The sequence below is a fragment of the Biomphalaria glabrata genome, chromosome 11 (assembly GCF_947242115.1).
Source record: "Biomphalaria glabrata chromosome 11, xgBioGlab47.1, whole genome shotgun sequence".
NCBI classification, from domain to species: Eukaryota; Metazoa; Mollusca; class Gastropoda; family Planorbidae; genus Biomphalaria; species Biomphalaria glabrata.
Window position 1 is genome coordinate 10,205,999 of NC_074721.1, and position 274,699 is coordinate 10,480,697.

At 36.5% G+C, this 274,699-nt stretch overlaps 14 protein-coding genes and 1 long non-coding RNA gene across 21 annotated transcripts; 12 read left to right on the plus strand and 3 right to left on the minus strand.

Moving 5' to 3' along the window:
• Nucleotides 1-655: 655 nt before the first annotated feature.
• Nucleotides 656-20,108, plus strand: LOC129921727 (putative amine oxidase [copper-containing]). Its single transcript, XM_056004310.1, has 16 exons — nucleotides 656-787; nucleotides 2,740-2,878; nucleotides 3,218-3,413; nucleotides 3,869-3,932; nucleotides 6,294-6,415; nucleotides 7,549-7,704; nucleotides 8,726-8,876; nucleotides 10,063-10,212; nucleotides 11,303-11,404; nucleotides 11,582-11,649; nucleotides 12,159-12,247; nucleotides 13,562-13,743; nucleotides 14,455-14,609; nucleotides 18,466-18,673; nucleotides 19,541-19,746; nucleotides 19,997-20,108. Exons 1-16 carry the CDS (start codon nucleotides 656-658, stop codon nucleotides 20,106-20,108), a joined length of 2,232 nt encoding a protein of 743 aa, XP_055860285.1.
• Nucleotides 20,109-21,999: 1,891 nt separating this feature from the next.
• On the minus strand, nucleotides 22,000-29,906 carry LOC106051896 (uncharacterized). Its single transcript, XM_056004992.1, has 3 exons — nucleotides 29,539-29,906; nucleotides 27,526-27,676; nucleotides 22,000-26,813 (listed from the first exon to the last, which is right to left on the minus strand). Exons 2-3 carry the CDS (start codon nucleotides 27,651-27,653, stop codon nucleotides 24,887-24,889), a joined length of 2,055 nt encoding a protein of 684 aa, XP_055860967.1. The 5' UTR covers nucleotides 27,654-27,676; nucleotides 29,539-29,906; the 3' UTR covers nucleotides 22,000-24,886.
• Nucleotides 29,907-33,740: 3,834 nt separating this feature from the next.
• Nucleotides 33,741-39,087, plus strand: LOC129921752 (uncharacterized). The gene is made up of 2 exons (XR_008773716.1): nucleotides 33,741-34,570; nucleotides 38,543-39,087. It is a non-coding gene; the product is annotated as an uncharacterized LOC129921752 (long non-coding RNA).
• Nucleotides 39,088-44,409: 5,322 nt separating this feature from the next.
• Nucleotides 44,410-78,682, minus strand: LOC106051897 (putative amine oxidase [copper-containing]). The gene is made up of 17 exons (XM_056004340.1): nucleotides 78,638-78,682; nucleotides 73,693-73,880; nucleotides 70,495-70,633; nucleotides 68,795-68,951; nucleotides 64,342-64,402; nucleotides 58,132-58,250; nucleotides 56,155-56,334; nucleotides 55,722-55,872; nucleotides 55,470-55,619; nucleotides 55,208-55,309; nucleotides 54,494-54,651; nucleotides 52,664-52,752; nucleotides 48,073-48,254; nucleotides 47,737-47,891; nucleotides 46,727-46,934; nucleotides 45,812-46,017; nucleotides 44,410-44,654 (listed from the first exon to the last, which is right to left on the minus strand). The coding sequence occupies exons 2-17, from the start codon at nucleotides 73,873-73,875 to the stop codon at nucleotides 44,543-44,545; spliced, it is 2,352 nt and encodes a 783-aa protein (XP_055860315.1). The 5' UTR covers nucleotides 73,876-73,880; nucleotides 78,638-78,682; the 3' UTR covers nucleotides 44,410-44,542.
• A 5,720-nt stretch (nucleotides 78,683-84,402) lies between these two features.
• LOC106051898 (putative amine oxidase [copper-containing]) lies at nucleotides 84,403-125,154 on the minus strand. Its single transcript, XM_013207113.2, has 17 exons — nucleotides 125,090-125,154; nucleotides 100,635-100,839; nucleotides 99,532-99,670; nucleotides 98,623-98,779; nucleotides 95,848-95,908; nucleotides 94,574-94,692; nucleotides 91,513-91,692; nucleotides 91,119-91,269; nucleotides 90,866-91,015; nucleotides 90,609-90,710; nucleotides 89,509-89,666; nucleotides 89,206-89,294; nucleotides 88,009-88,190; nucleotides 87,696-87,850; nucleotides 86,112-86,319; nucleotides 85,207-85,412; nucleotides 84,403-84,614 (listed from the first exon to the last, which is right to left on the minus strand). The coding sequence occupies exons 2-17, from the start codon at nucleotides 100,824-100,826 to the stop codon at nucleotides 84,503-84,505; spliced, it is 2,361 nt and encodes a 786-aa protein (XP_013062567.2). The 5' UTR covers nucleotides 100,827-100,839; nucleotides 125,090-125,154; the 3' UTR covers nucleotides 84,403-84,502.
• Nucleotides 107,113-118,231, plus strand: LOC106051900 (serine-rich adhesin for platelets-like). Its single transcript, XM_013207114.2, has 2 exons — nucleotides 107,113-107,636; nucleotides 116,450-118,231. Exon 2 carries the CDS (start codon nucleotides 116,460-116,462, stop codon nucleotides 118,191-118,193), a length of 1,734 nt encoding a protein of 577 aa, XP_013062568.2. The 5' UTR covers nucleotides 107,113-107,636; nucleotides 116,450-116,459; the 3' UTR covers nucleotides 118,194-118,231.
• LOC106051901 (uncharacterized) lies at nucleotides 124,637-134,695 on the plus strand. Of its 2 annotated transcripts, none has more exons than XM_056004341.1 (2): nucleotides 124,637-124,917; nucleotides 131,668-134,695. In XM_056004341.1, the coding sequence occupies exons 1-2, from the start codon at nucleotides 124,896-124,898 to the stop codon at nucleotides 132,837-132,839; spliced, it is 1,194 nt and encodes a 397-aa protein (XP_055860316.1). In that variant the 5' UTR covers nucleotides 124,637-124,895; the 3' UTR covers nucleotides 132,840-134,695. The 2 variants fall into 2 exon arrangements, with proteins under 2 accessions (XP_055860316.1, XP_013062569.2); XM_013207115.2 differs by lacking the exon at nucleotides 124,637-124,917 and adding an exon at nucleotides 129,351-130,546.
• A 13,401-nt stretch (nucleotides 134,696-148,096) lies between these two features.
• On the plus strand, nucleotides 148,097-159,096 carry LOC106063792 (uncharacterized). Of its 2 annotated transcripts, none has more exons than XM_056004876.1 (3): nucleotides 148,097-148,243; nucleotides 151,647-151,805; nucleotides 153,497-159,096. In XM_056004876.1, exon 3 carries the CDS (start codon nucleotides 155,870-155,872, stop codon nucleotides 156,974-156,976), a length of 1,107 nt encoding a protein of 368 aa, XP_055860851.1. In that variant the 5' UTR covers nucleotides 148,097-148,243; nucleotides 151,647-151,805; nucleotides 153,497-155,869; the 3' UTR covers nucleotides 156,977-159,096. The 2 variants fall into 2 exon arrangements, with proteins under 2 accessions (XP_055860851.1, XP_055860852.1); XM_056004877.1 differs by having other exon boundaries at nucleotides 148,141-148,228.
• Nucleotides 159,097-165,107: 6,011 nt separating this feature from the next.
• Nucleotides 165,108-172,985, plus strand: LOC129921584 (uncharacterized). The gene is made up of 3 exons (XM_056004910.1): nucleotides 165,108-165,303; nucleotides 165,851-166,031; nucleotides 170,137-172,985. The coding sequence occupies exons 2-3, from the start codon at nucleotides 165,895-165,897 to the stop codon at nucleotides 171,107-171,109; spliced, it is 1,110 nt and encodes a 369-aa protein (XP_055860885.1). The 5' UTR covers nucleotides 165,108-165,303; nucleotides 165,851-165,894; the 3' UTR covers nucleotides 171,110-172,985.
• Nucleotides 172,986-176,601: 3,616 nt separating this feature from the next.
• Nucleotides 176,602-179,880, plus strand: LOC106063791 (uncharacterized). Its single transcript, XM_013222259.2, has 2 exons — nucleotides 176,602-176,957; nucleotides 177,709-179,880. The coding sequence occupies exon 2, from the start codon at nucleotides 178,162-178,164 to the stop codon at nucleotides 178,924-178,926; it is 765 nt and encodes a 254-aa protein (XP_013077713.2). The 5' UTR covers nucleotides 176,602-176,957; nucleotides 177,709-178,161; the 3' UTR covers nucleotides 178,927-179,880.
• A 7,873-nt stretch (nucleotides 179,881-187,753) lies between these two features.
• On the plus strand, nucleotides 187,754-201,780 carry LOC106063790 (uncharacterized). Of its 2 annotated transcripts, none has more exons than XM_056004850.1 (2): nucleotides 187,754-187,866; nucleotides 192,642-201,780. In XM_056004850.1, the coding sequence occupies exon 2, from the start codon at nucleotides 194,159-194,161 to the stop codon at nucleotides 197,816-197,818; it is 3,660 nt and encodes a 1,219-aa protein (XP_055860825.1). In that variant the 5' UTR covers nucleotides 187,754-187,866; nucleotides 192,642-194,158; the 3' UTR covers nucleotides 197,819-201,780. The 2 variants fall into 2 exon arrangements, with proteins under 2 accessions (XP_055860825.1, XP_013077712.2); XM_013222258.2 differs by lacking the exon at nucleotides 187,754-187,866 and adding an exon at nucleotides 191,351-191,472.
• A 19,900-nt stretch (nucleotides 201,781-221,680) lies between these two features.
• On the plus strand, nucleotides 221,681-239,465 carry LOC106072387 (mucin-2-like). Of its 4 annotated transcripts, none has more exons than XM_013232752.2 (3): nucleotides 221,681-221,788; nucleotides 229,464-229,503; nucleotides 235,398-239,465. In XM_013232752.2, exon 3 carries the CDS (start codon nucleotides 235,563-235,565, stop codon nucleotides 237,333-237,335), a length of 1,773 nt encoding a protein of 590 aa, XP_013088206.2. In that variant the 5' UTR covers nucleotides 221,681-221,788; nucleotides 229,464-229,503; nucleotides 235,398-235,562; the 3' UTR covers nucleotides 237,336-239,465. The 4 variants fall into 4 exon arrangements, with proteins under 4 accessions (XP_013088206.2, XP_055860355.1, XP_013088204.2 ...); XM_056004380.1 differs by lacking the exon at nucleotides 221,681-221,788 and adding an exon at nucleotides 222,681-222,700; XM_013232750.2 differs by lacking the exon at nucleotides 221,681-221,788 and adding an exon at nucleotides 228,846-229,059.
• A 6,036-nt stretch (nucleotides 239,466-245,501) lies between these two features.
• On the plus strand, nucleotides 245,502-250,736 carry LOC106066914 (uncharacterized). Its single transcript, XM_013226017.2, has 2 exons — nucleotides 245,502-245,902; nucleotides 248,390-250,736. The coding sequence occupies exons 1-2, from the start codon at nucleotides 245,709-245,711 to the stop codon at nucleotides 249,882-249,884; spliced, it is 1,689 nt and encodes a 562-aa protein (XP_013081471.2). The 5' UTR covers nucleotides 245,502-245,708; the 3' UTR covers nucleotides 249,885-250,736.
• Nucleotides 250,737-251,316: 580 nt separating this feature from the next.
• Nucleotides 251,317-257,933, plus strand: LOC129921800 (uncharacterized). Its single transcript, XM_056004734.1, has 3 exons — nucleotides 251,317-251,629; nucleotides 253,060-253,321; nucleotides 255,164-257,933. The coding sequence occupies exons 2-3, from the start codon at nucleotides 253,119-253,121 to the stop codon at nucleotides 255,744-255,746; spliced, it is 786 nt and encodes a 261-aa protein (XP_055860709.1). The 5' UTR covers nucleotides 251,317-251,629; nucleotides 253,060-253,118; the 3' UTR covers nucleotides 255,747-257,933.
• A 4,577-nt stretch (nucleotides 257,934-262,510) lies between these two features.
• On the plus strand, nucleotides 262,511-272,975 carry LOC106066912 (uncharacterized). Its single transcript, XM_013226016.2, has 3 exons — nucleotides 262,511-262,688; nucleotides 263,636-263,844; nucleotides 272,398-272,975. The coding sequence occupies exons 2-3, from the start codon at nucleotides 263,660-263,662 to the stop codon at nucleotides 272,798-272,800; spliced, it is 588 nt and encodes a 195-aa protein (XP_013081470.2). The 5' UTR covers nucleotides 262,511-262,688; nucleotides 263,636-263,659; the 3' UTR covers nucleotides 272,801-272,975.
• Nucleotides 272,976-274,699: the final 1,724 nt, after the last annotated feature.

Genomic DNA, 274,699 nt, shown 5'->3' on the forward strand with positions numbered 1-274,699 from the left:
CAAGATCTGAGTTGACTATATGGCCTATTCATATCTCATTTAAATATTTATTTTGGCCTGCTCTGAGATCCACAAGATCTGAGTTGACTATATGGCCTATTCATATTTCATTTAAATATTTATTTTGGCCTGCTCTGAGATCCACAAGATATGGCCTATTCATATTTCATTTAAATATTTATTTTGGCCTGCTCTGAGATCCACAAGATCTGAGTTGACTATATGGCCTATTCATATTTCATTTAAATATTTATTTTGGCCTGCTCTGAGATCCACAAGATCTGAGTTGACTATATGGCCTATTCATATTTCATTTAAATATTTATTTTGGCCTGCTCTGAGATCCACAAGATCTGAGTTGACTATATGGCCTATTCATATTTCATTTAAATATTTATTTTGGCCTGCTCTGAGATCCACAAGATCTGAGTTGACTATATGGCCTATTCATATTTCATTTAAATATTTATTTTGGCCTGCTCTAAGATCCACAAGATCTGAGTTGACATTAAATCATTGCACTTAAATATCCAGAATAGGAGCCCACCTACCCCTCAATCTAAGCTACCAGTATATTTTATGATATTTTTGTTTAGAACAATTTTCTTTTTGCTTCAAAAAAAATCTTTTTTTTTTTCTCTTAGTTTAAGTTGCTATGGCGTCTCTTAGTTTGAGAACTATACCTGCCCTTCTGATCTGGTATTTCTTACCTTGTACCACCGGAGAAGAGATACCAATCTGTGGCGCTGAAAACCCAAACGGAAATATTATTGATTTGACAGAGCCGGTAAATCCGGGCCCATTTCACGACTTAACCGAAAAGGAGATAATCAAGGTAGAATTATAACATTTGTATTGGAATAGTTTAGTAAACACTTTATCTGTCGTCAATGTCAATTAAATGTATCAGTTCATTTTATTTTGTTTTTCTTCTAAATAACAAGTTCCATAACATTTGTCTTTGATATTTGCCTTTGATATTTGCCTTTGATATTTGCCTTTGATATTTGCCTTTGATATTTGCCTTTGATATTTGCCTTTGATATTTGCCTTTGATATTTGCCTTTGATATTTGCCTTTGATATTTGCCTTTGATATTTGCCTTTGATATTTGCCTTTGATATTTGCCTTTGATATTTGCCTTTGATATTTGTCTTTGTTTTTTCTTCGTTCTCTACATTTGTTTCCCATTTCGCATTACACATTAGCCCCCAGCTTCCCAGATTTAACCAGATACGAATTACTTGCTTTAATGTAGCTGATTTCTGTAGAGGAAAGTAGCTAGCAGCAAATGGCCTCTTAAACAGACGTAGTTTTCTCTCAGAAGGCAGCGGTCAAACAGACGTAGTGTTCTCAGAAGGCCGCGGTCAAACAGACGTAGTGCTCTCAGAAGGCCGCGGTCAAACAGACGTAGTGCTCTCAGAAGGCCGCGGTCAAACAGACGTAGTGCTCTCAGAAGGCAGCGGTCAAACAGACGTAGTGCTCTCAGAAGGCCGCGGTCAAACAGACGTAGTGCTCTCAGAAGGCAGCGGTCAAACAGACGTAGTGCTCTCAGAAGGCCGCGGTCAAACAGACGTAGTGCTCTCAGAAGGCCGCGGTCAAACAGACGTGGTGCTCTGAGAAGGCCGGGGTTAAACAGACGAAGTGCTCTCAGAAGGCCGCGGTCAAACATACGTAGTGCTCTCAGAAGGCCGCGTTGAAACAGACGTAGTTTTCTCTCAGAAGGCCGCGGTCAAACATACGAAGTGCTCTCAGAAGGCCGCGGTCAAACAGACGTGGTGCTCTGAGAAGGCCGGGGTTAAACAGACGAATTGCTCTCAGAAGGCCGCGGTCAAACATACGTAGTGCTCTCAGAAGGCCGCGTTGAAACAGACGTAGTTTTCTCTCAGAAGGCCGCGGTCAAACATACGAAGTGCTCTCAGATGGCCGCGGTCAAACAGACGTGGTGCTCTCAGAAGGCCGGGGTTAAACAGACGAAGTGCTCTCAGAAGGCCGCGGTCAAACATACGTAGTGCTCTCAGAAGGCCGCGTTGAAACAGACGTAGTTTTCTCTCAGAAGGCCGCGGTCAAACATACGAAGTGCTCTCAGAAGGCCGCGGTGAAACAGACGTAGTGCTCTCAGAAGGCCGCGGTGAAACATACGTGGTGCTCTCAGAAGGCCGCGTTGAAACAGACGTAGTGCTCTCAGAAGGCCGCGGGACAAATATTTAAGGCCCCAAAAAAAATTTTCCCTTTTAAACCTAGTGATCTATTGGACAGATGATGTAAAGTCCATCTGTTTCTGTGGCCACGGTTAACGAGGGTGTCATGTGGCAAGCACAACGACCAACCGCCTTTATTTTTTTTCCTAACTAATGTCATCTTCCCATTAGATGTTAGTCGGACTCGTAGGCGCCTAAAGATCACAAAATTAAAATCCCTCTCTATAAGTCCTGTTTTACCATTCAGCCACAGCGCTTCCATAGAAATGCCTTGTGTAAAAAGACAGGCTCAGAAAACGTTAAGAGTTCTTAGGTAAATAGAGTCCCAGCTGACAACGGATTGGTCTACATAAGATGTGGAAACAAATGCAGGTCGTAATTAGGTTTTCGCAGTCATGTAAAACACTGCACTCTTCCTTGATCTTCCGAATGGGAGATTTCACCATTCAATAGTTTTCTTAAAAGCTGCCCTTAATTTGAATCTATTCATATTATTTGCTTTTTATTTCATTTTTTCTGGACATGTTTTTCTTTCAAGTTGAGAGACTTTCTAGAAAATGATAAGCACATCAGAGCATCGAAATTCGGAAAACACAGCCTAAGTTCTAGTTACATTTACATGGCTGATCTTTACCCACCTTTAAAGAAGCACACTTTGATTTATCTCAATGGTAAAGGTGAGTGGTCCTTATTTATTGTTTCAATCTTAATGGCTGTATTATGGCTATATTTTGGTCGTTGGAGGTTCATAGTTCGAGTCTTCCTCGGATCATAGGCTTCTTCATATTTGGATCCCTTTATACAGCAGATTCAAAAGTCGGACATGTTCGCACTTTAAGCCAATGCCTGACAAGCGAAGGACACGAACTCTTAAATGTGGGCGTGTCTTACTTTTTCCGGCATCTGGTAACCCTAACTACATTAGATCTATAATTATTTAACAAAATCTATCACTTTAGAAGAATATATATATATTTTTTAAATTATTTAGTAATACAAATTCTACATATAACTAGCTGAAGCCCATTATTTTGAAAGGTTTGTTACATTACCAGGACCACAGCCTCCAAGAGAAGCCAGAGTAATGATGTTCAGGGGCGACAAATATCCACCCGTTGTGGAGGAATACAAATGTGGCCCTCTGCCCAATCTACGCTTCTGTAAGCTATTACATTTACCTGGTCGCAAAAACCCAGTGCCATTTGCTTATAGGTAAGAGAGACAATATAAGTTTTATTTGATTATTAGCCTATGTTTGTTTGTTTGTTTTACGTGATTCGGATGTTCCTTCAGAGTTGAAGATAGTTTACTTCCTAGTCCAAACCTCCCGCAGGACGACGGGGGATGGGAGCGGGCAGGGTTTGAACCCTCGACCGTCGATAAATCCGAACGATAGTCCAGCGAGCAAACCGCACGACCAGGCAGCCATATCTTTGTAAGGAGTACATCTTTTCATTACCATGTTCAGTTTAAATCTGATTTTTTCTTTAACATTTCTTTGCTCTAGAAATGTGTATACACAGTCTTCCAACGTTTCTTAATCTTGTTTAGTGTTAATCTGATATTTAAGAATTAAAAAAATCCTTTGGTTCAGAAATGTACATACATAGTCTTATTACGAACTATCCTGCATGACTGCATAACAAAATAAAATCATTTTTTTACAGACCCTTTGACGAGACGGAAATCAGAGCTACCATTGACTACATCTTAAAGCCCCTGAACCATTCAGTGAGTTCTTTTTTTTTAGCGTCCCCCGTTGAACAGAGTCCAGGCTTGGATTTTGTGTGCTGTCTAACTCTACTTCACTTAGTCTAAAGTGAGTCCGAATACTTCCGGACACAACAATTAACTACGAGGTCCTTGATACAACTTGTGAAGACTTCAACTGATGTTTATTTACAAATGGGGATGATCGTCTTGTCTCTCTATCCGTCGTTTAATTAGCAGTCTATTCACTATACATCTTTCTACAAGCCCTAGCCCTAGTCTTTGTATATCATGTACCCGTATTATACAACGTTATTCGTCTGTCTCAATGCGTCACTACTTCGACCGTCGCTAAAAACAATGCACACTATATTTATTTACAAAACTAACATTAATCTCTAAACTAAACTAGGTCACTACAACAGTAACTATTGATTTTATATTGTCTTTTTGTCTGTGAAGTATCGATCTTTAAAAAATAAACTGTTAATATCCGATTTCACTGTATCGTGCCAGGTGTAATGGGTACATCTAGTCTTTTGATGGAATAATTTTTTTTTTAATTTAAATTTTCTAACAGACGTTGATATATATATATATATATATATATATATATATATATATATATATATATATATATATATATATATATATATATATATATATATATATATATATATATATATATATAACATATATATTGTTAAGTATTTCTGAATCTTCTGGCTAAATGTATTAGTAGGCACACAAATAAAAACACTGCAAAGAACTTGACGACTAAACTCTCAGCTTCATATAACTTTATTGACTATTAACTCTAACAATTCGTTGCTGTAACATGTAGCGTAGAAGACTGTACAACATCTGTCAGTTTACAGTTAGCTATACTTCGTTGCAATTCATCTCTTCACTTCGTTGCAATTCATTTCTCAACTTGCATCGAGCCGTCTTCCACAGAACAGACCAACGACACACTTCCCAGTGTCGCTCCAGGTCTCCCAAAGCTGAACCAAGTCGTACTCAAGTCTACCGAATCAGAGCCGCACACGTCTCACATCGACTGTAACGGCTCAAGTCCACTGTAGTTCGCTGTATAGACTTTAACGACAGTAGTCCACTCCAGTTAACTCTACCCTAGTTAACTTGCACCGAGTCGTACACATTTCTCTTCCACTAGAGTCGCACACGTCTTACATCGTCTGTATCGACTGTAACGGCTCACTCACCACTGACTTTCACATTAACTCTCTGGCTTATATAGAGTCCCTAATCGCTCCTCCAAAGTTGCACAAACACTGCTAGTATCATCTGGAACAACACGCGAGGAAACGTCACATCCTGTCTTTATTTATACATGTAGATTCCAGAGAACACCCGCTGCAGTGTCATCAAACCGCGGTCACACGTAGTGACCTCTATCTGTCACTGTTCATTAGTAACTGCCCCCTTCTTAGATTTGTTCTTCCCCTGGAACAACACGTGAGGACACGTCACATCCTGTCTTTGTTAATACATGTAGATTCCAGAGAACACTCGCTGCTGTGTCATCTCGCCGGGGTCATACGTTGATCTCTACCTATCACTGTTCATTTTTAACAATATATATATATATATATACTCCTCTAGGGGAATGAATGAAAACGAATAGCTTCTATTAGTGCAACCTCCACAGATCTACAAACTTGACAAAATGTATTCTTATTAAATAAATAGTCTCAAAACGTTTCTCAAAAAAAGACACTTCACAAACATCAGCTTAAGAAGAAGAACTTTAATACCCGATATTTCAGACACACTTGTACACTTGTTTGGTGCAATGCACACATTGGAACACAAATTCCTTATGAATAATAAAAATATGATTATTATTACAATTATTATTATTATTATTATTATTATTATTATTAAAATACCTAACTTCTTGTCACACCACAAGATAACAACTTTCTGCACACAAATACTAGTCCGTTTCTGAAAAAAATTAACTGTCCATAACTGACTCCACTGACAAACACACTGACATACACATACATTGAAGACTAAACCATTCAGTTCACATTCAGTGCAAGACTAATGACATTCATAACCTGGAAGTACATTAACAAAGTGATATAACTCCTTCATATCAGAGTTACAACAAATGAACAATACATTCAATCTATTGTGTGTGTGAGACACAAATTCCCCAGGCCAGCGCTGGATGTGTGGTCAACCGTGACGAGTGTACTTATTAAGTTTGCCTTTACGTGAACCGGTTGCCAGTGACCGAAACATTTCACCGACGTATCATGGAAAGCAAAGCATACATTTATTAGATATTCGAAATGGATTAATCAGTTGATCTATATCTTAAACATTATGTTTCTTAATTATATCCAACAGATCAGTCACATCTTAATGGAGAGCTACAACGCAACATTTTGTATACCGCCCCATTCCGGTGATTGTTTAATGTTTACATTGCTGCCTGTTGGAACAGCTTTCCTGGGAGACATTGATAAAAGGTGGATGTCTTCAAACATAAGTTTTGTTAAAACTACTTTTAAATTAAAGCTCATAAACTGTTTTCTAAATAGTTTTCTATTAGCGTGTCGATGTTTGCTATGTATCGTTTTTTACCCAGATTTGGTCACAATACATTTGGCCTCCATCAGTCAATATTTTTTCCATGGGACTTTGAATTCCTAATCTCGAGAGAAATTCCGGTCCACATTTAAAAAAAAAACATAACATACGTAATAAGTACTAACAAAAATAAGACAAGCCTTATTATTATTAGTTCTAGTGCTTATATTATTAAATCCTTTAACTCAGGACTGAGACATTTGTTGTGAAAATACGCGATTGAAAAAACATGACACTAATAAGGAAATATATAACACTGACTATATTTCACAACAAATCTCTTTTGAAAGAGGTGCAGACTCATATGTGAAATTCACTTCAAATTTTAGATTGTTATTGATGTTATGTTAAACATATCATGTTATGATGCTAGCTAAAAGTATATAAATACATACAGATAAATTATAAATCCACACTATACAGTGACTATACACTTTACAACATGTATGCTATGGCGTTTAGACGTATTGGTGTATAGTAATATTTCTATACTTAATAATAATAATAATAATAACAATAATAATAATAATAATAATAATTTAATGTATAGATCTTTGTTTAACCAACATGATGAAAGCTCAAAGCGCTGTAATAACATTACAAAGAATCACTCTTATAGAGAGAGGGAGATGAAGAGTACGGGATACAGCACCATTTCGATAAAAGATATTTTGACGTACAAATATAATTTTCGGATTTTGACCACTGGCTTTGTAAAGCGATCTCATAAAGTGCGAAAGTAATATTGAGAACAATATCAAAATTGCTGCCTCCTTTAGTAATAGAATAAGTTGATACATGACGAAGTCTTATTTTAGAAAGTATAAAATAAATTCACAAGTATAATATTTAAAATTAATGTAGGTGCAATAAGAGATTATAAAATCGTTGTCATACATGTAATTATTAATATATATATATATATATATATATATATATATATATATATATATATATATATATATATATATATATAATGTATAATTTTCAGGAGGATGTGGCTTTCCTTCAGTTATAACGTACCTTTCTTCTCGCTTCATCCAGTTGACTTTGGCATCCTAGTTAACTTTGACAGCGTCGATCCATACTTATGGTACATTGAACAGTTGTGGTACGCTGGCCAAGTGTTTCACAGTGTTGGGCAATTTGTTTATCAATACAAGGACAAGTAAGCAGAATTATAACATTTTGGATTGCACTATTTAATCATTACAGGTTTTTAGTTGACTCATTAAAGCTTATTAAGTGCATAGACTCTTCATCGTGCTGCTAAAGTTGAAATATAGAATGCACATTCGTCAATGTCGAATTTCAAACCAAATTACAACTAAATTTAAATCAAATTGAAGAACGTTTTAGAGCTTTTCGAGTCCGTTATAATTTAATTACCTGTTTGATCCTCTTGTGGCAATCAAAGCATAAGGAGACACGATGTATGCACAGAGCTTGGTCCCCGAAGACATTTCACGCCTCTTCTCAACTGTCGTCCACTCTTTGCCATCTAACATGAAGGTTCGAGCCCATTTTATAATACAACGACCTAATTTTTCTCGTTTGTGCCTCCAAGTCATTGCTATCTTCATGAATGTGTTTCATCTTGTCCAAGAATGATTTTGGTAAGCTGAAAGGTGGTCGACGTAACAGAGGTGAACCAAAGAAAACGCTTAGGCACCAACTTGCCTTAACTGACATAAAAAAAGAGAACCTGGTTGCAGGCGGCTTCAGAACGAGACACCTAGAGGTCATATACAAAGGCCACGGGATACACATTTGAGACCAACAGAAAATCCGCTGCCGAGGACAGACGTAGAAGCGAAAAGAAAATCTAAATCGAGCACGAGCTGAAAATGGTTATGCCTGTCCTGGGAGTGACAAAATATGTAGGTCACTGCTGTAGCTGCGTAGCCAGGGGAAATACTGCATTCCTCATTAATCTTCGGACGCGAAGACAAGCCTTTAGTATCTTGTCTGATGGGATGTACCGCAAACCTCATACGACAGTCGGTTAAAACTTCAGTAAGTGGTCGAGTCAATCGTTCTGGCAAAGATTTCTCTTTTGATGGCAAGATCTCTGTAAGTGACCCCAAAATTTTCGGAGCCTAAAACCAAATTACTACTTCATCATTGACGTAAAATTGTGTTTTATACTTTGTCATTGGATTTGCTTTTTTTTTTCCACTACACAACAGAATTCATAAGATAGTATTGCACAAACTGGTGGACAACGCAGAACTTTTCTCAAGTTTACAACTACGAGGTGATCCAGTTCCACAGAAACCTCAAAGACCTCCACTCCAAGTGGAGCCTGATGGGAAAAGATATTCCTTGGTCAACAGGGAGGTAAGTTATATAAAAAAATAATAGTCGTCTTGTTTGAAAAAGAGTTTAACTGATTAACTATTGGTTATTTTTTAAAAATTGAATCATGTGTTGTCATCGACTATAAACAATTGTGCATATTTTCAAGTCGATCTTAGAGTGAAAAGTTGACGAAAGAACAAATAGTTGAGTGAGTTAATACAAACTTGCAAATAAACTGTCTCTGATTCCACCAAAGTATTAAGGGCGATATGTGTATTTATTAAAATCTTTATTTCATTATTGTTGACCGTTCGACCATTTAACGCAAAAACATACAACATAAGCAATATAAAACGAATACTTTTTTTTAATATAAAAGAAAAGCTTGGGGTTTATCTCCCTTTCTTTTACATAAACCAAAATAGTAATTAGTACTAAATGATTAACTAATTGGCTAATGTGAGTATTGAATCGTGTATGGTATTATGGACTGTAAAAAATTTGCCAAATTTCAACTTGATCCAAAAATGGGAACGGAGGAGAAAAAATGTGTCAAAACGTAATAAGGGGATTAAATCCATATATCTCTCTCATTAGGTAGCATTTATTTTCCTTTTTTCGAAATTAAACAAAATAATTAATTAGCAATACTTAAGTAAGTAAATTTTTTTTATTGCTTCATGTCTTGTCAGGTTTAATGATTAATTGTCCTAAGTTTAAACTTGACGCGAGAATGGGAAATGAGAGAAAAAAACATGTTCAAACTTTTTACCAGACAGACGGAGGGACAGACAGACAGAGTGAGTTAATATAAGCTTTGTTAAAAATTATCATCCTTGGTCCTTCAGGCATCTATGTTTGAAGAGAAAACATACGTTTTTTTTTTCTTAATATCACATGGGCAACATTGAAAAACTGCTTCCTTATATTTCAACGTACATGCTAACGGCATATTCAGAGCGCTATAGTCCCATTTCTTGTATGAACCAGTAGGATTAGGCGGGGGTATCTTGAACAAAGTTTCAGTGCTGTCTATAGGCATTCAGCAAGCAAAACTCTGCTTGAGTCTAGATTCGAACCCGAGTAACCATAATAGATTGCTAAGCAGTAGTTTTGCCTCTTAGCCTCAATTCTCATGTTGAAATTAAAAATGTCTGTCTAAATTTAAATGTTTGAAAAGTTGAAACGTCAATTAAATGCATATAGTTTTATGTTTTCTTTAAAGGTGACCTACATGCACTGGATGTTCAACTTCAGGATGTCCGCCTTAACAGGACCTGTCTTGTACAATGTGAGATTCAAAGGGGAGAGAATAGTCTATGAGATGGGGCTTCAAGAAATTGCTGTGTTCTATTCTGGGCGTACGCCTTTAACGGTTAGTACACTATTATAAAGGTAATCCGTGTTCAGCTTTAGACTCCACACATGAAGAGTTAGCAAGCTAATAAGAGAAACTGAAAAAAAAAAGTTTTCCAAATGTTTCATTTTGACATCTCTCACTTTTTTAAATAAAGACAATAAACATTTGTTAATAGACTATAATATTACATTATATGGCCCAGTGAAAGAGGGCAAGACTTTTTTAAGTGTAATATTGTTAAACCTAAATGAAGCTACGTAAGTGTTGACGTGGATAGTCTTGTAAAACTTCATTGAAAGAAGACACAAACCTATATATATATCTTATATCTTGACTGGACATGGAGATCTTTTAACACAACAAAAAAATGTCATGAATTTTTTTTTTAAAGTTGAAACAAGGCGTTGTTTTATAAAGTAGCTAAAAGAAGTAAAGTTGTTTTTTCAACCCTAACCTATGAAACATATAGATTTAGATTCTAGATCTAGTAATTGAACATCGAAAAACAGAGCCTTCTTGTGTCATAATTTCTATTTTGCAATTTTTAGATACATAATATAAAAAATCTAGGTAATCAATCTATTTAAATGTACATAAGATTACTAAAATCAATAGACGTGAATTATTTCGATCTAAAATCATTATCTCAATGGAAACTAAATGTATAGATCTGTGAGTTGATCAATCGCGGACATGTCGCAGATAAGAATCTATCTATCTATCTATCTATCTATCTATCTATCTATCTATATATATATATATATATATATATATATATATATATATATATAGGTCTGTGATACAAGGGAAAGGAAGAAACGATCTTAGAAAGACGGTCAGCGTCCATCATGCTGACGGTTTAACAGAATAAGGGATATGTAAAAAAAAAATGTAGATTCGAGCATTATTGGGACACCCACGCTACGACATTGATGTTTTGCTGGCTTAGAGTTTCAAGAGCCTATGGCTAAACCCTACCTGACAGTTTCAAATAGTTGCTAATTAGCTGCTTTATAAATTTACAATTTATGTACAGTTTATGTGATATTTTACATAATGGAAACACAAACTCGTTACTATAAGAATGTCTATATTTGTGTTTAAGGAAACCATTAACTTCGTACACAGCGGAACTCTGTTGGGGTCTCATTCTAAAGCATTGATACCAGGCGCGGACTGCCCAGAATACTCAACGTTGGTCAACCAGGTAAAACAAAGGGCAGTAATCTTGCTATAAGGTATTGTGTTTTTGCACAATAGCATATACATTTTTGGCATTTAATGTTTAAATATAGAAGAATAAAGAGAGAGAGAGAGAGAGAGAGAGAGAGAGAGAGAGAGAGAGAGATTAGTAGATAGTAGATTAGACAGACAGACAGACAGACATTCCTCTTACTCCAGACATGAAGGGTCGTTCTATGGAGGCATGTTGAACTCAGTACTCACACTCAGGTAACAATCAGATATCTCTCAGTACTCATTCTAATTATCTTCAGTTTGTAAGTGCTGACTCCAACAATTTCGCCTGTAGATACTCATTCTCGTGTAAATATCACAAGCCTCTTAGTAGATATTCTATTAATGCCAAGTCTGTAAGATCTCTCTTTCAGCTAAAAGTCACAATAAAACGTCCTTTAAGTTGCAATACTTTTAAATATATTTATGCTGCAACAATTAAAATATTTAAAATCATTCTGATACAATTGTCTACATCTAACCTCAAATGTAAATTATCGCAAAATAGGAACTGCCCAATGGAAAAACATTGTGCAACATGAAGTTTTACACGCTAGAATAGAAAAACAAAAAAAAACAAATCTCCGATGTTCTTGAGAAACCTTCACATTTTTTTTCCTCAGAATTTTGCTTTAAGGGATTTCAACGCTTAGGCGGTTTTATTTTCCTGATATTTTCTTACTCTAGGTATGATAGACTCAAAGCTTTATGTAACTACATTTCAGATCGGCCCTAGTGATCGACAACTTTGACTACATTATTGATTTTATATTCCATCAGAACGGTGTTATTGAGACAAGACTTATGACTACAGGTACTCAGTATAATTTTAAAGAATATAGACACTTATTTGTACATAAAAAGTAAAGTTCCTTTTTCAAACCTTGCAATCTATAGGGCAGATGATGCAAAATTCATCTTTTTCTGTTGCCCACGGTTTACGAGGGTGCCATCGCAACGACCTACCGCCTTTATTTTTCCCCTACTAATGTCAGGTACCCATTAGAGCTGGGTGGACTCAGAGGCGCCCAAAAATCCTAAAGTTAAAAATCCCAGTCTTCATCAGCATTCGAACCCCGGACCTCGGTTCGGAAGTTAAGCGGTTTACCGCTCATCCACCGCTCCTCGTAAATAGTAAAAATCCCCTTTCAGACCTTTCGATCTATGGAGCAGATGATGTTAAGATCATCTGTTTCTTTGGCCAACGGTTAACGAGCAGGGTGTCATGTGGCCAGCACAAGGATCAACCACCTTTACTTTCCCCAACTAAATTTAGGTACCCATTAGAGTTGGATGGACTCAGGGGCGCCCTGAAATTCCCGAAATTCAAAATCCCAGTCTTTTCCGAGATTCGAACCCAGGACCCCAGGCTCGGAAGCCAAGCGCTTAATCGCTTAGCCACTACGCCCCAACTTATTTGTACATATTTTATTGTATTTGCTAAAGCTCAAAATATATAAGCAAATATTAATTCATAATCAAGTCTCATAAATCCATTGTTTAACACCAACAATATCTTGTATTAAATACATTTGAACTTTTTACTCGATCTGACCTTTTAAATTTTCTTAATTAAAATACTTACATATTATCATTTAGTCATCATGGTAGAAAAAGTAACTTCCCCTCAATCATTTGTCTGTTTGCACGTGCCTACTGATCCTTGCTCTTACCACTGTCTCTTCCTATTTTCTCTTTCTAAGTAATCTTTACCAACAAACAATTACCTACTAGATTTTGCCTACTAAATTTTGACAACTATATTCGGCCTACTATATTTTGCCTACTAGATTTTAAAATCTTTCGCTTATTTTATTTCTTGCCTACTGTTACGTTTCTTTCTAAGATGAGACTCTTTGAACAGTACATTAACACTTAAACAACAACGTCATCGTTTAGAACTCATTTAATGTCCATGAACACTAAAACACTATTTCGTTTCTATTTCTCCATTTTGGTTCTCCTCTCCTTACAACACGCATTCGCACCGTTTCACATTTACACTAACATGCGCACGTTCTTTCCATCAGTTGCCTACTATTTCTTCCCTCCTTTCTCCGTTGCCTAAATCCTAGCATGTAAGAGAATCTGCGTAGAAACTATCTAAATAAATGTCTATTATATACAGGTTATATTGTGGCCTCGTACTTAAGTGACATTTTGAGGCCCTACTCCTTCAAACTGAAGCCGAACATTGCAGGTCTCGTTCACCATCACATGGCACATTTCAAAGTAGATCTGGATGTGATGGACACCAGGAACCGCTTTGAGACTTTAGACATTGTGAAAGAAAGTGTGTTTCTAAAACAGGTAGCTCTTTTTTTTTTAATTAAAGGAGTTTGTAAGCTTTGTAAACAAGTGGTATGATTTTGAAAATTTATTTCATATGTCTGAAATCTATTCATAGCATCATAAAACTCGATGATATGTGGAGGAAGTAATACGTTACAAAAGAAACAGTAGCAACCTTTTTTTTCCTGCGATCTTTCATTTAAATAAATTTGAATTCAACAGCTTTTTGGACAATATAGTGAACACAATTAATAACAATTCTTTCACAATTTTATTAACAAAATCAAGCATTTAAAAATTAAAGGGATGTAATAAATTTTAATAGAAGTAGATCTTAGAAACAAGAAATTTATATTGGCTTACGCCCCTTGCATTGAAAAGCTTTAGTCTAGCAAGCTTTTATGTCTTTCCAAGGGGCTGTTTTAATGTCGTAGTGTCCAATTGTTCCTACTATATGGAGAAAGTTGGCTTGGGTAATTATCTGAAACAAACCACATTGCTGTCTATGGAACTAATATACATTTCTGTCAAGGAAAGATGGCTGTTTTAAGCTGGACGAATACATCAATATGTAGGCCTATTCCTATATATTCCTTCTTCAATTAATAAAGTACGTTTTTAATGTCTTTTATTAAATATTGTATTACATATACTATGATTTAAAAAAATAACCCACTTACATGTAGAATTACTAATTTCGATTTTTTAATTTTTTTTTTCCAATGACAGAATCACTATGTCACTTCTCAGCAAGTGAAATTTGTGTCTTCTTTAAAGAAAACTGAACTCGGTGCTGTTTATGACTATGATTTTAGAACCCCTAAATATTTGATTGTTCATAATAAGAACGATGGTACTGAGCATTGGGCAAGCAAAGCTTATAGGTGAGTGAAGCTCAGTATAGTCTATTGAAAGTAAATGAACATAATTAATTGATGAAGTATATATTTGTGTGTTTATTGTCAAATGCAAAGTATGTTTAAAACAAAAAAAACAACCACATTGAATGTTAGATTCAAAACCAATCGCTGCCGTCCCCATCTCCCCTCCTTTAATAGTTCGACTAGACTTTATAAGATTCCAATCATATTCCTAGACTTAATAGACAATACCCACAATTTTACAAAGAGAATTAGATGAATTACAGAAATGGGAATCAAATTTGAGCATGTCTTTCCACCCAGAAAAATGTCAGTTGTTAAGAGTAACAAAAAAACTAAAACAAATTAATTCCACTTATCTTATTCATGGCAAACCAGTAACACAGACTAAAAACGCAAAATACCTAGATGTTTTAATAAATGAAAAACTGTCATGGAATCCACATATTGATGAAACTACAAAAAAATCAAACAAAGCATTAGGATTTATTAAAAGAAATTTCTATAAATCAAATAAGAACATAAAACTAAAATGTTACTTAACCTTGGTTAGGCCAATAATAGAATATGCATCCACTGTTTGGGACCCCTCAACTCAAGAAAACATTAAGAAACTGGAACAGGCACAAAATAGAGCAGTGAGATTCATAACAAACGAATATTCACATTTGACTAGAGTAACACCTTTAGTAAAATCACAAAATTTAGAAAGCCTTCAGGACAGAAGGCTGAAAAGTAAAGCAGCAATTATACATAAAACACTGAACCATAATCTTCAAATACAAAAACATAATTTAATAAAATACTATGAAAGACACAAAGATAAAGGCACATTCCTCGTCCCATATGCTAGGACAAATTTGTACAAACACTCCTTCTTCCCTAGTGCTATTAGAGCATGGAATGGGTTGCCTGAACTAGCCAGGAAAACCAGTGACTTGGCAGAGTTTAAGTCATTGGTTAATATGCATGACTAAATGCAAGACGCGTAGGACGTAATCATCTTTTTAGAAGTAACGTCTAAGATAAGATAAGATAAGAGTTTCATGAACATTAATTTATTAAACTCTTCAAGGCATGTGCAAATAGGCCAATACCTACAGTCTGTTCAAAAAAGATATTTTCTTGTTCGTTGTATAGCCTAATTTAAATTTATTTCTATATTTTTTCATTGAAAACTTCAAACGGTCGACTCCGAAATTTCAATTAAATTAGTATATTTTTTTTTTTGTTATTTAAAATCTACTAGTACAGGGGTGGGCAATCTTTTTGTATCGAGGGCCGCATTTTAAAAAAGTTTGGGAATGGCGTGCCGCATATATGTATATATCTTAAAAAGATACGCTCGCTAACTGTGTAGAATGTCTTTTAACTCATATTTACACTGTATTATATTCGCGTTTCTTTCTTTTTTTCACACTCCGCGAGTTAGCAGTTTTTGAAACCAATTTTACAAATTTTTAAAATTGCTGTTGTCTTTATATATCACAATATTCCCAAAAATATAAATTTTTACTTAATGTGCAGTATTGTACTTTTTACACTCGTGCATAATGTTCCGGAACTGTGAAGTTATCTTACTAGTTGTTACCTCTGTGACTGCTGTCAAATTAGCCGGTCAACATTGACCAGTGATTATACTTGTTTGGATTCCACAAAATAAAATGTAAAATGTTTTATATGTTTCGGATGTTCCTTCAGAGTTGAAGATAATTACTTCCTAGTCCAAAACTCCCACAGGATGACGGGGGATGGGAGCGGGCAGGGTTTGAATCCGGGACCATCGATGAATCTGAACGACAGTCCAGCGTGCAAACCGCACGACCAGGCAGCCATCCATATAATAATAATGTTTGCTCACTGAATGAGACAATAATATATGTTCTGGAAGTTAAACGTTGGTACGAGGAAAACCTGCCCTTATGGAGCATCAACAGAGAATGCTGGACATGTCCTTCAATGGTGCATACTAAATCAAGAGACTCGAACAAGACACTCCAAAGACTACTCGGAGAGCTGCCTGATCTGGAAACCACTGCGCCATTCATCTCAGATATAGAATTACTGATCTGAACTCTCCAACATGTAAAATGAGAACGAAGAAGAACAGATGTATGTGTACCCAAATATTTTGAACAGCAGCAGAGGTTTTTTAATTTAAAAAATACAGCTTCTGGCACCCATAAGACTCCCGTGGTAGTACTGACTGGAACTTCTCTTTGCTTGGAGTCATGTCCTCTGGAGCTGAATCAGCTTCTGTGCTAAATGGTGAGCTGATAATATTTAAAACTGGTTCTTGATGTCTTAAAATTTGCTTTTATAAATTGCACAATTAAGGAATCTTAATAAGTGTTGTACTTTTAATTATTTCACTAAAAATAGTTTCACCTTTCAGCAAAGGAAAATGACAAAAACTATTTTCCTTTGCTTGCCTGTAGAAATGGGAAAGCCTTGTTTGAAAAGAATAAACATGCATTTATATTTTATATATAAACAACCAATTGCAATAGCCTTTTAAAAAGACATGATATCTGTCTTTCACTCTTCATTAGAAATATTGGTATCAAAGTCACGGTCAATGTCCTTCAAGTAATATAACAATTTCTTCCTTGAGATTTTATATTCTTCTCATTTGCCTTGCCCGTGCTATGCTAGCGTTACATTGGATTATTTTGTTCATATATCGGAAACCCGTAGTTAACATCACTAGCTCTATTAAATATGATTTCTATGAAGGCTATGTTATTGCGTTAAAGAAATTTTATGCAACTTTGTACAAACTGTTTAGAGTTTATGGTTGGGATATTTATTTAGATCGAGTACCATCAGTTGTTACTCTCGCAGTATCGTTCCAAGCCTACCCAACACTCAGATATTGTGTCTTGAATTGAGTGTATTGATGTATAGCCAATAAGCATAATCTTCGTTTACTTAAAACTTTTAGAATGAGACAGTTTCAATAATTTATATAGATATTATTTTTAATATTTGCATTTTTATATGTATATACCGTGGGCGCATCAGATTTCTACATGTGTCGGCGGGCCGCATAAAACACTTCGGCGGGCCGCATGTGGCCCGCGGGCCATAATTTGCCCACCCCTGTACTAGTACAATAAAATTGACATTTCAATAAGAAATCATAAAAAAAGTAATTTTCTAATCAGATATTTTCATTATTTATTTATCTTTTGTCTTTTTCTCTCTCGCTCTATCCGTCCCTCTATGTCCTTCCCTCTTTATTTCTCTTTCTCCCTATACATCTCTATATCTCTTTCTGTCTCTCTCTCTCTCTTTCTTCCAGCTCTCCCTCTCTCTCCCTATCTATTTCTCTCTCTCTCTCTCTCTCACACACACAAGCACACACACACACATACACACAATCGATAAGAATTGTTATTAAGAGAAAGTGTCCCTCGATGCTTGGTACTGGTCTAGTTTACATGCATGAGCTTATTAATCAGATTGTTTCATTGCATTTTTCATTATCGAAATTCTATATATTGAAAAAAATAGTTTTGGGAATGTAATTTTTGTCCATCTCAAAATAAAGCTTTACTTAAACTTTATCTATTCATCTAGTTCAGGGGTTCTCAACCTATGGTTCGCGACCCCCTTGGGGGTAGATTGACGATTTGCCAGGGGTCGCCAAAGACCATCGAAAAACTTGATTGTTTTGTCTATTCTTCTATTCCTGTGTGTGTGTGTGCAAGGGGGTGGTCGCGTCAAAGTGGGCAATTGTAAAAAGGGGTCGCCGAGCTGAAAAGTTTGAGAACCGCTGATCTAGTTCACAATTTTTTATGTAATTAAATAATAAAAAAAAAAAGAGAGAGAATCACATTTGTATAATCCATTCCAGAGTACAGTTGTATGGGATGTCGCCCAATCTTGTCTGTGAGGGTGTTGGCCACGAGAGAACTGTCCCTTGGGCCAGACATCAGATGGTCGTGACTAAACACAAGGACAGCGAGCAATGGTCAAGCTCAAACTATGCGATGTTTGACAGCTTGGACCCTGTGGTAGATTTTACAAAGTTCTACACTGATAATGAAGAGATAGTAGATGAGGTATATATTTTTAGTAACCCGAAGCAGTGATTCTCACATTTTATTTTATCTTAAATGTTAATGTTGTATTTCTTGATTAACTGTCACTAGCGTTGCTTGGGTGAGCGCGAAGTGTGCGGACCGTCTGCGTTAACCCCCCCCCCAAAAAAAAATATTTTAAAACTTATGTTTGACAAAGCATACAAAATTACTAGAAGAATTAACACTAACTGGATATTCGAAGAAGCTTCGAACACATTCAAAGATAGTTTTTCTTGATATTTCGAAGAGTGATACTTCTATTGGAGCGGGTTGTTCGAATCAGCCATGACAACAAATGACTGAGCAGAGTTAAAGTTTCTTATTAAAATGCTCGACCAGACTAGTCTGTGTGTGGTGTTATTTTGTTAGGAAGAAACGTCTGTAATTTATAAAATAAAATTAATGTATAAAATAAGGTTTAATAGATTAAACATTTAATATACAAATTCATCAAGAAAATTTATTTGAATGTACATATTTGGAATATGATGAAATATAAATATGTATTTAAAAAAAAATTGTGATAAAGTCACATTTTTAATATTTCAATTTTTTAAAGTACAGGTTGCTGAAATATTTTTTTAAATAATTAATTTTGTTTATTACGCTTTGTACCCCATTCATATTCCTTTAAAATAAAATTAAATATGTTATACTATTTAGTAAAATAAAAAAGTGATGTCAGTTTTAGTAACTCTACCCCCCCCCTAGAAAATTTTTGTTTATCCAAGGAAACTCCATTTTTTTCGATCAAAAAAAAATTCGCACTTAAAGTGTTATTTCAGTGTACAAGTCAATTGAACTAAATATTTCCCATTTCAACTATTCCGTATATTTCTCTGATAGGACCTGGTATTGTGGATCTCAACTGGTTGGTACCACCTACCTCACAATGAAGACCTACCCGTCACTCCAGCGGTTGGGAACCACATTGGTTTTTTCCTACTACCCTATAACTACTTCCCGGAGTGTCCATCCATGGGGTCACGTGATGCAATGTATGTGGAACATTCGAAAAACTACGATTACAGTGCAGGTGTTCTTGTAGACAGGTAACTAGAGCTGGGTTTCGATATTGTTCATTTAATAGAGGAAAACAATGTATGTGTGTCATTGGTACAAGATAATTTGTAATATTGCTTACTTGAATATATTAATCAATCCATTTAAAGATCTGTATCTATGTATCTATCTATGTATATCTATCTATCTATCCATCCATCCATCCATCCATCCGTCCATCCATCCATCCATCCACCCATCTATCTTGTAATAAATATAAATCTATTTATTTATCACCAGAAATGGAAACTCCCTCAACCAATGTATTACTGCAAAGCCAACGTTAGAAGATGACCTTAAGCTAAATCCAGACATTGCACTAGAGACGAACCGCGTGGACCCAAATTTATAAATTTTAAACAAATTCATTGATATATAAATAAATATTTTTTGTCGATAATAAAACACTTGCAAAATCCAAAATGTTTATTTTAGAAAATGATGTGAAACCCAAACACACATACCCATGCAGTAAATGATGTCACGTCGATTATCGACATTGTTATAATTTAAATAAAATAACAATGTTAGCAGACATTACACTTATTTAACCAAAATAAGATCAATTAGATTATCATTCAATAACATCAGTTAGGCCACGTTCACATTTAACCTTCCTTCACCTATCCCTTTGTTGGACCGGTGGGGCAACACAGAAGATATGTCAACCGTCTTTCTCCATTCCTCTCTGCCCTTTGCCTTTGATAGAATTTTATTCACTGACAGGCCTGTCCATTCTTTGATGTTGTCTTCCCATCGCTTTCTCTGTCTTCCTCATTATCTTCTTCCTGGTAATGTTCCCTGAAAGAGGGCCTTTGTAAGCTCTGAAGACCTTGTAATATGTTTGAGCTTACGTTTTTTTTACAGTGGTTAGCATGTCATTGTTGGGTCCAATAACTGTATTCATCTTGTTTCTTATCAATTCATTCGTGATGCGGTCTTTGTAAGTGACACCTAGGATTTAACTATAGCTTCATAACTCCGTTTCCTAGGGTATCAGTGGTTAGTTGAACTAACAATACAACAGCATGAGAACGTAGCTTCTTTTTATCTATTCACAGAGATGGGGTTGTAGTTGTTAATAGTTCTGATATTCTTTCTGAAAATATTGAAGCCTGTCGTTTTACCTGCCTGAGCGGACCAGTTTCAGGGGACGATTTTGAGTTTTTGTTTAAACTCAAACCGTCTTTGTAGCCTTGTTATTTTTTTTTACAAAGCTTATATCAACTCACTCACTGTCTTTCTGTCTGGTAAAAGGTGTGTAAACGCAATTTCTCCCACATCCATTCTCGAGTGAGGCTGAAACTTCGCACAATTATTCATTGACATAGACCAGGTAAATAAAAATTTAAAAAAGGTGTTTAGGTTACCGATGATCTACAATTTGTAACTGGTAATTCATTATTTGTTTAATAGCATCAAGGGTAAATAATAGTCCAGTATTCACACATATGGCTAAATTTGTTGGTTTTAGTCCCCTTAAATAATTGTAAATGCCATTTCTCCCTCAAGCATTCTCCGATCAAATTGATACTTTAAACAATTATTTATTGTTTCTAACAAAACATGAATCAATAAACAAAAATACTGAATTAGTCAAATAATTATTGGTAATTAGTTTTTTGGTCGATATCGAATAAGGGAAATAACCTGTAAATTATTGGTTGATATGGTTATATAGTTTTGAGGAAAGCGTTTTTAGATGTTTTTTTTTTTAAAGGGATTTTTTTTGGTCTTGTTTATGGACTTTCTTATAGGAATGAGTAGTGAGTGATTGAGTTATAGCGCAATGTGTAAAATGAGTCTAAGCTTCACTGAAATTTAAAGTGTGGGTCTGAGATAAACAAATGTGTATACCCTGAGTCTTTACTACAATTTGTTTATCTACACTTACAAAAAACAAAAAGTCGTAGATTCATTTTAACAGTAGGTCAGGTTAAGTCTTTTAGTTTTGCATTTAACTACGATTTTTGTATATGTAGCTAAGGGGCATAAATCGCTTGACTATCTATCAATGGGGCTTGTGTTCGAATCCTGACTCGAGCAGAGTTATGTTAGCTAATCGCAGGACGGAAACCTTCTCCCAGATACCCCCTCCCTTCCCCCACAGGTCCTAAATGCTATCTGAGTATGAAATATGCAAAGAAAGTCGCGGTATACACACCCAATTTTATAAATAAGCGAAAACCATAGTTTAAAAAACAAACATATACAAGTGGAAGAACTCTACATTTACAACAATATATCAACAATATACAATTTATTTTCATTTTTTTATATCAAGCAACATAATTAATCATCAATAATTAACTGACTATTTCATCAATTTTTTAACTGATTCATGTTACAAAAGCGTGTACAATTACCTAAGGAGACAAAACCCCACATATTTAGCCATATCTCTTACTAACTTACTTACTCTAATTGATAATTTAGCCTTATTGCTAACAAACGAAATTTATTACCAGTAAATGATTAATTGAATAATCGGTAATTTTTCTATTGATTTATGTCTTTTTAGGTACAACAAATATTTGTGTAAAGTTAAGACTTGATCCTTGAATGAGTGTGGGAGAAGTAACGTGTTCAAAGTTTTTACCAGACTGACGGAATGAGTGGACATGAACTTTGCACACAAAAAAAATTCACTATTCTAATTATGTTCAATTACGACTAATAGTTCACCTTCTCAACATTTAAAGAACGAGACATATTATGTACAGGCAATTAATTATTCATATAAGATAACTATTTACAATGAAAGGATGCTATCATTAATGAGGAAACATTGAAATTATATTCTCTTACTTGACTAAATCAATTATTTATAGTTTACACTTTGCGGTGTCCTTCAAAGGCTTTTGGACTTTATTCTGGGTGCTACAGTTTCAAACTGCAATAAGTTTAGACATGCTCTACAAACACCCCCAATTGGTTCCCTACAATAATAGAAAATGAATTGAATTCGCCTTGACACCGAAAAGATGACGGCCAATCGAGAAGTGAAATCCCAACAAAGATCTTCACATCTATATATTAATATGTAAATTTGCCCAAATACAGGAAAAAGCTAAATAAATTTAAAACATACAAGACTTATTTTAAGCGTATAGATCAGTATAAATCCCTCATGTCATTCAATTTGTAATAGATCTAGACTAACAAAAATAAATGTCCGATTAGAAATATGTTTTTAACCAATCGTTTTCCTTAGCACAATTTCATGCTTTTTGCGTTCTTTTGATATGCCTGAATAGAAATGATTTCTAAACAACCAGTCGCTATGAATTGGTCTAAAAATAGCAAATATAAAAAGAAACAAATTCGTCACGCAAAAACAACTAGCAACTGTTATGTCCGTTTCCTTGTTATGGAATTATTTATCAATACACCCACACCCATCTACACCTTTTCACAATCATTTACTGTACCTATCAAAATGAATATGTTTGACAATTTACCAACCTGTCTATCAATTATTGGTTATTCATTATCACGTTTGATATCAAAGAGGGAGATAAATTATGTTTTATTGCGAGAGATATCTATAAATGTAAAATCGTTTCCATTAGAAAAGCTTTTTTTTTTTTAACTATTTTTTTAAATTTGGATTGTTCCTATTCCTGACTGTCGGAAGCTGATGGATGCAGGCTGGTGGTAGAATTGAGAACTATCCTGATGACTGTCCAAATGGAATAAAGAACGAGCAAACAGTTAATTTTCTTGCTAGCTCATTTACCCGTTGAGTTTAGTTTGTCCAAAGGAGACAGGGAAGTTAAATAGCAAGAAACGTCGAAACTTTGCCATACAAAATGTAGGTCACAGAGCGATAGGGACCAAAAGTGAGAGGATTCATGGTTCAACAATTTCACAATAATGTTTCGGTACACTGCCCCTGGCTTACCATTTCATCATTTGGGTTAGTTTCTTCAAAGATCAAGGAAAAAAAATACTTTAAAAAATACAAAGCTTATATTTGAAGTGCACTTGTATTAATTAGTTTAGATCAGTCAGATATGTGTCATTGACCTAGAACTAATAAATCTGTGCGATCAGAAATATTTTTACCAATTTTTTTTTATTTATCTTTTAGCTTTCTAACTGCGGTGTGATCCCATCACTTGTCTAGCTGTGGGAGGGGGAGGGAAGAGAGATTATCTTGGTGAAAGTTTACTTGATAGTTTCCTTGTTGTTCTTTTAAAGCATAAAAGAAATGTTCCTTCAGGGCTAAGGAGTCCTCAAGAGGACTAATACAGCTTATACCACCACATCAATAAAGTAAAATATCTTTACTTGTTGAAGATATCAAACAAAATAATTAATTAGCAATAGTTAATTAATTAATGCATTAAATTTCGTATAATTCATTCTTGCATAGTCAGGTGAAAGAAATATTGTGCAAAATTTCTGCTTAATCTGATTTTGGATATGGGGTAAATAACGTGTACAAACGTTTACCACACAGACAGAATAGAGTTGATTGATATAAGCTTTGTAGCAAGTAGCATAACACATACTTTAAGTAAAAAAATCACCTTATATAAAGAAAAAGAGCCGCACTATTACTGACATCCAATCATGTAAGATTAATCTCTGTTTTGTGAAGAAAAATAAATAACACTAAATTAACGAATGGATAATTTTTTTTCCTTGTGTCATCGACAATGAATAAGTGTGCAAAGATTCAGCTTGATCTTAGGATGAAAAAAAAAACGTTTACAAGATTTGTGTCAGCCAGACAGACAGAAAGATAGACAGACAGACCGACAGAGTGATTTGATGTACGTTTGTAAAGAAAAAGAAAGAAATGCCAATCATTGAAAAATAAGAATACTATTACGTTATTTTGATTATTTACAACATAGAGATCATAACACAATCATAGAGATCATAACACAATCATAAGTCATAACACAATCATAGAGATCATAACACAATCATAAGTCATAACACAATCATGAGTAATGCATCAGAAATACAAATGAGTTATATAGAAAGTAGAAATCATGCTCTAGGCCTATGTCAATGATTTGTTCCATAGTTATGAAATACCCTTATTTTAACATGTAGTCATTGAGTTACCCAAAACAGTATCTGTTGGACACTAATCTTGTACAAAAAGTTGATCGTCTAAACGAGACTACTTTGTAAGGAGCTGCTCCTGCTTAAAATACAATCGACATTGACATAATTGGAGCTCTCTGTCAACGGAAGCTCGCTAACATAATGGTCGGAGCTTCCGTTTAGGAACGAGGAATAGGGGTCAAAAGAATCAATATTTAAATATTCCAGGCTCACACGTTTGTTGTTATCATAGACGTCCTCTAGTTCTTGCTCGTCTTCTGCTCTACGTTTGTTCATGAGGTCATGTTCGTTGTCTAACAAGTTCTCTTCCACAGCTTTGTGTTTCACTATAATCTCGTGTTTGTCCAAAATTTCTTTCATGTCAACAAAATTGTGTTTGTCCGCTAGCGCGAGTTGGTCAACTACCTCTGTTTGGTCAACTGCCTCTGTTTGGTCAACTACCTCTGTTTGGTCTAATGTCTCTGTTTGGTCTACTACCTCTGTATGGTCTAATGCCTCATCGCTGTCCCCTGCCTCAGGTACAAACAGAGACTCGTCTATATAATCGTAGTCGTTCGGCACGGCTGTTTGCGTTATGCGTCTAGAGTAGGTTCTTGCCTCTTCCTCTAAAGCGCCGTTCGCGTAAGACCAAACTTGGTTGTGTCGTGAGCCCTCAGAGTCTTGCGGAACATCTATTTCGATCTCCACCTCTTTGACGTTAGAGTTCGGCCTTTTAATGGTCTTACACCTGATTGTCATGGTGTCATTGCCTAGAAAAGTCATGGCGCTGATCAAACTCTCTATGCTAAGCGAGCTTTGAAGTAGTGGCTTGCTGACGACCGCGTTAGTTTCATTGGACGCTGTGCTTTCTGGCGATGTCATCAGCTCAGTAGAATTTTGAACAGTGCCTATGACCGTGTTTGTGTAACTGGATGCTGAATCCTCAGATGCTCCCATATTTTCAGGAGGGTTTTGAACTAGGAACTTGCTGATGACTCGACTGGTTTGATTGGACGCCGAGCTCTCGGACGATGTTGTCAACTCAGTTGAACTATTGCTGACGTTATGGGACGCGCATTTACTGTCTAAAACCGGAAGCTCGTCTACTTTTAGAGGCGTGATCGTTTTACTTAGTCTACCTGCTACAAGTGTCCTAATTTTACTCCTTAGAAGAAAGCAGATTCCGTAGACAACTGAGAAGCATAGAATCCCAACGAAAGCGCCATAGACGGACGGTCGTTTCCCAATATTGGCTAAAACGGCAACCAAAATAAGCCAGCTAAAGACTGACTTGTCCAAATCTTCTTTTTGTGTTTCTTCTCCTGATGTAAAATTCAGAGAAGTCAGAGTATTAGTGGTGTTACTTGTAGAATCTACCGTTGACGCTGTGGTGTTGGTTTGTCTATTTGTATCATATTCTGACGTATGTAAAGAGCTTGTCTGCACACTGCTATTAGTGATAACATTAAAAGTACTTCTACTAGTTGTGCTATTAGAAATGGTCGCTGTTTTAATAGTTGTTGCCGTAGTGACGTTGTATGCGGCTCTAGGTAGTCTTTTAGATCCTCTAATGGTAAGTTGATGACGGAAATGACATACATATGTCAGGGTTAGGACCACAATTTGAAATCTGGTTGTTATGATTTTAAACTGTCTTGATATGACAACTAAATTCTTGCATTTTTCACAAACATCACAGTTGTTGTGTCTCTTAAACTGAGGTTTATTAAGACTCACGAATAGAATATATTTTAGTCCGACAGGTAGAGTCTCATTTAGTCTGGTAATGGTAGGAAAAAGTCTGAACTTTTTGTCACAATGTTTTTGTGTTGAAGCTGTACAAAGCAAGCAATGTCTATTATAACTCCCTCTAATTGTTGACAACATAGTGTAAGGTGATAGGCGGTCCTCCAGGAGAACTTGTGTAAGATTAACAACAGGTGGTATCGCTTTTAAAGTGATACAAACGACAGCGGTTCTTGGTAGACAAAACCTGTGAAATGTAAAAAGAATTACCCAGTGGAACTGTTACATTTACTCAGCTAATAATTATTCCGCTATAGTAAATGGCAATTGCAATGTTCAAATCTCAATTCTCTCATATTTACTTCTAATAGCCTACCCACAATACAGTCGATTAAGTCGACCCAAGAAATGAAAAGCTGACTTAAAAGATTGAACTGCTTTGAAATACTGAATTTTTGTAAGAATCACAACGTAATTTTTTCTTTCATCGTAGTAATTTACCATTATCTCCCTTATAAAAGCTCTGTTTAAACATTTTTTTTACAAGGCCTATATAAACTCACTCTACCTGTCTGTGTGTCTATTTAGGTGTCTGTCTGTTTGTCTGTCTGCCCGGCCTAAAGTTTGTACACGTTATTTCTCCGACAAGCTGAAATTTTGCGCAATCATTTATTTTACTTCACAACACAAGAACTAATAAACAAAATAACCTATTAATTAATTAACTTTTGGTTTGTTTGGTATCTCAAAGAAAAAAAAAATTACTTGACCTAAGCGGTGGTATAAGATGAATTAGTCCCTTGATAAATTGTCGTTAGAGGCTTATTACAACTTTAATTACATGACTGATTGAAACTATTTGAATCACTCAATATAAGCTTTGTTGTTGTTGATTTTTTTTAGTTCTGTTTTGGTTTTTAGACTTGTTTAATATTTTGCTTGTACTTCGATGTGCTTACTGTTTTGGTACAAGTTCCTTCTCAGGATGTAATGGCAGGCGTGAAGAATCAGACGAGAATGCGCAGCTCAGAATGACCCCCTGTATGAGCCACTGTACTTTAAATTTGGGTTCAACTCTTGGGCTCATGTTTTCTTTTATTACCAATCAATCTGAAATACAATTAAAAAAAAAACAACTTTTTTTTAGTAAGACAAATTCTAAGACCTCTTTTTTTAGAGCGTTTATACAGCGCTACTTTCATGCTTATAGCATACTCAGAGCGCTAGGGTCCAATCTCATTTGTGGATCATTTGGGGGGGGGGGATATGTGGCAGAAGGATATCCATGCTGCTTTTAGGATCTCAGTAAACACAACCCTGCTTGAGTTGGGTGGTTGGGTGTCGAACCTCGAGCGCTCTTCATAGGTAGCAAAGTTCAAACATACTGTCGGGACCACGCTTCACTGTCCATTAAATGTACTTATTTATATTGTACAGTTCTTCAATTGCATTGAAGAATGGCATTTCTTTTTTTTTTCTCTCTATTCTTTAAAATGTTAATTTCTATTTGTGGTGTATAATAATGTCATGATATCTCTGAACAATTCATATACAGTTTCAAAAAAGGGGACATTTGTTGGATCTATCTCAGCAGAATGTAGAGCTGCCAGGTTGAGAGAGTGATTATCAATGTTCAGAAATGTTGCCTTTGGATTTATGTCTAAGAGACGTTTATGCAGGCCAGACAGACGGCCACTCATTGTGGGTGCGTTAACATAGGTTGACCTCTGCACAGATCAAAGTCCAGTCTTCAATGTCTTTAAGTGTTTTCAGATCAAGTTCTTAATAATTTTGTCCGCCAGGTTTCAACATTTTAAAGCAACCAAATTATTAACATCCAAGTAACGAACTATTATGGATACCTGTTCTTGATGAGAAACATCTGGTGTGGAATCAAGCATCAGAGAAGAGTAACCAACAATAAACTTGCTTGACTTTCACAACAATTGATTCACTAACTTTATTGCTCATTAAGTTATTGAACTCATTTTGAATTTTAGGTGACAAATAATGTATCTTCCCATATTCGATTCTATGTAAGCTACATATTAAAACAGTGTACTTAGGTCACTAGACATAGATAGTAACTAAAGATGAGGCTATGTAAGTGGAATTTCGTAACTTCATCCAATTCTGCAAGAAATTTCAAAGATGCTAGGAAGTTCCCAGGATTGGGTGAATTCAGTTTTTCGTTGTGACCAAGTAAGCTTGAATTATTTTTTGTTAAGTACTTAATAGCCGCTGCTATACGCTTCAGAATATTTCTCCAATACTGCTGATTTTTCCAAATTTGGGCATGAAACATATGTGACAGTTCATCTGGTTCCGCCTTAAGCTTTTCTTCTTCTAAAGTCCACTTCAAAAAAGCTTTTCTATGGTGGACTCCTTCTTCATGTTCTATCAGTCTCTCAGGTTTCTTCCATTTGGTGAAACCAACTCCAGGTTTGCTCAATGTACTAGATGTCTTCTTTGGTGCCTCGGAAAACAGAACGCATGCAAAACAAAATATATATATATATAGAGAGAGAGAGAGAAGAGCCAAGATCGGTTGCAAATTGAGAGTAACCCCGCACGGAAAGAAATAATACTCTGTTTGGAATACATACAACAGGGTCGCTAACTTATATAACAGCGTGAAAAGCAAGATTACTATTTTTTTCTTCAAATAAGTTTATCGTACTAATTGGACATTAGCCTACACTAAGATTGCATTGATTATCCCAGATGTTCTGTTTATTTAGGCTATCTCAATGTTTCAAAGTATCTGTACGTTCTGTATCAGTCACTCTATAAATCTGTGTGAATGTCTCTATTCCTGTCTCTCTCTCTCTCTCTCTTCTAATTGCTCTTACGGAGCGCAACTTTCATGATTATATCGAAATCACTTTGAGGACATTTCGACACGTGGCAGCGGAAATCTTGGAAAAAGATTTTAAAATGTCAGTAAAACATAATTTAAAAAATCTACATACGTGTTTCAGAAAACATCCAATATGTTAAGAGTGGAACTACAACGACGCCAGTGTTTCTTTCTATATCCGCTGAAATTTTGTTTGTCTTTCTTGTATTTTTCTTATCATTGCAATGTATGAAATATTTGGAGTCAGAAGCGTGAGAATAAAATTTCATGTTAGCTTTAATAACTCGGAAAAACGTTAAATTGACCAATTTGTAACACAGATATTTGATGTACTAATCCAATGTTCAGCTATTTAGGGATGTTTCCCTTTCTACATTTGAGAAAGATTTGTAGTAATGCATTGCTCTATTGAACAATCTTATCAAATTTCCCTAGGAAGTAAATTAGATTGTAAGGAGGTCTAAATAAGATCTTCGGAAACAGGTGACTGATCATAGCATACTGAGAGCATTTAGGCGAAATGAAAACTATTTTTAAAGTTAATAAGTACTTTAATGATATATTCAAATACGATTTTTAATTCTCAATATGCAAGTTAGAAGTCAGAGAATAGGATAGGAAAGAATATCTTTATCTCACCATGGCCCTCACATGTATTTGTTGAGGCTAGGAAAAAAAGAAGTACAGAGGATATTTGGTTTAAATAATGGGAAAGAGATGGGACCTGGTGGCTGAGTGGTAAAGCGCTTGGCGTCCGTACAGAGAGGGTCAGAGTTCATGTATTGGTGAACACTGAGATTTTAAATTTCAGCGATTTTAAGGACTCCCCTGAGTGCACCTAACTCGAATTGTTACGACATAATTTGTGAAAAGTGAAGTGATTGGTTGCTGACATACTCTTTAGTCCACGACCAAAGACACCGATGACCTTGACCTATCCCTTAGTCTTTTGGACCTTCGGACACCATACAAGAACTGTAAACCGTCTATCTCCATTCCTCTCTGTCCTTTGCCATGGAACGAATTTCATTCACTGAGTGGCTTGTTCATTCTTTGATGTTGTCTTCCCATCGCTTTCTCTGGCTTTCTCTTCTTCTTCTTCCTGGTACTGTTCCCTGAAGGAAGGTCTTTGCGAGCCCTGAGGACCTTGTGATGTGGCTGTAGAGTTTGAGTTTACGTTATTTGACAGTGGTTAGCAGGTCATCGTTGGGTCCCAATGCTGTATTCTAATCTCTTCATTCAAAATGCGGCCTAAGATCTTTCTGTAACTGCTTACGAAATGTTAAAATTGTATATTTTGACTCACTTGTCACTTGTCACGTGTTAATGAACTGATAAAGATGAATTTTATGTTGTTTTTTTTGCTGTTTTTTTTTTCTGTATGGTAAATATGCCATTTTGCAAATATCGAAATTATCACAAATAGTAGTTTTATATATATATATATGTGTAAACATTCACAAATTAGAATAAACATAACATTTAGTTTTTTAATAGGATTATTTTAAAAAAAAACAAAAGACAAAAAATTACAAATACAAAAAAAGATACATCTTTATTTCCCATTGTGCAGAGTTTCAAAGTGTCACTATTAACATTTAGTTGGACACATTTCTTTGCATTATTGTTTCCGTGTACAAATGTCGGACTTTCTGCAGAGATTAACAACAGTATGTCTTAGACCAGACCTTCTGAAGTAGGGCAGTGCACTAGATTTGAACTAGGAGACATGGTGACGCCAGTCCGAAGCGCCTACCACACGATATGACTAGTGTCTATAATTTGCTTGCCGTTCAGGTGCTTTTCCTTTTATATATATATATATGCTGTTGTTGTTGTTGTTGTTTTTAAATTAGTTTTGACAAGGAAGTAAATAAGAAAAAAAAGATTTCGTATTTCTAGAGCTGGTTTCCCTTTATTTACAATTCTCCGCTCTGTTAAGAGAGACGTTTGTTTTTGGCTCTTGCTTGAGCAGTAATTTATTTCCTTTAGCGATCAAGCAGATTTACAGGTGATAAGGAAAACATGACGTTTTAAACAATGATAACAAAATAAAATTCAGAAAGCCTTTCACCACAAATCTCTGTTCAAATATTTTGTTAAGTCGTAAAGCTTCATTTCTTGTATTGTCATAACTATGATGCAGTATCATATCTCGCACTCTCACAAAACATTCTAGAAGAACATTTAACCCTTTAAGTGCTAAGCTTTTTTTTTTTTACAAGAGTTCATATAAAATGGAATTACAATTCTAGTGTTTAGAGCAGGTGTTCTCAATCTGTGGATCGCGACCCCCTTTGGGGTAGAATGGCGATTTTCCAAGGGTCGCCTAAGACAATCGATAAAAACATAGATTTTTTTGTCTAAAAAACCTGTCATTGGTCAAAATTTTTCATGCGTACTTACAATATTATTCCTATATTTGTCATTCGAAAATATATGCTACAAACAACTGTATCATAATCTTTACAATTATTTTGATTGTCGCAGCATAAATATTTGTGACAGTTTAATTACTGTCCATCAAATGGCTAGATGAAATGCTGAATCCTAGATAATATGCCTATTTCTATGGTGAAGATTAACGCAGGCAATTTATAAGTATATTCATCTATAATTAGTACTACGCCATCACGTTATTAAAGATAATATTTTCATTCTGGAACAAATCATAAAAATGGATCTCGGAAAAAATCTAATGGTTTTATTTCAAACGTTAAAGAAGAAATTAAAAAAAATTCATGTGTAATGCAGCCCTGGCGATTCATACAAGAAATTTTAATCATGATTACAGTTTTTAACATTAGCAAAAACGCATATGATTTTACGCTTGGGGGTCGCTGCATTGTGGAGAAATTTCAAAAAAGGGGTTGCGGGACTAAAAAGGTTGAGAACCGCTGGTTTAGAGGCTAGAATACCACACGGGTCTATAGGTTTAAGAGAATAAAAGTTTCTGGAGTCTAAATGTGAGCGCGAGGTCTTGAGCCTCCTGGATCCAAGGTTGATTGCTAGTCACTGATCTGTAAAAGTGCTTATAAAATAGGTTTTGAAGACTATTCAAGTACTTATAAAAAATACAATTTTGAAGACTATTGCTAGTTTAAAACTTTTAACTTACGACCTAATTCTCTACACAAGACTTATTTGCTTAGTACTGTCTCTACAAACCACAAAACTAAATAATTACAACTAATTGTTAAAATAATTGGTCAATATTTCGAATTATTCCTGTGTTGTCATTGACATGAATAATCGTGCAAATTGTTTTAATTTGATCCGAGAATGTGAAGCGAGAGAAATAACGTGTGTCATATTTCATCAAACTAGACAGGCAGACGGAGTCAGTTAATATGAGAACAATCGTCGTAGAAGGCCTTAACACTGAAACGCCACGTCGCAACCTGTGGGCAGTCGAGACCAATCGCTCGTCGCCACGTCGTACAGATCTGTGTCAAGCTATTTTGCCCACAGAGGGCGTCGTCGCATGTCTAGAGTATTGCCATCTATAAAAAATGGCCTAGGTTAATATAAGCTCAGTAAAAAACAAGAACTAAAACAAGTATTAAAAGAAACGAATCGAAAGACAATCATTAATTGACGATGTCAACTTTCAGATTTTAAACTCTAGCTCGATTGTTCAGGGCCGGTTTTACGGAATGAAGACAGAGGACTAAAGACAGACATCGAGGTTTTCTGTCTTCATAGTGAACATACTATGAAAGAACATACGATAAAATGTGAAGAGATATAGAGTTTCACTACCCAAGAATTTAATTGATATTCTTTTTGAAACTTTTCAAAGAAGTATTGGGACTTCCAGAAAAATAAAAACATGTTGCGAGCCTCCACGAACTTATATCTGGACCTGAAAGCCTCCATTATGATCATCATTAAACTAAAGAATACAAAATCGTGGTTATATCTATCGGCTTTAAAGAATAGCGGATACAACACGGCCCTTTGCAAGGTACATATAACTTAACATTTAGTGAACACATTAACAAGACGAGGCCAACAGAAGAGGCCAACAGCAGAGGCCAACAGAAGAGGCCACTAGAAGAGGCCAACAGAAGAGGCCAACAGAAGAGGCCAACAGAAGAGGCCAACAGAAGAGGCCAACAGAAGAGGCCAACAGAAGAGGCCACTAGAAGAGGCCAACAGAAGAGGCCAACAGAAGAGGCCACTAGATACATAATTGTGTATCCATTGACTTACCTTTGTATTAATAGTGTTACAAATGACCAGTGACAGGAAGAGGTCAACGTATGACCCCGGCGAGATAACACAGGAGCGAGTGTTTTCTGGAATGTTGTAATGACACAAGATGCGTAGAAGTTGATGTGAATCGGGTTTTTCCTAAGTAATGTGACGAGTAAGAACAGAGTAGGATTATGAACAAGAAGAATAACGGACAAGACGCCTAAGAGGACGACGCTAGGCTGGCGACGACAGAGGACTGTGCCCTTTTTATTGTTTATTAAATTGTTGAAGTTATCAGCCTGCGTTATTAAGTATATTCTTGATTCATTCTGTTGTTGTGTCATATGGACTCGCATGCACCAGTAACATATATATACTCATCAACAAAATAGACCATCAACAGATGTGGCGACCCACGACGGCCAGGGCGTCATTTTGATCTACAATCTAGTTAACTTCATGTTCTGGATATATCTATCTACAATTCTACACTTGGCGAAGTACACTGGAGAAGTACTGGATTAACATTCGTTTATTTCTACTAGATCTACCCTACGTCTGTGCTAATTATCTGGACTGCAGCTGGATTTAGGCATCTTTGTTCCAGTGGATCTAGACTTTCTATTAGAGAAAATTCGAAACCGTTACCAGCGTCTAGCTTTGTCAGCCAGGTTAGATATTTTTAGATTGAACCTGGATCTATATATAGATCTATATTGACTATATCTATTGTGTCTGAATCCAGAACTATTTCGTCCGTGTAAGTGATCTAGGGCAGTCCGTCGTCAGTATACCTCTATCTAAATATATATACCTCAAGACTACTCAAGAGTGAAGATACCTCATTTTGTCAGGTTTATCTGTTTATTGTGAGTACGGAAAGTCATCTGAGTCTACATATCTAGTATCTACAAGCTGACCGTTGGATCGAGTCACCTTGTCAGGTTTGTTTTTCAAGCTATTAATTGACTGTTGTAGTGTTGCTGAGCTTACAATCTAATCTACACACGAGTGATGGTATACCCTACTACCACACTGCGTGACCATCTAATCAACTTGTAAAGTTGACTCATTTATATTCATCAAAAGAGAGAGTTGGACTTTGTCATTTTTTTTTACCTCTCTTGAGACGACGAGCACCACCAGCTTGTCTCAGTATTGACTTATGTTCCTGACCTGAAGACAGAAGCCAGCACCAACAGATCATCAAGTGGAACCGGAACCTTGGGACCCTACCAGAGGACTTTATCTGAGATTCGTACCATACTGTGGCAGCACCAGGAGAGATTGGCCTAACTCAGTACTGCCTGTCGAGTAGCCTGTGGGAGCACACCTTGCCTTGCCTAAGACTAAGACAGTGGGGAACTTGTGTGGAACTGACCGTTGTAGCTCCGTGGACTGAACAAAGGGGATCTAACTAAAGATAAGTTTATTTTTTCTCTCCATTATTATTAAATTAAGTCTATTAGGGACAGTAGATCTTTGTTAAGAGCAGGTTGCCTGATAAGGGCGTCATTATAGGACACATTAGAAAGTGGACCTGCTTCATTTAATAAAGTCTCAATGATTGTTTAGATTGTCTTGTTTTGTTCGTATCCACGTACATTTTATTTTTTTTAGAAGTCAGGTGAAGTCATCTTTATTTGTCTCTTTCAGTGTATACTTCCTCTAAAAAGTCTCATCTCATTAGAATAGATTTATTTTTTTGTGTCTTATGTTTATTTTACATTATTCTAATTATATATTAGTAATTTTATCTTAAGTAGATAAGGTAAGCCACGTTTAATCTAGATTATAAATTCTAGATTGTTTCCAGGTATTAACTAAATTGTTATGCCTATGAGAGCCTTAGATCTATTTTATCCTGAAGACAACTGAGTCTAAGAAGTAATTATTTATAAATAGATCTTTTGTCCCGATTTAATCGGTTGACATTATTTTATAGATGTGTTTAAACACAGTCTAATTGGTCAGAATAAAATTTTTTGTCAGTATCACTGGATTGTGATTTACTGTTGGAGGTATAATATTGATTTATCTATTTGAAGTTGTATTGAAGTTGTATTGAATCTAGACTAGTGACTAGAATAGTCCTAGGGGTATTTATTGGCAAGAAGTAAGTCCATTGAATTAAGTATTGAGGTATTGATAAAGGTATATGATATTTGTTTATGTGGCCTAAAGTAAGTTCACTGAATTAAGGTGATATAAAATTTTGAGTTGTATTCAAGTATTGTGGCTGTGAGTAAGTCCACTGAGGTAATATTTCTTGATATAACATTGAGCAAAGGTATTTAAATATATAAATATATATATATATATTACAAGAAGTATTTGAAAGTGAGTTTTTGTGAAAACTAAATTGTGATATTTAGGCCAATAGGGAGGCCATATCAAAACTATATTGAGACATTGTTTAAAATAAAATAACCATAATGGCAACAGCTCCAAACTTTGATTATATGGAGACTTTTCGCCAGCAAATTATTGCTGAGGCTAAACAGCTAGAACTTAAAGGAAAGGACCTAACTAGCTATGTACAGCAAATGGTGACAATAGAGAGAGATAGAATAGATAAGATAGAAATGGAAAAGAATAAACTAGATGCACAATTAATAAAAGAAGAAGCAGATAGGAAATTACAATATGATCTTGAGAAATTGAGAATTGAAGCTGAACAAAATAAACAAAAAGTTAATAGCAATAATACTAATGATAGATCTAATATTAATACTACCAATGCCCCAGACAATCAGATTGAAATCAATAATAGTAATAATCAAAGTACTAATCATTGGCTGAAAAAGAAAATGCAGCCCTTTCAAGAAGATAAAGACAGTATTTCAGACTATTTAAAGCATTTTGAGATCAAAATGAGAAGTTGTAACATAAGAGAAAATGAATGGTCTCAAATCTTACTTGATTTTGTTCAAGGTCAAGCATTAACTATTTGTCAAAACCATGATCATACCATTCAGAATAGTTATGATATATTAAAGAAAGAGCTTCTTAATGCCTATGGTCATAATGCCAGTACATTTAGGAAAAAATATTTTGAAAATTTTCCTTGTAGTCAGATTGATCCTCAAACAACAGTAAATCTTGAAAAAGATTATTTCAGTAAATGGATGTCATTTGAGCAAATAGATCAAAGCTATGAGGGACTTAAAAACTTTATTTTGATAGATAACTTTACAAACAAATGTGAATCTCAGTTACAGTCATTTATAAAAGAGAGAAAACCAAAAACTTTAGAGGACATAGTTATTATTATGAGAACTTACAGCAGTGCTTATCCTAATAATTCATTTTCAAATAAAGACAAGAAACACATTGATTTTGTAGGATATAGTAAAGAAACTAAGAGTAAAGATAGACATGAAAGCAGAAATGATAGAAATAGAGATAATAGTGACTATAGAGAGATAATCTGTTTTAATTGTCAAGGTAGAGGACATATTGCAGCACACTGTAAAAAAGTGAATTACAATAGATCAGAAAATAGGAATAATTACAGAAAGCAGAGCAGGAAAGTTGAGTTTAAAGAGAACAGAAACAGAAATAACAAAAGTAGAGTGTATTTCACCAATGATAGGGACAGTAGAGAAAGTAGTGATAATGAAGAAGTAGAAGAGATGAACTATTGTTGGGGTGTAGAAGAAATAAATTTTGCAGAAGATGAAACCAACAGAGTGAGAGTACACTCTGGTTTTATAAATGGGAAACCTATGAGGTTTGTCAAAGATTCGGGATGCAGTACAGTTGGAATTAGGAGTAACTTAGTTAAATCAGATTGTTTATTAGGCTATGAGAAAAAAGTAAGGTTGATAGATGGCAGTATCAAGCGCTATCAAGCCTGTAAAGTTTTCTTAGAAACACCATTTTATACTGGTTATTGTAAAGGTTTAGCAATACCAGGATTGTCTCATGATTTGCTTTTAGGCAATATACATGGACTAAAGGAAATGACTCAAAGAGAAATAGATAACTGGAATAGAAGACATGAATACAAAATGAGACAAAGAAATTCTTATGGTAAAATGAGAAGAAACATTATTTGTTTTAAATGTCAAAGAAAGGGACATATTGCCAGGCAATGCAGAAGTTGTGACTATTCAGATAGAAGATCTGACCATTATGAGTATGACAGAAATTTTGATAGCAATGTCTATGATAGACAGTATCATAGAGGGAACCCTCAGAGAAGATGTAACTCTGATGAGTACCAGGGTACATGGGACAATTGTAGGTCATATGGACCTTACCAAAGAAGAAATGGAGAAGCAGAATATAGTTGGAGAAAGTAAATTCTTGATGGTTTACTTATAAGTATATATAGATATATATACTAGCAATGGTTTAATTGTATAGTGCATGAACATGTTGAGTTCTTTTAGATTGTAAATAAGTTGTATATGTTATGATATTTATTTGTATGCTATAGTATGGCACTCATAAGACCATGTTGATGAGAAAGGGAAATACTTTGAAGAGTTACAGTGAGATAAACTGTTGTAAATAATGATTATTCATTTTGATTTGTTTATGCATGTATATATATATGTATATGTTCTAGTCAATGGGTATGAATAGGTTGTTTATATATGGACTATATATATTTTATTTCCTTTAAAGGAAGATAACTCAGTAAAATATAAATTGGGAATTTTATTAAATCAAGGGAGATAATTATAAAATTATTTTAATAATTGAAGTCAAAGGTGTAAATTAAAGTAAGTATGATCATCTACAGTCATTATTTTTTTATATAATCATTATCATCCATTAGTAAAAGGCTAGGTCAGTTTGGAAATGGTAAGTGGAGAGAAAATATACTTATTGGTACCCAACAAAAAAAGTTAAGTAGAATAATTTGGAAAGCTGTTTTGACACAAATATTACATTTTGTCTGACAGGAAAGGTTTGGTATGATGTGAGGCGACCAGCCATGAACATATAGCCAATGACAGTATTTACTCTGAAAAACTCTGTTTTATGCCTATGGAGTCAGCAAAGGCATCTTCGTATGTGGACTATATACATGTGTATTTACTCTGAAAAACTCTGTTTTATGTCTGTGGAATCGACAAAGGCATCGTCGTATGGGGACTGTATACATGTCTTGATGGACTTAGTACTATTGGTTGGTGAAACTATTACACTGTACTATACTATTTTATCGTCAATGAGTGATGATTAGAACACCGCATACCAGATATTTTCTTACTAATAACTGTATTGTTTTCTTGGTGTCAACATTCAACTACAGTGTGAACTTTGTGACATAGGAACATGGACAATTTTACCAGGAACTGATGAAGATGGGAAACATGATGATGTCCATCAAGATCAAGATATATGTTTGTTTTGTCTTTCCCCAAAATTTTGGCCATATATATTGTACAGACATGACAGTAGGGATAGTGTTTTAGACTGAAAAAAAAAAAAAAAATTGACAAAATTTTTTTTTTGATAAAGGGGGGAGGAAATATGTAATGACACAAGATGCGTAGAAGTTGATGTGAATCGGGCTTTTCCTAAGTAATGTGACGAGTAAGAACAGAGTAGGATTATGAACAAGAAGAATAACGGACAAGACGCCTAAGAGGACGACGCCAGGCTGGCGACGACAGAGGACTGTGCCCTTTTTATTGTTTATTAAATTGTTGAAGTTATCAGCCTGCGTTATTAAGTATATTCTTGATTCATTCTGTTGTTGTGTCATATGGACTCGCATGCACCAGTAACATATATATACTCATCAACAAAATAGACCATCAACAATGTACATGTATAAACAAAGACAGGATGTGACGTGTCCTTACATGTTATTCCAGAAGGTACTAGCAATGTCCAGTGACAGATAGAGGTCACAACTTGTGACTCCGGCAAGATGACACTGCAGCCGATGTTTTCTGGAATCTACATGTATAAACAAAGACAGGATGTGACGTTCCCTCACGTGTTATTCCAGAAGATACTAGCAGTGTTTATGGAACTTTGGAGGATCGATTAGGGACTCTATATAAGCCAGAGAATTAATGTGAAAGTCAGTCGTGAGTGAGTCGTCGGTACTGTTGTCTACTGTGCGAGACAGTAGAAGAGAGATGTGTACGACTCGATGCAAGTTAACTAGGGTAGAGTTAACTGGAGTGGACTACTGCCGTTAAAGTCTATACAGCGTACTACAGTGGACTTGAGCCGTTACAGTCGATACAGTCGATGTAAGACGTGTGCGGCTCTGATTCGGTAGACTTTGAGTACGACTTGGTTCAGCTTTGGGAGACCTGGAGCGACACTGGGAAGTGTGTCGTTGGTCTGTTCTGTGGAATACGGCTCGATGCAAGTTGAGAAGAGATGAATTGCAACGAAGTGAAGAGATGAATTGCAACGAAGTATAGCTAACTGTAAACTGACAGATATTGTACAGTCTTCTACGCTACATGTTACAGTGACGAATTGTTAGAGTTAATAGTCATTAAAGTTATATGAAACTGAAATTTTAGTCGTAAAGTTCTTTGCAGTGTTTTTTTTTTTGTGTGTGCCTACTAATACATTTAGCTAGAAGCAGTGGCGTAGCTACCAATGTGCGTGTGGTGCGGGCCGCACAGGGCACCAAGTGGAGAGGGGCACCAAAATTCCCCCAGTGTGTATTAATTTCCTATTTCCGTGAGCTTTTCAGTAAAAACGACTAATTGTATGGACACGAACAAACATAAACGACTGTATTTTAAACATGAACTAACGATTTATAAACTAGTCATGTCGCTATTTTGTTTCATCTCCTTGACTATTTCTTCCAAACAATGTAAGCTATAGAACAGTTTGAATCTAATTTACTAGATTTATTTCGGACACACGGTACATGTTATTACTACACTGATCAATGCTCTGTAATATAAAGAGGAAGAAGAAGATAGGCCAACCTTTTTTTACTTCATTGTTTAGTCCATTGGTTTAATCTAGATATTGAGTTTACAAATATATTTCTAAACCTTAGCTCTAAACAATTGTCTTAGTTTATTCATTTCTTTATGATTCTGTTTAACAAAATGATGAACAATGCTCAAGACTGACTAGTCTGGCTGGCGCCTCAAAACCCTTTTAAGCTCAGACGGAGAAATCGGCATCTCTGGTTCTGTCCGGTCTGGGTAGACTATATATAAGGGGCCCATACACAGATCTATCGGGGTCCCTCATTACCGACCCATCGGTATAAAAGAAAATGGCATCTGATGGGTAGGACTTTAATGTAGCTGATGCCAATTTTTGGAGTATTGCAGGTGTTAATCGCCTCTTGGTGGCTCCCTCTTGCCCTATAAGGGACATGCTTATTTGTGGGGCCAACTTCTCCGCCACGGAGGGCAAGTACTAATTATTCTAATTGGGATTCTGTCAGTAGAGAGCCCAGCTGATTTTGACAAACTGGCCGCAATGTGGAGGAACGATCGCATTTTTAGCGATTTCTCTCTCTCCACTGTCGCACTAATATTGAGGTGGGTAGAATAGAGTCGCCCCTTTCATAGCGCTCATAGGCCGTAAGTACCGCTCTCTCCTTCCTTAAATGTAAAGGGGCCACGTTTGTTAAGATTTCAGCAGCGTTTGTTGGGCTTGTCCGAAAGGTGCCACAAATGAACCTTAGTGCCTGTGATTGTACTCGGTCGAGTGATTCGAGGGCAGTTTTACTAGCATATACTTGAGCTGTAATCAATTTGTGATCTGACAGCCCCTAGGTACAATGTGCGAAGCATGTAAGTTTTGGCACCCCACTTTGTGCTGGTCAGCTTTCTTAGTAACGCTAACTTCTCCGAGGCTTTTCTTTCAACTTCCTGGACGTGCTGGAGCATCGACAGTTTTCTATTTAGGGTTACCCCTAGATATTTTGGCGTGTTTTCACGTTGGAGTCGCAGTCCACCGAGTTGAAGCTCGATGGAGCCTTAAGAATGTCGATCCCTAGGCTGAACAGGAATCAGGTCGTTTTGGCAACGTTTATCTGAATCTGTCATTTGTCGAAATACGAGGAGATTGTTTGGAGGTCTGCTTGTAATGCCGCATGTATTTGGTCGGCTTTCTTGCCGGTTGACCAGAGGACAATGTCATCCGCATAAAGCAGTTTCTTTGACCGCAGTGAGGTGCGTTTCTTAAATGTCTTAAGTCTAAAGATGCATTGAGACGATTTCAAGTCACATCATTGCCAGAGTCCACCGACTATAGGCGAGCTGTTATTGGGTATGAATTAACTGAACAATTAAAAGCAATAAAGCAAGATGAGACGGTTATCATTAAATTCAGAAAAAAAATGATGAGGCCGACATCGTGAAAAGAAGAAAATACTTCAATACAGCAGGTTCTAGAGACTAAAGGACAGCACACAAGCGTGTCCTCAAAACTTCATACTGAAGAAGCTGAACCATCAGACAGTGTAAACAATACAGAAAGCAGGATAATAAACTCTAGACTGAACGACATTGGAGATTGGCCTGATGTCATCACAGATAATATTCGCATACACCTTGTCACTCAAGGATCTGAAACAGTTCAGCGTATGGACAGTCAATTCAGTGAGGCGTATAGGCATCAAGAATCAGCAAAGGTAAAGGCTAGAAAGCTTTCAAAGGCTTGTTTTTTCCGGCAAATGTCAAACGGCGAGAAAGTTCTTAGAAAGTGGATGTGTTATTCGCCAAAAAAAAAAGAATCCTTATTTTGCTTCCCCTGCACACTCTTCTCAACAAGATCAAGTACTAAATCTTCATTTAAATCCAAATTGGATTCAATGAGTGGTGGAGGTTATCCCCGAAAATAGAAAAATATGAGACCAGCAGAGCTCACATTCAGTCATCGCTTGCTTGGAGGGAACTTGAAGTTCGCCTGAGAGTAGGGAACAATATTGACAACAAGGCCCAAGATTTGATTATACAAGAGACGAAAACCTGGAGAGTACGATCCACTCTTGAGGGAGCATGTGCTTCGAACTAAGCTTTGTTCCAGACCGAATACATACATGTCTCCACAAATACAAAATGAATTTATTACAATATTGGGGGATCACTCTAAAAAACAAATCATACAGCAAGTAAAACAAGCCAAATATTTCTCTATTATTTTTGACAGTACACCTGACATCTCAAAGCTGGATCAAATTTCCCAAATTTTACGTATGTTGTCATGGAGAATGACGGGGTGCAGGTTCGTGAGTCTTTTGTTGACTTCATCGACACAAACGACACGCATGCTGCTGGAATCGCTGAGATGATTCTAGAGAAATTGCGTTTGGATGGCTTAGACATAACGGACTGCAGGGGTCAAGGCTATGATAATGCTGCGGTCATGAAAGGTCATTAAGGTCATGAAAGAATTAACAATATTTGGTTAATGAATACATATTATTTTGAAAAAAAAAGTAAGGTTTTGCAACGTTATTAATTAGTTAGTTGTTTTTTGTTTTTTTTTCATCAAGATGAGGTACCGCACCAGGCATCATATACTCTAGCTACGTCACTGGCTAGAAGATTCAGAAATACGTAACAATATTCATAATTTAAAGCGCAGTTTCTCCCAAAGTATTTTCCGCGGAACCCCAGTATTCCGTGAGGCCTGAATAGGTTTTCAACAAACTACTGGAATAATTAACTAGTAGGTTACCACTTGAATTAATTTCTCTAAAAAAAATAAGCAAAGTGTTCCGCTAAATACTCAGAATGTACGAAGTGCACCGTTAAGGAAAAGGTTTGGGAAACACTGGTCTAGCGGATATACTAAAAAATACAACAACAACAACAAAAAGGGCAAGGAACAGATTGAAGACACATATACCATATCACTTTTGTTAGGGCGACATTTTATCACTAATAGTTTCCTTCAATAACACTCTGATGTGAAACTTCCCCCGTAAGTCAACCAATGCTCTAGTTATTTCCCCAGTGCTATTTATAAACATAGCCCTTTGAAATGCTTTAATTTCATCATGACCTAGATATGTAGGAAAAGTTCAAAGGTCAAGGGTGTGCCTTGTTCAGCAGCTAATTTTAGAACATTTTATATGAATTAAAAAGTAATTCACTAAGCTGCTTTTGAGTCATCATGTTTTTAAAGCCTTGTAGCTATAATACTGTAATAATAGTTATAAATTTTTCCTTTGCTGCATATAATTCCACTTATCATCCTGCAATCTATTCATGGGCGAAACCTGGATGGGTGGACTCTGATCTCGATAACGGCTCTAGCGATTCACCTGTAAAGTTGAAATTGTATTAGCCACATAAGGAAACTCTGGTTAAACAGTTAAAGTTTTTCAAAATATAATCAGCTTAAATTTAAATTTATTTTAAGTATTTTTATGTGGACGCACGTCATTAGAAACGTCCGCATGTATACAATCTAGAGTTAATACATAAGTAGACGTAAAAGAACTGTTTGCGCCCCGACGTCAGCGTTAGTTGGCGTGACGTATTCTACGTCTACATAATGATAGACTAAGCGGCTGTATGAAGTCTGTCAAAATTGTACTGTAAGATCGCAATTTTAATGAGTCCAAATAGAAAACTTTGTAGCATGATTTTAAAATGATTTGAAATGATTTAAAGAGTAAAACACTTCATTAACGAGTGACATGACAAGTTCTTTCTAAGGTATACCATCCCATCGTCACACTATCAGTTTTCTTTTTTCTTTCCTTGTCTCTTTTACTCTTTTTCTTTCTTTCTATTCTTCTCTGTTTTTCTCTTCCACTCTTATCTTATCTTCTGTGTATAACAATTCAACAAATAAAATAGAATGTTCAGTTTGCAATTTTTTTTTATTAAAAAATGTAAATAATGTTGTTTTTTTACAACTAAAGTATTTTTAATGGTGGTCTTACGGAGCTAGACCTGTACATTGTAGAAGGAAAATTAGTTTGGCACAAAAAAACAACAACATTAAAATATAAAACTTTCTCTGTTTGTCTCAAGAACTTGATCTGGGTTTTTCAAAAGATCTTCTTCTAGTGTTACTTTAGGCGTTATGCACTGATCGCGAGTGTTACCGTGTCTGAAAAAAGTTATCCAATGTACAAACACCAAATGATATAATGAAATAAAATAAAATATAATAAGATAAAATATAATATAATATAACATTTTAGGTTACAAATATAGATTTAGCGATTTCGGATTTGTTTCTTTTGGTTTAAGATTCCTAGCTTTGTGACGATGACGTGACAATAAAAACACAAACTAGAAATAGAGACGAAATAAAGTTACTTCATAGGTTAGGAGGCAGTGCATCGAGAATTTCGGGACTTATTGTGTAGGGGCATGGACGTATTGCCTTCATTACTGAATTAAATGTACTGACTGACACTGGCCAACTTACTTGTTAGACCTCGCCTGAGTTCTGCTCGTCATTCGGTACTAATTATAACGTCCGTGTTGACAGTCATAGACATCACACTACGGTGTTAATTTAAAACACACTCGACAATATAATATCGAAAATAATATGCCAAACATTTATAGTTTAATTAACTGGTGGTAAAATTCATAATTATCTTCTTCATTGGAAAAATAAACAAGCAATCTATGTTTATAGAGAAAAAAACATTAAAAAAAAATAAAACTATATATATCAGTAACGTGCAAGCTATTTCCCTTAATGAATATCGAACAAAAAAAATTAATTACTAATAACTAATTGATTAATTGAGTGTTTTTGCTTATTGATTCATGTTTTGTTAGATACAATAAATAATAGTTTAAAGTATCAACTTGATCGGAAAATGCGTGAGGGAGAAATAGCGTTAACAATTACCCAACAAATGTATCCATATCTGTGAATGATGAAGTAGTAGTTGCCCTTGTTGCTATTACACTTGTTGCTGAGTTCCCAGCTATTAAGTTTCTGATTGGCTACTTTTTATAATTGTTTCATGTCTTGAATATGTCAATGAATAATCGTGCAAAGTCACAGCAAAGTTTCAACTTGATCCGAAAATGGGTGTAGGAGAAATGAACTGTGCAAACTTTTAACCGGACAGACAGACAGAGTGAGCTGATATAAACTTTGTGAAAATGTTTGTAAAATATTGGACATGTTCCTAGTCCAAAACTTCCGCAGGACGACGGCGATGGCACGTGCAGGGTATGAGCCCGGGACCACATATCGCACGACCAGGCAGCCATCCAACTATGGAAGAATACTATAAGTACCTGTTGACAAAGACTCCTTTGCTGCGATCCAGTGGGTCAATGTGTTTGATATACATAGCGTCACGTGACCCCATGGACGGACACTCCGGGAAGTAGTTGTAGGGTAGAAGGAAAAAACTCAGATGGTTCCCAATTGTTGGAGTGACGGGAAAGTCTTCCGTGTGGGGGATGTGATACATACCGGCTGAGATCCACAACACCAGGTCCTGTATATATAAACATACATAGTGTCTGATCAACCCATTCTTTTGCAATTGTAAACATTCATTTCACACCCACTAGTTCTTGTTAACTCTTTCATTCCGTAATTATTTTCCACGTTTGGACGGAATTCTTCATTTTGCTCATTACTATTTCACTACCCTGTTATGATTAAGCTTCAATAACTTTTTCGATTGTTATCAGAAAATATTTTATTTGGTCTAGAATGAAGGGGGAATGAATGTTCTCTTCATATTACACAAAATAAAGTTTATAAAGATAAACATTAAATTAATTAAATGATGTCAAATCAACGATGGTATAGTCAATTAGGAGAGAAAGAGTTAAAGATAAGGAAATTGTTTTTTTGGTTATAATGAAATTTAGTTGCAATTTAACTTTAAAATATTTTTATTTATGATCATCGTTTAAAGTATTACACTCAGATGATGTATAAAAACAAGTAGAACTGATGTATCAGCTATACATTAAAAGCAGTACTCTATAGAAACAACAATGCATGATACAAGCTCTTCTAAACATGGGTCTACATTTTGGTTTCTGTGAGTTTCTCTTAAATATTATCTTTGTCTACTAGTTTTCATCAGACAGACGGACAGACAGACAAATTGAGTAGATATAAGCATTGTAAACATATTTGTATACCAGCAGGAGCAAGCCTGGTAGTTGTTTAGAAGTCTGTTTGATATGTACCTGGTCCACAATCCTTTCATCGTCAGAGTAGAACTTTGTAAAGTCAGCAACTGGGTTCAAACCGTCGAACATGCCGAAGTTAGAGCTGGACCATTGTTCATTGTCCTTGTGTTTAGTGACCACCAGCTGATGCCTGGCCCAAGGTATCGTTTTCTCATTTTCACTATCGTTAGGGAGAAGATTGTACGACATTCCATTCATCTGGACTCTGAAGAAATAGAGAAGTAATGTCCAGCTTGAAACCACACATATCATTCTCGACAGATATATCACAGATACTGCAATATATTTAATATTGTATTATTTTTTCTTCGTTTATTTCCGTTGTTCTCTAGCTACTTAAGTATGCCTCACCCTGGTAATACATAGCATAACTTTCCTATTGCCTTTAACCATAGCATAGGTCGCTCCATAGTGTCTGTTGGTCTTATGTAAATATTGAATATGAGGTATTGGTTTAATTGAATATATTGAACATATAACGATAAAAAATTTTCCCTTTTATATAAAAAATGTAACATTATTTAATGGCTATATCCATAATATCAGAGAAAGAAGAGTTAAACTGCATGACTAGTTGTTTTATTCTACATCTAAAATTACTAATAGTACGCAAAGAAAACCTGAAATTAGATTAAATATTAGGATATATGTACACGATTAAAGTGAGTTTATGTCTTGATACTCTACTTCTAATCCAGTGTTTCCAACACTTTTGACTAAAGTGTACCCTTTTATAATTTTTCATAACGCAGAGTGCCCCTCGCCTTGCTCCTATGAGTAGAAAGAACATAATTAATGAGTATTATAAAAAAAAATTAGCATGGCTAATGAGGTGCAACGAGTAGCCCTACCAAGTCTTCCCGTACCCCTGGGATTACGCGTACCCCACTTTGGGAAACACTGTTCTAATCAAACAGCTGATTTAATGGTTAAGTCTTTTTTATAGAAATCTTGTTAAAAAACACAAAAGATATGATACATCCAGTGGAAAATCACAATATTCACACCTGTAAGCTTTAATCTCTCCAAATTGTGTCCTATTGTTGTTGTTATGTACTAGCAAATATTTCGGGGTTCTAAAATTGTAGTCAATGAACGATTGAGTTTCTGTTCTCTTTAAGTTTGAAACAAACTTCGTCTGATGATATGTGACACTAGGGTCCTTCAAAACAATGGAATATGTTACAATATAAAATATGTAAATGTATGAATTTATAATTAAAGTTTTAATTACACCAATTGTTTATATTTGTTCAAAATAAATTCATTTTTATATTGCCAACAAAGCAATAATATTATAGTATTAAAGGAGTCTTGGGATATTTTGTTTTAACACGATTTACTTGAGTTAATTTGACTTTCTCCAGACCAATGTCCAGGCTTTCGAATCGGTTACTAGTGCCCGAAATGTCAAGGTCCACTTTGAAGTGTGCCATGTGATGGTGTATACTGCCTGCTATGTATTTTTCTAAATGGAAACCGTATGGTCTTTCTTTGTCAGTGTAAAAGTTTGTCTGAACGTATCCTGCAATCAACAATTTGATCATAGTCTGATTATAGATTGAGGTGATGGGGTGACAAGGTAATGAAACTGTTTGATTGAGGTGGTGGGGTGACAAGGTAATGAAACTGTTTGATTAAGGTGGCTGGGTGACAAGGTAATGAAACTGTTTGATTAAGGTGGCGGGGTGACAAGGTAATGAAACTGTTTGATTGAGGTGATGGGGTGACAAGGTAATGAAACTGTTTAATTAAGGTGGCGGGGTGACAAGGTAATGAAACTGTTTGGTTGAGGTGATGGGGTGACAAGGTAATGATACTGTTTGATTGAGGTGATGGGGTGACAAGAAAATGAAACTGTTTGATTGAGGTGATGGGGTGGCAAAGTAATAAAACTGTTTGATTGAGGTGATGGGGTGACAAGGTAATGAAACTGTTTGATTGAGGTGATGGGGTGACAAGGTAATGAAACTGTTTGCTTGAGGTGATGGGGTGACAAGGTAATGAAACTGTTTGAATGGGGTCATGGGGTGACAAGGTAATGAAACTGTTTGATTGAGGTGATGGGGTGACAAGGTAATGAAACTGTTTGGTTGAGGTGATGGGGTGACAAGGTAATAAAACTGTTTGATTGAGGTGATGTGGTGACAAGGTAATGAAACTGTTTGGTTGAGGTGATGGGGTTACAAGGTAATCAAACTGTTTGATTGAGGTGATAGGGTGACAAAGTAATGAAACTGTTTGATTGAGGTGATGGGGTGACAAGGTAATGAAACTGTTTGATTGAGGTGATGGGGTGACAAGGTAATGAAACTGTTTGATTAAGGTGGCTGCGTGACAAGGTAATGAAACTGTTTGATTGAGATAATGGGGTGACAAGGTAATGAAACTGTTTGATTGCGGTGATGGGGTGGCAAAGTAATAAAACTGTTTGAATGAGGTGATGGGGTGACAAGGTAATGAAACTCTTTGATTGAGGTGATGGGGTGGAAAGGTAATGAAACTGTTTGGTTGAGGTGATGGGGGGACAAGGTAATGAAACTGTTTGGTTGAGGTAATGGGGGGACAAGGTAATGAAACTGTTTGATTGAGGTGATGGGGTGACAAGGTAATGAAACTGTTTGCTTGAGGTGATGGGGTGACAAGGTAATGAAACTGTTTGAATGGGGTCATGGGGTGACAAGGTAATGAAACTGTTTGATTGAGGTGATGGGGTGACAAGGTAATGAAACTGTTTGGTTGAGGTGATGGGGTGACAAGGTAATAAAACTGTTTGATTAAGGTGATGGGGTGACAAAGTAATGAAACTGTTTGATTGAGGTGATGGGGTGGCAAGGTAATGAAACTTTTTGATTGAGGTGATGGGGTGACAAGGTAATGAAACTGTTTGATTAAGATGGCGGGGTGACAAGGTAATGACACTGTTTAATTAAGGTGGCGGGGTGACAAGGTAATGAAACTGTTTGATTTAGGTGATGGGGTAACAAGGTAATAAAACTGTTTGATTGAGGTGGTGGGGTGACAAGGTAATGAAACTGTTTGATTAAGGTGGCTGGGTGACAAGGTAATGAAACTGTTTGATTAAGGTGGCCGGGTGACAAGGTAATGAAACTGTTTGATTGAGGTGATGGGGTGACAAGGTAATGAAACTGTTTAATTAAGGTGGCGGGGTGACAAGGTAATGAAACTGTTTGGTTGAGGTGATGGGGTGACAAGGTAATGATACTGTTTGATTGAGGTGATGGGGTGACAAGAAAATGAAACTGTTTGATTGAGGTGATGGGGTGGCAAAGTAATAAAACTGTTTAATTGAGGTGATGGGGTGACAAGGTAATGACACTGTTTGATTGAGGTGATGGGGTGACAAGGTAATGAAACTGTTTGCTTGAGGTGATGGGGTGACAAGGTAATGAAACTGTTTGAATGGGGTCATGGGGTGACAAGGTAATGAAACTGTTTGATTGAGGTGATGGGGTGACAAGGTAATGAAACTGTTTGGTTGAGGTGATGGGGTGACAAGGTAATGAAACTGTTTGATTGAGGTGATGTGGTGACAAGGTAATGAAACTGTTTGGTTGAGGTGATGGGGTTACAAGGTAATCAAACTGTTTGATTAAGGTGATGGGGTGACAAAGTAATGAAACTGTTTGATTGAGGTGATGGGTGGCAAGGTAATGAAACTTTTTGATTGAGGTGATGGGGTGACAAGGTAATGAAACTGTTTGATTAAGGTGGCGGAGTGACAAGGTAATGACACTGTTTAATTAAGGTGGCGGGGTGACAAGGTAATGAAAATGTTTGATTTAGGTGATGGGGTGACAAGGTAATGAAACTGTTTGATTGAGGTGATGGGGTGACAAGGTTATGAAACTGTTTGATTAAGGTGGCTGCGTGACAAGGTAATGAAACTGTTTGATTGAGATAATGGGGTGACAAGGTAATGAAACTGTTTGATTGCGGTGATGGGGTGGCAAAGTAATAAAACTGTTTGATTGAGGTGATGGGGTGACAAGGTAATGAAACTGATTGATTGAGGTGATGGGGTGGAAAGGTAATGAAACTGTTTGGTTGAGGTGATGGGGGGACAAGGTAATGAAACTGTTTGGTTGAGGTAATGGGGGGACAAGGTAATGAAACTGTTTGATTGAGGTGATGGGGTGACAAGGTAATGAAACTGTTTGCTTGAGGTGATGGTGTGACAAGGTAATGAAACTGTTTGAATTGGGTCATGGGGTGACAAGTTAATGAAACTGTTTGATTGAGGTGATGGGGTGACAAGGTAATGAAACTGTTTGGTTGAGTTTATGGGGTGACAAGGTAATAAAACTGTTTGATTGAGGTGATGTGGTGACAAGGTAATGAAACTGTTTGGTTGAGGTGATGGGGTTACAAGGTAATCAAACTGTTTGGTTGAGGTAATGGGGGGACAAGGTAATGAAACTGTTTGATTGAGGTGATGGGGTGACAAGGTAATGAAACTGTTTGCTTGAGGTGATGGGGTGACAAGGTAATGAAACTGTTTGAATGGGGTCATGGGGTGACAAGGTAATGAAACTGTTTGATTGAGGTGATGGGTGACAAGGTAATGAAACTGTTTGGATGAGGTGATGGGGTGACAAGGTAATAAAACTGTTTGATTGAGGTGATGTGGTGACAAGGTAATGAAACTGTTTGGTTGAGGTGATGGGGTTACAAGGTAATCAAACTGTTTGATTGAGGTGATGGGGTGACAAAGTAATGAAACTGTTTGATTGAGGTGATGGGGTGACAAGGTAATGACACTGTTTGATTGAGATGATTGGGTGACAAGGTAATGAAACTGTTTGATTAAGGTGGCGGGGTGACAAGGTAATGACACTGTTTAATTAAGGTGGCTGGGTGACAAGGTAATGAAACTGTTTGATTTAGGTGATGGGGTGACAAGGTAATGAAACTGTTTGATTGAGGTGATGGGGTGACAAGGTAATGAAACTGTTTGATTAAGGTGGCTGCGTGACAAGGTAATGAAACTGTTTGATTGAGATGATGGGGTGACAAGGTAATGAAACTGTTTGATTGAGGTGAAGGGGGTGACAAGGTATGGAGACTGTTTGGTTGAGGTGATGGGGTGACAAGGTAATGAAACTGTTTGGTTGAGGTGTTGGAGTTTCAAGGTAATGAGAAATGAGGTAAGTAAAAATAGGTATGACATGGAGGTAGTACTATCGTAAAATATAACATACTAGAGACACACTAGAGACATACTAGAGACATACTAGAGACATACTAGAGACATACTAGAGACATACTAGAGACACACTAGAGACACACTAGAGACATACTAGAGACATACTAGAGACACACTAGAGACATACTAGAGACATACTAGAGATATACTAGAGACACACTAGAGACATACTAGAGACATACTAGAGACACACTAGAGACATACTAGAGACATACTAGAGACACACTAGAGACATACTAGAGACACACTAGAGACATACTAGAGACACACTAGAGACATACTAGAGACATACTAGAGACACACTAGAGACATACTAGAGACATACTAGAGACATACTAGAGACACACTAGAGACATACTAGAGACATACTAGAGACATACTAGAGACATACTAGAGACACACTAGAGACATACTAGAGACACACTAGAGACATACTAGAGACACACTAGAGACATACTAGAGACATACTAGAGACACTCTAGAGACATACTAGAGACACACTAGAGACATACTAGAGACATACTAGAGACACACTAGAGACATACTAGAGACATACTAAAGACATACTATACTAGAGACATACTAGAGACATTCTAGAGACAACTGTTTATTGGCAACGTAAAAATAACGTAACCAAAATGTGATGACAATGAGATGATTATGTAATAGTAATGGCCACAATGCACTAAAGTCAGACAATTCTCTACCTGTACTCATCATTCTTGTCTCAGCCACACCGTTGTGATGGAAAATAAAATCAATAATATAATCGTAATTCCCAATAACAAGAGCTGATCTGAAATATGATTTGAAAAAAGTACTTTAACGTAAGTATATAGCCGAAATACTTTTATTCTAGTTAACATTAAAGTTATTGAAAACCCTGAAATGACCAAAATTTTAGATTGTCATATCTAGATCATCGATATGTTAACTTTGCTAGTAGATTTTTGTTTTATGCTTAAGGAGAATAAATAAATGATGTCAACAAAACAATGTAATTTAGTAACTGTGTGCATTTCGTCTAAACAAGGAGGGTGGAGAGGTTTCTGATATCAAGCTTTTTATTCCTTGTCACAGACTGCAAATGAGCCTTCATCACAGCAGCAAAAAGCTGTTTAGAGAACAAGAAGAAGACATTGTGGGCAGCATGCTTTCTATTGAAATTGAAAACTAGTACATTCTAAACAAGAGAAAAATTTGTTAACATCTTTCCAACTATACATTTAATTATCATTTCTGTATTAGCAAACTAAATTAACTCCAGAAGAGTCATTCATTAAACACACTAGATCAGATCAGTAGTTCAAAAGTTCTAAATAATAGCAAAGAAGGTCACTGAGTTTGTCAATCTTTACATATCACTACAGGTCATACACGAAAGAATACTTTTTCTCACTATACGATGACTACACACAGGTAACACTTCCGTTTTAAGAATGGCGTGAACTTCATAATTTTGCATAGGATAGACATCAAATAAAGTTGTGTTTCGTGCGTCTCCATTCAACTAATAATGGTCATTTATGAAATCGATTTTCATGCAGTTAGTGTATTTGAAAAGTATCAAAACTAATTTAGAAGGGTTACAGTACAGGGGACGTATACATTAATAATGTACCCGTGGACTAAGGTTAAGAAACACTAAGAAATACTAAGTAGCACCCCCCTTCCCTTAAAAAACCTGAAAAGTATGATACAAATGAAATTAAGTCTTCCTGTATATATCATAGAATTAAAAAAAACAACATTCTAGTACATGTGTCTTTTTTATATGAGTACTGGTGCCATTGCACCTACTTCCTTCTAACAAGTAACACCAAGCAAGACGTTCTGGTGACGCCATTTGTTTTTGAGACGCCCTTTTGGAGCCGCGGTTGTTTTGAAGATATATGTTTTAGATACATTATAAATGTTTCATTTATTCTGATACATATCTACTTTTTTGGCACGTATGACAAACTTACTTACATCTTCGTTCCTACATGTTTTAATGGACAATATAAGAAGAGCCCACATAATAGTTAACATTAACGTTAAGAGGCATTACACTGATTACATAACAAACTGAAATCCTAAAATACGACAATCTTTTAATGGCTCTTAGCAGTCTATATTAGTCATGAGCTCGGGCGGAATGAACCCTTTGGCGGCCTAGTAACAACACCACTTATAAGCACACCTAGAATTAAAATTATTATTTTTTTGAATTGTGGAGTATGAGTTCTGGACCTATAAGGTCGAAACTTCTTGCTACTCTAACCAATATTTCTGATTCCACCTGTGTGTGTGTGTGTTAGTGTGTGTGTATTGGTCGAAACTTCTTGCTACTCTCACCAATAATTCTGATTCCACCTGTGTGTGTGTGTGTTTTAGTGTGTGTATTGGTCGAAACTTATTGTTACAATAACCAATAATTCTGATTCCACCTGTGTGTGTGTGTTTTAGTGTGTGTGTATAGGTCGAAACTTCTTGCTACTCTAACCAATATTTCTGATTCCACCTAAAACCTAAGTCCGGCTTGTTTCCCTCGTTACCTGAGTGTGAGTACTGAGTCCAGCATACCTCCGTAGAATGATCCTTCATCTAACTCATAGGATAAGTGTCGTCTCAGAGGGTAGTTATTATTATGTTCAAACAGACAGAATGTCGCATCAAACGCTGAGGGCTCTCCTGTCTTCTGGCTCCAGAATGACTGTAATAATGTGCAATTATTTCTTCACAATTTAAATATAGGAATTTTGTTTTACAGAGAAAGCAAATAGGGGGCCGCAATGACCCGAATAAGTGTTACTCGATATGAACCATAATCGTTTTATGACTGAAGGAGGTCTTGCAACTAGAATATTAAGCTAATTACATAATCTTCTTACTGTAGCGAATTAGAATTATTTTTTAAATATATTTTTTTTCTATTTCTAGTTTCACGTAATTAAAAGTTTGGTTGCTAAGAAGAAATAGTACATTCTAACTAATTACAAAAGTAACTAATAACACAAGTAACTAATAACACAAGTAACTAATACATTTAGACAGAATTTAAGAGGAATACAATGCAGCCACCAGATTCCTTCCAGAGAAAATTACGAAATATAGTTTTTAAAAAAATTGGAATTTAGACTTGCATGGTCAAATAAACAGAGGCGTATAGATTATGCAATTTTAAACCTAAATAGTTTCATTAAAATCAGCTGCTTGGATTTACGGATATGTAGCCAGATGTTGATTTACGAAAGTTAAATTTTCTATACCTGATTGACCAAAGTAGAGTGTACTGGGCAGTCACCACCCGGTACCAAAGATTTAGAATGAGACCCCATTAGAATTCCACTGTCCACGTAATTTGTAATTTGCTGTAATTAAAGAAAAAAAAAGGAAATGGCGAGTCATTAAGCAAAGTCTTTAATGATATCAATAGATACATATTTTTTTTTTCAAATAAAGATAAAAAATGCTTTTTGTTATAAAAAATTGTTATAAATAAGATTAATAAGAAAGTAACAATCGTCTTACTGACAAAGGGACAGCACCCGAATAAAACACAGCTATTTCAGCCAGGCTAACTTCATATGCGATTCTCTCCCCTTTAAACCTAACGTCATAGATAGCGGGGCCTGTTAGCGCTGACATTCGGAAATTAAAAGTCCAGTCCAAATATTTGACCTATAACAAAGCAGAAACGAAATACAGTTGTTAAACATACTTCACAGTTGATTAAAAAAAAATACAGTTTAACATAGATGTTCTATCTGGAGGGGCACCTACCTGTCTGTCTTTCACTGAGTATCTTTTCCCATCAGGTTCAACCTGTAGAGGAGCTCTTTGTGGTTTCTCAGGGACTGGCTCACCACGCTGATACAAGCTTGAGAAGAGAGTTGAATTGTCTACGGGTTTGGTTAATTTCAACTTAGGAATACTGCAAATACAGGGGAAAATAAAGATTTACGACAAATAAAAACAACAACTGGATTGTATACTATATACAAAGAGCTTGACAGATATTACGACTTCGAAATTTAGGCAAAGAGACAAGAAAAATCTAAAATCAAGCTCTATTACCATACATATGCTGGATAGTCTGTAGTTCAAAAGCAACGATTAACAGTGGGTATAAATATTTGGACACATAATACATGTATTAGTTATATATTTAAATATATAACAAACAAAAACAAATAAAAGTCTTATATATAAGTACTTGTCAGCCTTGTAGCCTTCCATCAGCTCATCCACAGTCGCGTAGAGCTGACCAGCGTACCAGATTTTCTCTATACTCCATTTGGACTCGTCAGAGCCGTCCAGATTCATAAAGAAGCCCAGGTCAGTTGGGTGATTGGCGTAATAAGGTACGTTGTACATAGCAAACATCCACATTCTCCTGAAGGTGTCAATGGAATACAGTTTAATAGTAACCTTTTTCATAAAAGTGCTTTTAAATATTTAAAGTCGTAGTTGATAATTTTTTTTTTTATTATTGTACATAGTTCTATCCTACTTTTACAAAGAGTTAAGTACTTGACTAATATTTGAAAGCTATTAATAAATTACTAACAGTTAGAACAATTTGGCGTGTTGTAATAGTACGTATAGGTTTCAATAACAAGCTGCCAATGAAGTTGTAAGTGGACATATATTAAGCGATGGTTAATTCAGTGTGTCTATCGCATGGTGTGACAATGTGGTGTCGGTGGTTTTGGATATTGTTTGTTAAAAGAAAAGAGGTGTGGGCCCTGATGTTTATGAAGTCATTGAAAGCTAGGGTGAGAGATGCTGATGGGTTTTCTTTATTTAAATTATTAGTAGTTTATATAACAAAAAAAAAACACTTTAATAGTGATACTCATATTTTTAAAACTTTTTTTCTTTTTTAGAAATGAGCAAATCGTGTATTTATATATTTAAAATTTACACTGGTGCTTGTTTTCTTTTTAATATTGCCTCCCCTGAATTTACTAATAGCGAATAGTTGTAAAAACGGTTTATTTTTATGAAAAACTACTTGCATATTTAATTATAAAATTAAATGTTTGATTTTAAAAATAAAAAAGTTGCTGTTGCACCACAAATTAGCAAGCTCAAAAATATCATGATAAAGGATGTTCAATATTTTTGTCTAGTGTTTCTGCAATATAAAAAGGGACGGGTGGACGAACAGACGGACGGAAAAAGCACATAAAACTGAGGGGGTCACTAAAAAGAGCCACACCTAGTCGCCTAGAAGACAACGGCCTTGTGAGTCCAATACGGCTCTTGTAGGATACAACTAAGTCTTCGAACGTCCACAAACTTGACACTCAGAGACCAACGTGTTATTATTGAACAACTATTTAAGCATCCCACAGCAAAGAGATTCACACCCTGATAGAACCTCCTATTCCACTGACCCTAAACCTTATCAGTTATTTTCGTTCCATTAGGAGATATATGCTACGCAAAGAATAGCCAAGGTCCAGGTTTTGATCTCATTTCTTTAATATCGTTCTAGGAATAAAGGAAGCAACGTCAACTTCAAAGAGTTTTGTCTTGGAATGTGCATTACTACATTGCTACATTGCTACATATTATATTAGTGGTCCACAATCTACTTTGGTATTTGGCCCCCCCCCCCCCCCAAAAAAAAAAAAATTCATTCTCATGAGCTGGAAATAGAAAAAAAAATCATCACGCTGAAATAAGCGACTCTTTGAGGTCTTATTGTGCACTGTATGGACACGTTTCGCAGGGTTGGATAGAATCATGCCACAGCACAAGGCATAGCTCAGGGATTGATTAGACGTTAATTTTGCCTCGAAATCTAGTCCCTTAATTTAGTTACTAGGTGGTACTCTTCAGACGTCATTGCAAGACATGCTTTAGACTGGAAGCCAAAGGGAAACAGAAAGGCCTGTAGACACAAGCAAACATGAAGGAGATCTGAAGAACAATAAGCAAGAATGGAAGGGTGAACATGGACCCAACAGCGGCAAGCTGTGCCCAGAAAAGAGTGCAATGGTGAAGCACTGTTGCATCCGTACGTTCCGCTTCTCCTCCTTTGACTTCTCTATATAGTTTTTTTTTTACTATAAATGGAAGTATTATATGTTTTTGTACGTAGGTAGATTGTTTTTGATATATCTATGCTAAACATAAATAAACAACACAAATAGTAAGAGAAATGTTAGAAGTTAGAAGTTACCTTTTGTTGATATCTCCTAGTAATCCGGTTCCAACCGGAATATAGTAAAATGTAATACAGCCAGTACTTGTGTCTTGACAAAACGTGGCGTCATAACTCTCAAGAAGAAGTTGCTTGATCTAAGGGGAATAATCATTCATATTTGTAGCAGTCACATCATAGATGAATCTATATTATATCTGTGCAGTAATACTTATTGATTGACTGATAGGCTTATGCAGTGCCTTTTTTTTGTAAAAAAAAAAATAGGTGTCGGTACTCAGTGATTGATTGCCTAGCTTTTTACTTCTAATATATTAATAATACAAAAAAAGTAATAATTTTTTTCCCACATTAAAAAAAGTGCCGTTACGCCGTACCGGTGCGTACCGCTACAAAAAAAAAAGCCCTGGGCTAATATATGTAATAAAAGATTTCAGTAACTGCTGTACAGATTAACATGACAACCAGTGAGTGAATCAAAAACGAGGCAGCAGACATTAAAAGATGTACAAGTATGGCACTAGATACAATTTAAAAGGCAAAAAGAAAAAATGTGACACCATGGCAGATGACAGACTTTGTGACAGATAAAACTCTTTACCGACCAAAAAAGAAAAAAAAAGGACAGGGAACATATTAAATGTCATGCAAAACTATGTAACAGATAAAAACGAAAATGAATGATGGACGACGGAGTGACATATGACATATCTAATAATACATAGCTACGTGTTAGATGAAAGACATGACAGATAACCAACTATAACATTAACGAAAGACTACGTGGCACACGACAGACTATGTGGCAGGTCTAAGACTATGTAACAGACTATGTGGCAGGTCTAAGACTATTTATCAGCTCCAAGACCACATTGTAAACGACAGACTATATGGCAGGTCTAAGACTATTTATCAGCTCCAAAACTACATTGTAAACGACAGACTATGTGGCAGGTCTAAGACTATTTATCAGCTCCAAAACTACATTGTAAACGACAGACTATGTGGCAGGTCTAAGACTATTTATCAGCTCCAAAACTACATTGTAAACGACAGACTATGTGGCAGGTCTAAGACTATTTATCAGCTCCAAAACTACATTGTAAACGACAGACTATGTGGCAGGTCTAAGACTATTTATCAGCTCCAAAACTACATTGTAAACGACAGACTATGTGGCAGGTCTAAGACTATTTATCAGCTCCAAAACTACATTGTAAACGACAGACTATGTGGCAGGTCTAAGACTATTTATCAGCTGAAAGACCACATGGTAAACGACAGACTATGTGGCAAGTCTAAGACTATTTATCAGCTCCAAAACTACATTGTAAACGACAGACTATGTGGCAGGTCTAAGACTATTTATCAGCTCCAAAACTACATTGTAAACGACAGACTATGTGGCAGGTCTAAGACTATTTATCAGCTCCAAAACTACATTGTAAACGACAGACTATGTGGAAGGTCTAAGACTATTTATCAGCTCCAAAACTACATTGTAAACGACAGACTATGTGGCAGGTCTAAGATTATTTATCAGCTCCAAGACTACATTGTAAACGACAGACTATGTGGCAGGTCTAAGACTATTTATCAGCTCCAAAACTACATTGTAAACGACAGACTATGTGGCAGGTCTAAGATTATTTATCAGCTCCAAGACTACATTGTAAACGACAGACTATGTGGCAGGTCTAAGACTATTTATCAGCTCCAAAACTACATTGTAAACGACAGACTATGTGGCAGGTCTAAGACTATTTATCAGCTCCAAAACTACATTGTAAACGACAGACTATGTGGCAGGTCTAAGACTATTTATCAGCTGAAAGACCACATGGTAAACGACAGACTATGTGGCAGGTCTAAGACTATTTATCAGCTCCAAAACTACATTGTAAACGACAGACTATGTGGCAGGTCTAAGACTATTTATCAGCTCCAAAACTACATTGTAAACGACAGACTATGTGGCAGGTCTAAGACTATTTATCAGCTCCAAAACTACATTGTAAACGACAGACTATGTGGCAGGTCTAAGACTATTTATCAGCTCCAAAACTACATTGTAAACGACAGACTATGTGGCAGGTCTAAGACTATTTATCAGCTCCAAAACTAGATTGTAAACGACAGACTATGTGGCAGGTCTAAGACTATTTATCAGCTCCAAAACTACATTGTAAACGACAGACTATGTGGCAGGTCTAAGACTATTTATCAGCTCCAAGACTACAAGGCAGAAGACAATGTGACCGACGTAAATGTGCGAAAATAATGTGACTGATGGCAGGCAACATGACAGATAGCAAAACTATCTTACTTATGTATAACCAAATGATATATCAAAGGCAACGACACAGACGATAGAATAGGTGAAATATGAAAAACTATTTGACGAATGCCAGACTATGTAACAGACTATGTCACAGACTATGTACCAGACAATGTCACAGACTTGGTAACAGACTTTGTAACAGACTTTGTAACAGACTATGTAACAGACTATGTCACAGACTATGTCACAGACTATGTACCAGACTTTGTAACAGACTATGTAACAGACTATGTAACAGACTATGTAACAGACTATGTCACTGACTATGTCACAGACTATAGCACAGACTATGTACCAGACTATGTACCAGACTATGTACCAGACTATGGCACAGACTATGTCACAGACTATGTACCAGACTATGTACCAGACTTTGTAACAGACTATGTCACAGACTATGTACCAGACAATGTCACAGACTTGGTAACAGACTTTGTAACAGACTTTGTAACAGACTATGTAACAGACTATGTCACAGACTATGTCACAGACTATGTACCAGACTTTGTAACAGACTATGTAACAGACTATGTTACAGACTATGTAACAGACTATGTCATTGACTATGTCACAGACTATAGCACAGACTATGTACCAGACTATGTACCAGACTATGTACCAGACTATGGCACAGACTATGTCACAGACTATGTACCAGACTATGTACCAGACTTTGTAACAGACTATGTCACAGACTATGTATCAGACTATGTCACAGACTATGTACCAGCCTTTGTACCAGCCTATGTACACAGACTCTGTACCAGACTATGTACCAGACTTTGTAACAGACTTTGTAACAGACTATGTAACAGACTATGTAACAGACTATGTCACAGACTATGTACCAGACTATGTAACAGACTATGTCACAGACTATGTCACAGACTATGTACCAGCCTATGTACCAGTCTATGTCACAGATTATGTCACAGACTTTGTCACAGACTATGTCACAGACTATGTGTCAGACTATGTACCAGCCTATGTACCAGACTATGTCACAGACTATGTCACAGACTATGTACCAGCCTATGTACCAGTCTATGTCAAAGATTATGTCACAGACTTTGTCACAGACTATGTACAGACTATGTGTCAGACTATGTACCAGCCTATGTACCAGACTATGTCACAGACTATGTCACAGACTATGTACCAGCCTATGTACCAGACTATGTAACAGACTATGTCACAGACTATGTCAGAGACTATGTACCAGACTATGTACCAGACTATGTCACAGACTATGTAGCAGCCTATGTACCAGCCTATGTACCAGACTATGTAACAGACTATGTCACAGACTATGTCACAGACTATGTACCAGCCTATGTACCAGTCTATGTCACAGATTATGTCACAGACTTTGTCACAGACTATGTCACAGACTATGTGTCAGACTATGTACCAGCCTATGTACAAGACTATGTCACAGACTATGTCACAGACTATGTACCAGCCTATGTACCAGACTATGTAACAGACTATGTCACAGACTATGTCACAGACTATGTACCAGACTATGTACCAGACTATGTCACAGACTATGTACCAGCCTATGTACCAGCCTATGTACCAGACTATGTAACAGACTATGTCACAGACTATGTCACAGACTATGTCACAGACTATGTACCACACTATGTACCAGACTATGTCACAGACTATGTCACAGACTATGTACCAGACTATGTACCAGACTATGTACCAGACTTTGTAACAGACTTTGTAACAGACTATGTCACAGACTATGTACCAGACTATGTCACAGACTATGTACCAGCCTATGTACCAGCCTATGTACCAGACTATGTAACAGACTATGTCACAGACTATGTCACAGACTTTGTCACAGACTATGTCACAGACTATGTCACAGACTATGTACCAGCCTATGTACCAGTCTATGTCACAGATTATGTCACAGACTTTGTCACAGACTATGTCACAGACTATGTGTCAGACTATGTACCAGCCTATGTACCAGACTATGTCACAGACTATGTCACAGACTATGTACCAGCCTATGTACCAGACTATGTAACAGACTATGTCACAGACTATGTCACAGACTATGTACCAGACTATGTACCAGACTATGTCACAGACTATGTACCAGCCTATGTACCAGCCTATGTACCAGACTATGTAACAGACTATGTCACAGACTATGTCACAGACTATGTACCAGCCTATGTACCAGTCTATGTCACAGATTATGTCACAGACTTTGTCACAGACTATGTCACAGACTATGTGTCAGACTATGTACCAGCCTATGTACCAGACTATGTCACAGACTATGTCACAGACTATGTACCAGCCTATGTACCAGACTATGTAACAGACTATGTCACAGACTATGTCACAGACTATGTACCAGACTATGTACCAGACTATGTCACAGACTATGTACCAGCCTATGTACCAGCCTATGTACCAGACTATGTAACAGACTATGTCACAGACTATGTCACAGACTTTGTCACAGATTATGTCACAGACTATGTCACAGACTATGTACCAGCCTATGTACCAGACTATGTCACAGACTATGTCACAGACTATGTCACAGACTATGTCACAGACTATGTCACAGACTATGTAACAGACTATGTCACAGACTATGTCACAGACTATGTCACAGACTATGTCACAGACGATGTCACAGACGATGTCACAGACGATGTCACAGACTATGTCACAGACTATGTCACAGACTATGTCACAGACTATGTCACAGACTATGTATGTCACAGACTATGTATGTCACAGACTATGTCACAGACTATGTCACAGATAAAAGAAAACATAACAATATGTTAGATGGCCACAACTATATGATTGATAATTAAAAAAGCACAGACTATGTCACAGACTATGTATGTCACAGACTATGTATGTCACAGACTATGTCACAGACTATGTCACAGACTATTTCACAGACTATGTCACAGACTATGTACCAGACTATGTCACAGACTATGTCACAGACTATGTCACAGACTATGTCACAGACTATGTACCAGCCTATGTACCAGACTATGTCACAGACTATGTCACAGACTATGTCACAGACTATGTCACAGACTATGTACCAGACTATGTAACAGACTTTGTAACAGACTATGTCACAGACTATGTACCAGACTATGTACCAGACTATGTCACAGACTATGTACCAGCCTATGTACCAGCCTATGTACCAGACTATGTAACAGACTATGTCACAGACTATGTCACAGACTTTGTCACAGATTATGTCACAGACTATGTCACAGACTATGTACCAGCCTATGTACCAGACTATGTCACAGACTATGTCACAGACTATGTCACAGACTATGTACCAGACTATGTCACAGACTATGTCACAGACTATGTAACAGACTATGTCACAGACTATGTCACAGACTATGTCACAGACTATGTCACAGATTATGTCACAGACTATGTCACAGACTATGTCACAGACTATGTCACAGACTATGTCACAGACTATGTATGTCACAGACTATGTCACAGACTATGTCACAGATAAAAGAAAACATAACAATATGTTAGATGGCCACAACTATATAATTGATAATTAAAAAAGCAATAGATGACATACAATGAGGCAAATTAAAATTCATGCGATAGTTGACAGACTACGTGACAAATAACCGACTACTTGACAGATGACATAGTCTGTGACAGATGACATACTATGTGACAGATGACATACTATGTGACAGATACATCTTTACGTGTTCGATAAATAAGAACGAGATAGGTGATATACTGATTGACAATTGAAAGACTATGTGACTTGAGAAGCAAATGCCACACGAATGATACTATTGGTTATGTTTCTAGATCACGTCAATATAATAAATACTTACATTATCTTCCACAGAAAGCAATAGTCTGAATATTGCAACGAATTCCATATCACTGACTGGTCTGAATAAAGAAGAAAATAAAACATGACATAGTCTTATCTTCTTATCTTATACAGGGGCGGACTGGCTATATGGGCAAACGGGCAAATGCCCGGTGGGCCGGTACCAAATGGGCCGGTCTGGTCGCGACCAAAGAAAAAAAAATTATACGCAGGCAACTTTTAAAAAAAGTGACAGCAGCAATCACAAAGGCCCGAACACGTTTTCTTGTTTTTATTATTACAATTAATTTTGTTTGAAATTCAACAAGAATAAAATTTAAGAATTACACTATACACTGTACGTGTTATCATTTGTAAAACGTTAGACCGTACTTTCTGCTATGCACGAGCGGCATGGCCTTCAATACTACTTTGATGTCTTCGAGACCGTGTTTGGCCTGATCCTTTTGCTGGTCGGCATGGGCCTTTGATGGCACTCCTATTTTTGTTTTGTTCCTTCCCTCACCCGTTTTTTGATGGTTCCATTGAAAGTTAACGAAAAAGAGGGAAGGGAGAGGTTAAGTTACAAAACATTGATATAATGTGACAAAAGGGGAGACAATTAGCTCGTTAACAAAACTTAATAGAAGTTAACCTAAACACATACACACAGCCGCGAAATTGCAAACCACAGAACTTATTCATAGTTCAATATGGGTATAACCGTATAAAGTTCTAGTTTCTGCGATTTAAAAAGAAAAAAGTAAGTTTCTTGTTGTTTATTTGTAATAACATAGATCTAAAAATACTACACTTAAGGCTTACAAAAAAAAATAATTATTTAATTAAAACATAAATCTAGATCGAAATCAATACTCATACCGTTATGATTAATGGCAAACGTATGCTTAGTATGAAGTCATTAATAATGAAAATTATTACAATAATTTATATAGCGCTGTCACATCCGATATTTAATGAAAGGAGATTTAGAATCATTTATATTTTAAATAATATATTCATATACAAATCGCGTTTTTGAGAATGTACTAGGACGAAGCAAGAGCTTTTCAGATTTAGAAGTACCTCTCTAACCGTTCTGCTTTCTCTTATCTGATAAAGGAATATATTGTTATGACCCTATTGGCGGCGCAAAAGGGTTAACTATAGGCTCAGCTGACACACACGTGAATCACTCAGGTCAGCGGGGCCATGGACAAGGGACAGTACTACGATTACACGATTACACGCAAATATGACCAATGTTATGGTCATGTGGTCGAAAGCCTGCGTGTACGAGTGACACAGTGTGTAGAAAAGCGGCAGTTCAAGACCGGAGAGCGTCGAGACCGGGACTGTTAGTCGGCCATGAAGTCGGTCCTGGTTGAGTCCTCAGGTGTTGATGTACAAGTCCAGAAAGAGAGACAGTAGAGTTTTGTATGGTGATGTACAGAGTGACATTTTAGTTGTTGATGTGTTTGATGCCAATTGTCTAATATTGGCTGTTACCTACTTATTCACTCATTATTAAAGTACCCGATATTGTGGAGCTCTTGTTGTCAGGTTCTTAATGTGTTGATGTAGTTGTGTTGAGTATAGCAGAGGTTACAGAAGGCCTGAGTAGGGAGAGAGAGAAACGTAACAATATATATAGTTCGTCCATCGTAGTTCGATTATGATCACTTTGTCATCCAGGGAGCTGAGGGCTTTGCACTGGGGTTTTATGTCTCCTCGTGTGGCTGGTGAGACCTATGTGAGCCCGGAATGTTCGGCCGCACACTGGGCAGGTTATTCCAGCTGGAGCTAGTGTCATTGGCCTTGCTTTTCTTCTCTGGCGTTTTTCTTCTGCCAGTTTGGTTCTCTTTTCCTCAGAAACCTGTGCGCCAGTTTTCACAGCGTGACGCCATGATGCTCTGTCATGTGCCTCTGTCTCCCAGGTGGCTGGGTTTATGCTGAACGTCTTCAGAGAAGCTTTGAGGGTTCCCTGAAGCGCTTTCTTTGACCACCTTGTGAGCTCTTTCCTTCGCTTAGTTGGCCATACAAGAGTCGTTTAGGGATGCGGTAGTCTTCCATTCTGCATACGTGTCCTGCCCATCGCAGCTGGGACTGCATCAGGATTGTGTGGAGGCTTTGCAGACCCGCTCTTTGAAGGACTTCAGTATCTGGTATTTTGTCTTGCCATTTGACATTCAGTATTTTTCACAGACATGTCGTGGTAGTGATTCAGTTTCTTTGCATGTCAACTGTACACTATCCATGTTTCTGAGTCATAGAGCAATGTAGGGAGGATAGACCCCTAGTTTTGTATTTGTGGTGATACCACTTTAAAGGAATGGGTTTCCTGAGTCAGCCAGGAAAACCAATGATTTAGCATATTTTAAGTCACAGATCAGCATGCATGACTAGATTGACACGTGAAATGCGTAGGACCTAATTATTTTTTTTTTTTAAAAAAAAAACGTCTGTAATCTATAAGTAATACCAAAAAGTTTGAAACTCATTAAGGCTGCTATTGTAGTGTTTATAGTTTTCAGACTACATACATGTATAAATAGAATACATTATGTAAGCCTACGAAAGCATAAAGCCAGTTTTCGATGCGTTATCAAACTTTATATATTTTGAATAGGATTAGGCTTACACCTATGATAAAACACATGGGCGTAGCCGAGAGGGGAGGAGTTCAAACCATCACCGGCCTCAGATCTCATTGTCTGAAAGGGAAACTTTACTTAATTCCCCAGTGCAGCATACTTAAGCAAACTACAGTCACCAAATTTCATGAGCGTAGCCAAAAGGGGTTTTGTGGTTTCCCTCCCCACCCCCCCCCCCCACCTCCAATACAAAGACTAAAGTATTTTACCTTTTTCTACCAGTCGCATGACTCCACAGAATAGAAGATTTAGTTTTTGATTTTTTTTAGCGGAAGAGTAGCAGGCTAATTGCACTGAAGATACCTCAAAATATGCATTTTTTAAAGCTGAAAATAACGAAAATAATGCTTGGATCCGGGGCTGCGCCCCGGACCCCACTGGGGGAGCTTACAGTGCTCCCCCAGACTCCATAGCTGTCCCTTGGCGGTGTATACTGCCTTTCACTAATTATAGGAAGAGAGTATTCTAGGGTAGAAAAAACGTTTGAAAGAATGAAAGAGAAGAATGTAATGAAGATTAATTACATATAGACACACACAAATATGTATATATATATATCAGCCCTTTTGGCTACGCTCATGGAATTTGGTGACTGTAGTTTGCTTAAGTTGGCTGCACTGGGGAATTAAGTAAAGTTTCCCTTTCAGACGATGAGATCTGATATATATCAGATATAATTGCGGAGAGGTTTAAAATCATACACACACACCGAAAATATATGACACGACATTTGTGGGCCGGTTTATATGGTAATGCTTGGGCCGATTTTGATACCCAGTCCGCCCCTGATCTTATATAATACAGACGTTACTTCAAAAAAAGAAGATGATTACGTCCTACGCGTCATGCATTTATTCATGCATATTAACCAATGACCTAAATTCTGCCAAGTCACTGGTTTTCCAGGCTAGCTTAGGCAACCCATTCCATGCTCTAATAGCACTAGGGAAGAAGGAGCATTTGTAAAAGTTTGTCCTAGCATATGGTCGAGGTATGAAGAGTAGTATTTGCATAAAGCCCTATTTTAATTATGTAGTGGCGTAATGGAGGCTGAACAACGCTTGGATTTTGCACCGAGAAGTCTTGAGCTCTTATTTCGGCGTAGACTAGGATTTTTAATTTTAAGATTTTTAAGGACGCCCGTGAGACTACCCTGACTGTAATGAGTACCTGATTATAGTTGAGGTAAGTAAAGGCTGTTGGACATAGTGTTGGCCACATAACACCCTCCTTAACTCTCAGTAATAGAACCTGATGATCTTAACATCATCTGCCCTATACATCGCAACTCAGGCAATGTTTCAGAGAAGCAATAGCGAAACGTGTCTCCAATGTTATTGTTGGAGGTCACTAGCTTTGAAATAAAATCAGTAATTTGATTTTTTGTTCCTATTTAGTTTCTTAATTTTTCTATTTCATTTAGGTCCACCAAATTCACGTAACATATCACATTGTGCAGAATATACAGATCAAAAAAGTTTTTTTTTTTTTTTTTTTAAACATGACAGTCTATTTACTCTTGATATTTGCGCTAGGAATAACAGTTGAGAACAGCTGACGTTTATTGGTTGAACTGAGTGGAGGTCGCTCTTGGTGGCGATTAAAGTAAGTTGCCCGATATAAATATCATTCTGTAATTATATTCATCATTTTTTTTAGAATCGAAAACATATTTGAAGAGGTGGTCTCCCGAGTTGACAACACTATGTGTCTCTCTTTTTTTTTCTTATTTTATGAAATGATAGGTGTATTTGTGTGTGTGTGTGGATTTATTGAAAATATTTGTAAAAATTTGGCAAGAAACTCAATGAATTTTACCTTAAAGAAAACTCCACTGGATTTCTTCGTCCTGTTTGCTGAAATAATTTACATTTCTTTACATTTGGCAGTGGACCGCAGGAATACTCTTCCACAACAGGAGTCTGTTTATCTCCCCTGAACATCATGACACGAGCCTGTCTTGGAGGTTGAGGCCCTGAAAGAAGAAAAAATAATGTGAAGTTTAAAGACATTTTAACTGTTTTTTTTTTTTTTTTTTCATTTATCACACAATTTTTTTTAATGAAAATTTACCAACAAGCGAAAGGGGGAAATTCAGTTTTGTGTGGTCTGTCTGTCCGTTCGTTCATTTATTTGTCAGGCTAAGATCTTAAACGCTAGAGACGGTATGAAAATTCAATTTCATGATATTATTGTAAACTTCTGTAATTCTGATGTAACGGCAACTTTTTATGTGAATGCAAACCCGTTTTGTTTTAAAATGTTACCTTTTTTTTCAATAAATATACCTTAATTAAAACTATTGGGTTAATCTTCTGTTTAATAATCATTAGTTTACATTAACGTTATTTATAATTCCACCTCCACCTCCCCCTAAAAATGGAAGTAAAATATGTATATTACTAAATTATGTATATTTTTTTTACTAGAGAGCTATCAATAATTTACGGGCTTTGTTTATTTTGATTGTAATAAGAAAGAATGCTTTTCATAGGCTATATATGTCATTTAAATAGATTGTAAAACATGATTTTTATAAAGGGTTTCATGACATTGTATTTTTAACAGCTAGCAACCATCAAAGCTAGAACCTGTGGCCCTTCTCCAATAATCAAATAGGAGATCATTTCATAGCATTCTTTTGGCCAGGCCCACACTGAACCATACCTTCATAACAACCAGTCCATTAAATACATGTGGTTAGTATTGAAAGAAAATAATAACAACATTTAAATATATGTCCATACTCTATGGTATCAAGCCGTCAGCCGGCCCAACAATACAATGTTGGTATTAATTGCGACCTGCATCTATCTATTTTGTTTGTGCATTTGAATTTGTTGATAGTTAATGATATTTACTGGATACTTCGAGTACTGCCTCTGAATTGGTGTTTAAACACAAACTCTCTTTGTAATTTAGTTGGTTTCGCAATTATCGACAAAGATTTTTAATTTATTCTGCAGGTCTTCTATCACACACACACGCGCACACACGTTCCTAGCTCTAATGTTATAAAATATTTCTATTTTCAATGTTTTCTCAGTTAATTGACTCTATTTTCTTTTTAATTTAGGTAGGCTATAAATCTATTCTAACTTAGATCAATATCTAGAAATATAGATTTTAGCATGATTTAGTTTAAGTATATCTAAATTAATTATATGAAACTGTCAATAGATTATTAAAAGTGAACAAGTTTATTAACTTAACTGTGGCTCAGGTTCTGCTTTTAAACCTCCCATAAATGAGTGCTACTGTTATTTTTTTTTTATTCTAAACTATTTTTAGAGTTTAAAAATTCAAGTTTAAGCAGGAAGACGATAGACTCAGATCTAAATGAAACTTATAAAGTAGGTTAGAGTCCACAATGATCAGTAATGCCACTAGGATAAATAGATTTTTAGTTAGAAATTCACTAGAATCTAAGTTCGTTACCTGAATATGGTTCAACTTTTTTTAGCATTATTAAAACATAACGAAGATAGTAAAAAAAAATGTATAAAAAAGATACCAACCTTTGCTGTCCAAATATTTTAATGTCTCTTTCTTGGAGGGTGGGAAGAGCTCGGCCATGTAGATATAACTTGAACTCACAGACTCACTGCCAAATTTAGCGGCTCTAATCTCTGGATCATTCTCCAAGAAAGTGCGCAACTAGAAAAACAAAACAGAACAAAACAAAACAGAACATGACTTTATCAATTACAATTTCATTGCTTCGTGTGTCTTACATACATTAGGTAATATAAAGACACTTTGTCTCATTTTATGTACAGTTAGGCTCGGAAATGACCAAGTTAGTCATATTACAAGAAATATATAGCGCTTCTATTAGTATTTACATGCACACATTTCCTATATTTTATGTATTTGCTCCCTTATCTTATAAATTAATTTTGTTCTTTCAAAAAAAAAAAAAGATTGTTTCATAATACACATCTATGGCTCCTTCAGCTGTGAAACGACTAAAGACAATCTTATAGAAATGGTCAGAACAATGTCGTCCACACAGCAGTTTCCCCACTACCCATGCAGTTAGTGAGTACAAAAGATCGGCAAGTGTTAAAACAATTCGAGATCACCGGGGACCACGAAGGTTCTGCCAGGGTGTAGCACTGTGTGCTGTAAGATGTCTAAAGCACACGATTTTTCCTCAGGGTTGAGACCCGAAGCCTCAACCATGTTTGGGTGTAGGCGCAAGGCAGCAGAGGTTTAGATTTAGATTTTTCATTTTCCTAAGTGGGTAACCAGCCAATTCTAACGGGATGCTCCAGCCAAAGATTAGGCGTGTTAATCTAGCCAGGGTCTTCGTGTATTCTCTTGAAGTCAACTCTCATCTCATACACGAGACTACGACACGTATCAATTAGATAGTTTAACTCTGCATTTCTATTCCTGGCTGATTCAGGCAACCCGTTCCATTCTCTAATTACACTAGGGAAGATGTAACACTTATACGAATTCGTCCTAGCGTATTTACAATTCAAATAAAACATTTATAGTCTTTTTAGAAGATTAAAGAGACCGATTGGAGATGAGTTATCCACTTCCGGCCTATATTATGAGCTATTGATTGTTTTTGTTTCTAAGAGGTATACAAGAAAAAAAGAATACTTGTTAAAAAAAAAACAACTTTTATAAAGCTTAGTTGTATCAATTAGTTAAGAGGACGTCGTGCTTACTGGACGATATCTATCATAATGTTTTATCTCATGTGTTATTATCATTCTCCTTTTCAAACTATCAAGCGCATGTGTTTAATCTCGTTTACTTGCACGATTTGTTTGTAAACCACTGTGTGATATTTTTGTACTTTCATGTTTGATTGACGGCTAGGCCTAAAGAGTACACATAGCCCTTTTGGTTTGGTGACAGTATTTATTTGTGTTTCAGCCTGGCTGCAGCTACACACGGAAACCGTCTGCTTCCAGTTGTTCTGGTCGTCTGTGAATCTGTGGTTGACAAGCATTCCTGTCACCCATGTGACTGATCATGTGATTAGATCGTGAAATAATCTGTTCTCAACTCCTTTTACTGGAGGAAGACAAAGAAGACTAAGACTAAAACTGCTTTAGTGATCCTTATGGAAATTTGTTGTGATTACAAGGACTCTTTTCTCATATAAAGACAACACAACAGAAAAATTCACCTAACTAGAACAGACACAACATAAAGAGTTCATTCAGCGACTATCTTGGTCCTTTTCATGTTTCCTAATCAAAGGGTGGCGTTGATAAAGTCTGACCAAATAACGAACGAGCAAGTTTTGTACCGCTCTGTTCTTGTCTTGACTGACTCAAAGTCGCCCACTTCGCGACGACTTGACGTAGATATGATGAAGGGGTGTCTGTTGTTTTCCAAGAATTTTCCGATTTTTATTAGACATTTTTGTTCAAAAATTTTATTTAAATCACGGAATCTTTACTAAGTTCCCAGTTCTACAGTCTTAACATTTATATCTGTTTATCTCAAGAGCATCTGAATTCTGCTTCTACATTCTTTGATCTATCTCCACCACCTTTGCTTTCCCATAAACTACAAGGGCGTATTCAGCGGGCGGGCAATCTTCTTCCAACAAGAGTCTTTAGTTGGAGCTAACACCTCCTGACACTTCCAATAACGCTAACAGACTTGACCAGCCTACAGCACCTACGTCCGAGGATTCCGCCTCTTAGAGGACAATAACTGTATACTGAAACACTAGGTAACTTGAGCAAAGATAAGCACTAAGTTAAACACTAAGGGCACTTAGATTCATACTTTCAGCAGTCAGTGATGTTATTCTATTCTCACACTTACATACATAAATTATTTAAATTTTTGAATCCTTTCTCTTCACGTTTGTTATCTTTTTCTTTTCTAGATTTGTATTCTTTAAATCTTTATCTCGTAACATATAGTTTTTTTTGTGTTTTTTTTTTTTACATTTGTACATTCTACCATGTTATGATTAAACATAATAACTATTTTGTTGGTAATCATTAAATTTTACTTTTTGTATATAATTATTGGAGAATTATGTTCTTTTTATATAACAAAAATTAAGGATTATAATGCCAAAAATTTATTTAATTTAAGGGGTCAAAAAGAAAATAGTCTCGATAAAAAAAGTCAAATATTTGATCTTTGGAAACAAAAGCGATTCTCTCTTTTATAACTTTGTGTCATATGTGTGTCATTTTTCCTACCTTGATTAGGCGATTAGTTATTGGAATGTTCATTATATGGACATGTAGATCTAACACTAGACCTAAAGTTATGATTTAGGCCTCTTTAGATCTATTTCTAGATCTAGAATGTAGATGTAATCTATATTAGATTTACGTAAAAATATAAGGAACGCGTATATACTTACACTTATACTTGAAAGCTACTTTAAATTTACTTAGTTTTCGCATTTACGGTAATACGTCTGTGTTGGCTCTAGACCTAGATATATTCGCCAGCCTACTTTAATTTATTTTTTATTTTTTTACTTTAAATTTAAATTTACATTTCATTATAACGGTCAAACTAACGTTTTCCCCGTTCAGACAACGAGCTGGTCATTCTTTTCTCAGCGATATACATCAACTGTTAAATTTCTAGAAAAATCGTTAGAGTTGTTTTGAGATCAGGTGTCCACCCACCCACCTTGTTTCCATGAAGGAATGACTTGAATAGACGTATTGTAATTAATGAATTATTTAAATGTTAATACATAATCGTCATACCTGTCTCATTTCATCAAGAGTTAGGTCATGGAATGGACCAGGTGTCACAGGCTCTGTTAAGTCTATAGTGTTTCCGTTAGGATTGACCTCTCCGCACACTAAAATCTCTTCAGAAGTTGATTGTCCAGGGACGAAAGCTAAAAGACTCAGTATCATGAGACAAGCTGGTGTCATGGTTCGCATTGATACTAAAAATTAAAATATAAATTGCCCTGTATATTATTACAATAAATTTATTTATGATGCAATCTCTGAGCTAAAAAAGACATTTTTAAAATATATAAAAATATTCAAAGGTGATGTTAAGATTTTAAAAATTTTCATCTAATGTTAAGAGTTAAAATGTCTTTTTCTAATGTCAAGAGTTAAAAAATATTCCTGTAATGTTAAGATTTTAAAAAAATATTCCTCTACTATTAAGAGTTAAAAGTCTTCCTCTAATGTTAAGAGTTTTTTTTTTTTTTTACCTTTACCTATCCCTTAGTCTGTTGGACCGTTGGGGCACCAGGCAAGATTTGTCGACCGTCTTTCTCCATTCCTCCCTTTTTTTTGCCTTGTTCAGAACCTCTCTCAATGGCAGGCCCGTCCATTCTTTAATGTTGTCCTCCCATCGCTTTTTCTGTCTGCCTCTTCTTCTTTTCCCTGACACTGTTCCCTGAAGAAAGGTCTTTGCGAGCCCCGTAGATCTCGTAATGTGGCCAAAGGTTTTAAGCTTTCGTTTTTTCACAATAGTAAGCAGGTCGTCATGAGCTCCGATCGCTACAGTAACCCTGTCTCTGATTTCTTGGTTTGTGATGCGGTCTTTGAATGTGATGCCTAGGATTCTTCTGTAGCATCTCAATTCCATTGCTAGGATCCTCCTCTCAAGCTCTGCATTCAACGTCCACGACTCACAAGCATATAAAAATGTGGCCATGACCAGAGAGCGCATCAGTCTAATTTTGGTGCCGAGGGCTAAGCCCTTATCTTTCCATATTATTTTAAGTTTTGAAAGGGCTGCTGTGGACTGTGCTATTCGGGCCAATAATTCGGGTTTTGTTCCCTCATCTGAGACAATAGCTCCTAGGTATTTGAAGCTGTTAACACTAGTTAGCTTTTCACCTCCAATACTGATGCCTCTTTTAAAGCCCTGATGGCCATTGGTCATAATTTGAGTTTTTTCGGCATTTATTTGCATGCCATATGCTGCGGAAGTCTTGTCAATGCGCATCACCAGGTCAGCTAGTTCTTCTTCTGTCCCTGCTAGGCCGTCAATGTCATCTGCGAAGCGCAAGTTAGTAATTCTTCTTCCTCCAATGCTAACAGTACCTTCATAGCCCTCGAGGGCATCTTCCATTATCCTTTCAAGGAAGATATTGAAGAGTGTTGGTGACAGTAGGCAGCCTTGTCTTACTCCAACTGTGGTTTTGAACCAGTCCCCAATATTATTGTTGAAGTACACCGCACTGGTGGCCTCCTTGTAGAGGTTCTGGTAGAGGTTAACAGTTTAGATACCTCTAATATCGTGAAAACGTAAGCCTCATGAAGACTGATTTGTTATTAATTGTCCACATACCCACTACAAATACACTACAAATACTTAATCATTAATAATAATAATTTGAAAACAACGTAAACGTTTTTTATTAAATAAAACAAAAAAAAGTTATTTTCTTTAATTATTTCCTTTATTCAATGTTAAGGTGTACATTTACTAGTTTTATGACATGAATTAATAACATGAATAGACATAAATAGACAGTGATTATACTATCCTACATATCACCACTATTCTACCATATTAGGAGCTAACTGTGGCAACTATGTAAATGATAACTTGTCTATTGTTTTAAACAAGCTGTCATAACTAAAAACTAAAATCGTGCATAATTTTAACTTAATTATTGTTTCCGAATACAGGAATCCTGTTTGGGCTAGCTGGCTCAAAGCTCTACATAATAATAAGGTGTTTGATCCTAATTACTTAGAATTGACATTTAGGAAAATAATAGATTTTAGGGTAGAGAATTATCTAGTTTGATTTTCATATACTTGTACAATACTCAGGTAGTATTCCAGAAATGGGGTGTTGGGGGTCAAGGATTTTTGATAATGTGTTGATTGTTCTAGGGTAGAGGATACTTGTATCATGTTTCTATCTCTAGTGGTTTCAATGGTTAGGTAGTTATGTCTTTGATATTAAATAATATTTCTATTACTATTATTATTTTTTTAGGTTAATCACTTTTCAAATGTTTATGATTTAATACTTGTGAATTATTAGAACTTACAAATAAATATATATATATATAAAGAAAGCCTACAAAAGAGGCAAGATGGCCCATATAAAAGAGGCACATAAAGCCCCAAAAAGAGGCAAGATGGCCCATATAAAAGAGGCACATAAAGCCCAAAAAAGAGGCAAAGAAAAGAGGCCTAAGGCCCAAGGATTCCTATGATGATAAAGCTAAAATTGAATAGCGCAAATTCTGAGGTTTCCTTTAAAAAATAAAAAAAATAAACAAATAAATTGTGGTGGTCTACCTCTAACGGTATATGGTAGTAATAACATGAACCGTCCTGACATCACTGTGAAACATCACTAGTAACGTTAGGTAGCCAAACAAAATGGTGTTCGGAATAACCAAAAAAGGCGTAAGCCCAAAACAATAAATAACTTTGGATGATTTGTCCGAGTACATTTCATCTTTCGAATGATCAATCCACCAGGTCGTAAAACACAAACCTTACCCACACAGACGGTTCACAGACTTCACTCTATGGTGTCAAGCCTTCAGACGGCCTAACAATACAAGCTCGGTATTAATTGCGACCTGCATATATCTATTTTGTTTGGGCAGTTATATTTGTTGATAGTTTCTTTTATTTATGCTGACAATTATAAAATTTCCTTTTTTTTTTAAATTTTTTTTTATCCATCCTTAGTTGCATATTCGCAGTATGTCATTTTTACGAATGTTTTAAAAATATGAAACATTGTAAGAGGCGTCGTTTCATCTTCTAATAAGTAGCCTCAGAAATGTATAACGTTTTCGTGAGAGGCGTCAAAAACAATACGGAACGAAAACTTTTTGCAGAAGACATTTCAAAACATCCCCGTTAAAGTGATTCTTTTCAACTTTTTGAATCAGAATGGTAAAAATTGTTGTACCTTGCTTGGTTGACGATATTTGTGTGACAAAACAAACAAAGGTCTGGATATGATCTTATAACAATCACTCCCATTGCAAACGTACTTACACTAAATTGACCTCGAATGTCCCAAGCTAATAATTTTGCCTCATTATTTATTAGACTTTTTTTGGACTTTTTAAAAAATAGGATCAAAGTCTCCCTGTTTACAAGAGAGCTCTTCAATAGTGTCTTATTTTGTTTTTTTTTTAAATGTTTCTTCTTTTATATTCCTGGAGATGGAACTTCTGAAACTCAAAATGCCAGACAAAGCTTGGCGGACCCGCTGGGATAGCTTAAAGCGCTCCTCCAGACCTCTTTGCTGTATTGAGGAAAAGTTGCTACATCTCTAACAGCATATTAAGGACGAAATTTTACTAGCATAAAAAAAATGTAGAATTCTGTACGAAATTTTCCAAAAAAAAAACGGACAAGCTTAAATGAAATAAAACCTGAAATAAGTGTTTTCGTTATAGATCTCTATGTCTTTGCATTTCTTTTCATTACATTCTTAAAGCTATATCTGACACAACTATGGGGGTCAACGGCACTCTTCCAGATCCCCTTCGCTAAAAGGAGGGTGGGTCGGTAGGACGCATAAGAAATTGTCTCAATTAAGGGGAGGTATCCCTAGAGAAAATTGAGTTTTAGGTCTAGGATATCGATTTTTAACTAATAACATAATTAAGTAGATCAATCATTTTTCTTTACATTACAATCATTTTTATTGCTTAAATCTGTGTCTAAAACATGTTTTTTTAATGTTTTTGTAAGGGCTATGAGAAACACAGGGTTGGAGAGTATTTGAAGATCTCATATGCAGATCAGTCTAGGAACACCAGGGTAAGGCGAACTAAGAACTCTGAGACTGTCAGCTTAATACACTCAAGAGCACAACGAGCGACGCCAACACATTCAATTAACAAGAAGTCATGATTTCTAGTCATTAGCCTAAGAATATATCACTGAAATATAATATCTATCTATCTATCTATCTATCTATCTATCTATCTATCTATCTATCTATCTATCTATCTATCTATCTATCTATCGAACAATAAAACTAACAATCATATTAACAATCAATCTGTCAATAAAAGAATTAATCAATCGATCTATCAATCAGTCAGTCTGTGTGTGTCTGTCTATCCATCATTCTATCTTTCTTTCTGTGTGTCAATCTATCTATCTATCTATCTATCTATCTATCTATCTATCTATCTATCTATCTATCTATCTATCTATCTATCTATCTATCTATCTATCTATCTATCTATCGAACAATAAAACTAACAATCATATTAACAATCAATCTGTCAATAAAAGAATTAATCAATCGATCTATCAATCAGTCAGTCTGTGTGTGTCTGTCTATCCATCATTCTATCTTTCTTTCTGTGTGTCAATCTATCTATCTATCTATCTATCTATCTATCTATCTATCTATCTATCTATCTATCTATCTATCTATCTATGTCAAATAGCTAAACGTAATCTTCATTTTTTTTCTTAGAATAATTAATATCTTTTTTTTTGTAGCTTAGTAACTTTATTCTGAACGTATCCATATCCATGATGATGTTTAAGTAGATATGAACAGTAAAAGTCTATGTCACTATGTCAAGCCATTTGCGGGAACGAACTGACTAGTTTAACAATTATGGTATTAGTTAAGAATTATTTCATAAAGAGGTACTAAACTATCGGCTAATTAGTTTAATTTTGTATTGAAGTGACTAGAAAATAGAACAAAAAAATACCAAATGCAACTCACTTAATACTATTCTGCCGCTTATGTAATGTTTTAATTATAAACCTGCCTCCCCAATTTATATAGTAGCTTAATTAAATGAAAGGCCTCTTCATTATTGTCCAAAGGTTGCGTCAGCTGGTTTCTTGTTTAAACCATCTGCACTGTGGCACACTTTTTTTGGGAGGATGGCTGTCTCGCCATGTGGTCTGCGCTCTGGACTGTTGTAATGCAACACATGTTCTGCAGAATATTGCAAACAAGTTAATCGAGAACTACGGTGACAAAATATACGGGCCTATTAATTATAATGTAATATAATAATACCAGACTGCTTTGTAATTTTTAAAATGAATGTTACATGTTTTGAAGAAGCTCAGATAAAGGCTTAGAACAGGAAGGCAAGAGGAGATCGATTCGGGACATGCTCAGCTTTTATCTTATATGGATAGATACAGGCATTGTCGGGATAGCATTGTTGTTATTCAGAACTATTTGAAGAGTTTTATAGAGAATGATAATAAGATATGCCGTTACCTACTGCGCAATATTGTCGCCATATGGGAACAGAAAAATGTAGGGTGCGTCCGGGTTACTTTCCCTAGGTTACCTTTTTTGAATAATGTTTTTAATAAAAAAAAATTAATATATTACATAGTTTCTACTTATTGAAATACCCATTAAAACATAAAAAAGAAACAAAGTTATTCGAACTTTTTGTTTTCAGTGTTTCTCTCTTTTTCTCCATTTCTTTTGTTCTAAATCTGTCTCTTTATTATTTTTTTCTCTTTTTCTGTATCTCTATCTCTCCGCTTTTTTTTTCCTATTTTTTTTCTCTTTCTCTCTCTCTTTTTCAGAGAGAGAAGACATAGAGAGAGAAAAAGAGAAAGAAAGAGAGAGAAAAAAAGAGATAGCGAGAGTAAGAATTAAAGAGAAAGAGATAGCGAAAGAGTGAGAGAGAGACGAAAGAGAAATAGCGAGAAAAAGAAAGAGAGACAGAGAAAAGAGAAAGATTTTTATTGGGAGCCATTTTCAAAAAGTTCTACATATAACTTTTCTTAACAGACTAAGACTGCTTTATTGATCCTTATGGAAATTTGTTGACATTACAAGGACTCTTTTCTTATATAAAAACAACACAACAGAAACATTCACATAAATAGCAATAGTAAAATGTCTTTCTTTGATAGCTTCAAGATACCGATTACAAAAACAGACAAAATAACTATTTTATTCCCGCGGTGTTTGAATGGAATTATGTTGGCAGTGGCGTCAGTAGAGGGCGGCACCGGGTGACAGCTTAGTGGATAAAAAATAAAACGTTTGCTACAACAGGCCAAAAAAAAGGCATTGGTTACATTCTAAAACATTATATTAAATATTATTAACAATAAATATATCGATCTGTATATCGTACAAAGTTTGGTTTTTGATTCTATCAACGAAAATGTTACACCTTACTTTTATATCACCAGAAAAACGTACCTGAAAACAAACGTTTCATTGAGGCTCTTAAAAATGGTGGCTAGTGCATCTTTATTCAGGAGGTCAAACTGATAGAGTTTATCAAATGACAACGGTCATTAAGTATTACCGAAGTCTCACATATCATTAATGTATATTCCGTGGAATCGGAAACTAAGCCAAAAGCAATTATTGAGATTTGTAGAGATTATAATGCAATCGAATGGGCAGTATTTATTTCAGATGCTGCCAGTAGGATCTTAGCATCACCTGCACTATAGTTCGTATGGACTGAGAGGGAACTTTACTTTCTACTGTTAAAGCAGTTGTACCTAAGACAAAGGAAAGGTTACAAGGAGCCAGTCCAATGACTTTAACATTGTAGGTGATGCCAGTAACGTATCCAGAACGAATGGAAAACATACGTGTTGCACTTAATACTAACAATACCATGTTGCATTCCAAGCTTTATTTCACTGAATGACAAACAACTACGCACATAGTAGGGTTCACAACACAGGCTAACAAATGTAAACAAATACTAAGGGGGGACAATCCAAATAAGCAAATTCACGACAGTAAGCAAAAGGGAGGGTAAGCCAGTTATTTAGAGGCGTGGTATCCACGGCGTTGCCAAATTTACTGATTTATTAACTTTATAGCACCAATTTGTATTGTTTTTGTGGTCAACTACTTACAACTAATTTAGCATTATTGTAAGTGTCAGGAGCTGTCAGCTCCGACTAAAGACTCTTGCCCGCCCGCTGGATACGCCCTTGTAGTGTTGGGGAAAGCAGTGATGGTGGGGATAAATCGAAGAATGTAGAAGCAGAAGTCAGATGCTCTTGAGATAAACTGATATAAATGTTGAGACTGTAGAACTGGGACCTTTTTGAACAAAAATGTTTTTAAAAAATCGGAAAAAACTTGGAAGACAACAGCCACCCGCTCCATCATAACGACGTCAAGCCGTCGCGAAGTGGGTGACTTTGTGTCAGTCAAGACAAGAACAGAGCGGTACAAAAACTCGTTCGTACCTTACAATTGTGTTCTCGGTTGTATTATCAACCTGATCAAAATCCAGACGTCTGAGGAATATTCATCAGGCTCTGACAAATGAAAAAATGTGCGATACAAAACAAAAAATGGACAGTAAAGTCATTGACGTCAAGAAGATATACACTTAGATGGCGTCTGGCATTGGATGCTCGATGTCACATTGTTTCTAGAAAATCAGCTATATGAAAACATTTCGTGACCAATTGGACTAGAACTCTTGAATAAATAAAAAAATTCCTTGAGATGGTAGAAATGTCAGCCATGAAATCTAGAGAGGGAGTGACGTAAGGGCCGATTGTTTCACGAGGTTGTCATGTTACCAGCACAACGATCTACCGCCTTTTCCTTTACCTAGCTAACGTGACACCAATATAATGAGCTACTTTATTTCTCGTTTGTGACCAATGGAACCCAAGTAGGGCGTTATCATCTTTTTAGTCTTTAAAGTAACGTGTGCATTTTGTTCAGATTTATAATAAGAAACTGGAACAGACACAAAATAGAGCAGTGAGATTCATAACAAACAGACATACACATTTGATTAGAGTAACACCTTTAGTAAAATCACTAAATGTAGTGGTAGAATTTAAGTCATTGGTTAACATGCATGACTAGATTGACCTAGGAACACGTGTAGGACGTGATTATCTTCTCTTTTGAAGTAACGTCTGTATTTTACAAGATAAGATAAGAAGAGTCAACAGATTAATTCTGAGTGTGAATTGTACATAACAATCATGATTAGGAGGTAGTTCATGATCCTGATGTAATTGAGACTGTATCTCTACAAGCACCAGTACCATTCATTGAAGGGAAAGACGCGAAGGCTGAACATATCAATGAAGATGAGATGAGATGTATTGTTTGTCCAAACAAATGACAATTCATTGGGCTACCCTTGTTGACCTCAGCATTACTACTACTACAAACCTGATAGCGATGCCAAGACAAGCAGTTTAAAACACACAAGCTCGCGCACTCACAGCCACCTGGCGAGGATAATTTTGTGAAACAAACCTAACGATAAATATGAAACAGATGAGGTTTCAAAAGAGAATTCTATAGAAGGAAAGTTGATGAACTGGATTTTTTGTACAGTATATGTAAGCGTGTGGAAGAGTTTAATGATAAATAATGATAAGGGACGCAGTTACCTATTGTCCATTGTTGCCACCCTATGCGGGCGGCCAAATGTAATGGGTTACCAAATCATTATCACAATGTTAGCTTTGTATGAAAAAAAAAGTTATCAGGTTAATAAACAAAATATTTTAATATTTTCACCTCTGTTATGGAGTAAGTGTGTGTGTGTGTTTCTATGGTGACGGTGGGAAGAGGTTAGCGATTGGTTGTCAATGATGCAAAATAGATGGCATTGTCGTCATTTGGTCTTAGGACAGACGACTCCAGAACGTGAGACTAAAAGGTTGTGTTATTGTGGTGAGTTAGATTTTGTTAAAAAATACCATTACTTTAGTCTAGTATATTTATTTGATTTCACATTAACTTGATTTTGATTATATTACAAATCAAGCGTTATTTAGTTTTTTCTCAACAGGAGGTTATTCACTCATTTGAAGTTGTATTAGTTAAGTTACATTACGCTTTTAACGGTTTAGTTGTGTGCCAGCAGTTTGGTGCTACAAGTCAACGACGGGTAACAACAACCTTCAACTTCACCTAATCCTTAGTATGTTGAGCTGTTGGGGCACCACACAAGATCTGGTGACCACCTTTCTTCATTACATTCTGTCTTTTGTCTGATATTCTCTTTCTGTGGATGTTGTCTTCAATTTCTATGTCTGCCTCTTCTTCTTTTTCCTGGTATTTTTCCCTATTTTAAGGTTTTTGGGAGCCTTGAGGAACTTAGATGTGTTATGGCTATAGAGTTTTAGTTTGCATTTCTTGACATTAGTTGTTAGCGGGTCATCGTGGAGTCAAATCGCTGTTTCAATTCTGTATTGAGTCTCTTCCTTTGGGATGAAGTCTTTTTTTTTAACAATATAGAATATTTGTGTTGCAAGCATTAGGCATAAGAATGTGGCCATGACCACGGAGCGCACCAGTCTGACTTGAGTGTCGTATATATACATAAATATTTTAAAAAGTAAACACATGAAAGTAGCTGGCAGCAGATGGAATCTGAAAGAGGCAGTTGAAGCAGTTGTCACAAGGACTGCGGGACAAATATTTGTGACTTAATGGAAAGCCAATTATAAAGGCATGCGCAGAAGACTGAATAGAAGCTTAAATTGACAGCCAGTGGACAAAGGCTTTGTCTGCACGAGATATGCAGTGTAACTGGATTTGCATAGTCATTTGACACTCTACAATCATTCTTATTCTTCGGAATCGAAGACATCTCCATTATATATTTTTACACAATTATAACACAAGATACAGACATATTAGAAAGAGAATTAGATGAATTACAGAAATGAAAATCAAATTAGGATATATCTTTCCAACCAGAAAAATGTCAGCTATTAAAAGTAACAAAAAAAACTAAAACAAATAAATACCACTAATATAATTTCATGGTATATCAGTAAGACAGACTCAAAACTCAAAAACCCTAGGTGTAATAATAAATAAAAATCTATCCCCATATTGATGAAACTATAAAAAAAATCAAACAAAACATTAGGGTTTACAAAAAGAAATTTCTATAAATCAAATAAGAACATAAACCTAAAATGTTATTTAACCTTGGTTAGGCCAATAATAGAATATGCACCCTCTGTTTAGGACCCCGCAACTGGAGAAAACATTACGAAACTAAAACCGACACAAAATAGAGCAGTGAGATTTATAACAAATATTCACATTTGATTAGAGCAGTGTTGCCAAAATACTGTACGCAGGCAAGATCTTGCCCGCGACGTGGCTCATCCAGTCCACCAAAACTTTGGTACAAAATGTAGAAAATTCGACCCTTCCAAAAAAAAAAAGCTACCTTTTGCTGCTTCTTACAATGTATAACAATGATTCTCTCTCTCTCGACTTCTTTGTGTGTCATACACTTTTTTGTTTTTTTTTTCGTTTCTTTTGTCTTTCTCTTTTGTTTTGTTTCGTTTCATAATTATATCTTTCTCCTCCGCGCTTTTTTCTCCCCCCTCTTTTAAATTTCTGTATTTGATGTTCAGACTTTTCATCTATCTATCTCTGTCTCACTCTCCCCTAGTCTCTCCCTCTTTCTCTTTCGTTCAATGAATAAAATAAGAATTTCAGATGGTTCAAAGTTTATTGGAATTTTGAATAATGCAATTTGAAAAAAAAATAAGATTTTAATGTCTTATAGATTTAAAGCTGTAAATTATAGGCCTCTATATATATAAAAAAAGCAATTTTGTTGGCGGAATAAGATTATAAGATAAAACTTTCTCTATTTGTCTCAAGAACTTGATCTGGGTTTTTCGAAAGATCTTCTTCTAGTGTGACTTTAGGCGTGATGCATTGATCGCGTGAGTTACCGTTTCTGAAAAAAGTACAAATATCAAATATAATATAATAAAATTTGATATAATATAATATAATATTTTAAATATAATCCTGGAGGCAAGGTGGTTGAGCAGTAAAGCGCTTTCCTTCCTAACCCTGGTCCGGGGTTTGAATCCTGGTGAAGATTGTTTTTTTTTTTTATTTTGGGATCTAATGGGTAACTGACATTAGTGGGGAAAAGTAAAGGCGATTGGTCGTTGTGCTGGACACGTGACACCCTCGAAACACAGAAACAGATGTCCTTTACATCATCTGTCCTGTAAACCACACAGTCACAAAGGGGAACTTTACTTTTCTCTACTTTTTATAATATCATTTATATGGTCCATTCAAGATATATTGTAGTTCTCTAGCCAAATTAAAAAAAATAATTCCTTTTTATACTTTAAAAGATTATAACGCTAAACTTAAAGTTTCTCAGTGTGGCCAACGAGTATTCGTTTCCCAACGATATACAACAGCTGTCAAATTTCTTAGAAAGAACCATTGTCTAGATCTGTGTCCAGGTTCCACCCTTCGCCCAGCTAGAAGGTACGAGGTACCTCTAGGTATTGTCATAATAAAACTACCTGTTGACAAAGACTCCTTTGCTGTGATCCAGTGGGTCAATGTGTTTGATATACATAGCGTCACGTGACCCCATGGACGGACACTCGGGAAAGTAGTTGTAAGGTAGAAGAAAAAAACTCAGATGGTTCCCAACTGTTGGAGTGACGGGAAAGTCTTCCGTGTGGGGGATGTGATGCATTCCGGCTGAGATCCACAACACCAGGTCCTAGTGATCAATACAGAAATATTTTTTTACTGAAAATAACTAGCAAGAATTATACTAATGCATGATACAATAAGATAGCATATAGTCAGAAGAAGTCTTAAGAACTTAAGACTTAATATCTACTTAATTAAAGTTTCTATGTCGACCGATTTCTAGACCAATTTTGTGTCTGTAGATTTTAAAAATTATTTCGCCCATCTGCTTTCTACACACAATGTAAATAATACAATAAAGCTCTATCTAAATTTGAATGTAAGAAATATATCTAATAGTAAGTATAATGAGTTATTTTATAATTTTAAGTTTGATAAATATAAACAGTGATAGTGTCACTTGGTGTACGCGTCAAAGTCTCAAAAGTTATGTAAACAGGAAATTTAAAGTAAAGTTCCCGTTTCTATCTATAGGGCAGATGATGTAAAGGTTAACTATTTTTCATTTGCGCTTGGCTTCCGAACAGGAATCCCGGGTTCGTATCCTGGTAATTTCGGGATCTTTGGGCACTTCTGAGTCCACCCAGCTCTGAAATTAGTTGGGGAAACGTAAAGGCGATTGGTCGTTGAGCTGGCCACATGACACCCTGATTAACCGTGGGCCACAGAAACAGATGACTTTTTACATCATCTGCTCTATAGATCACAAGGTCTGAAGATAATGAAGATAATCGTATAGTTCGCTCTTGAAAAACAATGTAATTACCTGGTCCACAATATTCTCATCGTCAGCGTAGAACTTTGTAAAGTCAGCTACAGGTTTCAAACCGTCGAACATGCCAAAGTTAGAGCTTGACCATTGTTCATTGTCCTTGTGTTTAGTGACCACCAACTGATGCCTTGCCCAAGGTATCGTTTTTTCATTTCCAATATCTTTAGGAAGAAGATTGTAGGACATTCCATTCATCTGAACTCTGATGAAGTAGAGAAATAATGTGCTCCATATAACAGACAACACTGATATTAAATTACAGAAAAAATAGTAATTTTTTTTTATTTGCTTATTTCTGTCATTCTCAAATTTCTTGGACCCGCTGGCACATGTAAAACAGAAGGAGCAAACCTTTACTGATGTCTTTTCGTTCTATTAGGGACTCAATTATTATCTACTGTTTTGCATGAAAAATATTTTTTAAAAATTTCCAATGATACATATTTTCGCTATTTTAGAAATATGAATTATTCAATCTTATCATAAAAAATACAGACGTTACTTCTAAAAAAGAAAATGATTGTAGAATGATACAAGACAAACGGCACTATCGCAAGCAGTTTAAGTACGCGTGAAGACACCAGAATGCCAGAGCGTAAATTTAGATTCCAGTATAATTTCTCTACATTGTAATAAAATGTATTTTTAGTTTTGCTCATAAGGAAGTTATTAAGTTATTATAAGTTAAAATATAATACGCCTACAGCCGTTTAGTTGTCTAGCAGCAGTTATGTGCTACATGTCAACAACCGCCAACAGCAGGGAGCACGAAGTAAGGATCGTGCAAGGAAAAGCTGGCTGGACAACGTACAAGAATGGACCGGCTTCCATCTTGATATCCTGCTAAGGACAGCTGCTAACCGGAGAAAGAGCGATTTTGGTTGAGCCAAGTGTCAAGGGACAAATAATTATGAAAATGATGATGCAAACAAAACCGTTGTGAAACTGAACTCCGGCGCCATTTCGTCATCACTGACATAAAGGAAAAGCAGGAGACAGATGGCAACTGTAAGAGACAGCTGGAGACCCCTAACTAAGATTGCAGGACACACATTTGAGTCCCAAAGAAAAGGCCATTGCCGAAGGCAGTGTCCTGACTAGGATCTTGTGTGCTGTGCAAATCCAACAATATTTCATCAACCAGTCTAAACTACCCAAAGGACATTACAATTAAAACTGAAATACGTAATCAAGACTTGTGAAGACTTCAACTAATGTATTTATTTACAAATGGGATGCTCGTCTTGTCTCACTATCCGCCGCTACCTTATCCGTCTCTATCACTACTCAACCTTCTCTAAGCCCTGGCCATCTTGTTCTCCATGTCTCCGCATTCTAAAACGGCATTCGTCTGTCTGACTACGGTCGCTAAAAACAATGCACAATATATTTATTTACAAAACTGACGTAATCTCTTAAACTAAACGAGGTCACTACAACAGGCTCAGAAGACGTAATGAAAACTTTACTGGATATGTGTACCCCTGGATAAAAGTGACTTCGTGTCCTCACACGTTTCTTTAAAGCGTTGGACTGAGTATAGATTCATTCTTAGTCTAGAAATCTTGACATACACACCTGTAAGCTTTAATCTCTCCAAACTTTGTCCTTTTGTTGTTGTTATGTACAACCAAATATTTCGGTGTTCTAAAATTGTAGTCAATGAACGATTTGGTTTCTGTTCTCTTTAAGTTTGACACAAACCTCGTCTGATGATATGTGACACTAGGGTCCTTCAAAACAATGGAATTTGTTTTAAAAATATGCAAACATGTTGCCTAGATTGGAATTTTTTTTTCATCAATATTTATGAGTAATATCATTCTGATATCAGTAAAACATAATCATTATATAAAATATTTCTTGTGCTATTTTGCAGTAAAAGATTTACTTGGGTTAATTTGACTTGTTCCATAACAAAGTCCAGGCTTTCAAATCGGTTACTAGTGCCTCCAACGTCAAGGTCCACTTTGAAATGGGCCATATGATGATGGACACCACCTGTGATGTTTTCCTCTATCTGAAAGCCGTAAGGTCTTTCTTTGTCGGTGTAGAAACTTGTCTGAATGTGACCTGCAGCCAGTCAAAATGTTGCATCATGTAGAGTAAGAAAATTTCACTAGCTTGAGACAAAGGATGAAAAGGTAATGACAAAATACAGTGAAACTTGACGTGAATAAATCCTTGTGACTTTTCAGCAGAGCTGTGGGGCAGCAACAGTATATCACCATCAGACTATGGGCTATTCCTCTCAGTTGAGTCCATGTCCATTCTTGAGTCAATTCTTCCAGTTTTATTGTCATAGTTGTTATTATTTCAAAATAAATGTAATAAAAATGTATTGAACAAGAGGCAAATAGGTTATGCTAATGTAGTGTCTTTGTTATGCCAATGTAGTGTCTTTGTTATGCCCATGTAGTGTCTTTGTTATGCCAATGTAGTGTCTTTGTTATGCCAATGTAGTGTCTTTGTTATGCCCATGTAGTGTCTTTGTTATGCCAATGTAGTGTCTTTGTTATGCCAATGTAGTGTCTTTGTTATGCCCATGTAGTGTCTTTGTTATGCCAATGTAGTGTCTTTGTTATGCCCATGTAGTGTCTTTGTTATGCCCATGTAGTGTCTTTGTTATGCCAATGTAGTGTCTTTGTTATGCCCATGTAGTGTCTTTGTTATGCCAAAGTAGTGTCTTTGTTATGCTAATGTAGTGTCTTTGTTATGCCAATGTAATGTCTTTGTTATGCCAATGTAGTGTCTTTGTTATGCCAATGTAATGTCTTTGTTATGCCAATGTAGTGTCTTTGTTATGCCAATGTAGTGTCTTTGTTATGCCAATGTAGTGTCTTTGTTATGCCAATGTAATGTCTTTGTTATGCCAATGTAATATGGGGGATTAGATTGACCTAGAAACATCCCGTAGGACGTAATCATCTTCTTTTTTAAAGTAACTCTTTGTTTTCTAATTTACGAGTGTAATGTCAATGTAATAATATAATGTCAATGTAGTGGCTGTTATATCAGTGTAATTATTATGCGATGATAATGTAATAGTACTATAATGACATGGTCATAACAATAAAGTGATGTATACCTGTACTCATCAGTCTGGCCTCAGCTACTCCATTGTGATGGAAAATAAAATCAATAATGTAATCGTAATTGCCAATAACAAGAGCCGATCTGAAATATTTCAATGAAATACAGTAATTTTAGTATACAGAAACATTGTTAAATGTTATATGTGTGTGTGTGTGTGTGTGTGTATGTATATATATATATGTATGTGTGTGTGTGTGTTAGTGTGTGGGTATAGGCCGAAACCCTCTGCTTCTTGAAATAAAAATATTTCTGATTCAATCGGAAAAATTAACCCACCTTGTTTCAAATAAATTACCTGAGTGTGAGTACTGAGTCCAGCAGACCTCCATAGAAGGATCCTTCTCCGACCTCATAGGATAAGTGTCGTCTCAACGGGTAGTTATTGTTTTGCTCAAATAGACAAAAGGTTGCGTCAAAAGCTGAAGGCTCCCCTGTCTTCTGGCTCCAGAATGACTGTCAAGGTTGAAATGTTCAATTATTTCTTAACAGCACAAACATCCGATGATACCGTGCAGTCAAAATAATATAATTAGCTAATCACAGACTGTACTTCTTGTAATAAAAAATCAATGGCCCTTTCAGACATTGCAATCTATAGGGCAGATGATTCAAAGTTCATCTGACTTCATGGCCCTTGGTTAACGAGGGTGTCATGTGGCCAGCACAACAACCAACCGCCCTTACTTTGCCCAACTAATGTCAGGCACCCATCACAGCTTATTATAACTAGTGAAAACTCTCTTTTAAATTACAGAAGAAAATGATTACGTCTTACGCGTATTGATCTGTTCATCTGGTCGTGAAGGTTATTTAGAGACTATTATATGAAGCCACTGGTTTTCCTGGTTGATTCAGTCAATCAATTCATTGCTCTAATGACAGTACCTTTGTACCTTAGCTAAATAATCACTCCATACCTCAGAGAGCCCTGCGTTCAATGGACCCAACACGTTTCTCCCTCTCCGGGCATTCCCCACTGGTCTCAGACAGACAACATGCTGCACTACATTCAAGAAGAACTGTAAGACCTATCTGTTTAAGACTTTTTAGATTAGTTTGTCATTTTAGTTCTCCTGTTTAGGTTTGTGATATTATCACAACGCCTTGAGCTTACATTTCGTTTGTTAACAGCGCTCTATACATTAATGTGTTATTAGTATAGTAGTAGTACGAATGTATAACAGCATATGAAAACATGAAATGTAAGTCTAAGACAACTTCATAACAAAATATCATTACAAAATACGAGTTTAGGCTGTTCTAATCACGCGTTAGTAAGTAAAGGTTTTTATATTTTGTACTTTTAAATCAAACTAATTTGACAAAAAATCAGATGTTTCTATCTACTGTCATGAAACCAAATGATAGATAGAAAAAAATCTTCCATTTTTTCACCTGGTTCACCAGAGTAGAGTGTACTGGACAGTCGCCACCTGGTACCAAAGCTTTAGAATGAGAGCCTAAGAGAACTCCACTGTCTACATAGTTTGTTATTTGCTGTAAATGAAGGAAAAGGTTGAAAATAATTAGAGCAAAGCTTTTAAATATTTGTGGATTTATTTTGTCAACTTTAAAAAAAAAAGTTAAGAAATGCAATTTTGTTCATAAAAGAAAATGTTCTACAAAAAAAAAAAAAGTAACAATCGTCTTACTGACAAAGGGACAGCACCCGAATAAAACACAGAAATTTCTGCAAGGCTAAGTTCATATGCGATTCTCTCCCCTTTAAATCTGACGTCATACAAAGCAGGTCCAGTGAGAGCCGACATTCGGAAATTAAAAGTCCAGTCCAAATATTTGACCTTTAACGAAGTAGAAACAAAACGACAATGTGAAACATGTAAACATTTGGTAATAACAATCAGTACACCTTAACAAAGATGATCCATTTGGCGGGACTGCTACCTGTCTGTCTTTCACTGAATATCTTTTCCCATCAGGTTCAACCTGTAGAGGAGCTCTTTGTGGTTTCTCAGGGACTGGCTCACCACGCTGATACAAGCTTGAGAAGAGAGTTGAATTGTCTACGGGCCTGGTTAATTTCAACTTAGGAATTCTGGAAATACAGGGGAAAATAAAGATTTACGACAAATTATAACCTGAAACAAGCAAATACATTGTATACAAATGTTCAGTGTACCTAATAGACATTATGACTGATGTAGTTTGAACATAGAGTTGAACAATTTAAATCGAAGTTTAATGTTCATAACTGTTCTAGATAGACTTTAGTTTAAAAAAAAGGATAAATAGCGATAAAAAATTAGATTCATAAAAATAAAAGAAAATTAACGATTACCTGTCAGCGTTGTAGCCTTCCATCAGCTCATCCACAGTCGCGTAGAGCTGTCCAGCGTACCAGATTTTCTCTATACTCCATTTGGACTCGTCAGAGCCGTCCAGATTCATAAAGAAGCCCAGGTCGACAGGGTGATTGGCATAATAAGGTACGTTGTACATAGCAAACATCCACATTCTCCTGAAGGTGTCAATGAAAGACAATTCAAAAAGTGTTTTTAGCCCCACAAAAGCAGTGTTTTTTTTTGTTGTTGTTTTATTTTTGTTAAGAAATAGTTGCCGCTACTCAGTGATGGATAGTCTAACTTTTAACTACTAATAAATTAATAATAAACGTTAAAATACAAGAAAAGTAATAATTTCTCCCCATATTGAAAAAAGGGGCCCGTACGCCGTACCGTCACAAAACACTGCACAAAAGTAATATGAAATCTTTAGTTAAATTTAAAAATAAAATAATTGTTTTACAATAATAAAATCACAATGTAGTCTTCGAGTCCAAAACCAAAAAAGAATAGGATGCAGTATTTATATAACGAAATAACGGAGTCCGAACGGAAATATATCCAACTAGTTAATCAAATTGATGCCATAATGAGTAACGGTGAAACACGTAATTTAATTAAACATATAATTTAATTTCACATATACTTTCGACACTAGAATACAACTGAGAAAATACGGCTGTGGACCCTGATAGATATTTGCTTGTGAAAGCTAGTGTAAGTAATGTAGGTGGACTTATGACAGATAACTGATGACTTCATTTTTTTTGTATGTTTTGTTTTCTGGAGGAAAGTTGACGATACTTGTTCAATCATATAATAGGTCGGTACATGTGTCGCTGTTAGCTAGAGTTCCTTTAATCACTTCCGTGGTGTCTGATGCAAATCAACCAAATGGAGGTAACTCTTAACGTAATACGGACTCCAATAACACCAGCGAAAGGCCGAACAATCAATAAAAGTTAGTCAACGCTGATACTGAATGTCGAACAAGTTTAATAGCAATGAAGGGAGCCTTCGAATGTCCGCTAACTCAATACATTCATAAACTGCTGCTTATTTCTACGTTGTCCTGGAAGTAGTCTGTTTACGTCGGCTGGTATTTCATTCTGTCCATAAAATCTAGTCTTGTTTTTACTAGTCACGTCATTGTCACTAAGTCAAACATTTCCCTATTTCCTAAACAAAGAATTAATTCCTAATCGTGCCATAACAGTTCCCAATTCTGAAATCAGCTTCCGGTCCTTGAAGCAGTTGGTCTATGCTTTAATTTTTTTCCCTAGACACTTCTTCTCTCAGTAATAAGTGTTCCTTAGTGCTGCATTGACATGTAGCACTGTAGCCTGACATCCGTGTCCAACTAGGTTCCACCCAGACCTCCCAGGTTCATCTATAAAGTTATGACTTGAAAAGAAGTATTCTAAAAATCGTGACACAGGTAGTGTTCTTTGTTTAAAGACCTCAGTACAAAGTGCACCTATACCATACTGTGGATAAACAAAAAGAATGGAAGTCAGGAGTTACTCAAGTTTTACCCGGAAGCATTTTAATGACCAGCTCGGATGTCAGTTTTCTGTTACGGGTACATAGAGTGACATGTGTCAGTAATGGGTTTCAGACATAACTGGATACGTCTGACATAGATAGCACTTACATTTGAGACCAGTCGAAAAGATGCGCAAAAAATTAAATCAAGACAAATAAGAAAAACATGAAAAAAATACTTTTCAAAAAAAAATCAAGCTTCTATTTAGTGTAATTGTATCAATTAGTTAGCATCAGTCATGTATATAAATGTGTAATTGATCTAGAATCTAGACTAACAATAATATATCGGTGTGATTAGAAATATTTGTACCATTTTTTTTGTTTAGCGCAAGTTCATACTTTTAGCTTTCTCAATTCGCTACAATCCTATCACTTTCTCAGTGCGCTACAATCCTATCACTTTCTCAGTGCGCTACAATCCTATCACTTTCTCATTGCGCTACAATCCTATCACTTTCTCAGTGCGCTACAATCCTATCACTTTCTCAGTGCGCTACAATCCTATCACTTTCTCAGTGCACTACAATCCTGTCACTTGTCTGGACCAGTTGGGGAAGTTATAGGGGGGTGGGGGAGAAAGGAGATTGCATCTACTTAATGTTACAGTGATCGCTTTTTTATGCATTTTATTAAAATCAGTTGTATGAAATGAATTTGAACTTAAGGGCTTTAGCCTCTACAAACCAATACACTAAACACTGTTGCAGCGAAATGCTTATGAAAATAGAACGTTTTATATTATATATTTTTTTAGTTAAGATATGACTTAATTTTCTACACAGTTATAAGGGGACTAACTCAGCTTATACCAATACATTTGTCAAGTACACTTTCTTTCCTTGTTCAATACCAAACAGAATAAATAATTGCCAATAGTTAGTTTATTAATTTTTTTTAAAATTGATTCTTGTATTGTTAGGTACCAGAAATGATTGTACGAAATTTCAACTAATAATCTGTACACATTTTTTTATTAGACAAACAGGCACAGTTGATGTACGCTTTGAAAAGTAGACAGCAATTTTTTTTATTATTTCGAAATATTTAGGACTCACAAGAATCCACTAAACTCTAATGTGTACCTGACTTAAGTCATGGCAATTGGTCGTTGGCCACATGATACCCTCGTTACCTATCGGCCCTAGAAATAGATAAAATCTACAAATCATTTGCCCTATACATCGCAAGGTCTGAAAGGAAAACTTTACTTCAATGGAACCGACTTTTTAAGGTTTCAACTTGTCCAATATATATGAAGTATCGCTGGTACAGATAGAATCATGTCACTGACGGATATTGCTCACGGGCCGAATTTGCATGATTAATTATGCATATATTATTTCTCGAGACCCTGTCCTTTGTGTTGGGTACTAAATAGTATTACTAACAATGGAAGTATTGAATTATATATAGAATGTTGTTTTATCATTTTACTATGCTGGACATTGCAATTCAATAACAAAGATATATAAACAATAGATATAGGAAAAGAAACCTATTAGAAGTTACCTTTTGTTGATGTCTCCTAGTAAACCGGTTCCGACCGGAATATAGTTAAAAGTAATACAGTCAGTAACTGTGTCTTGGCAAAACGTGGCGTCATAACTCTCAACAAGAAGTTGCTTGATCTAAGGTGAATAGGTCAATTATAAACAAACACATTTTATGTTACTCTTGATTATATTGAGTGTAATTGTATCAATTATTTCTAGACCGATCATGCAATTAATTTAAATGGATCTAGAATAACTATAATGTTTGTTTGTTTTTTTTGGTTAGGCACAACTTTCATGTCAATAGCTATGGCACCATAGCTTATGTGGATGTGTTGTGGTCGGGGTATATTATTTGGAAGAAAGTGGCCATTTTGGATTTTTAGAAGCAATTGTGAAAAAAACGTTTGCATGTGTATGATTTCGAACACGAGATCTCGAGCCTCGTGATGGAATACTGAACTATTCAAGTATTTATGAAATGAGAAGGTTTTGGTTGATTCGTGTGTTATCAGAGACATTGGATAATTGTGTAACGTTTCAACTTGAAGTGCGAGAAAACAACGTGTCAATGTTTCACCCAAACAGACGGACAGACAGACGGGGAGAGTTAATTTAAGCTATGAAATAAACAATTCATATTTATTGGAGTTACAATAGATATAATAATTTCCTTTATATAAATGAGAATGTACGATGCATGTATGCCACATACTAAGACCATTCGACAAATCTTTAAGGACCGTGACATGAATGTTACTTAGACATATATCCTCCCCATCTATGTCCACCACTGTCTTGGACAGTCTATTTCTGCTTTTTGAGCTATATTTTATAGAACTTGATATGGCAAGTACTGCAACTATTGAGAATTAAAACATTACATGAAGAAGTAACAAATATAGAATGTAGAAGTCCACAATTGTTTAAGAACTCGAAGATGGCTATAAGCTCAAACCTCGCAGTCAAAATCCGGTCTGATACAAAGCATTTGTACGTTGGGTGTACTATAGATAAGCCTGCTTCCTTTCTCGGCATTGTGTTTGACAGATGACATACTCAGTGTTAGTTGTAAGACTACATGACATGTCAAAAGATAAAGTGACAGATGACAATGTGACATATAAGCACTTTGTGATCGAAGAAAGACATTGACAGAGGTGAGATAGTAATTGACAGATAAACGAAAACATGACATTTGACAGACTACATGATACGGATCTCGTGACTGGTGTTGGTCACGTAACATAAAAGTTAAAATTTCTAAGTAAGTAAATAAAAATCTAGTACCGTATCTTCCACTGAGAACAGAAGGTCATACACTGCAACAAATTCCATATCACTGACTGGTCTGAAAGAAGAGGAACTTGTATGAAAAGTAATATTTGCATAAGTTTTAATTATCTAGTAATTAGAGTGTAATTTAAAACTCACAATCCATGTTGCACTTAGTAAGGAAAGTTTCGTTAAACAGCCGTTAATGGTGTCATGTGACATACGTAATAATCTCTTTTCCCTACCTGTGAGATAATGGGGAGTTAACTATTTTTGAGCAGTTGTAAAGACAGGAGTGATTCCCCTTAAGAGGATTATATAAGGCTTTGAAAGTTGTGTTTAGTTGCCACTTGCTCATGGATTATCAGCTTGACCACTAGACCTGAGTTGTGAGCTGTTGTTGTTTTTTTTTTGTTATTTATTGGTAGTGTGTCTTGGGGTATTCGGGAGAAGTGTGTACTGCTCTGGAGATATTTGAGCTAAATATATTTGTGATCATTGTTGTGTTTTAAATATTTTGTTGGATTAGTAGAGTTAGCCTCATATGATCTCCAGACAGTATATTTTAACTCTGACGTTTTCCATCCTGGGATACTACCAAACGTGACGTGTTTTCTAGCCTTGAGTCTCCGATGGATTGACATTTGTTTTGAACCAGTAGATAGGCTTTACGAATGACTAGCCTTGGGTTTCCCCGAAACTTATAGTTCATCATTACCTTATTTTGGCTCACATTGTTAATGTTATCCTGAAGCCTGTGTCGTTAGAGTGGTTAAAAGTGGTCATATGTGAACCTGAAGCCTTTGACCTAAGAAGTTAGCATTTGTATTCTACACTGATGTATGATTTATTGAATGAGATGATAGATTGCCTTACTGCATATATGTATTTATCTGTAGGATATGATCTGTGCGGTGTACCATATTATTTTTGAGTGTAACTTTATTTATATTTGAGAAAGCCTGTAAGTTGACGGCCAGTTTTATTTACACATTTCTTTGTTGTTTTTTTTCTTTCTAGTAAATAAACTATTTGTATATTTGTTTACCTGAGACTTTAGACGAACGTGCCAGCACACCTAAAACACTAATAGATTGATCTTAATAAACTTATTCTAGCCATAACTCTTGCGGGAACTCGTTATCCAACAAAGGTCACACGGGGGCCATGACACTCATCTCATAGACTACCTTTAGCTATACCCGTACTTAGTAACATTAATAATCATATTTGTTTATGAAAAAAATCAAAGAGTGTGTATGATACTAAATAGCTTAGCAAGGTACCCGTGGGCCCCCCTCCAGCGAATAAGACAAATTTAGTGTAAGACAAAAGAGTAATCTAAATGTAAAGACATCCCCATGCAAAATCGTACATTTTTAAAAAATAAGTAATTATGTCATAACGCTTGATTCAGCTAGGACTGCATATAAGTAATGGTGTCTTAAAAGTCAATGTTTTTACAACCTCTTAACAGAGCTAAACGGCTTAAAAGTGTTTCAAATGAACAAACAAATGTTCTTCCTAAGTTCCAATGTGGGCCCCAACCGGTCATGGGCCCAAGCGTAATGATCTCCTTCGCGCCATGGTCGCTACGCCACAGCTGTGGGCCCCATTTGTCGTGAGCCCGGGTTCATTGAACCCCCTCGCGCCATGGATGCTACGCCACTGATCAAATTGTCAGTCACGCATGACATATTAACCCCGAAACAAACTAAAAATCCAGATACTCAAATTCCCTGCATCAGCTGGGCTTCAACATATATACTATAGTTTGTAATTTTATTGTAAAATTATTTTATTATTTATGTATAGTTCTAATGTTTTTTGTTTGGTGTAATGCACAAATTGTAAGACAAATTTCCTTACGGATAATAAAGATTATTATTATTATTATTATTATCTCTAATTTTTGATGTATTTAAACTTCAATAAGATTCATGACTCTACAAACACATGAATTGACTAATTGGTTATTTTTTTTAACTGATTCGTGTTTGGTTTGGTACAATAAATAATTCTTTAAAGTTTCAACTTGATCCTAGAACGGATGTAGGAGATTTAACGTGATACATTATCTAATGGTAAGAAACCCTACATATTTAGCCGTATCTGTGAATTTTAAAGGATTAATTTCCCTTGTTCTTATGAAAATTAAAATACTAGTAATTAATTGACTAACTGGCTTTTTATTTTTCGATTCTTGGCTATGCTAATGAATAATTGGGCAGAGTTTCCACGTGATCCGAGAATGGGTGTGAGAGAAATAACGTGTAAATACTTTGAACCAGACAGAGAGAGTCGATATTTTAAATGGACTGATTTGTTTTTCTCTTGATAATAATAAGGCTTGTCTTCGAGTCCAAAGATTAATGAGGAATACTGTATTTCCCCTGGCTGCGCAGCTCCAGCTGTGACCTGAATATTTTGCCACATCCAGGGCAAGCATAACCATTGTCCGCAGGTGGTCGAATTATATTTTTTTTTCGTCATCTGCGTTTGTCCTCGGCAGCAGATTTTCTTTTGGTCTCAAGTTGATAGTGACTTTAGGAATAACATATGAAAAATTTCTAGCGGTAGTCGCTAATATGTCGCCCGAAGGTCAAACTCTTAGATGTATACTTTTAGTTTTCTCAATTTTAATAATTTTTTTAAATCGAAAAGTTTTTCTTTATCAAGCTGTGTGTATTTTTTTTTCTTCTTTATGAAATAATTATATACTTCTTATTATTGAAAACCTAACAGTAAAGTGTTTATCAAATGATGGCAAGAAACTACAATGAATTTTACCTTAAAGAAAACTCCACTGGATTTCTTCGGCCTGTTTGCTGAAATAATTTACATTTCTTTACATTTGGCAGTGGACCGCAGGAATACTCTTCCACAACAGGAGGCTGCTTATCCCCCCTGAACATCATGACACGAGCCTGTCTTGGAGGCTGAGGCCCTGAGTAAAGAAGAAACACTGAAGATTTAAGTTTTAATGATATTGATTTTTTTTTAAATTATATTTGATTTTTTACATAGTTTATTTGTTTCGGAATTATCTATAAACATTAAAAAGTTGTTCTGTAGTTCTACTAACATAATACAATTAGTCCGTTTTCCTTTTTACTTTTATATTTTGAGTGGAATTTGTTCAACACATACAGTTTTATCAGTTACTTTTAAAATTTTTACTCTGTCTGTCTGTTTGTCTGTCTGGTATACATTTTTGTGCACGTTATTTCTTCCAGTTCACATTCTCAGATCAAGTTGATACTTTGCACAATTATTCAATGTCCATAACAAAACATGAATAAATATTTTTTTAAAATATCCAATTAATTAATTAATTAATCAGTGGTAATTAAACTTCGTTTACTATGAAAAAAAAAATCTCATAAAATTGTGATAACTGAGCTAGATAAAAACCGGTTCAGAAATTTTGGTTGACCATTTCAGTTGTGTCCACTTCATTTTAAAATTTAGATTTGATTTCTAAAATGTTTCCTATAGGGTCACTGTGAGCTATGGCCTGACAGAAGTCAGAGTTGAAATGTTAGGTTCTGATTTTAAGGGCATATTTAGAGCGTACAGATTGTCTAAATACAGGTTCGTGAGATGAAAATTAGAAAAAAACAACAACAAGGTAACATTATTTTAGTCTAACAAAACTTTAAATAAAAGTAATTAAAATATCTTCATACAGAGACCAACCTTTGCTGTCCAAATATTTTAATGTCTCTTTTTTGGAGGGTGGGAAGAGCTCGGCCATGTAGATATAACTTGAACTTACAGACTCACTGCCAAATTTAGCGGCTCTAATCTCTGGATCATTCTCCAAGAAAGTGCGCAACTAGAAAAAAAATATCGCTTTATATATTTCAGTATTACATTAACTAATATCAAGACACTGCATGCTTAGGAGGAGCGGTGACTGAGTGGAAAAGCGCTTGGCTTCCGAGCCGAGTTGTTCCAGGTCCGAGTCCTGGTGAAGATTGGGATTTTAATTTTGGAAATCTTTATGGCGCCTCTGGGTAACTGAAATTAGCTGGATTAAAAGTAAAGGCGAGTATTCGTTGTGCTTGCCACATGACACCCTCGTTAACCGTTGGGGACAGAATAATGATCGTTACCTCATCAGCCCTTTAGATCTCAAGGCCTGAAAGGGAAACTTAACTTTACTTTTTACCTGCCACCTGGTCGCGGAATAGATCAAGTGTTACAGTTTAAAAGCAATCTATTGTGTTATCATTATGCCTTTTACAAATCTTCCATATTATCCTCTTATGAAATACAGACGTTACTTCAAAAACAATCAGTACCTCCATTCATGTATTCGTTAGTTTTTTTCCTCAACACAAATTCTTATCTTATAAATTATACACGCTCCTACTTAACATAAGATAATGAAGTCCTACACGGGACCATGTTGATAGAATGATCATCAAACTCCATTAGAGTGAGGGCTTGAGAGGCTCAAATCCTCTCTTGCAAAAGCCCTGGACAGAAACCCTGCTGTCTTGCGTAGTGCACAAATGTCGCCATACAGGTCGAGAATTTTGGGTTTCCCAGATCTGTCGAGATGGAGATCAGCAAGTCTGGGGCAGACAAACAGAATATGAGGCACGGTTTCCTCTTCTTCCCCGCAGAATGATAGCACTTGATTTAAAAATTTGATTTCATTTTGTTTTTAATATGCAAAAAATGACAATTTCATCGGCAATCTTTAAGTTGTTGCCACCTAATAGAGCTATATTACAAATAATACTGCTTGATAAAGTTACAGTTGTTGTATCTGCACAATGATATCATTTTACCTGTCTCATTTCATCAAGAGTTAGGTCATGGAATGGACCAGGTGTCACAGGCTCTGTTAAGTCTATGGTGTTTCCGTTAGGGTTGACTTCTCCACACACTGGAATCTCTTCAGCAAGAGAAGTTGATTGTCCACAGATCAACGCTAAGAGACTTAGTATCGTTAAAAAAGGAGTAGGTGCCATGGTTCGCATTGTTATTCAAAAGCTGTGCAAAAGTAAGAACAAATTTAAAAGATTATAAATGGAATGTTATATTTGATTCATTTTTAGTGTCTAGTAATAGGCTTAGTTTCAAATAAATGTGTACATTACTAGAAAGAAAATTTATCATGTAATGTCGCAACAAATTTTGTTACAAAATATCATTTAAAATGGGAGAGAGAAAAATCAAATTTTATCCTCAGTACCATCAAAACGTAAGCTACGTGAATAGCTGGATGTCTTCTGAGTGCTCACAAACCTACAAGCAAACACACGGCCTGGTGTGAAGTATTTATAGACAATAGTGTTAATTACATACACTCTTGACATTTTTGAATGATTATTATAGTTTTATGTATAAATAAAATTTATACATTCATAAGGAAGACAAATAAATGATTAGCTTATAAATTTATTCTGAAAACATTTGACCCATTTCAAGGTCGTGAGTCATGAGATCTGGTACCACCTGTAAGTGAAGGCAGCTAGTCATTTCGAGAGTCGTACACAGAAAGAGACGGTCGCATCATATAGGAACATGACCAAATTTAGAGAGGGGGTGTTGGGCTTCGGCCTCTTGGAGAAGGGACGATTGACGGATGTCCGAAGGGAGATAGTCTTACAATATGGCTCGGCCAATCCCATTAATCATCGAAGCCGTAGATGAGGTTTAGACATCATTAGGTTTTAAGATCTCCCGTTTTACGCCTGCCTGCTGCGCTCCGAGTCCCTTGTGAAGGTTTTCCAAGGTACAAATGTGTCTACACTGTTATGAATAGCAACACAGTGCTTTTTTTTTGTGTGTAAAAATATAAATGCCGGTGTACTCACTGATGGATCGCTTAAATTTTAACTACTAATAAATTAACAACAAAACGTTAAAATACAAGAAAAGTAATATTTTTCCCCACATTGAAAAAGGTACCGTCACAAAATCGCATTGTAGCCACATATGTGTTGTTAATGCTAGGTCTTAAATAGACTAATATATTTGTTTTATTTGGGCGTCTTATGTTTTCTAGGCAGCCTAGATACTTTTATATTCAGAATATATTCTGGAATTTTTCGATTGAGATTGTATTCCATTTCCACCCTTTCTTCACACGCTATACTCCAGGCCCTATGCCCTCCTCCCACCCCCCAAAAAAATGCCTAAGTAAAATTTTTAACTTATGCTAAAAATGAATTCAACATTAAATAAATAGTAATTAAAAGGCCTCTGCCTATTTAGATCCGGCACTAGTGTCAAATAATTATCAAACGAGACACGCAAGTCATACTAAAAGAGAAGTGGTCACATTTGTTAGCTAGATCGATATGTCCAGATGAAGTATTCATTTAGCATACATTTCTTGGCTTATCTACGTTCTCTACTAGACTGTTGATTTAATAAATATGGGCAGACAACTCAAGTGAGTGGTTTTATCATTAGATGAATGGACAAACAAGGACTGAATGAACATCTAGTGGCTATTGAGTCAAGGCTGAAAGTGAAATGTGATACCGTTTTGTTTTTTGTAACTCCTACGCTTAGCAAAGCAGAATTGTATTGTTGGAGTCAGGATATGTAGGAAAGCTAATGGAAATGTTATTTTAATTATTGTTAACAGACTCTAGAAGAGAGCGAGCTACTTCAGTGATGTCTATATGTAGATCTTTCATTCATAAATTGTAGTTAGAGGGAACTTCAAGATCAATGTCCGTATAGATAGTCCCTAGTACGTCAAGTTGAACTGAGTTTGCAGGTGTACTTTCAATATCCACTAACCAACATACCTCTTAGTATTAGAATTATGTTTAAAACGAACTAATATTCATTCTCTGGCACTGCCAGGGTCGAGCTACGTTAGAGAGTAACAAAATTCATTGCAATCCATGAGAAATTTTCTAATGATGTGGTAGGTCTTTAGGAGTATTGCCCACTAACATGGAACGAGAAGCTTCTTAGGGATGTTAAGGACCTTTAAGGTATCTGTGAAGTCATGTTTCATTATCCCCTCAGTAGATATAACAAGTTATATTGTTATTTCAGATAACTTCCATAAACGATAAATCTCAAAGCTTATTATTATTATTATTATTATATTAGAAACGAACGAGTATTCCTTCTCTGGCGCTGCCAGGGTCGAGTTTCGTTAAAGAGAAACAAAATTCATTGTAGTCCTTTTATCAGTTTCCCCTGAGGAACTTTCTGGTGATGTGGCAGGTCTGCAGCAGTACCGCCCTCTGACAGGCAACGAGAATCCTCTTAGGATTGTTAAGAACTTTGAAGGTATTTGTGAGGTCTGTTGTCATTATCCCCTCGGTTGATATAACAAAGGGGTATATTGTTATCCTGGATAACTTCCATAAAAACTTAATCTCCATTTCTTCTTCTTCTTCTTCCTCTTATTATTATTATTATTATTATCTAGCTGATTTGTTTGGATTTTGTTTTTTTCCTGAATTTGTGTTCTTTGTCTAACCCTATGTCTGTCTGTCTGGTTTAGATCTCTAAATATACAAATTTCTCCGTCGTTGTCCGACTTGTATCTTGAGCAACCCTCTCACCCCACACCCACACCCACACACACCAATTTTTTTTTTTTTTAATTCTTTCCTTTTTACATGTTCACCAGACTTGCTTGAAACCGGGAAGTTTATTAACATACAATCTGGATCTTCAACACGTAATTAGGACCCACATACAGGAGGTTCAGTCAGGACATTTTCTGTAAAGCTGTGAACACATTTCATTGTCCTTTCCAATTCCCGTAAGCACACAACAAGACAATGTCCAATGATACGTTCCCCTTATGTTTTCATAAATAGACAACTGGTAGAGAAATAGTGTCAAATATGTGTATCATAAATACATCCGTAAAAGTGAAGTTCCCTTTAAGAACTCTGCGATGTATAGGGCAAATGATGTGTCAGTTATCTGTTTCTGTGGCCTACGGTTAACGAGAGTGTCATGTGGCCAGCACAACGACCAACCGCCTTTACTTTCCCCAACTAATGTCAAGTATCCGTTGGGTAGACTCAAAGGCTCCCAAAGATCCCAAAATTAAAAATCCCAGTGTTCGCCAGGATTCGAACCAGGGAACCCCAGCTCTTAAGCCAAACGAGATATATCCGATTTTCATAACAAAATATTTGTTCAACTATATAAACAATCATTTTGATTATTGTGGTTCTATCTTCTTTATTATTATCAAAGTGATCAGGTAATAGAAAAGCAAGCACGATTAGAATATAGGAAGTTCAAGCGTATAAGAGATAAAAAAGCGTACCACATGACCTAAGTCAGTGTTTTATTGGTTTTTACTTTGGTTTCTCATTCTCCTATCTTTAGTGTTATTGTGTCATGTAATACCTGAGAAACCGGTCAGATACATGATCTATATTATTTTCATCAACGTCACCAGAATTTCAGGGAAAAAAAGGGAAGCATTAATTTAAATCCGACATTTCTAAACAAATAACTAAAATACTAGAGTTATTCTTATCCAAAGTACATATAACAAACAAACTAAATATATTTTAATGGGTCTTCAGGATCTTCTAGAGAGCTTAAAATTTTATAATCTATTAATAGGAAGTTGTCAGCGCTTTAAGTCCTCATCGAATCGATGTATGTCAATGTAGTTTTCTACATTTCACAGTAATTCGGTGACCGAATAGTACAATGTTAGTGAAAAGGCCTTGGCTATGTTTTATCACGCTCACATCTGCAATATTGAAGTTTTAATATGACTGCCTGGTATGCGAATCTGAGCATTAAAAATAAAAATAAACTCCATAGATAAACTCCTAAATGCTGCTGGTAAAGTCATTGGCAAAAAACAAGCCCCCATTTGGGCAGCTGTTTGAGACAAACATCCATACAAAAAAAACTAAAAAGATTTTAGAAATAAAAAATTCAGCCTTTGGGTCAGGATTTTTTTATTTTACCATCACAAAAGAGATACAAGACACCGATAGCAAAGACAAACAGATACAAACACTCTTTTGTTCCCCTGGCACTCAAATCATTAAATAGAAACAATTTGATACAAACATTTCACATGTTACTTATGAGTGAGTCTGGTGTGAATGTACACTTTGTTTTTTTCTAGTTACAATGTTTTGCTTGATCATTGATGTAATGCACAAATTGTCAAACAAATTTCTTTACGGACAATAAAGATTATTATCATTATAATTATTTTATTTTATTATTATTATTTTATTATTATTATTATTACTTTTATTCTACATATTGAGCATAATTAAAAAGCACTGCAAAGCAAACTTAACCTCTAAAGTTCTAAACCATAAGCGTGTCTGAAAAAACATTGTTCTGGCCCAGAGTCATTTGAACGTATGCATATGACCACTACAGTGTTCAATGGTCACATGCCCCAGCTACTCCAGCTTCCCGCAGTGCGTTACTGCTAGGCAGTGTTGTCGTTTCCGGAGTCACTTGTTCGGGCCTCGGTAGGCGCAGTCCCTTATTTACGTCGCAATTGATTCACTACTTTCTCTCATTTAAAAACATGGTCCCTGGTGCTGCTGATCATTTATGTTCAATATGCATTTATCATTCATTTGATTCAGCACCTAGCTTTATATACACGCATACGACTTGAAAGGCTGCATTTAGAGATGTCAGCTCATTCAATTATCCAATTTGGCTCTGGGAAAACACGGCTAAGAATGTGTAGAAACGCATTAATTTTATTCTTAAAGTGAGCTAGGGCTTAAGGGTCTTAAATTATTTGGGAAAGCCCTGTTCCTACTTTATGTATGGTATTCATACCATGTGTCTGAACGTTCGACATAAATTGGCAAGTCTGGAAATAAGCCTAGGTTCTCTCTCCCTTCTGTGGAACACAGTGAGTCGAATATTGGTTGGAAGAAGGAAAGTAAGAACCAGAGAGACGTGCACTAGGTAAGAATATTTTAATTTTTTTTTTTTGCAGGTCTGGGTGACCTCCAACATTTGAAGATGTGGTCAGGGTGTCTCATATTCTCGTGGACTCTGCTAGGTATAATTTACCTATATATATATATATATAATTCTCTTCTTCCCTCAACAGTTTAAACGAGTAGTAAGGAGTAAAGGAAAGATCACTCTGCGGATAGTCCAAGAGAAAACAAGAGGGGGAGGGGAACACGTAGTCACAACATAGCAGGGGGGCAGGACCGTTGCAATATCACTCTTTTTTTTATATCTACCTCACGTTAAAAAAAAAAGGGGGGGGGAGTAATCTACTCTAAAGTAACTATCGAAGCGACAGAGCACGCTCAAGAGTTTGGACACAATGGAAAGATCACTCTTTTATTTTTGCACCTTAGACGGAGGGAGTTATCCTAGGTAATTTAAAATGGAAAAAAAAGACAATTTTTGTCTGTATATTTCAGGAGATTGGTATGAGTTTTCAAAAGATTTTAATAATTTCCGGATATTTCCAGGACTTTTTTGTATATTTTGCAATTTCAGGAGATTTCCAGGACCTCCTGTTAAATCGACAGGAGGCCGCGGGAAATCTGTTATAAGTTATAAAATGGTTTAAATTAATAATTTATACACCTAAAATTTGCGCGGGTGCTGGACCCACTGCGGTCACATAGGTTGCATTGGCCTAAGGCTGGCCCTGCAAAATAGCGGCGTATGCGTATGCTACGCCGCCGGTCGACTAGTAATACTATAAAAGTAAAAAGTAAGAGGGGGGGGGCACCAACATATTCTTGAACCCGGGCCCTCGGGTACCTTGCTATGCCATTGAGACAACAAAAAGTCACAATATACACATATAACATATATACAAAGTTAAATACCGCTGTCTCCTTTATCCACATTAGGACTGCTTGTTACACTACGTCACCTGTCGTCATCGAGAAGTATATAGAAGTCTAACTCAAAAAGCGCTGGCTGTGAGTGTGTTATTTTTTTCGTGTGTGAATGTTGTATATTGTTATTGTGATAGTAGTTACGCTGAGGTGGTCGGTTGTAGTTAAACTGAATTTCCATTAGATTGAACCAATACAAATTATTTTATCTTATCTATATATTATTTTATAATTCTATAAGCCTTGTTGTATTTAAAAAAAAACGTTCCATCTCCGTCTTCTTCGTATTACCACAGTACCTTTGAACACGGACTAATGAATTGGTATTTTGTTAGACAGAGGAGTCTTTTGTGGTTGAACACGGAGACAATATCACACACACACACCACACACACACCACACACACACCACACAAACACACCCACACACTCGGAAAACACCGGAATTCTTTCAGATGCACCTTTTCGACATGGTTGTGCATCAATGATTATCACGCAGCGTATAAAATCCTGTTGTGTGACTGAACTCTTAAAGCTCGAATTTTGACCTGGAGTATCACATGTTCAGATAGTTTTACATCTGCAGGCTCCTTAAAGTTCGCGGTCTTATCATCTAAGAAGCACACGCCCAGAGGATCAACATAATCGTGTCCATTAGTTAAAGTTGGATCTTTTTTTTTGTCTTTCTAAGAACAATTTCTATCTTTGGTTGTTTTGTCTTCGTCACTTCCTTCTGCAGGTATACATGATATTTGTTTGTGTATATAAGAGAGGAGTAAACGGATATAGGTCAAGCCATTTGAGGGAATACGGCAAACTACGCTTGCTGTCTATTTTAACATTTATTATAATGGTCTACTGTTATATTTGATAAAGAGGATTCAAACTATTGGCAGTTGGAATTATGAGTGAAACTGGTGCTGAGTTTCTAAGCAATTTGGAAAAAAAGTGACCTAATAGCAAAGGACAGTCCTGATTAAGTTTGCATGTGAGTGATTTTTTATTTTGAAATTAACGTAGCGATTATCATTTACTAAAAATGATGAATCTATCAATTTACTGATGTTAGAAATAGAAGTGCAACGCCTTTGATTTACTATTGAGCAATTTATGTCAAATATAGATTAAAATTACAAATTGAGACATTAAAATAGTGAATTTATTATATTCAATACGGTATTATGTTTTCGTGTTAATAATATTAGCAATGTAAGAATTACAATAATAATAATAAGGCTTGTCTTCGAGTCCGAAGATTAGTGAGGAATGCAGTATTTCCCGTGGCTGCGTAGCCTCAGCTGCCACATCCAGGGCAAGCATAACCATTGTCCGCAGGTGGTCGATTTAGATTTTGTTTTCGTCGTCTGCGTTTGTCCTAGGCTGCAGATTTTCTTTTGGTCTCAAATGTGTATCCCGCGGCCTTCATGAGTGACCTCCAGCTATCTCGTTCCGACGGCGCATGCAGCAAGGTGCTCTCTTTTATGTCAGCCAAGGAAAGTTGACGCCTAAGCTGGTCTATGAAGAATTTCCGTGGGGCGCCTCTGTTACGTCGACCACCTTTTAGCACAAAAAAGACTTGATACGTGCCCTGCCCAGCAGAGCTGTCGGACCATAAGAAGTCTCTCTATACTTTCCATACCGGCGTTCGCAAAGACATCGCTGTTTGTAGTGTGGTCCTGCCACCGTATGTCCTTGATGAAGCGCACACTTCTTTGGTGAAAGCGCTCAAGAAGTCTTAGTTGTTTTTTATATAGTGTCCATGTCTCAGAGCCATATAGAAGGGTTGAGAGAACCATCGTTTGGTAGACATTGGTTTTTGTAGGCAGGCGGATAGATTTGTTCTTCCAAACTCTCGCCTGAAGCCGTCCAAAAGAGCTACTAGCCCTGGCCAGACGGTTATCAAATTCCCTTGAAAGTGAGGCGTCATTTGACACTATACTACCTAGATATGTGAAGTGGTCTACCACGTTAAGGGGATGCCCTTTTACGGAGATCCTTGGGGCTGAGTAGGTTTTGTTGGGTGACTTCTGGAACATGACTTCTGTTGTCCCGAGGTTTATAGATAGACCGATAGTGGCGGCAGCGTTTGTGAATTCGTTTACCGCGTTCTGAAGTTCATGTTCATTGTGAGCTAGCAGGGCGCAATCATCGGCATAGAGAAGCTCCGTTATGACCATCTCCTTTGATTTTGTATGGGATTGTAGACGTCGAAGATTGAACACATTGCCGTCAGAACGAAACCGGATGTAGATGTCTTCATGCAATCGCTGCCTCATTTGACCCAGCATTACGCTAAAGAAATTAGCGAACAGAGTAGGGGCAAGTACACAGCCCTGCTTCACGCCATTTTCTATTGGGAAGGGATCAGAAATGGCACCATTGTGTTTGATATGGCCTCTTTGTCCTACGTGAAACTATTTGAGAATGGATAGGAACGTAGGTAGGCATCCCAGTCTAGCCTAAATCATCCACAAACCATCGTCGAATGCCTTGGTGAGGTCCACAAAGGCAGCGTACAGGTTTAGGTTCTGCTCTTTGCATTTTTCTTGTAGTTGTCACAGAACAAATATCATGTCAGATGTACCTCTACCGGCTCTGAAACCACATTGGCTTTAAGATAAGACCTCGTCCACTAAAGACTGGTGTAGTAGGTCGAGCAACACTCTTGCACAGATCTTTTCTGCTACACTATTAGTATAGACCATAGTTCTGAACAATTGTTTCATAAACAAATATTAAAGAATTATACAAAACAAAAAAATACATTAAAATAATTAAGCATAAAAATAACACATATAACTAATATTTCAATATTACAGCTCATTCTCGATTCTTTGATGAAGTTTTCTAAGAAGTTATCAAAACAAAAAAGAATGCATTGCTAGCCTGTGATGATCTAAACCAGTGTTTCCCAAACTTTTCATCTATGCGTACCCTTTCTAGAATTTTTCATAACACTGAATACCCATCGCCTCCTCCTCGCCCCTAAAAAGTATTTATTTTAAAAGCAATCAAATGTTTTCTGTAGGGCTGCATACACTCCGAATAATAATAACTCTATTACAATGAAGTATTAAATTATTGAGTTTATTTTTTGGCTTGCTTCAGAGACACAGCAAATACATTCTAGAAAAAAGTCTTTACATTGAAAAAGTGGGCGTGTCGACGGAAGTTGTAACATCCCTATCCATTTCCTGATTTTTGTAGAAATTCGTCTTAAAATCTAAAATGGCACGTATCTGAGTTTGTTAAAACTTAAAAATAAATTTAAAAAATTAATATACATTATTTTGTTTAACAGCAAGAAGGGAAACTAATTCTTCAGTATTTACAGATATGGCTAAATTTGTTGGGTTGAATCCCCATACATAATTGTTAACGCTATTTCTCCCTCACTCATACTCCGATCAAGTTGATACTTAAAACAATTATTTATTTTACCTACCATAACATTCATCAATAAACAAAAACACTCAATTAGTCGATTAATTATTGGTAATTAATTATTTTTTTGAAATTGAAGGAAATAACTAGTACATTATTGTTGGATATAGTTTTAAAGACGGAGTTCTTCCCCTTCAGATAAGCTTTTTTTTTTTTTAAAAAAAAGGATTTTTATATTTTGCTTGTTTATTTAGACGTTTTATTCTTCCTATAATTAGTCTTTATTACACATTATTCAAAATTTAAAAGTAGTTTTGTTTTTCGATCCAGACATAAGTTAGCTCTGCTAAGGTCTTTATCTTTTAGATTAAGCCAGATTCAACAATATTGAACAACGGGGTCATTTAAAAAAAAAGCTAACTGTGGCATTCATACTCTGCCGCCTTGACTACTGCAACGCCGTGCTAACGGGTATACCCGATGACAAAATAGCCAAGCTGCAACGAATTTAGAACAATAGTCCTAAAAAAAAATTAGACGAGATTCTGCTACTACCCTCTTGCGCCCACTCCATTGGCTTCCTGTGAAAGAGAGAATCGACTACAAGGTGGCCACACTTTGTTATCAGTGCATCTATAATAATTCAATACCCTTTTACCTTTAGCGAACTGATCACTCTATATGTCCCTCACAGAAAGAAAACGTTTCTCCCTCAAAAGCTACGGTCTGCGGGCTTTTTCAGTGCTCGGATACGGTTTGGAACTCACTCCCCATTGATCTCAGACAGACAACATGCTACACTTCATCCAAGAAGAACATTAAGACCTACCTGTTTATAACTTTTTTTGATTAGTTAGTCATTTCAGCTCTCCTGTTTATGTTTGTTATGTTATCACAGCGCCCTGAGCCTAAAGTTTGTTTGTTAAAGCGCTATATAAATTAAATTATTATAATTATGTTAGAAATGAACAAGTAGTCATTCTCTGGCGCTGCCAGGGTCGAGTTTCGCTAAAGAGAAACAAAATTCATCGTAGTCCCTTTAACAGTTTCCACTGAGGAATTTTCTAGTGATGTGGCAGGTCTGCAGCAGTACCGCCCTCTGACAAGCAACGAAGATGTTCCTAGGAATGTTAAGGGCCTTGAAGGTGTCTGTGATGTCAGTTGTTATTATCCCCTCGGTTGATATAAAAATGGGGTATATTGTTATTTTGGACAATTTCCATAGACGCTTAATCTCCAAACCTAGGTTCCCATATTTTCTTTGTTTTTCTATCTCAGTTTTTCTTAAATTGTGAGACAGTGGTACTGCGATATCGATAATGGTAGCGGTTTTTTCTTTTTTATCGATGAACAGCAGATCCGATCCGGGCGATTGAAATCTAGCGTTTTGTCGGTCAGAATAGGCCTATCCAAGTACAGCAGATGTTCAGTAGACTCGAGAACCTCTTGCGGAGAGTATTTATAATAAGGGGGAGTGTCCTTACCGATCAATTTGTACGTCAAAGCCAGGTGTTGGTGTATATATATGGCTCCTTTTGTCTCGAAAGGCAATGGATGCGCCCAAATGAGTCACTGGTTTTGGCTTAATCTTGAGACGGGGCAGAATCTGGTGTGGCTAATCAAGCCAATTCTAGAACGGCAGACTTTGCCACAATTCGTACATGTGTATGCCTCTGATTTAGGGCTAGCAGACAGGGCAGCTTTCTTTTTATCCCTCTTGATTAAAGCCGCTTCAATTCTTTTGTTCTCAGCAAGGGTTGTCCCAGCACGCACAGTCTGTCTCCATGCACTCCGGTCTTTGGCTATGTTTTCCCACATACTTTCGCTGATGCCTGAGGCTCTCATGTCTCGCTTGCAGACATCTCTATATGTTAGTCTTGGGCGGCCCTTGGGTCTGACTCCTTCCACAAGCTCAGCATATAAGATATCTTTCGGGATTCTGCCATCTGGCATGCGGGTGACATGCCCGAGCCAGCGTAATCTTCTTTGTGTCAGGAGAGCATACATGCTGTTCATATTGGCCAATCTTAAAACTTCCTGATTGGAGACATGGTCCCTCCAAGAGATGCCCATTATGCGTCTCAGGCAGCGCAAGTGGAAACTATTCAATCTGTGCTCTTGGTACATGTATGTTGACCAGCTCTCACTGCCATAAAGGAGAGTGCTCACAACACAGGCGTTGTAGACTAGGATTTTGGTCGCTGTGGTCAATTTACCATTTTCCCAGACGCGCTTGGAGAGTTTTGCCAATGCTGTGGTAGCTTTTCCTATCCTTTTTGTCAGCTCTATGTCTAAGTCTAGGTTACTGACAATTGTTGAACCCAAGTAGGTAAATTCCTGCACCACTGAAAGGGTGTGGTTCCCAATTTGTATTATAGGTATTTCTGCGACGTCTTGTGCCAGGATTTCGGTCTTGGAGAGGCTTATAGTAAGGCTAAACTCTTGACAAGCAGCTGCTAAGGCGTTCACTAGCTTCTGTAGACCTCCTTGTGAGTGAGATACGAGTGCCGCGTCATTGGCAAACAGCAGCTCCCTTATCAAGATACGACGCCTTTTCGTTTTGGCTTTAAGACGTGCCAGGTTAAAGAGCCTTCCATCGGATCTGCTATGGATGTATATTACGTCTTCCAGGGATTTAAAAGCACTGGATAGTACGACTGAGAAGAAGATGCCAAATAGTGTAGAGGCCAGTACACATCCTTGTTTGACACCGCTCTTAATGGAGAATGGCCTGGAGGAAGAACTTTCAAACTGAACGGTGCCCTGCATATTTTCGTGAAAAGCTGACACTAGTTTTCTTAACTTATTTGGGCAGCCGATTCTCTCTAGTACAGCAAACAGACCGCTTCTGCTAACAAGGTCAAAGGCCTTGGTCAAATCAATAAATGCTATGAAGAGGGGCTGCTTTTGTTCTCTGCTCTTCTCCTGTAGCTGCCGAAGAGAGAAAATCATATCTGTTGTAGATCTACCTGCCCTAAAGCCACACTGCGACTCTGGATAAACACGATCTGCCAGGATCTGTAATCGCTTTAGTAATACTCTAGCAAAAGCCTTTCCGACTATGCTAAGCAGTGAGATGCCTCTGTAATTGTTACAATCAGAGCGGTCGCCTTTATTTTTATAAATTGTAACAATGTTGGAGTCTTTCAATTCCTGGGGGACCATTCCTTGTTCCCAGCACAAGCTTAGCAGTTCATGGAGTGGTTTGATTAGGGCATGTTTTCCAGCCTGAATTACTTCAGCAGGAATGCCATCTCCTCCGGGTGTTTTCCCATGTGCAAGCATGTCAATGGCAATGCTCAGCTCCTTTACTGAGGGCGTTTCGTCTAATTCCGTCAAAACTTGAAGTGATGGGAAGTTGGAAACAGCATTTGGTGAGATGGCGTTTTCAATCTGGTAGAGTTCTGCATAGTGTTCTACCCATCGTTCCATTTGCAGCGCACGATCGCTGATGATTGAGCCATCTTTTGACTTGAGCGGAGCACACTTGCTGGTGTGAGGTCCAAAGGCTTTTCTCATGCCCTCATATAGTCCTCTTATGTTACCACAGTCGGCACAAGATTGAATATCTTCGCATAGCTCCTGCCAGTATTTGTTAGCACATTGTCTCGCTACTCTTTGGGCATTGTTACGTGCAGCTCTGAGCCTTTTTAAGTTGCTTGGGGTGGGATCCTTCTTGTAGATTAGCATGGCTGCTCTCTTGTTCGTAGTGGCAGTTTCCATTTCTGGTAGACTAGCTTCAAACCAGTCTTCGCTTTTCTTGGTTTTGTTTCCAAAGACCAGTGATGATGTTTGGTAGATTGTATCACGCATAAACGTCCAGCTTTTTTCTACCTCAGTCACAGAGAAGTTTTTAAAAGCTTCCTCTAATTTGTTCTCAAATTCGGTGCAAAGATCAGGATTTTTTGTGCTAGTAGTATTCAGGCGTGATTTTCTTTTTCCCTGTGAAGTGTGGATCTTAGTTGGCAGCAGTCTTGTCCGGCAGGACACTAAAGTATGATCAGTATCACAATCCGCACTTTGGTAGCTACGTGTCAGCAGTATATTTCCAATGTCCTTTTTTCGTGTCAGTATCATATCCAGCTGGTGCCAGTGCCCAGACCTAGGGTGCCTCCATGAGACACAGTGCTGTGGCTTTGTTCTGAAGTATGTGTTGGTAATGCAGAGCTTATGGTATGTGCAGAATTCAAGCAGTCTTTGTCCGTTCTCATTCATCTTTCCGATTCCAAAAAGCCCAAGACAGTCTGGCCAGGTAGTGTGATCTGATCCTACTCTGGCATTGAAGTCACCTAGAAGGATCATATGTTCTTTTTGAGGAATGTTTGCAATGGCTTCTTTGAGGTCTTCATAGAACTTGTCTTTGTCCTCCTGAAGCGAGCATAGTGTGGGGGCATAGGCACTAATTAGAGTGACTTTTCCAGATGCTGTCATCATACTTATGCTTAGTAGCCGTTCCGAGCCACCAACTGGAGGGACTATCATGGGAAGAAGACTGTTCTTGACAGCAAAGCCCACACCATGTATTCGAGTCTCATCCTGTGCCTTCCCTTTCCAAAAGAAAGTGTAGTCAGTCTCGCGGAGCATGCCGTTTTCGGCCAGTCGGGTTTCTTGCAGGGCTGCAATGTCAATATGTAGCCTTTTTAGCTCGTTGTTTATAACTGCCGTCTTCCTTGCATCGTCGATCTGCCTTAGATCATCAGTGAGACCAGGACACAATGTCCTGACATTCCAAGTGGCCAGTCGCATGACAGGGATTTTCTTTTTCAGTTTAATTTTTCTTCTTTTGTTGCTTGGTGCAAGTTTCCAGCCTACTTGTCGTTTTAAACTAAGCTCTAAGCACCCATTAGAGCAGGCAGGCTGTGGCGGATCAGCACCTAACTGACTGGGGGCTGCCCAGGTTGAGGCGGGCGGTAGCTGATCAGTGAGGCGAGAAGACCTCTCCCACCGTCAGAGACAACCCGTGGCGTCCATACATTACGCCAATCAAGTTGGACTTATAAACCGTAACTGTTGTCTCCCGTGTTGTTTTAGCCGCTTTGCAGCAGCACCAGAGTTTCCTCTCCGGGGCGCATTCCTGGGCCTTGGATAAAGGGTTCATGGGTGGCCCATGCGTCATGATTCCTCTCTCGACCTTGCTGATGTGATCCAAAGGAACGCATCGCATTACATTTGGCACCATCTCAGTTGCAGAAGCTGCCGGAGGGAATTTCGCAGCTGATACTCCCAACGCCTAAGGGGCTTCACTCCTGATTTCTCCTCGAGGTTGTCTCCTGAAGCCTCAGTACCGCAAGGCAGCGGGGGTTTGAAGTCAGAGTACCCCTCTCCTAGATGAACTGCCTTACTAGGCTGACGAGCTCCATCTGCCCGAAGCTCCCGGTTTGGTGGCGCCAGGTATCCGCCTTCACCCCTTCACCTGTTAGTAAGAGCAGTTTCGCCGGGCTTAATATCTAAGCCACACGAGCAGGCCAGGTGCTGGACTTAGGTGTTGGTGTATTAACTTTGTAACTTGGTTATGGCGACCTAGGTAGGCTGATTCTGATAGGGCTGGACATCCTGCCATAATGTGTTCAATCGACTCGCCTACATTTCCACATTTTCGGCATTTGTCGACAACATTGAGTTTCAGGATATGCTTCTCGTAATTTTTTGTCCTGATTACCCTGTCCTGTATTGCTTTGAGCCATGTTAAGGAAGCAGCCTTGTCGATGTTGTCCCCATGTAATGAAGCTGGAAGGAAGGAAACTAATTTGTTGCTGGAGGCGAGCAGCTTTGATCGTATTTTTTAAACTTGCATCTTACACAATTTGAAGATGTTCTGCTATCCACGACCCCCATCCTTCCTGGGCAGGTATAACCTTATGGTGGAGGACTTGGGGTGTAGGCATCGAAACTTGGTTAGTAATTTTCTAGTGAGTCTTTCAATGTCATGTAGGTCGGTGTCAGTCCATTTGATCACACCGAACGTGTAAAGGAGCACTGGGACGGCCCAGCTGTTTATTGCAGTGATGAGATTACTGCCAGACAGTTTGGTGTTGAGGAATTTATTAACTCTTTGCCTATATTTGCCAAGAAAGTCCTCTTTTAATTTCGTATGGTTTATCTTGGCATTCTGGTTTATTCCAAGATATTTATAAATAGAGGCGGAGTTCAATTCCTCGATGCCTTCAAATTCAATGTTGGTGTTCGTTGCCTTGCCCTTTTTAATGCTTATGATGCCACACTTATCCAGGCAGAAAAAACATACAGATATCGTCACTAAAGCATTTTACCGTTTTGATTAAGGTGTGTAATTTTTGCTCGGTTTCTGCATATAGCTTTAGATCATCCATGTATAATAAGTGGGACACACATTTTGTACATTTATTATTATCATTATTATTATTACTATTATTATTCTGTATTTGTTTTTCTTTGCAGATACAGTAAAATGAATCAGTCTTCTTCACCTTTGACGAAATCTACTTCCTTGTCATCGACTTCCTTGTCATCGACTTCCTTGTCATCGACTTCTTTGGAATCGACTTCTGTCACCACTACATCCAGCACAACGGTTGAAAGTGAAGCAACTTCGGAAAGCACAACTAATATTATGTCTTCCAGCTCTACTGCTAAAATACATGATATACCTAGCTCTACGTCACCAGGAAAGGACGAGAAAGTTAATAATATGACCTTAATTATTTGTATAACAGTTGGGGTCATATGTTTTCTGGTTATCGCGGCCTTGACCTTGTGCTATTGGAAGAAGAAGAGAAGTCAGATGCACACCTCCTTCTCAGTCATGTATGAGCGATATTTCGGAGTCAGACTCAGTCAGGCTTGTGCTGATCCGAGGCCAATCCGAAACATGGATGTTGCGTCTAGAATTGGCTCCCCCAATGAAGATGTCGAAGAAATTCCCTCCTGCAGTAACGATCCTTCAAATGTCAAAGACGTTCGAAATGGTCAGAGAGCTGAGCGGCTTGAACACTCTCAAATTATGTATCAAACAAACTACATCATTTTAGCCTCATTATCTGGGAAGCCGGACGAAGAAGTGTCCCATGTCAATTCTGAACCTTCAAAGGAGGAGAGCTCTAGCAGTTACAGCGTTGTAGAAGTAGCTCATTCTGATTCCAACTTTGAAGACATCCTTTCCAACAGTCTACGTGATAGCGTGTTGTTTGATGGCACAGGCAAACCTTTACAAAGATTTAATCCTTCTAACGAATCTATTGAAAGTGTCACCGAAGAAAGAAGTTTTGGAAGTTGTAAGGCTTACGCCCAACTTGCAGACTACACCCACCCGGAAACACCTTGCAAAATCAAAACACCGTCTCCGTTAATCTTCTCCTCTCAAGAATCACAGCAGAGTGTTTTTTCAGATCTAAGCATGTCCCTGCGCCCAGAGTCCAGTGTTTATTATTCGGAAGTAAATGGTCCTGATGGTGTGGATGTTCCACAAGAAAGAGCAGCAAATCCAGATCTCTACTTTAATACTGCTGTAATCCATTCGGATTTAATGAGACTCGCCCATTCGCCTACTTCAAACAACAAAGTTGATTCTCTGTCTGCTAAGTATATGAATTTACGTAGTCCTTCTGACAGTTGTCAAAATAAAATTAAACCCCAAGGCCATAAGGAAGTCGAGAACTCTCTGAAAGACCACGATTACAGTGAAACTAGCAATGATGACTATACTGGGGTCAAAAGCAATAGAGCTTCGACTGAATCAACGTTTTCGTACTTATATGATAACAGTTTATTTTATATTCATGAAGAAAATAAACCGTCATTAACTTCAACAGACATAGTCCACCCAGGTGTACATTCAGACATCAGTCATCATAAACCGCAGTCAGAGCATTTCGTTTTAAATGAAAGCAAATATGGTCAACATGAAAATCCCTCGTTTCATGATGATGAGGTTGCGGTTTCGGATACACACAATCAAAACCTATCTTTTGGTTGCTACGATAATAGAGAGTTAAAAAATGACAAGATATATTTAAACATTATGAGTCATGAGCCTGGAAATAAAAGTTTTTCCAATGCAAATCATAAGAATGAAATACAAAAAGACTCAAGGGGTAAAAGTGATCCTAGAGAATCGTCATCAGATATTTATGACAATAATGCCAACATTTCAACTATGCTAACTTCTTTAGATAATAGAAAATAGTTCATTATTCTCAAAACAATAAAGGCAATTTTTAGTAATGTCAGTGTTGTGAAATATATCAACAGTATAAGACAATTTCTTAATTATACTGTGAATGTTTTGGCTACATAATAGGAAGCTATCCATGCTGTAATGTCTGTATGTTCTTGAAAAGTTGTGTTACAAAGCCTTTGTTAATTTAGGGTGGAGGTAGAGTTTGTTAATGAAGATGTTAAACATCACAGAAGATATGGTAACTAGTAAATGTCAAATACTTTATTATTTGGAGGTGTCTTACTGCTATCGTTCTCACTTGAATACAAAGACTTGATAACTCCAGTTCACTGACATTTATAATTTATTTATGAACACTAATGGTGAAGGTTGAATGAGAATGACTATGACATCTGCACCATGAAATCGTCCAAGAAACTAACAACTAATTTGTAATACTGTAATTAATATACATATCCTATAGTAGAAAAACCTATTTTCTCTCACACAATAATAGGATAAAGACAAATACACCTCTTCGTTTAACATTTGAGACATGTCACTGACTGTCTCACTATGATCTACATTGAATTCAAAGTCTCATCACAAATAAAACACGAACCAAAAGTAACTTTGAATTGAACAACCTAAATAGTACCCCCTTCTCCTCCCAAGTGAACGGGAGACCCAGACTGACCATCTCAGTCCAGACAGTGATATCAGCATTTAAGTTTTACATCGTTAAAAACGCGCAATGAGAGATGAAGACCATGTCCACTGTCCCTAGCTAGGATGTTTCTCTTGTCAAAGCCAGGCAGTAACTGTAAGTTTGTATTTATGCTACGATATAAGAGATTAATTGCTAAAGTCTATTCTAATTAATCCAATAAAAAGACATTGAAAATCCAGTAATGCACCGCACAAATGAAGAGTTCACTATGCATATATACGTTACAAATGTTCTGCTGCAAATTAATTAAACTTATGCATATAGGTGCTCACCATATGTTTCAATCCTACCCGAAGGTATATTTGTTTATAAAAATTCTTAGTAACTCTATAGGCACCAATTTTTAGACAATTACAAAGATTTAAAAATGTTTACATCATGAACAAATTATAATTATCATTTCTGCATTGACCTTTACCTAATATAATTATTTTGATATTTAAAAAGTATGATTGAGTAAGGACTATTCTACATATCCTTGTGTTTTAGCCTAAGAGTAAGGACTATATTAGTTGCAAATATTTTCGTTCTGTACAATATTTTCAGGCCATATATTTAATATATTCACATTAAAACCTACAAACAAACAAAATAATAACCTAAACATTTTAGCTTTGCAGACCATTCATATAAATTCGTTAAATAATGGAAAAAAAATATTGACAATTTGTTATGATGAAAGCGCCCTTTTAGAAAATGCTAGTTAAAAAAAAGAGCCCTCACAGCAACAAAACCTAACAACGCAGATTCAATCGACATGTTTCTCAAAACACCAGTGTTTTTCAATTTTTTTTACTTAAGGCGCTCACCTTACTCACCCAGACGAAGACATATACGTTCGAGCCGCCTGCCTCATTCCCGCGTTAACCATACAAAATTAATGACCACTAATTAACAATAAGTTAATTTTTTTGAATGATTTTGTTATTGACTATGGATAATTGTGCAAAGTTTCAATTTGATCTGAGGACGGGAAGTGGGAAGAGTAACGTGTAGAAGAAGGCATTGGGTCGCCCCCAAAATGTGTAACATACAGACATATAGGAGTGACTTAGGCATTGGGTCGCCCCCAAAATGTGTAACATACAGACATATAAGAGTGACTTAGGCATTGGGTCGCCCCTAAAATGTGTAACATACAGGCATATAAGAGTGACTTAGGCATTGGGTCGCCCCCAAAATGTGTAACATACAGATATATAAGAGTGACTTAGGCATTGGGTCGCCCCCTAAAATGTGTAACATACAGACATATAAGAGTGACTTAAGCATTGGGTCGCCCCCAAAATGTGTAACATACAGACACATAAGAGTGACTTAGGCATTGGGTCGCCCCCAAACTGCCGACATATTAGTTGTCTCTGCGTATGTACGTGCTTAGATGGACATTTTTTTCAATCAATACATTTATGTGTCTAAAATGTCAATGACATTTTATCGTCAACATCTGCCAGGACATGTAGGCCGCAGAGTCAGCAACAGGAATGTGGTTCAAAGTGAGCGACCGCATTTGACCTTGGGACTTGAGCCCAGCGGTGTCTATTTATTAGATAATAATGATGTAAGAATTGTTTTATACTTGTCAGGTAAAACAACCAGAGGCGGGGTGGACAAGTGGTAAACGTTTGGCCTCCAAACCAATAGTCTATAAGTCCAACCCTTGCAAAGACGAAAGACTAAGATTTTCAACTTTGGGATTTTGACGACGCCTCTGAGACTCTGAGTGTATAAAACTGTAAACATAAGCTAGGGAAAGGGAAAGTAAAGGCGGTTAGTCATTGTGCTGGACACACTATACCCTCTTTAACTTGAGGCAATATAAAGAGATGAGCTTTGCAAGTCCTGAAAGGGGTTCCTTTTTTTATTACGTAAGCAAAACAATAATAGATTCAAAAAGAAAATTTAGATATTTGTTTCTGGTTTGCTTTGCTCTGTTAAAGTTGGAATTTTGTTTGCAATGCTAACAGTGAAGTACCCCTCTCAGAGCTTGCGAAGGTCATCTCTTTCTAATGCCGACTGTTTACGAGGGTGTCAAGACACCATTACAACGACCAACTGCATTTTCTTTCCACAACTCATCTCAAGTATCTATTAGAGTTGGGTGGACTCAGAGGCGTGCTAAAACACGAAACCAAAAAGAATGCCCATGCTTTACCAAGATTCGAACTCAAAAGCCCTCAGTTCGGAAGCTAAGTGCTTTATAACTCAGCCCCCACGCCCCTCCAGAAAAAAATTTGAACTACACTATTGACGTTTCTAAATGACTAATTGCTGCTATTGTTTGAGAGTTTAAATTGTAAATGTAGCCTGGTGTGATAAATCTCTTCGTCACCTAACTAAATAATCCCGAGTTCAAATCACGGTGTGGGTTAGGAGTTTTTTATTAACGAGATAACGAGCTGAGTTGTGTTTGTTGAGCTACCAGTTAGCAGCATTGAAATGTTACAAATACTCCCATATGTTACTTATCTTCAAAAGAGACTAGGTTGCAGAGCAATAAGCATACTAGGGGAGACTACAAGTGGTGCTATTCAAAAGCATTGATATTAATAATTCGTATTCTTCTTCCTCTATCCAGATTATATGCTAGACATTGTAAGAATCCACATTTAAGAGAATTAACAACAGATCAAAAGAACAAACAACAATGCTATCAAAATAATATTACTTCTTGATCTATTGACACGCAAGCAATGTTCATTGCAGGATTGGAATATTTTTCTTATCGTGTCACATGTTTTATTACAATACCTCTATTCAAGTCACTCCTTCATGGAGGAACCTGGAGGTTAGGTGGGAGGGTGGACAGCTGATCTCTAAGACAGCTCTAACGATTTTCTAGAACTGTAACAGTTGATGTATATCGTTAAGGAAAGAATTACTATCGCGACGGACACACGTGGACAATTCTAGTTTGACCGTTGTAATTTTTCAAAAATAAAAATTAAATAAATGTAAATTTGGCTAGAGACTAAATCTAGATCTAGAGCCGACATGGCGTAGTCAGCCGTATTACCGTAATTATGCGATAACTGAGTAAATGTAAAGTTGCTTCATTTTTATTGAAGTTTATAAGAGTTGATTATATTTTTACGTAAATCTTATATAGCTTACGTCTAGATTCTAGAACTAGAATAATATCTAGACTATATCTCATGAGTTCTACATCAGAACTTTAGGTCCTGTGTTAGATGTCAAGCTGCCCATATAATGAACATACTAATGAATAATCGTAAAAGTATGCCTTCCTCCCTGGTCCGAATCAGAAAATGCGTAGGTTCTAGCAGCTCACAGTGTCACCGGTTCGATACTCGAATTTAATAAAAATTAAAAAAAATAAAATTTTAAGATTATGTAATTATATTTGAAGTTTAATAATAGGGGCATTGTCTTTTAAAAAATGTCTTTTTTTAAATGTATTTATTGTTGTTAGTCGCTTTCTAGCTTGCATACCGGTGCACGGGCTGTAGTACATTGTCATGTGGATTTGGAGTTGCGTCTTTGTGTGGTGTGTTTCTTTTGTGCACCATAATAGTTTGTGCGCTGTTTCTAAGGACGCGCAATGTTAGCGCCATCGCTTCTTTTTGTTTTACTTGGATATCAGATCTTTGGCCGGAGATCTCTGTTGGTTGTTTTCTTTCCCAGTATTGAGTAAATTAGTTAATTGTAATTTCTTCTTCATGTCGTAGCTCTAAAGGCGTTGTTATTATAAACTTGTGAATGGCGGTCACAACGAATGCATATTTTTCTTGTTTAGGGACGCAGGCTTTGGACTCTGTTGCAGTCAAGCCTGATCTGTAGACTGTGTACTTGCATGGACCCGACTTGGCTATTATCCATGGCATTGGGGTGTGAGCATCGAGAGCCCAGGATGGACTGTTGGCACTGTGACTTAAGTAGTGCATGCATGGTAACTAGTTCTATGTTGCATAAGTTCACCTAACTTAAGTGCTTTGATCTTGTATTTATTACTAGCTATATAATCACCATTCATGTCATATTATATCGTCGATTCACAAAACCGTTGTTATTTAAACTCTCGCTGTTAATTAATATATGTTAACATATTGACATTACTTTTTCTGTTATGATTAGTTAATATATTAACTGATAGACTGTCCGAGATAGCCGGGCAGACAAATCACGCCCAAAATTACAACCTCGACATACATCACCTATTCAGTTAGTGTCAAATATCTTGTAATTTATATAGAGGAAGGTTAATACGAGTCGTTTCTTTTTTTGGAGTGTGTACCTATAAGAATGTGTCCGTCTGATGTAAAATTGCTAGCCACAAAAACAACTTCAGAACTGAACAGTTTTGTGATGGTAAGAGAGATCTGGTTATGACGATAAATAGGTCAGGGGTTAGTTTATTTTGTATCAACCTGTCCAGGGAGCGAGATAGAAGGGGTACAAATATGTGTGTGTTTGTGCTTGTGTGTGTGAGAGAGATAGAAATTTAGAAATGTAGTTACAGATTAAGTAAGAAAAAAAGATAGTTAGACAGAATAAGAGAAAGTGAGAGATGACATAAAAGAAAGAGAAAAGAAGATCAAAAGTAAGCTACAGGGAATCACATATAATCAGAGTTTGAGAGAGTTACAGAGGATTTGGTAGAGTCTAATTTATGAGAAAGAGAGAGAGACAGAGAGAGAGAGAGAGACAGAGGGAGAGAAAGAGAGAAATGAGAGAGAGAGAAAATAAGGAATAATGAAAGTGACATCCTAGTACAGTGGAATAGTAAAAAATGACAGAGAAGAGAGAGAACAAAAAGAAAGAGAGAGAGATTATTTGAGGGAAAAATGTAAGACAGGAAAATTGATATTGGTAGGATGGTGATTGTCTATAAGAGAAAGAGAAAGAGTGAAAGAAAATAAGTAAACGCGTCAGAGATGGAGAATGACATCGAGAAAAATAATAAGAGAATAAGAGTACGTGAGAGAGAAAATAAGAAACTAAAGAGAACTAGTGTGAGAGAATAAGAGATAGAGAAAAAATGAGAGATAAATAATAAGGCTTGTCTTCAAGTCCGAAGAATGCAGTATTCCCCGTGGCTACGCAGCCCCAGCTGTGGCCTACATATTTTGCCGCAAACAGCGCAGGCATAACCATTGTCACCTGTGGTCGGTGTGAGAAATAATAAGATAAACAGAAAAGGAGAGAGAAGGAGAGAGAGAGAGAAAGAAAGGGAGATAGAGAAAAAGGGAAAGAGAGAAAGAAAGAAAGATAGAGAGAAAGAGAGAGAGATTCGTAATTGCTATTCACAATTGTGGTAAAGTTCCACAACTTCATAGCTCGTTAATTCCACATTCTTTAATGGAAAAACTCTTAGCCGAATCCTTTATAACTTTTCCTGTGACCAACACGTGAATCCCTTGACTCGCCTCGTCTAGCGCAGTCGTTATATTCTATTATACTTATACAATAAATATATCAAGAAAAGAAAACACTGCCACTGTTTCAAACAAATACGCTGTAGGACTAATTTCTATGATTGATATTATTGTAAGTGATTTTCCACAAAACTGTATTTGTTTCTCTAGACTTATTAAGTTCTGACTGACCTAGACTCGAAATAGCGAGTACAGTAATCTTTCTGAATGAATGTGTAGACGTTTTTGTTATTGTGTGCTAGCATGTCATCAATATAAAGTGTGCTAGCGACCGTTCGCCAGTGTTGACGACTTGAAAGCGAATGACTAACTTATCTATATATATCCCCCAAACCATCAATGACCTGCTTGGGTTATGAATGTTTAGTAGCTCCGAGTTCAAATGGAAATTTTTACCGGTACTATGAAACACCAGATATGTCCGTGTGCAAGTAACCCAAACAGACTGAACACACACACACACCTATATAAACATACACATATAGTGACTAAGACCGGATATTTTGACTTGACATTATAAACCTCCTCTGATGTTTATAGTCTTAGAAAAAAAAGTCTATTTAATCTTCAAGTTTTAGTAATTGGTCAATCGTCGCTGAGTAAATGGAGCATAAGGACATTGATGGTAAGTTAAATATATTCAAATTTCTTGTACCTAAAACGTAAAAATGTTTTTAAAATATGTAAGAAATATATAAGTAAGATATTTTGATATGCAGCAAATGTAGAGTACAATGTATAAAACATAAAAGCGCAGTATAATATTAAAATATAAATTATATTCAAATTAATTGTACCTGGGAACATTCCGTTATGTGTTTTCATTACAAGCATGGATCATAGAGACGTACATTGCAGTCAATCTTCCCCCTTTTTTTTACACCCGTCACAAAATTTGATATTGTTTATGGTATGGGTATAAAGAGAAGAGGTCAAACATTTTCACTTGTTTGAAATATATCATTTATGTTACGAATAAAATTACCGATTTTACAAAAATGTTTTTTTTTGGCTATGTTACATGTTAAATTGTTTATTTTCTTTTCCATTTAAAAAAAAGTTATTGATTTCAAAAGATTACTTGGAGCATAGGTCAAAAGGGCAGGAGCACAGGTCAATAAAGCTTGAGCACAGTTCTATAGGGCAGGAACACTCATTCTTATCTAGGGCAATCATACTTTACATGACCGACATGTGGGTTTAAGAGCAACCTTTTTAGCGCGGGATAAGGGTTCTGAAATACTTTCATTGCACAAAACGTGTATGCTGATATATGTATATGAGAATTTTGGGATGACAATGCAGACTTTAAACCGACTGCCTGGATAGTTTTTTTGTTTATAAATGTATACATGTATATTTAATTATATAATCTAGAGGTGATCAAAAGTGAAAGTAGGGGAACAAATTAAACTCTTGTTTTTTTAAGCTCTGAAATTCTCTGAGAAAGAACTTCTTGTTTCCCAACTCCCAACTAAAAGCTAGATGATATTATTATAGGGCTCCATGTTTATGAGCAAAGCCCTACGCGTTTGTTGCCATTATTCATGAGATCAGCTTTCTATTTTTGGGCAAGTAAAACAAAAATTTATGAACAGTTCCATGTTTTCCCTACATAATTGTTCTTTGTTTAATTATGTGTTCTACACCGCATGCGTAAATAAGGGTCTTTGATAGTTCTGAATTTCTGGTTCATGCCGTGATTATTTGTTACAGGAGGCCTTAACATTGACCTGTGATGTCGCAATCCATGGGCAGGGGAGACCAATAGTTTGTTGCCACGTCGCACAGACTGTGACGTGTCAATGAGCTTTTGGTCTCCACTGCCCATAGGTTGCAATGCTAAAGGTCAGTGCTAAGGCCTTGTGTAACGAATGGTCTTGTACTCGTTCAAAAATTCCTAGTATTTTATACTTAGGCCTACTAAGACCTTTTCACGCAGTTCTGCGCACTTGGCGACAAGCTATCTCTACGAGATATAGGTTTCAAACAATGTCTGCAGCCTCTTCTCAGTAGGTGTTCACTGCCCAGGATGTTTCCAGCTCCTGTTGCTTGATCTTGGCACATCCGTGAAAATGTCTTGCAGTGAAACCAATGAAATTTAACATTAATTTTGACTTCACCTTAAATTCATACCTAAATGAAGTCGCACCATTATAAGATATCCATACTGAGGACAAAAGCGTTCAATAAAATTCGAATACCGGAAAGTAGCATTCTGAATGTCTGGATGATTAGGAAGTCGCCGTGGCTTCCAACTTCTAGCGCACTTGAGTTACTTGCAAGTGGCTATGGTCGATAGTCATAATGCTAAAACATATAAAAAGTAAAGTTTCCTTTTAGACCTATTGGTCTTTAGGGCAGATGATGTAAAGGTTATAGGTTTCTGCGGCCCTTGTTTAGCGAGGATGCTATGTGGCCAGCACAACGATCAACCGTCTTTACTTTCCCCAACTAATGTATGGTACCCATTAAAGTTGGATGAAATCAGAGGCGCCCAATGATCCCGAATTTTAAAATCCTACTAGTCTTCATCAGGAATCGAGCCCGAAATCCCCGGTTCGGAAGCCAGGCGCTTTAACAATCATCCGCCTTGCCTCCTGAAACATATAAGCTTTATGTTATCAATCACATAGACTGAAAAGGACATTGTCCTTTAAAAAACAACTTAAAATTAATTAGAAATAAAAAAGACTGGAATAGTAAAAAAAAATAAAAAATGAACAAGTAAACAGTAGAAAAATCCTTATTTTTGGAAAAGAAAATTAATAGCCTCTAAAGTTACAATTTTTTTTTTTTTTGCTAAGTGATAAGACTGAACGGAACGATCCTAGTTAAATGTCATAGTTGTATCGTACTTAGAATTTGTAATAAAGCAGTCTGATCTCATAGATCCTTTATTAAAAGGTTTTAAATAGAGACGATCGAGCCATTACATTGGAAATAGTTTCATTCTTTCTCTTTCTTTAGGAAAGCGATTGAAAGGTTTCTCAGCTTTCCCACTCATTTTCTCTATTATAGCTGCCTTACTAGGGACGAGCTCTCAAGTACATCTTGCCGTGTGATGTGGTAGGCATACGGATAATGTAGATGTGTTATACTTTAGTCCATCTGAAGGGATAGTTTGATATTAAGGATATGAATTTAATAAGTTTAATGTTTTATTTGATTAAGTAGATCTCCAATGACAAAACGTATTTATAAAGCTATGCTAGGAATTGTATTAATTAATTTGTTTGTTAGAAAAAAGAATTTAGAAACACAGACGTATCACAATATAAGCAGCGCTTTGATTTCAACGAGTGTCTTCTAGAGGGTTGATTTTTATTTTCTGTACTAGTGATTAAATATTTAAAAAATAAAGTCTAGATCAACAATTATTTTCAAAAATCAAACAAATAATCTTCCTTAAACTATTCTATCAAACAAGATAACTTTAAGACTGTATCGACGCGTTAAAACTGGCCTCAGCAGACTCAAGAATATGTTGCTTCTTTTCCTAAACATGCATATGACACATTTGAAGAAAGACGCTACTACTATTTACTCAAATTACTTCTACCATACGTCAATCTTCAATGTGACATTTTAAAAAACGTTTATAAATATTATTTTTGTATTTTAATGAGCCCTTCGTGAGAGGGTAGTGGCTTTCATAGAAACACTCACTGGTGTGACTGAGATGCCAAAACTGTTTTGCTTCTACTTACCAACCTAACAAAGGGGCTCAGGTTCAAATCCCGACTCAAGCTGAGAGAGAGAGAGAGAGAGAGAGAGAGAGGGAGTGAAAGAGAGTGAGAGAGATAGAGAGAAAGAGAGAGAGAGAGGGAGGGAGTTTTTTGGGTAATGCTGACATGAGGAAATGTTGTATTGGAACAGGTGTGGGCTTTAGTGTACAAGAAACTTTACTCTTTCTTTCCCGATCGACGATGCCATCGTTGATTTGAACCCATTAAACTTAATTTTTGGGGTTTGTAAACTTTAATTTGTGTTATATAAAAAGGGCGTGCAATTATCTATACCAATTACACCATTTTCTGCTCTAAAGAAAACCATTATTGAAGTTTAACCCTAACAGGCTAGTGAAATACAAATGAGAAAAAAATTAATAATTCCTTCTGAACATGGTAAATAATTACGGAGAGATAGAGTTAAAACTTGTAACAATTTCAGTTCAGTATAATTCAAGCCTTGGTCTTTGGGTCAAGTGTTTTCAGCGCAGTACACAGCTAGTTAGCTACACACTGTGTAATAATAATTCTCCATTCAAGAAACATGTAAGTGTCATTGTACTTGTCTAGCCCATTATGTAACGCTAGCGAGTCTCGTTGTGAAACTCAAGAGTGTATCCTGTTCACGTCATGTTGACGACATAGGGTTAGGGGTGGATCCCCCAGTCCAAATGTTAATACTTTGTTGTACATAAAGTATTGGGGGAGAGGTTGCAGGCCGGGGAGGTAAAGGTGAAAAATGTAAGTATTTGTCAATAGCCACTAGTCTTGGCGCAAGTAACCATGGGAATCAGACCTAGAGGATGCTTAACGTTGTGGTGAGGCCTGTTGACGCTATGGTGCGGTTTCAAATTAAAGAGTCATACGATGCCTTGCAAGTTACCTTGCTGTTGACAATTTGAACATAGCGGCAAAACATTCCAAAGTCTTGTACACAGAAGCAAGAGTTAGATAGAAGCGTTTTTTTTTTTACAAAGTTTCTTATCTTATAGAAAACAGACGTTACTTTAAAAAAATGATTACGTCCTTCGCGTCATGCATATTAACCAATGACTCAAATTCTGCCAAGTCACTGGTTCTCCTGGCTAGCTCAGGCAACCCATTCCATGCTCTAATAGCACTAGGGAAGAAGGAGTATTTGTACAAATTTGTCCTATTATATGAAACAAGGAATGTGCCTTTATCTTTGTGTCTTTCTGTGTATTTTATTAGATTTTGTTTTTGTATTTGAAGATTAGGGTTCAGTGTTTTATGTATAATTGCTACTTCCCTTTTAAGTCTTCTGTCCTGAAGTTTTCTAATTTTAGTGATTTTACTAAAGGTGTAATAAAGCTTATATCAAATCACTCTGTCTGGATGGAATTTTGTACACGATATAGCTCCTACTTCCTATTCGTGTATCAAGGTTAAACATTGCACAATTATTCCTTGTCCGTATCAAAACATGAATCAGTTAAAAAAAAATGACCAATCATTTTATCAATTAGTCACAGTTAATGAATTCTTTTTATACAGAGACAGTATTAGCTAAGGACAAGTAAGCCTTTTGTAGAGAATTAGATAGGCGCCTATAATACAGAAATGAAAGAGTGATCTTTCTTTTACTTCTTGTCCAAACTCTTGAGCCATGAAAATAATTATATAGAGAGAAGATGTTTTGTTTTGCTTTTTTTTTTAATCACAAAGACCTTGACAAGTAGTGGGCTGTTATCAACAGGTCATGGAGAAAGACGGATCTAAAACAAGGTCACATTAAGAGAAAATGTATAAATAGAAAAGTATAAATAAACTTATGTAGGCAGTGTGGACCAATCGGAGAGCAGTCTGTAAAATAGTATTTATATCAAGGATTTATCAAAAAGAAACAAAACATTATTTCTTTTATTACACATTATTAGAATATTTCCAGAGAGGGAGTGAGAATAGGAAAGAAAGAGAGAGAGAGAGTGGGAAAAAGAGAGAGAGAGACAGAGTTGAAGAAGGAGAGAGGACAGAGAGGGAAAGAAAGAAAAAGAGAGAGAAAGAGACGGAGAGGGAAATAAGGAGAGAGAGAGATAGAGAGAGAGGGAGAAAGAGAAAGAGAGAGAGAATTAAGAAGAGAGAGATAGAAAGAAAAAGAGAGAGGCAGAATGGAAGGCTAAAAGACATGAAACCTTGATAGTGTGTTAAATAAACAATAAACACACACACACAATCACACTCTGACACACACACACACACAATCACAACTTGATACACATACACACACAATCACACTCTGACATAAACGCACACACAATCACACTCTGACACACACACACACACGTCTTAAAGAAAGACATATTTATGGCTAGCATGATCTATAGTATGTTCAGACACATGGCCTGATCCCACCATAAACAATAGCAAGGCTTATAACAAACGTGTGTCCCTTTCGTTAAGTCTCTCCAGGCCACGATGTCTCTGAGAGAGCAGTAGCTTCCCACATCCTTACCTGAGCACAACACATTGAACCTATGCAGTGTAACTTGTAACAAGCTAAAGGTAGTATTATTTTATACAAACTATTTTAACACTTTCAATACAAACCTGGCGCTTGTGTAGACTATGTAGGCCTGTATGTATGTTTACATTAAATCAAGCTGTAAGCTAAACAATTAAAAAAAAAAAACACCTCGTCTTTCAACGTTATTTGATATGAATGACTAGTGACTTTATTTCATATGTGACCTAATTCGCATTACGTAATATTATTTCCTTTGGTTGCCTAGAAATATGGTGTGCGCACTGGGCTGTCTTCATGATGATGTTAGGATTTGAACCCTGACTTCCACCATGCCCCGTTTGTTTTGCGGGAGAGTAGCACTAGAACGTTATATTTCTGGTGGGACATTTCTACTAGATACAAGAAACAAACAACTGACTCTAACCTCAGTGTATTTATTTTGTATAATATGATTATTACATTAATTAATTTGCTTTATATAATCATTACATAATCATGACATTAATTGTGCATATTCACTAACGGTAAAGGAATATAAATTGTAATAATAATATCAAGGCATGGTCTTCGATTCCGAACATATAATATGCATGCAAAATTTCACGACATAGACCCTATGAAGATCTACATATTTCGTCACATTTTAATGCAGTCAAGTCCCTTCTCCGCCAAGGGGCTATGTTATGTAAGTCTTTTTCGTCTTTTTCGGGATATGTGTATGTCGCGAAATTTGTGAGAGCTCTCCTGCTGTCTTTTTTAGCAGCCTTTTACCGCCACTTGTTCTCCTCATCGCCAGTGAGGTCAAACTCACACCTGGCGCTTCCAGACATACAAACACCCCATTCCTAAATACATGCGAAAGTGTCTAGATAATGTTAATTTAAATATATTTAAATATACCGTTAAATGTAGGCAAAAACAAATCAATGTCCCGATTCTGGGAAACATTTATTTGGATATATTATTAGGATTGCCCTCAAGGACTTAAATTGTACACAATTGTGCGACTTTACTAGATCAAAATATTTGTTAACATATGCAAACAGTTGCCCAGTTTGCTTTGAAACAGTATCTTGCATCTTAAAAAGAAAAAAAAATTCAGATTTCTATTGCATAAACACAAATGGAATAACATAATATATTGTCTATTTTTTTTCAGAAACTTTACTGAACTTCACAATACGAAATCAACAACTAAGGAGAAAGATTAATTCTAAAACGAGTTTTAAAACTGCATCGCCACTCAATAAAAGGAATTTAAATGACTTAAGAAATAAGATCACTGCCAGGATGGCCACAGTTCAAGCGTCTGCATCAACACCATCAACTGCTAGCACCTCTTCGACCAGTATGCCCACAGAGAACTCTGACTTCACGCCTGTGATCATGTGGGTGTCTGTCGGTGTCGGCTGTCTCCTGCTCATCAGCGTCGCCATCGTCTGTTTCTTGAAGCGGCACAAACTTCAAGTCAATCGGAAATTCTCCGTTTTGTACAAGCGCTACTTCGGCTTCAGTCTAAGGGAAGCAATGAAAGGCAACCTTCCAGGGGAGGATAACTCCGTGCCAAGGGATGACACTGATGACAAAACATGTATATATGTTAATCAGTCTGTAATAAACTTCAAAACCTATTCAGAGCAATTTCGTACTTTAACTGGTTCGACAAAGTCTACTACTAGTGGACAGGGGGAGCATATTTACAGTGTATGCAACTACAGTAGTGATGTTTCGGAGAACTTAGAAGAACCATATAGAAACATAAAGCCTACGATTTTTTCAGGGACTAAATCCAACATATCGGGAAGAAGCTGCATGACTGACAATTCATCATATGTTTCTCTTTATGATTATGACTCGTTAAAATTTGAGCCTCAATTCGTAGAGCCAACAACGCCGACATCTAATGTCTACGGCAGTTCACTAGACACTCCATTAAATATCTACTTCAATGTCGACAATTATTCTTCTCGGAACAAAACTTTGGCTAGGACAGAGAGAAAGTTTCACGAGATGAAAAACGCCTTATGCCATGGCAGCCCCAGAAACATTCAAAGTAAAAGTCTTGATGGGAGTGCGAAGTTGCATCCACACGTACATTCACATAGGTTGTACGTGAACTGTCCAAACATGGTTCAGTTAGAGCCAAGAAGGAAACATAGCAGACTCCAAACCATTTCCAAAAACCAGAGGAGCGACAAACAAAAATTTAGGATCTGCGAAAGTAAGAAGACTTTTTACGAACATTTTCTTTGCGACATAAACTCTCATTATGCCAATGTCAGTTGTGATGGTGGGCATTTTAAAAACGGCACTAACGAATGCTCCATTTAAATGGGTTCACGTGACTATTTGGTTTTAGAACCGCGTGGAAGTGAAAGTCAGGAGTATTGCGTCAAAACATCCAATGTTTAATAGTGATAGCGGCACACAACGTATTTAGCCTGTGCAAAACTCTTTCTTCAGTGAATGTGCCTTCAGTGGTTCCAAACTTTTTGGCCTTGGGAGGTATATACATTTTCATCACGAGTGTCACAGCAATGTAAAAACAACTTCGAGGCCAATGAAACGAAGCCTCTGCGGATTCAATTGCATACTATTGGCAGAGGTTTCAAGAGGCCGGACTGTACAGAGTCTCAGGTCGGAAATGGCCTGCAGACAGTGGTTTACGCATTGCTGCTCAAGAACATTGGTTTCGTAAAAAGTTCCCCTTTCAGAACTTGTGGTCTATAGGGCAGATGATATAAAGGTCACCTGTTTCTGTGGCCTACGGTGGCCAGCACAACGACCGCCTTTACTTTTCCTCAACTAATTTCAGGCACTCATTAGAGCTGGGTAGACTCAGAAGCGCCCAATGATCCCGAAATTAAAAAATCCCAGTCAAAGATTCGAATCAGGGACACCTCAGCCACGGTGCCTCGATTGGTTTCTTACAGTTAAACAAAAATCTGATCTGTAATCAACTGTGCAGTTCATCCCAGATCTACAACTACAATGTAAGCTGTACAACCTGAGAGTGAGATGGAGGAAGAAGAACCACTTCAACACTATCACTATTTCTAGATCTTGTAGGATCTACTAAGTGAACACATGAGTTAAATGAAACACTTTTATCATTTTAAATGTATGAATATTTTTGATTTTGGCTTTTGCGAAATAGAAATTATTCTTGTATGAAAGAAACATGTCTAAATAAAGATAACACAAACGCTGTGATACACTAACTCATTATAATTAGTATTATAATGATTATTTAAATGAACTTATTAAAAGCTACTGTGATACATGTACATAATTGAAGTAAGTTTATTATTTAAACTGTCATTATAAAAGTGTGAGTATATTGTACACAAAATACACTTCGACCAATACAAAGCTAGTCTTGAAGACTATATTTCTAATGTCCCAGACCAAGTCTACAACAATTTAGTTGCAATATTTTATATCTGTTTTTATGCATGACTGTGGGGATATATATAGAAGACCTGAACTGCTACGTCACAAGCTGTGGGCAGTTTAGACCAATAGCTTGCTGCTACGTCACACATCTGTACAATGTGGCAAGGAGCTATTTGTCTCTACTACCCACAGGTTGCGACGTCGCAGATCAGTGTCAAAGCCTTCCATGATGAATGCTATCAGGTTATGGAACTTTTCTATGATATTGACTCTAAATTTGGTCTCTATAACATCGTACAGGTCTTTTTTTAAAATATATTTTTTAAAAAAGAATCTTAACTTACAAGGCTCTTATCACATAGGGCTAATATTAAGCTTTATGTCAAAAGGCTCAATGTCATTTGATTTAATTTTATTAAGACATTTGACTCTATTACATTGCCATTTATAAATAGTGCTTTCAAGCTTTGAACTACAGTATGATGGTCTATGTGACTAAAAAAATGGCTTCTAAATAAATAGTATTATTTGCCTATATGAGTCTCCAATTTATATTTTATTATAAAAAAATAATTTTTGTTTCAACGTTGCATTGTTGTTTGGTTCCATGTCAATGTAATTGATAATTATTGTATTTATTATTTTTAATTATATTTTATCATTTCAATACAAAAGAACAGGCTCGTTTGGTTTGATAAATAATTATAATTTCAAGGTTGACATTTTAATTTTCACATAATTATAACCCTTTCAAGTTAAAGACGTTGCGTTTATCTTTTTGTAAAATTTTTTTTAGACTAAGTATATATTTCATAATTTGAAAAGGGTTTTAAAAATGTTAATTAAAACATAATGAAACAAACTTTCTAATTGTTCTTTGTTCATAGACTTGTTATCACTTTTACGCTTCTATAAGTATATTATTAGAAATATCTGCATTTATTAAGCCTATTCCGAGAAATCCTCTGTCACAACTCTATTGACACTAAATGTCTTGAAACAAAAGGCACTAGAAAACCAAATAAATTTTAAAACAATACTAAAATCTCTATCTATCCATCTATTCCTCTCTCTCTCTCTCTCTCTCTCTCTCTCTCTCTCTCTCTCTATCTTATCTATCTACTTATTGTGATGTTTTCTAATTCACTTATTAATGTTGCGATATTTATTATTCTTCCAATACATTACGTATCCTTCTTATTTCTATATTAATATTGACAAACAAACAGAATCACTTGCCGGATATATCTCAACAAAAACAAACAAACTTGAAAACACACTGAAGAAACTTCTGTTTCATTTCTTATTTACTATTCTCTTCAAACTTATAATTCAAACAACACATAGATTTTTGATTCAACAACAACATGAGATAAATATCTTGATAATAATCAACTTTCTAATAATACAACTTTAACACATATAACTTATTACTGAAACAACTTAATGATACAACTTTAACTTCAACTAGTTAACCACCAACTGTGTAAGAACTCAATACAACGGCAGGACAGTTACAATGCAAGGACCCTGACTAACTCGCTTTCCCCCCCAATTTAAACTTTTCTAACCATATTTTCCAGAAACATAGAAACTTCAATTCTAAATATTTCATTAACTAGAAAATTAGGTATGCATTTTTTTCCTGACCTCTTTCCCTGATTGGATGATTATAATTAACATGTGTTAGTTCTGCGAGTTCTTTGACCGTTTCTGGAAAGAGGTGGAAATAGTACACACTTTCTACTCGTGACATATATTACCTCTGCAACCAAATCTAATCTAATCTTATTTAGGCTAAAATGTTGGTTTAAATATTTCCGTTTGATAGCATGAGATATATACAAATGGAGACTGCTGTTTTCGTTGTACAAATACATTAGTGTTGACAAGCTATGTATTTTAAAAGATAATATTTCATGTTCGTATTTTAAACGAACTAAGTACTAAGTAACTATTCTTAGTTGTTGACAGTGGTCGCCGCCCTTGTGACATCTTCTTCTCTTTATTTTCCAACTTTTTATTTCTGTTTATCGCCTTCGCCTCTTCATGTGTACAAAGCTTCTATCAACTCACTCTGTCTGTCTGGTAAAAAGTGTGTATACGTTATTTCTCCCACATCCAATCTCGTATTAAGCTGAAATTATGCGTAATTATTTCTTTTACCTGATAACAAAAGAATCATTTAAAAAAAAAACAATTAGTTAATTGATTTTGGTAATTAATTACTTTGTTTGGTGCTTCGAACAAGGGCAAGAAATTGTAATGGACTGAAGTGGGGGTATAAGCTGAATTAGTCCCATCTATGGGTCTCAACTTTAAAGTAAGTTTTGAAACAAACAGCAGATAACTAAACAAGCTTCTACTTTTATAACCAGCTCACTAGTAGGTTGGTTAGTATGTACCCAGATATTCCTTTCTTTCTCCCCCCCCCCCCCATTTCCCCAATGGTCCAGATAAGTGATAGGATCACAGTGCATTGATAAAGCTAAACGCGTGAATATAGCGCTAAATGAACCTCATTCACCAAACGAATCGTCACGTGATAACTATTGATAAAACAATGGGGGGAAAAGTCACGTGATAACTATTGTTGATTTCAATTAGGTTGTAAATTGTATAGAAGAGATAGGGAAGCACGTGGTTCATTGTTGCTTGTTCACGATTGGTGAATGAAGTCATAGGTTAAAAATATTTCTAATGACACAGTTTTATTATTGTTGGTCTGATCCAAACTAATTGATACTATAAGCTTTGTTTGCAAAAACATATTTTTAATTTTTTTTTTTAATTTTTTTCCCTGTGTATTTTATTGGTTTAAGTTTAAGAATGTAAGCTAGATTATAAATATCTAATTGTAAACAAAACAAAATACTGTCACTTACATTAAAATGAAAAATCTTCTACGACTTATTAGTGTATTAGGTTAACAAGTACAAAATGGGTTCCTAGAACATTTTTTTTACATTACGCAATATGTGCTACTCAGAACTATGCACATCCGAGATGGTGGGTGAGAGGGCGTCCATTAAGTGTTTTCTTATTTATAGTCTTCCTACTTGGTATGCTGTTTAACTGTTTGAGCGAAATGGACTTATGCACTGCATTTAACTTATACAGATACAATAACTAATATATATTACACTTAAGACCATTGCATAGGAATCGAAGAAGGCCATAGATTGATCTGAATCGAAAGGTGTCATAAATTGATCCGAATCGAAAGATGTCATAGATTGATCCGAATCGAAAGGTGTCATAGATTGATCTGAATCGAAAGGTGTTATAGATTGATCCAAATCAAAAGGTGTCATAGATTGATCTGAATCGAAAGGTGTCATAGATTGATCCAAATCAAAAGGTGTCATAGATTGATCCGAATCGAAAGGTGTCATAGATTGATCTAAAATGAAGGAAGCCATCGATAGATCCAAATCGAAGGAGGCTATGTATAGATCCAAATCGAAGGAGGCCATAGATTGATTTGAATCGAAAAGTGTCATAGATTGATTCGAAATGAATGAGGCCATGTATAGATCCAAATCGAAGGAGGCCATGTATAGATCCAAATCGAAGGAGGCCATGTATAGATCCAAATCGAAGGAGGCCATGTATAGATCCAAATCGAAGGAGGCCATGTATAGATCCAAATCGAAGGAGGCCATGTATAGATCCAAATCGAAGGAGGCCATGTATAGATCCAAATCGAAGGAGGCCATGTATAGATCCAAATCGAAGGAGGCCATGTATAGATCCAAATCGAAGGAGGCCATGTATAGATCCAAATCGAAGGAGGCCATGTATAGATCCAAATCGAAGGAGGCCATGTATAGATCCAAATCGAAGGAGGCCATGTATAGATCCAAATCGAAGGAGGCCATGTATAGATCCAAATCGAAGGAGGCCATGTATAGATCCAAATCGAAGGAGGCCATGTATAGATCCAAATCGAAGGAGGCCATGTTTAGATCCAAAAATGAAATAGGCCAAAGAAAGATCCTAATCGAAAGATGGCATAGATAGAGCCACAATCAAAGGAGGTCATAGATTGATCCGAATCAAAGCAGGCCATAGATTAATTCGAATATAACATCTTATACAAGTTTTGTTTTCTTGACTAACCCAATGGTGCCACCTCTGGTTTTCTGGTCGTGTGGTTAGTGCTTCGGACTGTCATTACTCTGGCGACCATCTTAAACCCTGCCCTCTTCTATCCCATGTCCTGGGTCATGAGCTAGCTCACGTCCTATTCGAGAGAACGTTTGATAGTTAGGAATGACACAAGTAAACAAAAGTCCATGCGGTGATGTGTATACCGAAATGACATTCTTTCGTTTTTGGATAAATAAAGCTGGAAATATATCAACCAGACAAGGGGATGAAACTTAATCTCCCTTTATTCTACTTACTTTTGGGCAACAGCAGTACCAAACAAGTTTTCTCTAAATAAATAAAATCGTTAAATAAAAAAAAAATAAAACTTAATCAGTTGTTTTTTATTCTGATACCCTAGTGCTGGTGGATTGTAACCAGGAAGGGTTGTTGGCCTTGAAAGATTGCTAATTAAGAGTAACCCATCATTACTCCAGTAAGTGATAGTATTACAAAACACCCACACAGACTATTGGCTTAACAGAACAGAAATGCTCAACTTAACTCTTTGCTTACTGGCTGGACGTGCTAGTCATGCTTCAAGACACAACGTGAGTCTAGGCTGCTCTCTTAAGGAAGGGGGGGATGAACTTTGAATAACACGACAGTCCACTCGTGCCACTTCACTCACAGTCACGCGGCGCCTGCCAGGACAACAAAGCGACACACACACACACACACACGCTCACACACACACGCTCACACACACACACACACGCTCACAATACCCACTTGTAAAATGTTCTTGTTTCTTGACGTCCAAACATGACTCATGACAGAGATATAATTAGACATTAAGAAACAAAACATGAAGATGAAAGAAGGGTAGTCAAATATAAAAATACTATAACATCAAGAGACCTACCAATACAAAAAACAAAATAAGCAGAAAGTAAAAAAAAAAAAATACAATGGCCTCGTTAGGGGTTGCAAATTGTGCGGACACCAAAGTAGAAATAAAATATAGTTAGATAGATATAGATAGATAGATAGATATAGATAGATAGATAGATAGATAGATAGATAGATAGATGGAAGCCCAATATGATCTAGATTTATGATACTTTTCAAAACATATTGAAGTCATATTAAAAAGCGATTCTTGTTAATTGAAATTTATTGAGAAAAAAGGACATACGACAGTACGGGATTGAAACTTCGATATTCGATATATTATTAGTACCACGCTATAAGAACTTAAGTAGCCAGCTATGCAACAAATATTTAATTTAATCATTTCAAAAAGTTAATGAAGTTAATTTTCTGAAATAAAAAAAAATGTATTGTCATGCATCATGAGATTTTTCATGATAAAAATACAAATATCAAGGACGATAACTTGAACTTAGAAATTACCTACTAATAAAAACCTTAAAATAAACATTAAAATTTGATTACGAAATGATAAAAGGTGCCAAAAATTTAACATTCAGTCCTCTAAAGATAGGGCTTATCAACATCAACATATTTTGTACAACAGAAAGCTCACTATTCAAAGGTTTTCCGCCATACATTAAAATCTCCAATGTGCGAAAATTCAAAAAGTATTATTACGAAAGTATGAGCTAGAAACATAGGAAATTAAAGAAGTAACATAAATTAGACTTAATACTTTTACTCATTAAGTAAATTCTTTTTTTTTTTTTTTTTGGATACAGGGGATAATCATTTCTATGTAAAAGTGATTTTGGTTATGGAATGGGGCACCATTATCTACCCTTTAACTTAAGACATCAATTCTATTGACGCCTTTGCTTTTAACATTTATTTATTTATTTAGTCTAAAATGTAAATCGTCTGAAAGAATTTTTGCATTAGAAATAAAGGTCAAAGCAACGTGGAACTAGTTTGGCAGTTTATGCGAAAATATCGTTATGTCGTAGGCATATCTTGTACATCGCTTTACCAGCATGTACATGTTCATCCTCCTGGTATGGTCTACTAGTGATGTTTGGCAGAATTAAAAATAGTATAACGTCTCTGCTCCTACGCTGAAGCATATGGTGCGCACCAGAGCACTGTTGAGGACGACTGATGAATAGAAGGTAGAAACAAGATAGTTGACAGTTGATTCCTGCTATGTAGTTAGAGAAACAGAACTAGAGATAGGTTAGAACAGCCTGAGAAACAGAACTAGAGATAGGCTAGAACAGCCTGAGAAACAGAACTAGAGATAGGTTAGAACAGCCTGAGAAACAGAACTAGAGATAGGTTAGAACAGCCTGAGAAACAGAACTAGAGATAGGTTAGAACAGCCTGAGAAACAGAACTAGAGATAGGTTAGAACCGCCTGATTTGTATAAGGGATCATTACCAGTGTGGTCAGCAGGTGAAAAGTAGTGCACGTTGTCAAGTCAGTCCTGTGAGAAAAATGTCGAAAGACCCGAAGACATTCCTGGTAGTTTATGTAGACATAGTTGTTCAGCGGCACTCACAGTGACCTGTGTTTTACTGGCAAGATAGTGAACCTTGTAGGAACGTTAAGACATTAAGTCTAAGAAAATGGAAACAAGAGGCATAGCGCCATTAAAAGATGAACATAACATAATACATAATGATAATGAAACTAAAGCAAACATTCTAAACAAATACTTTGCATCAGCATTCTCAGCCCCAGGAGACAAAGACATATTACTGAATTTGAACCAAGTAGACAACATAGAAGATATAGTAGTACAAGAAAATGGAATTCAAAAACTATTAGCCAACACCAAACCAAATAAAGCGTCTGGACCTGATGGTATTCCAGCTAGATTACTCAAAGAACTAAGCAATGAGCTAGCCCCTGTGTTCAAAATACTTTTTCAGGCTTTACTTAACCAGGGCAGAGTACCAAAGGACTGGAAAGAAGCTAATGTCACCCCCCTATTTAAAAAAGGAGAAAAATCTGACTCAGGAAACTACAGACCAGTATCACTTACCAGCATCACATGTAAAATCCTAGAACACATAATATGTAGCAACATCATAAACCACTTAGACAAACTTAATGTCCTCACACCATACCAACATGGCCTTAGGAAATATAGATCATGTGAAACACAACTAATAGGACTAATTGATGATTTCTCAAAAGGTTTAGATAATAGTGAACAAATAGATGCTATCTTACTAGATTTTTCTAAGGCTTTTGACAAAGTTCACCAGCATAGTTTGCTTAAAAAATTAAAATATTTTGGCATTAATGGTCCACTGCATCAGTGGATTAAAGATTTTCTGATAGGGAGAGAACAAACTGTAATAATAAATGGCTCTAAATCAACACCGATAACAGTAAACTCAGGTGTACCTCAAGGAACAGTCTTTGGTCCACTACTATTTTTAATTTACATAAATGATTTACCAAATTGCATTACTTCAGGAACAAAAGTCAGATTATTTGCAGACGAATGCATAATATATAGAACAATAAAAACAACACAAGACACATATATTTTACAAAGAGAATTACATGAATTTCAGAAATGGGAATCAAATTGGAGCATGTCTTTCCACCCAGAAAAATGTCAGTTGTTAAGAGTAACAAAAAAACTAAAACAAATTAATTCCACTTATCTTATTCATGGCAAACCAGTAACACAGACTAAAAACGCAAAATACCTAGGTGTTATAATAAATGAAAAACTGTCATGGAATCCACATATTGATGAAACTACAAAAAAATCAAACAAAGCATTAGAATTTATTAAAAGAAATTTCTATAAATCAAATAAGAACATAAAACTAAAATGTTATTTAACCTTGGTTAGGCCTATAATAGAATATGCATTCTCCGTTTGGGACCCCTACACTCAGGAAAACATTAAGAAACTGGAACAGACACAAAATAGAGCAGTGAGATTCATAACAAACGAATATTCATATTTGGCTAGAGTAACACCTTTAGTAAAATCACTAAATTTAGAAAGCCTTCAGGACAGAAAGCTCAAAAGTAAAGTAGCAATCATACATAAAACACTGAACCATAATCTTCAAATACAAAAACAAAGTTTAATAAAATACTCTGAAAGACACAAAGATAAAGATACATTCCTCGTCCCATATGCTAGGACAAATTCGTACAAATACTCATTCTTCCCTAGTGCTATTAGAGCATGGAATGGGTTAAATGAGCTAGCCAGGAAAACCAGTGACTTGACAGAATTTAGGTCATTGGTTAATATGCATGACTAAATGCATGACGCGTAGGATGTAATCATCTTCTTTTTGAAGTAACGTCTGTATTATATAAGATTATATAAGATAAGACATAGGTGGCAATGTTGAACCTTGTACGTTAATGGAAGGCTGGGGCGGCAACAGTGAACCCTGCAGGACAGAGCTAAATAAACTCATAGCTAGCATAAACATTTATGTTTGTAATCATTTCTCTTCTGTTGTCAACACAATAAACATCACTCATTGATCCATGCGTTGATTGTTTCCCCTAGATTCATTACAATACTTTGAAACGCTGAAGATAAATTAACGTTGCATGGAGGTTGGTTCTCAGCTCAGAATGCAAATCTCAGTAAACCGTTGTAGCTTCATTATTTGATTGATACTGGATTTAAATAATAAAACTTGAAAGAACAAAAATATATATAATTTTGATTGAAAAAAAAATTCTGATGTAGATGTATTTAAAAAAGGATTAGTGTAATAATAGAATGTTGAATAATTTAAACAGAAAAAAATCAATTCAAATTCAAATGTACTATAGACCGAAACCAATTGTTTTAGAAAATTCTGAACACTGATCACAACCTCTGGGCAGTTTAAGCCTATTTAAGCTTTTTGCAACGTTACATAGCTAATATATGATACATTAAAAAAACAATGAATCATTTTTTTAAATCGTCCCATCTCCCTTTTAATCTGATAAAGAATCCTGGTGAAGCGAATGTAAAAATCTACTTGACTCTATTCTATTCTAATGATAAGCCTTTAGATCTAGACACAGAAGACAATGCGCCAAATATTCCTGTGGTGAAATAGTTACTATTTGTTTATGTTTGTGTAACGTCGTGAGAATGTGTTCACAACATTGATTTAGTGTGCTACTGTCCAAGTCTCTTTCGTCAGTTCATGTGTCGTTCTAGTTTAATAAAGCCTTGTTTTAGGTTAATCTTCAGTGTCCTTTATTTCTTATTACAATTTATTAAACTAGAAATTTTCAATTCCATGGATCTATGTGCCTCACGTATCTTTTTTGGATTTTCTTTCAACACTATTCTCAGTCTGTAAGTAAAAGTAGTAATACAAATGGAACGTCTATTTAGGCCAAAAGAGCTAGACATAGAGCCTAGCTCGCCATCGGCTGCCGAGAAGTGGCTGCACTGGCTCAGAACATTTGAGAATTTCATCTCCTCAGTCTCTCACTGCGAGATTGACAAAAAGAAATTACTGGAAAACTACGTTTCTTCGAGCGTATTTCAGTACATAAGTGAGTGTACCACGTTCGAAGAATCAATCAAAGTTCTACAAAATGTCTACGTGAAGCCTAAAAGCGAAATTTTTGCACGGCACATGATAACTCTTTGTCGACAAGAGAACGGACAAACCGTTGACTCCTTCCTACTTAAGCTTAAAAGTATGGCCAAAGACTGTGACTTCAAAGCCGTCACCGCTGAAGAACACAGAGATATCTTCGTAAGAGACGCCTTCATTACTGGACTGGCTTCAAACAGCATAAGGCTGCGACTCTTAAAAAAATCTACTCTAACTCTACAGTGCGTCTATGAAGAGGCAAGACAACTTGAATATGCCCATAACCATGCCATGGCGTATAACATCTATTCTGAAACTCCCTGTGGAGCTAGCGCCGACGTGGAGAGCCTTTCTCCAACGACAAAAGTAGAACACGAGGTGAGTGCGGCGACTAGTAAAAGATGTTTCTTTTGTGGAAACAGCCCACATCAACGCTTTAGATGTCCGGCCCGTGACGCTACATGCAACTTGTGCGGTAAGAGGGGCCATTTCCAGAAAGTCTGTAGATCGACCAGACAGACACTCAAATCTATAACCTCAGCCATAGTGAAAGCAGATGATGAGACGTCTCGGACTACAACCGTTGGATCTTCCTGGGCATCGACACCAGCGTCCGGTCTTACTAAATCTACTATTTCAATACTCGTCAATGGAGTACCATTGAAGGCTCTCGTAGATACGGGGAGCAGTGAAAACTATATATCTTCTTCAATTGCTAAAAGGTACAAATGGAAATTAGAAACGTCCAGAAACAGAATCTACATGGCCTCTACACATCTTTCTCGCACTACTCACGGCCATATTTTCGCTAAAATAAAGTACAAAGATGAACAATATGAAAGTGTTAAGCTCTCACTACTAGATGGACTAGTATCTGATGTAATCTTAGGGCTAGATTTCATAAGCCAGCACGAAAAACTGATGATCCCATTTGAAGGAAAACGAAGCACTCTCCAGGTCTGTACGCTGAAAGCTGCACGAGTTGAAGTCCCTCGCCTCTTCGCTAATCTTGCTCCTAACTGCCACCCAATAGCCACTAAATCTAGAAAATATTCTATGCCTGACTCCAAATTCATTCAAACTGAAATCAAGAGACTTCTTAATGACAAAATTATTGAGCCTTCCACGTCCCCGTGGAGAGCCCAGATAATTGTAACAACGAATGAAAGGCACAAAAAGAGAATGGTTATCGACTATAGCCAAACCATCAATCGATTCACTTACCTCGACGCGTATCCTGTGCCAAAAGTGGATGAACTGGTGCAGGAAATATCTAAATACTCAATGTACAGTACATTTGACCTCAAAAGCGCTTACCACCAGATACCTATCAGAGATGATGAAAAGCAGTACACGGCGTTCGAGGCTGGCGGAAAGCTTTATCAGTTTTGCCGCATTCCTTTTGGAGTGACAAACGGAGTCGCTGCATTTCAAAGGACGATCAACACAATAATTGAGGAGGCAGGGCTACAGGACACGTTCGCTTACGTGGATAACGTTACCATCTGCGGACTTGACTCCATTAGCCACGACCAGAATCTACAGAGATTTCTCAATGCCGCTAAAAATACGGTATCACCTTCAACAATGATAAAAGTGCTATTGCGACTAATAAAGTATGCCTCCTAGGCTACGAAATCTCACAAGGGCAATTAAGACCAGACCCCGAAAGATTTCAAGCATTGAGAAATCTACCTCCACCACAAGACATGAAATCACAAAAGCGGGTGATTGGACTACTGTCCTATTATTCTCAATGGATCCCAAATTTCTCCAGCAAGATCCATTTATTGGTGAACAACAAAGCCTTTCCTCCCCCTGAACAAGTACAGGAAGCTTTTAAACAGCTAAAACTTGAACTTGAAAACGCTGCTGTGTCGACGATAGATTATAATCGACCACTAACAGTCGAAACAGATGCCTCCGACATCGCGATTGCCGCCACTCTTAATCAAGACGGCCGTCCTGTCGCATTCTTTTCAAGAACACTCACTAATTGTGAACGCAGACACTCAGCAGTCGAAAAGGAAGCATACACTATCGTAGAAGCCCTGAGAAAATGGCAACATTACCTTATCAGTAGACCCTTCACATTGGTTACAGATCAACGCTCAGTGTCTTTTATGTTTGACCAGCAAAACAAGGGCAAGATCAAAAACGAAAAGATACAAAGATGGCGACTGGAGCTTAGTTGTTTCCAATATGACGTCGTATATCGACCCGGGAAACAAAACGCTGCGGCGGATACCTTTTCAAGAAACCACTTTGCGTCAGCAATGACTGGAGAAGACCTCAAACTGTTACACAACAACCTCTGTCACCCAGGGGTCACGAGACTCCTCCATTTGGTTCGGACTAAGAACTTACCTTTTTCCTGCGAGGACGTCCGCAAAGTGGTAAACCAATGTAAAACTTGCGCTGAACCGAAGCCTAGATTCTTCAAACAGTCTTCAGGCACCCTCATCAAGGCTACCCAACCATTTCAGAGAGTAAGCATCGATTTTAAGGGGCCACTCCCATCTGCTACTCACAACAAATACTTATTAACAATGGTGGATGAATACTCACGCTTCCCATTTGCCTACCCATGTCCCGATATGTCCTCATCTACTGTCATAAAGTGTTTAAATCAGCTGTTTTCCTTAGTTGGGATGCCAGAGTACGTCCATTCTGACAGAGGTACGTCCTTTATGTCGAGGGAGGTGCAATCCTTTCTGCACGAAAGGGGAATAGCTACAAGTAGAACAACCGCTTTTAATCCTTCAGGCAACGGACAAATCGAACGACTAAACAAAACTCTATGGAACGCTGTTACTTTAGCACTGAAAGACCTCGATCTCCCGATCTCGAGATGGGAGCTTGTCTTGAACCATGCCCTATACTCGATTAGATCATTACTATCTACGGCAACAAACGAAACTCCACATGAGAGAGTTTTCCGGTTCAACCGGAAATCCTCCTTCGGGATATCTATCCCCACTTGGCTATCTAGCCCAGGTCGAGTGTTGCTGAGAAGAGAGAACCGATCTTCGAAGTATGATCCTCTCACGGAGGAAGTCGAATTGCTGATGTGTAACCCCCAATATGCCGTGGTACGGTTGCCCAGCGGTAAAGAGGAGACGGTCTCTCTAAGACGCTTGGCTCCCACCCCCTCCTAATCCACAACAACAAGCGAACCTTCGTTCTTCCCTCAGGGTGAGGATAATGAATATCCTCCAGAAACTCAAAACACGGAAGTACCAGTCAACACCCCTACGGTGATACAAGAAAGGAAAGAACCCCTCGTAGGCTCTGAGGACCTCCGAGCGCTTCCTCTTGAAAATACCCCACTTGACGCTCAGGAACTCACTAGTGACTCCCAAACTGTAGAACAGGATAGTCAACCCCGTTACAACCTAAGAGAGAGAAGAACCAGACCGAACTATAGAGTCTAGAGTTGTTCCTCTATTGCACTACTTATGTTCTACATAAACTGGCATTGTTTATCTCTTGCTACTGATACTAGAGTTTACTTTTCATTTACTTACGTACATGTCTACTTACTACACTATTTGTTAATATTTAAAACAGAAACTATTAATTGTTTATAAGTCATACAACAGATACTGGTTTTTAGGTTTCTTTGCATCACCATTCACTATTGTTTACAAGAGAAATTAATAATTCGACACTATTTATTGATCTATTGTTTTAAAGGCAATTGCATTCTCTTTTATTTATGCTATTGGCCTACTATATTACTATACTTGCTATTTTAATTCTAGGCGGGGTGAATGTGGTGAAATAGTTACTATTTGTTTAGGTTTGTGTAACGTCGTGAGAATGTGTTCACAACATTGATTTAGTGTGCTACTGTCCAAGTCTCTTTCGTCAGTTCATGTGTCGTTCTAGTTTAATAAAGCCTTGTTTTAGGTTAATCTTCAGTGTCCTTTATTTCTTATTACAGTACTATAGACCGAAACCAATTGTTTTAGAAAATTCTGAACACTGATCACAACCTCTGGGCAGTTTAAGCCTATTTAAGCTTTTTGCAACGTTACATAGCTAATATATGATACATTAAAAAAACAATGAATCATTTTTTTAAATCGTCCCATCTCCCTTTTAATCTGATAAAGAATCCTGGTGAAGCGAATGTAAAAATCTACTTGACTCTATTCTATTCTAATGATAAGCCTTTAGATCTAGACACAGAAGACAATGCGCCAAATGTTCCTGAACATTCCAAAAAATGTTTTTATTAAAATCTTCAAGGAATGCGGAAATATCAGAAGATGTATTGTCTTTTCAAGATAAATATTTTCTCTATCCAAATTCATTATTTTCTTGTTACATTGAAACATGATAAGGGTTAAACTAGAATTTTCCCCGTGTGGCCAACGAGCTAGTAATTCTGTTTCCAACGATGTACATTAACAGGTAAAATTCTAGGAATATCATTTTCGAGATCCAGGTTTTTTGGGTGAAGTTAGTTGTCAGCTCATCAGTTAACTTGCAATGGTTGAAAAAAAAAGTATACATCATAAAATACTGATCTAAAAAAAAATATTTCGAGTGTTATACCTAGAACGGCAAGTCTGCACTGGCTTCCACACTTACAAAAAATTAGCTCGAGGTCCATTGTCGGTTATATCTACCGACACTTGAGTCGAGGGTGTAATGTGATGGGCTTGCTTTGACAGTCTTTCTGTAGGAGTGAAGAGGTAAAGCTGTTCATTGTAAGTAATAGTGTCTCTTATCGCAATCTTTCTTTCTCAATCATTTCAATAATTTCGTATTTACGACATAAATAAAAAAAAAAAATATTCATTTTGATAATTTTGAGCCAAATTTCTCAGTTAAACTCATGTTGCGAGACAACACATTTTATCAAAATTCCAGATTGACTATTCCGTTAATTATTGAAGTAATTAAAAAACAAAAAGTATTTTATCTTTAAATAAAAACGTTGTTTTATTAATGGGACTCCGAAGAACTAATTATTATTATATATTTTTTTCTTATTACTGACATTCATCTTAGCCAAACATAAATCACTAACATATGGCCACCCCCATGTAATGGTAAGAGGCCATTTTAAAAAAAATGATATTTAAACTATGTATTCATAAATATTTATATTATTTTATATGAATATGTTACCTATTTATTACTAATTGCACTCAAAATTCATTGTGTTATGGGTGACACTATAGGCTTAAGGGATAAAACAAAAATATATGTAGAGTAGGGGGGGTAACCAACTTTTTGTTTGCTACGTGCCTTATCATCCTCATCTAATTCAGACAAAACCATGGGAACATAACTTAGAGTTTACAGATATATATTCTTTTTGTTTTTAATTCTGGGTGTACCCTAATAGAAAAAAAAATCTGTATCAATATGCTTTTAATTATTAGTATTAAAACAATCGGGTTTTAAATAGACGTATTAAAAGTTGGCAATACATTTGCTCATCAACAAACGAGATGGATCATTTAAATATACGCATGACTTAGACTGGTGTGATTGTAAACATGCCATTCCAAGGTTTTGAACATAAATATTTTGCAATGAAAACATAAAATCAATATATATTTTTATTAACATTTATGACAATATTAAGTTGAGAAAAAATAAATTAATGTAGAGAACTAAGAATTTTTTTGTTGTTATCAAACAAAGCGAAGAAAAAAAGCTTCATCAAACAAAGTGAAGAAAACAAAGCTTCATCAAACAAAGCGAAGAAAACAAAGCTTCATCAAACAAAGCGAAGAAAACAAAGCTTCATCAAACAAAGCTTTGTTCAAAGAAAACCACGGGAAATTAGAGCATGACTTGGTGGCTGAGTGTGAAAGTGCTTGTCTTTCGAATCGATAGATCTCGGGTTCGATTCTCGTTGAAGACTGGGATATTATGCCTTGAGAATTTTATAGCTCAACCGAGTCCTCCAAACTCTATTGGATACCTGACTAAAAAGGCGGTTGGTCGTTGTACTGGCCACATTAAACCCTCGTTAACCACAGGCTATAGAAACAGATGACTTTTACATCATGTACCCCACAGCTCTCATCACCAATGTAACTGAACAGTGAGATGCGTATTGATAAGTTGAAATGTTTCCTTCGTTTCTAAGTGAAAGGGGGATAATCACAAGCATCAAGCGAACTGTTGTCTCCCTTACAAATCCATCAAAGCTGAGTGAGTTGGAACACTTCATGACACCCAGAAATAATGAACCCGCATCTTTAGACCACCCCGTCTCTTTTTGGTGATGTCATAGGTTAAGCTTAAAATTAAAACCTGTTGATCAAGCTATCTATGAGAATCCATTGCCTTTAGACTTTAAAGAAACACGTGGAAGTGTAGACTCATAAGTCTAGTAGTATAAGAGGGACAGATGTATGCAATCAGCGAGGCTGATCTATAAAAACTGTACAGCAGTATACTACAGTTTAAGTACGTGCCTTAAATTGTCTTTAAAATAGAACGGTGTTGTTGAACTTATCATGATTTAAAATATAAAAATAATAATAATACATTTTATTCTTATTTCATTTTGTAACAAGTCCTATTTGCTTGCAAACTCTTCATTGGTTCAAAACATAAATCTGATTGGAAACTAACTTGAACACTACATGGGAATTTCCTTAAAATTTCAGAGTTCATTTATATCTTTTATCAATGGAAAACAATGACTTATGCCTATATGGCCAAACAGTGGAAACTTTGGTTCAACCTTACAATTATCTTTAAATTAAATTTGGTATATATCTTTTCTTTTTTTTTTTATTTATTTAAACACGGCATCACCGCTTTAGATTCAATAAAGTGTTATAAAGATAAAAAGTAGTATATGACGTTTTTGCGTATATTATTGCATTCAGAAACTATTAACTCGAAGTAAGACAGAGGAACATGATTGTATATACCTCATTTTGAAAAAGGAACACCTGCAAGAATCAAGAATCTAAAGAAATATTCGAATGTTTTATTTTCCACTTTATAAAGGATTTGTCTGTCCATCCGTCCCTTTTAGATCTCGTAAACTAGAAAGAATAGTGAAAATCGGACGTCATAGTATTTTAGACCATTCAAAGTTCTGATGCAACAACTACTTTTTTCTTTTCTGAAAGCGAAAAATCTAATTTTAAAAATTACTTATGCAAGCATTTTTTTCCCCATAAATTTCACCATTTTTACAACTATTCACTATTAATAGAAACAAACACTTGAGGCTATTATGTACGGACGAGGCATATAAAACATATTTTTAACACAATTATGCAAACGGTTTTAGATTTTTTGTCAAAAAATATATATTTTTTTTACAGTTGTATTGCTAAGTTACGTAAGTTTTGTCATACTAACTACTACATTTGAAAAGTTAAAGAGTAAAAAAATCAATTTAGTATACATATAAGTGGAACATAGTTTAAAACAACAATTAATAAGTAGTGTTTCATATTATCGCGTAAACTGTAGTGGAACACGGTACTCGTTTCACACATAACTAAAGGGCTTTTTTTTTTTACGGAAATGTATTTTTTTCTTGAGGCTTTGTATAAGAGATTGACCCTTTACAAAACAATTAGATAATCATTAAAAGACATCAGTTAGGCCATGTTCATATCTAAATTCATATTCATTTTCACCTATTTCTCGGTCTGCTGATACATTGGGGCAACACACAAGATCTGTCAACCTTATTTCTCCATTCTTATAAGTCATTAGCCTTTGATAGAATTTTATTCTGATATTCTTTCAGAAATTATTGAAACTGCCTTTTTTACCTGCCTGGATGGGCCACTTTGGGGGGCCGATTTTGAGTTTGTGTTTCCACACAAACTGTCTTTGTAATCTTGTTTTATGTTACTCGTAACGAACATCTTACAGACAATTTACAAAACATAGAATTTACCAAATATTAAAGTATAGACGTAGCATAGTAACCTTTTTTTTTTCACTGTTTTTGAATTCCTTTAAGTGCAGTGCAAGGCTATCGTATAATCCACACAGAACGATTAATCATTAGAAATTCATTTCATTGCATATCATTACTTCGCTGCATCTGCAAGAACATTTTTTGAATGAAGATAATCAGTTTCACATCATTCAGTTTTTGTAATGGTTAATCCTCAGAAGACGAATGTCAGCTCCTAAAGTCACTCAGTTATTGCAACTGGTCGTTGTAGCATGCTTTTATCAAGACCTTGCTGCAGGAAATATCTCCAGTATGATTTTACAGGTCTCAGAGACTCAGTATACGTTCAAAACGAGTCTTTCGTTTAATTATCAAAAGTAAGAATATATATTTCTACTAAACTATTTGTCTAGCTCACTCTTTATCAGAATTTCTCTCTCTTTCCATTTCTCTTCTATCTATCTATCTATCTATCTATCTATCTATCTATCTATCTATCTATCTATCTATCTATCTATCTATCTATCTATCTATCTATCTATCTATCTATCTATCTCTCTCTCTCTCTCTCTATATATATATATATATATATATATATATATATATATATATATATATATATATATATATATATATCATGGGCGTAGCAAGGATTTTTTTCGGGGGGAGGGGGGTTTGGGGGGCAAACCTCATGCGTGGCTCTGCCACAATCTTACTAAGGGGTCGACTCTCAGTTCGGCATAGGATTTCCTTGATTTAGACCCGATCTCTATAACTGACTCTTAAAAAGTCTTAGTCATCTTTGTTGAGCCACATTTAGTGTTTTTACAACTTCGGCAGATGACTATTCACTGTAATTTATTAATGGAGCCCCGCCACTGGTAGAAATGTGTAACCTCTCTTGAATAAGCTCTTGGAATTAGGTGACTGTAGTTTGCTTTAGCTTTTATATCGAAAATGGAAATTTTATCGTCACAATCATCTGTTGGGGGTTTTAAACTAAAAAATCTCTTGATTTGTTTTTTTTAAATTCAAAACCCCATTTAGCTACGGTCATAGAATTTGGTAACTCTAGTTTACTTTAGAATAATATTGAATATAGAGGTTTCCACCTTAAAACGCTCTGTAAGGGGATTTTAAACTCAAAACCATCAGGAGGAGAGGGGTTTAAACTCAAAACCCCAATTGGCTTGACTACGCTCAAAAGTTTCAGTGTATAATCTGCTTTTTTAGCGGCCCCCGAAAGGAGAAAAGACGCTATTAGTTTTGTGCGTCTGTCCGTCCGTCCCGTTTAGATCTCGTAAACTATAAAAGATATTGAAAATCCGATATCACAATATTTTTGACCATTCAAAGTTCTGATGCAACGGCAACTTTTTTTTTCTGAAAGCGAAAAATCTAATTTTTAAAATCAGTTTTGAAAGTATTTTTTTAAAGAGAAAAAGCTAATTAGTATGCATTATAAGCTAGACCTAATTTAAAACGTAATTAGCTTTTTTATATTGAAGAGCCACAGGCAGTGCCACTACTTCCACATGCGCGATAAACTTAAAATCCCTTCAAAATTTTGAGTGTGTAATTTGCCTTTTTTATATTGAAGAGGGGGTTTTAAAATCAAAATCCTCCTTAACTGTGCTCTTGGAATTTGGGGATTGTCGTTTGCATTTTTGTTTTGTTTTGTTTTATAGCAGAGGGGGATTTAACTGCTAAAACCCCTGGTAAAACTCAAAACCCCCTGGTGGGGGGGGAGCCCAAACTCAAAACCCCCTGGTAGGGGCCTTAAACTCAGAAAACCTTGGCTGTGTTGGAGCAAGTGATGGTTTTGAATTAAAATCACACCAAAAATAAACAAAATGAAAGCAAAAATCAGTCACTAAGTTCCGACCCCCCCCCCAGGGGGGGTCATCTCTTGGGGGTCCTGAACCCCCCCCCCCCGTTGGCCACGCCCATGATATATATATATCGATCCATCGATCGATCTCTCCCTCTCGCTATCTATGTATCTATGTATCTATATTTTCAAATAAAACATTAGATATTCTAAAACATTATTTTTATGACATTTTAGCTTCTACAAATGTCTATGTCAAGATTATTCACGGACTCGATCCTGTACTGCTCTGTTTTCAAACCTGACAGTCTCAGTCATGATTGGTAATTCTTACTGGAAACGATGCTTTAGGGTGCAAAAGAAAAACCAAATATCAAACGTTGAAATTAACTGCGTGGTGAGAAAACCAGAATGCAGCGTGGTGTCATCTGGTACATACATTCATTTAACTAGTTCAAACCTTCTGTGTGCATCGGTATGCGCCGCTGTGTTTATAGGACAGGTTCCTGACCTTGCATCAAAGTATCGAGATAGCCCTGTCTGGGAATCCAGTGGAATGTGTAGAACTCCTTGCTGCACCAAGATCCTGCAGAGGGACCCGGAAAAGTCCACATTAAAGACAACGGAGAAAGTGACTGATAAGATGACAGACAGAGTTAAATACATAGTGACTACAACCTCTGTTAGCTCAGAGCCTCTAGCAATCACATCACCTGATACAGCCGGCTCTCATGTCCATAGTGATGACACAGACAAACACACCGTCGTCATTGCCGTCAGCGTCATCACAGTTACCCTGGCAGTCATCGCCATCATTATTTCTTCTGTCGCTTGCTGGAAACACCGCACCCGATCAAAATCATCCCATCCCGGTGCTGAGCTCCTTGGTCTAAGTCAAGGGATACTGAGCCAAGCCGCCGGGGATTCCCACCCATGGAATGTCTACAGCGATCTGAGCCGGAGAGACGCTGGCAGCATCCACAGGTACGCTGGACTCACGCCGGGATTCCGAGAAAACGAAGCAGCGAATGTAAACAGCGAGGCATGTGCGTCGGAGCCTGATGCTCCCTACGAGACGTATGGCAACGAAGAATGTGTTGTCAACCCAATTTACGATGACGTTAATGACAATGAAAGAGGTTATCTAGAAATAACGGGATAAACCTTAGATTCATTGATGACTTTCATTAGGACAGTGGATCCATTCAATGACACGAATGAAATGGATCATATGATTGATATTGAATGTTTGTTGTTCATAGATGACGGGTGATATGAATGCTGTAGATGGCATGGATGTTATTATGGCATTAATCATATTATGTGATAAATAGTATCTGGCATATGTATGGCATTAGAGATATATATAACATAGATATATATTAACCTATATGGCTTTGATGATAAGTATGGCTTTTATGATATGTATGGCTTTGATGATATACATGGCTTTGATGATACGTTAGGCTGTGGTGATAGGTAAGGCGTTGGTGATATGTATGGCTTTCATTATATGCATTGCTTTGATGATATATATGATTTTGATGAAGTGTATGGCTTTCATGATATATATGGATTCGATGATATGTAGGTCATTGGTATATATGGCGTTGACGATATGTATGATTTATTAATGACGTGACGAATATGTATGACATTGTAAAAGCATTGCTGATGTGTATGACCTTGATGATATGTATGTCAAAGCATTGCTGATGTGTATGGCCTTGATGATATGTATGTCGAAGCATTGCTGATGTGTATAGCCTTGATGATATGTATGTCAAAGCATTGCTGATGTGCTTGACCTTCTTGATACCTATGACATTGATTTTATATTTGACATGGATGTCATGGAAAAAATGTTTGATATAAATTACGTGGAATGTATGCCAATGAGACTGTTGACATGGATTATCTGTATGACATTATATAACTATGAGATTCTTTTGAGCTAACAATTTTTAGGAACATAAACTAAAAATATCGCTTACAGGTAAATTATTACATCTAATCTCTATTCGAGATTAAACAAAAAAATAAAAGATATTAAGACCACTAGTTTCTGTCATATATATTGTTATGACCCTATTGGCGGCGCAAAAGGGTTAACTATAGGCTCAGCTGACACACACGTGAATCAATCAGGTCAGCGGGGCCATGGACAAGGGACAGTACTACGATTACACGATTACACGCAAATATGACCAATGTTATGGTCATGTGATCGAAAGCCTGCGTGTACGAGGACACAGTGTGTAGGAAAGAACAGTTCAAGACCGGAGAGCGTCGAGACCGGGACTGTTAGTCGGCCATGAAGTCGGTTCTGGTTGAGTCCTCATGTGTTGATGTACAAGTCCAGAAAGAGAGACAGTAGAGTTTTGTACGGTGATGGACAGAGTGACATTTTAGTTTTTGATGTGTTTGATGCCAATTGTCTAGTATTGGCTGTTACCTACTTATTCACTCATTATTAAAGTACCCGATATTGTGGAGCTCTTGTTGTCAAGTTCTTGATGTGTTGATGTATTGTGTTGTGTTTAGCAGTGCTTACAGAAGGCCTGAGTAGGAAGAGAGATCGTAACACTGGTGTCAGAAGTGGGATTTCCTATGGCTTCTGTAAAACTGCTAGATGAACTGAATCTGAAAGAACTGAAACAAGAGCTGAAATGGCGAGGACTGAAGTACTACGAAAGGAACAATGAAACTCTTAAAGAACGTCTCCGGCAAGCCCTGGTGGATGAAGAGGAAGATCCGAACACGTACCTCTTTGAACTCGAACCTGATGTGGTAGAGCTCTTGATCACATTTCAAAAACAGATGTTGGCTGGCTTTCAGAATGTGATCAATGGTGACTCGCAGAAAGAAACAGGTGAAGAAACCAGAGAAGAGACCGAGACCAATAGCTCAACCAACGCTTTTGCTACAGACGTCCATGACGTGAGTGCCTCCATCAGCCAGATAGAACAAGACAACGTCGTGTCTTACCTCAAGCCTGTAGCTGAAGACATTAAAGACATCTGTCAATCTGTCAGTGCTGATGAGAGGAACTCGAATCCTGATGGCTACACCCAGATGTTAGGCAAGAACTTTGTGTGTCGAGCTTTGCAGGGAGAACGCCAACTCCAAGGAACCCATGGGCAAGGTCTGCACCCAACAGACGTTTGTCCTGCTGACGAGACCATAGTGAGAAGCCCTGATGATGGTCAAGTAAGTGAACTGGAGCCTGATGCTGAAGATGAGGGTCCTTCGCAAGTGGAGTGCTGCCAACTTGCTCCACTAGTTTGCCCTCCGGACAAGCCTGAAGAAGATGTGTGCCACTATTTCCCCTCCTGTGGACCTGATACCCATTCCCAAATCCCATCTCTTGAAAGTCCTATGAAACAACCTGATAGACCAACGATCTTGGTGACCCCAGTCCTGACATCTTATCCCTCCCCATGTGCTGGCTGGCTGCCTTCAGTAGTGAGCGACCGAAGAAGGCGATGGTTGCTGAATCCAAAGTGGATGGCGATGCAACCACGACGTCTGTGCAACCAGGTGAAGGTCAACTGGAGCAGAAGGAGAAAGAGACATACGCAGTATACAACGCAGATGGCTCCATCGAGATGGCACTATAAGCCTATTGTCGCCCCCACCGATAGACCTCCTCCTGCATCGATTCACCTCCACTGCCCATGTCGTGTGATAGATTTTGTCCGGGACGGACAAATCTGAGAAGGGGGCAGTGTTATGACCCTATTGGCGGCGCAAAAGGGTTAACTATAGGCTCAGCTGACACACACGTGAATCAATCAGGTCAGCGGGACCATGGACAAGGGACAGTACTACGATTACACGATTACACGCAAATATGACCAATGTTATGGTCATGTGATCGAAAGCCTGCGTGTACGAGGACACAGTGTGTAGGAAAGGGGCAGTTCAAGACCGGAGAGCGTCGAGACCGGGACTGTTAGTCGGCCATGAAGTCGGTCCTGGTTGAGTCCTCATGTGTTGATGTACAATTCCAGAAAGAGAGACAGTAGAGTTTTGTACGGTGATGGACAGAGTGACATTTTAGTTTTTGATGTGTTTGATGCCAATTGTCTAGTATTGGCTGTTACCTACTTATTCACTCATTATTAAAGTACCCGATATTGTGGAGCTCTTGTTGTCAAGTTCTTGATGTGTTGATGTATTGTGTTGTGTTTAGCAGTGCTTACAGAAGGCCTGAGTAGGAAGAGAGAAACGTAACAATATATATATATTTACATGATGTGACCTTATCTTTAGCTTTTAGAATTACAATTATGAGAGGCTTGTTATATTTGACATGATTCGTCATTATTTTTGTATAAAGTAACGAAAGAAAGGGTTACTGTAAATAAAAACATTATATTCTTTTAATTTATATTTCTTTCGTTGCTATTAGTATATCCGTCATGGATTAACTGTCTTTTTTTTAATTGTTGTCATATGTTCTAATTTACTAGCACATAGTAATGCTTCGGGTACTATCAAACATTGTGGCAGACCCAAATACGATTTATATTGGATAGATTTTTCATTTACATTATTTAAATCTATATGGTAACAGCGATATTAACACTTGTAACACTTATTAACGGTTATTACCATGGTTTTAATATTAGACGCCGCTATCAAGTGAAGGAGAGAGGATAATGTTACATGTATTTATTATATTTCGTGGTTATTTCCCTTGCCCTAAAGGTAACTGCTAAAAGGAGGTTGCAACGAAACATAATTAAAATTTTAATTTCGATCGGCAAAGAATGAAAAAAAAAAGTATAAAAATGAATTCGACAGCATTTCATCCAATTACGATTGTACTATGCCTATTGATTATATATTTTGCACATACACTCTTTTGAGTGTTAGCAGATATGAATAAAATTTAGGACATTTCAACACATAATTATTGGTTTAATTAAAATTATTTGAAGGTTTTGTTGATAAAAGTTAAAAAAAAATGACAGCCTTTTTATTTTCAATTCATTTAATAATCGATCTTTAGCTAGAACGAATGAACGTTTGTAACATGTCGCTTTGCAAAGCTTGCAGGTCAGGCTAGTAAGGTGAAGGCCGTGAGTTATGTCTCCATACTAATCCAGGTTGCGGTTTCACTCTTTATCTTTCACTGACCTATATACAATCAAGTTTTCATTGAATTTATAAGATCACCTCTGTTCAAGTCAGAACTTCATGGAACCTTGGTGGAGGGTGAAACCTGGACCCGGATCTCAAAAACGGCTCTAAGACTAAGATTGCGAATGCTTTCTTGATCCTTATGGAAATTTGTTGTGATTACAAGGACTCGTATATTCTCGTATAAAGACAACACAACAGAAACATCCACATACAGAGAACAAACACAACTTAAAGGAGTTCATTCAGCGACTTCACACAGGCATCTTGGTCACGAGTGGCGTTGCTATAGTCTGACCGAGTAAAGAAACGATTTTTCTAGAAATGTAAAAACTAACGTATATTACTGAGAAAGGAATTACGAAACTCTCGCTTGACCTTATTAATTTTTTTCAATTAAAAACAAAGAATTATTAAACAAATATGGCTTAGTCAGCCGTAGTGTGCCGATAATTGAGTTGCTTATTAAATTTATTGTTTCAGTTTATTGATAGATTATCTTAGCTTTTGTTATACTTGTATGTAAATCTAATCTAGATAACATCTAGATTCTAGATCTAGAAGTAGATATAGAGCTAGACTAGATCTTCGAGTTCTAAATTAGAAGTAGATCTAGATCTAGTTTTAGATGTCTATATCATGAAAGTATGAATAGATAAGAATACATGTACACAATTCTAGCTTTTGCTCAGTGCCCAAAGTGGTTAGGACATTGAGCTGTAGAACGAGGCTTGAGGCTTTTTTTTATTTAATTGTAAGTTCTATAATGGAGTTATTGTCTGTTTCGTAGTGTGTTGTTTTAATGTTTTAGTTGTTTTTAACATAAAGTATGAATCGGTATAAAAAAAAGTATATGACTTGGGAGATTGTGAGATTGTAAAAAAGAAATAGTAATGTCAAAATACCTTGTAATGATTGTTCAACGCTAAACTAAAACCGGTAGTTGCAACCAATATCGATAATGCTTGTTACAAGTAATTTGCAGAATTGTGCAAAAGTTGCACTTCTCATTAGGATCTATAGTTTCCGTTGGGTACATTAGATAACTTGAATTGCCTTCATAGATGCTTCCAATAGGTAACTCTTTTGGAGTACTAATTCTGTTTTATTAGATTTGTCACTTCCCTTTGCTGAGTCTGCAAGTCGTATTTTAATCTGATTGAATATTATGTTTGCTATTTCTCTTATATGCTAAATAAGGTAACTTATCAAAAAAAGAAGTCCACTGAGAACTATTATTGAAACTGAAGCAGAAGTTTACGGTTTCCCGTCACGTCAGACTAGTCATCTAATGAAAGAATACTAATGAATGGTAATACAATAGATCAGGGGTGGGAAAATTACGTCCTACGGGCCACATGCGGCTGTTTTATGCGGCCCGCGGTCACCTACAGAAATCAGATTATACATATAAAAAAATACAAATATTTTGAAAATAGCTAATTTTAAATATCTATATAAATTATTGCAATTTCTGATTATCACTTATGATATTGAAGCGAAAGAAACATTGTCTTTACATGTCGTTCTTAAAAGCTTAAAGTAAAGGAACATTATTTTTATTTACAATGTTTTGAAAAATTCAGTTTAAGATTTTAAATCAGGTCCCTTTTTTTTTTCAATGCTTTGTGTTGAAAGTCTTGGGTTAGCTTGGAACAAGATGGCAAATGTGACAACTGATGGAGTCCATGTTTTGACAGAGAAAAACAGTTTTGTTTTTAATAAATTAAAGAAAATATCTCCACCATAAACTTTAAAGAGAAAAGTTTGCACAGAGCTGCATTGAAAATCAATGTATTGTTAGGACGTTAATAGCAGTTTTTAAACTTATTACTGCTAGGGGTCCCTTTAGATTAGGAAACAAAACATTCTGATGTTCAGTACCGATGGTTTAGCATGGCAAAGGTAGTGAGAAGAAATGGAATCTCAAGGAAGAAGTTGTTCTGCTCCTAAAAGGATATTGACTGTAACCTTGTAACTAATATTTTTAATGAGGAGCTGAAGACAGACCTGGAGACTCACCCAATTCAAGCTGGTGAAAGGGAGTCCTTGCTCGCCTTTGCTGGCCTTAGTGTTCCAAATGCAACGCACAACACTAGTAGACAATTTCAGATGGACACTGAGTGTGACTATATTATCAATATTTGTAATGAAGAGTTGAAGACAGACTTCATGTTTTTCATCGGAACTATGAAATGAATGTACATGTTAAAATCTTTTTTAAACAAAACTTTCCCATTTCTCCAGGCAAGCAAGTGAAAACAGGTTTTGTTATTTTCCTTTGCTGAAAGGTGAAACTATTTCTAGTGAAATGTCTGAAAAGAACAAGACTTATTTGAAATCTTTGATTGTGGAATTTGAAAGCAAAGTTCAAGACGTCAATTTACATCTACTTTGTTAGTAGGAATAGCCATTGACGTAGAGTTTTTGACCCAACATTAACGACGACCAAAACACATTACAAACTCGCCCATACGTATCACTTCCACTGTCGACACAAATATTAACAATTGTATGTGTAGCTAGCTGCAAAGCAAATAACTTTTGTCCGTATGTTTATTTTAAGCACTATTGATTTATTTTTTTGCTTTCTGGTGACAGTAAACGAGATTGAACTTAGTTCTGTCCTACAAAAGACTGGACCAAAACGGCATTACCAACAGATCACTTCCTGGTCTGTTTGAGTGGGTTACAGAATTACAATGGTGTTCACTTAGAATCAAATAGTGGTGTAAAGACATTTATTTTTAATCAAAGTAAGTTTGAGACGTGTGGGATATAACTTGTGAAAGTACATTTTAAATATAGAGTCCAAATACACTATTTCACATACCATTGTTTTACATTGAACTACTTCGAGAAATTTTAATGTCACCTTTCTCTCTTACCTGGCATGTAATTGGTTATGTATTGGACTATTACAAGACTATTATATATTACATCTTATTACAGTGAAATAAATCTAATTAATGATTTCTTTTTCAAAAGACAGATAATAGTGAGAGACAGACAAAAAAAAAGAATGCCATATCATTCCGCCAATAAATTTTATCTAATAATTAAGAGTAACTAACAAACTAAAACCTAAAAAAGAATACTTATATATTATTCATAATAAACCAGATAATTACCCCCTAAAACGTAAATCTGTATAGCGCATTGGGCGGCAAGCTGTCTCCACAAGGATCTGTCGCTGGCAATGTTTTGAGCCTCTTCCCTGGTGTCCACTGCTCTGGGGTCGTCCAAGAAAGTGTGGCGCCAAGTTATACGGCGGTGTCCTTGTTTGCGATTTCCACTTATTGGCCTCCATGTCATTGCAACTCTTGGTATGCGTAATTCATTCTGTCCCGCAAACCTCATGTGACGTTCTGTCTCAACCTCATTAAGTGTTCGACTTCGAATTCACCATAGAATATCCTTGTTTGAGACCCATCCTCTATGATCAACTTCAAATCTGATGCACAGACCTATAAATCAAAAAGTGAATGAAACATTATTATGGGATCCCTTTATATGAACTTATTAAAACATTAAACAAAGCTATATGGTTTATCAAGAGACATTTTTACAAATCAAACCAGAAAATGAGCTGAAATGCCACTGGTATCACGGTTAGACCAATATCTGAAAATGTAAAATTACTTAAAGCCCCTCGAGGATACACAAAGTAAAGTGACATAATACATAAGCACATCTAACTTTGTCCGCCAGGGGTCTATTTCAGTTTTCCTTTCGTATTCTCAGCCCAAAGTGCAAGAAGAAACATCAGTTGTGTTTATATTTGCCTTTAAGATGAATACTTGTATTTGTAGCTTTAAAATGCAAATATCGAACAAGAAAATTTATATATTTACTATATGTCTTATTTAAATCTTTATTCCTTTTTTATTTACCTAGGAGACTATTCTTTAAATAAAGTCATATTTCGTTTTTGTTTCGACATTTTCTATACCAGCTAGATCTAGGGCAAAGATGAAATTGAAATCGCTAATGGCTACTCGAATTTGTTTTATATTTGTAGTATTATTTAACCTAATCTGACTTTATCATGTGGCCGCTATCGTGAACATTGTCTGACGACATATTGACGAAACGTGATGATGCTTTTTTGTAAGTATTACTTTCAGGCCATCAATCCATCTTTTTCTGAGCCTTCCTCTCACACTGCATCCTTAGTACCCAGTACTGTTTCCTTTTTTTTTCTAAGGGACTATAAAAATTGCCTGCACAATGACACAGAACGTATTGCCCTAAACACATTTTTGAAGTCAAAAGGAACCGAGTCTTAAAGGTTCATTAAGCATCATGGGAAATCTTTCTGACTAGCCGGACTGCACCGCAAAACGTAGTTTAGGAGAGTTTCTGGTGATATGAGCTGATAGTGTTTTTACTATAGCTTGCAATTCTTTTTCTAATTCTTTCTATCAATACTGTGAAAACTGAACTGATTCAGTCCTATTGTAGGACACGACTCACTATCAAACGTCATTCTTCAAGGTACAGTGGAGGGAACACGAAGAAAGGGTCGTCCAAAGAAAAGCTGGATGGATATGATAAAAGAATGGACCGACTCTCTCTTGATATCCTGCTAAGAACATCTGCTGACCGGGGAAAGAGGAGGGAGTTGGTTATGCGTACTGTCACAGAACCCGTACATCTAAAGTCGAGGGACAGATGATGATGACTATCAGCACACACATTCGTCATAGTTAAAAAAACAAGGTTACAAAGACAGTTTGTGCGGAAACACAAACTCAAAATCGGCCCCCGAAGTGGTCCACCCAGGCAAGTTAAAAAGCAGGTTTCAATATGTTCAGAAAGAATACCAGAATGAAATTATATCAAAGAAAAGTGACACAGAAGAATGGAAAAAGAAGGTTGACAGATCTTGTGTGGTGCCCCAGCGGTCCGGCAGACCAAAGGATAGGTGAAAGTGAATGTGAAGTTAGATGTGAACCTGGCCTAACTAATGTCTTATAATGAATATCGATTAGATCTAATTGCTTTGTAAAGGATCAATCTCTTAATCAAATACTCGAGAAAAAAACATTTCTGTAAAAAAAAAAAATCCTTATAGTCTAGTGAATGTGGTTTGTGCCATTGTGCTGCAGCTTACGCGATAATATGAAAAACTACTTATTAATTGTTCTTTTAAATTATGTCCAACTTAAATACATACTAAATAGATTTTTTTCTCTTGAAAAAATAAACATTTTTATTTATGTAAATGTAGTAGTTAGTATGACAGAACTTACATAACTTAGCAATAAAAATGTAAAAAAAAAATATTTTTTTTGGCAAAAAATCTAAAACCATATGCATAATTGTGTTAAAAAGATAGCAAAATGTTGTTTCCCCTACTATAGAGCCTCCAATGTTTGTTACTATTAATAGTGAATAGTTGTAAAAGTGGTGTGTTTTTATGAAGAAAAAAACACTACTTGCATAAGTGATTTAAACGATTAGTCGAGCTGTTCGGTAGATGTGCAAGGCGAGAGGAGAGTAGAAGAGAAAATTGTCTAGAATGGAAACTTCTGGAGGGTGTGGGTTGGTGGCCTTTGCCTCAGACGGTATCACAGGCAGAGAAGATGTTGATGAGACTATGAATTTTATTTTTTTTTTTGTTCTATTCAAATGCTTTCATTTAGACTTTTGAACCAAAATATTATATACTCTAAACATGTCAATCCTATCAGGACATTACCACCTTATAGTTGATAAAACTTATATCACAGTGAACTATTAAGCTAGAGTCAAACATAGTCAATCTATCACTACACGTATATAGGAGGCGGGAGCTATCACTAGACTTCTATGGGATCTATTACTAGAATCGTATGGGTGCTATCACTAGACTCGTATGGGTGCTATCACTAGACTCGTATGGTTGCTATCACTAGACTAGTATGGGTGCTATCACTAGACTCGTATGGGTGCTATCACTAGACTCGTATGGGTGCTATCACTAGACTTGTATGGGTGCTATCACTAGACTCGTATGGGTGCTATCACTAGACTTGTATGGGTGCTATCACTAGACTTGTATGGGTGCTATCACTAGACTCGTATGGGTGCTATCACTAGACTCGTATGGGTGCTATCACTAGACTTGTATGGGTGCTATCACTAGACTCGTATGGGTGCTATCACTAGACTCGTATGGGTGCTATCACTAGACTTGTATGGGTGCTATCACTAGACTTGTATGGGTGCTATCACTAGACTCGTATGGGTGCTATCACTAGACTTGTATGGGTGCTATCACTAGACTCGTATGGGTGCTATCACTAGACTTGTATGGGTGCTATCACTAGACTTGTATGGGTGCTATCACTAGACTCGTATGGGTGCTATCACTAGACTTGTATGGGTGTTATCACTAGACTTGTATGGGTGCTATCACTAGACTCGTATGGGTGCTATCACTAGACTTGTATGGGTGCTATCGTTGACTCGTATGGGTGCTATCACTAGATCTGTATGAAACCTGTTTATTATTATTATTATTATTATGTTAGAAATTATTATTATTAATATTATTATTAATTGTTTTATTTTTCTGCCAGACGCTCTTTAAGTTCTAGCAATAAATTCTCCACCCTGCCCTCCCCCTTCATTCGTTTGTTTTGTATTTATTGCTAAAGAAAAATTCTATTGAGAGCTGAGCAGACACAGCTATAAAGTATTAATGAATAAGAAAATTCTTGACACAGTCCATTCTGAAACTATTTCCTGTTTGTTTATTAACAAATCAAGCTGTTGCATAGTTAATTTTAATAACCCCCGCCGGATCTGTGAAACACTTCGATTTGACTTTATACCTGGAAAAAGGAAATATATTACACATGAAATCAGATTACAGAATAGCTTAACCAAGGAAAAGAATAAATGAAGAGGTAGGTCTTTCCAATAAATTCGTGTTTCGTTTTAATGAACTCTTCAGTCTGGGAGTGTAAAAGAAAACGAAGGTAGAAATATAAACGAATATTTCTCAGCTTGTTGAAGCCTGAAGTTAAATCATTATGTTTCTCTACTTATATCTACTTTCAAGATGACTCTGTGTATGTTTATAAATAAAAGCTATGTTCATTTTTTTTAAATATATATTAACATTCCAAATGAAAGACGTTGAAATGTGTATAAATGTAACACATTAAATGTTGCATAAAAAATAACCATTATCTTTTAAAGGGACTGTTCCATTATATTCTTTCAATATCTGTATAATCATTCCATCCATCCCTCCATTCCATTGGCATTACGTGACTACGGCAATAGAGGTCCTGTTTCGACACATTCAGATCTCTCTTGTTCTTTTCGTCTCTACGCCAGAACTCTTAGCTGTTGTAGATCTGACTCCATGTCATCTATTTAGGTTGCTTACCTGCGCACACAAATACAATTGTTAAATGTCTCATTAAATGTCTGACCTGTGCTTCACAGATTATAGAATGTACTGAACACAGAGAACAACTGGCGACTATGGTATGGATTTAGTCCAAGCTTTATTGGTCTCGACAGCACTATTGTCCTCGTGGGTCATTCACTCACAAGACTTGACCATTTTATGTCAAAACAACACAATAGTTTCAGCATTTAACATTAGCGCCAAGGACTACACCATGTAAGTATTATCTAGGGAATTTTACTTTTCTCAATATAGCCTACTGTGTTTGAAGCAGTGACGTAGCAAGGGTGGGGGAAAGAGGGTCAAAATTTGACCCCCCCCCATGGGCCCGCAATTGAGGTGGAACTCCAAATGAGTGTCCGAAATTTGTGTAAATATTACGCTATTATCTCATGTCATGATGTTGAATGTCCAAATGCAGGGGCTCCTAATTCTTAGCTAGGCCACTGGATTGAATTTTTTTTTAATACAAGCAAACCTATCTTCGCAACATGGTACATGTATTATAATTTAAATTGTTTTTAAATGTTTTAAAAAGAATAAGGGCCTAAATATATACCTCACGCTTGTAACTATTCGGTCGTTGGTTTGTAGCTCCACCTGCCTGTACAGCTAAACCGATGTAAATAACCCTTTTCAGATTTTGCGATCTATGGGACAGTGGTGATGTAAAGGTCATCTGTTTCTGTGACCCACGGTTAATGAGAGCATAGCACAACGACAATCGCCTTTACTTTTCACCAACTAATGTTAGGTACCCGTTAGAGCTGGGTAGACTTAGAGATGAATTAAAGATCCCGAAAGTAAAACTTCCAATATTGACCAGGATTCGAACCAAGGACCCCGGTTCGGAAGCCAAGCTCTTTACAGATCAGTCACCTTGCCTACTATATAAAAAAAGTTGATTTCACCCGTTCAGACTTTATGGTCTATAGGGCAGATGATGTAAAGGTCATCTGATTCTGTGGCCTACGGTTTACGAGGGTGTCATGTAGCCAGCACAACGACCAACCGCCTTTACTTTTCCCCAACTAATGTCAGGTACCCAATAGAGCTGGGTGGACTCAGAGGCGCCCAAAGATCCCGAAATGAAAAATCCCAGTCTTCACCAGGATTCGAACCCGGGACCCCCATTCAGAAGCCAAGCGCTTTACGGCTCGGCCACCGCGCCTCCTGCCTATGATATAGGCGTATTAAATCGTAGGCGAAATAAAAATTAAACGAAAAAAATGAAAACGTTTAACGAGGGCGTCATGTGGCCGGCACAACGCCAAACCACTTTGACTGCCCCAATGTAAATGAGTACCCTTACAGTTGGGTGGATTTAGGTGCGTCCTAAAGATCTCCGAATCAAATCCCAATCTTCATCAAGATTCAAACTTAACACCCCTCGGTTCGGAAGCCAAGAGACATACTACTTGGCCATCACGCTCTAAAATCTCTTAGATGCGTGTAGATAATAAAATAAGAGAAAATCATTTTTACTAAAAACAATAGTCATAGAAAACAAGTTAAATATTAAAATTATTTTAAAAAAACCTCACTTAAATAAAATGTAATCGTATCAATTATTTTGAAATCAATCATGTAATTAGTGTTTAAAAGATCTACACTACAATTATAAATGTGTGCCTTGGAAAATATTTTTTATGTTTTTGTTTAGCGCAACTTTCATACTTTTAGCATGCTAAATGTCCTATGGTCCAATGACTTGTTTCGATCAGTTGAAGTTGGGAATGTGGATGGGCTACTTGGGAGAAAGCTCCTAAATAGACGCTCGAGTCTGAATCCAATCTAGTGGGTAATAGCCTCCATGAGGAGGTTGAAACGCTAAGAAGCTGAGCTAGCCAAGTGCTTATAAAAGTAGATTGTGTTATTGCTTTCTCTTGTTAGTTTCGAAGTTTTAGCCAACGACCTGATTTTCTACTAAGGCTTATCATCTCTTATCTAGTAGGCCTACTGCCTCTATATAGAAAAAATGAATTACGACTTACTGATAAAATAGTATCGATTTGTTTGGATCAGTCATGAAATTAAATTTGAAATAGAACTAACTATATTGAATCTGTTATATTAGAAGTATTTTTAGTGGCCCCAGAAAGGAAATATACGCTATTAGTTTTTGTTAAGTCTGTCTGTCCGTCCGTCTGTCCGGTTTATATCTCGTAAACTAAAAAAGATATTGAAAATCCGACATCATGATATTTTAGGCCATTTTAAGTTCTTTTGTAAAGGCTACTTTTTTTTATTTTCTGAAAGCGAAAAATTGTTATTTTTAAAATCAACTAGGCAAGCAGTTTTTACATATACACCATTTTACAACTATTAATAGTAAGAAACATGGGAGCTATTTAGAAACGGAGATGACCATTTACGATTTTCTAGATACATTTATACAAACGGTTTTCTATTTTTTTGTATTTTTTTTTATATAATTGTATTGCTAAGTTAAGTAAGTTCTTAAACACTTAAAGTTCTTAAACACTAGTACATTTACACAATGTTTTTTTTACTTTTTTTAAAGAGAAAAAATCTATTATTTAAAACAACAATTAATTAGTAGATTTTCCAATAAGTAATGATAAACAATACTTCACACTAATTTATTTCTCCTGGGGCTTCAAATAAGAGATTAACCCTTTTCAACCCTTAGCACAATTTCATGCTTATATCGTTCTCAATGCGCTATGATCCTTGTTGATGTCTAAGAGCTGAGCCGAAGGCTCTTCGAGCTCTAAGTTTGAAAAAAAACCTGTTTGGTCGTCCAGCCGAACAGTAAAAAAAAACAAACCTGTGTGAACACACAGTTCTGTTTGGGAGAGACCCTAGACAATGCCTATGTAAGGCATTGCTGTTTACCGATGCGTTCGACCCCCGACACGTGGACTAGAGACACGGCCGAAGGCCGGGAACGCACCGGGGACTTCTGCCATTTTCCTTCAATGTACCAAGCTAACTGTGCGGGATCCGCCATTTATGTAACGGTCCCTTTGAGGAACAGCGCATGGATTGGTGACGTGTTTGTGGGGACTTTGTTACAACCCCGCCCGTGAAAGGGGTGGACTCTCGTCTACCCATGGGCATCCCCACGGGAGTCCTGTGTTGCTACCCATTTCGCCTAGCCACTTCCTCAAATGGCCGTTTCCACGCGGGCGCCACGATGAGGCAGGGCAGCGTGCCCGCGGCGCTATGATCCTATCACTTGTCTGGACCAGTTAAGGGAGGGGGAGGGACACATTCAACTTATACCACCTTATCTGTCAAGTACGATTTCTTTCCCTTGGTCGATCCAAACAAAATATTTAATTACCGATAGCTAACAAAATAATTGGTTAATTGCCTTTATTGATTCTTGTTTTCATAGGTAGAAGAAATAATTGTGCAAAATTTCAACTTGATCCGAAATTGGATGTGGAAGACAGCGTGTGCAAGCATTTTACCAGATAGGCAGACAGAGAGACAGACAGAGTTGACATAACCTTTGTAAAAATAGTCATTTATTGTTTTGGCTAAGCGCAGCTGTAATGTTTTTACCATTATTAGTGTGCTATGGTCCAATCACTTTTATAGTCCATCGAGGTGGAGGGGATCTGGAAAATGGTTTTCGAGTTGCATTTTTTTTAAGGGATTAAAAAGAAAGTTACTGAGAATTCGAACTCAAGGTCTCGAGCCTCCGTGATAAAAGGCCGACGTGCTAGCCACTAATCTATTCAACTACTTATAAAATTAAAAGGTTTCATAGACTATTATTAGTGAACGACCTAATTCTTCATACAAGGTTTATCTGCTCTAAGCCTAGTACATTTTCGATATAAACCAAAATCAATTGATCTCCGTAAACTTATTGATGTTTTTTTTTTAAATTATTTATTTATATCTTGTCGTCAAAAATAAATGATTGAACAAAGTTCCAACTGAATCCGTGAATAGGAAGTGGGGAAAATATATGTTAATGATTCCCCCAGTCAGACAGATTGATATAAGCTTTGTAAAATAGTCTTTCAAGAGAAAAAGTTTTCACGTGAGTTTAACATATACAGATTTTTTTTATACTTTTAAATCTATTTCTACTTTTTGCTACGTCAGTTGTTCAATCACTCTTTAATTTTTTTGGTGTGTTTTTCAGTGATATTTAATCCATCATCTTAATTCTATAACAGTCAACGCACTAGTATTATATATATATATATATATATATATATATATATATATATATATATATACATATTATCTGCCAACACAGGCACATCTTATCATTAAACTCTACATAAATTAAATGTAATATCTAATTAACAGTTTTGTATTTGACATTCTATTTCAGGCTGGAGGGGTGTTTTAGTGCGGACACGAACTATACCTGTAATAGTACTTTATCAGGAAACCACTACATTACGAGACTATCAGAGTTAGCTAACAGCACCACTATAGATGCGGACTACGTGTGTGCCCTCCATCTAAGCCCTGGCTTAGTGTGCCATAACAACATGACCTTACCCCAGCATTGTGTCTCCAGCGTCACGTCGGCACATCAGAGTCACGCCATGTGTGACACACACAACGTGACATTTATCCTTCTGTCTTCGTATGAGGCAGTTGAGCTCCAGCTGTCCGGCATCTCTCAAAACATCACCTGCCCTCCCAAAAAGAGCACAGCTGTGCCAACATATACTACGCCTGCTTCTCTGATCACCACAGCTTTAGTTACAGTAGCTGTGACTACACCACTGTCTGCTACCTCTTCCAGCAACGATGATAACAAAACAGACATTATTGTTGGCGTAGTAATTCCATTAGTCGTAATAGCGGTAGTTATCATCATTTTGATATTTGTCCATAGAAAATATAACTTGACTAGAATTTTACTCGAGTGCAGGGAACACAAACTTAAGAGAAGTATTACCAAAAAAGTAGATACTTCCCAAACGACTTTGGCCGAATTACCAGCGTACAGCTCCCTGGAACTCGGCGTTTTTGACGGGAACCATCCGAACTACACCAGCTTGTCCCCAACTCAGGTTAACGATGGCGACACCTATGAAAATTCGAATAAAGAACAGGAAACTCGCCAAGTCTCTCAGAGCTATGACAATGTTAGCAGCCGAGACGTCGTCATAGAGTCCAATAATATCGGAGTGTATATAAATAATGATACACAGCCAAAGGCAGATGCCCAAGACACTAATGAGGCATATGATTTTGTAACAAAGCCAATTGTGGAAGAACCGCAGCCCGAAGACCGGACGAGTTGTTTGTATTCTAATGAGCTGAAGGATCACATTTACAAAAACGATTGACGTGGACACAACATATAGATAATTATAATTAGGCCTTAGATATTAAAGACTCAGGGAAGTTCTTGCCTGTCCCACGAAGGCACCAAACTTCCAGCTTATACAACGTCAAACATTTGCGATCAAACTCACGTTGATGTAACTACAGCCGGCACTGGATTTTCTAGACGCCATTTTAAATACGATTATAGATGTTTTTAGGATAATAAATTTCATAATTTTTTGCATAGGTTCAGTTTCATCATATTCTTATGTACATCTACAGCACCTAAATTAAAAAGTAAAAATAAAGTTCCCCTTTTACACCTTGCGATCTATAGGGCAGATGATGTTAAGGCCATCTGCTTATTTGGTGGCCAACGGTTGATGAGGGTGTCATGTGGCCGGCACAACGACCAACCGACTTTACTTTCATCAACTAAAGTCAGGTTCCCATTAGAGCTGGGTGAACTCAGGGGCGTCCTGAAAATCCCGAAATTCCAAATCCCAGTCTTCACCCAGATTCGAATCCAGGATCACAGGTTCGGAGCCAAGCCCTTAACCGCTCTGCCACCGCGCACCATCACCCAAATTAATTCTTCTTTTAATGATTCTTAGTTGAATGTTAAATTTCAGTAAGTTTGTTTTATACTTTTTAGTTCATTAAAATTTCTTTTCCCATTGACTGTTGAAATATTCAGAGCAGTATTTACTTTTAGACAACCTACACAATAGGTAATGCCCCCCCCCCACACTTATTTGGGACCCCCCCCCCCCCATATGTTTCTAGGAATATTTTCAATAATTTAAAAAAAAAAGAACAAATGAAAAATTGCCTTCTTTTGATTAGAAGTAGCCCCATATCTTAAAAAGCTTAGAGCTTTAGCTAGTCTCAATCCAGCCCTGGAATACTAACAGTATCAGGAGTCTTAAGTCCAACAATAAAGGTATGTACCGATGCATTAAAGGAGTACTTGAGCCCGCCCAAAGCAAGAAGGCGTCTGTCAAGTCGGCCACTGGTTAAATCTCGGACAGCTGCAAACAGATGAGCAGGTTGGTTGAACGCGGAACGAGACGTTTTGGCTATGTTTTTTTTACGATACGGTCGTTTTGGTGACGCTTTTTTTTTTTGGGGGGGGAGGGAGGTTTCGGTGCCAGGATGTCGATGTTTTCTAATTAGAACACACACAATATTTTGAAATAGTCATTTTTATATAGGAATACATGAGACATGAGTATTTAAGAATAACAAAAAATAGTTTTCACGTTGTATATAAAAAAAAGTTTTAAATATTAAATGAATAGTGTCAACTGTAAGTGAGGTTTGTGCCCGTAAACAATAAGCATGGACAATGAAGGAAGCTATTCCCTTCTCTTTGGGTGGCATGGGCATTTTCAGGTAGAGAACAACAGTACTCTCGCCTGTACTTCCAGGTCAGCAAGTTGGTAGCACATTTCATCTCATGTCAGGTCCCAGCCTGACTTCACCTACACCCCCCTTATCTTTTATATTGACAAGTTTTAAGGGGAGACCAACTGTCTTGAAAATGGAAACAGAAGTACGCTTTGATTTATTCCATGTACTTGTGGCAACTTTACTTTATTAAGAATTTGTTTATAATATACATTTACTTTTTAAATTGTATATAGGACTATACTAGACTATTACGTGTTAATCTGTAGAATGTATTGATGGATATTTGATGCAATATATCAAAGCATACCTATTTTTTACAGTAATGAATTGACTTTTAATATATCTTACTCTACCATCCGTTCTGTCTACAACATCCGAAATTATTCTATTTTTACCTCTTTAAAACTGTAAATACTATATGCTATTTAATAAAACCCAAATATCTATATTTTATCAAATAATAAATTTAATAATGATATCGAACTCTGCCCTAATGTGAGTATTTTATTTTGTGAATTTTAAATCTTGATATTAAAATATTCAACCTATAGGAAACAATAAAGCTTTCGCAAACAAAACATTTCTACTACAATAGTCATTTCAGCAGAATCTAACCCAGCATCTATTTACTTCTGCATGACGAAGATTCGAAGAAGTCATTTTCTAAGATAGATGTAGACACTGTAGTACAATATATTGTAGACACTGTATTATAATATAATTGTGAGTTTGCTTTCTTGGTTCAATTATTATTACATTAATGCTTTTGCATAGCGAAGACTTGGTGGCTGAGTAGTAAAGCGCTTCCAAACTGAGGGCCCGGGTTCAAATCATGGTGAAGACTGGGACTTGAAATTTCGGGATATTAGGACACCTTTCAGTCCAACAGGCTCTAATTGATACCTGCCAATAGTTGGGTAAAAGTAAAGGCTGTTGGTCTCCGTGCTGGTCACGTGGCTCCTCGCTAACCGTGGGACACCAAAAACAGATCACTTTAACATCTTCTGCCACATAGAAGGTTTTAGTGCTGCCTGTTGGTGCTCATCAAATGCAACTCAGCTCCCGTCAAATGCGAGTTAACAATTTGAAGTTTACATTTGGATTTGAGCCAAATCGAATTTTTAGGCAGTCACGTGGCTTATAACATTCAGTCACACATACCAGTAAATAATTGAAATAATGTCATAGGTGTAGACAAAGTTTAAATTTTGTACTTCAAACATATGACACCTACTTTCACCTTCACCTATCCCTTTGTCAGGTGAATCGTTGGGGCACCACAAAAGATCCGATGACCGTCTTTGTCCATTCCTCTCTGTCTTTCGCCTTGGATATATTCTCTTTCAATCGCAGGCCCGTCAATTCTTTTATGTTGTCTGTCCATCGCTTTCTCTGTCTGCCTCTTCTTTTTCCTGGTTCTGTTCCTCAAAGGAAGGTCTTTTCGAGCCTTTAGGGCCTTGTGATATGGCCATAGAACTTTTGTTTGCGTTTTTTGACAGTATTTAGAAGGTCATGTGGGGTCTAATTTCTATACTTATATTTTCTCTTCGTTTGCGATGCGGTCTTTGTATGTGATACCTAAGATCTTTCTGTGGCATCTCTAACACCTAACGTCACTTTAATTGTTTAAGAATTAATTTTGAACTACATAACATACACATGTAATGATGAACAATCTACCATTATATTAGAAACTATTCTGTTTACAAGTAATGATCAGCGCCACATGGAGGGTTGTGCAGTCTATTCGTCTAACAGGTCATCCGCATCGCCTGGACACCTGTACAAACTAAATACAATGATAAAAATAAATAAGAAGTATTTTAAATATTAGTGTGGCAAAGACGCAAAATGTATGAGAGAATTTCGGAATGTACACTCCTACATTAATTTGTTCAAAGGCTAAGCGCCATTACATTTATGAATTGTTTTAAAAGTGGTGTGATTGAATCGAAATAAATGGTTGCATAATTAGTTTTAAAACTTGAACGTTTTTCTTTCATAAGACCAAAAGTAGCCGTTGCACCTAAACTTAGAAAGACACGAAATTCATATTTTTTGGTAGCTTTTCTAACTAAGCAAATTGCGGCTTTTCCTTGCTACAAAAATAGTGAAATCAGATTTTAAAAACGTTCCCCCTTAAGACCTGAAGGTCTATAGTTCAGCCATTTTATGTGGCCTACGTCTAATGAGGGTATCATGTGGCCAGTACAACGACAAACAGCCTTTACTTTTCCCAAACTAATGTCAGGTACTCATTTGAGACTCAGAGGCGCCCAAAGATCCCTTAATTAAAAATCTCAGTCTTCCCCAGGATTCGAACCAGGTACCCTCGGTTCAGAAGCCAAGAGCTTTACCACTCAGCCACAGCGCCTCCCCGTCTTTTTTTTTTTTTTTTTGTTGTTTCTTTGAAAATAGGATATTTTGTTTAGAGGCCCTTTTAATTCTGTTGAGGGAATGAATCATTTGAAGGAATTGAACTACCCGACACTAATCGTTCGCAGGACTTACATTAAGTTTAATCCTGTCCTAGAAGTAGTAGTCATTAAAAGTACTGCAAGTGCGTTGATTACTATTAGGTAGTTCCGTGCTGTGTCATATGCAGGTAAGTCAAACGGAGGTAACTCTACAATAACGAAATCCCCTAACACAGGCGACAACAGTGGAAGTTAGTTGATAACTGAGAACGAATGTCGAGCAAAAAATTTAATAATATCGAATGTGGTCAAGACGTCAAAAGTAGTCTGTTTACATTTCGCTATACTTCCTAAAATGTCTAGCTTTTTTTTTTTTACTAGTCGCGTCATTGTCTCTAAGTCTAAGCTTTCAATTTGCATGAAACAAATACTTCTACGTATCACTTAGACTGCTTGACCGTTGGGGCATCATGTAAGATTTGTTGACCGTCTTTCTCCATTCCTTTCTATCTTTTGCCTTAGTTAGAACCTCTTTCAATTGCTGGCTCGTCCTTTCTTCTATATTGTCCTCCCATCGCTTTCTCTGTCTGCTTCTTCGTCTTTTTCCTGGTAGTGTTCCCTGAAACTAGAATCAAACAAACAAAACTTCTAATTAAGCCATAACAGTACTAAGAAATGTGAGTTGTAACATTTAACTTCAAGATTCGTATAATTGAAATGTAGAATTTTTTTAACAGCTTTGGCTGTCTTTCCGGTTGTTTTTTTTAATTGCTTTCTCATTAATCTATCAAGCTCTTCTGTCAATAGACGCTTAGAAGCGGCACGGAAACCTTCTCTTATGACCCCACCCCACCCCCTCCCCATTTCACTTATGTTTATAAAAGCACGGAGCAATACAACCAGATATAGAAAAGCATAATGAAAAAGTAACATAAAAATGATCATAATTATAATTATGATAATTATAGATTGTTATTATTATGTTTAATTATTTTACTGTAAAAAAATGTTACTAAATGCTTGATAGTCCTTTTGCTCATGAAGATTTCCATATAAGGTTACTTATTAAAAATACCTCTTCTCAGCTCGTACCTTCGTAGAATCTTTTGGGTGGGTGGTGGAATCTGGGTGGACACGGATCTTGAAAAAGGCTCTAATGATTTTCCTAAAAAAATGAAAGTTGCTGCAGATCGTCGAGAAAAGAATTACTAGCTCGTTGGCCACACTTGAATAACTCCAGTTTGACAGTTATAATTTTTCAAAGTAAGAAAAGAAATAAATTTAAATTTGGCTGTTGAACTAGAAAAAGTTTATAGAAAAAGGGAGCGCAAATACAGTGCTCTCTCCCTTTCTCTCTCTCTCTCTCTTTCTCAATTGGATGACCACACATGTTCCGGAATCTGGGAACTAGTAAACACGCCCTTATAGAGTTTTACCAAAAATGCTGACCAAAGATGCTTACTCTTTCGCAGCGTTTCCCAAACTGTGTTCCGCGGAGCCCTAGTCTCCTGCAAGACCTGAATAGGTGTTCCACGAGCTACTGGAATAATTAACTAATAGGCCACCACGTGAAATTAACCTCTCTAAAAAATAAGTAAAGGGTTCTGCTAAATACTCGGAATTTACGAAGTGTTTCTTTTAGGAAAATGTTTTTGTAACCACTGTTCTATGGAGAGGACCGAACAAGAGACTGACCACCAAAACAAACTTAAAGGAGTGCCGCCTAAATTGTAAACAACTTCGCAATTCATCCATGATATTGAACTACTCCCGCAACCCTCCAACATGATAATGAAATCTCAGAGGAAGAACGTACAGAGAAAGCTACTGTCAATAAAAATTCTCTCCTGTTTGTAGAAGATGAAGTCGTCCTTCTCCAGGTCTAGTTTATAGACAAATAGTCTACGCAGAATTCAAAACCGGATGTCATACTAAAATGAAACTAACTTCTGTCAGTTCAAGCGACAAAACTCTGAAGTGTCAGTGAAGTATTTTACTTCGGCTGTGTGATGTGTAAGCCAGGACTAAAAACTACACAGTAAGTTGCTAGCATTCACTTACTTTGATATATTATCAGTTGTAGTCTTTGTCAATCTTTAAGATAAGTTAGATAATATTAGATTACTTCATTGGTTCAAATATATGGAGTTTCAATTGGACTAATGCCTAAACAGTACAATAAAATAACAATATAGACACAAACATAAACAACATACACAGAGCACCATATGCGGCACACATACATACACACCACTAGAGCTTGATGACTGGAGTTCCTGTGTACATTCTATATACACATCAATGGTACTACTTTGTTACTTTTAAAAATTATTTGATAATCATTACCAACTTGTGCACATAGTACAATAAACATTTACATCTATACATGATTAGCCATTAAAAATTATTAAAAAAAAATGGCCAGTACGAGCCAACGACAATTGCTTTCATAGCGCTACCTTCTTTCAACTTAGCTATACAGCGTTACTAGTATGTGCCATTTATTTGCTTTTTTTCAGAATATTCCAACAATTGACCATTCTGCTTCCACCATAGAATCCATTGTACTTTAAAACACTGAGAGCTATAGTAGGAATGATACAAAACACACACACACACACACACAAAGAAAATGACTAGATTCTGACACAATTTCTTAGCTTCTATAGACTTATCACTTATATATATATATGTCAAACGAATAAGACTTAGATAAGTATAGTATAAAGCTATACATACAGCAGTGAGTTTAAATATATTAATTAGTATTTTTTTAATTCATCTACTAGGCCTGATTGATTAAGATCATCGAAACTTCAAACTGATTTCACACTCTAAGCCTATTGAGCTCACAAAACATATAACAAAAGGAATAAAATATACCTCTAACATTTTTTTTGTACAAGCTCTCCAGGTTTTTTGCAAACATTTTTGCAAAGAACTCTTCAGATACCAAACATGTTTGCAAATAACTCTTCAGATACCAAACATTTTTGTAGGAACTCTTCAGATATGCACAAAACATTGTTGCAAGGAACTCTTCAGATATAGACCATGAGCAATTCAGTTACATCTCAAACTTCCAAGTTGTTCTACAGCTTCTAAGATTACACCTGACCTCACTTCGGAATATTTGTGCATCTAAAAGGAAAACTACAGTTGACTTTCCAGTTTCAAATAATTGAGCACGAAATTGTTGCCAAGGTAAAGGTGTGCGATTTCACGATGGTCAGTACGTCATAATGGCAACAAAGATAACCCTTACGGCAACAAAGATAACCCATACGGCAACAAAGATAACCCATACGGCAACACAGACTGTAGAACCATTCTCTAATAGCATCATTTCAAATTCTACACTCGATAACAGCACAGTCAGCAGTAATCCACCCAAGGAGGCACCATCATTCAGATTTGAATTAACTAGTATACTCACAATAGCTGTTCCAGCCGCACTCTTGATGATAATACTTCTGGCTCTCGTCTGCAGAAGGCGCAGGCGCAGAAGAAAGTCGTTGAGTCGTTCGCTATCATATTCAAACACCTTCGCCAAAAGCTCCGCGAGTTCAAGAGGCAGATCTCAGTCGACTTCCCAAAGCCCCAGCACACCAACGTCACCAATATCGGACATTTCAGACATATTCAAACCGATGGTGCCTAGCAAGCCGCCTCCTTGCGGCGTAGGGACCGGCTACGTTAATACAAATCATGGTGATTATGAGGAGGTGAGAACTACAAACCGCGAATGTCAACCATCTAGTGAGTACGATGTTCCAAAAACAACCAACAGTAAACGTGTGCGCGGATCACAGAGCTCTTTCAGCGTTACGTTCGCTGGGAGTCATACTTACATTGACCTGACCGACGAGCCATTAGAAGAAGCAACGGACCCTGACTACGTTGATCTTATAGACTGTTTGGAGGAATGCCCCGCGTACGTCAATGGCCCGGCTATACAACCAAATGAATCAGAAATCTACAGTCGTCCAATTATCATCGCTACATGAAATGGATACAGTACAGTTTCAGTCCCAACACTGAAAGAAGCTTTTCGTTTATTCATTCTGTTTATAAAGAGGCCCGTACAAGACACTGGCCCCAAAACACCCCAATAGAAAGAAAACTGTATGGAGAGCTACCTGATTTGGAAACCACTGCGCAGTTCATTTCATGTATTGGTCTAGTCATCTGAACCTTCGAACATAAAATAAGAACGTTGACAAATAGGAGAAGAAAGTCTGTTCATTAAAACTGATCGGTTGTTAGTTTTTTCATGGCATAGTGTTGACAGTCTCTTCAAAAATAAAGAAAAAAAGTCACTAGTTAACATATCAAACACTATAGTAATCATCCCAGAAGGCCCAGGTTTATGACTATTTGAATGTTTCCCTACTGAGATCAGCTAACTCTGATTGGGAGCTCTCTCGCCCTCGTTTGGGCATGAAATCAGTGCCTCCTAGTTCCTAAAGAGTTATCCTCTTACCTCTTCAAGTTTGGGGGAGGAGGGGCCAAAGTGTTCTCTGACTCCACATTGGCAACATCATGAGAAGTTGTTAGGACGGAACCGGGCAAAGTATGCCACAAATATGCGATCAAACCACTGTATATTATGGCTTGTTTTATTAAGAAAGACTAATTGCTCAATCCTATTAAATATATGGCGTAAACAAAGATTTGTTTTGTTAATTTAAACACTAATTGAATATTTTGTGTACTTAGAGTTGAAAATGTTGTCGAGACTTATACGACCAACTTTGGAATTTTGTGAAAACTAAATAAGGCTCAGACACAACTTTACAAAGTAAACGTAATGGCGGTAAAGGCTTATATATATATATATCATTATTTTAACTTTAGAGTTTGAATAATGATACTATTGCAATATTGAACATAAGGTAAATGCCATTGATGTCATTATTTTCTTGAGTTGTGATAAGAAATAAAATTACGATTTCCTCTACAAACTAAATTTTTTTTTACATTTGTTGTAAAGAGAAATAAGTTATTTTCTTACAGATTCATTCTAACTATATTTTAAAGAGGAGTGCATTGTTCTTGTCGTAGATGAGAACAACTTGATCAAAGTGATCTGAAAATATAAGTACTCTTATATCGTGGATTTTAAAAACAAATCTGGCTATTTAACAATAATCACATGGAATTGGTTTAATTCTCTCTCCCTTGCAGGTTTAATTAATTCTAATGGCGTCAAAGACGTTGTGTAGGGCAATGTTTGGTTCCTTATAATGTGTCTGTTTGAGAGACTGTTTGATTTTTTTTACTGTCTCCAAGACTCGCTTGTATGTAAGAATGGGGCCTTGCCCTTCAATATACTGAAAGCAGAAAGAAGTGAATCATGATTTTTCCGCTATGGTGACGAGAGAAATATCTCGAATTGGCCAAGAATAAATGTTCACAGTGCACAATCTGTAACACTGAAGCAGAAAAACAAAATGTATAGATGAAAAGTCGGATAAAATTAGGGAGGAATTTGCGCTACCTGCTTCTCCTTCGTAGTCGATGTCCAAAAGGTACTCAAAGGCAGACATCACTTTCTTGAAAAATGCCACCCCAACACAACTTTTTTTTAAAGCAGCCGCCGCCTTTTAGTTGGACTAACAATACAATTTTTTTCTTCCTTAAAGTGCTCGAAGATTGGAGTAGTTCTTTAAATGTTTCACATTGTTGGCTTGACAACTTTCAAAGTGCATCCTTTATCTATTGTCTCATTCACAAGTTCATTTATTTATAAGTTTCATTTAGTTATTCGAACTTATGTTGACACTAGTGCAATATTTGTTGTTGTTGAATGTCTCGATTTCTTAAAGAAATATTTTTAAAATATAAAAAAGATTTCGAAATGATTTTAGAGGACCTCCCCATTGACAAAATACTTAAAATATTAAGGACTAATATGTGTTGCAAGAAATTAGTTACACCTATAAAAATAAAATAATTTTGAGAGTAACAGACAAATAACTAAAAAAAATATAATAAAATCTACATATTTTATGGATTATTAGCCCAACGGACGAAAATCTCAAAGGAATTAAGTTTTATAATAAATGTAAAGCTATTATGGATTCCTTATTATTGACAAAGAAATAATGAACAAATCAAAGAAGCCTTAAGGGTTCATTGCACACAATGTTTAAAGTTTATATAGTTCTAAATTTTTTCACTACTAATGGCAAGCACTACTTTGTAAAATATCCTTGTCAAAATGGTCAAAGATTATTGACATAAATAGGAGACAAATGGACGTAAGTGGAGAAATGTGTGAATTTGACGCAGTTCTTTCCATATATTTTCAATCATTTCTCTCTCTTTCTCTCTCTTTCTCTCTCTTTCTCTCTCTTACTCTCTCTTTCAGTGTGTGAGTGTGTCTTGTCACAGGTAAAATAGTTAAATTACTGAAAATCGTTGTATTTTGGTAAATTTTATGATTACAGAAAGTGAAAGTTTAAAAATAATGGACATGGGCTAGGTATGACACGAAGTAAATTGTATCAGAGATCGAGAGTTTTAGTCTAGTATTGTAGCGAGTCAGTAGTTGTAGCGAGTCAGTAGCTGTAGCAAGTCAGTAGTTGTAGAAAGTCAGTACTTGTAGCAAGTCAGTAGTTGTATCGAGTCAGTAGTTGTAGCATATCAGTAGTTGTAGCAAGTCAGTAGTTGTAGCAAGTCAGTAGTTGTAGCAAGTCAGTAGTTGTAGCAAGTCAGTAGTTGTAGCAAGTCAGTAGTTGTACCAAATCAGTACTTGTAGCAAGTCAATAGTTGTAGCAAGTCAATAGTTGTACCAAATCAGTACTTGTAGCAAGTCAGTAGTTGTAGCGAGTCAGTAGTTGTAGCAAGTCAGTAGTTGTACCAAATCAGTACTTGTAGCAAGTCAGTAGTTGTAGCAAGTCAGTAGTTGTAGCAAGTCAGTAGTTGTAGCGAGTCATAGATTAGAAAGTCAATAGTTGTAGCAAGTCAATAGTTGGAGCAAGTCAGTAGTTGGAGCAAGTCAATAGTTGGAGCAAGTCAATAGTTGTAGCAAGTCAGTAGTTGTAGCAAGTCAGTAGTTGTAGCAAGTCAGTAGTTGTAGCAAGTCAGTAGTTGTAGCAAGTCAGTAGTTGTAGCGAGTCATAGATTAGAAAGTCAATAGTTGTAGCAAGTCAATAGTTGGAGCAAGTCAGTACTTGTAGCAAGTCAATAGTTGGAGCAAGTCAGTAGTTGGAGCAAGTCAATAGTTGTAGCAAGTCAATAGTTGTAGCAAGTCAGTAGTTGTAGCAAGTCAGTAGTTGTACCAAATCAGTACTTGTAGAAAGTCAGTAGTTGTAGCGAGTCAGTAGTTGTAGCAAGTCAGTAGTTGTACCAAATCAGTACTTGTAGAAAGTCAGTAGTTGTAGCGAGTCAGTAGTTGCACCAAATCAGTACTTGTAGCAAGTCAATAGTTGTAGCAAGTCAATAGTTGTACCAAATCAGTACTTGTAGCAAGTCAGTAGTTGTAGCAAGTCAGTAGTTGTAGCAAGTCAGTAGTTGTACCAAATCAGTACTTGTAGCAAGTCAATAGTTGTAGCAAGTCAGTAGTTGTAGCAAGTCAATAGTTGTAGCAAGTCAATAGTTGTAGCAAGTCAGTAGTTGTAGCAAGTCAGTAGTTGTAGCAAGTCAATAGTTGTAGCAAGTCAATAGTTGTAGCAAGTCAGTAGTTGTAGCAAGTCAGTACTTGTAGCAAGTCAGTAGTTGTAGCGAGTCAGTAGTTGTAGCAAGTCAGTAGTTGTAGCAAGTCAGTAGTTGTAGTGAGTCATAGATTAGAAAGTCAATAGTTGTAGCAAGTCAGTAGTTGTAGCAAGTCAGTAGTTGTAGCAAGTCAGTAGTTGTAGCGAGTCAGTAGTCGTAGCAAGTCAATAGTTGTAGCAAGTCAGTAGTTGTAGCAAGTCAGTAGTTGTAGCGAGTCAGTAGTTGTAGCGAGTCAGTAGTCGTAGCAAGTCAATAGTTGTAGCAAGTCAGTAGTTGTAGCGAGTCAGTAGTTGCACCAAATCAGTACTTGTAGCAAGTCAATAGTTGTAGCAAGTCAATAGTTGTACCAAATCAGTACTTGTAGCAAGTCAGTAGTTGTAGCAAGTCAGTAGTTGTAGCAAGTCAGTAGTTGTACCAAATCAGTACTTGTAGCAAGTCAATAGTTGTAGCAAGTCAGTAGTTGTAGCAAGTCAATAGTTGTAGCAAGTCAATAGTTGTAGCAAGTCAGTAGTTGTAGCAAGTCAGTAGTTGTAGCAAGTCAATAGTTGTAGCAAGTCAATAGTTGTAGCAAGTCAGTAGTTGTAGCAAGTCAGTACTTGTAGCAAGTCAGTAGTTGTAGCGAGTCAGTAGTTGTAGCAAGTCAGTAGTTGTAGCAAGTCAGTAGTTGTAGTGAGTCATAGATTAGAAAGTCAATAGTTGTAGCAAGTCAGTAGTTGTAGCAAGTCAGTAGTTGTAGCAAGTCAGTAGTTGTAGCGAGTCAGTAGTTGTAGCGAGTCAGTAGTCGTAGCAAGTCAATAGTTGTAGCAAGTCAGTAGTTGTAGCGAGTCAGTAGTTGTAGCAAGTCAGTAGTTGTAGCAAGTCAATAGTTGTAGCAAGTCAGTACTTGTAGCAAGTCAATAGTTGTAGCAAGTCAGTAGTTGTAGCAAGTCAGTAGTTGTAGCAAGTTAGTAGTTGTAGCAAGTCAGTAGTTGTACCAAATCAGTACTTGTAGCAAGTAAGTAGTTGTAGCAAGTCAGTTGTTGTAGCAAGTCAGTACTTGTAGCAAGTCAGTAGTTGTAGCTAGTAAGTAGTTGTAGCAAGTCAGTAGTTGTAGCAAGTCAGTAGTTGTAGCAAGTCAGTAGTTGTAGCTAGTAAGTAGTTGTAGCAAGATAGTTAGTTTCTAATCAGTTGTCTTAGTCAGTTGTTGAAGTCAGTTAGTTTCTAGTCAGTGGTTGAAGTCAGCTATTTTTCTGATAAAGTCCTATAACAAATAAGTCTTTTATAGTTGATGACGAATATTTTTGTGAAGTCAGTCAATAGATCTTTATCTATCTTCGCCTCTGTCAGTGTGTCACATTTAGAAGAGAAAAAAGAAAACATAATTAGCACAGATTTAAATAAAATTTGCAACAGTGTTTCTAAGTGCTCTTCACGACATAGCACCAGATTAACAGTGGCCAACTTCAATCTGTGGTTTGAAAAAAAAAAGACTCTGAAGTACTAGAAGTAGACAGTTTCGCTTCCTGGTCACAAGGGTTCACTGTAGGCCGAAGTTTCATTACATGGACTAATAATGTAGCACACACACTGACGTCAGCAGCCTTCCCAGGTCTGACCTACTTATACACATACCTAACTGACAATTAATTTTTGTTTTTGATTCATAAAGTAAAGTGTAAATATATCATGAAGGGTCTTCTATTGATTTCTTAAGTCTATAAGTTTTTAGCTTTAAAATTTGTGTTATGCCAAATTTAGAAAAATAGATTTGCCTGTGTTCCATAAATAAGATAAATCGATGAATGAAAGTTGAAGCGAGAACGACAAATTATAAAGAGGCGCAACTTACAATTGTAAGTTGAAGTTGTATAAGGATGGGTTATTGCCCCTCGCTTTTATTCTAGTTGAATCTCTCTAAATCGTTTTATACAAGGCAAAAGACAGGGAAGAATGGAGAAAGACCGTCGACAAATCTTACTTGGTGCCCCAACGGTTCAACAGACTAAGGGAGAGGTAAAGGTAAATATCGTTCTCTACATTTCTCTCTCTCTCTCTCTCTCTTTCTCTAGATCTCTCCATCTTTCTCCTTATTTTTTTCTTTCTCTCTCTCTCTCTCTTTCTCTATATCTCTCCATCTTTCTCCTTATTGTTTTCTTTCTCTCTCTCTCTCTCTTTCTTTAGATCTCTCCATCTTTCTCCTTATTGTTTTCTTTCTCTCTCTCTCTCTCTTTCTTTAGATCTCTCCATCTTTCTCCTTATTGTTTTCTTTCTCTCTCTCTCTCTCTCTTTCTCTAGATCTCTCCATCTTTCTCCTTATTTTTTTTCTTTCTCTATCTCTCTCTCTCTTTCTATCTGTCTCCCAACTCTCGATCGGACACACACACACATAGAGTTATCTATTAAATCGTTCTGTTACCAAACTAGCTTAACTAAGCTGTCCATGATGCCACACTTGTATATAGTGATGAGGGAACTTAGACGAAGGTAAAGATTTCCTTTTTTGGAATTAGAATTGGAATAGAATGCTGAAACATCATTTCACGCTGCGGACAAAAGGCAAACATTATATAAACAAATGACACCCAGGAGTAACAAGAAACATTCATTGCAAGTGCGTAGCTAGGAATTTTCCATCAATTGGGGACCCGTGGGGCTTAACTTCTTTGGGGGCCCATGCAATTTGAGTAATCTTTAATATTAAATGTAAAAAAAACAACAACCTCATTTTGGGGCCCAACTCATGTGTGGGGATTTTCAAATTCTTCCCCCTCCTTCACCCACCCTAGCTACGCCACTGAGTGCAGAGGATGCTAGGGATTAAGGATATTTACCCAGAGGCTTTTAATTGTTAGTAGTTCTTTTTGTTCCTCATAGATGTTGTGGTGTTTCTCGATTTTCTCAAACTTTTCGAAAAGTTTCGTTTGGTTTTGTTCATTTTGTTTTAAAAACTATGCTAGCTAGAGCTAGGAAATTTGAAACTTTTGTTCTATGTCCATATTGAATTAAAACATGCTAACAGAATTACAATTTATGAAGTATTTTTAAAGTTTTCACCTCATTACTAACCGTTTCCTCAACCAGTTTCCACAGTTTTAGGGCTCCGACACTAAAAATTCATTTAATGTGAAAAATTAACAAAGTGAAAATTTTCGCAAAAATAGGGTAAAATAGTCAAAATTGTAAAAAAATGCACATGTCAAGAATTTTAAGTATCCAATAAATATTTTCAAATGAAATGTGCACAGTGTCTTTAGCATGTAATTTCAATCACAATGAGCTACAATTATTACAATCAGAGAGAAAACCTTTTTTTTTTAAATGATCCATGCAAACATATAGGCACTAAAATAATGACAGACATGTTGATATTGAAATTCAGGTGTTTATCCCATTCTTAAGTATAGAACAGGAAACAGTGTAACGCCCATGGGCCACTGTGGTTAGAAATAAATATAACACGCTATTGAGACACTGACTAGTATTAGAGAAAGTTTCATTACTACAACTGCCACTGTTAGTGATCTAGTTACTCCACTGCAACCAAATATGAAGAGGCTATTGTACAAAGTATTGCTTGGTTTATATTATAAAGATTTGTTCTTAATACACTCTAACGCTTATATTGATTTGTTAATACTTTCCCGTTAATATGAGGAATCCATAATAGCTTTACATTTATTATCATACTGTTGGTGCCCTAGTTACTCCACTGCAAACAAAAAAAAACATGAAGAATGGGTTTTTACTTTCATTTTAAGTTTTAATTACAATGTACATTTGAAAACATTAAGTTGACAATGGTCTAGTTGTATTAATGATTCTAGAAATGATGTCGAATTTTTTTTTTTTAAACCAAGCCACGGGATTAGCAACAGTATTGGAGTGAAAAGCTGGCAAGTGTCAGTAGTTTTAAATACATTGGAGATATCGTTTTCTTTAATATGTATTCGGTAGCATTCGTATTTTGTAATTAGATTAGAAGATTAGAGGATTAGAAGAATCTGTTATTTGTCTTTCTGTAGAGTTTTTTGTCGGAGGCTTTAAGTTTTATTTTTCGAGTCTGAGGTTCCAGATTCCAGATTTCAGGTTTCAACATTCAGTTTTGGTGTTACATAGTGACGTTGTGAGTTTTTGGTGCTACCCTGAACTTTGGTTATCTTCATTGTTGGTGAACATTTCTCTTGGCTTGAAGATATGTGTTACCATCAACATTTGAATATAAAATACACGGAACTTTCATAGAGTCTTTGTCTTGAAATATTGTTGTGGACAATATTAACGCCATCATAATTTAAGGTGATTATTCTTGTTTTAAATACTAATTAAGTATTTCTTTGAATTATATTATAAGCATTGATTTTTTACATCATACTTTATGTACTTGTGTTCATTTATCATTACCATTAATCATATGTCATTTCATTTGTATAAATCTTATTTGATTAAATGTATAGTTTAATTATAGATAATCATAAACATCGTTTATTAGTTTATGTACAACTTTGCGTGTTAGGTGTGTCTGTTAGGTTGAAACTTGGAACTTAAAAAGTAATAATACATTATAAATTACTTATAATACACACGCACATTGCAAATATGTACTTTTAATACCTAGACAATTCAAAAATTTAGTAAATTAAATCTTAAGACCTGACACTGTTTAATGAGATATTGTATTCAAGGCAAAAGACAGTAAGTAGCGGAGTACAACAGATTTCTCGGCTACTAAAAAGCTGAAACCAAGTACAATTACTGTTGTGCCATTCGACTGTAGTTGTCTCCACACATGACAGTAGCACTTGTCCTGAATGGGAATGCGTGGTCGCTTAAACTTGGTTTGCCTTGGCTACCTATGAAAGGGGCTCGAGGTTTGACAACCGACTCGAGCAGAGTTGTGTTTACTGAGCGCCTAAAGGCAGCACGGAAAAACCTTCTCCCAGATACCACGACAGGTTCACAAATGAGATTGGACCATAGCGCTCTGAGCATGCTATAAGCATGAAAGTATTGCTATATAAAAGCTATAATTATTATTATTATGGTTCAAATATTGATTGATTGTTTAAAGATGCGCTAACGATCTTTAGAGCGATTATAATGTGTATTATAAAGTTTTAAAACAGTGTCACCTGATCAAGTTTAACATTTTTTTCAGATTAATGGTTAAAACTGCTGGTCATCGATTATCTTTTTATTAAAACAGATATTAGTAGGTCTACTGAAGGACACCAGATTAATGGTGCAGTAAGGTAAGACATGTGAGAAAAAAAAGGACATCTTTTGTCTACGTGGTATGAATAATGTATTTTTTTTATCTTAATAGAGCGGTCATGCACTTATGACGTCAGTACAGCTCTATTTATTTAGATCACATTCTTCAGCCTCCCCCCCCCCCCTCAACACAAACATAACTTAGGTCATCGAGGAAACTCCACCTCCACCCCCAAACAACTCTAGACGTGGTTCGCTATTAGTCTGGAAGAGAAAGTAATGAGATTGTTTACAACAGTTAAAAAGAACTCGTGTCCCTATCTGTGTTTATGAGTGTTAAAATAATGCGTCGTGCGTTGTCATCGACAATGAATACTTGTGCAGCATTTCCTATTGATTCAAGAACGGGAAGTGGGAGAAATATAACGTGCGCAAGATTTATACCAGACAGACAGACTTACTATAAGCTCAGTAGCCACCCAAAGAATACTTTCTTAAAAAAGTCATAGTAGTATTTTAAACGAATAAATATTTTGTAGGTAACAATTATTTATGTTATGTAAAATGAAAACTCAGATTTTTAGATTTCTTGAGGTTAAATGGTTAACGTGTATTATAAAATTAAGTTAATTATTAATAAAGGTATTTACAAAATAAATAAAAAAAATACGATAAAAAATAATAATAGTGGTAAATGTATAAATGGCTAGAACATAAAGATCATAAACTATTGCAAAATGTAACTAACTTCTTTTAAAATTCAGTACCTACAAAGTAAAAGTAAATTTACCCTCTCAGACCTTGTGGTCTATAGAGCCCAGATTCAATTTCTAATGACATTCTTCTTTATTTGGGTTCTCTAGCAAAAGAAAAAAACTGCTTCAGATATTATATGCAAGCTTGAAATAAGGTTGAATCCCCAAACATCTGGAAAATAGTCATTATGATCCCTATACTAAAGCACGGCAAACCAAGAAATAAACTGGATAGCTACCATCCCATCAGACTCACTAGCTGTACATGAAAAATTATGGAAAGAGTGGGGACTCACTTGGATCAAAGAGTCAAATAACTTATTACCTCAAGCCCAGGCTGGCTTTAGAAAAGGCAGATCAACAGAAGATCAAATCGCCTTCATCACACAAGAAATAGAAGACGGCTTTCAAGAAAAGAAACCAACAACAATTGTGTGGGTCGACTTGGAAAAAGCATTTAACATAGTCTGGGAACAAGGTCTCTTACTCAAGCTAATCCAGCATCACATATCTCACAGAATGTACAACTGCATAAAGGAATATCTCAATAATCGAAAAGCTTTAGTTTGCAAGCAAGGGCAAAGAAGTCACACAGTGGGTATAAAAATGGCGTCCTCCAACGAGGAGTCCTATCCCAAACACTTTTCCTAATATTCATAAACGATCCCTATGAAAACCTACCAAGAAAAATTAAAAGCAGCATGTATGCAGATGACCTTGCCTTAATTAGCACAGACGATTATGTAGGAACATTGAAATTTTGAGTACAAGATGCTCTCAATAAACTCAATAAATGGTCCAGAGACTGGGACATGTCTAACAGCACAAAAAAAGACAACATATATCATCTTCTCACTGTCAACAAAACAACAAAACAAAAATAAAAAATATTTTTAGAAAAGGAAGCTTTGAAAAAATGACAACCCTACATAACTTGGAGTCACCTATGACCCGAGACTAACCTGGAAAATCCAAATAGTAAAAAAACACAGTAAAGGTATCTAGAGCCTATCTCTTATGAAAAAATTAGATGTCACAGACTGGGAAGCTAATCACAACAACATTCTGAAAAAGACCTATACCAGTTACGTAAGACCTATTCTAGAAAATGGTTCCACAGCATGGGGCTCAGCAGCCCAAACCAACCTAAGAAAAATAGATAAGGTTCAAAACTATATGGTCTAAGGATAATGACAGGAGCAATCAAAACAACACACACAAGAGCTTTGGAGGAAACCGCCACCCTGGTCTCTCTGGATGAAAGAAGAGAAATAAAAATCATTTCGAAATTCACTACATTGGGAACGTCTCTACACTGGGCTCAAAGCTATTTTCATAATATAAGAGACCTTATTGAAAATATAACCAAAAAATCTGACTACATTCCTTCAGAGCTCACTGAAATGGTGAACACTTTTCTTCAAATTCAATTCGTGGATCAGAGTTTACACGGATGGTTCATCTCATAAAGCAACTGGAGTTGGAATATTCATTGAATAGCCGGGTGAAGAAAAACTAGAAAAATCAATTGCAGCTGGAGACCTCCCTGACAGCCAAAGAGCAGAAAGAGTGAGATTCAGAACTATTTTAAAACATGTTTTGACAAAATAAATAATATCTGTATACGGAACTTGAATGTCACATGGAAAGAAAAAGTGTGCAATACTGAGATCCTTGCGCGATCAGGTATTACCAGCATCTTTACAGCCCTCAGACAACGCCGTTTGCGCTGGCTTGGACATGTTCGCCAGATGGAGGACAAGCGCATCCCGAAAGTCATCCTCTATGGCCAACTCGCGGCTGGCACAAGAAAAACTGGTCGCCCCACCTCCGTTACATAGATGTAATAAAACGTGACTTCAAATCAGTGAACATCAATACTGACAATTGGGAAGACATAGCTCTAGACCGCAACAGGTGGAGAGAGACAGTGACCAAGAAAGCTATGAACAGTGAAAGTACATGGGTCTCAGCCCAGGAAGAAAAACCCACAATCCGAAAAATGGCCAGCTCCTCTACCACCGAATCAAAAGCCACCTTAACCTGCGCTATCTGTGGACGGGAGTGTCTCTCCAAAATAGGGCTCCACAGCCACATGAGGAAGTGTGCTCTGAGATGAACCATAGTCGTTCTACGACTGAAGGAGGCCAATGATATGGAACTAAAGAGCCGCAGTGGACGCCCACTAGTGTTCACTGTTCTTGGTTCTCCATATGAGCCTACTGACACCAAAATTCTTTGGTGGTAAAGCTACTGTCTGATTTTGCCAATTTTTTTCTGGTTGGTAAATAGATGTAGATCAAATAGGATCGACTAGTCATTGGTGGACTCGAACCACTAGCAGTTGTTGACCTTTCGAAGAGCATAAAACAACAATGGCTAGTGTATACTAGATACCATTCAAAAGAATCAAAATGTACGCAAATACATCCAAACAAAGCCAAACGCTCATATCTTTCAATTACAGTATTTTCTAATTAGTTCCACTGACCCAGTTCTGTCGACCTCCAATACAGAAGACAAAAACGATGTTTTCCCACACCCTGCCCCCCTCACTAGTTTAATTCCCCATGTATAGCCAGGGGAGTTAAATCAACAATCGCTAATAGGATTGGAAATACGTGTGCTACCAACATCCGCTTTGAGCTGAAGTTTCGCAAGAACATTGAACGTACGAGGGACACCCCCCCCCCCCGAAAAAAAAAAAACCAAAAAAAAACTGCCTCCATAAAAGGAACACATAAGAGCCAATGCTTTCTGCTGGAATCATTAAGTTCATTTGATAAAGGAAGTATGATTGAAATGGTGGAAACATTCGAACCGAAATATTTCGTACGCATATGACGATTTTGTTGTTGCTAAACCATGGGATTGTCTAGAATAATTCAGGTAAACTTTCTGTACTTTAATGAAAACAATATAGTGTTATATTTAGTTATTTATTAACACCGTGTAAAAATCATTCTGACAAATTTAAGAAAATAAGAAAAAAAACTAGAACAACAATAACAGCAACGAAAACAATATCACCAAAACCAAATTAAAACAAATAAAAACAAAAACAGGTGACAACTTTATATGCATGTGTGTTGGGTCATACATGAAAGGTACCAATTCTTGGCCAGATTGGTTTTTCGCAATAGTTTTAAAATTGCTTTTATCTAGCGTATCGTTCATGCTTAGCGTACTCGCAGCGTTATGTTCCAATCTATTTTTGAGGACCAGTAGGGATGGAGTATTTGGGAGAAGGTTTTCATTGCTGCCTTTACGGGCTCAGTAAACACAACTCTGTTCGTGTTGGGTGTCCAACTCGAACCTACTCCCTTAGGTTAAAGCCTCTCAACCACACATCACATACTTCTTGAAAAGAATTGTAGCCAAGACGCTTCCTGTTTTGAGAGTTATTTGTCGATGATAATATTTCTTTCTTCTGGACCTTAGAAGTCACGTTCCCCCTTTCTGACCTTATAATCTATAGGACAGTTGATGTAAAGGTCATTTGTTTCTGAACCTCAGTAAGGGAAATGAATCTACGCCACAGAGAGTTGTCTGTTCTTGTCTATCCTAATCTGCCCACTGACAGGAAAACTTAGAAAGCATGTAGTCCGAATACGATTTTTTTCCAATTTGTTTAAAATATGATTATTAACATATAGACTTACAAAAGACAAACAAACGTATAAATATATATACTGTTTCAAACACACACACACACACACATATATATATATATATATATACGTTTAATTAAATTGGTGTTCGAAAATAAGTAACTGTAGTTATACCATAATCTGAATGCTCCATGCTATGGCGAGATCATGATGTCATGATGGGATATTCTTGACGCTATGTCACACATTAACACATGTAGGCAAACAGAGGCAAATGTCAGGTGATTATTTCAAAGCAGTTAGGCCCTTAGGAGTGTCCACTTCACAGTCCTTACTACATACGACTGACCTATATACTTACCTTGGCCTCCATTTATTACGTTGTATTTGTACTAACAGTCATTCGGGTCAAAGGTCAATTCAATTCTATTTTTGCATTTCTTTTAGGTTTAACTGTTAACAAGTATCATAAGGCTCCATCAGAACGGGATCAAAACAAACTAAACATTTAGAGATGAAGCCCAACAAACAGATTACAAACAGAACAACTCGCTCGACTGTGAGGAAAACAACAAAGAAAACTACTTTTAAAACCTCTACACCCAAAACTACCACAGAAACTACCCAAAACACAACAGTTGTACTTAACAGCACCACATCATCAACCACCACAGAACTAATAACCCATGTTGTGACCTATACATCAGTCGTCAACGTGCAGACTCAGACCAAATTGACCAACTTAACCAACTTGACCAACACTACAGAAAACTCACGAGCCTCGTTCGATATTTCAGCTTCCTCCTGCACTGCTGCGATCATTAGCTCCTCTATGGCGGTAGCACTGCTGCTTCTTTTTATTCTCATCTCAGTCATTTCTCTACGCCATCGACTAAAAATGGCCAACCTATGTCGTCGAAAGGTTTCTGTATCTGGAGATGTCGAAGCAGCATTGCCGAATTTCGATTGCAGAGTTTCAGATCTAGAGCCAAAGTATTCCGTAGTCTACAGCAATGTAAGAACAGATTCACAATTAAGAATCGTGCATTTGTCACAATCTCCAAGAGATGTCAGCAACAGAAACATCTATATCAACACTAGCATTCTCAAACTACCGTCTAGCTGTGAGTCTTCTACATCTAGCAATGAAGTCAAAACTAAACCTCAAGAAGATCAGCTAGAAAGCGACGGAAATCAACACAAAGAACAAATCTATACAAAGTTAAGGGACTTTCCTGTTGCTAATATAAATCCGTACAACGTATCATTTGAAAGTGTTCAAGAAACAAGCAAGGACTGTGACACTACAGACACGTATACTTCTAGTCTAAATATAGATGATACATGTTCTAACTGTGAGAATACTGGTCCCCAGAATGATTGCACATCGGAACCAATTTATTTTGAAGTTGAAAAGGAAATGGAATAGAGAGTTACAATTTAATGTATGACTTACACAAAAGACAAATAAGTACAGTTATTAATTTTAATTACTTAACGATAGAGCAGGGTTAGATGATAAACATTTAGTAGCATTGAGGAATTCATTATAGACTATAAGAACAATCGCAGAACAGCTAATGTCAGTTTTGGTTCGCTTCCACCACACACGGAATCTAGTTCTAACAAGAGTCTAGTTCTAACAAGAGTCTAGTTCTAACAAGAGTCTAGTTCTAACAAGAGTGTGGTGAAATAGTTGCTATTTGTTTATGTTTGTGTAACGTCGTGAGAATGTGTTCACAACATGGATTTAGTGTGCTACTGTCCAAGTCTCTTTCGTCAGTTCATGTGTCGTTCTAGTTTAATAAAGCCTTGTTTTAGGTTACTCTTCCGTGTTCCTTTATTTCTTATTACAATTTATTAAACTAGAAATTTTCAATTTCATGGATCTATGTGCCTCACGTATCTTTTTTGGATTTTCGTTCAACACTATTCTCAGTCTGTAAGTAAAAGTAGTAATACAAATGGAACGTCTATTTAGGCCAAAAGAGCTGGACATAGAGCCTAGCTCGCCATCGGCTGCCGAGAAGTGGCTGCACTGGCTCAGAACATTTGAGAATTTCATCTCCTCAGTCTCTCATTGCGAGATTGACAAAAAGAAATTACTAGAAAACTACGTTTCTTCGAGCGTATTTCAGTACATAAGTGAGTGTACCACGTTCGAAGAATCAATCAAAGTTCTACAAAATGTCTACGTGAAGCCTAAAAGCAAAATTTTTGCACGGCACATGATAACTCTTTGTCGACAAGAGAACGGACAAACCGTTGACTCCTTCCTACTTAAGCTTAAAAGTATGGCCAAAGACTGTGACTTCAAAGCTGTCACCGCTGAAGAACACAGAGATATCTTCGTAAGAGACGCCTTCATTACTGGACTGGCTTCAAACAGCATAAGGCTGCGACTCTTAGAGAAATCTACTCTAACTCTACAGTGCGCCTATGAAGAGGCAAGACAACTTGAATATGCCCATAACCATGCCATGGCGTATAACATCTGCTCTGAAACTCCCTGTGGAGCTAGCGCCCACGAGGAGAGCCTTTCTCCAATGACAAAAGTAGAACACGAGGTGAGTGCGGCGACTAGTAAAAGATGTTTCTTTTGTGGAAACAGCCCACATCAACGCTTTAGATGTCCGGCCCGTGACGCTACATGCAACTTGTGCGGTAAGAGGGGCCATTTCCAGAAAGTCTGTAAATCGACCAGACAGACACTCAAATCTACAACCTCAGCCATAGTGAAAGCAGATGATGACACGTCTCGGACTACAACCGTTGGATCTTCCTGGGCATCGACACCAGCGTCCGGTCTTACTAAATCTACTATTTCAATACTCGTCAATGGAGTACCATTGAAGGCTCTCGTAGATACGGGGAGCAGTGAAAGCTATATATCTTCTTCAATTGCTAAAAGGTACAAATGGAAATTAGAAACGTCCAGAAACAGAATATACATGGCCTCTACACATCTTTCTCGCACTACTCACGGCCATATTTTCGCTAAAATAAAGTACAAAGATGAACAATATGAAAGTGTTAAGCTCTCACTACTAGATGGACTAGTATCTGATGTAATCTTAGGGCTAGATTTCATCAGCCAGCACGAAAAACTGATGATCCCATTTGAAGGAAAACGAAGCACTCTCCAGGTCTGTACGCTGAAAGCTGCACGAGTTGAAGCCCCTCGCCTCTTCGCTAATCTGGCTCCTAACTGCCATCCCATAGCCACTAAATCTAGAAAATATTCTATGCCTGACTCCAAATTCATTCAAACTGAAATCAAGAGACTTCTATCTGACAAAATTATTGAGCCTTCCACGTCCCCGTGGCGAGCCCAGATAATTGTAACAACGAATGAAAGGCACAAAAAGAGAATGGTTATCGACTATAGCCAAACCATCAATCGATTCACTTACCTCGACGCGTATCCCGTGCCAAAAGTGGATGAACTGGTGCAGGAAATATCTAAATACTCAATGTACAGTACATTTGACCTCAAAAGCGCTTACCACCAGATACCTATCAGGGATGATGAGAAGCAGTACACGGCGTTCGAGGCTGGCGGAAAGCTTTATCAGTTTTGCCGCATTCCTTTTGGAGTGACAAACGGAGTCGCCGCATTTCAGAGGACGATCAACGCAATAATTGAGGAGGCAGGGCTACAGGACACGTTCGCTTACGTGGATAACGTTACCATCTGCGGACTTGACTCCATTAGCCACGACCAGAATCTACAGAGATTTCTCAATGCCGCTAAAAAGTACGGTATCACCTTCAACAATGATAAAAGTGCTATTGCGACTAATAAAGTATGCCTCCTAGGCTACGAAATCTCACAAGGGCAATTAAGACCAGACCCCGAAAGATTTCAAGCATTGAGAAACCTACCTCCACCACAAGACATGAAATCACAAAAGCGGGTGATTGGACTACTGTCCTATTATTCTCAATGGATCCCAAATTTCTCCAACAAGATCCATTTATTGGTGAACAACAAAGCCTTTCCTCCCCCTGAACAAGTACAACAAGCTTTTAAACAGCTAAAACACGAACTTGAAAACGCTGCTGTGTCGACGATAGACTACAATCGACCACTAACAGTCGAAACAGATGCCTCTGACATCGCGATTGCCGCCACTCTTAATCAAGACGGCCGTCCTGTCGCCTTCTTTTCAAGAACACTCACTAATAGTGAACGCAGACACTCAGCAGTGGAAAAGGAAGCATACGCTATCGTAGAAGCCCTGAGAAAATGGCTACATTACCTTATCAGTAGACCCTTCACATTGGTTACAGATCAACGCTCAGTGTCTTTTATGTTTGACCAGCAGAACAAGGGCAAGATCAAAAACGAAAAGATTCAAAGATGGCGACTGGAGCTTAGTTGTTTCCAATATGACGTCGTATATCGACCCGGGAAACAAAACGCTGCGGCGGATACCTTTTCAAGGAACCACTTTGCGTCAGCAATGACTGGAGAAGACCTCAAACTGTTACACAACAACCTCTGTCACCCAGGGGTCACGAGACTCCTCCATTTCGTTCGGACTAAGAACTTACCTTTTTCCTGCGAGGACGTCCGCAAAGTGGTAAACCAATGTAAAACTTGCGCTGAACTGAAGCCTAGATTCTTCAAACAGTTTTCAGGCACCCTCATCAAAGCTACCCAACCATATCAGAGAGTAAGCATTGATTTTAAGGGGCCACTCCCATCTGCTACTCACAATAAATACTTATTAACAATGGTGGATGAGTACTCACGCTTCCCATTTGCCTACCCATGTCCCGATATGTCCTCATCCACTGTCATAAAGTGTTTAAATCAGCTGTTTTCCTTTGTTGGGATGCCAGAGTACGTCCATTCTGACAGAGGTACGTCCTTTATGTCGAGGGAGGTGCAATCCTTTCTGCACGAGAGGGGAATAGCTACAAGTAGAACAACCGCCTTTAATCCTTCAGGCAACGGACAAATTGAACGACTAAACAAAACTCTATGGAACGCTGTTACTTTAGCACTGAAAGACCTCGATCTCCCGATCTCGAGATGGGAGCTTGTCTTGAACCAGGCCCTATACTCGATTAGATCATTACTATCTACGGCAACAAACGAAACTCCACATGAGAGAGTTTTCCGGTTCAACCGGAAATCCTCCTTCGGGATATCTATCCCCACTTGGCTATCTAGCCCAGGTAGAGTGTTGCTGAGAAGAGAGAACCGATCTTCAAAGTATGATCCTCTCACGGAGGAAGTCGAATTGCTGATGTGCAACCCCCAATATGCTGTCGTACGGTTGCCCAGCGGTAAAGAGGAGACGGTCTCTCTAAGACGCTTGGCTCCCACCCCCTCCCCATCCACAACAACAAGTGAACCTTCGTTCTTCCCTCAGGGTGAGGATAATGAATATCCTCCAGAAACTCGAAACACAGAAGTACCAGTCAACACCCCTACGGTGATACAAGAAAGGAAAGAACCCCTGGTAGGCTCTGAGGACCTCCGAGCGCTTCCTCTTGAAAATACCCCACTTGACGCTCAGGAACTCACTAGTGACTCCCAAACTGTAGAACAGGATAGTCAACCCCGTTACAACTTGAGAGAGAGAAGAACCAGACCGAACTATAGAGTCTAGAGTTGTTCCTTTATTGCACTACATATGTTCTACATAAACTGGCATTGTTTATCTCTTGCTACTGATACTAGAGTTTACTTTTCACTCACTTACGTACATGTCTACTTACTACACTATTTGTTAATATTTAAAACAGAAACTAGTAATTGTTTATAAGTCATACAACAGATACTGGTTTTTAGGTTTCTTTGCATCACCATTCACTATTGTTTACAAGAGAAATTAATATTTCGACACTATTTATTGATCTATTGTATTACAGGCACTGGCATTCTCTTTTATTTATGCTATTGGCCTACTATATTACTATACTTGCTATTTTAATTCTAGGCGGGGTGAATGTGGTGAAATAGTTGCTATTTGTTTATGTTTGTGTAACGTCGTGAGAATGTGTTCACAACATGGATTTAGTGTGCTACTGTCCAAGTCTCTTTCGTCAGTTCATGTGTCGTTCTAGTTTAATAAAGCCTTGTTTTAGGTTACTCTTCCGTGTTCCTTTATTTCTTATTACTCTAGTTCTAACAAGAGTCTAGTTCTAACAAGAGTCTAGTTCTAACAAGAGTCTAGTTCTAACAGAACGTTTCACGAAGATTTTAGATTCACCTGCCCCCTTCTGACAATATCTAGTCATAAGAGAGCCGTACAGCACCAACACACTTCCCACAATACACGACGACAGTCTCCTTAAGTTACTTGAGATGTACTCCTATTGAAAAAAGAAACAGAGCAGGAAGGACTCAATCCTCCCGTACTGCTCTGGCAAGAAACTGGGCCGTTCGTCGTAATGCCTCGTAGCTACCATACAAGTCGAGTGACTGCTCAGACACGTCCCCCTTAGCTCTCGGAGCTGGGGACACTCGTAAAAGATATGATACACTGTTTTGATGCTCACTCCACAGTGACGGCATCGTTGTTCGGACGAAACCGGGCAAAGTATGTCCCAACTGGACAATGTTCCGTCCTACACTGTGCAATAATTGCTTGTTCTGACCTCCTCAACCGCCACCACGGATCGTCGCGATCTGGGTGACGCATATGCTGCCAGACCCTAAAGTTACCAGGCGGAACGAGATACGCCTCTTTCCTCTTGTTCCAGACATGAGACTCCGTACTTTTTATTTTCTTTTTGCTTTAGGCAGAAGGAAGCTTCTTCTCTACCTACACTGACGTCTCAGCCTTAAACAGTGCGTTGGTGTCCAGCATGGTCTCCGATCCAAGGAAGGCTTTAAACAATGCTACCTTATATGACAATGTGTAATCAAAGCTATTTCACAAAAAGAAGATGCAATCTATAAATCCGTTTTCTTATAAAATAATGAGGTCAAAAGCTTATGGAAGTGGTGAATATAAATGGTCCCATGCTCAAGAGTAAGTCCATACTATACTGACATCCTTCTGAGGGTGAAAGCTGTTTCCCTTTTACCTAGGCAGATGTAGTGCCTAGCTGATGTGAGGAGATATGTATTTTAAATATAAATAGTCATGACTGATAAAAACATAGCGCTCCTTATAGAATACTAATATTACATTCCATACATTGTTTTTCAGTGTTTGGGACAATACATTTTTTTAATTTTCAGCTTATATGTCATTTGGTTTGTTTAATATGTCATTTGGTTAGTTTTAAGAATTAAAATATGTAATAAGAAGAATTAATTTTTGTTTATTGTTCACTGTTACCTCCCTGCTTCTAATGTACCTTACATTGTACAGTTTCCAGGTTTACATCTTCATCCTTGCCTTGCTTGTTTTCCCCTAATTCCAGCGCTTCTTAGCCTGCATATGGTCATTTCTTTTTACTAAACATATATCAACTCACTCTGTCTGCCTGTTTCTAAACGTGATTTCTCATGCACCCTATCTCGGATCAATTTGCTCAATTATTTCTTGAACCTGACAAGAATCAATAGCTAAAATAACAAAATAGTTAATTAAGTATTGGTAATTATTTATTTTGTTTAGTATCTCGAACAAGGGAAAGAAATTGTACTTGACTGAAAAGGTGGTTTAAGTTGAATTAGTGCCCTTTACACTTTATAGAGTTTGAAACTAACATATAGCAAAAAAAAAAAAACACTTCTATTTTCATATGCACTTCCTTTGTACAGTTGTGTATTGGCTTGAGAAGGCTGAGGAGGCTTTAGACCTCAAGCTTGAAGTCAGGTCGTTCACCTTTTTTTTTATAAATGCATTTAAAAAGCAACCACTTAGATACCCCCTTCTTTCTCCATCCATCCCTTTCCAACTGGTCCAAACAAGTGACAGTAACTTAATGTATTGAGAAAGCTAAAATCATGAAATGGTGCTAAACAAAAACAGTTGGTAGAAATATTGCTAGTCGCTCAGATGTATACTTGTCAGTCTAGATCTATTACAAGTTAAATTACTCACTGACCCAAAGAAACTGTTTTTCTTGTTTAGTTTTATTGTCAGCACCGATGCCAGGTGGAAACCAGTTTTGACTAGAAAGTCTTTTTCTAGGCTAGTCAGCTTTTGTTAAGTTTTTGATCTGGTCTAGAGGTTTTTTTTTCTGAATGTATTATCTTATCTTATCTTATAAAGTACAGACGTTACTTCAAGTCATGCATGTTAACCAATGAGTTAAAGTCTGCCAAGTCATTTGTTTTCCTTGCTCGGCACTGGTAGGGTCGGTCCTAAAGATTGCGGGGCCCTATGCGAAACGGATTGCGTGGGCCAAGTCTAGGTAGGGATAAGAATATTAAGTGAAAATAAAGATTTTTAATTAGAAAATAAATTTCTCTTTGAATTTTATTCATATTTTACAAAATCATTGTCAAATTAACTTACGAGCCATCTACAGTAGATAGTAGTTTTCCAACAAAAAACCGATAAACATTCAGATCTGCTTTTTAGATTTACTATCAACTATCAAAATATCGCTTGTTTTTTTTTAAGAGGTCGAGATGGATTTAGACCTATATTTGTATACCAATGACTATTAAAGTAAATTAAATATTTGAACTTCTTGTTTTGTTTAAAATTCGCTTTATTATTACATTTTTATTAAAAATCGCGACTAGGATTTGTGTTTTTCATATTGAATGACACCCCCGAAATGACAATTTTGTCTTTTTTTAAGGCGATTAGCATGAGTTTTTAGAAGATTTTAATAATTTCAGGAGATTTGTATGTTCTTTTCGTATATTTTGCAATTACAGGAGAATTAAATGAACCTTTTAATAATAAGTTACAATGGTTTAATTTAATCATTTTTACCTAGATTTCTCGCGGGGCCTATGAAAGTGCGGGACCCACTGCGGCCGCATGGGTTGCAGTGGCGTACGAGTCTACGACCGGCCAAGGGCTCAGGCAACCCATTCCATGCTCTAATACACTAAGGAAGAAGAAGCATTTGTACAAATTTGCCCTAGCATAGGGAGCGAGGAATGTGTCTTTATCTTTGTGTCTTTTTGAGTATTTTATTCGTTTTTTTTTTGCATTTGAAGATAATGTTTACTGTTTTATATGTATAATTTCTTCTTTACTTTTAAGTCTTCTATCCTGAAGGCTTTCTAAATTTAGTAATTTTACTAAAGGTGTTACTCTAGTCAAATGTGAATATTCGTTTGTTATTAATCTCACTGCTCTATTTTGTGTCTGTTTACTGCCGGAGCTTGCTCATTACGAGGTTGTTTCCTCATTCTCTATGTCTCTTCATACAGCCGTAGGGCGTTTCTTTAAATATTCATAACACAACTAAGAATTGTATTAAGTAAGTTCTTTAATATACACCCTTTTACAAATTAAGTATCTTGTCTGATTTTTTTAAAAAAAATTTAAAGAAGAAAACATTTAACGCAAGGCAAGGCGTCCAAATTGTACAACACGGTCCGGCTGTCACCATCATAGAGAAATTGTAAATTCTTCATTGGTATGAATTCAACGACGTTAACATGGTGCTTATACGAAATACTGAACGTTATTATTTATCTATATTTGTCTATATTTTTATTTATTGATAATATAAGTATAGATTATTTATTCTTTTCTCGTAATTAAACAGGGAAAAACTTAGCTTTATTATTAGATATATTATTGTTCTAAATTTGGTTTATACTTGCAGTTATGTTTTTATGTAAATAATTGATAATTTTCTTTCTGCACATTTTAGCGCTATTTTTCCTAATCTTTTTCCGTTTAGAGCTCAATATCAGTGGCGTAGCTAAGGTGGGGTAGGAGGGAGAGAATTTAAAAATCCCCTCGGGTCCCCACTTGAGGGGGCCCCAAATGAAAGTTTGAAATTGTTTTTTTTTTACATTAAATACTACCCAAATTGCAGGGCCCCCCAAAGAGGTCCACCTCTTGGCCCCGAAATGATGCAAATTCCAAGCTATGCCACTGCTCAATATTTAAAAAAATAAAGTTGGTTATATTGAAATTCAATCTATCGTCCTTTAAATTATGTTTATCCCGAAAATCTCCATTAGAGATGCTAATTTTAGGACAGTATGTTATTCGAAATTAGTTATACATAATTTTATTGGCAAAGTTCGAAATCCTGGCAATCTATGAAATACCTGAAAACTCTATAGAGTGACTATTTCAACTTTAGAGAATGCATAAAATGTCTTATTTATTTAAAAAGATACTTATAACTAAATACATATAAAAGGACAACAATGGTCAACGATGGGAAGAAGACATAACAAAATGGACGAGCCGGCCATTGAAAGAGGTTCTATCTAAGGCTAAAGACAGAAAAGACTGGAGAAAGACGGTGGACAAATCGTGTGTGGTGCCCCAACGATCCAACAGACAGTATAGGTAAAGGTAAAATATAAATGGAAAAAAATGAAAATGAACATAAGGATATCAAATTAACAAAAAATACATTTTTACAAAGCTTATATGGTGTTTTGTTGTATTGTACAAATTTAAAGATGCTTTTCTTCTATTTCTCATTCTCATCTGAATTTAAAGCTTTTCACAATTAATCATTGAACCTGACAGGATATGTATAATTAAAATAAAATAACCCATTAGTTCTCGGATCAAGTTAAAATTTTGCATACTTATTCAGAGTCGATGACAATACACGAATCAATCCAAAAATTAACCATTTATTAATACTTCAGTACTAATTAATTATTTTAAATTACTTTTCTTTTTTTTTTAGCAGAAAGGGAGATAAACCCTGAAATTTTCAGATAAATGTCAGTAAGTAGCGTTTTTTCCCTTAGATAAGTATTTTTCTGTTTTTTTCAAGAATACCTTTTTTTTTTATTTTGCCTGTTATGTCTCTATAGAAGTTCAAAGTGTTCAGATCATGAACAAAAATCTATAAGCAATAAATTACGTTATAAAAGTAATATATAAATATTGGTAAAATGAAATTACTGTGTCTAGTTTCTTTTAGCTTGACCAAAATGAAAAAGAAAAAATTGTTGTTACCTTTTCCATACTTAGCCGGTCATATTGTAAACAGGTAACTGCAAAAAGGTAATTGTAACAGGTAACTGCAATGTAATTCTTTGTACTCTACGTGGTAGACTACTAATTATTTTAAAAATTTTCGTTAAATTTTTCGAAACAATACTATAACAACTAATATAACAATCAAAATATGAACAAAATAATACTTTAAAAAAAAAACTTTTCTAAGGAAAAGAACAGACATTTACGGCCATGTCTCAATATTCAACATTTATATATCAGCAATATATAATCATTACCACTAATTAACTAATTAATTGGTTATTTTTTTATAATCGATTCGTTTTTTCTTAGGCGCAATGAGTGATAAATTGTGCAAAGTTTCCACTTGATCCGAGACTGGGAAGTGGGAGATATAACGTGTACACAATGTGTACCAGACAGAAAGATTAAGTTGATATAAGCTGGGGGGAGGGGGGTTGTATAGGTTGTAGGACATGTACTTGAAGGAATTAAATCGTATATGTCCTGAAAATTCTATTTAAGATGAAATAAGATATTCTCTTAGACTTTCAAGAGTACAAAAGAAACAATTGATGAAAAATAAACAGTAATCTGAAAGTACAAAACACAATTTCAGCTTTCACATAATGTACTCATTTACACTGATAGCCTAACTACATTCTATAAATATTTGAACTACAGTATTACTCAATTATATGACCTTACGTTGTCTGACGCGTTGGATTTCTGAGTGCGTTAGATTCGCAATATCAAGAGTCTACAGTAGTTAATAAGTGTTGTACTTATACATCGTATGATTGTATGATTAGAAATAATGTCTGGCTGAAATCAAGCTAACTCTAAACTAGTCATTGCTGCTACTATGCTAAGACTCTTTCCTGTGACTAGAAACGTTTTGCTACCTCCAGGCAAACTGCTAACTAGTCATTGCTGCTACTAGAGTCTTTCTTATGACTGGAAACGCTGTTTTGCTACCTCAAAGCAAGCTAGAAACTAGTCTTTGCTACCACTGTAATAGACTCTCCTATGACTAGAAACGCTGTTTAGCTACCTCAAAGCAAGCTAGAAACTAGTCATTGCTGCCACTGTAATAGACTCTCCTATGACTAGAAACGCTGTTTAGCTACCTCAAAGCAAGCTAGAAACTAGTCTTTGCTGCCACTGTAATAGACTCTTCTATGACTAGAAACGCTGTTTAGCTACCTCAAAGCAAGCTAGAAACTAGTCATTGCTGCTACTGTAATAGACTCTTCTATGACTAGAAACGCTGTTTAGCTACCTCACAGCAAGCTAGAAACTAGTCATTGCTGCTACTGTAATAGACTCTTCTATGACTAGAAACGCTGTTTAGCTACCTCAAAGCAAGCTAGAAACTAGTCATTGCTGCTACTGTAATAGACTCTTCTATGACTAGAAACGCTGTTTAGCTACCTCAAAGCAAGCTAGAAACTAGTCATTGCTGCTACTGTACTATACTTATCCTTTGGCTTGAACCACTTAATTGACACATTTTCCTGTTATTGCTGTTATTGCTGCTACTGTTCTAGACATTATTGCTAAATATCGTCGCTCTCTACAACAGTGACACTGATAAGGCGGAGATGGATACGTGTCATTCGTCATCGTGTCACGTGTCAGACTTTTATTGGAGACAGACACTTCTGACGGTGATTATCGATTATTTAGGACTTTGATTTGCTTTTGTTGTTTCGCCTTTTGAGGGATTGATTACTTTATCACGTGCATTAAAATAATGGGAAATGTGTGTATTTGTAGTTGGGCTGCTATTGATAGACTTTTTTTTTTATTTCAGTCGACTAGTTTGAATAATTTGATATCACGTTAATCATAGAATCGATCATTGAATATGTCTTTGTAACTATGTATACTTTTCTAATTATTAAGACGTGTAATTATATTTCTGGATATTGTGTAATTGTTTTAATGAACATCTCAATACAAGGTAAAGTCCTAGAGGACATTCACCTGAAGGACAAAAAGTAGATGTGTGCTTTTGTTATTGTTGAGTAATTAACAACTGACATCTGTGGGAAAGAAAAACTAAACAGATTCGACTGACACGGGGGTAAGTAATTAGCCTTTGTGTAATTGCATACAGCTTAAAAGACCTGTCAATACTATCTGTTTTTTTTACATGTGATGATTGGTGATGTTAAAACAAAACGTTCTGGTTATGAAAACACAAAGTTAAATTGTCATCTGATCGTGTGTCTATGTTGCTGATAAACATGTCACATCAGAATGCGGTGGCTGAGCGTTAAAGCGCTTGGCTTCCAAAATGGGGTCCCGGGTTCGAATCCTTGTGAAGACTGGGATTTTTATTTTTGGGATCTTTGGGTACCTCTGAGTCCACCCAGCTCAAATGGGTACCTGACAATAGTTGGGGAAAAGTAAAGGCGGTTGGTCGTTGTGCTGGCCACATAACACCCTCGTTAATCGTGGGGCACAGAAACATATGACCTATAGACCACAAGATCTGAAAGGGGAACTTTACTTTACTTTACAACAGAACCTGTCGTTAAATAGACTTAACCAGAGCTAATTAGTAAAGTTAGTGTCTTTGATACAATTCAGTGATTAATATCTTGTTAGGAAAAAGCAAAATGGAATTAAGATGTACTGTGTACAATTACTCTCACTTTTAATGGTTCAATTTAATGAGCTAAATCTTGTCATAAATCTAACTTTTGTTTAAAGTAAGTAAAGGTATGACACTTAGGACCTTGCGATCCATGATGCAGACGATGTAAAAATCATCTGTTTCTGTGACCTACAGTTAACGAGAGTGTCATGTGATTAGCAAAGTGAACTCAGAGCAGCCCCATAAAATCTCGAAATTTAAACGACAGATTTCGACGGCATTCGAACTCTTGACCACCAGCCAAGTACTTTACTACTTAGCCACCGCGCCCAACGTTTCTTGAGATAAAGACAAAGTGATTAAAAAGGCAAAAACAGTCTTGCATTCAAGGCACAGGGCTCAGTTTCTGTCCGTTACACTTCGAAAATTTCGACCCCAATGTCAGACAACTTCTCAGCATCTCAAGTTACATAATTTATTTGACATCCGGATAACACAATATCTAATAAACGTAGTCATGACGACCAGGCAGGGCCTTATGGGATTCTAGACATGACGTTATTAGCAACAATTGTACAAGACTGAACGTTATTTGATTTTAGTTAGTGCTTACAATTCACCACCTTTACCTATCCTTCAGACTCTTGGTCAGGATTTGTCAACGATCTTTCTGTATTCCTCACTGTCTTTTGCGTTGGATAGAAACTTTTCAACGGCAGACCCCTCCATTCTTTTATGTTGTCTCCCCATCGCTTTCTCTATCTGCCTCTTCTTCTTTTTCCTGGTACCGTTCTCTGAAGTAAGGTCTTTTCAAGCCACGAAGACTCTAATATATGACCATAGAATTTTAATTTCCATTTTTACAATAGTTAGCAGGTTATCATTGGGGTACTGTCGCTGTAGTAACCTTGTCTCTAATCTCTTCGTTTGTGATGCAGTCTTTAAATGTGATACCTAGGATCATTCTGTAGCATCTCAATTCCATTGTTAGGATCCTCCTCTCTAGCTCTGCAGTCAGCTCTGACTTAAATCATATTTCCTCAGTGTTTTTTCTCTAATAAAATAAATGTTCTTAAATTTAAATGTCGACGTTTCAAATAAATAGTCCTTTCACCTTTAGTCTAAATAAGGAACTATAGTCTAGACAATCATAGTAACAATGATGTTAGAGCATGGATTGGGCTGCCTGATTCAGCCAGGAAAACCAACGTCTTGGCAAACTAGGTTAACATGCATGACCACATTGACCCAGGGACACGCGTAGGACGTAATCATCTTCTTTATTAAAGTAACGTCTGCATTTTATAAGATAAGATAACAAAGATGAAATCAACAGGCTTTTTTGCTACGCAACTAATGCCCATCCTACGACCCGCGGACTACATCCGGCTCGTGACACTGTACTATCCGGTCCGTTACACCGTCTGCACACAGTTCGTTGTGCAGCATCAGATGATTTGTTTCATTAGGACTCGACACATTCCTATTGCGCAGATGTGGTCCGTGACAAACTTGTAATTGAATATGATCCCGAAGCCGGAAAGGGATGGGCGCCAATATGTTACGCCCTCCATCCCACACAGTATTAAGTATCTTTTTCACGACATTGTTACGTAATGGGGAGGATACATGGGGCGCCACTCACAAATATGTGGGAGCCTTTAATCTACTTTATTGTATACAGTTCCTCTGACACAATTTATCTGAACCTACTGTTAATTGCCTATCGTTCGTTTTAAACGCTTTAAGAGAAGTGGCGTAGCTTGGGTGGGGGAAGGGGGAAATTTGATGGGGCCCCTCAAATTTTTTAAAATTAAATATTAAATATTATGCAAAATGCAAGGGCCCCATAAGAAGTCAAGTCCCCGGGTCTCCATATGATGGCAAGTTCCTGGCTGTGGCACCGTCTAGGAGCCAGTAATACTATTGTGTTTATGTCTTCTGTTATGCCTTGAGATCGATATCGAGTGACAAGCAAAACAAATTGATACTGAAGCGTTCAGTTTATTACAATTGTTTGATGATATGTACATTTATTTATTATGGATTTATGATTGAAACGGGTATTTTCTTTTATGTTAGACTTTTATCATCGCACGGAAGCGTACGCTACTGCCGCCATTAAAATTGTGTTTAATATTCACAAACTACACATTTAATTATGTTTCTTCATTACATTGTGTTCTATGGCAGGGAAAGTAACTTATGATGGTATATAATTTTGTGACAAGTCATATTTAGCGGGTTAACGTTCTTTAATTATTTTTTTTTCACAGTAAAATACTTTGCTTTCTTTGCATTCCTGAAGCCCCAACACCCCCTGAAGTGTATGGTATGAGGATCAGTCGGTCATCATCATCATCATCAAACTCCATTAGAGTGAGGGCTTGAGAGGCCTAAATCCTCTCTTGCAAAAGTCCTGGACAGAAACACTGCTGTCTTGCGTAGTGCGTACACGTCACCATACAGGTCGAGAATTTTTGGTTTCCCAGACCTGTCGAGACGGAGATCAGCAAGTCTGGGGCAGTCAAACAGAATATGAGGCACGGTTTCCTCTTTTTCCCCGCAGCGGGGGCACCGTGAATAAAAATTTGGCCATAGCCGTGAGAAATATGAGCCAACAGGACAGTGGCCTGTCCTGTACTGTGCTATAATAGCCTGCTCAGGCCTGGCAGCCTCCACCACGGGGAAGTGCGGTCAGGGCGCCTCATGCGCTCCCAGACTCCACGGTTTTTTTTTTTGGATTTGTCCCAGCACTCAAACCACTTTTCCATTTCTGGTTTTTTTTTATTATAGCCAGGGCTTGATGAAAACTTTCAGTCTGATCAGTCGGTACTTCGCATCGAAACATTGCCATTCACATCACATGCAATACCTGCCATTATGGAGCTAGATTTGTACCTTCAAATGACTTTCAAATTCACTCATAGTGACGTAGCTCATTTTGCGAGTGTGAGTGTGACAATCATTTGTTTTTTTGAGTGCTTGATGTGAAGGAGTCTTGATGTTACGATGACATTGTGTTGATCAGACAATGCGTTTCTGATGTTGTAATTTGGTGTAGATTTCTATTTTAAACGATTACTGAACACTCAAATAAGATCGTTATGCCAGAGATCCAAATGCAAACTATTAATTCAAACAATTTAGATCCCTTGACAATGAATACAAAGCTCTATTTCTTGAACTAGAAATCACTCGAATCACTTGTTCACAATGTAAAATACAATTTTATAAGTTACCTATCTTCTTTCAAGCTCATAACTACAACTAAACCTAACAATAGTTCTGGTCCTACAACTCAAAAGTGCAACTTAACTAGATTTGTTTTTCTACAGCTGACTTTTTGTTTGTCATTCTCAAACTTTGTATTTATTTACCTCTCTCTGCATTTGCAAACAAGCCACGCCTTTCAGCCCGCTAAATCTTCGATGCTCCTTATATGGTCATTGAATTTCTTCATTGCTAAGAAAAAAAAAGCAAAAAGCATGCTCTCTGCAAGAGCTCGTTGCTATGGAGATAGTAGTAGAGAACTAAAAATAAACTTAGCCTTATTATGCTACTGACAGTGAGCAAATTATTCTAAGAAATAAGTACCAACTAAGAGTCGTTCATTGGTTCTTTTAGTAACGTAAAAATAAGCCCTCATATTTGTCGATTAATCAGAGGTCACCCATGAATCCTGTTTTCTAATTGATTCAAATTGACTGTTGTAGTATCTGCCTGACGTCAGTCGTGATGGGCTAACTCATTGACGTCATTCATGACGTCTGCTATCTGTGTGGCGGGATTTACAATGTCCGTTGTATTGTCTCCTATCATAAGTCTAGCTCTCATGGACTCAACGTGACAGCTGAAAGCAGATAGGTGACCAACGGCCAGAGAATCTAGCCTCTTTCTACCTCAGGGGAGTCTTTTTACAATCGTTTCTTACTCACCGAGGTAAAGATGAGAGGCCTGATGATTCAGTCCAACAAGTCCGATCCACAAAGACGTCATATTACGAATAACCCGGCCGTCGCACAAGAGGAGGAAATATTAAAGGATGATCTGGTTGATGTGGGGTCTACAGAAGGGGTAAAAGTATTACCCGGGTCACAAAAGGGAAATTTCTCGACTATGGAAGGACACTTCGACGAGACACTATTACTTGTACGATGTCATGACTAAATTGAGTGCCAAGACACTATTACTTGTAAAATGTCGTGGCTGAATTAAGTGCCAAGACACTAATACTTGTAAAATGTCGTGGCTGAATTGAGTGCCAAGACACTAATACTTGTAAAATGTCGTGGCTGAATTGAGTGCCAAGACACTAATACTTGTAAAATGTCGTGGCTGAATTGAGTGCCAAGACACTAATACTTGTAAAATGTCGTGGCTAAATTGAGTGCCAAGACACTATTACTTGTAAAACGTCGTGGCTGAATTGAGTGCCAAGACACTATTACTTGTAAAACGTCGTGGCTGAATTGAGTGCCAAGACACTATTACTTGTAAAACGTCGTGGCTGAATTGAGTGCCAAGACACTATTACTTGTAAAACGTCGTGGCTGAATTGAGTGCCAAGACACTATTACTTGTAAAACGTCGTGGCTGAATTGAGTGCCAAGACACTATTACTTGTAAAAGGTCGGAAATAAAATAGAATGTAGTGTTGTAAATTTTCTTGGTATGCAGAATGAGTCAATTTGTATTTTTTCCCTGTCATCCCCAATATTCTTGAATCTTACTGTGGGATTGGTTTCACTTCATAATATTATTACTCGCTAACCTGCAACTTGTTACGCAACTGCGTAGATTCAAATAATACTTAAAACAGAGATGAGTCTAAATCCAACCACAGTGGTCTAGTCAGGCGCAGGCCTAACAAACTTGGAAACATATACTGTCCTTAACTTCAGCGTCACATTTTCATTAGAAACACTGTCTGTCTGACTGGTACAAATTTTGTACTTGCTACATCTCCCACTTCCTATTTTTGGATTACGTTTAAACATTGCATGATTACGTAATGTCGATGACAACACACGAATTAATATTAAAGATTACCAATTATTAATTTATTTGTGGTCATTGATTTTTTTTTACATAGAAACAAATAAATGTTTACAGTTTTGAGAGAAATGGCAGTAACTGTGCGGCTCCTTACCTTAGATAAGCTTCTTTATAAAGTATTTTGTAATTTTTTTTCTCATATTTTTTTTTTCATTTCGTTCAATAAAATCTTATAGAAAAAGAAAACCATCCTTTTATAACTAATAAAGACATTTTACATTATAACTATTTTCATGTGATCATGTTATGTATTTGTGATCGCCTAAGTCTTTGTGATGACCACACTTCATGTTTTTGACGGCATAACTCTTTGAGATGGCCTGTCTTTGTGGTTGCTATTGCCTTTGTGATTGTCACACTCTGTATTTGTGATGGCCACTATGTTAGTAATTGTCACGCTTTGTATTTGTGACGGCCACTATGTTAGTAATTGTCACACTCTGTATTAGTGATGGCCACTATGCTAATAATTGTCATACTCTGTATTTGTGACGGTTGCTATGTTAGTAATTGTCATACTCTGTATTTGTGACGGCCACTATGTTAGTAATTGTCACACTCTGTATTTGTGATGGCCACTATGTTAGTAATTGTCACACTCTGTATTTGTGACGGTTGCTATGTTAGAAATTGTCCCACTCTGTATTTGTGACGGTTGCTATGTTAGTAATTGTCACACTCTGTATTTGTGATGGCCACTATGTTAGTAATTGTCACACTCTGTATTTGTGACGGTTGCTATGTTAGAAATTGTCCCACTCTGTATTTGTGACGGTTGCTATGTTAGTAATTGTCACACTCTGTATTTGTGATGGCCACTATGTTAGTAATTGTCACACTCTGTATTAGTGATGGCCACTATGTTAGTAATTGTCACACTCTGTATTTGTGACGGCCACTATGTTAGTAATTGTCAAGCTCTGTATTTGTGATGGCCGCTATGTTAGTAATTGTCACACTCTGTATTAGTGATGGCCACTATGTTAGTAATTGTCACACTCTGTATTTGTGACGGCCACTATGTTAGTAATTGTCACACTCTGTATTTGTGACGGCCGCTATGTTAGTAATTGTCACACTCTGTATTTGTGATGGCCGCTATGTTAGTAATTGTCACACTCTGTATTTGTGATGGCCGCTATGTTAGTAATTATCATTCTCTGTATTTGTGATGGCCACTATGTTAGTAATTGCCACGCTTTGTGTTTGTGACGGCCATAGTTTGTGCGATGGCCACATTTCTTTTTGATGATCCCAACATGACTTTTTACGGCCATAGTTTACCTTTTAACGACCAAAACTTGTCTTTGTGATGACCTCATTTTTTTGTGTGATGACCACTGTCTTAATAATGGCCATAGTTCTAGTGGTGGCCACAGTTTGTCTACGATGGCTACTTAATAGATGTGGCTACAAATTCCAAAGTAAAGAACTTGTCAGCTTTGTTAAAATTCAATCCAGGTAGGGAATTGTATTTTCAGTTTTAATTTACCTTTAAGAGAAGAGATTCATACCTTAAAAAAAGTATTTGCCCTGTTAGCTACTGTCTACATATGTATTAGCTGTCAAGGCTGTAACGCATACCAAACTGTATTACGCAACTGCCAGGTTGTTGCACTTCCTAAATGTCTGAATGAGCGAATGTGTGTGTGTGTGTGTGTGTGTGTTTTTGTGTGTTTGGGTTACGTTAGGGCCATTGGTGATGATAAAAAAAAACTACATGAAAAATTACTTTGGTGAATTGTGCAGTTATAAACTCCCAGGTATGAAAACAAATTAACTAGAGCAGAAACAGTTTACTTTCATCTGAATAAGACACAGTATGTGTGAAAGACTGGCCCTAGCTTTAAAAAAAAAAGCCAATATAGAGGTACAATTATATGCTTCTTTTTTTTAAAATACAATATAGTGAAATGCAAATGAATACTCATCAGGGGAGAGTGGAGATCAACATGGGTGTATCCAGGATTTCTTTTCTTGGGGGGGATTTTTTTATCCCCCCCCCCTTCAGCCCCCACTCCCCAGCGGGGAAAAATATATAAGTATGTATGTATGTATGTGTGTGTGTGTACATAATTGATCTTTATTACATTCTGACCCTTCATTCTTTCGTAAGACGTTTATTGTACTCTAGAATAGGTTCTTCCTTGAGTTAGTGGAAAAGTTATAGACTCCAAGTCCTTGCTAGCAAGGGGGTATGGGGGAGCGCTGTGAGCCATGTGTAATTTGCTTTTTTATATTGAAGAGGTGTTTTTTAGTTTCAAACCCCAAAGGAGGGGGGTTTAAACTCAAAACCCCTTTGGCTACGCTCATAGAATTTTGAGTTTGTAATTTGCTTTTTTGATATTGAAGAAGGAGTTTATCGTAAATTTTGGGAGGGGTTTGAAAATCAAAATCTTCCTTAGCTATATTCTTGGAATTTGGGGAAACTCGTTTGCATTTATTTTTAAATTGTTTTATAGAAGAGGGGGACTTAACTATTATAAAATCAAAACCCCCTTGGCTGTGCTGAAACAAGTGATGGTTTAGTATTAAAATCTCACCTAAAATAAACAAAATCAAGCAAAAAATTAGTCACTAAATTCCGACACCCCCCCTCCGGGGGGATTTCATTTCGGGGGGAGGGGGGTTGAACCCTAAACCCCCCCCCCGATTGCGCCCATGGTGATCACCGTGTACATACTGCCGATCAAAACAATGTATCTAAATTCTAAATGAAGTCCGACAATATACTTATTTTTTCCACAAGTACATGGCCCAGATATTTAGAAGCAGATGGGCTAGACGTAGGGACATTTGAAGAGACGCGCCCAGAGTCGAGACGCTTGGAGGAAGCTGGTTGGAGGTCCATGCCCCAGACAGGACCAAAGTAAGAGATGAGATGAGTAGGACGAACTCTTTACCTTAATCTACATTGGTGATATGGTCATTGTAGTGTTGACTAAACACTCGTGTACACGATGAGACTTAGATTAAGGTGGAGTGCAGTATGTCACGTTGCATTTCCTCCAGCCTGCGTTTAGTATTTTTAAAGTGATGATTGCCTTGCCCTAGCCTATACTAAAGGTGTCCTAAAGGTGTCCTAAAGCCGAAAAAAAAACAACAGGTCGAGTTATTTTTATTTCGAAAATTCGCTATGCATACATTTTTTGGAATTCCTGCTGGACTTTGGTTTCTTAGATTTATGTCTATTGTATTTTTTTACAAAGCTTATACCAAATCACTCTGTCTGTCTTGTAACCTGTTTGTACACGTTATTTCTCCGACACCCAATGTAGGATCAAGCTGAAATTTTAGGCAATTATTTCTTTTACCTGACACAAAAACAAAATTGAGCAATTGCTCGATTAATTATTGGTAATTAATTATTTTGTTTGGTATTTCGAACAAGGGAAAGAAATTGTGCATGACTGAAGTGTTATACCTTGAATCTGTTCCCTTTATGGTCACCGTTTTAAAGTAAGTTTGAAACAAATAATACATAACTACACAATCTTATATACTCTTGAGGAGACGTGAGACATTTGTTCGAATTCAGGTCGCCCCCTTTTTTTTCCTTTTTTTTTAAAAATGCTTTTAAGAACCTTTAAAACTTTGTATAAGCTTTTTAAAAAAAATATTTCTTATGTTTTTCTTGCTTTGTACAAAGTTATTTAACTTGAAATGAAAGTGAATATGTTTGAGTAATATCGAGAATCCCTTTGAGCTTTGAGTTTAGGACTTTCAGAGCGTTTACCAACAGTATCACAGCTATTCTCTTCAGAAAGTACCCCATCAAAGTCAGATATGATAAAGACCCCTTGTTCTGTCCTATATAAAATGTTTAAGCTTATATGCATTTATTTCCACTATTACGATTCACTCATTGGCCTCCTTCAGTCATAGAACGACTATGGTTCATCTCAGAGCACACTTCCTCATGTGGCTGTGAAGCCCTATTTTGGAGAGACACTCCCGTCCACAAATATCACAGGTTAAGGTGGCTTTTGCTTCGGTGGCCTTTTTTCGCATTGTCCGTTTTTCTTCCAAGACTGAGGCCCATGTTTTTTTCGCTATCCATAGCTATCCATAGCTTTCTTGGTCACTGTCTCTCTCCATCTGGTGCAGTCTAGAGCTATGTCTTCCAAATGGTCAGTATTGATGTTCACTGATTTGAGGTGAGATGAAAGCCTGGGCATTGTTTATATTACGATTATACTAATGAATAATTGTTACGTTTCTTCAATATTCAGTGAGTCTTTCAAGAGAATTGTAACTACAAACTATTCTTAACGACTACACTTCATGTTTTACATTGACAGAGACAAAGTAAATAAGTATTAGTATTATTTTCTGAATTAAGCAAAATATAGTTTCATTATCCTTTCACTGTAGATTCCCTGACCAGTTAATTATTAAACTATTTTAGTTCAAGCGTATGTCTAAGATACTTAATAATCTCCAGACAGTCCTCTCTGTTTCCAGACAAAAGAATCCGTATTTAAAGCTCTCTGTGACTACAAACACTTCATAAGGGCACTAATCCCTCAGTCTGGTGCTAGGACACCATAAAACTATAATCTTATAATTATATCTGGCTTCAATTGTTCCACGTCGGTTTACAAGACGTAGACTTCTATTGGAGTATAATTAGCCTATCATTCTCAGTTCCCAGTCTAGATCTGGCAAACAGGGCCAACCATTCCTGCTATTAGTTTCCTTCTCGCGCACATGGAACTCTTTTCGCTTTTCGCTTAGAAGTTCATATATATATATATATATATATATATATATATATATATATATATATATATATATATATATATATATATATATATATATATATATATATATATATATATATATATTATGTAGCAGTAAAAAAGAGAATTGATTTTCTCAAATTTTCCTTTTATTTGCCAATAATTGTCCTCGTTTCCGAAGATTAAGGATGAGCGCAAAGTTTCACATAGCAACATGAATCCAACTGCGACCTGCATATTTTACTACATTTGATGCAGACAAAACAGTTGGTGGGAAGTGGGATCGAGAGGCCAAGTGCGCTTGAACTTAGCTTGGCTTGGCCCCCAAGAAGGGGGCTCGAGGTTCGACACCCGACTCGGGCAGAGTTGTGTTTACTGAGCGCCTAAAGGCACGGAAAACCAACTCCTAGATATATCCCCCCCCCCCCACTGGTCCACAAATGAGATAGGACCAAAAGCGCTCTGAGCATGCTATAAGCATGAAAGTAGCGCTATTTAAAAGCTATAATAAAAAAATAAACAGTTGTCCGCCGAGAGTATTTTTCAAGTCTTCTGCGCCCTTCTTTTACAATGGCTATCCTGACAGTTTGTGTGGGCCTCAATTGTTTTCCCCGCGGCCTTCGTGAGAGCTCTGAAACTGTCTATTTCAGAGGCCATCTCTTGGGGCAGTTTTCTTCCATGTCAGCGTTTTATAGTACTTAAATAAGGGTAGCAAATCTATTACACGGTCCTCTTTTTAAGCTCGCCTAAAAAAGATCGTTTTTGACATGCTGTTGTTAATGTTATTATTTGATAGTAATAATGAAAATATTCATCATCATAATTTATTCTCTTAGAAATAAATTGATATGGAAATTAGGATTAAATAATTCTCACAAACACAAACAAAAGAAAATAAGACAATGAGAAATAAAACATGCTTGCTAAAACAAATTATACAAGATGGTGTTTACATTTGAATATATTTTTAATTTTTCTTTATAAAAAACAACAACACATTAGCCATGCCTAATTGTCTCTTCTTCCTAACCAGCTCTAATGGTTACCTGACTTCAGTTGGGGAAAGTAAAGGCGGTTTGTCATTGTACAATGACATTGTGCTGACTTTAGCCGCTCAGGAAACACAACTCTGTCGAATTTCTAAATCAAAGGTCGTTGATGTGTAGGGTTGCGTATAGCGTCACATTCACACAATGAAACAATGGATAAATAAAGGGATAATTAGGTTTAGTTCATATTAATCTGAAACTAGATTTTTACACATTTATATAGAGAGAGATATAGATAGATAGATAGATGGGATAGATAGATAGAAAGATAGATAGATAGATAGAGATATCAATATATATGATAGATAGATAGATAGATAGATAGATAGATAGATAGATAGATAGATAGATAGATAGAGATAGATTAATTAACAAACATGTCACTAAGTCACGTAGCACGATGATGTAGCCATGTTTTGTTAACTTGTTTAATATAGAAGTCATGATAGGTATCAGAAAGCTGTATACATAGATATTTGATAATCATGTCGCGTATTGTAGAATGTCACGAAAGGCAAAACTAGGAAAGATAATTGCAATCATTTTGAGAAAACTTGAGTTAATTCCCTTCATTAACACTCTTGCCTCAAGCTTAACGTCTAATTATAAAGAAATCAAGAAAATGACCCAATCAAAGCTACATTAAGTTATCTACACTTTCATTTAGTTAGATGATGAGTAACATTTAAAACATCTAATGAAATATTACCTGGAAAATCATCTACTGTTTTTGTTATGGTAGTGGGAAGTGTCTTTATTAATGAATACCTCATGTATTATTCATTTTACTTTAGTAACTATATATTAGGATACATTCTTTCTATTGAGATTTGACAGTACAAGTAGGTATTAGACTCCATGACTGAATTAAAAAAAATGATTGACAACTAATTATGAATTATGGTACTATCCATGAATTTGTATATATTTGTGTTTTCTTGATAACACAAGGGGAAAAAAAGGTGCATGTACATATTTTAGAATATTTCATGCAATCCAAATTAGCTGTAAGCCTGTAGCGCAATTTTACTACGTGAGTGTCTTACTCTTTGACATGTTATCAGATAAAATAACAAAATGGTGCATGTTTTCAAATGTCACCATGCTCTCTTTCTATCTCTGTCTGTGTCTGTCTCGAACTCTGTCTTTCTCAAAGCCTGTCTGAGCTTTCTCTAACACTTTCTCTGTCTGTGTCTACCTCAACTTTCTCTAACACTTTCTCTGTCTGTGTCTGTCTCAACCTCTGTCTCTCTCAATGCCTGTCTGAGCTTTCTCTAACACTTTCTCTGTCTGTCTGGATAAGTCTCCGTCTCTTTCTATCTCTCTTTCTGTGTCTATTTCTCCCTACAAGTCTCTCTGTCTCTACATCTTTCTGTCTCTCTTTTTTTCTTCAATCTTTCTTTTTCCTTCTTTTTTTTTCTCTATTATTTCTCTCTACTTTCTGTTTCATTTATCTTTCTATCTTCTTCTTCTTTATTTATCGTTCTCATCTTTCTATCTGTCTTTCTTTCTTTCTCTATTGTTTCTCTCTATATTTATTTATTTATCTGTCTGTCTTTCATTATTTTTTCTCTGATCTATTTAACTTTTTATGTCTGTCTGTCTGTCTGTCTGTCTCTGTCTCCTTCACTCTTTGCCTCTGTATCTCATTCTGTCTCTCTCTTTTTCTTTATGTCTCTTTTGTCTCTCTGCCGGTTTATCTCGTTTTCACTCTACCCCTCTCTCTCTATTTTTTCTCTCTCTCTCTCTCTGTTTGTCACACTTTCTTTCCTTCCATACATATATTCATATATTCCACCTTCAGATTTCCGGGAAACATGACACTGGTACTGACACATTTCAAGCTCGAATGAATTTCCAATGACTTGGGTCGTGGCACACATTTGCAATGAATATTAATGTGATCCTCGCGTAAGTATTACAGGTCGTTCTTCAAGTTACGTAAGCAAAAAAACAAACACTTTTTCACGCAGGTTTGCATTGGGTATTCGAGCTTTAATAAAGTTGTTTTTTTTTTTGTTTTTTTTAAATTAATCATGTTATAATATTATTTGTACAAATATTAAAATTATACTGAAACATTCCTAAAGCAGAGAGAGAAAGAAAAAGAGAGAGAAAGAGAAAGAGAGAGAAAGAGAGAGAGAGGAGGTAGACATCAAGAGAGAGAGAGAGAGAGTGAAGTATTTGTATCTCAATATAAATACATGTTCTTTTATGTTGGTTGAATCTCTAGCAATCTCTCGAGCTGTTTGTACCTTGTACTGATCACAAAAAAATGTGTTTCGCGTGAACGCCCTGGTTTTAAAGATATGCACCAAACTCTGTCTGCTAGGATCTATGTACAAATGTGTACCACTATGTGTATGTGTCCTACTTCGCGGTTCATTTATTGCAAACTCGATGTTTTTGCCGGAATGAAATATTGATATACAATATTTAATGACGTAGTTTTGCTGTACCGCAATAAGACAAAAATATAATGAACTGCTTGTCGTCATCTCATCTTTTTTTTCATCATCAGAAGTATTGCACAACCAAATTTATCATCATCATCATCATCATCATCATCATCATTGTCATTATTATCACTATTATTATCATCATTATCACCATCATCATCATCATAACCATCATTATCATCATCATCATCATCATCATCATCATCATCATCATCATCATCATCATAACAAACATTATCACCACCATCATCATCATAACTATCATTATCACCATCATCATCTGTCACAAACCGCTGAGTGCCCTCACCCGTTTGTGTGTGTGTGGAGCAGAACAACACCAGTCCACTACGGGCCTAGCTATGGAATGTTGACCTAACTGACTCCTTACCTGCCATCATGGCCTTAGTTATTGAGTAATGTTTTATTTTTTTTTTCTGCTATATCTATTTTAAATCTAATACAATTATTTATGTTTTTAGTATATTTTAATTAATTGAATAAGATTTATTTTAGTATTGGTAAGGGACATAAGTACTTTTTTATACTTTTAATATTTATTTTATTGTCACGTGACAAGGTGACCTGGTCTACAACGAGGCAGAGGATGACCTGGGGACTTTGGGGACAAAGGAGACAGCGTGGGTTACTACAGGATGGTAGCATTTCCCGCTTCTTGTTTTGTCCTAGTATTTTCAACTTGAACTCTATTTTTAAGAATATTATATTTAAAACGCTGTGGATGATTCTAGATCAATAAAGTGATACGCTACGTGTTTTTCATTATCATTCTGGTGTTCAGTGTTGTATGAGAGTTATATGCACAAACACCTAAATCGCGACAGGGCTAAAGCCACAAAACACCACTACACAGTTCCAGCGTCAACAGTCTAGACTCCAGAATCGCCCTAGACAACGACCAGTTGAAGCAGGCGCCAGCACACTGCTAGCGTCATGTGACATCCTCATCATAAACATCATTATCACCATCATCATCATCATTATCACTTTCATTATCATCATGATAACCATCATTATCAACAAAACCATCCTTATCATCATCATCATAACCATCATTATCACCATCATCAACATCATCATAACCATCATTATCACCATCATCATCATCATCATCATCGTTATCATGATCATTATCATCATCATCATCATCATAACCATCATCATCACCATCATAACCATCATCATCACCATCATTATCATCATCATCACCATCATAACCATCATTATCATCATTATCACCATCATAACCATCATCATAACCATTATTATCATCATCACCATCATAACCATCATTATCACCATCATCATCATCAAAATAATCATCATTATCATCATCATCATCACCTTCGTTATCATCATTATTTTCATCATCATCCTCACCTTTGTTATCATCACCACCTTCTTAATCATAATCATCATCATCATCTACTTCATCATCATCACCATCATCCTAGATAAGCTGTATGACATTCTCGATGTTGAGTATCTATAACAAATACTTAAGGTCACATATTGAGGTTTAGCAATTTACAATATTGTTTACTCTTGTAGGTAAAAGGAGACCTACCATATATACCCACTTCTCCCAGATGTCCACTAAAGTGTTTTGATCGACGCACACCGAGCTAGCTTATAGCACGAGAGTTGCGCAATACACACATTTATTTAAAAAATACACAGTACTAAAAACTATTAAGGATTTTGAAAAAGGTTGTATCTAACAGACTATCACAAAACAATAGAGATAGACTTATCACACTCCAGTTAGAATGACCCTCCACGAAGAAATATAGCGACCGAATAGATATTCCAAACACATCCATAAATAGGCTCACAATATGGCCAGTGCCTACTTCCATTAGTTTCCTTAATAATTGCACAAAATAAATTCAACTACTTTTCGCACCTGATGAGTCAGAGGCGTAGCTAGGGTGGGGGGGGGGGAAGGAAGAGTAGAATTTGAAAATCCTACCGGGGCCCAACTTGAGGGGGCCCCCAAATAAGTGTTTTTTCCATTAAATATTAAATATTACGCAACATGCAGAGGCCCAAAAGAGGTCAAGCTCCCCTGGTCCCCAAATAATGTCGAAATCCTAGCTACGCCACTGTGATGAATAAATAATTATAAAATAAACATAGTACTTGGGGGCAGGGGGCCAGGGGAGACACTAATGTCAGATTGTGAATGAAGCATCAAACCGTATTTATTTGGCCCTACGATAAAAAAACAACAACAGCTGTTTAGTATCATATATAACTCCATTACTAGGGTGTTAATGTGTTGGTAATATTTATTGCATTTTGATTACTGATAATCTCTTCTTAAAGTTCAATTTTTGCATTGAATAGGAAAGAGGTAAAGTCCCATTCATATTAAACCTAACAGAAGTATCAAAAGCGCCTGGCCAAAGCAAGCGACTTTTTGTGTATTTTAATTTTGTACACATTCACGTCTGCTTCTCATAATCTTGTCTCGTGTCAAGGCATTACTGTCACATGAATCAAATCTAAAGGAAGCCTGCTGCAACCTCGCCCGCCCCCTTAAGATCATGAAATCTACCTGGCTAGACATGCAGTACAATCCAGTATATTGTGCTCCTCGAGAAGACCAATGCAAAAATCAGGTATGTTTTTTTTTTATTTTTGTTACACATTAAAAAATATATGTAAATGATTTGAATTTATTCAGCGTGTGTAAATACAGCCCATTGTAGCTGTATCTTTATATTCGTTTATTTAGAATATTTTTTTCAAACAATTTAAAAAAAAAATCAATACAAGTTCATAGAGGTGGAAGCTGCATAATAGTTACATTTATCTAGAATATTCCTCTACGGTCTATTTAAAGGGAAACTCTGGTGTATTCCCAAATCTGAGTTATTGACATATTTAAATTCTAACTAAAAAGTTGTAATAGTAAACATTTTACCATTTTTTATTTAAATGCTTAGAAACATTTATATTTAATAAATTAGAAAGTAAATTCCTGACATCTCGAAAAAAAAAGGGTTCTATGATATTTTGTTTTTAGGTAAGGCATACTTCACTTCCCTTAACAATACTGAACGGGAAACTAGATTTGACCAATGGTATCGCTTCCTTTTTACAGTAGCTGTTAGGCTGTTAGGCTTAGTGACGGCCTAGTCAAACGCTATGGTACAGTTATATATAGATAGATAGATTTAAAAGCATTAGGACAACCAACTCGAGAAAAAAAAGTAACATTTTCATCTAAGCCCCTCCCTGTCCCAAGAAGTAAATAGATCGCAGGTCTGACTGGTTCGAACAAACTGGTCAGTGTAAGGCTAGTCTAGACTACGTGTAGTCAGTCATGATAAGACAACCAAGAGATAGTGTTTGTTGTGTGTTGAGTGGTCAGGCGAGAAGATACACACTGCCGTGATTAGTCAAGCATGTAAATCTCCTTTAACACGCATTTTTTTCTTTGCTTACAATATCTAGATCTAACTGCATACACAAAGATATATTTCTTTTCCAAGAATGTAAACGTTACTGTAATGGTTTTCCGTTATACGGTAAGTCAATCGATTAAATTAATAGGCATGTGTAACGTCACATAGAAACCCGGTGAAAGTCTGACCGTTTTGAATGCGCAGGAAAATTACGTCAGAAAAATATCAATTACTAAGTTATTATTGCTAAAAAAAAAACAAAATAATAATATATTCATTATCTGTAAATCAAAACACATATTATATCAAAATTTGTCAAAACCATCAGAGTTTCCCTTTTAGAAGAAAAGTATACCACATGACATAGTCGATTTAAGACAATAAGATTGTGCTGTTTGGTCTTACATTCTAAATAAAAAGTTACTAGATCTACTCCTACAATGATTTGGATAATAGAGTTAATTTAGAATAGCATACTACCACATATGCTGAAATTAATATTTAGTTTACAAGATCCGTTAAGTTGAAACATATTAATAATAAAATATGCATACACTTATTATGTAATGTTCATTAATTTATTTTTAGGAACATGTAGCCTACAATTAAAAAATTAATAAACAGTTGTATTAATTGTCTTACTTATCTGATTATTCGCGTCACCCTTTATACATTTGATTTTAAAATTTAAAAAAAAAAGTTTTTTTTAGCGGCTCTCTGTAAAGGGAAAACCCGTTTTTTGACATTGTTTTGTCTGTTTGTCTGCCGGTCACGTTCAGATCATAAAAAAACTAAAAGTGCTATTGAAACTGATTTCATGACATGTAGCTACCAAAGCTATGTTGCGATGGCTACTTTTTTTTTTTTATTATGAAACGAAACTGGTTTCTTTTTTTACAATTCTTCGTGTAAAGGGTTTGTTGTTTGCACAAAATAACAATAAAGAATAAAAAATATAAAAGGGGGGAGAATATTTCGTAACATTTCTCCATTTAGTTTAGTCATTTTTCAAAATATTGATTTCAAACATATCTAAATCTATATCTATGTATGTATATTTTAGACCCCCCCCCCCTTTTTGCAATTCTACTCAGAAATTACAGAATTATAAACATGTACATGGTCCGTACGGTTGTTATTGCCGGAGGTAACATTAGCACTCCACTACCTATAAAAAGACTTCCAACGGCATGCTTCTCAAATAGCCTCTGACAACCAGGTCACACCCTTCGCAAGCCTGCATCCAACATAACAAGACAAGCCCTAACCCGGAACCCCCAAGGAAAGAGGGGACGGCCCAGGAATACCTGGCGCCGCGATCTGGAAGCAGGTGCCAAGCAGATGGGCAAGACATGGGGACAATGGGAAAGACTCACCCGGAACCGAGATGCGATGCGTGGAGGAAGCTGGTTGGTGGCCTATGCCTCCGAAGGGACCACAGGCAGAGATGAGTTGAAGAGAGAACCAGGCTAACCCCTGGCCTTCAGCTATGGTTCATGTATTGTTCCGGCAGAACCTCGTTTACTACAAGAAGGGTCGGTCAGGAGGATCCAAAACTGTTTCGGTGCTTGCCGCTCTTGTGTACACATCAGCTGCGTGGAGATGGGAAAACACTGTGTAGGCAATATCGTTCCGACCAGGGCCGGCCCTAACAATTGCGGGGCCCTATGCGAAACGGATTGAGCGAGGCCCAGTCTGGGAAGGGATAAGAATAATAGAAGAATATTAAGATTTATATTATAAATAAATTCGTCTTTGAATAACATTTTGTAAATGAAATTTGACAATGTAGTTTTTTTTTTTTAATCGCTTGTAGGATTTGTGTTTTCCATATTAAATAACACTCCAAAATGACAACTTTGTCTAGTCAGGAGATTTTAATATTTTCTGGAGATTTCCAGGAGCTTCTGGAAAATCAAGATGCCACGAGAACCCTGTTATAAGTTATAATGGTTTAATATAATAATTTACACTTAGAATTAGCGCTTAGCGCTTGGTCTTTGAAAGTGCGGGGACCACTGCAGCCGCATAGGTTGAAGGGGCCCAGGACTTGCCCTGGTTCCGACCCTAGCTCATGACCAGGCATTCATCTCATTTCTATGGGATGATCCATAGTCACTTTTTCATAGTCACTGAAGGAGACCATAGATACATTACAAAAAAGCAGAAAACAATTTTGATGTAAATAGTGCAATGATTGGAATTATAATCTAGTAGGCCTAGTATCGTGCTTAGTGAAGCGTTTAACTTTCCGATCTCAAAGTCCTATTACAAATGCGCCATTTAACTTTACACTTGTTTCTTCCATTGGGCTAGGCCTTTTATTAAAGAACATCCCAGAATATGCTGTACAGTTGTGTGTGATTAAAGTCTTAATTTTTCTTTGTTTATAAGGACACAATCAACAGGATGTATTTCAACTGTAAAGTCAAATAAATTTCGAGTGCTTTGTGTTTTCGTTCGGCAAACAGTTCATCACTTTTAAGGCTTGGCTCATGTTGATGAATGTTATTGATAGGGAAGATATAGACTTTGAGGTTATCAGCCCTTGACATTTTTTCTGTTCATTATTGTTGCATGAAACATCCGCTATTGTTTTATTATTGTCTTTTACAACTGCCATCTAGACAGTTTATTCAAGCATAAAATTTGTTATCATGGGCGTAGCCAGAATTGTCTTCGGGGAGGGTTATGGGTGTGGAGGTATCTTTTGTCAATTTTTATTTACAAACACATTAATATATATATATATATTAATATATATATATGTAAAATAAAATAGGTGCCGTGCCGGTAATCAGTGATAAATTTCCTAATTTTAACTACTGATGAATTAATAGTAAACGTTAGAATACAAAAAGGTAATTTTTTTTCTCCACATTGAGAAAGGTGCCGGTACGCCGTACCACAGTGTACCGTCACAAAAAAGCACTATTAATATATACATATATATATATCTAAGGCTCTGAGTAGAATTATCCTCCTACAAGTTCCATTATTAAAGTAAAATTATCGTGATTTACTTTAATAATGAATTCCAGCAACTTATAGGAAGACAGATCGAAGTGTTATATTTTATTTGTTAGCTTGGTGTGTGTAAAAAGGGGGGGGGGGCTGAATTTCAAAACCCCTCATTGTTACATTCATCTGGTAACTTTGTATTCGATTTTTTTTAATCGGGGGGGGGGGGTAGGGGTTAAACCCCACCCCATTCAAGAATTCTTTGAAAGTATGCTACTTTAATTTTTCTGAGGCTGTTACTTTTAAATTGATTAAGATTTACTTTATTACTTTTACTTTTTTTTTGAGGAGAGGTTAAACCTGAACCCCCCTTACCTCACCCTGACACAATTTGGTGAAGGTACTGTTCCTTTATTTATTTATTTTGTGAGGGGTGAACATCAAAAATCCTGGCTACGATTTTTAACGGCCCACAAAAGGGAAAAAGACGCTATGAGTTTTGTGTGGCATGTCTGTCCGTCTGTCCGTCCGTCCCGTTTAGATCTCAGAAACTAGAAGAGAAAATGAAAATCGGACATCATTATATTTTAGATCATTAAAAATTGTGATGCAACTGCTACTTTTTTTCTTTTCTGAAAGCGAAAAATGTAATTTTTAAAATCACTTATGAAAGAAGTTTTTTCATACTACATTTACACCAGAAAATAATTACTATTTTTTTAAAGAGAAATAATCTATTTAGTATACATAAAGGTTGGACAAAATTTAAAACAATTAATAAGTAGTTTTTCATATTATCGCGTGAATTGCAATGCTACACATAGACTACAAAACACTCAACCAGAGGACATAATGTTTTTGTTTTTTTTACGGAACTGGTGGGGTTTTTTTTTGTTTTTTTTTTGGAAGATTTGAATAAGAGATTGACTCTTTAGAAAACAATTTGATCAATTAGATATTCATTATAAGACATCAGTTAGGCCAGGTTCACATTTAACTTCACATTCACTTTCACCTATCTTTTGGTCTACTGGACCGCTGAGGCACCACACAAGATCTGTCAACCTTTCTTCTCCATTTTTCTCTGTCATTTGTCTTTGATAGAATTTCATTCCGATATTCTTTCTGAAACTATTGAAACCTGCCTTTTTACCTGCCTGGGTGGACCACTTCGGGGGCCGATCTTGAGTTTGTGTTTCCACACAAACTGTCTTTGTAACATTGTTTTTTAATTATTTGAATAGGGCTACTCCTCTTGCACGTTTATTACACTCATGGAATCAGGGGACTGATGATTTTAATGAAGCGGTTATCTATGTCGAAACCCCCCTTGACTTTTTTCATGCAATCAGTCACTGTAGTTTTTTTTTATAGTATTTTTTTTGAGTATTAGAAAAGAGGGTGGGCTAAACTCAAAACCCCTTATCTACGCTCATGCAATCAGGTAACTAGTTTAAAAAAAAAGGAAGAAAAAAACTAAAGCAAAACTACAGTCACTAAATTATCCCTCCCCCTACCGGGGAATTATTTTTACGCCCATGTTGGTTATAATTATTTTTTTTTGTTAAAAAAAAAAAAAAAAAAAAGAAAAATATATTTATATCAAAGTGTTATATGGGCATCGAGTTCTATGTGATAAAAGTATCTACGCATGCGTTTCAGTTATAAATTCTAAAATATAATTACCACTGTTAATACCCTGTAACCTGACGTATCTTGAGGGCTAATCTCTTAATGCACTCATAATTAAATCCATTTCACACCATGTCACTTTGCTTCCCAGAATCCTTCGCGTCATCATTGCTGATGCTATCTTATGTCGAAGGCGTGCTATATGGGGCATGAAGGCTGGTCTAGCATGAATCACAGTCTCGGAAAGGGCGTTGGTCCTAGCGGATACTAGACCCCTACGAGACGTCAACACCAGTCTCAGTTAACGTGACCCACCATTGAGGCCAATGTTAAGGATATCATGAACATATTTATGTAAGGCCCAGCCTTTATTTCAAACTGACATTTCAATACCCGTATATTACAATTGTATGGGAGCGTCGTGATTGAGGGCCAGTGTGACTTTAATAATACTTTTTATTGATCTATTTTTTTTCGGACTAATAATGTTATCAAGTCTATAATTGGTAACAATAAAATTTTTTATTTTTTTTTTACTTTAACAGAAGGAAAATTGATTTGCTACCATACCTCTTTTTAAACCAATTTTAAGCTTAAATAATGGATCAATATTTCGTTTTCGTAGTTGGCAGATATTCCTACATGTCTGCACAAAGATCAATTAAATGCCCTCCCTTGTCTATTGATTAACATGGAAGTTTTTTCCCTCTAATAATATAGAACAAAGTATTTGTAATACTAAACGTAATGCTGGTCTTCCGAGTCCGAAGATTAAGAAGAGGAGACTTTCACGTGGCTACTCAGACCTAGCTATGACCTAAATATTTCGCCACAGCCAAAATCAAAATTATGTATATCACAGTATATGTGTATTATGTACATTTCATATAAGCTACAGTGTCGCAATTATAATCTAACAAGTATTTGAAAAAGCATTTCTAGCCATAATAATAATATTACATGAACGCACTGGCTGCATGTTCCAGTCGTATGCGCTGTGAACCATCGTCACGATGGTCTCGAGTTCAAACCTGTCACAATTCCCCCTCCTGCCGGTGGGAGTTTTGGGCTAGGATATAATAATCTTAAATTCTGAAGAATACGTCGCATGTTAAATCATAACAAAAACAAGCTAAGTATAAAAAAAAATCATTTTTTTAAACTAACCTTTTATAACTGGAAGAACACCACACTTACAGCAAAATATCTAAATCAGTAGAAGCTATTTCCCTTTTTATATAAAAAAAAAAACAATAGATTTTCAATAATTTATTGACTAATTGGTTAATTTATGATTGATTCATGTTTTAGTAAGTACAATGAATCATGTTTAAAGGTTTCAAATTGATTTGACAATGGGCGGGGGATATGTATATTGTTTCAACTTTTTACCAGACAGACTGAATGAGTTATTATAAAATTTGTAATTTTTATGGTAAACGATAAATACAAAGCGTATACTCAAATGTTAGAAAATAATCTAATAAGCACATTTGTTATTGTTGTGCGAGGCAGTTTGTGTGAACTCGAAACACAAAGACGCTAGTTTATGAATGAGCACAAGATAACTAGTCAGTTCTTAGTATCTGTTGAACTGGGTTACCAGTGAACCATGACGCGGACTGCTACACGTGATAGCATGGTAAATCAATCCGCAGTGACATGCAGGTGAAAAAAAAAAGTGCATTCTGAAAGCAAAACAACACAGTTGGTCTTAAGGACAGCACAGGCTCGGCACAATTTTAGAAACTGTTGACTTCCAAACGTGATACAGTCTTCTTTACGTATGGCCTCAACTGTGGCTACAGCGTTGGTGTGGGGGTGTTGTAAAGGTAGCCCAGGAAAATAATGTTGTTATCCAGATACAGGTTTTTAATTTTACCTAACAGGTAATTGTGTTCTGTCTCTTCAATATTATCTGTGCTAGGTATATATATATAATATAAATATATATATATATATATATATATATATATATATAATATATATATATAATATATATATATACATTTATTTATTTATTTATATTTTTATACATACATATGTCATTTGTTTGTTTCACCAAAAGCAGCCTCGAGTAGTTAAGTATGTAAGAAAATAAGTTATAAAATTGGTGTAAGGTGTTCATACCTTTGTAATATGCAAACAAGGCGGAGTTAAAATGGGACAGAAGGATATAAAGACACTGTCTTAGTCTAGTATGTTCAGTTAACACTAAAGGTTACGCTTTCAATTCGTTTTTTCAGTTATACAGTGTATTTTTTTACTGAAAAAGAATTTATGTTTTCTACAGGTGCTCTGCTTCACTTTTGATGTCATTGTAGGTTTTAAAGGTAAGTTCAGATATATGCGTTTTGGGTAAGGTTTACGTTGATATTATTATTAAGCTGCGAATTTCATAGCGTTTAATCATAAAAACAAAACACGTCTGATATATGTCGTCAACTGTTTGTTAGCGGTAAAAGCGGTGTCCATTCGTAGGTCACAATTGTGATAGTTCTCTGTTTGTAAGTACAAGACGAAACCAAAACCAATGACCCACCTAGGCTTATCGATTGTCTTCCGAGACAGAAAGGGTCATATATATACGCATGTTGATAAAGTCATAGTTATTGGTTTAAAAAAAATATATAGTTAAATATATTATATTTAAATGTATTTTTCAATATGAAAAATTACTGTTGCATTAAAATAAAATTATTCTATGACAATCCTTTATCCTGTCATCAAAAAGAGAAGTCCAAATGAGACATTTTTTGAGCCAAGTCTATCTGCGACTGACCCTAAGGGTACGTTATATTTGAGAGGCAAGTTTCTGATGTGATTTTGAAGCATTAGTGACAATCGTGGCATCTTGTTATGTCCCCTTCCTCAGTTTGCTATCATTGTGTATAAAAGGTTGGGCCGTATAAGGGCAATAGCCCAAACCTGCCATCTGATCTACGTGACACTGTAGCACACTTCCCTTTCTTGATTTATGCGTTTTTTTTTTAATCTTTTTTTTTAATGGAAGTTTGTGCATATGTTTGCATGTTACTACATAATTATTGAGATAAACATATTTTTAAATACAATGGTTTATTTTAATTAAAAATAATAATACTCGCAGACGCGTTATAGTTTTTGACCCATTGTCACACACACGCTCATACACACCCATTTAAACCATATCATATAATCAGACAAACAGACCAAAAATATTGTACGTAAAAACAAACATACCCCGATCAATTGTCGACACACAATATAATACAATATGTAAACTATCAAGAGCAACGCTCCACTTCTATAGTCTATTTATTCGTATACGATTATGTCAATTAAGAACAACAACCTAACATTCCCTTTGCAAAAACTATCACACAGTGTCATTGGGGCCAAATCGAAAGGATTCATTTCAAGATAAACTTAACTTTTTCAATTTATATATATGCTTTACTTTATTTGTGTAGAATGTGAATCTATGGCACTATATGAAATGAGTCAGTAATTGTTGACGCATTTTGGTATATAGCACGAAGAGCCTAATGCTGGAGGTTTAGTCGATGTTCGTTATAGCCAAAGATTGCAGTCAAGGCAGAATGTTTGTGTCACATATCAAGCTCAATCATGTGTTCATACTGTCCCAATGGTACAATACGAAACGTAAAAGACATTTCACAGCTTAATGATGATTTACTAGAATGCGGATTTACTGGGCTGCTGATTCAAAGGTTGACAAAACGTCCTGGATGTGCAAACTTGGCAAAGCACGAATCGATCAAAAAAAGATAAACAATTAGTTAATTAAGTGTTAGTGATTAATTATTTTGTTTGATTTCGAAATAAGGGGAATACATGCTATTTAATGAGAGATGATATATCTGTATTCCCATATGTTTGTATACAAGAAATGACTCTTATCTTATTAAGTAAAGTGTGTTCATTGTTCTACGGAACCGAAAGTTCAAATGATAATGTGGCCATGTTTCAAATAATTTTTTTTCAAACGATGGTGTTACTTTGTATATTAAATATAATTTAGGTAGTATTCGCATTTTTACAAAGCTTTTACAAACTTATTCTGTCTGTCTCTCTGTCTTTCTGGTAAACATTTTGAACACGTTATTTCTCCCTAACCCATTCACGGATCAAGTTAAAACTTTGAGCAATACGGGAAACAATAAAAGGAATTACAAATTTGTCAGTTAAGAACTGGGAATTAACCATTTTTGTTTGATACCAACAAAGGAAATTAATCTTTTAGTATTCACATATATGGCTAAATATAAAGGGTTTGTTCCCTTAGATAATTGTACACGTTTTTCTCCCTGATACATTGTCAGATCAAGTTAAAAGAATTATTTATTGTATCAAACAAAACATAAATCAGTATGTAAAAAATGTAACCATTTAGTCAATTAACTATTACATCTAGCAGTTAACTATTTTGTTTGATATCGAAAAAGGAAAAAAAAACTTCTACACTATCGAGAGATATAATTGTAAGTCTGTTCTTTCCCTAGATAAGCTTTTTTTTTTTTTTCAAAGTATTTTATATTTTGCTAGTTCTTTTGGGGATTTTTTTTTTATGCCCCTAACCATTCTGTTCGAGGTTGTTTTTTTTTAAATTTATTCTTCTGTATTAAAATAATAGAGATTTTAGAACAAAATAAATGAATACCATAATGTTTCTAACATATATGTATCTTGAAATTAAAGATTGCACCCTATGCATAATAGCAGTACAATATGAAACCAGCCAAAAAGTAAATTTACGCTCAAAATTTAGTATTAAACATTTTAAAGATTTTATTTTGTTTTAATTTTTTGGCAGCAAAGTGAGACTCCTTGCTACTTTTGGACATTTATTGCTATCTAATCACTATTGTGAACATATGGGGTGTATCTGTAAGTAGGTTCTCTTGGTTCCAGTAGGCATTCGGCAAGCACCACATAGCTCCAGTTAAATTTCCAACTTTTATTTCTAGTCAGCTAGCCAAGCGCGTTAATGCTACCTTAACCGCAAGCATCAGCACTCACTAAGGGAAACAACTGAACTGAAAAAACAACAATCGCTAGTATTTTAATACTGAAGGGAAATAACTAGACTACGAAACTATGATGTTCATAAAATATGTAACATGCTACTTTCGCTTTAAAAACCTTTATAGTTAGAGTGTTATATCATGTAGATATCAAACCGATATTTAGTATTAGTATGTACTGTGACTTTGCACATTGTCCACGCACTGATCATGCGTTGAACATCTCGCGGTGGTGTTTTGGTTTAAAAAAAAAAAAATAACAAAGGACTATACACAAACAACTACGCATTCGCACAAATGTTGACACTTCTATGCATAACATTCAAAAGTAAATCAAATTGAAAGGAGCCTCTAGCAACAGGAGGTACTTATGGGAAAGGTCATCGAAAGAAAGACAACCTGGATAGAGAAATTAAAAACTGATACATAGGACCGACGAAAAAAACGCGGACAAATTTATGCGTTCTCTCTATCTTCTTTTCTTAAGGCCTCAAGTTTCCTCGGGCAGACGATGGCATTGTTGCTTGTGTTTCCCGCGAGGAATTCAATTCAGACGCTAAGCTATCTGACGACAATGACGCTTTGTTAGAGGGCTAACATCTTGATATAATATGCTAAAGTACTTTTATTTTACAGACATTATTATAGTGCTAACAACTTTCTCGACTGTCATAATTCTAACATGGCTCTTGCCTGTCATGGTACTAGCAGGTTTCTCGACTGTCATTGTGCTAACAACTTTCTCGGCTGTCATGGTGCTAACAGATTTCTTGACCGTCATGATGCTAACAACTTTCTCGGCTGTCATGGTGCTAACAGATTTCTCGACTGTCATGGTGCTAACAACTTTCTCGGCTGTCATGGTGCTAAAAACTTTCTCGGCTGTCATGGTGCTAACAGATTTCTCGACTATCATGGTGCTAACAACTTTCACGGCTGTCATGGTGCTAAAAACTTTCTCGGCTGTCATGGTGCTAACAGATTTCTCGACTATCATGGTGCTAACAACTTTCACGGCTGTCATGGTGCTAACAACTTTCTCGGCTGACATGGCGCTAACAGATTTCTCGACTGTTGTAGCGCTAACAGCTCTTTCGAATGTCATATTTGTAACAAGTTTCTCAAATGTCATATTTCTAACATGTTTCCCCCTGTCTTTCTCATTCTCTGTCTCTCTCTTTCCCTGACTTTCTCTTTCTCTGTCTCTTTCTCTGTGTTTGTCTTTCTCTGTGTTTGTCTTTCTCTGTCTCTCTCTTTCCTTGTCTTTCTCTTTCTCTGCCTCTCTCTTTCTGTCTCTCTCTTTCCCTGTCTTTTTCTTTCTCTGTCTCTCTCTTTCCCTGTCTTTCTCTTTCTTTAACTCTCTCTTTCTCTGTCTTTCTCTTTCCCTGTCTTTCTCTTTCCCTGTCTTTCTCTTTCTCTGCCTCTCTCTTTCTGTCTCTCTCTTTCCCTGTCTTTCTCTTTCCCTGTCTCTCTCTTTCTGTCTCTCTCTTTCCCTCTCTTTATCTTTCTCTGTCTCTTTCTTTCCCTGTCTTTCTCTTTCTCTGCCTCTCTATTTCTGTCTCTCTCTTTCCATGTCTTTCTCTTACTCTGTCTCTCTCTTTCCGTCTTTCTATGCCTCTCTCTTTCTGTCTCTCTCTTTCCCTGTCTTTCTCTTTCTCTGTCTCTCTCTTTCCCTGTCTTTCTCTTTCTCTGTCTCTCTCTTTCCCTGTCTTTCTCTTTCTCTGTCTCTCTCTTTCCCTGTCTCTCTCTTTCTCTGTCTCTCTATTTCCCTGTCTCTCTATTTCCCTGTCTCTCTATTTCCCTGTCTCTCTCTTTCTCTGTATCTCTCTTTCCCTGTCTTTCTCTTTCTGTCTCTCTCTTTCCCTGTCTTTTTCTTTCTCTGTCTCTCTCTTTCCCTGTCTTTCTCTTTCTCTGCCTCTCTCTTTCTGTCTCTCTCTCTTTCTCTGTCTCTCTCTTTTCCTATCTTTCTCTTTCTCTGTCTCTCTCTTTCTCTGTCTCTCTCTTTCTCTGCCTCCCTCTTTCCCTGTCTCATTCTTGATTGTTTCCATTTAATAGAAACGTTGGTCACGTGGTCACGATCTTTGCTTAGAATAGCAGATGGCTCTCAAGGAATGAATCGGTTGAGTCTTTTACAATGTTGCCAGATTTAGCTCAATTTTCTCAAGTTGGTCCTATTGTTTGTTTCACTGACGGCTATTCTGGTTGCTTCCTAGCTTGCAACGCGAATATACTTGGCTACACACAATGCGGGGCAATCGTTGGACAGCTTTCCCTTAATGGGTGTCAAATCCCCATTTCTTGGGGGATTTCTTTGTATCTCTTCTGTTGACCTCTCTTGGGAGTGTTTTTCAATGTACAGTTGCTCCCCTTTGAAAAGACGTTATATTATATCCATTATTAGATATACAATTTATACTGTAGTCCGCTGTATAAAGATGTCTTATTGACGAATAAAGCAAAGAGATATAACAAACATATTAGAATATGTATTTAATAGAAAATGTACATGATTATAACACTATCCTACCGTTTCACATGACATTACTATAATGGTGATTATATACGGTGGCTGAGCGATAAAGCGATTGGCTTCCTAACCGGGGGTCCCGGGTTCAAAATCGGGGTAAAGACTGGGATTTTTAATTTCGGGATCTTTGGGTGCCTCTGAGTCCAACAAGCTCTATTGGGTACCTGACAATAATTGGGGAAAGTAATGGCAGTTGGTCATTGTGCTGGCCACATGACACCCTCGTTAACCGTGGGCCACAGAAACAGATGACCTTTACCTATCTACCCTATAAAGGAGGCGCGGTGGCTGAGCGGTAAAGCGCTTGACTTCCGAACCGGGGACCGGGGTTTGAATCCTGGTGAAGACTGGGATTTTTAATTTCGGGATCTTCGGGCGCCTCTGAAGCCACCCAGCTCTAATGGGTACCTGACATTAGTTAGGGGAAAAGTAAAGGCGGTTGGTCGTTGTGTTGGACACATTACACCCTTGTTAACCGTAGTCCACAGAAACATATGACCTTTACATCATCTGCCCTATAGACCACAAGGTCTGAAAGGGGAATTTTAATTTACTATCTAGCCTAGAAATCGCAAGGTATGAAAGGGAAATTTTACTTTATATACTTGTTGCCCTCAAAAGTTTATATAGCCAATTTTTTAAATAAATCCTTCTTTTTTTTTTCTATTTCTAGGTTTGAAGCTCATCGTAAGTCAGAAATTGGTCTTACGAAATAACAAATTCTAGATAGATTTTATTTTCATCTTGAGTTCGTCAACAAGGGAAACTATCCGAGGACGCACACAAATCAATGATTTGACATTTCTAGATATATAAATACACACAAGGGAGTTAAATCATGTCGATATCTAGCGTATCGCTGAATTTGACAGCATCCTACGAAACAAGGATGACATCTACATCATCTTTAGCAACTACGCTAGCGACAAATGTGGTCATAACGGATCAAGCGTTTGTCTCCCCGTCTTCGGCACTAGTAGAACTTCAGATTACTCCATCTTCAGTGCAGACGACTCTAGAAACGTCTTATTTATCTCCTCTTGACTCGCTTCATACACCGAGTTACTTAGACACGTCAATGACTTTAATAAATAGTTCGTTGGCGTCAGAGCCTAATTCTGACATTAACACGCTAGTCTCGTCCGCTGATTTAAAAGGTCCTGTTATTCAGTTTACATCTGTGTCTGTAAATGCATCGATAACATCATATGAACATTCTTCAGATGTCTCCAAAACGTCTTCGACTAATTTACCATCTTTATCTGATTCAACACTGCAAGCAAGCCCTGAAGTGACATCACCATTAAGCACCAGTTCAACAAATTCTAGTCCTTTCTTCCTTAGCAACGTCTCTACAAAAGCAACAATGGAATCTGCAACGGGCTCAGCAGCATTATTTTTTATTGAGTCATCAGCATCGACGGAGCAACCCTCTGACTTTATGACATTGGAGTCGTTGGAAACTATTAACGGGACTACCGTTTTCCCGACATATACTGTAGAAACTATTAACGGGACTACCGTTTTCCCGACATATACTGTAGAAAATAATGATGCCAATATAACGGATGCATGGTCTTTAAACGATGCTAATATAACGAGTGCATGGTCACTGACGGAAGAATTATCGCTAATAAACTCGACTCTTCAAGAATGGGAAAGAACCCATGAAATAATGTCCGATAACGTAACCAATTCACTCGAAACAATTAGCTCTACTGAATTATTTCCCTTTGAATCTTCCACTGACTGGAATACTACTACGGAGACTACTTTCGATACCACGAATGCAACAGAGATGTGGAATACGACAGAAGAAACGTCAACCACCACTACCGAAACAACCACCTTTACGACAACCACACCACTGACAACCACAACAGAGACAACAACAACTACCACTACGACAACGACCACAACAACACTGGAGACCACCACGGAGGTACCCATTTCCGAGTACCATTTGACCGTTCCAGTCATCATAGGTATTACCGTGGGTCTCATCGCGTTGACGGCCTTGATCTTCATCATGCTGCTGTGGCGGAGGAAGATGAAGCAGGACCACAGCATCAGCGTCCCCAGGCGCTACTCCGTCAACTCCACCAAATCCAGCAGCTTTAAGCACCAGAGCATTTACGGGCACCGCCGGGACGAGCATCACCACCACCCGGGATTCGCCCCTGTCTACTACGGCGAGACAAATCAAAACGAAGATCACTTCCCGATTCGGATGAACAGTTACAAATTTAAAAACGGCAACCCGAACCCTAACCCTCAAACCGGAAATAATTTTGACCAAATCAAACTCAAATCACGTGACTCTGTCAGTCGAGCAGACGAGATTAAAAAAGACAATTTAAACGTAAGGCACAGTTTCCCTTACGTGAAACGAAAATCAACGAAAAAACTTTCAAAATCTGAGAGAGGAACAACAGAAATCATTTCTCTAGCTTCTAGTAAAGACAACACGATTGTTGACCAAAACTCAAACCATACACAAGATGATAAAAAACAAGACACTAGTAAACTAAATGGTTATCATGATAATAATGTCATAGTACTCAGCGATACTGGAAATACATTGGATATAGAGCAACAAACGAAGCTTTGAGTAGATAGTCGACATGGCGATACGAGTATAAAAACTGCTTCTCAGCGTATCTATTAAACAATGTACTTGTCCCGACATGTGAAAAATCGAAATGTGTTTCGATGCGATAGAGACGCCTCTGGAACAAAATAGAGACGCCTTTGTATTAATATAATAGAGACGGGGACTGCTGTGGACTACTCTGAATCAATGCAGCTGGATCAAAATGTTGTAATAACTTAAAACGACTCAACGATGTTTATTTACATGGGGACATCACCAATACATAGAACAACGTCTGCCTTGAGCAGTCTCTTCCGAAGCTCTAGACTTGGGCGGAACTCCGTTATCTTCTGGCTAATGTCGACATCCGTCCCAGTCCAGTCTCTAACAGTGCGCACCTTCTGCACTAGCTTGGATGGCGGTGTGCACGGCAAGGTTATAACAATCGCTTGTGTAAACGCTGTGACTTTAATTGGTGGACTTGCATTTTTAAATTTTTTCGTTTTTCTGGAATTCAAGACAGTTATTGACGCTGTTCAAACTTTTATAAAGATCTAGATGTCAATAAAATGAGATACTCAAGACAGTAGTAAATACTTTGTACCAAGATAACATTCTTTTGTTTCCATCCTAGCCCCAATGCCGTAGTAAGGGTTATAACGACACAGTAGTTGATATAAAACAAGAGGGAGGGTGGGGCTGGCCATTTGGGCACTAGGTCCAATGCCAGGTGGACATACGTAGACGCATGGAATTGCATTAAGGCACGTAACACACTAACAATTTTAAAAATATTATCTTGTAACACTGACCCACGAAGCAGTGCGCTGTGACTCGCCCTATTTGTACAATTTATTTAAAACTTTTAGGAGGCTGAGTGGTAATGTGCTTGACTTCCGAAATGAGGTGTCCCAGGTTCAAATCCTGGTGAAGACTGTGATTTTTTAAAATTTCGGGTTAAAGGGCGCCTTTGAGTCAACACAGCTCTAATGAATACTACTTGTGGAAAAAAATAAACGCCGTTGGTCGTTGTGCTGGTCACATGACATCCTAGTTGAGTGTAGGGCACATAAACAGATGACCTTTACATCATCTGCTCCATAGATCGAATTACTCTGAAAGGGTTACTTTACTTACCGGTATTTAAAATCGTTTATAGACTTTACCGTGTAATACGAGTCTAACACACTTAACGTAATAATGTATTAATATTAATATGCTATTATGCTATATCCGTACACGTGCTTCTTGTGAGCGTCGGTCCATTAAGGGCCCTGTATGCTAAGGGATTTACAAACAATGTTATTTTTTCACTACAAAGCGAGTCTCCGTGCTAATTTCTATCTAAACACTATTGTGGACTTATGGGGTGTATCTGTAAGAAGGTTTCCATGGTTTCAGTAGGCATTCGGCAAGCACCACTCAACTCGAATTAAATTTTCCAACTGTTATTTTCTAGTTAGCTAGCCAAGCGTTTAATGTTACACAACCAGACGCATCATCACTCACTAGTCTGTAGACACCCAAGGGAAACAACTGAACTGAAAAAAGAACAATCGCTTGTATTTTAAAGACAAAGGTAAACAACTGGACTAAAACTTAACTTTATGTTTTTATTTCGTTTAGTCCTAGAAACATATAGTTACTGGAGATTACGAACAGTCTACCATCCTACCTACATGTAGAATTACAATAATCATAGGTCTAATTTACCATTCACTATCAGGCTAGACATACTTTGAGTGCAGGTAGAATTGTGGGCCTTTCATTGCCTATGACACAATTCTTTGGACAAGATTATTTTTTATTTTATTTTCACAAAAGTCTGTCCTCTGAAAAGAAAAAAAAAACTATGTTTGTTTGTGCTTAGCCATCGTCACTAACCAATCGTTGAGAATACATGTCCTACTATATATAAAATATCATAATATCAAACATTTTATATATAGTTTTAAAATGTCTCTCTGCAATGTAATAGACTGTAATGGCATTACATTCTAGAAATACAAAGGACTTATTTTTGGGGCAAGGCCTCCACCGACATTGACATAACAGTGACTGCTGGGCAATGGCTCAAGGAGCAACGAGTCAGTCGAACGGATATAATTCACTGTTCAAACGTCGACTTTCTTTGCACATTCTATGTGCTGCTATTCACTGCTATCGTCTGTATGTACATTTCTCCAGATCTACAGAATATCAAACAATCTTTGGTTACAATACTTTTCTCTGCCAAGATTGTGGAACTACATATTTATAAAATTAATCATTTATGTGCGCATTATATTCTTTAAAAAAGGTCAAAACTAAATTGCTGTTATTTTTGTTTACATTTAATCAGAACTTTTTTTAAAGGCATTAATGTGTACATTTTTTCCCAAGACATTGTTTAAAATTTTGGTATGAATTATATGTGCATTTATATTGTATGTACATTTTTGTCTTACCAATTACTTTGCTTTAAAATAAAAAAAAAATATTTAAAAAAAAATTACAGAGTGTTCTTTATTATTTCAGATATCATACATGTTGGTTCTGGAAATAAGATTATCAGTGACCATAATCAATATCAATCAATATCAAAGAACAAATTTTGATTGTTAGCATGCAAATTCATGATATGTTTTTTTTTTTTTAAATAAACAAAATTGAACTTCATTTCTTGAAAATTAAAGAAAAAAAAAAGAATAGTTTATATGTTCATTTTTTTATCTAATAAATGGAATAGCAAAACGGTATGAAAAAATACACTTTCCGGGTTAGTCAATGAAATAGTGAAATGAATTAAGAACTTGCAAATGATTTAAAGACATTATAATCCAACTAAGTTTGAACATATGTCTATTATTTTAAGTCGTTAAAAAAAATAATCTCTTTACAATGACGCTTAAAAGCATACAATTTAAAACATGATAATCAAAGTTTTATTAGCGGCCCCCGTAAGGGGAAAAGCCGTTATAAGGTTTGTGCAAAATGTCCGTTTGTCACACTCAAATCTCGAAAACTAGAAGAAAAAAAAATTATTTCACCACGCGATGCGGCTTGAAAAGTTTAGGTGCAATGGCTACTTTTGGTTTTCTAAAAGCTAATCGTTTAATTTATAAAATTGATTGTGCAAGCGATTTTTTCATAAAAAAACACCAATTCTAAAACAATTACGTAAATGTAAGGTAGGCAATGTTACAATATGTTAACAATGAAGGTGGCACTGTTATGTATTTTCAGTATCACTAAGTCAAATATATTTATAGAGTGTTCAAGAAATGTTCACAACAAATATAAATATTAGTTAAAGGTATTGTTTTCTGGTCAACTAAATGCTAAAATTAAATAAAAACATTTATGTTTGTTTATAAAGGCTAAGAATGCACTTTGTATGTAAATATCACGCACATTTATTTAATTAAATGGACTTTTTATACAGCGACTTTCGTGCTGAAGCGTAACAGAGCGGCATGATGTGTTGATAAACTTATTACTTAAAAAAAATTAAATAATCAGATTTTATTTTTTTTTTAGTGCCCCATCAGGATAAAAGCCGCTTAGTTTTGTGCGTTTTGTCTGTTGGTCGGTCAGTCCGTCAAGTTTAGATTTAGAAAAATGAGACATAGCAATTGAAAATCTGATTTAACCTTTAATGTTCCTTCCGAAACATCTCTATAGTTTTAAGTAAACGCACATTTTTTTTTAAATGGACTTTTTATGCAGCGACTTTCGTGCAGTAGCGTGACAAGTATCTGCAAGACATGGTGCTATCAGTTCCCTAAAAAAATTTAGAAAAAAAATAAGATTTTATTTATTTTTTGTTTCGTTCGGTCGGTTGGTCTGTCAATCACATCTATATAAAAAAAAACTCTAACAGTTATTGAAAATCTGATTTACCCTTTAATGTTCCTCCCGTAACATCTCAATAGTTTAAAGTATCTATAATTGATTGTTCCGGATGTTTTTGTGCAAAACTAATCAATGCCAACAAATGCTTAAAACTATTGCGATTTCAATTTCTAGACTTAAAGTGTAGATTTTAATTTTTAAACGTCTAGATCAATATTTGCAATGCTATAGCCTAATATACTAAAACTAATCTACTATTTTTAAATTTATGATGCATTCAGTCTACAGATTATGTAGGCTTTTTATTTTCATAAATCTAATTACATCTAAATTATTCAAAATGTATACTTTAAATCTAGATCTAGTAGATATAGATCTTAAGATTGCTAAATCAGAAGTTTAGTTTAGGTAGATCTTCATCCTCATTCTAGTTCCATTTAAATGCAAATGCCAATAGCTCTGTTGTTAACAGTGCTGAGACATCGAGGTAAAAGCACGATATCTGTTTATTTCTTCTTCTTTTTTCAATTACAAATCAATGCTGAAAGATTATTTAAAATCGCTTGTCTGACATATTGTACATATGCGGTAGATGTCATGCCGTAATGTGTAATGTGTAATATATCTCTTTATCAATATTAGGCTATTAGTTTGTAATCAGTTTGCTCGCCTATTAAGTTAAAAGCAATGCATGGTCGTGCGGTTAGAGTGCTGGACCGATTATCTCGACGGTCCCGGGTTCATACCCAACTCGCTGCCATCCCCCGTTGTCAAGCGGGAGGTTTAAACAAGGAAGTTAATTATCTTTAATTTTAAAAGAACATTCGAAACATGTAAGAGAAAAAAAAAATTTTACAACGGCAAATAAATCTTTGAAACATTATTACTTTTGACAATCAAAATAAAATCACGTCTTGAATATTCCTTGCGATTAGGCGGATCCGAAAAGGATCCGACGGGGGCCGCCTCTGAGTTTGTGTGATAACACAACCTCTTTGTAATCTTGTTATTATTATTATTAAGAGAAAAATTACGTCTTTTTCAATTTCTATATTATATATATATATATATATATATATATATATATATATAATTAGTATATTGCAAGGTTTTTGATACTCGGTCGTTGATCTGTCCCTCCAAACAGCTAGTAGGACTAAACCTAGGCATTCAATTCTTCATTTAATTTGAAAGTAGAGATAAGTATATAAATTAGAAGCACAGATGAAATAATAGTTGGACAGTAAACAGAGAAATAATCGTAAACCCCCAGTCTCTCTCTCTCTCTCTCTCTCTCTCTCTCTCTCCCTTCCTCCCTGTCTGTCTGTCTCTCCCCTCTCTCCCTCTCTCCCTCCCTCCACTCTCTCTCTCACTCTCTCTGTCCCTCCTTAACTATCTCCCTCTCTCTATCCCCCTCCCTCCCTCTCTCTCTCTCTTACTCTCTCTCCCTCACTCTCTTTCTCTCTTTTCTCTCTCCCTCCCTCTCTCTCTCTTTCTCTCTCTCTCACTCTCTCTCTCGCTCTCTCACTCCCTCCTTTTGGGGGAAAAACGGAAAATAAATACAAAGGTTTGATAGAGATTGCGTTTGTTCGCGAATTGCAGTGGTCAGGTTGCTGTCAAAAAGCGTCCTAGAAGGTAAAAGGAAGATGTGTACGAAATTTGATGCATATATGGATGATAGTTTTAAGGGATCTCGTGATAGATTAGTGGTACTTACACTTATATATAGTAGATTTTCTAAGTTTTCAAAGAAATGTATTTTCTTACAAAGTTTGTTTGGTAATAATATTATACTTGCTATTTCTCAAATTTCCCATTCTCTGATCAAGTTTAAATTTTGCACAATTATTTATTGTCGATGAAAACACGTGAACTAATTAAAAACATTAACTAATAAAGTAGCTATATAAACTGGATATAAATGTTGCAATATTCAGAGATAATGCTGTAATTGTGCAGTTCCCTCTCTAGGAAAAGCCTTGTTTTTTAGAAAGCATTATTTATCCTTTGCTGGTTTCCCCTATTAGTTTATACGCTTTTAATGAAGCATAAAAGCAAGCATAGTCATTGATAAGTTATATTTTTTCCCCTGACAAAAATTGCGATAATATCACAACACTTCCTGTTTAAGGTCAAATACCTGTACAAACGCAACACTAATGTCATCGCTATCTCTTTAGTGTCTGTGTTCTGCACTATTGTTAAAGGCTACTTTATTATAATGTTCTTTGATACATTTTTCTTAGCATTTATCGCAAGCCCAATTCTTTACAGTGCTTGATTTAAAGCCGGGGTTCTCAGCCTTTTAAGCTCGGCGACCCCTTTTTACAATCCCCCAGTCTGCCGCAACCCCCCCCCCCCGGCCACCCTAAAAGACAGTAATAGAAGAGTAGACAAAAACAATCCATATTTTCGATGGTGTTAGGCGACCCCTGGCAAATCGTCAATCGACCCCTAAGGGGGTCGCGATACACAGGTTGAGAACCCCTGATTTAAAAGAAGAGAGATGATATGCTTCAAGGGGACTAACCTCTTCAAAATCCTCATTAATTCTTAGAAATTAAAATCTTATTCTAAATATAAGGGAAAGAACAGTGGGCTAAAAATAAGTTTATTTCTATATGCAAAGTTAGGTTGACCAGGATTTTATTTCATCGACTTAAATATATATAAATATTATATAACTATATATATATATACACGCAGTGCTCCGCACATAACAAATGAAATATACATTCACACATATTTATTTGTATATATGTATATATATACACATACTATGTATATATTTATATGTATGTGAATATATGTATATACACATTACATACGTATATGTACATATATAAGCATGCAGATGTATATAAGTATATCCCTAGGTATCTAACATTACTATAGCTCATAAAGTCCTCCATAAAGTGGCCAAACAAATGCTAAACAAAAAATACACAAAGTTTGATAACCTTTAGTATTGAAATGTGAATTCGAAATATAGAGAAAGGATTTTAGATATGACTAAGGAAAATTATCCCAGACACCCACGCCCCATAAAGTGGACGACATGCTATTGGATTGCTTTTCAAAATAAGCTAAACTATGTCAAGTACGCTTAATTGAACTGAACTGTAGCTAACTTAATTAAAAGAAATGAGCAATAATTGTGTTACAAAGCTAATATAAACTCTGTCTGGTAAAAAAAGTTTGTAAACATTGTTTCTCCAACTCCCAATTTTGGATTAAGATGAAATTTTGCAGTCATACGAAATAGTACTTGACTGAAGTAGGGGTATAAGCTGAAGTAGTCTCACTTTATAGTAAGTTTGTAATAAACAATAGATAACTTTACAATCATCTATTTTCATAGGCACCTCAATAGCAAAGTGGTCTGTATGTCGATTTAAGAAGGCTTGAGACATGAGTTCGATTTCAAGTCGCCCCCCCCCCATTTTTTTAAATATTTTTTTTTTAAAGCAAATACAGTAAAAATTCACCCAACTATCCCTTTCATTCTCCCCCCCCCCCCCCCCCCCCAGACAAGTGATACGATCAGATCGTATTGAGAAAGCTAAAAGTATGAAATAGCGCTAGACAAAAACAATTGGTAAAAATATTTCTAATCGCACACATTTATTGGTGTTGGTCTAGATTCTATTATAAATTTAATCACAAGCCTGGCCCAAACTACTTAATACATTTAAACTTTGTATAAGCTTTTCTTTGTTAAAGTATTTTTTTACGTTTTTCTTGTAACAATTTCTCATTGCGTGGTATTTAATTTTTTTTTGTATCCAATCTCCTTGATTACTGCTAGCTAGTTGCCCACCTTTAAAAGCTGCGATGCCTTGTTATACAAGCTATTTGGCTAGATCTGGTAGATAACAGAAACGAATGGTATAATACTCTGCTGTTAGTTCTTTTGTTTGTTTGTTTTCGACCTTGCGATCTACAGGGTATCTATATGTATGGCCAACAGACAACAAGGGTGTCATGTGGCCAGCACTTTTCCTAACTAACGTCAAGTAGTGATTTGAGTCGGGTGGAGTCATAGGCGCCTTTAAAATCTTATAATTAAAAATCCAATTCTTCACTGCGATTTGAAACCGGACCCATCGATTCGGAAATCAATGCTTTACCACTTAGCCATTAGTTGGTTATAATTGACTGAAATACAATGTTTTCTAGATATTTCAAATCAAATTTACATGAATACTCAATGAAAAATTGTTGAACTTAAAATCAATATTGATAAAACCAAGAAAATGTTTGTTTCAGTGTATAGTACAGTGAGCGTGTTATCGAACTGTTGATATCCAAGCGCCAACACTGACACGTTCAGATTTCGCTTATCATCTCGTGAAGCTAGTCATGTTATACAATATATTTTACTTCCTGCGCTCTGGTTGACATACAAGCATTAAACTTATTATCGTTTTGTGGAGCAGTCAATTCAACATCGTAGCAGCAATAAATTAAGAAAAAAAAAACTAACAGCAACCAAACAATTATTTCTAAAGAGTGATCACTCGAATATTCAACTATGTGTAAAAGTTGGATAGCACAATGTCTACACATTTAAAAAAATGTCTCCATGATGAATTGATTAGTAAAATGATGGATAATTTTCAAGTTGTGTTATTCTTAGTTCTTTTTTGTTTCTTTAGTTCTTACCAAAACCAATTTTCTGACTATAGATTTGTTTTTCCTGTGAACGGAGCTGACACAACCATTAAGTTTAATTCTACAATACTAATACGGTAAGTAAGTTGATCTAATACAGTGTTTCCCAAGCTGTGCTCCGCGGAACCCTAGTGTTCCACTAGGCCAGAATAGGTGTTCCACAAACTACTGGAATAATCAACTAGTGGGCCACCATGTGAATTAATTTCTCAAAAACATAAGCAAAGTGTTCCGCTAATACTCAATATGTTCCAAGTGTTCGGTTAAGGAAAAAGTTTGGGAAACACTGATCTAATAAGTAATATGCAAGAGGGAAAAAGACAATACAAGTAAATTACTAAAAATAAAATGTAAATATTACTAAGCTAATAGACTAGGCTATTTTTTTTTAAAGAGGTTCACATTTTTTTGTTTTGTCAGCAGACTGTATGTGAGGAAGTCTATAAAGATTCTGTATAACTTGAACAATAAAAAAGTTTACTTTTAATTCTAGCAGTGAGAAAGGTGAAATCGGATATTTTCACATCTAGGTAGTATTTTCTGATTGATTTCATGTTCAAATCATGGTGAAGCCTGGGACGGAATCTTAGGGCGCCTCTGAGTCCACCCTGCTCTAATGGGTACCTGACATTAATTGTGGACAAGTAAAGGAGGAGGGCCACAAAAATAGACGATCTTTACATCATCTGCAACATAAATCGCCATTTTAACAATGTTAATAAAAAAAATTCAACCTTTCTTTTGCCTCTAGCGCAAGATAATTCTACTTCTTATACTGTTATTTAGCGTCTTTGTTAGTGTTTTTTTTTTATTATCATAATATTGTTACAAATGACCAGTGACAGGAAGAGGTTAACGTATGACCCCGACGAGATAACACAGCAGCGGGTGTTCCCTGGAATGTACGTGTATAAACAGAGACAGGATGTGACGTGTCCTTACATGTTATTCCAAAAGGTACTAGCAATGTCCAGTGACAGATAGAGGTCACAACTTGTGACCCCGGCAAGATGACACTGTAGCCGATGTTTTCTGGAATCTACATGTATAAACAAAGACAGGATGTGACGTTTCCTCACGTGTTATTCCAGAGGATACTAGCCGTGTTTGTGCAACTTTGGACAAGCGATTAGGGACTCTATATAAGCCAGAGAGTTAATGTGAAAGTGAGTCGTATGGAGTCGTGAGTGAGTCGTGAGTGAGCCGTTACAGTCGATACAGACAATGTAAGACGTGTGCGGCTCTAGTGGAAGAGAAATGTGTACGACTCGATGCAAGTTAACTAGGGTAGAGTTAACTGGAGTGGACTACTGTCGTTAAAGTCTATACAGCGAACTACAGTGGACTTGAGCCGTTACAGTCGATACAATCGATGTAAGACGTGTGTGGCTCTGATGTGGTAGACTTGAGTACGACTTGGTTCAGCTTTGGGAGACCTGGAGCGACACTGGGAAGTGTGTCGTTGGTCTGTTCTGCGGAATACGGCTCGATGCAAGTTGAGAAGAGATGAATTGCAAGGAAGTGAAGAGATGAATTGCAACGAAGTATAGCTAACTGTAAACTGACAGATATTGTAGTCTTCTACGCTACATGTTACAGTAACGAATTGTTAGAGTTAATAGTCATTAAAGTTATATGAAACTGAAAGTTTAGTCGTCAAGTTCTTTGCAGTGTTTTTATTTGTGTGCCAACTAATACTTCTAGCCAGAAGATTCAGAAATACGTAACAATATATATATATATATATTGATATAAACCTAGTGGTGGCACAGATGGGGGTAGTGGTGTGTGTGTAGTCAGCCGACGCAAATCGCCCCAGGCCAGCGCTAGACGAGCGGTCAACCGTGACGAGCTACGACTGTCAGCCGAGTCGTGTCAACAGGACGGTTCGGGAAGGATCGCAGCGTCACGAGAGTTGTAGTCACCTGACCACCTAGAAACTTCGAGCGGCGTTCTGTCCGGTTCGAGAAGGCCAGTAGGGACCCTATATAAGAGCGGAGGTGTCGCAGTCAAGACGGTCGAGAAAAGGGGCTCAATACAGCACGGTTCAGAAAGCGGGTTCACGACAGGAGTTCAGAACACGGTCGACTACAGCACAGTTCAACGGTGTGGTTCTGTACGGAGCATCACGACGGTTCAGTGCGGAGTACTGTCAAGTACAGTTGAGACGAACGGCGTCTTGATCTTGGTCTGTGATCGAGTCCGACACAGCGAGCCCAAGTGTGTGAAGTCAGTCCCGAACTGTTGAACCCAGTGCAAGCCCGGAACGAGACGGAGAGGCCAGTGCAAGACTTGATACGGCGGAACGGTGTTATCGGAGAGATATTTGTTATCGCAGAGCTATTTGTACTGTTCTACGTGCTGCCAATTGTACAGTATTGGCTGTTATTTATTGACATTAAACCTTTACGTTATTTTGGAGCCCTGACTTGTCAAGTTCTTTAAGTTGGTGGTGTATGGTGCAGTTTGCAGAGAGCCTGGATAGTGAGATTCGTAACAATATATTTATTTATTTATTTATATTTCTATATTAATCTAACTTTTGACTTAATTTTATTTTGCAGAAGATTCTATATGTGTTTACAAAATATGTACTTTCAAAAGTGCATCGCTTTTATCAGCCCAGGATGGTTTGTGAGCGACATCTATCCGACTGTAAGGACATTTAGTAGTCATCAACAATTCGCTTGTAGAATGTGCAAATTTTCAAACACGACTCGTTCTATAGTTTGCCGTAAATCATCAGTAAACGATTTTAACAAAAACACAAGATACTGTGTGGTTTCTATCAAGAATAATGTAGCACTCTCGAATTGTGCAATGCGCTTAAGAGAAGGTAATTGCACTATTTGTTTTGTGGATAGCGTTTTTAGGTCTACACATTCTATAGTCTGTTCTAGTGAAGGACAAGAATGTGCATGGATTCCAAAAGAGAAAAGAACAACAAACTCTCCAACTGAATTGTCAGTGTTTCCTGTTGACCAAAGCAGTACGGATGCGCTAATTTCTAGATCTACAGTATCTTTTCTTGAAAACAGCATACCAAATGCTACACTACCAACTTTACTTACAGTCAGTTCGACGATATCTCAGTCTAATCCTTACACAGCTTCCTCGACCAATGATTCAGAACTCAGCGTTTCAAATACTATCATAATAGCAGTTGTGATATGCTTGGTTTTGATTATAATAGCTGTCATTCTTGCAACGTTATTCTATAAGTTTAGAAATGAAACAAAGCCCTCGAGTGTTCTAGCTCGAGTTTGTTTCTGCTTTCCTCAGAAATCTCAACAACCTCCAAATAATATGGAGCCCTGCCATCAAGATGTAAGTCCTGTAAACGCAAAGATGATTAAAATTGAAAATGTGCAAAATTCAAAACATTTACCTAATTTAAGTGAAGAGATGCCAAGGAATAGGGTTACACAAAGATACTCAGCCCAGACTACCATAAGGGTTGATAATAATCACGCGAGAACAGATCTCGACATCGAGATTATGCCTGAAGACAAGAATATGTTAGAATCAGTTATTAATGAAATGGCAGCAGAGGTGTATCATGAACCTTTTAAAAGAAATACATTAGAGGTTCATTCTGAAAAACTGGACAATTTGGGATTGAGTGCCATTGACAACAATTTGGGATTGAGTGCCATTGACAACACTTTGGGATTGAGTGCCATTGACAACACCAGAAGCGATTATTCCAAACTGCACGAGATACAGAAAAATGTCACAAATATTTACAACACTGCGCATGAGCAGCGCGTACCTATGAATGAGAACTTTGAGAAATCAAAAAGTTTTGACCAGGACACTAATCTGAAATGCTCCTCTTCCGATAACATTAAATACGAAAGAGCCACTACCAGAGACACTATTCTCAAATCAAGTTCTGATATAAGTGATACAGGCCAACAAGACGGTCTAGTTAAAGTACAGGATCAATCAAATGTAGCGGTCGAGTATGCGACAGTTAAAAAACATTTATACAATAACGTAATGTACAATAAAACCCATGTAGATAAAAGTGATTACTTAAATTTGGACAGAAATTAAGGTATCATTAGACTATTAGTTTTCATAACCAAATGGAAGAGTGTATTAGAAAGGGGCTTACTTGGATTTATCTCCGATATAATTAAATATGAAAATATAATTACCGGAGACATTATCCTTGAATCAAATTCTTGTATTAGTGATTTACAGAATTATCTAGTTGAAGTATTGGATCAATTAAATGGTACAATCGAGTATTGGAGTATAAAAAAGTATTTAAAAATTTACACAAACTTAATTTTAAACATTATTTTAATTTCGAAATTAGAATATTGTCATATTATTTTAAAATATAAGATACATTTTTCTTGTCATATTATTGTGAAATATAACTTGCATTCTCTTTCTGATTAAATTTTTTTTACACACATCGTCACTAAACGCAAACACTCACGCAAAAGTATTCACACGCAATCAAATCACACAGGTCAACACACACAGATTGACAAACAACAAGTCGCTTCATAAACTATGGTCACACAGAGTCACACGTACACATACTCACACGCACTTGCACACATAAACTTTTACGCACACACACACACACTCACAACACACATGCACACATAAACGTATTCACACTGTCACACACACACACATCTATCCATTCAGTTATACACACTTTGACACCAAACTCTTAAATTACACATATACATTTACTAGCACATAAACACACACACAGATTTAAGTTAGTATTGTTTTTTCTATAAGAATTCTGAATTTAAAATACTAATTGATAGAGATTCTTTATATTGTTCTTTCATTCATTGTTTGTTATTTTTAAACAATGTAAAATAAGTCATCTGTTCATTTTTTTTTAAATAATACGGAATAAAAGAAGTTAGTTTTTTTTTACAAAGCTTATATTAACTCACTCTGTCTTATGTCTGTTTGTCTGTCTGGTCAAATTTGTGTACATGTTATTTCTCACACATACATTCTCGGATCAAGTTGAAGCTTTGCAAACTTATTCATTTACACAAAAAAGACATGAATCAATAAAAACAGATTACCCTTTAGTATATTAACTACTAGTAATTAGTAATTTTGTTTGATACCAACAAAGGAAGTTAATCCTAAAGTATTCACAGCTACAGCTGATTGTAACGCACCCTTAAATAATTTCTCGGACCAAGTCGAAACGTTAAACAGTTATTTATTTTACCTAACGAAATAGGAATACATTATAAAATTATCAAATTAGTACATTTTTGGTAATCAGTTGTTTCATTTAATATTGATTAAGGGAAATAACTTTTACAGTATCAAAAGATACATTTGTAAGTGCGAAATTCTTTTACTTATATATATATTAAAAATATCATTTCATCTTTCACTTGGTTTCTTCAGTCTCTTGTGTTTAAATTTAAATTCAAAACGCAGCTGACCTAGATTAGTCGCTACATGGATAATTAGTTTAAATAGGATACAATAAAATAATGAAGCATACTCAGTATAAAAATTATGTCTGCTTAAAGTCATGTCCATTCAAAAAGACGTAGAAGGAAAAGAGTAAAACGCTCCATTGATTCCTCACCCGAGTGAGTCACGCCTGTGTGTCAGGTAAGGCCGAGCGGATCTATAAATAGAAACTATTGATTGGTCCCGTCGGTGGTTGTGACAGGACTGGGAACAAGATGTGCTGCTCACTGATCGGGGAATGCGTTGTTCCTTTGTAGTACTCAACTACACGGAGAGAGTTTGGTAGAAAGCAAGTGTTTCAGAACTATTGTGCACACTGAATTGTAAGTATTTTTATTTGTGATATCACCATTAAATTATGCACATTTCAAAATGTATAAATGCAGAGAAAGGATTTTAATGGAAAGTTGTTTCCCTCGAAAAGTTTGGGAAAGGAACTGTGGATGTTTTTCTTTGGAGTCGACCTTTTTCTCTCATATTTCTCTTTATTGCCCTCTGTCTCTCTCCATCATTCTCTCTTTATCTCTGTCTCTCCTCATTTCTTATCTTATCTTTCCTATCTCTTCATTGTATTTGTCTATTTAATTTTCTCTCTCACTCTCTCTCTCTTTCTTAGTCTTATTCTCTCTATCTCTTTTCATTTCTGACTCACTCTCTTTCTCTCTTCCATTCTGACTTAGTCTGTCTCTCTCTCTCTCTCTCTCTCTATATATATATATATATATATGTATATATCTTTTCATTTCTAACTCTCTCTCTTTTCACAACTGACTAAATCTCTATCTTTCTTATTTCTTAGTTTCTCTCTCTCTCTCTCTCTCTATCTCTCTATCTATTTTAATTTCTGACTCTCTCTCTCTTTTCACAGCTGACTTAATCTCTCTCTTTCTCATTTCTTAGTCTCTCTCTCTCTCTATCGCTTTTCATTTCTGACTCTCTCTCTCTCTCTCTCTCTTTTCACTTCTGACTTAAACTATCTATCTCTTTTCATTTCTGACGTAGTCTCTCTCTCTCACTCTTCACCTTTCACATTTCACAATAGTCCACATCTTACAAGGCCAGTATACTACTCTAGTTTGGCCGTTATGAGTTTTTTAAAGTATAAAAAAATAATCGTATTTGGCCTGAGGTCTAGACAATCTTTATCTTGAACATACGTCTGTGGTTATTTCCGCTTGTAGGCCTTATTCATTAAAAAGTTAACTAAACAAATGTCCATAAACATTTTGCACACCGACCTGTACGTTTACAACTTTTTCTCTCCTAAATGACGATACCATCGTTGATTGGACCTCATTAAATTAAAGTAATATTTGATTTTATAAACTTTAATTTGTGTTATATAAAAAAGCATACATTTCTTTTTAATTATATACCAAATAAAACATTTCCTGATTACAAACAACAAAGCTATTGAAGCTTAACCATAACAGGGCAGTGAAATAGTAATGAGCCAAAAGAAAAATCCCGTCGAAACGTGGCAAAATAATTACGGAGAGAAAGAGTTAAATCAATATGACTATCATTTGAAATTTATATACTCTTTAATAGATTTATACATTCGCTTTACCAAGATTTGTGTGTGTGTCTGTGAGGACATGGAATAGTGGCATAGTAAAAAAAAAGGTTCATCTATGTCTAAATCTATTATTCGTTAGTTTATAAGAATAAAATATTTGATATTACGATACAGACATCAGTTTCATAAAAAAATTATTGTTAATTGTTATGTTGAAGTTTTCTCATCTTCCAGATTAAAAAAAAGAACATCTTTAAAATACTTTAAAAGAAAAAAAAAAGCAGCACTTAAATATGCGCATAATCAAACAACACCATTTCGGGACCATGTTGACATCATTAGATTTTAAGCTTTGGTTGATGTTACTACTGCACCTAGCCACTGTGTGGCCAGTGGGTGGACTCAAGAGCTGGACACTACGTAATGTCAACTTAAGAGAAACAGATCCCAGTGTTGAGGTCAAAACATTCTATCCCGACATGCCTGCTATCAGAATGTAAGATTTTTTTTTCCAATACATTTGTAAATTATTTTTTTTGTGTCTGGGCGGCCGCGTGGATTCTTTGGGAAAATGATTAGTAGTTAATGGGCCACACTGGAGAAAATATAACGTGATCGTTAGAATAAAAAAAAATATCACTTTTATATTATAACGAAATAAATCAATGCTAAATATTATGTCCTCTCAATATATCCAATATATTTCAACTATATTTTATTTTAAATAAATTTCTAACGTAAAATTAAATACCATTACAATTTAATGACATTTTAGGTAAATATGTATGAAAAATAATGTTTTATCGTATCTTATCTTATATGATACAGACGTTACTTCAAAAAAGAAGATGATTACGTCCTACGCGTCATGCATATTAACCAATGGATTAAATGGATTTAAAATAATTTAAATTTAAAATAATAATTTAATTTCAAGCATCTGGGCTGAAAATCTGTTAAAGTAGAAATAGAAGCACTAAAAGTGTCATCACTCCAACTAATCCAATATTTATTGGTCACTTATTTAATATAAACGTAAGAAGGTTTCGTTGTTTTTTTAAATCGGCCATTCGATTTCTATTTACGGGCGGGGCTGTTCGACAAACTAATTAAATGTTGAACTGTTTCTCAAAACATCATAGAAAATATACATCTCACAAACAGCCAGTGACAATTCAAGTCTTGATAAAAAAAAATACTCAAGAAAACATAGAGAAACTAGAACCAATACAAAATAGAGCAGTAATATTTATTACAAATGAATATTCCAATTTGATTAGAGTAACACCATTAGAGCACTAGAGTTTGTGATTAATATGCATGATTAGATTGACCCATTAAATGCGTAGGACGTAATTATCTTTTTTTTTTTGAAGTAACTTCTGCGATATATAAGACTAGTCGACCGGTGGCGTAGCATTCGCAGGGCCGGCCTTAGGTGACCGCAGTGGGCTCCACACTTATGCGACCCCAGTGGGCCCCGCACTTTCATAGGTCCTGCGTGCGCTAATACTAGGTGTATAAATTATTCAATTAAACCATTGTATAGAGCAGATTTTCTCCGACCTCCTGTCAATTTACCAGGAGCTCCTGAAAATCTCCTGAAATTGCAAAATATACGAAAAAGTCCTGGAAATATCCGAAAGTTATTAAAATCTTTAGAAAACTCCTGAAATATATAGAAAAAAAAGTGATTTTGGGGTGTCATTCAGTAAGGAAAATGCCTATCATACGCGCGATAAAAAAAAAAACGGCATTATCCCGTAATTTTGGAATCTGATGAAAGAAGCTTCTCGCGCCTCAAACTAATGAAGAATTACTTTAGTTCAACAATTCTCGTAGATGTCTATAGATAAGATCTGCACGCAGAACAACTCTTGAGGTTTCTAATAGACCAGGACGTCACGTAAACATCTCTTTGAGCCTGAGGTCTATACGAATACAGCAATGCACAAGTGCAAGCCCCGTTTAATTATAGAAAACTAATTATATCACTTGGTCTCTAAACATTAAAATTCTATGTTTCAGCACTATACTTTCACGTATAAAAATTAACAATAATCTGGGATGGTCCTAACGATTGCGGGGCCCCTATGCCAAACGGATTGCGCGGGGCCCAGTCTGGTAGGGATAAGGATAGTATAAGAATATTGAATTTTCTTCATTCTTTACTAAGTACAATACCTCGATCAAGTTAACTTTAGGAGCCTTGCGTGTAGCGAAGTCATACAGTATATTATAAAAATTTTGTTTCCTACATAGATCAAGCTCCGCAGTGGTTTCTAAACCAGGGAGCTAGCCATATAGTTTATTTCTTATGACTTTCTTTTTTTTTTAGTTTGGACGAAGCCATGTGTGCCACTAAACAGACAACTCGGGTCAAGCTCAGAGTTTTCCCCCTTGAAGACGTTGTCTCTGTGGTCGAGAACGACATGGACGAGTCGACCATACGGACCCTCAAGTCCTGCCTGTACCCTACAACCACCAACTCCTCCAGGTGCGGCGTGTGCTGGCAGGATCAATGCAAGTCCAACATCTCGCTGCCCTGCAAGGCCTTCCTTGGCGTCTCCAGATGGGACTCTTCCCTACTTATCGACATCACCATCGACCAAGGCGCCATCGTCAACTGCTTAGTCATGTGCAGGGAAGTCGGTTATTACAGCGACGACGTCTACAAGGGTGGGAACGGAATATCAATGGCCGGAATCGGCATCATAATCGCTGTAATGCTCGTTCTGGGGCTCATCTTTATGCTCTCGGTGTACTTTGTAAAGGTCAAGTGCTTTAAAGATTTAACAGAAGAAGAATCTCCATACCCAGCCAAATCCAAACCACATGCCCCTTACAAAAATGATCCATATCCAACAAAGTCCCAAGGACATCCATTCATAAAGAAAGAAGCTGGAATGATTGAATTTTAAATCTCACATACTCTACTAAGTTTATATATTCCAGATACTAAATACCATAGACATCAATGTAGACAAATAGATATAGCTTGAAGAAATCCATGCTTCAAGGTGTTCATATAGTCAGCACGGTTCCTATATAAATGAATGACTTAAGTTCTACTTTATACAATTACTATTGAGGGACGTCTAAGGAAAGAACATAAACAAAAGTGTTTATTCAAATACATTCCATATGAGTTTCAAAGGCTGTAAAGTAACATCCAGACTATCTGCTTACAAATGTAATATAACAAGATCTCTGGAATTCTTAAAATGTGCAAATAGCAATGTACAAATATACTAACACTGACAATAGTATTTTAATTATACATGTTTTTTTTATAATGTACATAGAATTTGTCATTTTTCTGATTTATCAAAGATTATGATATCTACATTTTAATTTTCTTTTCTAACATAGCCAAAGGCAAAAGTACATAATTTCTCTTTTTTTTTTTTTTTTTTTTTATTTCAAGAAATAGTTTGTCATGTTAATTGATTTAAATTGTTGGTTGTTTACTTTCTAACTTTTTCTTTCAGAAAATAATTATCAGTTTGCTGGAGGTTTCGCAACTGACAGGCATGTTGAGAAAACAATTTTTCTGAAGTTTTTTTTGTTGTTTTTTTTGTTATTTACTTTGAAACAAGTGTTTATACCAGCAATGTAAATACTAAAATTGATTTTAACTGTTTGAAGTTCCCACGTACATTATTATACTTACTTTGCAATGAAAATAAGTTTGTGGAGAGACACATAGACATCAATATTGGTAAATTGTTTGTTCTAGTAGAGATCAAATAGCGTTTAGTAGAGCGCATTCAACGCATTGATAATGCCGTCCTTTGTTTTTTGTACACAATCTTACAGTATGAATGTACTCTCCTGAATGTAGATGTTATATATGTTCTCTGACTAGGTATCATTCCTATTTTACATATATTTACATCACTTTCCAAGTAGTCTGTGGGTTTCCATCATGCTCCAAGCGATGGAAATTGAAAAGAATTTTCAGTTCATGGAAAGTTTCAAAAGGCCTTCGGAGTCTTAGAGCTCACGAGGCTCCCTGACCACCCTATCTAGTGGTGGAGACTACACAGGCCTGATAAACCTATTAAAGTACAGGGCCATTAACCCATTGGCTCATATTTCTCACGGTTCAGTGGCAAACTTTGAATCACAATTCGCCTGCTGCGGAGAGGAAGATGAAACTGTCTTAAATTCTATTTGACTGCCCTAGACTTGCTGATCTCCGTCTCGACAGGTGTAGATAACCAAAAGTTCTTCAATCTGCCCAGTGATATAAATGCATTCGCTGAACATCGGAACTTCTGAAATAGCAAGGAGTTTGATAATTTAACATACTAATCATATCTTAAAAATAGTTGAAACTAACGTAACTTTATTTTGTATCAAGGGAGAAATGCGCATGTTGAAATAAACATATTTTTGTTGTTGTTTTTTTAAAATTCTATACAAGTGCAATTGTTTATGTATATACATTTTTTTTAATAGAAACATCATTTTCTGCATTGTTATGTCCTACTGTTACCTTCTTTTGTTTTATAGATTCTTATATTTTTATTATGAATACATATATTTTTTAGTATAATGTTTATGAAATTAACTTGCACAAGATTTTACTAAATAAATGTAACATGTCTTTTATCATTATCTTTATACCGTTTACTAAATAGTATTACTGCAAAACTTTAAAAGAATAATCATTTTAAACATATACCTAATCAAACCATTAGAACTTGTGACACATACTGCAGATACAGGCATACTTCATTGCCTCCTTCCACTCTCAAACTTCAATTCACCCCCCCCCTCTCTTTCTGCCTCTGTGAGTGTGTGTGTTTAAATCACGATTGTAGCTTGTCAAGCTAACAAAAAAATCATTGCTAAAGTAAAGGAAATAATTTGTACAATTCCATACAAGCGAATTAGATTGAATGGATTAATGTTCCTATCTGACCAATCAATAAAATTATAACAAGGAGTTTTGTTTTGTTTTACATGTTTCGGATGTTCCTTCAGAGTTGAAGATAGTTCCTAGTCCAAACCTCCCGCAGGACAAGGGGGGATGAGAGCGGGTAGGGTTTGAACCCGGGACCATCGATAAATCCAAACGACAGTACAGCGTGCAAACCGCACGACCAGGCAGCCATCCTAACTTTAAAAACAACATGATTGTGTTTTGAGTTTGTCCTTACACTCTGTGCAAAGTACTTTCTTTTAATAAATGTATTTGGTAGAGCATTCTACTATCACTACTAAGATGAAAATTTCCAGGGTATATTTAATTGCTATTTGTACCTGCATGCATGTCCTCCACGACCAAATAATTACTACAATGCATTTTTTAAAATAAAAATACAAATAACACAGTAGTATTTTACATCGCCATAATGAACTTCTCAGATATTTTACTATTTCAAGTGAGACTGTAGCTTTGAACGAGGTGACCTGCATACCATACAAAGTACGCTTATTAATGTTACCCAAGTTATATTTAATTGCAATTTTTTGTCCACTACGTGAGAGGAATTCGAAAAGACAAAGTTAAAAAAAAAAAAAGAATCCACACAGAAACAGGATATGTGCACAGTAATACGTCATTCAGCGTAAGAGACGTCATACAGTTGAGCTCTTGCTGAGGACAACAATTATAAAGTGGATTGTCCAAAATAAAGTCAAACCGACTAAACCTTTCTGACAATTGGTTTGAGACATATACTAAATAAAGAGATATTGGTTGTGGCGTTATGTAATACTGTACAAAGTTTTAAAAAAAATATACCAGCCATATCCATGAAACTTAGAGATAGAGCCAAATAGATAATACACAAATAAAATATGAACGAAAGAGATGTAACGCTCTTGAATGTTCAAAGTTAACTTACTGTAAGCATTGGCGGAAGAAGAAATACTAACTAGTGCTAAGTGCAGTGATGTCAAGTGATGGCCAAACTACGGCCCGCGAGTCATCTCCGGTCCAAGGAAAGGTTAAATTCGGCCTGGCTCATGTTTTGTAATAATAGTTAAAAATAATGATTTCGTTTTACAATGTACAAATGCAAGCTTATAGTGCATTTTAACTCTTTCTCTCCTAACTGACGATACCAGCGTTGATTCCACCAGAATGTTGTAAATAATTACGGAGAGAAAGAGTTAAAACCGCATATCTATATATGGTTGAAACATTGGTCTGATGCTGGGAATTTTCATTTTATTGAGTCACTTTTGGTAGTGTCTGAACAGCGCAGTCAACAAAATGTCAGAATACGTTAAATGCTATTTTAAAATGTGATTATTGGGTTGGTGTTTGTTTATTTCACTGTATATGTTAATATATCTGTTAAGCCCCGAAATTTCAACAACAAAAAATTTGATTTAAAATCTAGAGTCTTTAAAGTTAAGTAGACGCCAAAGTACTTTCTCGTAATAAAGACAAACTATTGTTTCTCATGTAATGAAATATATATATATAGTGACATTTCACTTCTAAACATAATGACATACTTAATGCATTTATGACTGATGAGAATAAAAAAACAACAAATGTTGACAATCTCCAAAAAGAATTATCATGATCAGGGAATGTGTACAAATTTCGCCTCTTCATATTTGTGTGAGCTTTGTTTTCCCACTAATCTAACTTACAACAGAAATAGATTAACAGCCGAATACCTCAGTTTACTCTTAGAGATAACTACTTATCAATTTTAACCAAATTTTGATGAACTATTATAAAAAAAACACTGTTAACTTCATTCATCGCATTAATTTAATTTTATATCATTGAAATATATATCATATTCTGTATTGTTTTAACTAGTATGGCCAGACACTTTTTTTTTCATTTAAGTTTTGACCCATTCCAAAAAGAGTTTGCCCATCACTGGCTTAGCGGACGATATAGAGATGGTGTGGCAGGGACAGAAAACGCATTAGTTGTCATGGTGCTGGGCAGACAATGTGAAATGATGTCACTGTCATTTGAAGAGGCAAAAGACAGAGGGGAACGGAAAAAAAGTCGGTTTGACAGGTCATGTGTGGTACCCTAAGAGTTAAACGGACTAAAGGATAGGTGAAGGTTAAGGAAAGTTAAGGTCTGGGAAACTTATTGGAAAGTGAAGAGATCTGAGTAGACATTAGTGAACCATGAAAGCAAGAGATGAACAGAACTGAACATCAAGACTGACATTTGCAAGAGATGAACAGAACTGAACATCAAGACTGACATTTGCAAGAGATGAACAGAACTGAACATCAAGACTGACATTTGCAAGAGATGAACAGACCTGAACATCAAGACTGACATTTGCAAGAGATGAACAGAACTGAACATCAAGACTGACATTTGCAAAAGATGAACAGAACTGAACATCAAACTGACATTTGCAAGAGATGAACAGAACTGAACATCAAACTGACATTTGCAAGAGATGAACAGAGCTGAACATCAAACTGACATTTGCAAGAGATGAGCAGAACTGAACATCAAACTGACATTTGCAAGAGATGAACTGAACAGAACATCAAGACTTACATTTTCAAGAGATGAACTTAACTGAACATCAAGAGATTCAAGACTGACATTTGCAAGAGATGAACTGAACTGAACATCAAGACTTACATTTGCAAGAGATGAGCAGAACTGAACATCAAACTGACATTTGCAATAGATGAACTGAACTGAACATCAAGACTGACATTTGCAAGAGATGAACTGAACTGAACATCAAACTAACATTAGCAAGAGACGAACTGAACTGAACATCAAGACTGACATTTGCAAGAGATGAACAGAACTGAACATCAAGACTGACATTTGCAAGAGATGAACAGAACTGAACATCAAGACTGACATTTGCAAGAGATGAACAGACCTGAACATCAAGACTGACATTTGCAAGAGATGAACAGAACTGAACATCAAGACTGACATTTGCAAAAGATGAACAGAACTGAACATCAAACTGACATTTGCAAGAGATGAACAGAACTGAACATCAAACTGACATTTGCAAGAGATGAACAGAGCTGAACATCAAACTGACATTTGCAAGAGATGAGCAGAACTGAACATCAAACTGACATTTGCAAGAGATGAACTGAACAGAACATCAAGACTTACATTTTCAAGAGATGAACTTAACTGAACATCAAGAGATTCAAGACTGACATTTGCAAGAGATGAACTGAACTGAACATCAAGACTTACATTTGCAAGAGATGAGCAGAACTGAACATCAAACTGACATTTGCAATAGATGAACTGAACTGAACATCAAGACTGACATTTGCAAGAGATGAACTGAACTGAACATCAAACTAACATTAGCAAGAGACGAACTGAACTGAACATCAAGACTGACATTTTCATGAGATGAACTGTACTGAACATCAAGAGTGACATTTGCAAGAGATGAACTGAACTGAACATCAAACTGACATTTGCAAGAGATGAACAGAATTGAATTATGTTTATTGCAATCATCAAAAAACTTTTACCACACGTTAAAAAAATCACTTATCTTCACCTCGACCCACCGACGAGTTACCTCTCTTAGTTTCACTGCACTATTGGTACATAAGAGAAAAGAAAATGTGGGCTTTCTTTTGCGTTACAGTTCAATCCAACTAACTCGACATACAACGAGGCTAGATCTTTACAGTTCAATCCAACTAACTCGACATACAACGAGGCTAGATCTTTACAGTTCAATCCAACTAACTGGACACACAATGAGGCTAGATCGTTACAGTTCAATCCAACTAACTGGACACACAACGAGGCTAGATCTTTACAGTTCAATCCAACTAACTGGACACACAACGAGGCTAGATCGTTACAGTTCAATCCAACTAACTGGACACACCACGAGGCTAGATCTTTACAGTTCAATCCAACTAACTGGACACACCACGAGGCTAGATCTTTACAGTTCAATCCAACTAACTGGACACACAACGAAGCTAGATCTTTACAGTTCAATCCAACTAACTGGACACACCACGAGGCTAGATCGTTACAGTTCAATCCAACTAACTGGACACACAACGAGGCTAGATCTTTACAGTTCAATCCAACTAACTGGACACACAACGAGGCTAGATCTTTACAGTTCATTCCAACTAACTGGACACACAACGAGGCTAGATCTTTACAGTTCAATCCAACTAACTGGACACACAACGAAGCTAGATCTTTACAGTTCAATCCAACTAACTGGACACACAACGAAGCTAGATCTTTACAGTTCAATGCAACTAACTGGACACACAACGAGGCTAGATAATTGTGAAACTTATTAACTAGCATATTCAATAATCGGATTCAATTGTTTCTAAGCATATGTTTCGGTATTTTTAGATTCTTTCTTAATAATCGGCTGGTCCATTTAACCTTTTTTTTTTCTGTTAACCAGATTCGACTTAACTTTGAAGTATAGTAAATCGAAATACATAAATAATAAAAAATTAGATTTTGATTAATTACTTTTCTAACAACTTTTTTTTTCGGTTTAAATTCGACTATGGCCTTTATGTTTACCTTGACTGCCAGAGGAGACCGAAACGAGTTCTACAAGAAAGGCAAACGGTGAACTGGGATAGAAGTTGGGCTTGGAAACACGTTCACCCCCCCCCCACCACCACCACCACCACGGTTATAGTAAAGTTTGATCTTATCAGGTTAAAACAAATAAACACAAGCGAAAACAGAAACTTTCAATTCAACCAATCGATACTGCCAACATGTATACACTCTACACTTTAATACACTCTATGTGAAGGAACTTTCTTAAAAAGAGATCACTCCGAGATATTAAGACTATTTGATGTTACACTAGATGAACGATTAATTCTCATTATGGATATTGTATAATATTGGTTTACATCAGGTATTTACTTTGCTAGGCGATTATAACAATGTTTGTATTAATCATTCAGAATGATTTATTTAATAACTGTACACTAAAACAAGCGAATACTTTAAAAAAAAAACTCTTACATTAAGTATATCAATTAGTTTGGATCAGCAATGTAATTAAATTTGTAATAGATCTAGACCCTAGCTAGACTAACAATAATAAATGTGTGCAATTAGAAACATTTTTTAGTAATTATTTTTGTTTAGCGCAATTTCAAGCTTTTAGCGTTCAGAATACACTAAGATCCTATCAGTCTTCTGGACCAGTTGGAAAAAGGAGGGGGGGGGGAAAGAACGGGGTATCTGGATGATCGCTTTTAATTGTACTAAAAAAATAGGAAAGACCTGAATTCGAAATTGTGGGCTAAAGCTTGAGACGGCAGACTAATATAAGTGGGAGTAATTCAGCTTAATTCATTTCAGTCAAATACTATTTCTTTCCCTTGTTTAAGGTACCAAACAAAGTAATTGTCAATAGTTAATTAATTATTTTTTTTATTGATTCTAGTGTTGTCAGGTAGAATATATAATAGTGCACATTTTCAGCTTTATCCCAGATTGGAGAAATAACGTGAACAAACTTTGGTTAGACAGACAGTGTAAGCAGATAGAAACTTTGTAATAATATAATACCGGAAGCTAAAACTGTTTACTATATGTGAATCCATGGATGGGTCTCTCTATTAACATCATAGGAATAAAATAATGCATATAGAATCTAGTAATAAATATGGTGGGAAGGCTGAATTTATAATAAATACACTTATAACTAACAATAGTTATATATTTTAAAAATCACTTAAATAGATAATCAGTTTCCCATAATGTTAAAACAACTATGTGTCTAGATAAAACATTTGTAATTTCTCTTTGTTTACATAAAATATGTGTTTACCTTCTGATATTGTGTATTTCAAGCTTCACGTCTATATTGGATGATGTATGATGTGTAAGCGAATGCGCATAGCAAGGGATATAATCATGAAAATGATTCTACTCTTCCTGTTCCTAAATGTCTTGTCCGTCGAGTCTACACCTTCCTGGGGTTTTAACAATATCAGAAAATCTTGGCACATTTCTGACAGTGATCTTAAAAGATTCACTTTGGATCCAGTAAGTTCAAGAATGTAAGTAATAGTTATAGTGGTAATCCCACATGAAAGGTTTATGAACTAATTTTGTCTATGCATCTTTGACTCAAGGATTGAATGGGATCTGGTACGAAACCAGTGGCGTAGCTAGCAATTTACCTTCTGGGTGGGAGAGGGGCTGCATTTTGACATTCAAAATCATGGCTTAATATTTAATGTATAAAAATTTCGGACGCTCATTTAGGGGCCTCCCTCAAGTAAGGGCGCGAGAGAATTTTCAAATTCTCCCCTTCCCCCCACCTTAGCTACGCCACTGTTCGAAAATAATAAAATTTTTAACAAGTGGAGGTGACTATAATAAAGAAAAAAAAAACAACGAAAAAAAAATAGTTTTTTGACTAGCTGGTATAATATTCTTTAGAATAAGACTTTAAAAAGTGAATATTTTATAAAGATCTATATCACTCCAAAGAGATAAAACAGACATTTTAACAATTAAATAGATTATATAAATCACATTTAGCTTACATAGATGAATGTGTCTCTAACAATAATCTGTCTTTGATTGACGGGTAATGACTGTATAACTAAGGACTAGGATTAGTGACGCGACATCCAAGGGTATACGACAGTGATGCCCCACCTAATTCAACCTGCGGGCCATTTTAATTTCCGACACTCATGTCGCGGGCCACATAACCGAAAATGTACAAAATCGAATAAAATCGACCTGAAACATTTTTTTAAAACATTGGAAGTAGTGTTTATATTAATTAAGGGGGTTTTTGAAAGTTTTTTTAAGCGTCAGAAACTAGTTTCATTTCTCTAGTTTAAACTTGAGCAATATTGTAGATAGCTTTACCATTGAATCTTATCTCTTTTTTTTTTGGCAAATATTCCAATCGTGGTTTAACAATCTTTGATTCACGGCTCAAACCAAGAATGCCGCCATATTTGTTTCATAATGCTGTTTATATGTTGTTGTTGTTTTTTTTAATTAAAAAACAGCCACACTTTCATTATAAAACAAATATGTTGGTTGGTGAAAAAACCCAAGAAAATAATTTTAAAAATTTAATTATTTACTAATCCTAATACAAATCATGAACGCTAACAGACACACGCACCCAAACACACGCACACCCACACACACACACAAGACCAAGTTGATCACAAAATGTCTTTTAAGTACAAGACTTCATATAAATCTTCAAACTTCACTTCATAACGTACTAACTGCTAACATTTGTTTCTCTAATAGTTCATTCTTTAAGATACACCCACAAATTCAGCGAAAGAATTTTCCTTTATTACAATACCTCTATTCAGTCACTCCTTCATGGAATCTGGGATGGACGCGATCCTCGAATACTATTCTAATGATTTTCCTATAAATTTAACAGTTGGTGTACATCGAGAGAAATAAAAATACTAGCTCGTTGGCCACTTGGAAAACCTCTAGTTATAATTTTTCTAAGTAAAAAATAAATAAATGTAAATTTGGCTAGACACTAAATCTAGGTCTAGATCCAACATCGGTTTTGAAAGGACCATCGCGATCTTCAAAGGACTGTCGCGTTCGGGAATTTCCAACTGTAAGGCAAGAGTATAATAAATTAATATTCAGGAAATTTTGCGCTTCGTCTTCAAACAAAGTTTAGATTTAAGAGCTTATTTTTAGGTAAATCTAATATAGATGACATTTAGATTCTACGGCTAGAAGTAGATCTAGACTAAATCTTAAGAGTTCTAAATCAGAACTATAGGTCTAATAACTATAGGTTCATATAATGAACGTACCAATAAATAATGGCAGAGGTATGCCTTGCCGGTGGCCCAATCAAATACGTTCAATATTTAAACAATTTAAACAAGTTTAACGCGTTTTTTTTTTCGTTGCATTTATATAGACATGCAATAATAAATGACGCAAGTCAAGTTCATCAACTATAATAGATTGATAGATTGAAAAGATCCTAAAGATCGTATACATCTAGGCTTAAGCTTTTGGTAATGTGTCCTTCAATGTATCACGTAAACTTCAACCTAAAAAACTTTCCATCTAGCTAGAGATCCTTGATTATAAACTGAGGTCACAGGTTGATGATCTGTAATTACCAGGGGCTGTTTCACTTACTTTCTACTTCTGCTGTGTAGTACCTTGAAACGAGCACCAAATCTTGCTCGAATTTATCATAAGGTAGTGAACCGTCAGGAAGGATTGCCATCATAAGGTAGTGAACCGTCAGGAAGGATTGCCATCATAAGGTAGTGAACCGTCAGGAAGGATTGCCATCATAAGGTAGTGAACCGTCAGGAAGGATTGCCATCATAAGGTAGTGAACCGTCAGGAAGGATTGCCATCATAAGGTAGTGAACCGTCAGGAAGGATTGCCATCATAAGGTAGTGAACCGTCAGGAAGGATTGCCATCATAAGGTAGTGAACCGTCAGGAAGGATTGCCATCATAAGGTAGTGAACCGTCAGGAAGGATTGCCATCATAAGGTAGTGAACCGTCAGGTAGGATTGCCATCATGACCTAACGGTTTGTTGGATCTTCACTGACTGGCATAGACCGCTATTTATCAAGGGGGCACGAGTTCTCATCCCTGATCAAGTAAAGTAATGTTTTCTGAGAAACTAAAGGCCCTCTCTTCTCTCTTTTTTTCTCTCCCTCTTTATCTGTTCTAAGATCTTAGCACTCAGTAGATCTCTCTCTCTCTCTCTGTTTCTCTCTCTCTGTTTCTCTCTCTCTTTTTCTTTTTTCTCTATCTCTTTCTCCCTCTGTTTCTCTCTTTTTGTTTTCTTTCTTTTTCTCTCCATTTTTCTCTATATTTCTTTTTACTATCTTTTTCTCTCTGTTTTGCTTTCTCTCTTTCTCTCTCACTTTCTCTCTCTCGTTCTCTGTCACTCTCATTTTCTCTCTTCATTTCTCTTACTCTCTTTCTTTCTCTCTCCCTTTTTTCTCTCTCTCTTCTCCTTCTCTCTTTTTCTTTTTTTTTTTAACATCTTAACATTCAGTAGATGACATAAACACATCCTTCTAAGAAGGTGAATAAAAAAAAAGATTTCGCTACCGAATGTAATTAACATACTTTGCAGATTGTACATCGCGAGGATCTAATTATATACTTGGAGACTTGGAGATCTGAACCATATTTGCAATGACGTGTGTGTTGTCAACATAATAGGGGGCCAAAGTTTTCGCATTTCCGTACTAGACTTCAATCTAAATAAAGCAGATCTGATAATACAAGTGTGTAGTTCTGGCTTGGCTTTGCACACGCATGGAAAGTAACATGAAAAGCTGTTGACATTAAATCGAGTCTGTTTTAAAGTGCTTTCATTCTTGATAAAACGGATTGCAATTTTGTGTCTTAACTTGTAAACAACATCAGCCAAGCACTGAAGCTCTGTCCCAAACACAGCTACGAGGATGTAGGCGACATTTTGGTTTCAGAAGTTCTGTCCCAAACACAGCTACGAGGATGTAGGCGACATTTTGGTTTCAGAAGTTCTGTCCCAAACACAGCCACGAGGATGTAGGCGACATTTTGGTTTCAGAAGTTCTGTCCCAAACACAGCCACGAGGATGTAGGCGACATTTTGGTTTCAGAAGTTCTGTCCCAAACACAGCTACGAGGATGTAGGCGACATTTTGGTTTCAGAAGTTCTGTCCCAAACACAGCTACGAGGATGTAGGCGACATTTTGGTTTCAGAAGTTCTGTCCCAAACACAGCCACGAGGATGAAGCCGACATTTTGGTTTCAGAAGTTCTGTCCCAAACACAGCCACGAGGATGTAGGCGACATTTTGGTTTCAGAAGTTCTGTCCCAAACACAGCTACGAGGATGTAGGCGACATTTTGGTTTCAGAAGTTCTGTCCCAAACACAGCTACGAGGATGTAGGCGACATTTTGGTTTCAGAAGTTCTGTCCCAAACACAGCCACGAGGATGTAGGCGACATTTTGGTTTCAGAAGTTCTGTCCCAAACACAGCTACGAGGATGTAGGCGACATTTTGGTTTCAGAAGCTCTGTCCCAAACACAGCTACGAGGATGTAGGCGACATTTTGGTTTCAGAAGTTCTGTCCCAAACACAGCCACGAGGATGTAGGCGACATTTTGGTTTCAGAAGTTCTGTCCCAAACACAGCCACGAGGATGTAGGCGACATTTTGGTTTCAGAAGTTCTGTCCCAAACACAGCCACGAGGATGAAGCCGACATTTTGGTTTCAGAAGTTCTGTCCCAAACACAGCCACGAGGATGTAGGCGACATTTTGGTTTCAGAAGTTCTGTCCCAAACACAGCTACGAGGATGTAGGCGACATTTTGGTTTCAGAAGTTCTGTCCCAAACACAGCTACGAGGATGTAGGCGACATTTTGGTTTCAGAAGTTCTGTCCCAAACACAGCTACGAGGATGTAGGCGACATTTTGGTTTCAGAAGTTCTGTCCCAAACACAGCTACGAGGATGTAGGCGACATTTTGGTTTCAGAAGTTCTGTCCCAAACACAGCTACGAGGATGTAGGCGACATTTTGGTTTCAGAAGTTCTGTCCCAAACACAGCCACGAGGATGAAGCCGACATTTTGGTTTCAGAAGTTCTGTCCCAAACACAGCCACGAGGATGAAGCCGACATTTTGGTTTCAGAAGTTCTGTCCCAAACACAGCTACGAGGATGTAGGCGACATTTTGGTTTCAGAAGTTCTGTCCCAAACACAGCTACGAGGATGTAGGCGACATTTTGGTTTCAGAAGTTCTGTCCCAAACACAGCTACGAGGATGTAGGCGACATTTTGGTTTCAGAAGTTCTGTCCCAAACACAGCTACGAGGATGTAGGCGACATTTTGGTTTCAGAAGTTCTGTCCCAAACACAGCTACGAGGATGTAGGCGACATTTTGGTTTCAGAAGTTCTGTCCCAAACACAGCTACGAGGATGTAGGCGACATTTTGGTTTCAGAAGTTCTGTCCCAAACACAGCTACGAGGATGTAGGCGACATTTTGGTTTCAGAAGTTCTGTCCCAAACACAGCCACGAGGATGTAGGCGACATTTTGGTTTCAGAAGTTCTGTCCCAAACACAGCCACGAGGATGTAGGCGACATTTTGGTTTCAGAAGTTCTGTCCCAAACACAGCCACGAGGATGTAGGCGACATTTTGGTTTCAGAAGTTCTGTCCCAAACACAGCCACGAGGATGTAGGCGACATTTTGGTTTCAGAAGTTCTGTCCCAAACACAGCTACGAGGATGTAGGCGACATTTTGGTTTCAGAAGTTCTGTCCCAAACACAGCCACGAGGATGTAGGCGACATTTTGGTTTCAGAAGTTCTGTCCCAAACACAGCCACGAGGATGTAGGCGACATTTTGGTTTCAGAAGTTCTGTCCCAAACACAGCCACGAGGATGTAGGCGACATTTTGGTTTCAGAAGTTCTGTCCCAAACACAGCCACGAGGATGTAGGCGACATTTTGGTTTCAGAAGCTCTGTCCCAAACACAGCCACGAGGATGTAGGCGACATTTTGGTTTCAGAAGTTCTGTCCCAAACACAGCCACGAGGATGTAGGCGACATTTTGGTTTCAGAAGTTCTGCTGTTGAGTCGAAAAACTAATAACATTTTATATTTTAAAATATGAACAAAAAAATCCTCCCGGTCTACATGTCCATCACCGTATTAAGTCCAATTAGTATTAAGTCCAATTAGTATTAAGTCCAATTAGTATTAAGTCCAATTAGTATTAAGTCCAATTAGTATTAAGTCCAATTAGTATTAAGTCCAATTAGTATTAAGTCCAATTAGTATTAAGTCCAATTAGTATTAAGTCCAATTAGTATTAAGTCCAATTAGTATTAAGTCCAATTAGTATTAAGTCCAATTAGTATTAAGTCCAATTAGTATTAAGTCCAATTAGTATTAAGTCCAAATAGTATTAAGTCCAATTATTACTAAGGAGTGCAGCAGGCTTGTCATTCTTTTGTTTCTATTGCAACACAAAAATAAGACTCCAGTTTTAAATGATCCATAGACCCTTGTACTTACTTCCTATATGGCTTTATCTATCTACATAGCTTAAGAATTCTAATATAAAAATGTTGTCAATAGGAACGGAACAATACTTCCTTTCTGAGACACTGACACCGTCTTTAGTGTAACACATTTTTTTTATTTGTTAATGTAATTGGAAAAAAAAGGGGGGGGGCGAATGATTTCTGTATAAAAAATACAAAAACATGTATCAATGTTTTGAAAAACATTACTAAATAAACCTATATTGCTTGTCTACTTTATTAGTACGTAGCTGTATCTCTTAAACATTCTGCCGCGATTGCCAATGGGAAAGACAACACTGGACCCTACACCTAAAGGAATTTAATTGTTATTTGTTATTTGTATCTTAATGCTACAAGTACAAAGCCAAGTTTGTGTTAGCTCCCCTAACCCCCACAGTTGTTTTCTTGAAAAATGCCGCACCGGTCCCCTTACTCTTGGTTGGTTCTGGTTCAATTGCTGAGTGGTCTATTTTTGGTCTTTCAACGAAGCAGGGTAATTCTAAAGTTTTTAAAAGTCACAGAGGCTGATTCATCTTCCTTGCTGTTTATAAATTACACAGAAAGTTTTGAGGTTTACTAAAAGATGATAATTCCAGAAAAAAACAAGGTTACAAAGACAGTTTGTGTGGAAACACAAACTCAAAATCGGCCCCCGAAATGGTCCACGCAGGCATGGTTCAATATTTTTGAAAGAAAATCCGAATGAAATTTTATCAAAGACAAATGACAGATCTTATGTTGTGTTCTGTAAAGGTTTAACCTCAGACAGCCGATGTCGTACTAGGTGTAATGGTAGGAAAAATGCAATCTATAACATTATTAATTGTTTCAAATTATGCCTAACTTATAATGCATACTAAATAGATTTTTCTCTTCAAAAAATAGTAAACATTTGTTTGTGTGTAAATATAGTAATTTGTATAACATAACTTACATAAATTAACAATAAAAATATAAAAACAAAATTTTTGACAAAAAAAAACTAAAACCGTTTGAATAAGTGTCTTAAAAATATGGTAAATAGTAGACTCCCCTAATTAAGAGCCTTAAGTGTTTAAGTGTTTAATAGTTAATAGTTGTAAAAGTAGTGTATTTTTATGAAAAAACTGCTCGCATAAGTGAATTAAAAAATTAGATTTTTCGCTATCAGAAAAGAAAAAAGTAGCCGTTGCCATCAGAACTTTGAATGGTCTAAAATATAGTGATGTCGGATTTTTAATATCTTTTATAGTTTACGAGATCTAAACGGGACGGACGCACGGACGGACAGACATTTCACACAAAATTAATAGCGTCTTTTCCCCTTTCGGGGGCCGCTAAAAATTAATGAAACAAGTTAACCCTAAGTCCAGTACAAATATTAATGTTTTTAAAAGAAATAATTTGGAATAATGGGTATAATGTTTAGACGAGCAATCCAGATAAAGAAAACAAAGAAACATATCACTTTAAAATTTAAAAAAATCAAAGCAAAGATATTCAACAAATATTTTGGTGACAGTTATTACTATAGTTATATCAAAATAAGTAAATAAAGAAATAAAGATAGAAACAGAGAAAGTGAAAGAAAGGGGACTAGAGAAAGTGAGAGAGAGGAGGATAGAGAATGGAAGAGAGAGAGAGGAGGATAGAGAATGGAAGAGAGAGAGAGGAGGATAGAGAATGGAAGAGAGAGATGAGGATAGAGAATGGAAGAGAGAGAGGAGGATAGAGAATGGAAGAGAGAGAGGAGGATAGATAATGGAAGAGAGAGAGGAGGATAGAGAATGGAAGAGAGAGAGGAGGATAGAGAATGGAAGAGAGAGAGGAGGCTAGAGAATGGAAGAGAGAGAGGAGGATAGAGAATGGAAGAGAGAGAGAGGAGGCTAGAGAATGGAAGATAGAGAGGAGAATAGAGAATGGAAGAGAGAGAGAGGAGAATAGAGAATGGAAGAGAGAGAGGAGGATAGAGAATGGAAGAGAGAGAGAGGAGGCTAGAGAATGGAAGAGAGAGAGGGGGATAGAGAATGGAAGAGAGAGAGAGGAGGATAGAGAATTGAAGAGAGAGAGGGGGATATCATTAAAATATTATTGAGCCTGGTAGACGCATACATTCGGTTAGCAAATAAAGGGGGGGGGGGTTAATGGGAAGGGGATAGAATGTTACACTTTTTAAAAACTCAAACTGAATGATTTACTATGAGCAAAATAATCGCCGTATAAGTTTACGAAGGAGGTATTGTCATTGAAAAATATACATACATTTTTTTCTTGTTTTTTTAATCATAGGCGATCGAATAGAGTCGTAGGGAGAGCCATGCCATATTCGGGCCACGGGTCTCGTGTTTCTATCCATGCACTAGGATACATTTAGTGCTCGGTAATTGTCAGGGCCACTGATAATAAACTGTTTACTAAGACTTTGGGAAATTCAAATTGTAACCCTTTAGACTGACTGTAACATTACAGCAGCATTTTACAACCAAGTTTCATATTTACTTGTAAATTTTCAAACTGCATGTTTACATTTTTCTTTTTTTGTTGTTTAGAGTGACCAATTTATGTGATGGAAGAGTGGCCAGTACCGTCATGTTTCGTGTGGAGCCACCAACTAACTTAATGGAATCGTTTGACAGGGACAGGGAGCACGATGACCTAACGGAAGCCAAGTCATGCCTGGTTGTCAATGAAACATCTTCACAGTTCTGTGACATTTGCACTTCTAATTATTGCCAGTGGGATATCTCCTTGCCGTGTAGGTTCAAACCCCAGCAGTCCAGGTGGAGCACAACCTTGGAGTTATATGTGACTATTGAAAATGGTTTACTGTCAGAGTGTAGTACAATATGCCTGGACATTGGTTACAGCTTAGGACAAGTTACATCAGCGAATGTCATTCTAACGATTATAAACTTCTTAATTTACGCTTTAACAACAGTAATATGTGATTGAAAACATTATTACATTGTCTCTATTAATACTATCATACAAGTGCTGACTTGACTTTATTTCGTTGAGTAGTGCAAGACTTATCAGTTCGAAATGTGAATAATGTTTTAATTGTTACTTACTATTAGCCTTTCCCTTGATACGAATTAAAAAATGCCAATCATTTGTTAAAGGTCAAGTCAATTTTTTTCTTCATATGTTTGTGTAACTAGATGTCTCTTAGATTTTGACCGTCCCGGGTACGCTATTCTGCCGCAACGTGGCACCTGGATAAAAACGATTACTTGAGGAAGTAATTAGATTAAATGAATAGCAAAACAAAACTCCTGTGGGAGTGTCCAAGGAAATACGAGAACTTTCCCATTGCACGGTGCCGAGTGAAAAGAGAGCTTCCACGTCCCTGTCGATAATCCATGCGCCGTTCCTCAAAGGACCGTTACAATAATGGCGAGTCCTGCAATGTTAGCTTGGAACAAAATAGGAAAATGGCGGAGGTTCCCGATGTACTCGGCCTCTGGCCATGCATTCTAGTCCATGCGCCCGGAGTGCGAGATTTATTGGAAATAGCAATGTTTTATATAGACATTGACTTGGATCTCTTCCAGACAGAACGGTTGTTCAAGCAGGCTTACATGCCTAGAGCTCGAAGAGCCTTCGGCTCAGCTCTTTTGACAATCACATGGTTATGACCGTAAATTGTTCAAAATTTGAAATATTTTCGTGTGTTGATGTAAAGGATCGCGAACAAAAAATCATTTTAAAAAAATAGGAATAGTTTTACCACAATGACAATACTCTAAGTTATATTAGTCGAATCTTTAAACTGAAAAAAAAAAATGAAACGTCACCTTGATAGCAAGCATCCGAGTTTACACCCAGCATTGTAATGTAAGGATCACTGGGTCAGGACAGCCTGACCACAATACCATAAACAAAACAGCTGTTGAATTTCTCATTTGGATGCTTTCAGAATTGTAAGAGCTATGATCACTTCACTATTGCTGAGGAGTTGCTGTTCCCAGCGGTCAGTTGAATGGAGTTCAATACAATCCTGAATTAAGTACAATTCCTTGATCTAATGACACTGTTTACAAGAGAAAAACTGACAAGTCTGGTGATATAATCGATTAGGTTATCTCCGGAGTTATAGGTTATAGGCAATCTTTGGAATTATAGGTTATAGGCAATCTCCGGAGTTATAGGTTATAGGCAATCTTTGGAATTATAGGTTATAGGTGATCTTTGGAGTTATGGTTATTGTTAGGATTAGGGTTATAGGTAATCTTTGGAGTTACATATTGGTTTTATGTAATTTTTGGAATTACATGTTGGTTAAAGGTAATCTTTTGAGTTCTAGGTTATCTTTGGAGTTCTAGGTTATATTTGGAGTTCTAGGTTATCTTTGGAGTTCTAGGTTATCTTTGGAGTTCTAGGTTAGAGTTCTAGGTTATCTTTGGAGTTCTAGGTTATAGGTAATCTTTGAGTTATGGGACTTAGGCAATCTTTGGATTTATAGGCTATAGGAAATATTTGGAGTTAGAGGTTATATGCTTCATATTCGATATTTAGCATCCAGTTTGAGGAATCAGCAGACGCTTTAATTTGATCACTGTTGCTTATTTGCTAGATTTGTTACTTTATATAAGAGACAGGCACTTTAGCAAGGATCGTAAAACGTCTACAACAGCAAGTCATGTATTTGATAACACTTTATTCACTTCTGGATAAGAAATGGATAACATGGAATACAACAATTCAGTTGGAGGTGCTCTTTCAAAAACCATTCTTTCTGTCCTTTTCATTATAGAACAGAAATTATACATTTGTCAAATAAGTAAGTTTATTTAGTAACATGTTTATGGTAGAAAGTTAAATAAATAAATTTTGTTTGTATGGCAGCTG

What these genes read in the sequence shown, in the direction of transcription:
- LOC106072387 (XM_013232752.2), top strand. Translation starts at nt 235,563, where the DNA reads ATGTCGATATCTAGCGTATCGCTGAATTTGACAGCATCCTACGAAACA.
- LOC106063792 (XM_056004876.1), top strand. Translation starts at nt 155,870, where the DNA reads ATGGCTTCTGTAAAACTGCTAGATGAACTGAATCTGAAAGAACTGAAA.
- LOC106066914 (XM_013226017.2), top strand. Translation starts at nt 245,709, where the DNA reads ATGTCTACACATTTAAAAAAATGTCTCCATGATGAATTGATTAGTAAA. An exon ending in AATTCTACAATACTAATACG is followed by an intron (nt 245,903 to 248,389) that starts GTAAGTAAGTTG and finishes TTTATTTTGCAG; the next exon opens with AAGATTCTATATGTGTTTAC.
- LOC106051896 (XM_056004992.1), bottom strand. Translation starts at nt 27,653, where the DNA reads ATGAGCCCAAGAGTTGAACCCAAATTTAAAGTACAGTGGCTCATACAG. An exon ending in AAGGAACTTGTACCAAAACA is followed by an intron (nt 26,814 to 27,525) that starts GTAAGCACATCG and finishes TACATTTCACAG; the next exon opens with GTTTTGTCTACCAAGAACCG.
- LOC106051897 (XM_056004340.1), bottom strand. Translation starts at nt 73,875, where the DNA reads ATGCGAACCATGACACCAGCTTGTCTCATGATACTGAGTCTTTTAGCT. An exon ending in GACAAGAATGATGAGTACAG is followed by an intron (nt 48,255 to 52,663) that starts GTAGAGAATTGT and finishes TGTTGATTGCAG; the next exon opens with GATACGTTCAGACAAACTTT. An exon ending in AGAAAGTCAAATTAACTCAA is followed by an intron (nt 47,892 to 48,072) that starts GTAAATCGTGTT and finishes ATTGTTTTGAAG; the next exon opens with GACCCTAGTGTCACATATCA.
- LOC129921584 (XM_056004910.1), top strand. Translation starts at nt 165,895, where the DNA reads ATGGATTTAGTCCAAGCTTTATTGGTCTCGACAGCACTATTGTCCTCG. An exon ending in AGCGCCAAGGACTACACCAT is followed by an intron (nt 166,032 to 170,136) that starts GTAAGTATTATC and finishes ATTCTATTTCAG; the next exon opens with GCTGGAGGGGTGTTTTAGTG.
- LOC106063790 (XM_056004850.1), top strand. Translation starts at nt 194,159, where the DNA reads ATGGAACGTCTATTTAGGCCAAAAGAGCTGGACATAGAGCCTAGCTCG.
- LOC106051898 (XM_013207113.2), bottom strand. Translation starts at nt 100,826, where the DNA reads ATGCGAACCATGGCACCTACTCCTTTTTTAACGATACTAAGTCTCTTA. An exon ending in AAAATATTTGGACAGCAAAG is followed by an intron (nt 98,780 to 99,531) that starts GTTGGTCTCTGT and finishes TTCTTTACTCAG; the next exon opens with GGCCTCAGCCTCCAAGACAG. An exon ending in ATGAGAATATTGTGGACCAG is followed by an intron (nt 85,413 to 86,111) that starts GTAATTACATTG and finishes ATTGATCACTAG; the next exon opens with GACCTGGTGTTGTGGATCTC.
- LOC106066912 (XM_013226016.2), top strand. Translation starts at nt 263,660, where the DNA reads ATGATGTGTAAGCGAATGCGCATAGCAAGGGATATAATCATGAAAATG. An exon ending in GATCCAGTAAGTTCAAGAAT is followed by an intron (nt 263,845 to 272,397) that starts GTAAGTAATAGT and finishes TTTGTTGTTTAG; the next exon opens with AGTGACCAATTTATGTGATG.
- LOC106063791 (XM_013222259.2), top strand. Translation starts at nt 178,162, where the DNA reads ATGGCAACAAAGATAACCCTTACGGCAACAAAGATAACCCATACGGCA.
- LOC129921800 (XM_056004734.1), top strand. Translation starts at nt 253,119, where the DNA reads ATGCGCATAATCAAACAACACCATTTCGGGACCATGTTGACATCATTA. An exon ending in GACATGCCTGCTATCAGAAT is followed by an intron (nt 253,322 to 255,163) that starts GTAAGATTTTTT and finishes TTTTTTTTTTAG; the next exon opens with TTTGGACGAAGCCATGTGTG.
- LOC106051901 (XM_056004341.1), top strand. Translation starts at nt 124,896, where the DNA reads ATGGAGCATAAGGACATTGATG. An exon ending in GGAGCATAAGGACATTGATG is followed by an intron (nt 124,918 to 131,667) that starts GTAAGTTAAATA and finishes ATTTTTTTTCAG; the next exon opens with AAACTTTACTGAACTTCACA.
- LOC129921727 (XM_056004310.1), top strand. Translation starts at nt 656, where the DNA reads ATGGCGTCTCTTAGTTTGAGAACTATACCTGCCCTTCTGATCTGGTAT. An exon ending in CTGGGAGACATTGATAAAAG is followed by an intron (nt 6,416 to 7,548) that starts GTGGATGTCTTC and finishes GCTTTCCTTCAG; the next exon opens with TTATAACGTACCTTTCTTCT. An exon ending in ATGAAGAGATAGTAGATGAG is followed by an intron (nt 18,674 to 19,540) that starts GTATATATTTTT and finishes TTTCTCTGATAG; the next exon opens with GACCTGGTATTGTGGATCTC.
- LOC106051900 (XM_013207114.2), top strand. Translation starts at nt 116,460, where the DNA reads ATGAATCAGTCTTCTTCACCTTTGACGAAATCTACTTCCTTGTCATCG.